General features: G+C 36.4%; 3 protein-coding genes across 9 annotated transcripts; 1 reads left to right on the top strand and 2 right to left on the bottom strand.

Annotated features, from left to right (window-relative positions):
• Nucleotides 1–80,595: 80,595 nt before the first annotated feature.
• Nucleotides 80,596–176,981, top strand: LOC134529191 (rab11 family-interacting protein 2). 4 transcript variants are annotated; one of them, XR_010074493.1, is made up of 14 exons: nt 80,628–80,972; nt 104,727–104,765; nt 106,453–106,558; nt 106,947–107,084; nt 110,215–110,375; nt 114,700–114,768; nt 126,568–126,707; nt 140,018–140,234; nt 140,425–140,673; nt 142,026–142,150; nt 143,289–143,476; nt 152,319–152,514; nt 174,386–174,459; nt 176,333–176,981. XR_010074493.1 is itself a non-coding variant. In XM_063363032.1 (12 exons), the coding sequence occupies exons 1-12, from the start codon at nt 80,942–80,944 to the stop codon at nt 152,323–152,325; spliced, it is 1,470 nt and encodes a 489-aa protein (XP_063219102.1). In that variant the 5' UTR covers nt 80,596–80,941; the 3' UTR covers nt 152,326–155,928. The 4 variants fall into 4 exon arrangements, 2 of the variants coding, with proteins under 2 accessions (XP_063219102.1, XP_063219103.1); XR_010074494.1 differs by lacking the exon at nt 176,333–176,981 and having other exon boundaries at nt 174,386–175,770; XM_063363032.1 differs by lacking the exons at nt 174,386–174,459; nt 176,333–176,981 and having other exon boundaries at nt 80,596–80,972; nt 152,319–155,928.
• On the bottom strand, nt 116,192–123,780 carry LOC134529193 (uncharacterized). Of its 4 annotated transcripts, XM_063363039.1 has the most exons (6): nt 123,155–123,773; nt 122,483–122,625; nt 120,056–120,310; nt 119,912–119,977; nt 119,706–119,836; nt 116,192–116,867 (listed from the first exon to the last, which is right to left on the bottom strand). In XM_063363039.1, exons 1-6 carry the CDS (start codon nt 123,376–123,378, stop codon nt 116,754–116,756), a joined length of 933 nt encoding a protein of 310 aa, XP_063219109.1. In that variant the 5' UTR covers nt 123,379–123,773; the 3' UTR covers nt 116,192–116,753. The 4 variants fall into 4 exon arrangements, with proteins under 4 accessions (XP_063219109.1, XP_063219108.1, XP_063219107.1 ...); XM_063363038.1 differs by having other exon boundaries at nt 119,706–119,977; nt 123,155–123,778; XM_063363037.1 differs by having other exon boundaries at nt 119,912–120,310; nt 123,155–123,776.
• Nucleotides 176,982–193,881: 16,900 nt separating the features above from the next.
• Nucleotides 193,882–238,432, bottom strand: LOC134529192 (phosphorylase b kinase gamma catalytic chain, skeletal muscle/heart isoform). Its single transcript, XM_063363035.1, has 11 exons — nt 238,201–238,432; nt 230,307–230,479; nt 223,063–223,183; nt 215,253–215,416; nt 213,848–213,938; nt 210,667–210,696; nt 209,173–209,279; nt 207,872–207,969; nt 203,736–203,894; nt 199,028–199,165; nt 193,882–194,154 (listed from the first exon to the last, which is right to left on the bottom strand). The coding sequence occupies exons 1-10, from the start codon at nt 238,290–238,292 to the stop codon at nt 199,031–199,033; spliced, it is 1,170 nt and encodes a 389-aa protein (XP_063219105.1). The 5' UTR covers nt 238,293–238,432; the 3' UTR covers nt 193,882–194,154; nt 199,028–199,030.
• Nucleotides 238,433–247,304: the final 8,872 nt, after the last annotated feature.

The raw sequence follows: 247,304 nt of genomic DNA, 5'->3' as shown, positions 1-247,304 counted from the left end.
AACACGTGCTTGCGAGGGCACTCCACCCATAATTAAGTCCAGAGACTTATCTCTTATGAAGCATCGTCACTGTTCCGATGTGTAGCAGAACTGTACTAGACTCAACTTCTCGCGAGACCTGACAAACGATAATCCATGTCTCGTAGCACCATGCACAGACTCCCTACCAGCTGTGTGTATGATAATAACATAAGTAACTTAATTGTGTAATATTCAGTTTGCAGTCGCCCGGGTTCTCGTGTTCGAGATCCGGCGTAGTTCCTAGCGGGAAGGCTGGTTTATTACGTGAAACGTGTCCGGGAGGGCGCCAAGCTAACTTGGTGGTTAACCACGAGATGGGTCGGTGGGTACGAAAGCCCCTGTGTGGCCCACTAGGAACGGCGGCGGTGGTCGTGGTGTTAGGGATCCCTAATTACTGATGCACGACTGGCCCTACACAGCATAGCATGCTAATTCCTAACTGGATTGGGGAGGTTCACAAATAACGTACACGGGTTTGCACTGTCATCCACACGTCGCGCACGGAGTGTGCGGAGTGGACGTTTATTTAACGTTGGCAATTACACTTGCAGTTACAGTTTATACTATTTCCCTACACAAAGTACACTATGATTACACTGGGTGCTCTGATGCGCCGTCACTAAAGTTAAGTCCTTACGCCAGTCGAGGTTGAGGGGCAGAGATCGATTGGAGTCGGCCAATCCCGTAAATTGCGAACGGCGCCACACAGGCCCACCTGTGTGGACCGCGGCCCGCTATGAAATTAGTTAAAGCCTTCAATTAGATGTGGCCAGTGCCTGTGCACTTCGGCAGTTTACTGAATGTCTGTTATTGTGATAGTCGGCCCGTGCCATATATTGCACTGCTCTGCATAATGCGTTGTGCGGGGAGTGCAACGTTTACGCGGCTGGGATAGGCCCTACACTGTAAAAGGACCGGGCGCACACGAGGAGTAATTAAAAAAGGTTTTGAAGCGTGACTATATTTACCAGAATGAAATCGGTGTAGACGATGGTTGAAGTCTCCCCATGGGACGCACGTCCGTCCCGGTCCGCGAGTCGCTCTGTACTGGCGTCTGGCCCTGGCACGAGGAGAGGGGTGAGCATCCTCTCGCGCCAAGGTTTCTAAACTTCCGTTATTCGTAAAATATTATATTAATAACAGAATGTTAGTGGCTCTAAGTTCACACATTAAAATTTAACAATTAACCTAATACTGACGCCACTCCCGCTGCCTGTCTAAGTTTTTAAATTGATTATTAATGTTGAAAGTGATCTCAGGGGTTTTAATGGGGGTTCGGCCTCGTGGCTCCAGGCAGAAGCGCGTCTCTGTTCGAAACCTACCCGGGCTGTTCAGGCCACCCAGGACGCCTTATAAATAATTGGTAAACGATTTGACACGACACTGCATTTATTCAGAACCGATAGACTTGTTGGTCCAGGTACTGGCCTCTTCTGTTGTCTGACCGCTGCGACACGCGTATTTCTCCACGTAAACGGTACGCGCGACCAGGATAGGTTGCCAAGTGGTGTACATGGACTTCTACAGTGGTCGATTATACATGTGAATGGCGCGGCGGATAGCCACAGATCTCCTGTGCTGCAAGAACTTCTACAGGCAGTTACGTTAACATGGAAAATAGCATATACAAACGGACGTTCCAAAGATATTTGCAATCTAACCCTTGGCGAAATATTAAGGTCCCGAAAAGTACGTAACCCGGTACACTGGAATCATACACGTTACAGTCACTTATTAATCAGAAATTACTCAGTTAGATTGCACGTTACAAGTTACACATTTACAGACGATGAAAGTTAAAAGACGTAGATTCACGAGTAAGAACTCGACACACGTTGCTAAGAGTCTTCAACGATAACAATTAATTGGCTTTGAAACCGTAAAGCTGCGTACCTCAATCACGCTGTCCTTAAACTGGACATGGAATTACGTAAAATATGTAAAATTCCCTGTTGGGATAAAAATAATTAGTTATGAGTCGCACGAAATATCGTGCGACTGGTTGGGGTCGGCGCCGAGCTGGAAGAAGGATTTTAAAATTTACACTATTGCTGATATGTGGATGTAGCGGGAAAGTTGATGGCTCGACGTTCGCGGAGCTTCCGACCCCTGCGAGCTCCCGACGGTAACTGGGTTCGAGACCGCCCTGCGGCCTCGCGCCTAAACACGTGGAGCGCGGGAAAACAATTCCGGCAAGTTTTGGGCTTAAAAGACATGTTCAACAATATATGATTAAAAAACAATTAGACATGATTTTCCTTGAATTAATTATGTTTTAAATTGTTATTAAATTGGTTGTTTTTGATTTGAACAGAATAATTACTTATTTAATTAGGCGCATTGCCACACCCGGCCGGGCGATGTCGTCACTTTGGTGTTCGTTGCGGCGCACCTTTATACACTCGGCGGACATCACGCTCGGGCGTGTTTGATGCACTTAAGAGTAAGTGTTGTTGTGACATAATGGCCTGTGCGAACCAGAGGGAGCACCGGCGGTCGGCGTCAATACATATATATGTTTTGGAAATTGGATTTAACAAGTTTACATTAAATAAGTTTGAATAATCTGAGTCACACTGGAGACTGTTCGTTGCTTGATGACTGCTCCAGTGGCGAATGATACATGACAATTTGGGGCAGTTTTAATTAAGTCTTACACTACGTTATTGAAATTAGGCTGAAGGCCGCAAGGGGAGCACTCACAAAGGTATTAATACAAATCCACATGTGAGTGACCCGGGCACTCCTACGTCGCACTTCCTTTGCACGGGGCTGTTAATTAAAAGTGATGTGATCATTAATGTAAATTGAATTTATAATGTACTGTAATAGTGTTGTCCTGTTGATTAGGGCATGGGCTTTGATTCTACCTTTGCTCCGTGGCGGTCGCCTGACTCGCGTGGGCCATGGCTAGGGGCGCATACCATTAGCGGGGTCGGATACTGGCGGTTGCAGGTCGGGCTTTAGGGTGGCCTTTGGTCGGACGATGTCAAGTTATCTGTGTTCTGTAGCTGATATAGTGTTTGCCGTGTTAACTGACATGCATATGACATGTCCATAAGACTGTAACCTTGTATCATAACCTGCAGAACTCCACACAACATTACACCACATTGCACATTGCACCACAACTTTAGTCATAACCATAATGCTTGCATATCATAAATACGTAGAGATGTGCTCCGAAACCAACACAATACAGGCTCAGTGCTGTTGTAGTAACATGTAAAGCATTACCTCTTTTGTAATAAATCAAAATCATTTTGAGTTACTCTCTTTCATTAACAATCCATTATTGCTGTCTACAGCCACATGGCCAGAAACAACCACCCTCGCCCCCCTGAGAGATCGCAGGGCACAAACTATTGACGCTTGCCCGCCCTCTCTATATTAAATATCACGTTACTTTATGTTATAATTAAACCCAAAACGAGTTTTAATAAGCTCAGTAGCAATTCAGGGAAAAAGGTATTTCGGCAATAGGCCTACTCACGTAATATGCGGCGAGGAATCTGTGCGACATCGTAGGGTATAAACAAAGCGATGAACAATAGAATAATTCATTAAAGCAACCAACCATCTTCGCCCTTTATTTTTTACGTTGCTATAACCACACATATTTACTTACTTCGGGATATAATAGTAAATATGGACGAGTTATGTACACAAATGGATATTTTTCTTTCGCCACAGCTGAACATGTACATTGGGACGCCATATTGTGACCGGCGATTTACCAACTACATTTATATTTTATAAAAGTATAAAATTAAGTTGTGAAAGCAAGTTTAAATACTTTTTAATACATAGGATTGAATATATATGTATGTAGGTATAATTATTTATGCCACATTTATCTTTTCTTTTTAATTATTAATATCTAGTTTATACTTCCACCACCAGGGCAGGGAAATTTTGGCGAGATTTATGCGCGCGCATCTCATCCCTTCCAAAGGGGAGTTAGTTTGCCCCTCCCTTCCTGTCTTCGTTCCCGTGCTTTTCTCCCTGTATAAAGGGAAGGTCATCCACCTTAAGGCAGTTGATCGGCCCGACAGCCAGTGAGGCTGGAATCCGCCCACTGACCACAGGACGATCTTAGGGGGAGCAGCAGAACAACTGGCTATCCGTTTTATGCAGCTCGCATGGACCTATCTCGGCATAGGGAATTTGTCCCCTTCCCCTTCCTTGATGCTAGGGTGTATTCAGTGAAATTTCTGTGCATGTGGAAGTCATCGCAGACGACCAACTGAACTGTGTAATTATCCAGGACAATTAAAGTACTCTTGTGTTAATACCGCATTCTTAATGAATAGTTTAGCCCCATCCCTCACCCCACTAGTTATTCACCTGCATACCAGCCGGATGTGAATCCTACCGCAAGACCAGCTCGACCTTCTCTACAGGATACCTGGCTCTCACCCAAGACGGCTCAGTGCGAGACTATCAGTTACTGCAACTACGATGCAGCTCATATTGCAGCAACTTATTCACCTTGTTATAATATGTGATGTATATTTAGATAAATATACACTACATGGTACTATAAGTTGGTATATCACAGAGTCGTAGTTTATATTGGATTAGAATTTAATGTAAGTAATCCTAAAGAAATAATTTTTTTTAACAAATTCATATGGACTGGGTATAAGAATATGTCCAATTAACTGCATTTAAAAATTGCAAAATGAATGTCATTTCAACCTAAAAATTTTTTTTTTTTTGTGAGAAATGCTTGTAAATGAAGCACAAATTACAAAAATTATACTAGTAATTTTTTTGTTACACAATTAACATTTTACCTATATTGAAATTATAAAAATTTGCGATGTGTAAAAAATATAATATGTAATTGTTATTTTATTGTAATAAGTGCAATTAGAAATTTTTCTTTTAATGTAAAACAGTTTTACACTAATTATTGCAAAAAAATCCTGATAAATGTTGAAATTGGACAGAACTAAAGAGGTAGCCTTATATTGGCAATGTACATTTATTCGTAAAAAAGTATACATAATACAGACTCAAAATTCATTCCAAATAAGTCCAGTTTTTGACGTGATAACATCTTACAAATCGATGAATGCAGGCTGCACGCACGATAAAACCATGACTCATTGTCACGTTCCACCTGAGCCGAGCCTGAAAAGAAACGGCCAACCACCATGCGAGAAAATCTTCTATCATATCAAACAGGTTAAGGCGGGCTTTTTAAAAGCAGCAATTTAAAAAAATTGATTTATTTGTCCAATTTCGTCTTTTCAAATTAACAATTTATTGACATTGATTTGATTTCAGTTTATTTCTATAACTATTTGTTCGTAATTATATTAAAACAAATTATTTAAATTAAATTTGCAATAAATGTAAATAATATTTGAAAATTAAAAATTATGCAATTTTTCATCAATGTTTTCTTATGACGTTATCACGTAAAATTATCGTCCGTAAACCGACTTTACAGACAAACACCCCCCCCCCCCCTTTTTTTTGTACGAATTTTGCTTGATTACAGTTTTTTGTGAAAATGAAGTGACGACAGTCGTCTCGCCCTCCTAGGCTTAGAGGCCGTTTCTGCCCATCGCCGGGTACCTGAGAGGGGCACGCCCTTTCCCCCCCCCCCCCCCCCCCCCAGTCCAGTGTTGTGCAGTGCTATGTACTAGGGACGCACCCGTGTGCGCCGTAACGTCTCTTTTAAGGACCGCTCAAAGACGGACATTTTCTGTATATATTGAAAATATTTCTTAAATAATAATTATATGTTCAATACGGTTTGTGTGTAGTTATGTAGGGGCCGCACCTGGGACCATATTCTTGACGCTGCCGGAATAATTCCGGTAGCGGAATGATCCGCAAGTTTCAACCCGCTAGACAGCTAAATGTCTATTCTTGAAACTGCTACTGCTGCTACCGGAATCAACATTGTCGGGTTTATGAAATGTATTTATGGAAGTGTGGCAACGTTCAATATTGTGTTGACGTCACTGGTAGAAGGCCAATCACAACGAGGGAAGGACCATTTATTATTAAAAGTTAAATGTTTTCATTATACTCGTATCTTTTCTCTAGTTGATGGTCGTGGAGGTTATGTAATATGTATAATAAATACAAAACTAATAATTAAAAATGAATGGTATGGCTTATATGAAAAAAAATCGGGGAAATATATTGTGTTATGAAATGAACAACTTTATTTAATGTTAGAAAAAGTACTACAAACATACAAATATTTGCGAAAATATTTACAAATTCATGTGGTTTTTTTTTTAAGTTAAAATTTACAATTCTTATCCCTTAAAAGTACTCGTTTTTTTAGTTTATTGTTTCTGCTTGCTTGATAGAATTTAAAATTCTTATCACTTAAAAGTAATTGTTTCTTAGTTTGTTTCTGCTTACTTTGTCGCAACTTTTTATGTTAGTGTAAAATTTGAGGTGAAAATAAATTTTATGCGGTGTTTCTTGATTCAGCAAATAATTGTGAATGTGCACATTAAGATTTTTATAACTGCAAGTCAATACAAAATTATAAAATTTTATGAACATCATCTGTCAATTATCTCATGGTGCGGGGGGAAATGGGTAAAAGTTCCATATTGCGTATCCAAGTTAACCTGTGATCCTGTTGGCATGATCCTGTACACCTGATCCTGTGGTACATGATGCTTATTTTTTAAGCAGTGGGCAGGCGCGTAGCGCCGACACATTTCGCGCGACAGGGCGAAATGTGAAGTTATTTATCATATATGTAATTTATTTTTTACATCAGGTTTCGCGCTGTCGCGCGAAACACGTCGGGGCTACACGCCTTCCCACTGATAAAAAAGATAAGCATCATATAACACAGGATCAGGTGTACAGGATTATGCCATTAGAATCAAAGGTATATCTGGATACACCTGGATAAGCAATACAGAACTTTTACCAAAGTTTGTTATTTTTTGGTGTAGGGGCTTCTTGAAAACAATCTTATGGATTTATCAAAAAAATCTTTCAACTATATCTTCTTTCATCATTTATTTAATAATACTTGTGTGGGTTTTCATCGGTGTGTGTTGTTTTCAATCATATTATTTGCGGGGTAGGAATGTTGGCTCTGTTTGCAAGATAGGGAAGGGTAAATAGAATAACCTTTATTTTCACAATCACTTATCATTGTGGGAAATTCATAATTATATAAATGGACTCATTTCGAGTACTTTTCAATTCCGGGATGGATGTACTTTTAACGAATACATGTGCATAATCTAACTACCACTATAGTTTTGTTCCATCAAAACATGACACACGATTGCAATATTTGGTGTCAAAAACAAATTACGTAATATGGAAACTATGTTACCGGTATTGTATTTATCACAATATACGTCAAATAAGCCACAAATTTATACACAGCAAAAATTTCAATGTTTTTAATACTAAGTAGGTACCATATTAAGTACTTAATGGAAGATGGTAAATATAACTTTCGTAACGTAATATTTAAATACCTGCCATTGCAAATCACACAAACAAATGTAATAATACTTAAAACATTAAATATTAGTTAAATTGTTACAAAAGTTTTCTCGCCACGCACACAGGAATTTTAAGGTTGAAAGCATCACATGGCGTATTTTTATCTGAATAATCACATAACATAATGAGGCGAATAAGTTATTTCTGGTTTTAAATGAAGTAATCTAATATAAGTATATAAACACACGCATTATTAAACGAGATATGTAGCTAACCTAAACTAACCAAACGATTTAAATATTTTTCAGAACCATAACAGAGACTCCATTTTGGACAAATCATGGTTTCAAAGAACAAAAAACGCTCAAATCTCTACCGGAATTGTAATTCCGCCAGCTCACGAGGTGGCGGAATTAATCCGGTAGATTGTGACGTAATTCCGATACAAAATTCCGCTAGCGAGTGTTCAAGAATAGGGTTTAACAAATTTCTGGTGGAATCAAGTAATTCCGCTAGTGGAATTCTTCCAGCAGCGTCAAGAATAGGGCCCCTGGCTCGCAGCGAACACGCGGTCTCTCCGCACCGACTTCCCCCTCCACCACTCTCCCCAAGCGCGGCACAGGGCTCGCGCGGGGCGGGAGGGGCGAATCAGTCGCCCATAGAGTAAATAAAGTACTAGTACAGAGTGGACACTCAATGCTATTGCAGTTCTACGTTTTTTTTATTCAGAAATGCCCTAGTTGCTATACAAAAACGCAAACTTGACAAACATTAAAACGAAGTTGCAATGGCTTAAAACCGAGATAAAGTACCTTCTGGAGTAAGACTTACGTTTCAAATTATAGGTAAATTTTAATTTAAATACAACATTGATCGTAGAAAGTACAATTTGCAGTTAATATGCTTAAAACACTAATTTGAATAGTAGGGAAATTTGCAGCTTCAACTGAATGTTGGCGAGCTTGTGACTTTTTTCGTGCATGCATTAATATTTATAAAAATATTGATTTTATTTTTTTTCCCTTATAAGCAAATCATTTAACTAAATATCGGTAAACGTAACATAAAATGATTTAGGAAAGCAATAAATTTAAAACAATAAGTAAATTTCTTACCTTCGGGACAGTGTTTGCCTTAACCTCATTTCGGTTTAAAATGTTTTGTTTACGTATCATAACATTTGTTAAAATGCATATAAGATGTTACATATTTTCGGATTATATTAAATTGCTGCATTTTTTTATGTCCAAGAAACAATTTCTGTTCTAGTAGAATCACGTTGATTGAAGTTAAGGTTAGGATTTTCGTAGGTACCTGCCGAATTGCATTACAAATCGCAAACAAAACTAATGCATAAAAAAACGTGCAGAAGTATTTAATCATTAACACAGGCAATGTGTATTTCTGGCAAATTTAACTGCCTAAGTTGTACAATTTTTCCACAAAAACTGAAATGAAGCTGTTACCAATGGCATCTAATTCTTTATGGATTAGGTGAAAGTACAAATCATTCTCGTATCTTCACTTCTTGAAGACAGGTGTATAGCAATTGTTAAGGGAAAAAAACCTTAATTTCAACATAAAAATTTAAAAGACACTTCATTTTATCGCAACCCTCACCTCGGTAATTGTTCCGTATCACGTATCCAAGTTTATCACTTGATCCTGCTGGCATGATCATGTATGATTTATCCGGTGGCACATGATGCTTGCTGTTTTAATTAATGTTAAAACAGCAAGAATCATTACCACAGGATCATGCCATTAGTATCAAGGGATAGACTTGGATACGCAATACAAAATTTTTACCCACACCTCCCTCTCGACCTAAAAATAAAATTCATACAAAACATTTAGACTAATTAAAGTACATAAGTAGCGAGTTTGAGCAGAATTTGAGACTCATTGACATTTAGAACAGTACCTAGGTATTAATGTATTGTGTGCTTGTCCTCAATGTGCTACTACACACTACCTAAAAAGAGGAAATTCTGTAGGGCATGAAAACAAAATGCTCATCACTATTTTAATTACACAAAACTTTTATTTTGTTTCGTTTTAATAATTTACACATACCTAGTTTCGTCAAGCGGAAACTTAAAGTAAAGTTAATTATTATTATCTCTTCTCTTGTTGTAGCAGTAGTTAACACAACACGTAGCTGAATCAGGCATGTTTCATAACAGTGATTTATAAAGCAGTTCATGAAATCATTGATATATTTTTACGAGATTACTATTTCAACATGATTGAAACAAAATTTCCTTAGAAATTTTACATTAAACCTAATATCGCTTAATTCAATGCCGACGCCATTAATTATGGTGTTGATGGATAAACAAGTGGTTCAACGTGCCAACGAAAACTCGTTTATTTTCTTTTAAGTAAATATATTATTTTCATTTCAACAATATCAATTTATGCCATAAATTTGATAAAATGTTAAAACAAATGTATTAATTATTTAATCAACGTGGTATTTTGATTATAATTTTTGTGCTCAGATGTTGGATAAAGCTGTATAGCAACTAGAAAAATGCGTTTGCTATACCCTATGAAGTGTCCCCCCCCTGCAGTCGCCGCTTGGCTGTCGAGCAGTGTGGACCTGCGACTCCGCGCTCCGCGAATTCCGAAGTCCGCAACCACGCACGCGCTTATGTGTCCGTCTCATAGTTTTCGTCAATCTTTAGTACTCGTCCATCTTCGTCGACGAACGGGAATATCGGAGGAAGATTCATTTCGCGGTGCGGCGGGAAACGTGTGATTCCGTTACTACGGGACAGGTGCGGTCAGGGCTAAGGCGGACTAGCCACAAAATAAATCAGTGTGCGATCAATTAGTGGACGTTTCCTAATTTTCGACCCTACATCCAACTCCTCCAGTCTGTCTGAATCCCATTTCCCTAGCTTCCGGTTCCGGCCACAGTAGGCCTGAACCCCAACGCTCTCGCTGGATTTGTCGGGCAATTCATTAACAATCCAAATTTCAGATTTAAATCGGGGACCCGGAAGGGACTAAGGGCCCTGGGGACGTCAAAAGGATATTATTTTTACCTCTTCATATCTCACAAACTTAGTCTAATGCCTGCTAGGCAGGTAGACAGAATATGGAAAATATCCTTAAAAACAAAACACATCTAAAAAAAGCCACACTAGTATTTTTAAATAAACACTGTGAAAGAAAATGGTAGTTACTGAAAGAAAATCTTTTGAGAATTTGAAAGATTGTTACCCAAAGCTGCTACTCTAGAATATTATCAATTTTCTTTTGTATTAATTGCCAAGGAATTTGCCAGAAATGTTATAATTATGTAATGACTTGTCATGTCCACCAGTTTGGCCTCGGCTGGTATGATAGCACAAGCCCCAAGTGCGCCACCCATAATACATAATCTATGGGGATGAAAGTTAGTTCGCAACCCGCCCCTAGATGGGAATGTAAATTAAGGAAACTTTGTCTACCTGCCCAGCCTAATTCAGGACAATTATTTAATACCCAGTGTTGTGACAAGAAACCTGTTTATTATACACGTGAATGTAAAGAGTATTGTAATTCGAATATGTATGCACAGGAAGGGTACAGATGTGCCCTCCCTAATGAATATGTACATACATTGTATATTTACCCTGGCTGAGCTAAGCCAGGCGGAAAGCTCTCCCCAGTAATTCTGAGTAAATAAAAGTGGCAAAAAAACTTGAGCAGTATTATATAGGCAGCGACCTCTCTGGAGGACCGCTCCTCCTTCCTACCTCTCCCTGCTCTTGGGCAGCGACCCCTACTCGGGGACTGCTCCTGCTCTCTCCCCCTCCTGCTCCTGGGCAGCGACCCCATCTCGGGGACCGCTCCCGCTCTCTCCCTGCATTTGGGCAGTGACCCCTGCTTGGGGACTGCTCCCGCTCCTCTCCTCTCTGCCTGGGACAAGTCAGACTTGTAAAGATTATAATAATCGGTGATGTTTCGTTATTGCATGTCCAGTTGAATTTTCAAATAAAATATTAGAATAAGGAAATAAATAGATTCTGTTTAAGATGCCTAACTGTAAGATTACCAAAATATATTTTATCTAGAAAATATGTACAAATGTTTGAGGAATATTGTTCAGGGTGTTGTCACCCGGCCTCTGTAGACGGCCCAGGAAGTACCTGACGGGAGCTACAGGTGTCGCGGTGCTGCTGTTGTACGGGGGGGGGGGGGGGGGCAGGCTAGTGAGACACTAGGCTGTTGATGGTGGGTCGTGGGTACTCTGCCTCGCGTGCCCCGCCAGGTAAACGGCTTGAAGTCTAACCTGAAATCCCCTGAGGCCGCTCGGCAGTGTGGAGGACGGGGTGGCGCGAAATAATTGTAAGCGACACTGGTTCTGTTGATTTACTTTTAATTAACGGACTTCTCCGGTGGTACGCATGGGTACGCGGTACTCCCTATGCGTACTCTAGGCGGTGGCAGAAACGCTACAAAACTACGTGAAGGCGTTATGTGGCGGCTGAGTCATTGTACAGCTACATGAACACTTACAGAACAAAACACGACACTAATATCACACAATGAATTCGCCGCCGCAGTCTCGCGGGATGCGGTTGCGAGTGTTCTGGAGACGGCCAGTACGAAAGTCTTAGGGTGGCTCAGTGAGTGTGACCTTAAATTACACTTACTTGTGGTTGCAGCCGGCAGGCGTATGCGCAGCGGTTTATCGAAAGCGTGTTGGCTGGAGTCGGCCAGTGTCGTACGTGGCGTGGTCCGCGACGCGGTGCGAAACCACTAACGAAGGCAGTCGGGATAAGCCCGGACCCGCAAAATACACACCGAGTCGACGTGAGCAGCTGTGAAATAAAATAAAAGGTTTAAGTATTAAATAACTGCAGAATGACCGATCGGTGAAACGAAGTAAAAGGCCGCCCACGGACACACGTCTTGACTCGGTGCGGAGTGGTTGGAGACTGCCGAACATGGCCACCTCGTCAGGGAGGGAAAGGTTCGCCTCCTTTGTGAGACGGCGCCCAAAACTTATATGAACTTAATTTGCTCTATTATAAGCTAAAAATACATTCAAGGTGCCCAATTAAAAGGTAGCACCTGGTAATTGGGTGCTTAAGGCTTAACAATTGTTTCAGAGTATTTAATTATTCGAATTGTGGCATCAAGTCGGCGACTGTAAATTTAATAACATATTGTCTCACTGTGAATTGTTTTAGTGGGATTTCTCCTAATCCAACATGATAATTGTCACAGGCACTTTAATTAAGGCTAGTGGTCGCGGTGAATGTTAATGAGGATTGTTGTCTGCTCCGTGCGTGCGGTGCTGGCACGGAGTGGCTACGACACACTTGTTTAATGTCTGGTAATTAGTAATTTTGTCCTAATGGCTTTTCCCTTAATTGTTTTTTGGGTTCGAGGCCCCGGGGTTCCGTGCCCTTAAGTTTCTTTACGTCTATTGGGGTCACACCCGAGGTGCTTGCCTAACTCATTCCCGCTGGCCTGGGGGTGCGCTCCGAAAATGGGATCGGGTACTAGCGGTGCGGATCACTGGCTTAACGGCCATGGTCGGTACGATGTCAAGGTGATTAAATATTCTGTGCAACATATACAATTGTGTCTTAATGTAACATATAATAATATAGTAAGCATGTGAATGTGTTAGTGATGCGAAACTGTACCATAACCAAAATATATTTTATTTTGAAAGAATGAATGATAAAACTGTCGTGTCCTGCATTTGGCCTCGGCCCCCTTGTGCGAGTGCTGCATGCTCATCCCTGAAACAAACATGGCTGGCCCCACACCGCAGGGTAATTTTACCTAATATCTATGCCTAAGCTAGTTATCCTGTAAGATGGTGATGCACCCGGCGCCAATAGATGGCGCCTGCTGCAGAATGTAAATAATTGTGATTCATTGTGGCATTACTCAGGGAGGGAGCGGGCTTCCACTCGTGTTGGGAGCATCCCGAGATTCAGAAATCAGCATATTACCACGACAGTCAGTGACATATTATAGAACATGCTGCAAAGGCTGAATCTGTAAATATTGACTGTAATTATAATGTAACCGACTTGTATATAAGCTTGGCTTGTACTGTATCAGTCAGACTAACTCCCCTATCTTAATTCTAGACTAATTACTAGATAAGTTGGGCCCAGGTAAAACCTCCATAGACAGAGGGAAAACCCTGGGCACTTTCATGTGGGATGCAAAAATATCATGCATTATTAGCAGGCAGGTTGAGTACAGGAAAAGAAGGATGGTCCTGGAAGAAGAGTTGGGCAGGAAGAAAATTCTACTAAGCAATTTGAAAGCTTGGACCTTTTGTCCGTATTTGTTTTGGTGGGCACTGGTCTTTAGGGGCAACATGTTGTTGTTTCCACCAAGCTGCCAGTCAGCTCGCGTACCTAAAATAAGGAAGAAGTGTTCCTGGCCAATCCCCGAGCAAAGCACATGATGCATGCCTCCCTTTCTGCATGGCTTAAACCCAGCATGATTAGGCGTAAGGGCTTCGGCCTGGGACGCACCTAGAGTCCTCCCTAACCCAGATCCCTCCCAAACAAAATACACTTAGTTTTAGTTAGGTTAGGAAAAAAAAAATTATCAGTCAGAAATCCTTACCTCATAGAAATCTGGGGAAATAAAGAATGAACTTAGAATTTGAGTGTGGAGCTCTCTGCTCCCCCTTCCTCACTCCCGCTCCTTACTCCCTCTGGAGCAGCCTTCAGGATTATGCTCTGGTATCCTTCGCTGGAGTTTCCAACTTGGATTACACTCTAGCATCCTTCTTCCCCTGGAGCGGTCTCTTGAGGATTACGCTCTAGGACCCTCCCCCTGCAGCGGCATTTTGAAGATTACACTCTAGGACTTTCCTCCTGGAGCGGCCCTTCGAGGATTATGCTCTAGGGCCTCTCCCTCCCTCCTCCAACCTGTTGCCCTGCCCAGCAAGAGGGCAGGCCGCAGCCCCTCTCTGCCTGGCGGACTGCCTGCCTACAGGAGCTGATCAACAGTGACGACTGAGGGCATCACACCCCACGGGGATGTTCACCCCACCACAAGCCACTCCAGCACTGGATGCTGTTGTCGGGACATGTCAAAACTTTGATATAAACTGGATACAAAAAAGGAATAATTACCTAAAACCATTAAATGCATACATCAACAACATTTTAAAACATCAAAAACTGCACAACATTAATTTTTGCCTCTAGTATATTCAAAAATTGTAGTCTAAAAAGGTATTTTTAAGTGAAAAGAGAGTTTTTAATTATGTACTAAAACAAATAAATCTGTTAACATTTTCGTAAATATTTATGTTTTGTAGTACTTTCATTTCTCCCTACGATAAATCATAGTTGATTTCAGTAACATTAAATAAATTACCCTTGTCTCGGGCATATCTTATGAAAACAATTTAATTATTATTTCTGCTTTTAGAAAGATTACATTCATGTCCATTAACAATGAGACAAACATGAATATTCGATAAATTTGTTTATTGGTTGTGAACAGAAAAACAAATAATAAAGATGAATAGAATGGAAAATATAACACTCTTTCATGAGAAATGCTGCTTTCCTCATTGTAATTGGCCTTCTAACAGTGACGTCAAAACTAAAAGGTATGATGCCACACTTCCAAGGAGGATTTTTGTCAACACAAAAATGTTGATTCCGATAGCCTGTATAGTAGTTTAAAGACTAGTGAATTAGCTGAATAAAGTAATTAAACTATCAGAACATTCAGTGAGCAAAAATATTCTGACAATTGAAGTGCCTTCTGGGCACTTGATGCTGTTGGAATAATTCCTCTAGCAGAATGATCTGACAGTCCTATTATGGTTGAGCGCTAAAAGCGTATCCTTGAAACCGGTATAATGATCAACATTTTCGGATTATTTACATTTTTCTTTGTTAGTGTGGCAATGTGAATTTTAGCGATGACATCAATTAAATCAATTAAATCAATTTATCTATTAAATCTCTCTCTCTCTCTCTCTCTCTCTCTAGTTGATGGACATGAAAATAATCTCTATAAATGCAGAAGTAATAATTAAAAATGAGTTGTTAAATTATGCCCGAGACAAAAAAAAACCTTTAATATTTATTAAATAAATTATCTTTTATCGCAGCTAGCACAACACATGAATTATAAAGCTATTGAAAGGCTCAATGATGTCATCATACAACATTTCTGACACTTTTTACACATTGCTCTCTGAAGCCATAACCCCAAGAGGGTTCGTTAATCCATATGTCATGGGTGGTTGGATTTCTGTGTTCCATCACTGTGGTGCACTGGAGGGGGTCAGCCAGGGCCAACATATCCCGCCTCTCACTTAACAAATGGTTGACACCTGTCTGGTACAGTGGCAGAACATTGTGATGTAAATTCGCTAGAGCCATTATATTACCATGTGGTTTGGGTGCGAGACACTTGGCATGCACAGTAAAGTGCTAATTGGTTACAATCTGGATGCAGGTGGGTTTCAATTCTACTACTACATTATGTAATCCCAAATTTGGCTACCCCAAAAAAATTTCCCCATGGAAGTCTTCCATAGCAAGGGCTGACACATTAGTCTGCATGTCCCAAAGGCTTACCTTAATGTCCACTTAGCCCACCATCATTCCAGGCTGTGTGCTGGTTGTCAGGCACAGCTCTGTGCAGTGTGGTCCGAGTGTGTCAGGTGGCACGAGTCTCGGGATGACATAATATTTTGCTCGCAACAGTGTCAACAAGCCTAGCTGTGGGCTGGCCATTATATTCCACTGGGATGCGAAGCAGATGGTCGTGAGGCCGGTAAAGCTGACCCAGGATTGGTGTCAGGCCAACCATGGCTCCCTTGGTCTGATAAGCTATGGCTGGGGGAGAGGTCCCATAGCACAATGCCCCCTGTGGACTGTTTCGCAGCAGCAGCTCAGGGATTGTCGCTGTTGTGGTGATGGGAGAGGGCAGTCACTATGCCAATGTCACTATGTCCAAGTTGATAAACCTCGCTGAAACAGTGGTGGTCAATTGTATTTTTGCAGTGGCGGGTTGTCAAAGTAGTCCAACGGTGGCTGGCTCGTGCATGTGTCTGGCATTTTTTCAACAGTGCATTATTGTATGGATGGTAGTTTCGATTCGCTTGTTCTGTCATGCTGTGTTGTCACTGGGATGTTCTGGTTCGAGGGCAGTTTGATTGTTTTGTTCGAGATCTGTGAACTCCGATGCCACACTTTTCATAGGATTATCTTTGTGGCCACGACCTGACATATGTATTCTTCTACAGGGCATGTCGGTAGCACTTGATAAACGGTTAAAACTTATCATATAGCATTTCATCATGGTTGGTAGAGCTGTTGTAGATCCATGTTGGGTGATATGTGCCTGAATAACTGTAACTTGTATGCGATAAATTGCTCTACTGGTTCGCTAATTTGTTCCTGTGGAATTGTGATGTACACTATACCACCGAGTGGCCAGGTTCGAAACAATTAAAAAAGGTTTCGGTGAATTCTAAACATGGCAAGCCAAAAGTCCCCAAAGGGCCCACCAGTGATGGGCTGTGCCTCTCAGTTGTTCGCTTGCATGCTATTCCCACTCGTCAGTGGGTGTCCCTGCCCGTTGTGCCCCTTGTGTAGAAAAAGAAACTTTATCTATGGTTATGAAAATACTGGAAGCTGCATCAAGTGGGCGAAACAGTAACTACTGTATACTCAGAGGACACAAGGGAGCAACCAAAAATATTAGTTAGTTCTCACAATGGGTACTAGGAAGGAGGATTGTATTTGAAGTGAAAAACAAATCTGTTTGCTTAAAGTTTACCCTTTTTATTGATAATTAAAATCTGCATTATATTATTTTGATGTTCTTTGAAATTACAAAATTACCATTATTGGAATTAATAATTAATTATTTTAAAGGGGGCCCGGGCCATTTGAAGTCATTAGTTACAATTTTAAGATACATTTCATGAATGAGACTATGAAAATAACCAAAATAGTTTTAACATTAATAAATTTAATAGTTATAAAAAACATTAATTGCTCTGATTGGTGCTGGAGTACATATTAAAAATGTTGCATAGCGGACTGTTCACTGGCGGATAATTAGGAGGGTTTGGGCTTCAATCTCCGAAGGATCGGCGTAAATTTGGTAGACTAAGTCTTGAAAGGAAACTTCACTCGAGTCTTGAAACATTTCTTGAATCAAGTCTTGAACCCCACTGGAACCAAAAGGGAATCCAGTGGTCAAGAATAGTAAACTAATTAAGTTAGGGCAAAAGGATAACAGGGAGGCAACAATAGTCAAACAGGACGTTGACTTTTCCACTTACCGATCTGGGGTTGGAGTGAAGTGAAGTGAAGTGAAGTCATCCCCGAGGGGAGGCGGCACAGGTAGTCGTGGTGAACCGTCGCGAAACATTATACGAAATTTCTACTTGTCTAAACTAATGGCAAATAGCCAAACAGAAAAAAAATAAACATTAGGGAACACTCCCGAACTTGAGAGATCACAGCTCTTAACTAGGTTGTGGCGGCTGAATACAAAAAAGGTGCTGGCGATGCGGCTCTGGCGCGAGATGCTATCGTGGTGACCGCCGAAGGAAGAATCTCCCGCTCTTCCAGGTGACATGAAGTTAAGTTCGACCGAGAGGCCCAGAGTCTTAGGGAGTGTGAGAAATGGCTTCTGATTGGCTAGAATAAGCCTGGCGGAGTACTCGCTCCGCCATCCAAAAAAAAAAGATATGAAGAGGGCTCATTGCCTAACTTAAAGGGGCCTCAGAGGTGCAAAGCAGAGCGCTCTGTTGGGGATAACAGGAAAAGACTCTGTGTTGGTACGCAAGAGCCCCGCTGGGGGGAACTAAAGAAAGCTTGTACCATATGGAGCCCTCTTGGTGCGAGCTCTGTCGGGGAGGAAAGGAACTTAGATACTGCATGGTCGCGGCCACCAGAGCGCTCGCTCCGACGCCTATGAGAAGGTAATTTATTTCGCCATGTCACTCGGAGATGGTGCAAGTTGTCCGTTCGCCGGCCTGGGGTCTGTTATAGAGACTGCGAGGGAGTTTATCGAGATGGAAGGATCTGGAATGGATAGAGGGGAAAAGGAAAGCGGGGGGTAGTGCTGCGTAGTGGGAAAGGCCGCCTACAGGACTTCCGAGGCGTGTCAGAACCGACCGTAACCTGTGCCGGCGAACCTGACCAAAGTTGCTTCGGTCAACTGTAGCTTGAGCTACAGGTGTGCCTAAGAGGGCTGATGGAAGCTAAGGTAGCATGTGGCAGGACGTGCACAGATCACTGAAGGGGTGCGAAATTTCACTCGCGTACGTGCAGAGGAGCGGGGAGACATGAGACGATGCTTAATCAGCACTTGAGTGGTGTGGGAGCCCGTGGATGAAACGGCCGGAGACAAAATTAAGTAGGAGAGTACAATACTGGGATAAAATTTTGATAGGCTGTAACAGGCTACAGAAAAAATACTTAAAATATTCATCTAAATTATACTAAGCCTTAAGATGAGCCAGGAGAATATGACAATTTATGGCTCATACTCCCCCGCTCAGGGTAATCATCATACATACATACACACAGGATTCTTTGTTACCCTGTTAATAGATAACTAACATTTGACCTGACTTAGATGAGTTTAAACTCATTATACACAAATTATAACTAAAGTGGCGCCACTTAAAACTAATACATCTTGAGCTCAACTTAAAACTAGTACCATGGTTTTTGGTGTACTTACGAACTAGGACCTAGGGATTTTTGTACATCCTGTAGATGTGGAGAATGGCATGCCGATATTTAGTGGATACTCCTTTGGAAGGAGCAGGGAAAGCATAATAACACACCTATTTCGTTTTAGGGTGTGCCTTTTTCAAGTGGGAGATGTGAACCCTAGTCACATACTGCCCCGAACTTGGGTCTACTAGTGAACTGTTACAGGTGTCAGAAAGCGCTGGATCTGTAGAGGACCAGTCCAGCGATACATAAGCTTGACTGACTTCTTGTCAATGGCCTTGCTCTGAGGATGTGCCCGGCACATCACTACATCTCCTACCAAGTATGGATTAGGGGAACGTTTCTTATTGTAATTGTTTCGGTTTAACTCATGTGCTAGATTAAGGTTCTTGTAAGCTCTCTTCCAAATCTCCCGGATGTCCGCTGGACCATCGGGCAAAAGTTCCGTTAAGGACCACAGATTGGAAAGGGGAGTGTTTGGCTGGTAAGTGAACATGAGTTGGAATGGGTTTGTTTTATGACCCTCATGATGGGCATAATTGAATGCCATCTGTAACCACATTAGGTTACTGTCCCAATTGTCCTGTACATTCGCATGATTCGCTATAAGCGCAGAACGGAGATTGCTGTTGAATCTCTCCGCATGCGATGGTTTAGGATAATATGGGGATGTGGTGATATGTTGGATGCCGTGAGAAAAACACATGTTCTTAAAAAGCTTGGAAGTAAATTGACAGGTGTTGTCAGAGACGATTATGCTTGGGAGTCCGGCATGTTTAAATATCTGGGTTCGCAGAGCGGTTATGGTGGTTGTAGCCATGGTTTTCCTTAAGGGAATGAGCCAGACGAATTTGGAAAATGCATCGATGCACACCAGAAGCATGGTGTGACCACTTTTAGAGCGTGGGAATGGCCCTACGAAGTCAATGAACATTTTCTGCATAGGTCGGTCTGCTACTTCTGATGACAGGAATTCAAATAGGGTATTTTGTGCAGGTTTACTTAGTGCGCACAGCTTGCACAGCTTTACACTCTCGGCAATGTCACGATGCATGCCATCCCAAATGAAATGTCGATGTATGCTCTGAATTGTTTTATATGTACCCAAATGCGCACCTAGAGGTGAAGAATGGTAATACTGGAAAATCATATCCCTTAAATTTTGTGGAAGAACAATTTTGAAATATTTCAACTGTTGTGTTCGTCGATACGTCCTTTTGAAAACTTGTAAAATTTTGGGGATGTACCGGCCTTAACTTGATCAATGATATTGGCAATATATTGGTCCGATTGATGATGAGACTGTATGTCTTGAAAAGCCAAGGGAAAGTCTGTAAGAAGCACATTTAATGGGACTGCATGCTCGGCAAATTTTGGGATATACTTCGAGTAGAAATTGGCCATGCCAATGAAACGAGCAATGCCCTTGGGGTCTTTAGGAAGCTGAAAATCCATGATGGCCTGTGTACGGTTGGGATCTATAGTAACTCCTTTGTTTGAGATTAAATGTCCTAAGAAGGAAATTTCCTGAACTGCAAATCTTACTTTTTTGGTATTAACTGTCAAACCTGCTCCATGTAACCTGTGGAGTAATTCTGTCAGGTGGTTAAGATGTTCCTCAAATGATTCAGAATATATCACTACATCATCCAAATAGTTGAAGAAAAACTTAAATTTTAAATCTCCTAGTATGTGGTCAAGCAGTCGTGTCAGCACTTGCGCTCCGGTAGCCAGGCCAAAGGGAACTACTGTATATTGGTAGAGATTCCAGGGGACACAAAAATTAGTGATAGGTTTGGAATTTTGCATCAGTGGAATTTGTGATAGGCTGAATTAAGGTCGAAAATACTGAAATATTTTGCCTTGCTGAACCAATTGCAGGCTGTGTTGAGGTCTGGTAGAGGAACGGCCTCTAAATTTATTTGCTGATTCAGCTTTCGGTAGTCGACCACCAAACGGTGATCTTACCCTTTAGATACCAGAAATGTGGGCGAAGAGAAACTGGAGGTCGAGGGCTCGAACACCCCCTTATCCAAGAGGTCCTGAATGTGGTCACACATGATTTGCATTTTGGGACCAACTAACTGATATGGGTGGCATCTTACAGGAGTTGGGTCCAAAAGTTTTATATCGTATTCCATTAAGTGGGTGCGTCCTAAATTGTTTGTTAGAACATCTGAAAATTTGTCGCACAGATTTTTAATCGCTGATTGCTTTTCATGGCTGAGATGTTCCAGAACTAAATTATCTGCATGCTTAACGCTTGTTGTTATATTGTTGGTGTGGCCTTAGAGTACAGATTCTGGCCTAACCAAAGGGATGACAACATTTTTATTAAATTTAAATTTAATATTTGTGCATGTAGGTCAATCACCAATCCTGTTTCAGCAATAAAATCTGAGCCAAAAATAAGTTCTGTTGCTAAATAATTACACACTAAGAATGTAAATGTCCATGAAAACAACTCAATTTTGACTTTGATTACCACAGTGGTATCAATGTGTAATGGTTGCTCAGAGGCTGTAAAAAATCTCACATTTGTTGATCCAACTTTCTTTATTAAATGGTTTTCCTGCAATTTTCGAAAGGGATTCCTGAAATAATGCTGCGAACAGAACCTGTGTCAATTAATCCAGGTATTTTATGTGTGCCATTCAAGGTGCTGGCATAAGGAGGCGCAGTAGGGATTTTACCAAAAATGTTATGACAAGTACGTTTTCCTGGAACCTTCGGACAAATGCAAGTTTTGCACTGAGTAAGGTTAGGGAAAGAGTTATTTGTGCTTCTTGGTTAAGTAATGTTTTGATAATTTTGTTGCTGATTTAAAACCCTTTTTTCCTTTTTGGAAAACTTTTCCTGTTCTACCTCTTGTCTGATTGAATGTTCCTGAATAATTACCTTTATTCTTGTTAAAATCTTTGTTTCCCTTTAGGGGCTTCTCTGTCACTGAAGTGTAGGTAATGTTGGAAAGGCGATTCACCTGGGCATATAGCTTAGGTGGCGCAGAGTACTTGTTCTCTGGCCACCGAGTTACAGGTTTTTTGATGTTTTTGAATTCTGGTAATTTTGGGTTCTGTTTTTCGTGCAACTTTCCTCAACTACATGCCCCTGTCATTTGCAGAATTTGCAGAATAGGGTTTGCATTTGGGTGTAGTTGTATCTAGCCTGTTGGTTGTTGTGAGAGGACTGTTTGGATTTGAAATTAGTATTCATGTTTTCGTTCCTGGGCCCTTGCGGCTCTGTGTGAATTACTTGCCGATTCCTTTGGTAGTCGGCATACTCAACATTTATTGACTGAATACACCATCGGTTTAGCTCGGCAAAATTCTGTGGTCGATTCTGGAATACCGATCGTGAACGCTCCGCTGGATTAATTCCATAAATAATTTTAGTGACAATCTCGCATTCTGAAACTCCTAAACGAAGGACTTGTGCGGCCAGCCTAATGTCTAATATGTAGTGGGGTAATGCTTCGTTTTTGTGTTGCAATCTATTATACCACTCTAGTCTCAGGTTCGTGATCATACGAGCTGGAATAAAAAAACTCAGTACATCAGCACGATACTGGTCAATGTTCCAACTATTCTCTATAGCCATGGAAGTTCGCTCACTCAGTGGTGGTTGAGTCAATGGGAATATTACCTCAAACAGTTGTTTATCTGGTATGTAACCCTTTTGGTGCAATTTGAGCAGGTGACATAGAAATTCGATTAGTTTTGTCGGCTCTAACTCGTTGGTTTCCGGGAAGCCTGTTAACAATATTTCCACTGGGTGGGCAATTTTACCATAGACCTGATATTCGTGTCCTGGGGTTGCGTGTGTTTGGACCTGTGTTTGTACAGGGGTGGGATTGATATTCTGTGTCTGTGAGGGATGGGGGTTGTTTTGGGGGAAGGAGGCTCCTGGGGCTAAGGGAAGGTAGGTTGTGGAAGGACTGATCTGTGGTAGCTGCTGGTCTGCCCTAGGAACTGTTGGTACAATTACTGGTTGTGAGACAGTGGCTTCCAAGGTGCATGGGAATGGCTGGGGTAGGGGTGAGACTTGGGTGCCGAGAGCCAAGGGGGAAGGACGATGTTCAGGGGTAGTTTGGATCGAAGAGAAGGCAGAAGGAAACTGATGTTAGGAGTTGTAAGTGGTGTGGGGGTGGGGGGAAGGTGCATCTGTTGGGAGGGATGCAAGGCAATGCCTGGAATGGGGTGAGTGTAGGTTACCTTGGTAACTGGGTGGGATACAGGCGCCATTACAGTTGCGGAAGGGAACAGCATACGACCGGGAGGGTAGGTGATAGTGGTGAAAGAGGAATGGCTCATGGATGGAAGGGAGGGAAAGGAAACTGGTAGTGGGGGTGGAGAGTGCACAGGTGGTGATGCTGGTAAGGGTGAAGCCAGAGAGGGGATAGGCTGCAACACCTGTGGCCCTGTTCTTGGGTCGTGGAGGGGCGTTGTCCTTGGATTGGGTTCTGTGATTGTATTACTTCCAGGCGTTTGCAACTGGGGACATGAAATTGGATTTTCAGGCTCGGGAAATTTCTGTTCTAATAAGAGAAGCTTGGTTTTTAACCTATAGGTGAGCTTTGGAATTTGTTGCCGACACTTCTCTACTTCCTTGTGGTAAACTTCATTCAATTTACCAGGGGACAAAATCACTAAATTTGTGAGTCTGGTGGAGACATGTGAAAGTCGTGTAATAACACGCAGTATGTTATTTTTGTTTGTTTCCGCATCCAAGGTATTGGTATAACTAGCAATGTCTTGGAACTTGCTAACCGATATATTAAATTCGTCTAGGGCGTCCAGTGTCAAATTCGTCACCGATGGCTGTATTTGATCATGAAAAGCGGCCCTAAGTCGTTTTCTTAGCATTTGGGCTTCACCTAATGAAGATAGCCCCGGAGGGCTAGCTCATACGCTGCCTCGTCCTTCAAGAGATACTCTGGTGTAATCATCTTACATTAGTTTCGGTACAACTTGATATAAAAAAATTAAGGTGTAGAAACACCACTCATAAGATATACTTAACCTAAACTTAAACCTAAGGACACTCTTAGACTAATAAAGTACTTATTTTAAGTCTTACACTAATTTATAACTGAAGGCTCTTGTTGATTACCCTGAACTCTGCCAGGAGTAAGGGGATTAGCGGATATATTTGGGTGGTATACCAAGGTTAAAAAGGTTTTGATTTTATTCGTAGCTTATATAGCAAAAGGGGAAATTTTCTTAACAAAATTTGCTGCTAAAGGCGGGAACCATTGGGTACCTGTAAAAATGGGTGATCGTAATTATATGCGCAGATGTATCTATTGTAGTGAGACCCTTAGCAGGCTTCGAGTCGCGTGCCCGAGATAGCAGGTCTGCGATGTGTGTTATCACGGCAGGCAGACGTACTCGGTTAGGAGAGGGGAGAAGGGGGGCTTGTTCTGCCGGGACAAGGTCGGTTGACGTCACAAGGGCGTCGGCCTTGTGAGGTCGGTGATCGAAAAGCGGTGTGGGGGGAGGGTGGGTAGGCTACTGTATGATAAGGCAGTCACGGGCGGTCCGACTGAACGTGCTAATTAAAGAGGGGGGGGGGGGGGGTCAAGCAGATGGGTGCCTGGACAGCGCCGAAGTCAGAGAGGTGGCCAGCGGGAAATGAAAATATTGTTCATTTACTGAATTAAAAATATCAACTCTCTCTCATTAGTTGGGAGTTAATAGAGTAAATATTTATAAGGCCTACTAATTAAAAAGAAAATCCGCCAAAATTTTAAGCCAAGTGACGATTTTTTTATAAGTAGAAACTTATCTTTTTATGTTTTATTTTTATGTATGGGAGTTAAATCTAGTATCACCAAGGGAAATGATATCCGCCAGTCACAGTTTACAATTAAAAAATTAGAACAATAAAAAAAATCTGGATTCAAAATCTTTTGTATAATTTTTTGTAGTACTTCAACACTAGGGTAGACTTATAAGCAAACCATTTTAATTGCATTTAAAACCACGCTCTGCTTCCAATCTGTGCCCCTTGTGTAGATAAAGAAACTTTATCTATGGTTATGAAAATACTGGAAGCTGCATCAAGTGGGCGAAACAGTAACTACTGTATACTCAGAGGACACAAGGGAGCAACCAAAAATATTAGTTAGTTCTCACAATGGGAACTAGGAAGGAGAATCGTATTTGAAGTGAAAAACAAATATGTTTGCTTAAAGTTTACCCTTTTTATTGATAATTAAAATCTGCATTATATTATTTTGATGTTCTTTGAAATTACAAAATTACCATTATTGGAATTAATAAATAATTGTTTTAAAGGGGGCCCAGGACATTTGAAGTCATTAGTTACAATTTTATGATAGATTTCATAAATGAGACTATGAAAATAACCAAAATAGTCTTAACATTAATAAATATAATAGTTATAAAAACCATTAATTGTTCTGATTGGTGCTGGAGTACATATTAAAAATGTTGCATAGCGGACTGTTCACTGGCGGAGTATAATTAGGAGGGTCTGGGCTTCAATCTCCGAAGGATCGGCGTAAATTTGGTAGACTAAGTCTTGAAAGGAAACTTCACTCGAGACTTGAAACATTTCTTGAACCAAGTCTTGAACCCCACTGGAACCAAAAGGGAATCCAGTGGTCAAGAATAGTAAACTAATTAAGTTAGGGCAAAAGGATAACAGGGAGGCAACAATAGTCAAACAGGACGTTGACTTTTCCACTTACCGATCTGGGGTTGGAGTGAAGTGAAGTGAAGTGAAGTCATCCCCGAGGGGAGGCGGCACAGGTAGTCGTGGTGAACCGTCGCGAAACATTATACGAAATTTCTACTTGTCTAAACTAATGGCAAATAGCCAAACAGAAAAAAAATAAACATTAGGGAACACTCCCGAACTTGAGAGATCACAGCTCTTAACTAGGTTGTGGCGGCTGAATACAAAAAAGGTGCTGGCGATGCGGCTCTGGCGCGAGATGCTATCGTGGTGACCGCCGAAGGAAGAATCTCCCGCTCTTCCAGGTGACATGAAGTTAAGTTCGACCGAGAGGCCCAGAGTCTTAGGGAGTGTGAGAAATGGCTTCTGATTGGCTAGAATAAGCCTGGCGGAGTACTCGCTCCGCCATCCAAAAAAAAAAGATATGAAGAGGGCTCATTGCCTAACTTAAAGGGGCCTCAGAGGTGCAAAGCAGAGCGCTCTGTTGGGGATAACAGGAAAAGACTCTGTGTTGGTACGCAAGAGCCCCGCTGGGGGGAACTAAAGAAAGCTTGTACCATATGGAGCCCTCTTGGTGCGAGCTCTGTCGGGGAGGAAAGGAACTTAGATACTGCATGGTCGCGGCCACCAGAGCGCTCGCTCCGACGCCTATGAGAAGGTAATTTATTTCGCCATGCCACTCGGAGATGGTGCAAGTTGTCCGTTCGCCGGCCTGGGGTCTGTTATAGAGACTGCGAGGGAGTTTATCGAGATGGAAGGATCTGGAATGGATAGAGGGGAAAAGGAAAGCGGGGGGTAGTGCTGCGTAGTGGGAAAGGCCGCCTACAGGACTTCCGAGGCGTGTCAGAACCGACCGTAACCTGTGCCGGCGAACCTGACCAAAGTTGCTTCGGTCAACTGTAGCTTGAGCTACAGGTGTGCCTAAGAGGGCTGATGGAAGCTAAGGTAGCATGTGGCAGGACGTGCACAGATCACTGAAGGGGTGCGAAATTTCACTCGCGTACGTGCAGAGGAGCGGGGAGACATGAGACGATGCTTAATCAGCACTTGAGTGGTGTGGGAGCCCGTGGATGAAACGGCCGGAGACAAAATTAAGTAGGAGAGTACAATACTGGGATAAAATTTTGATAGGCTGTAACAGGCTACAGAAAAAATACTTAAAATATTCATCTAAATTATACTAAGCCTTAAGATGAGCCAGGAGAATATGACAATTTATGGCTCATACTCCCCCGCTCAGGGTAATCATCATACATACATACACACAGGATTCTTTGTTACCCTGTTAATAGATAACTAACATTTGACCTGACTTAGATGAGTTTAAACTCATTATACACAAATTATAACTAAAGTGGCGCCACTTAAAACTAATACATCTTGAGCTCAACTTAAAACTAGTACCATGGTTTTTGGTGTACTTACGAACTAGGACCTAGGGATTTTTGTACATCCTGTAGATGTGGAGAATGGCATGCCGATATTTAGTGGATACTCCTTTGGAAGGAGCAGGGAAAGCATAATAACACACCTATTTCGTTTTAGGGTGTGCCTTTTTCAAGTGGGAGATGTGAACCCTAGTCACATACTGCCCCGAACTTGGGTCTACTAGTGAACTGTTACAGGTGTCAGAAAGCGCTGGATCTGTAGAGGACCAGTCCAGCGATACATAAGCTTGACTGACTTCTTGTCAATGGCCTTGCTCTGAGGATGTGCCCGGCACATCACTACATCTCCTACCAAGTATGGATTAGGGGAACGTTTCTTATTGTAATTGTTTCGGTTTAACTCATGTGCTAGATTAAGGTTCTTGTAAGCTCTCTTCCAAATCTCCCGGATGTCCGCTGGACCATCGGGCAAAAGTTCCGTTAAGGACCACAGATTGGAAAGGGGAGTGTTTGGCTGGTAAGTGAACATGAGTTGGAATGGGTTTGTTTTATGACCCTCATGATGGGCATAATTGAATGCCATCTGTAACCACATTAGGTTACTGTCCCAATTGTCCTGTACATTCGCATGATTCGCTATAAGCGCAGAACGGAGATTGCTGTTGAATCTCTCCGCATGCGATGGTTTAGGATAATATGGGGATGTGGTGATATGTTGGATGCCGTGAGAAAAACACATGTTCTTAAAAAGCTTGGAAGTAAATTGACAGGTGTTGTCAGAGACGATTATGCTTGGGAGTCCGGCATGTTTAAATATCTGGGTTCGCAGAGCGGTTATGGTGGTTGTAGCCATGGTTTTCCTTAAGGGAATGAGCCAGACGAATTTGGAAAATGCATCGATGCACACCAGAAGCATGGTGTGACCACTTTTAGAGCGTGGGAATGGCCCTACGAAGTCAATGAACATTTTCTGCATAGGTCGGTCTGCTACTTCTGATGACAGGAATTCAAATAGGGTATTTTGTGCAGGTTTACTTAGTGCGCACAGCTTGCACAGCTTTACACTCTCGGCAATGTCACGATGCATGCCATCCCAAATGAAATGTCGATGTATGCTCTGAATTGTTTTATATGTACCCAAATGCGCACCTAGAGGTGAAGAATGGTAATACTGGAAAATCATATCCCTTAAATTTTGTGGAAGAACAATTTTGAAATATTTCAACTGTTGTGTTCGTCGATACGTCCTTTTGAAAACTTGTAAAATTTTGGGGATGTACCGGCCTTAACTTGATCAATGATATTGGCAATATATTGGTCCGATTGATGATGAGACTGTATGTCTTGAAAAGCCAAGGGAAAGTCTGTAAGAAGCACATTTAATGGGACTGCATGCTCGGCAAATTTTGGGATATACTTCGAGTAGAAATTGGCCATGCCAATGAAACGAGCAATGCCCTTGGGGTCTTTAGGAAGCTGAAAATCCATGATGGCCTGTGTACGGTTGGGATCTATAGTAACTCCTTTGTTTGAGATTAAATGTCCTAAGAAGGAAATTTCCTGAACTGCAAATCTTACTTTTTTGGTATTAACTGTCAAACCTGCTCCATGTAACCTGTGGAGTAATTCTGTCAGGTGGTTAAGATGTTCCTCAAATGATTCAGAATATATCACTACATCATCCAAATAGTTGAAGAAAAACTTAAATTTTAAATCTCCTAGTATGTGGTCAAGCAGTCGTGTCAGCACTTGCGCTCCGGTAGCCAGGCCAAAGGGAACTACTGTATATTGGTAGAGATTCCAGGGGACACAAAAATTAGTGATAGGTTTGGAATTTTGCATCAGTGGAATTTGTGATAGGCTGAATTAAGGTCGAAAATACTGAAATATTTTGCCTTGCTGAACCAATTGCAGGCTGTGTTGAGGTCTGGTAGAGGAACGGCCTCTAAATTTATTTGCTGATTCAGCTTTCGGTAGTCGACCACCAAACGGTGATCTTACCCTTTAGATACCAGAAATGTGGGCGAAGAGAAACTGGAGGTCGAGGGCTCGAACACCCCCTTATCCAAGAGGTCCTGAATGTGGTCACACATGATTTGCATTTTGGGACCAACTAACTGATATGGGTGGCATCTTACAGGAGTTGGGTCCAAAAGTTTTATATCGTATTCCATTAAGTGGGTGCGTCCTAAATTGTTTGTTAGAACATCTGAAAATTTGTCGCACAGATTTTTAATCGCTGATTGCTTTTCATGGCTGAGATGTTCCAGAACTAAATTATCTGCATGCTTAACGCTTGTTGTTATATTGTTGGTGTGGCCTTAGAGTACAGATTCTGGCCTAACCAAAGGGATGACAACATTTTTATTAAATTTAAATTTAATATTTGTGCATGTAGGTCAATCACCAATCCTGTTTCAGCAATAAAATCTGAGCCAAAAATAAGTTCTGTTGCTAAATAATTACACACTAAGAATGTAAATGTCCATGAAAACAACTCAATTTTGACTTTGATTACCACAGTGGTATCAATGTGTAATGGTTGCTCAGAGGCTGTAAAAAATCTCACATTTGTTGATCCAACTTTCTTTATTAAATGGTTTTCCTGCAATTTTCGAAAGGGATTCCTGAAATAATGCTGCGAACAGAACCTGTGTCAATTAATCCAGGTATTTTATGTGTGCCATTCAAGGTGCTGGCATAAGGAGGCGCAGTAGGGATTTTACCAAAAATGTTATGACAAGTACGTTTTCCTGGAACCTTCGGACAAATGCAAGTTTTGCACTGAGTAAGGTTAGGGAAAGAGTTATTTGTGCTTCTTGGTTAAGTAATGTTTTGATAATTTTGTTGCTGATTTAAAACCCTTTTTTCCTTTTTGGAAAACTTTTCCTGTTCTACCTCTTGTCTGATTGAATGTTCCTGAATAATTACCTTTATTCTTGTTAAAATCTTTGTTTCCCTTTAGGGGCTTCTCTGTCACTGAAGTGTAGGTAATGTTGGAAAGGCGATTCACCTGGGCATATAGCTTAGGTGGCGCAGAGTACTTGTTCTCTGGCCACCGAGTTACAGGTTTTTTGATGTTTTTGAATTCTGGTAATTTTGGGTTCTGTTTTTCGTGCAACTTTCCTCAACTACATGCCCCTGTCATTTGCAGAATTTGCAGAATAGGGTTTGCATTTGGGTGTAGTTGTATCTAGCCTGTTGGTTGTTGTGAGAGGACTGTTTGGATTTGAAATTAGTATTCATGTTTTCGTTCCTGGGCCCTTGCGGCTCTGTGTGAATTACTTGCCGATTCCTTTGGTAGTCGGCATACTCAACATTTATTGACTGAATACACCATCGGTTTAGCTCGGCAAAATTCTGTGGTCGATTCTGGAATACCGATCGTGAACGCTCCGCTGGATTAATTCCATAAATAATTTTAGTGACAATCTCGCATTCTGAAACTCCTAAACGAAGGACTTGTGCGGCCAGCCTAATGTCTAATATGTAGTGGGGTAATGCTTCGTTTTTGTGTTGCAATCTATTATACCACTCTAGTCTCAGGTTCGTGATCATACGAGCTGGAATAAAAAAACTCAGTACATCAGCACGATACTGGTCAATGTTCCAACTATTCTCTATAGCCATGGAAGTTCGCTCACTCAGTGGTGGTTGAGTCAATGGGAATATTACCTCAAACAGTTGTTTATCTGGTATGTAACCCTTTTGGTGCAATTTGAGCAGGTGACATAGAAATTCGATTAGTTTTGTCGGCTCTAACTCGTTGGTTTCCGGGAAGCCTGTTAACAATATTTCCACTGGGTGGGCAATTTTACCATAGACCTGATATTCGTGTCCTGGGGTTGCGTGTGTTTGGACCTGTGTTTGTACAGGGGTGGGATTGATATTCTGTGTCTGTGAGGGATGGGGGTTGTTTTGGGGGAAGGAGGCTCCTGGGGCTAAGGGAAGGTAGGTTGTGGAAGGACTGATCTGTGGTAGCTGCTGGTCTGCCCTAGGAACTGTTGGTACAATTACTGGTTGTGAGACAGTGGCTTCCAAGGTGCATGGGAATGGCTGGGGTAGGGGTGAGACTTGGGTGCCGAGAGCCAAGGGGGAAGGACGATGTTCAGGGGTAGTTTGGATCGAAGAGAAGGCAGAAGGAAACTGATGTTAGGAGTTGTAAGTGGTGTGGGGGTGGGGGGAAGGTGCATCTGTTGGGAGGGATGCAAGGCAATGCCTGGAATGGGGTGAGTGTAGGTTACCTTGGTAACTGGGTGGGATACAGGCGCCATTACAGTTGCGGAAGGGAACAGCATACGACCGGGAGGGTAGGTGATAGTGGTGAAAGAGGAATGGCTCATGGATGGAAGGGAGGGAAAGGAAACTGGTAGTGGGGGTGGAGAGTGCACAGGTGGTGATGCTGGTAAGGGTGAAGCCAGAGAGGGGATAGGCTGCAACACCTGTGGCCCTGTTCTTGGGTCGTGGAGGGGCGTTGTCCTTGGATTGGGTTCTGTGATTGTATTACTTCCAGGCGTTTGCAACTGGGGACATGAAATTGGATTTTCAGGCTCGGGAAATTTCTGTTCTAATAAGAGAAGCTTGGTTTTTAACCTATAGGTGAGCTTTGGAATTTGTTGCCGACACTTCTCTACTTCCTTGTGGTAAACTTCATTCAATTTACCAGGGGACAAAATCACTAAATTTGTGAGTCTGGTGGAGACATGTGAAAGTCGTGTAATAACACGCAGTATGTTATTTTTGTTTGTTTCCGCATCCAAGGTATTGGTATAACTAGCAATGTCTTGGAACTTGCTAACCGATATATTAAATTCGTCTAGGGCGTCCAGTGTCAAATTCGTCACCGATGGCTGTATTTGATCATGAAAAGCGGCCCTAAGTCGTTTTCTTAGCATTTGGGCTTCACCTAATGAAGATAGCCCCGGAGGGCTAGCTCATACGCTGCCTCGTCCTTCAAGAGATACTCTGGTGTAATCATCTTACATTAGTTTCGGTACAACTTGATATAAAAAAATTAAGGTGTAGAAACACCACTCATAAGATATACTTAACCTAAACTTAAACCTAAGGACACTCTTAGACTAATAAAGTACTTATTTTAAGTCTTACACTAATTTATAACTGAAGGCTCTTGTTGATTACCCTGAACTCTGCCAGGAGTAAGGGGATTAGCGGATATATTTGGGTGGTATACCAAGGTTAAAAAGGTTTTGATTTTATTCGTAGCTTATATAGCAAAAGGGGAAATTTTCTTAACAAAATTTGCTGCTAAAGGCGGGAACCATTGGGTACCTGTAAAAATGGGTGATCGTAATTATATGCGCAGATGTATCTATTGTAGTGAGACCCTTAGCAGGCTTCGAGTCGCGTGCCCGAGATAGCAGGTCTGCGATGTGTGTTATCACGGCAGGCAGACGTACTCGGTTAGGAGAGGGGAGAAGGGGGGCTTGTTCTGCCGGGACAAGGTCGGTTGACGTCACAAGGGCGTCGGCCTTGTGAGGTCGGTGATCGAAAAGCGGTGTGGGGGGAGGGTGGGTAGGCTACTGTATGATAAGGCAGTCACGGGCGGTCCGACTGAACGTGCTAATTAAAGAGGGGGGGGGGGGGGGTCAAGCAGATGGGTGCCTGGACAGCGCCGAAGTCAGAGAGGTGGCCAGCGGGAAATGAAAATATTGTTCATTTACTGAATTAAAAATATCAACTCTCTCTCATTAGTTGGGAGTTAATAGAGTAAATATTTATAAGGCCTACTAATTAAAAAGAAAATCCGCCAAAATTTTAAGCCAAGTGACGATTTTTTTATAAGTAGAAACTTATCTTTTTATGTTTTATTTTTATGTATGGGAGTTAAATCTAGTATCACCAAGGGAAATGATATCCGCCAGTCACAGTTTACAATTAAAAAATTAGAACAATAAAAAAAATCTGGATTCAAAATCTTTTGTATAATTTTTTGTAGTACTTCAACACTAGGGTAGACTTATAAGCAAACCATTTTAATTGCATTTAAAACCACGCTCTGCTTCCAATCTGTGCCCCTTGTGTAGATAAAGAAACTTTATCTATGGTTATGAAAATACTGGAAGCTGCATCAAGTGGGCGAAACAGTAACTACTGTATACTCAGAGGACACAAGGGAGCAACCAAAAATATTAGTTAGTTCTCACAATGGGAACTAGGAAGGAGAATCGTATTTGAAGTGAAAAACAAATATGTTTGCTTAAAGTTTACCCTTTTTATTGATAATTAAAATCTGCATTATATTATTTTGATGTTCTTTGAAATTACAAAATTACCATTATTGGAATTAATAAATAATTGTTTTAAAGGGGGCCCAGGACATTTGAAGTCATTAGTTACAATTTTATGATAGATTTCATAAATGAGACTATGAAAATAACCAAAATAGTCTTAACATTAATAAATATAATAGTTATAAAAACCATTAATTGTTCTGATTGGTGCTGGAGTACATATTAAAAATGTTGCATAGCGGACTGTTCACTGGCGGAGTATAATTAGGAGGGTCTGGGCTTCAATCTCCGAAGGATCGGCGTAAATTTGGTAGACTAAGTCTTGAAAGGAAACTTCACTCGAGACTTGAAACATTTCTTGAACCAAGTCTTGAACCCCACTGGAACCAAAAGGGAATCCAGTGGTCAAGAATAGTAAACTAATTAAGTTAGGGCAAAAGGATAACAGGGAGGCAACAATAGTCAAACAGGACATTGACTTTTCCACTTACCGATCTGGGGTTGGAGTGAAGTGAAGTGAAGTGAAGTCATCCCCGAGGGGAGGCGGCGCGGGTAGTCGCGGTGAACCGTCGCGAAACATTATACGAAATTACTACTTGGCTAAACTAATGGCAAATAGCCAACCAGAAAAAAAATAAACATTAGGGAACACTCCCGAACTTGAGAGATCACATCTCTTAACTAGGTTGCGGCGGCTGAATACGTAAAAGGCGCTGGCGATGCGGCTCTCGCGCGAGATGCTATCGTGGTGACCGCCGAAGGAAGAATCTCCCGCTCTTCCAGGTGACATGAAGTTAAGTTCGAGCGAGAGGCCCAGAGTCTTAGGGAGTGTGAGAAATGGCTTCTGATTGGCTAGAATAAGCCTGGCGGAGTACTCGCTCCGCCATCCAAAAAAAAGATATGAAGAGGGCTCATTGCCTAACTTAAAGGGGCCTCAGAGGTGCAAAGCAGAGCGCTCTGTTGGGGACAACAGGAACTGACTCTGTGTTGGTTGACGTCGTCCGACCGACAACCACCCCTAAGCCCGACCTGCACCCGCCAGTATACTCTCCCGCTAACGGAACGCACCCCTGGCCGTGGCCCACCCGAGTCGAGCGAGCCACCGAGCCGAACGGCCAAACCAGACATTATTATTATAAAGCACACTAAATCCGAGTGGACTAGAGACGAACCACACCCATTCCCCCTCAAACAATTAATTACGAATTTTGCGACCTTAAAGTCTCTTCCAGACGCAGTCATTTAGTTTTTAACGTAATGAGGTCAAGCTTGGCGCGGCAGGGGCCGACGCGCCACCGGACGCCATGCCAGTTCGGTAGTTCAACTCGACTCGCGGACCGGGACGGACCTACGTCCCATGGAGAGACCACAACCATTGTCTTCATCGCAAGTAACGTCCGGTAAATATAGTCATTTAGCATAAACCAAACCTTTTTCTATTCACCTCTCCGTGCGTGCCCGGTCCGTTTTTTACGGTTCAGGACCTAATCCGACCGCGTAAACGTAAAGACGCCCCGCACCACACCTGGTGCGCAGGGTCGCTCTTTAGCATACGGCACGGGCCGCCTCCCGCAAACCACAGAACTTTTCTTAAGGCCACGCGCCTTCGCGCTGACCACAAACCCGCAAGGGAAACTTCGCCAAGTTTAGTGGCGGTGCGTGTACCACCCCAGTGGGCACGGCACCCACGTAGAAACAATCGCTTACGGGACTGGCCGACTCCAGTCACCCACAAACACTGTGTGCTACGTCAATTGTGCGCGCCTAGTTTTCATTAAGTGTACTTTGTTAACGTAACTTTGCGCCACATCATTTGTGCGCGCCTAATTTTCATTAAGTGTACTTTGTTAACGTAACTTTGCGCCACGTCATTTGTGCGCGCCTAATTTTCATTAAGTGTACTTTGTTAATGTAACTTTGCGTCACGTCATCTGTTCGCGCCTCTCATGCATCAAGTGTACTTTGCCTGCATACTGTTACCCGAGTAACCAGTGCCACGAAACATTGAACATGTACCGGCCTGCACCTCGCAACGGACAAGTAGCCCTCAGGGGCATGCCTGTGCTCAGTAATTGTATGGTGTGACGTCAACCCCTTGAATAAAGGCACGTCGCTACTACGGCAATCCCACGCATTCTTCTTTAACGTAATTTCCCAGGCAATACCGCCGACGGTTCTAGCGGACCACGCTGGGGAAACGAACCACGACCCCCCCCCCCCCCAATTGGTTAGACACCGAGCTAGCCTGGCGCCCTCCCGGAACATAAAACGTTAACCAGACCAGCCACCCCGCTAGAACTCGCGCCCGGACTCGAACACGAGACCGCAGCCCACGGCATGGTACACAAGAGTCCCGCGGGGGGGCACTAAAGAAAACCAGAGCGCTCGCTCCGACGCCTATGAGAAGATAATTTATTTCGCCATGCCACTCGGAGATGGTGCAAGCTGTCCGTTCGCCGGCCTGGGGTCTGTTATAGAGACCGGGAGGGAGTTTATCAAGATGTATGGATCTGGAATGGATAGAGGGGACTCCCGAGGCGTGTCGGGACCGACCGTAACCTGTGCCGGCGAACCTGACCAAAGTTGCTTCGGTCAACTGTAGCTTGAGCTACGGGTGTGCCTAAGAGGGCTGACGGAAGCTAAGGTAGTGTGTGGCAGAACGTGCATAGAGCACTGAAGGGGTGCGAAATTACACTCGTGTACTTGCAGAGGAGCGGGGAGACATGAGGCGATGCTTAATCAGGACTTGAGTGGTGTGGGAGCCTGTGGCTGAAACAAAACAAAATTAAGTAGGAGAGTACAATACTGGGATAAAATTTTGATAGGCTTTAACAGGCTACAGAAAAAATACTTAAAATATTTATCTAAATTATACTAAGCCTAAAGATGAACCAGGAGAATATGACAATTTATGGCTCACCTTGCAAGACCTACTTCACATTGCCTTAAGTAGGTGTTTGGGTATTCATGTGGTAGTCCCCTAATTGCCTTCGGGTCGACACAACTCGTGGTGCTACCCGTGTGTTCGGGTTGGTTAGCGAAGTGATTTTACCATGCTCATACTCCTCTTTAATTGTGATGTGCACAGTTTGGACACATGACTGGTTTCACATCGACCAATGTTGTATCTTCCATGGTAGTATACCTGGTTGGTTGTGTTGTTACCTGGGTTATCTGCAAAGGTTGTAATAGTTCTGTTTCGCATTTTCCTTTCCGCATTAGATCGTATTGTATTCCCATACATTTCTGGCCTTTTCCTACTTTGGTTTTGCGTTGCTAGTGTTAGATGCGCACATGCACATGTTGCGGCACTGTAGTGCATCTGTCAGAAGTCCAGGTAGGCATATGACCGTCAGCAGCTCTAGCAGCATCTCGCCGGTGGTTGCTGTGCGTGTGAGTTTAGATTGTAAACAAACAAAAAGAATTTTGCTCCCCACCTCAAAGTCTGTCGATGTGTAAGTCGATGGGAGGGGATGATGTAGTGGTGGTGGGTGTGCAGCTGCTCCTCGAAGGAGAGCACAAAATTTAGTGAGAGTGTCCGATGGTTGAAAGGGAGAGGTTGGATGGTGACGTAGCACATCCGTCGCTCATTTTGCTGAAACGTCAGCATGGGAAGGAGGGACTTTTTGTCTGCTACCATGGCCATGCAAAAGTGTCTGAACCTATTCACTTTCCTCACAGAAAATGCCCATTTTTGTATATTATCTTGTTCATTGTTAGAATTTTGCAGAAAAACACTTTCCTTTTTATAAATATTTGCCACATGCAGGTGTGCGAAATACCACCACCGTGGTCTCGTAGCTGAAACCCATGGTGAGCCTATTGGAGGCTAGCATGAATTAAAAGATATTAATTGTCTGGAAGGATGCCAAGTTATCTCATGTGCCTAAACAATGATGATGTGTGTGTCGTCGGCCACAGCATGATCCACTAAGCTCGTATGCTATGACTTAGAATGGAATATCTGGCTGCTACACTGATGCCCATTCCCTAGTCAGCATAGTGCTCTGATATCTAGCTAGAATACTTTATTGAAAAGTTGTATACAATTGTAAGACATTATATTAAAAGATGTGGTAAAATTACACATTACTCTGTTACACATAGGTAGCTTGGGCTGACAAAGTTACATATTAGACTTTAGAAACACTTGTCACATTATGTCATTGATGTAACACACTACATAGGTCCTATTGGCAGTCTTGTTAGAATATGATAGTTTTGGTTGGAGGTTTCCAATCCCATTAACTGTTTATTTAAATGTGGATCGGACTCTACACCACGAGATGTGATTCGACATTAATTTGTAAAAAATATACTTGAGGCCAGCTGTCATATGCGTGACTAATTAAATACATGTCAGTTATCTAGAGTCAGCCAGGACCGTAAGCACTTAACAATGCTAGGAAATGGTTACGAGGCGAGGTAAAATTAATGATGGCTGGTTTATGCCCTGCATCATAAAAATGACCTGGGGAAGTTTGGGGAGTAGTAATAAAAAGGTTTTAGGTCAATTAATTATAGTTACCAGAGTAACGAATCAGTGAGACAAAGATCAAGATTCCCCACTGAACAGTTCTTCTGCTCGGGGTTGTAACCGAATGCAGAATGCCGGAATGTGGTGTCACGAGAGCGGAAGACAGCGTCACGTCGAGACAAAACCCATAAAAAGCTGCAAATAGTTCTTGCATGAAACTTACATGATAAACATATTGCCAATCGCTTGAATAAATTCCTTAGATGGATAACAAATGGTTGAAGGCTAGAAGTGATGTTAATTTTTTATTAAATAATTTGTCTAAAAAGTCTCAAAATGGAGACTGTTGTTTGTTACAACTAATACTTTTAGTTACTATAAGGTTTTCTCAACATTAGGAATTACACTCAGTTGGTAATATGAATTAAACTAGACATAATGCTGCAAAAGGGATTAAGAACATTTATTAAGCATGGTGCCCTTAGATGGCCAACACATATATATGTCTTACTTCTAATTTTCGTTTAGGGCTCATTATTGTGATTAGACTGATTTAATAACATATGTTCGGGAATTGTTTGTGAACACATTATGGAGAGAAAATAAAATACGGAACTTATATATATTTGCATGTTTGCACAGCTAGTAGTATATAATAGGGGCTCCGGAAACAGGATGCAGGATGTGGAGCCGGAGCCGGTGTCCGCCATATTGGATTGTGATTGTCGGTCCGCCATCTTGGATTCTGATGTCACGGCGGCCATCTTGGATTTGTGACGTCACGGCGGCCATCTTGGATAAGCGTAACGGGACACAGCGTAACGGGACAAGTAGATCACGGCGGCCATTTTGGATCCGCCATCTTGGATCCGCCATTTTGAATGATGACGTCACCGTTGCAATTTTCGTTACGGCCGCTATATTTAACTTTTTTAATTTATTATCCGATTTTAACGAATTTTTTTTCTGTTCCACTGGAGGCCGCCATCTTGGATACCGTCGATTTTGTTTCTGTTGTTTGTTCCTAGATAGCGCCAGCATCGCTCTTGATTTTTTTTGTTCCGCCGCAGGCCGCCATCTTGGATACCGTCGACTTTGTTTCTGTCGTTTGTTCCTAGAGAGCGCCAGCGTCGCTCTGTCTCATCACATAAGGTCGATGTTCCATTACCTACCATAGCTATTATGAACCTTATCGACATTTTAAATTTTATTTTTTATGAAAAATATATTGGAAACGCTGTGATTCGAACCATCGCAGCTCTGATCTCTAGGTTGGAAAACATACGCCTTTAACCGCTCGGCCATCGAGACATTTACCAGACCGAAGATTAAATAAGGTATATATAAAAATAACATGCATATTTGGACTTGTATTTTTTTTTAATTTAAAGTAATAATAGCACCACCTGTTCGCGACAGACCTACCATCTTGTCATTTGGCCGCCATCTTGAAAATCCATAATATTTATGCTAGAGATGCGGGAAAAAGTTCAAAATTCATTAAATAAATTGACAATAAATATAATGATTGATTATATCGATTCCCGTTCTTGGTTCGAAACCGGTGAGGGTAAAAAATAAAAAATAACATCAGATCCTTCCTCCACAGAAGCCACCTACAGACCGATCTACCGTCACCAATACCAAGGTTCATATATCGTCAGCTGATATAATGTCATGTCCGCCATCTTGTCTTCATACGCTGGAGACCACCATCTTGTTCTCGTCGGCTAGAGTGTGCCGATATCATGTTAGTATAATTATCTGGTCACCACACCATTGACCTTGACCTTTTACCTTGACCTTTTACCTTGACCTTTTACCTTCACCTTGAAATTTGACCTTGACCTTGAAATTTGACCCTGACCTTGAAATTTGACCTTGACCTTAAAATTTGACCTTGACCTTGAAATTTGACCTTGACCTTGAAATTTGACCTTTACCTTGAAATTTGACCTTAACCTTGAAATTTGACCTTGACCTTGAAATTTGACCCTGACCTTGAAATTTGACCTTGACCTTGAAATTTGACCTTGACCTTAAAATTCGACCTTGACCTTGAAATTTGACGGACCTTAAAATTTGACCTTGCCCTTGAAATTTGACCTTGACCTTGAACTTTGACCTTGACCTTGAAATTTGACCTTGACTTTGAAGTTTGACTTTGTCCTTGTCGACCATCATGGACCCGACATTTAATGTTCAGTAGATGCTACCAGGAGCTACCACCTGCTGGAGTACGTCATCTTGTGTGTGTACTCATATTATAGAGTACATTTCCATCTGGATGATTTCATTCTAACCCGCTACAGTGCAGTAAACATTTATTACCGAGGTGCCCCCGCCATCTTGAAATTTGGACGCCATCTTGAAATCATGTAATAATGTAGCTAGAAAAGCGGGAAAAAATCCAAAATTCAGCAGAAAAATCACTCATTAATTTACATATCGATTCGATCCGCTCCAGTCCTTGGTTTGATCCTCGATCGTTGCAATAATGTTTAATTTTATGAAAAAATAATAACTTCAATAAGACACGTTCAACATTCTTAAAGAGACTTTAAAACCTCTACTACCATCATCCTATAAGCCATCAAGACCACCATATTGAAAATTCGTAATAATTAAACAAAAATTCAGGAAAAAGTTAAAGATTCATTAAATAAATTTGCAAACAATATACTGATTAATTAGGTCGTCTAAGGTCCTTGGCACGATCCTGGACGAAGCTAAAATAAATTTAATTTAAATACCAGAAAAGCGTAAGGTTCGAGAAATAAAACACCACAAAGTCGTTTACAAACATAATATTTATTACACAATTTCTATCCTACTACAGAATCACTTGCGAAAGCCAGCAAACTTATAAACATTTAGCTTTGCATAGACGTGCAACGACTACTTCTTAGCTCCAAAAGCTCCAGCAGCTCCAAATGCTCCAACAGCCTCCAAATGCTCCAACAGCCTCCAAATGGCTCCAACAGCTCCAAATGCCCCAACTACCTTTTCTTTCAACAGCTCCAATGATATTGAGCCACAATGCTACGAGTCTAAGAGACTACGAGGCTACAAGGCTACGAGTCTAAAAGGATCTAGCTGGTTCCGAGTTAAACATGGCTGAGAGACTGCATGACTAAAAGACCACATGGCTACGAAACTAAATGTCTATGAAGCTACATGGATACAAGTCTACTCGGCTCCACCACGCAATGTACACACAGTACACACAGGAAAACGTAATGTACACACAGGAAAACGTAATGTACACACAGGAAAACGAAAAGTACACACAGGAAAACGTAATGTACACACAGTAAAATGTAATGTACACACAGGAAAACGAAAAGTACACACAGGAAAACGAAAAGTACAAACAAGAAAACGAAATGTACAAACAGGAAAACGAAATGTACACACAGGAAAACGAAATGTACAAACAGGAAAACGAAATGTACACACAGGAAAACGAAATGTACAAACAGGAAAACGAAATGTACAAACAGGAAAACGAAATGTACAAACAGGAAAACGAAATGTACAAACAGGAAAACGAAATGTACAAACAGGAAAACGAAATGTACACACAGGAAAACGGAATGTACACACAGGAAATCGGAACGTACACACAGTACACACAGGAAACGGAATAATCACACATACAGTAGCGGAAACACAGGCTTATTTGGAAATCAGGATACAAGAAATAAATCATACTTTTTTTAAATATAAATAATTCATTTTATTTTTCATTAGTACACACATGACAGTTAATCAAATGATTATTGTATGTAGCCAGCGTTCCGAAGTTCTTTCAGTATGGGCGATACTTCCACGATATGCAAGTAGTTTCCTCTACGAACAGATGACACCATCAGTCTTAGCCGGTCAACCAATATTTTTGGATCTTTCCATGATGTGGAATCAATCTCTTCTGCCACCATCTTCATTGCTTGTTTATTATAAATATTATGATCTCTGGTGTCTTCCGTTTTAACACCATCCTCAGGGTTACTTTCATTATCTAGCCAGCGATCATCACAAGCTTGATCAGATTTATTTATTATAACACGACGTTTCCATCGCTTCGGTCTCAGGACACCACCACATTCTTCGATCTTGTCAGCTTTAGGTTCTGCATCACAGTCTATGCCTTTGTAAACAGCCTCAGAGTCACTGTAGCAATCACCGTAGAAGACAACGTCTTCACCCAGATTACTGCAAGAACTCAATATCGTTGATGTCGAAGTGTCTTCATCGCCTGTATGCTTCCTATTCAGGAGTCCACCATTTATACAAAGTATGGAGGATCTGCTAAATATAGGCTTGAATGTATTCTCACTTTTCACAGTGTTGATACCTTCATTAGTTTCAGTCTTCCCGATACCATCAACATCCTTCAATATTTGTTTCTCGTCACGATCGGCGTGCTAAGGCTTCCATCTTTTCTATATTCATAATATTATTTGTCTTTAAATCTCCGCGTCCGTGTCACTATCATAGATGTAAATCATCATCATAGCTGTCATCAATATTGTCATGAGCTGCATCAATATAACTCATTTTATGATTTATCGTTTCCACATTTCAGTTGTCAGTGATTTACCACAATCTATGATATTGTGAGCTCCATTCTCATTTTCTGTAAAAGCCTATGAGTCCAGTTTTATTATTTAATCCTTCAACCCATCATCACAAACTCAATTAAATAATTGTAGTATATAGAAAAAAATCATCAAAGTTCCTTTCATTTAATCTTGGAAACCGTATCATCCTTTCCACCTATAGTAGGTATAGTTTCTTGAGCCCAAGAGTCTTTCATTATATATACCATGCAGTGTTCTTCAAGAGATGTAGTATACCACCATTTCTACATACAAATTCATCCTATCATTAATTTGTTTACACATTAGAAAAACCTTCACGCTATTTTTACGTGTTTTATTAAATTACCACTTCGACTAAAATAATTACCACACATAGTAATTTCTACAAAGGACACTTTGTCCAAGACATTTTAACCATAATCTGTCTGAAAACAGCCATGTCCCATCTATATCACAAAGTAAACGAGGGTTAGTGGAGATAGGTCAAACAAGTGCTAGTCACTCATAGGGTAAGAACCATGTGTTCGATACCTATCTCAGTCAATGTAGCATCTATGTATTTTTATTACCTCATGTAGAAAAATATGTTCCAATGTATACGAATTTAAACTTATTCACGTACGACTAGTCAAAAGTACATAAATTCAAGCACGCCAACCGCAAAAAAAAAATTCTCAATGATAGAGGCAGAGACTTCTCGATCGAGACACGCCTACCATCACCTGCAAATGAACATTGACCCCTCACGCGGGAATTGCAAGCTTGCAGAATGCTGCGACACTCATATGTTTTGCTCAAGACATGCATACATCTCATCACTAGCCTTCCAACTCAGTACACGTAAAACTCCAGTGAAATCATAATCCAGCATACGTAAAGTACTTGCTGGAACCACTTCAAAGTATACATCACCGAATCAGAGCAGAAAATCAGCCTACGAATGTATATCTTGCTACCTACAAAAATAAATGTGTAGCACATATACGAGAGGAGTCGAACTTTACATACCATACTCAATACTCTGATAATTATAAGCGGCAAAATATTTTAAATCATGACCCAGGCTAGTATAAATTTTTTTCGTGAACCCTAAATTCATGTTAGTAATCAGTACGAATGTGTGAGTAATTCGGACGAATAATCGCTTACCAAGTATCCAGAATCTTACTGTTACAGCCCAGCCAGTGCACCAGATTACTTCAAAGTGTACGCAATTGATTAACATTATTCAATTTTTTAATATCACAGGTTACGATTTAAGACCATAGATTTCCCACAAGTATGTTATGTTTATTTCGGAAGAGTAATAAATTATTATTTTAGAAATAATAAATCAAGTTCCTATCAGATTTGCTCTAATGTTACGGCATTACCTGTACCTGCACTTTACCAAAACATCTCCCATAAAAATCTTAAGAATGCAGATGGCATACTCAGACTGAAATAATTTTAGCAAAAAAAACTGTCTTCAGCATTATTGGTAAACAAAATAATACTCACAAACAAGACAAAACGGACATTACAAATCCGACCTAAATTACGTGCCACATGTAGTTTATTACATTAAGATAAACGATGTAGGTTAAGAAAAATTAATAAAAAAATTCTTTAATTCAATAATTTATTTTAAATTGTGCATGCATACACAATAAAATCTGACACTGTATGTATATATATCGTATACATTTTCTCAGTCCTTGCAACATTCATTTCTATTAAAATAAATTATTATATTTCGTTTTAAGAGTGACAAAATACAACTATTTCATACAGATCACGATACATCAGATCAGGAGTGTAACACCTTAGAGGGCCAGAGATGATGCTAGAAACCCATCTTTACAAAATTTATAATGTTTTTTCAAGTAAAATTTTCGGGTAACCTGTACACCGCACTTCTCACACAGAAATTTTACACGGTCAAGATTTCTTCTGCATCCATGCTTTTCATGGATGCGTGTACTTCGTAGTCGCTCAAATCGTTTACCACAGTAGCGGCACTGATACAGATATTCATCGCAATTATCATCGCTTCCTCGATGTTCAACTTGCAAATGAACTTTGCTTTTACAATGCCTAATCAAATTACTTTTGTTTGTGAAATGTACACCACATGGGTCACACGGAAATGTCACACGATTAGCGTTTCTTCTACAGACATGATTTTCATGTCTTCTTGCATGTTGACGGTATTTAAAACTTTTGTCACAGTAACAGCACCGATGTTCGTTAGTCGTTCTTGAATCACCAGTCATTGAAGTTTCCATCGAGGACGAAACGAAGTTCGTAGAGTTTTCCTGTGTAGCCAGCACCACCGTCATTAAAGTCTCTCCTGCTGACGGTATCACGACTGTTGAAGTCTCCTCTTGTGATGACGTCGTCGTCGTTGCCGACGGGATCTGCACCTTCTCCGCCATAGCTGACGTCAGGGTTCCCGTAGTCGATGGTACAACATCCATCAAGTTCGTCGTTTTAGATGGTAAAGATGCCATCGAGTTCACAATAACAGGTAATTACGCGTCATATGCACCAGAAGAATCAAACTAGGTGATCCTTACACCATCGTCGTCGCCAGTAACAAACTGAGCGACCTGCTGTCTAGGACTCGCTTATATACATGCACCGGTTGGAATAATACGCTAGTCAAATCAAGAACCATTTACTATAATACTCGAGTCAATACATCATCCAATGTTATTACTAAAAAAAATTAGGAATTTCAAGAAATAAAAGTTTAAATTATATATTGAAACAACTAATCTCTCATCCTACATACACGGTTCATTTAGACTTACTAGAAGGATTAAGAGTCTCTGAACAATGGAACTTTCAGAAACCAAACATAGTTTCAACTACTCAAATTTAAATTTTATTATGTACAGCTACACATAACCTCCAACTGACTCCAAATGTCTACAACACATTTCTAAAATAATTTATACGATACCGGGCTAGGTCCAAAGTCAATTATTTTTGTACCTCTCATCTACAGTTCAGGAGTCCTTCAGTGTTGATATAGCTACAGACAAGACATGTCCAGTACCATACATCTTCAAAGCCTTCAGAGTCGATCCTTGTTAAGCCTTATGACAAAAGTCTCCGAAACAAGAGTCCTACTCTATAAGTTTACTATACACTTTTATGCTTTTCATAGCACACATCGATAAATATCTTCATAAATAACCCAACATATTATCAGACCACTAGCATTCGATTTATGCACATACAGTAGGACACCAACATATCCATCAACACAAGTCCATTCTACATTAAGCTCCTCACTTATTTTCATCAGTCTACACTCAGCACACAAAAACTAAATGAAGTCAATTAACAACCTAGTATTTATATACATCCAGTCATTTAACAGCATACCGATGGCTAGTTAAATAATATTGACAGTGATCATGTTAGCTAAGTTTAAATTGATATAGGACCAGGGACCCATTGAACCTCCAGAACCGAGCTACACATACTCAGTGCTGGATGCAAGTTAATACTACACTCATTCGCCATCACTCATTTTCCATAATCGACTCTCTATTCCACACCTATTTTACATAATCGAGTCACATTTTCCATCATCGACACACAATTCAACACTCATTTTCCATCACCGACAACCAATTCAACACTCATTTTCCATCATCGAAACTCAATTCGTCACTCATTTTCCGTCATCGACACTCAATTCAACACTCATTTTCCGTCTTCGACACTCAATTCAACACTCATTTTCCGTCACCGACACTCAATTCTACATACTCTTTCCTTCTTCAACACTCATTTTCCTTCATCTACATAAAATAAAATGTAAACTTTCCAACACCCACACACACACACACACATAGATATTAAAATAGTCATCCGCAACTCAATTCTTTAATGTAGAAAACACATGAACTTTATTAGGACATGAATAACGACACATTTTAATATCAATTTTTTAAATTATATTTATATCAAAAATACAAAAGTATAAAATTTCATCAGTCAATACACATTACTAACTTATTATATATACCCTGAAATTCTAAGTTCATCAAGAATAGTCCACGTTTCTTTGATAACTGATACAATTTCGTCATCTTGCGAAACAAGTAAAAGTTGCAACCTGTTCGTTAACACAATCGGGTCTTTCTACGATATATAATCAATTTCACTTGATGCCACCATCTTCTTCGAATGTTTGCTGAACATATTCTGAAAATCGTTGTAATAATGATTATGATAATTTGTATCATCATCATCGGTGCTGTTCACATCTTTATCAAACACACTGACATCTTCATCTTGCATATCCCAGTATTTCGAATTTTTTGACATTGGAGTACCATCCTTGGTATCAAGCTTACTTGCTAATTTTCCAAAAAAATATTCCAAAGTCCGTAGAAGTCTACTATAAGACGACTTGTCACTTTTTCTGGAGATGTTACTTTCATTATCTTCTACCTTACTTATATCTTCAACACCAGTTAAGCTATTTCCTTCCTCAAGACCTGGAGATATTTTAACACAATCGCTTTTAAGACTAGGTAGATCAATTTCATTGTAAGACATACTGTCCCCGAGCATAGCGTCTCCATCTACGTACTTTATCTCCTGCGCGAGCTTGGCTTTACAAGTTTTATCGTGTCTTTTTAAATTCTCTCTTCGTGTCAACCGTCTTCCACACTTGCCACAAATTAGTATTTGACGGTATGGGCTTTTAACACATTCGTTCTTTTCATGTCTACGAGCATTGTAGATGTTATCAAAGTATTTGCTACAGTATGTACAATGTCCTCCAGATCGAGATCGATATTTGTGTATCGTACCTTCACTAGTCTGTACGTACTCCATAATGGTTGAATAGCAACTAAAGGTATTTTTTAGATACTTTGTATTTTCATGTATGAACATTCATCAATTATTTACGAAAAAAGATTTTTTTTTCACATTTTGAAGAAAAAATCATGTTCCACGTAGTTTTACTACCCACCTTCATATTTCCTCATATGTTATGTTGTAAAAGCAACCAAAGTTGGTTGTAGGTTATGGAATGCTCACTCACGATCTCTTGAAAAAGGTGTACCTCCCTAGATCTCAAGAGGAAGAACATTGACCTTATTTAAAAATTAGTGAATAATATCATGGTCTAGCAAGAATCACAAGATAATCTATTCTCATATTAGCAACCATCATGTATCAGTTGTCTGTATAAGCAGTCAATGTTTTGTGTGGGATGCAGGATGCTCCCTTACGATCGCAACAAAAGGAGGGCTTCGCTAGAACACAAGGGGAAGGGAAATCTTCGTGTGTGATAGCGTTTCTCAGTTTTTTCATGACGTAGTAATCGTCTGATTAATGAACTTTTGTTTTTGCCTGATTTCCACCTGTTAAAATTCTTTTTTAAGTGTTGATTTGATAATATGACTTCGGAAATTTATACGAAACTCTGAATAAAATTACCTGTCTTAGATACCAAGAACAATACAGTTTGTCCTTCATGTTAATGCTTATCAGCTGTCTCAAAGCATATTATTTGTCTGAGTAAGGTTATTATTTTTTAAATCCACCTGATAAAAATATTGTATGTGGTGATTTATTGACAGAATTTCACTAATTAAATGTAACTCTGAATAGAAATGACATGACTCATTAAGTAAAAAATTCTTCATGCAGAGATAGATTTCTCACAAATAATCAGGAGCACTCGGAGTAAACCATCAGATGTCTAGCCAGGAATAATCAGAAACACTTGGAGAAAGCCATCAATATATTAACAAGAATAATCAGAAGCACTCGGAGAAAACCATAAGATGTCTAGTCAGGTATAATCTGGAGCACACGGAGAAAACCACCATAATATTGTCAAGAATAATCGGAAGCACACGGAGAAAAACACCATAATATTTACAAGAATAATCGGAAGCACACGGAGAAAACCGCCACAAGTTTTCTTTCATATCATAAAATTTCAGGAAAAAATAATAATAAATAAAAATTAATTAATAAAAAATTAAAAATAAAATACAAAAATACATAAAATTCTGGCTTGTACTAGAACTATATCTTTGCTCAACAATGAGAAGTTCACAAGCTAGCAGAATCTGTATTTTTTTGGAAAATTAGCAAGTAAGCTTGATACCAAGGATGGTACTCCAATGTCAAAAAATTCGAAATACTGGGATATGCAAGATGAAGATGTCAGTGTGTTTGATAAAGATGTGAACAGCACCGATGATGATGATACAAATTATCATAATCATTATTACAACGATTTTCAGAATATGTTCAGCAAACATTCGAAGAAGATGGTGGCATCAAGTGAAATTGATTATATATCGTGGAAAGACCCGAACGTGTTAACGAACAGGTTGCAACTTTTACTTGTTTGGCAAGATGACGAAATTGTATCAGTTATCAAAGAAACGTGGACTATTCTTGATGAACTTAGAATTTCAGGGTATATATAATAAGTTAGTAACGTGTATTGACTGATGAAATTTTATACTTTTGTATTTTTGATATAAATATAATTTTAAAAATTGATATTAAAATGTGTCGTTATTCATGTCCTAATAAAGTTCATGTGTTTTCTACATTAAAGAATTGAGTTGCGGATGACTATTTTAATATCTATGTGTGTGTGTGGGTGTTGGAAAGTTTACATTTTATTTTATGTAGATGAAGGAAAATGAGTGTTGAAGAAGGAAAGAGTATGTATAATTGAGTGTCGGTGACGGAAAATGAGTGTTGAATTGAGTGTCGATGACGGAAAATGAGTGTTGAATTGAGTGTCGATGACGGAAAATGAGTGACGAATTGAGTTTCGATGATGGAAAATGAGTGTTGAATTGTGTGTCGGTGATGGAAAATGAGTGTTGAATTGTGTGTCGATGATGGAAAATGTGACTCGATTATGTAAAATGGGTGTCGAATAGAGAGTCGATTATGGAAAATGAGTGATGGCGAATGAGTGTAGTATTAACTTGCATCCAGCACTGAGTATGTGTAGCTCGGTTTTGGAGGTTCAATGGGTCCCTGGTCCTATATCAATTTAAACTTAGCTAACATGATCACTGTCAATATTATTTAACTAGCCATCGGTATGCTGTTAAATGACTGGATGTATATAAATACTAGGTTGTTAATTGACTTCATTTAGTTTTTGTGTGCTGAGTGTAGACTGATGAAAATAAGTGAGGAGCTTAATGTAGAATGGACTTGTGTTGATGGATATGTTGGTGTCCTACTGTATGTGCATAAATCGAATGCTAGTGGTCTGATAATATGTTGGGTTATTTATGAAGATATTTATCGATGTGTGCTATGAAAAGCATAAAAGTGTATAGTAAACTTATAGAGTAGGACTCTTGTTTCGGAGACTTTTGTCATAAGGCTTAACAAGGATCGACTCTGAAGGCTTTGAAGATGTATGGTACTGGACATGTCTTGTCTGTAGCTATATCAACACTGAAGGACTCCTGAACTGTAGATGAGAGGTACAAAAATAATTGACTTTGGACCTAGCCCGGTATCGTATAAATTATTTTAGAAATGTGTTGTAGACATTTGGAGTCAGTTGGAGGTTATGTGTAGCTGTACATAATAAAATTTAAATTTGAGTAGTTGAAACTATGTTTGGTTTCTGAAAGTTCCATTGTTCAGAGACTCTTAATCCTTCTAGTAAGTCTAAATGAACCGTGTATGTAGGATGAGAGATTAGTTGTTTCAATATATAATTTAAACTTTTATTTCTTGAAATTCCTAATTTTTTTTAGTAATAACATTGGATGATGTATTGACTCGAGTATTATAGTAAATGGTTCTTGATTTGACTAGCGTATTATTCCAACCGGTGCATGTATATAAGCGAGTCCTAGACAGCAGGTCGCTCAGTTTGTTACTGGCGACGACGATGGTGTAAGGATCACCTAGTTTGATTCTTCTGGTGCATATGACGCGTAATTACCTGTTATTGTGAACTCGATGGCATCTTTACCATCTAAAACGACGAACTTGATGGATGTTGTACCATCGACTACGGGAACCCTGACGTCAGCTATGGCGGAGAAGGTGCAGATCCCGTCGGCAACGACGACGACGTCATCACAAGAGGAGACTTCAACAGTCGTGATACCGTCAGCAGGAGAGACTTTAATGACGGTGGTGCTGGCTACACAGGAAAACTCTACGAACTTCGTTTCGTCCTCGATGGAAACTTCAATGACTGGTGATTCAAGAACGACTAACGAACATCGGTGCTGTTACTGTGACAAAAGTTTTAAATACCGTCAACATGCAAGAAGACATGAAAATCATGTCTGTAGAAGAAACGCTAATCGTGTGACATTTCCGTGTGACCCATGTGGTGTACATTTCACAAACAAAAGTAATTTGATTAGGCATTGTAAAAGCAAAGTTCATTTGCAAGTTGAACATCGAGGAAGCGATGATAATTGCGATGAATATCTGTATCAGTGCCGCTACTGTGGTAAACGATTTGAGCGACTACGAAGTACACGCATCCATGAAAAGCATGGATGCAGAAGAAATCTTGACCGTGTAAAATTTCTGTGTGAGAAGTGCGGTGTACAGGTTACCCGAAAATTTTACTTGAAAAAACATTATAAATTTTGTAAAGATGGGTTTCTAGCATCATCTCTGGCCCTCTAAGGTGTTACACTCCTGATCTGATGTATCGTGATCTGTATGAAATAGTTGTATTTTGTCACTCTTAAAACGAAATATAATAATTTATTTTAATAGAAATGAATGTTGCAAGGACTGAGAAAATGTATACGATATATATATACATACAGTGTCAGATTTTATTGTGTATGTATGCACAATTTAAAATAAATTATTGAATTAAAGAATTTTTTTATTAATTTTTCTTAACCTACATCGTTTATCTTAATGTAATAAACTACATGTGGCATGTAATTTAGGTCGGATTTGTAATGTCCGTTTTGTCTTGTTTGTGAGTATTATTTTGTTTACCAATAATGCTGAAGACAGTTTTTTTTGCTAAAATTATTTCAGTCTGAGTATGCCATCTGCATTCTTAAGATTTTTATGGGAGATGTTTTGGTAAAGTGCAGGTACAGGTAATGCCGTAACATTAGAGCAAATCTGATAGGAACTTGATTTATTATTTCTAAAATAATAATTTATTACTCTTCCGAAATAAACATAACATACTTGTGGGAAATCTATGGTCTTAAATCGTAACCTGTCATATAGTGGTGTACACTACGGAGGTGATATTAAAAAATTGAATAATGTTAATCAATTGCGTACACTTTGAAGTAATCTGGTGCACTGGCTGGGCTGTAACAGTAAGATTCTGGATACTTGGTAAGCGATTATTCGTCCGAATTACTCACACATTCGTACTGATTACTAACATGAATTTAGGGTTCACGAAAAAAATTTATACTAGCCTGGGTCATGATTTAAAATATTTTGCCGCTTATAATTATCAGAGTATTGAGTATGGTATGTAAAGTTCGACTCCTCTCGTATATGTGCTACACATTTATTTTTGTAGGTAGCAAGATATACATTCGTATGCTGATTTTCTGCTCTGATTCGGTGATGTATACTTTGAAGTGGTTCCAGCAAGTACTTTACGTATGCTGGATTATGATTTCACTGGAGTTTTACGTGTACTGAGTTGGAAGGCTAGTGATGAGATGTATGCATGTCTTGAGCAAAACATATGAGTGTCGCAGCATTCTGCAAGCTTGCAATTCCCGCGTGAGGGGTCAATGTTCATTTGCAGGTGATGGTAGGCGTGTCTCGATCGAGAAGTCTCTGCCTCTATCATTGAGAATTTTTTTTTTGCGGTTGGCGTGCTTGAATTTATGTACTTTTGACTAGTCGTACGTGAATAAGTTTAAATTCGTATACATTGGAACATATTTTTCTACATGAGGTAATAAAAATACATAGATGCTACATTGACTGAGATAGGTATCGAACACATGGTTCTTACCCTATGAGTGACTAGCACTTGTTTGACCTATCTCCACTAACCCTCGTTTACTTTGTGATATAGATGGGACATGGCTGTTTTCAGACAGATTATGGTTAAAATGTCTTGGACAAAGTGTCCTTTGTAGAAATTACTATGTGTGGTAATTATTTTAGTCGAAGTGGTAATTTAATAAAACACGTAAAAATAGCGTGAAGGTTTTTCTAATGTGTAAACAAATTAATGATAGGATGAATTTGTATGTAGAAATGGTGGTATACTACATCTCTTGAAGAACACTGCATGGTATATATAATGAAAGACTCTTGGGCTCAAGAAACTATACCTACTATAGGTGGAAAGGATGATACGGTTTCCAAGATTAAATGAAAGGAACTTTGATGATTTTTTTCTATATACTACAATTATTTAATTGAGTTTGTGATGATGGGTTGAAGGATTAAATAATAAAACTGGACTCATAGGCTTTTACAGAAAATGAGAATGGAGCTCACAATATCATAGATTGTGGTAAATCACTGACAACTGAAATGTGGAAACGATAAATCATAAAATGAGTTATATTGATGCAGCTCATGACAATATTGATGACAGCTATGATGATGATTTACATCTGTGATAGTGACACGGACGCGGAGATTTAAAGACAAATAATATTATGAATATAGAAAAGATGGAAGCCTTAGCACGCCGATCGTGACGAGAAACAAATATTGAAGGATGTTGATGGTATCGGGAAGACTGAAACTAATGAAGGTATCAACACTGTGAAAAGTGAGAATACATTCAAGCCTATATTTAGCAGATCCTCCATACTTTGTATAAATGGTGGACTCCTGAATAGGAAGCATACAGGCGATGAAGACACTTCGACATCAACGATATTGAGTTCTTGCAGTAATCTGGGTGAAGACGTTGTCTTCTACGGTGATTGCTACAGTGACTCTGAGGCTGTTTACAAAGGCATAGACTGTGATGCAGAACCTAAAGCTGACAAGATCGAAGAATGTGGTGGTGTCCTGAGACCGAAGCGATGGAAACGTCGTGTTATAATAAATAAATCTGATCAAGCTTGTGATGATCGCTGGCTAGATAATGAAAGTAACCCTGAGGATGGTGTTAAAACGGAAGACACCAGAGATCATAATATTTATAATAAACAAGCAATGAAGATGGTGGCAGAAGAGATTGATTCCACATCATGGAAAGATCCAAAAATATTGGTTGACCGGCTAAGACTGATGGTGTCATCTGTTCGTAGAGGAAACTACTTGCATATCGTGGAAGTATCGCCCATACTGAAAGAACTTCGGAACGCTGGCTACATACAATAATCATTTGATTAACTGTCATGTGTGTACTAATGAAAAATAAAATGAATTATTTATATTTAAAAAAAGTATGATTTATTTCTTGTATCCTGATTTCCAAATAAGCCTGTGTTTCCGCTACTGTATGTGTGATTATTCCGTTTCCTGTGTGTACTGTGTGTACGTTCCGATTTCCTGTGTGTACATTCCGTTTTCCTGTGTGTACATTTCGTTTTCCTGTTTGTACATTTCGTTTTCCTGTTTGTACATTTCGTTTTCCTGTTTGTACATTTCGTTTTCCTGTTTGTACATTTCGTTTTCCTGTTTGTACATTTCGTTTTCCTGTTTGTACATTTCGTTTTCCTGTGTGTACATTTCGTTTTCCTGTTTGTACATTTCGTTTTCCTGTGTGTACATTTCGTTTTCCTGTTTGTACATTTCGTTTTCTTGTTTGTACTTTTCGTTTTCCTGTGTGTACTTTTCGTTTTCCTGTGTGTACTTTTCGTTTTCCTGTGTGTACATTACATTTTACTGTGTGTACATTACGTTTTCCTGTGTGTACTTTTCGTTTTCCTGTGTGTACATTACGTTTTCCTGTGTGTACATTACGTTTTCCTGTGTGTACTGTGTGTACATTGCGTGGTGGAGCCGAGTAGACTTGTATCCATGTAGCTTCATAGACATTTAGTTTCGTAGCCATGTGGTCTTTTAGTCATGCAGTCTCTCAGCCATGTTTAACTCGGAACCAGCTAGATCCTTTTAGACTCGTAGCCTTGTAGCCTCGTAGTCTCTTAGACTCGTAGCATTGTGGCTCAATATCATTGGAGCTGTTGAAAGAAAAGGTAGTTGGGGCATTTGGAGCTGTTGGAGCCATTTGGAGGCTGTTGGAGCATTTGGAGGCTGTTGGAGCATTTGGAGCTGCTGGAGCTTTTGGAGCTAAGAAGTAGTCGTTGCACGTCTATGCAAAGCTAAATGTTTATAAGTTTGCTGGCTTTCGCAAGTGATTCTGTAGTAGGATAGAAATTGTGTAATAAATATTATGTTTGTAAACGACTTTGTGGTGTTTTATTTCTCGAACCTTACGCTTTTCTGGTATTTAAATTAAATTTATTTTAGCTTCGTCCAGGATCGTGCCAAGGACCTTAGACGACCTAATTAATCAGTATATTGTTTGCAAATTTATTTAATGAATTTTTAACTTTTTCCTGAATTTTTGTTTAATTATTACGAATTTTCAATATGGTGGTCTTGATGGCTTATAGGATGATGGTAGTAGAGGTTTTAAAGTCTCTTTAAGAATGTTGAACGTGTCTTATTGAAGTTATTATTTTTTCATAAAATTAAACATTATTGCAACGATCGAGGATCAAACCAAGGACTGGAGCGGATCGAATCGATATGTAAATTAATGAGTGATTTTTCTGCTGAATTTTGGATTTTTTCCCGCTTTTCTAGCTACATTATTACATGATTTCAAGATGGCGTCCAAATTTCAAGATGGCGGGGGCACCTCGGTAATAAATGTTTACTGCACTGTAGCGGGTTAGAATGAAATTATCCAGATGGAAATGTACTCTATAATATGAGTACACACACAAGATGACGTACTCCAGCAGGTGGTAGCTCCTGGTAGCATCTACTGAACATTAAATGTCGGGTCCATGATGGTCGACAAGGACAAAGTCAAACTTCAAAGTCAAGGTCAAGGTCAAAGTTCAAGGTCAAGGTCAAATTTCAAGGGCAAGGTCAAATTTTAAGGTCACGGTCAAATTTCAAGGTCAAGGTCGAATTTCAAGGTCAAGGTCAAATTTCAAGGTCAAGGTCAAATTTCAAGGTCAGGGTCAAATTTCAAGGTCAAGGTCAAATTTCAAGGTCAAGGTAAAAGGTCAAGGTAAAAGGTCAAGGTCAATGGTGTGGTGACCAGATAATTATACTAACATGATATCGGCACACTCTAGCCGACGAGAACAAGATGGTGGTCTCCAGCGTATGAAGACAAGATGGCGGACATGACGTTATATCAGCTGACGATATATGAACCTTGGTATTGGTGACGGTAGATCGGTCTGTAGGTGGCTTCTGTGGAGGAAGGATCTGATGTTTTTTTTATTTTTTACCCTCACCGGTTTCGAACCAAGAACGGGAATCGATATAATCAATCATTATATTTATTGTCAATTTATTTAATGAATTTTGAACTTTTTCCCGCATCTCTAGCATAAAAATTATGGATTTTCAAGATGGCGGCCAAATGACAAGATGGTAGGTCTGTCGCGAACAGGTGGTGCTATTATTACTTTAAATTAAAAAAAATACAAGTCCAAATATGCATGTTATTTTTATATATACCTTATTTAATCTTCGGTCTGGTAAATGTCTCGATGGCCGAGCGGTTAAAGGCGTATGTTTTCCAACCTAGAGATCAGAGCTGCGATGGTTCGAATCACAGCGTTTCCAATATATTTTTCATAAAAAATAAAATTTAAAATGTCGATAAGGTTCATAATAGCTATGGTAGGTAATGGAACATCGACCTTATGTGATGAGACAGAGCGACGCTGGCGCTCTCTAGGAACAAACGACAGAAACAAAGTCGACGGTATCCAAGATGGCGGCCTGCGGCGGAACAAAAAAAATCAAGAGCGATGCTGGCGCTATCTAGGAACAAACAACAGAAACAAAATCGACGTTATCCAAGATGGCGGCCTCCAGTGGAACAGAAAAAAAATTCGTTAAAATCGGATAATAAATTAAAAAAGTTAAATATGGCGGCCGTAACGAAAATTGCAACGGTGACGTCATCATTCAAAATGGCGGATCCAAGAAGGCGGATCCAAAATGGCCGCCTTGATCTACTTGTCCCGTTACGTTATGTCCCGTTACGCTGTGTCCCGTTACACTTATCCAAGATGGCCACCGTGACGTCACAAATCCAAGATGGCCGCCGTGACGTCAGAATCCAAGATGGCGGACCGACAATCACAATCCAATATGGCGGACACCGGCTCCGGCTCCACATCCTGCATCCTGTTTCCGGAGCCCCTATTATATACTACTACAGCTGTATCCTTGACTCGTGCAGGTTTTATGGAAGGGTATGTTCCACCATCGGGAACTGGTATTGGAAAGTGGCGCAACAACTAAATTTCCAAAGGGGGGGCAATATACCTTTTTAAAAAGAATCATCGATCCTCCCTATTGAAGCGGGGTGTCCGGGAGTCCTCCCCTGGGAAAATTTGTATTTCAAGGTAGAAAATGGTGCTATTTAAGCAGTTTTATTATATAAAAATTGATTACACAGCACTTTCTTTGCCCCCGTTTGCCCCCACTTCAAGGTTTCAGAGGGAGGCAAAATACCCTTGCCCCCCCCCCCCCCCAGTGTTGTTGCGCCCCTGGTATTGGATAGGGTGGGGACTGGGTTTTACTGCCACAGGAGGTACAACATCAGTTAAAGTTTGTTCACTCTTTCTTCCAGCACATTGACCAACTTTCTTAAAAACCCATTTTCTTGTCTAGTTTGTCATTCTCTCCCTGGATAATTGTTTTGGTGCCATCGTCCGGGTTCTCGTGTTCGAGATCCGGCGTGGTTCCTAGCGGGAAGGCTGGTTTTTTAAAATGAAAGTGTATATACCACAAAAATAACATATCTTCTTGTGTATAGCAAATGAATGTTATAGTTTGTTGCAGGAACACCAATAAGCTTAATATTTACATAATTAGTAGACATATACATTTAATATTTTTTAGATGAACTAATTTTGTTTAAGATTTTAGGGTTCTTAAGCAGATATGAGTAAAAAAATTTCACAGGTTGTTTATTTGAAGTTGTAAACTACTGTGGTGATGGATTTGACAGTTTCTGGTAGAAGTCGGTTTCTCTCCTTTTTCCACTGACTGCTTATCATGGAAAAAATTCTTTCGACCGACGCATTGTGTCCTGGTACAGAGAAAAAAAAATTCACATATTTTCAAAAGTTCTGAGAATTGGTCTGAATTAGCGCATTCACTAAAAAATGTTTTCCATATCACATACAAACTCCCATCAAAGAAACTTTCATCTTGTTCCTCGAGGAATGCTGTCAATTGACAGCACTGATCAAAAAGACTGACATCATCGACAGCAATACCCCTGTTCTTCAAATATGTAATGCTTGGTAACAAATCGTCGAATTCAATATTTCGTCTGTATTTCAAGTACATCCACTTGAAACACAGAAATTCTTCTAAATTTGCTGTCCATTTTTCTAAATAGTTTTTTGCATGCTTCATACAGAATCTGACATTCACCTAAAAAATCAGAACAGTGTTCTTCTGTACACAATCCGGCTTGTTTGCAATTATTAATCAGTTCTCTCACTTTCAAAGGAACAAAGGTGTGACAGTGCCTTTCTTTGAGGCAATGAAATGTTGCCTCCAGATGGTTCACAACTTCTAAAATACAATTCCTTTCCTTTTCAATAGCCTGCATTTTTGAATCGAAAACAGACATAAGAGAGTGCAGAAACCACAAGTAAATTTCTGAAAATTCATCTTCAAAACATTTCTTGTTTATGTATGATGGCTGTGTTTGACTAAGAAAGTAGGATTTCAAAGCTGGAAATAATTTAAGTATTTGCTCAATAGCTGGGAAAAGACTTAACCAACGAGTTTTACTGTGCGATAACAGTTGTTGATAATCTAGATCAACTGAGTCGCAGAATTCCTTGAGACATTCTGTGCGAACTGTATACACGGAAAAATAATCGAAAATTTTCATGATTATTGATTCAATATCATATTTAAGCAAGTCAGTACCATGCTGTAACGTATTATGCAAATTATGTGCTGGGCAACCAAATCCTACGATGTCTCTACCGAGCCAGATTTTTAGAAATGAATACACATTTCGTCCCTTTTTTCTGTTCAGGCCACTAAAACTAACATTTGCAGTGTCTCCAGAATACGCAACACATTTCGAGGCAAGGCCATATTTTTCTAAAGTCATCAAAATAAAATTTGTTATAGTATCTGACTGTTAGTTTTCTAGGGCTTGTATTTCAATTATCTTGGTTTTTGTCCAGCCTTCTTTCCAGTCAAAATATCGAATAAGAATGGGAAATATCTTCATTGATCCATGGTTTCTGGCATCTGTAGCGACACCAAAACATGAAATACTTCTCAATGTCTCAACAACAATGTCGATTGCATGAGAAGCAATGAATTTTCGAATAATTGCTTCGGCTTTAGTTCTAGCACAATAAATATTTTTTGCAGTTTTCGAGTCTCCAAAAATTTTTTTGTTCAGGCTAGACGTACAATCCATTGACTTAAAAGAATGGTGGTGCTTAATGGTGTGAAACGCCAATGCTCCTTCTGCTCCTTACTGTTGTAGTTGATGAAGAGTTGCAAACAATTTTCCTGTGTTTCTCACTACTCACGTGGCGTTCCAAGTCTGTAGAACCTTTATTCGCTACCGAAATGTAACAGTCGCACAACACAACTTAGCTTCATGTTCAGTTCTTCCACAAACAAAATTTGGGGATTTATTTTTTAAAGTGTTACTAAATTCACACTTTTTTTAGACATTGTTTCACACTACTACAAGTTAGTGCCGCATTAATGCATAAACAATTAGAAAATGATGTGGCTTTTACAAACGCAGAAACGATTTGTGGACTTGTTACACCACAGAATTCATCGATTCATTACAAACTAAGCATGCGCTGTGTCCTGCATGTACGCGTTGAGCTGGCCGTTCACATTTCATCCTCCTGCCATCTATAATTATTTACAATAAACTTGCAACACACCACACGTGCTTCTGCATGTGCTGCTACCTGTCAAGCTGTCATAGAACTACTTACTAGTGGGGTGACTCTGCGGACAGCGCATTAGCGCGCACCGCGCGCTTTACTCAGAGTGTAACTGTAGGAATTATCTCACTTTATAAAAAAGCCGGACTTTTTGGAGCATTAAGGAAAATCCGGCCGGACGCAAAAAATACATAAAAAGGAGGACATGTCCTCCTTTTGCCGGACGTCTGGTAACCCTAGTTTCAACAAGGTTAATTGTGTTTCGAGAACTGTCCATGGCAATAATTAACTCACAAAGTTGTTTGATTGTATAAATTCTGCTGAAGCACTTTATTGGACGTTTGATTACGCTAAACTTCCTGTCACATGGAAGAAAAGAGTGTCCCCTCAGAGGGAAGAAGTGTTTTCACTGTTTTGAATCTCCCACTATCTGTTAAAGCAAGCGAAACCCTGGCAAAAGTGTGTGTTTTTTTTGACCAGGTCAATTATCGATGATGTTTTTTAATCTCTTCAACATGGATCATTTTTTGAAGATGAAGGTCTTGTTCATCTTTTGTTTCCATCCATTATACAGTTTGTCAAAAATAGTTGCTTTGTCAACTTTGACGCCGTCCCCGCTGCCTGATTTGAATTTACGTGAATTAGAAAGGTTTTGATTAGTTTTGATCTCAAGGGCGGGGTTCCTGGCCTCGTGGCTGCAGGCAGGGACGCATCGGCAAAGGGCTCCCCGGGCTGTTATGGCCTCCCAGGACGCCGTATTAGTAAAAACACACACGTACTTTTAACTGGTTTATTCCGTCGCACACGTTACACTTGACACGCTCACGCGACTGGCCGCTTCATCGTCGACCTATGCTCCACCTACACCACCCTCTCTTGGCGGTACTCGTTACGGCCGCTCAGTGGCCCGGCGGCTAGTACATTAAGAGGGGTAGTTACCCGGCGAGAGGCGAGATGAATGCGCAGGTGAGCGGCAAGCCTGGTTCTGCGCCCGAGAAAGTCTGGGCGGGGCGTGATATGAAGTACGCTTACGGCGGGTTACACAAAGTTACTAACACAGAAAAAATACACTAAAGTCACTAGGGCTAGTCCCGGGTTCGGACCAGGTCCGGGTGTCCCACTCAGGTGGTCACACAATGGTGGATACTCCGCGTGGTGGCGAGGGCCACGTTATGCTGGGTACGGGCACGGCGGAATCCGGCGGGATATCACGTCCGTGACCGTCGCACGCCCCAGTTGATGAATCGTCCGTAAACTTATTCTCGCGTTTGGCGCAGTGCCGCCCCGCGTGGGCGATGAACTAATTCCCCGTGGGGGTTTTGATAGAGTGAGGCGCAGGTGCCACGGCGGGTCGCCTATTTAACTTACGTATCACAAGAAAGGCTCGGTGGCGAGCCACACATTATATTTAAAGACCGTACGAAATCTCATACGACCGGTTAGGGCCGACCGGGAAGCTGTTGAAACAGTTTGACTATAATTACCTATTGTAGTTAATGATGAATTGGCGCGAAAGGTGAGTGTTTCCTGTGCGCGGGGCTGCCGGCCCTGGCGAGTCACCGATGACGACTGACTAACCTCCCTGGCCACCGGGGCCAGGGAGGGGGGAAATTCCGCGGGAAACTGCGGAGCGCGGGAAGATGATTTCGGCCAGTTTTGTGAATGATACCAGTTTACAAAATGATTATTGAATTACTCTTAATTATTAGTTATTTTACAAGTATTAGTTTTTGTTTGTTTTATCGAATGCATGAACAAATTATTTAGTTGCGCAGTGCCACACCTGGCCGGGCGCTTTGCACACGTAGGGGGCCGTGACTGATGTCACGCCGTTCGGGGCACTGCACTACGTTGCACGCACGGGCGCGTTCGAGGCGTGGCACTGATCAGGTGTTGAGGACACATAACGGCCTGTGCTCTCAGAGGGAGCACTGACGGCGGCGTCAACTTCATCAAATTTCTCGCAACATTTTCTTTTGCATCTGAAAATAAATGAATAGGATTTGTTTATTATTTTACATTCACAGCTTATATTTCACAGACAGTGATACAGTAAGACTCACAAATTACATTGCCGAAATTACAATATTTATGCGGCCATTTAATAACTACAACAATTTAAAAACAACGAATTTACCGACTGAAAATAATTATATTATTGACTGATGAAAAAACGAGATGTCATTGTTGCCTACATATATCCTTTTCCCTTATTTACGCAATTTGTCTTTTCCCTAGAAAGGAGTATAAAAGTTAATTACTACTCTTCCCACACTTACATTTTTCTTTAAATTACAACTTTTTAAAAATTAATAAAGGGATTTCTCTGTAGTAATTATGTAACCCTTCTTCCTCCTAACTTGGAAGAGGGGTTGCGTCCCCGACTCACTCTGGGCGCGAAGGGAAATTCCAAAAATTATAAAAAGGTATGAAAGGCTACACAATAAAAAATTCCCCATACCAATGCCCAGGGGTCAGGCCAAAAAACTTTAAAGCAGACAAAGCAGAGCAAACAATATTCCAAATAAAGGCAAGACTTTGGGTAATTACTAATTAAAAAAAGATAATTTTCAAAAATTAGCATTTACTATATATAACAATACACGTTTGGTTACAAAAAAAAGGCGATAATAATGGCAGTCTCGTAACCCATTCTCAAAAATAATCATTGCAGATTAAATATTATAAAAATATAAATAACGATGACAACATATATATGTATATAAATATTAACAACGGCCTTACTAATAATTAAATGATCACAACGAAGGTCGTGAGGTGTGGCCACAAAAAAAGTTAAATGCAAGATGGCCTACCTTAATACCAATTATATAAAATATATATATGTATATATATATATATATATATATATATAAAATTCTATATAAAATTGTACATAAAATGTTCTAATACAAAACATGAATTAAACGTATTTCTCAGTTCTCATTAATTGTTCTCTTCCTTGAAATAATTAGTCACTACAAGCTTGCCAATATGTTAACATTCTAGACGTCCGCCGGCTCGCTGACCTTCTTCAATAAACTAGAGAGTCTAATGCCTCGCCGACATACTGTTCCATAAAAATGAATAAATTATGCACTAACATCAGTCCGTGCGTGCGGCAAAACTCCCTCGCATACACTCTATAATACTGCAGAAAGTCATTAGAATTAGTAAAGTCCAATTGAAAATACACTGATTATGCCAATGTCTCAAAACGTTGCTACAATTTTTCAAAACACCGAATTATTTTAAAAATAAACTTTCGTGTCCCACAAAACGGGCAAACGGGCGACCGTTAACAAAAACACGTCATCACATCACCAATGTGTGACATTAAAAACATGGGCCTCTTCTCACAAAAAGGGGGCAAAAGTTCCGTCCAAACTAGAAAAGTTCAGCATGGGCATAAAATCAAATTACGATCTTCGCAACAGTTAGTTTATCACCACGAGGGAAAAATTCAATGCGGCCGCCTCTTTTTACCTTGTTCAAAGTGTGCATCGTTGGGCAATCCCTTGCCCTGTCGTCCTGCGTGGTGTCTCCATGCTGACCCTGCCCATAACCGCCCGCTGCCGCCCGGCTCTTCAGTCCGCGCCGTCACATGCTGCGTTCTCACCACGAGTCCCGCCAATCGTCCTCGCTTCCAGCTGATAACTCCCACTCCCGGCCAGCCGCATCGGTGACGTCATCGCCAAACCGCCGGGAGCGCACCAAGTGGAACTCATGCGAAACACAATCGATATCACGTAACTACCAATCCATAGTTACAAAATAAAGCGCTTAGCTTAAAATAAAATATTAACAGTCACAACCATTATTTAAAGAGATGAATTAACATCAAATAATAAATGAAAACGTAAAAATACGCAAAATAAAACTATATAAAACTAAAAGCCAGTAACCTCAATAAAGCAAAATTAAATTACAAGGTTAAATGTGGCCCTGACGGCCACAACCTCCGCCTTGAACAAAAAAAATTTTTAAACAGTAATCATCAAACAACTAGAACGACAAAAAAAAATTTAGGCCCTGGAGGAAAACTAGTCATCAAAAACTTCTAATCCAACAAACCAGCCCAAACTCGAACAAACAAACCAACAACAAAGAAAACCTTCCTCCAAAGCTCTAGAAATTTTCAACGTTCCAAAGAAAACCGACCGAGACAAAGGTTTTCCGACAAGAAACTGAAATGACACACTTAACTCGCAAACCTAACAAATGGGATCAAGTATACCAAAACAAACAAACAAACTTCAAAGTCAAATCCGAAAATTGTCAAAAAAAAACCCTCTCTCAAAATATCCAACACAAAAAAAAACTAAACTCTGACAACCATAAGGCCCAAAGAAATAACCCTGAGCTTTACATTCTAAAGCATATAAACTAAGGCATAGACCCAAAAAAAAAATATAACACATCTGGAATTACATCAGCACCAAACAATGGTATACTAAACCACCCCTATAATTCCTCGTGCCTTTCCAGCTCCCTTTTCTTTTTAAAACAAAATTCTTCTGAATGACCTTTTTTTGCCACAAAAACCACAAACAACTTTAGTCACCCTCGAAGTCGAACAATCCTTAGCAAAATGCCCTACCTTATTACACTTAAAACAAGTCTTATCCAATTTTCTATTATCCGGCGTTCTAGAGAAATCCGGTTTAAAGCTGGTTTTACCTTTACATTTATCAAATTCAAATTTAGTATAAAAAATATTATCAACCTGAATAGCCCAAATACTAAGTTCTTCTACACTCTTAGGTCTACCAATAAAGGCGCATTCATGTCTAATGGCAGGATTTAGATTTTCCAAAATAATATCTACAAAACGGTGATCATCTAACTGAACATCAAATACATTTACATGATTTTTAATATCCTGTATAAACTCTAAGGTACTTTCATTATCCTTCTGAAAACGGAAAATCAATTCCTTAATTAAATCATCCTTGACTCTCTTAGGACACAAATGTTCCCACAAATTCTTTTTGACAACCGACCATCCAACAGACTCATTAATGCCTGACGTAATTACGTCCCTAGCTATCCCGCTACATTTAGTTGAAATGCACATCAACAAATCCCGCTCATTTTGCATACAGTAATTCTTTTTCAAACTCTGTACCCCTAAACAAAAAACTATTAATTCCCTTGGATCGCCAGAGTATAAAGATGGTAGCCTATCAAGTTCTTTGAAAAGTAATTTACTTTGCACAGCAGTACTCAAAGAATTTACTTGGCTCATACCAGAATTTTCCACATTTTCCTCAATGGGTTTATTCCTCCCTTCTTTAATGTGGGTACTTAATTTCCTTCGTAAGGTATCTAGGTCATCCTCAAGGTTACCTTCTACTCCTGCTGCTTGCAAATTAGCATAAACCTGTTCTTTCGGGAGTTTATATATCCAAGAAACTGCCATTATTAAAAAGGCCAAAAAAGTCAGCGAAATCACAAAAGTCCAAAGTCTCTGCCAAGCAGAGTGGCGCAGGTTGTAACCCTTCTTCCTCCTAACTTGGAAGAGGGGTTGCGTCCCCGACTCACTCTGGGCGCGAAGGGAAATTCCAAAAATTATAAAATGGTATGAAGGGCTACACAATAAAAAATTCCCCATACCAATGCCCAGGGGTCAGGCCAAAAAACTTTAAAGCAGACAAAGCAGAGCAAACAATATTCCAAATAAATGCAAGACTTTGGGTAATTACTATTAAAAAAATATAATTTTCAAAAATTAGCATTTACTATATATAACAATACACGTTTGGTTCCAAAAAAAGGCGATAACAATAGCAGTCTCTTAACCCATTCTCAAAAATAATCATTACAGATTAAATATTATAAAAATATAAATAACGATGAAAACATATATATATGTATATAAATATTAACAATGGCCTTACTAATAATTAAATGATCACAACGAAGGTCGTGAGGTGTGGCCACAAAAAAAGTTAAATGCAAGATGGCCTACCTTAATACCAATTATATAAAAAAAATATATATATCTATATAAAATTGTACATAAAATGTTCTAATACAAAACATGAATTAAACATATTTCTCAGTTCTCATTAATTGTTCTCTTCCTTGAAATAATTAGTCACTACAAGCTTGCCATTATGTTAACATTCTAGACGTCCGCCGGCTCGCTGACCTTCTTCAATAAACTAGAGAGTCTAATGCCTCGCCGACATACTGTTCCATAAAAATGAATAAATTACGCACTAACATCAGTCCGTGCGTGCGGCAAAACTCCCTCGCATACACTCTATAATACTGCAGAAAGTCATTAGAATTAGTAAAGTCCAATTGAAAATACACTGATTATGCCAATGTCTCAAAACGTTGCTACAATTTTCCAAAACACCGAATTATTTTAAAAATAAACTTTCGTGTCCCACAAAACGGGCAAACGGGCGACCGTTAACAAAAACACGTCATCACATCACCAATGTGTGACATTAAAAACATGGGCCTCTTCTCACAAAAAGGGGGCAAAAGTTCCGTCCAAACTAGAAAAGTTCAGCATGGGCATAAAATCAAATTACGATCTTCGCAACAGTTAGTTTATCACCACGAGGGAAAAATTCAATGCGGCCGCCTCTTTTTACCTTGTTCAAAGTGTGCATCGTTGGGCAATCCCTTGCCCTGTCGTCCTGCGTGGTGTCTCCATGCTGACCCTGCCCATAACCGCCCGCTGCCGCCCGGCTCTTCAGTCCGCGCCGTCACATGCTGCGTTCTCACCACGAGTCCCGCCAATCGTCCTCGCTTCCAGCTGATAACTCCCACTCCCGGCCGGCCGCATCGGTGACATCATCGCCAAACCGCCGGGAGCGCACCAAGTGGAACTCATGCGAAACACAATCGATATCACGTAACTACCAATCCATAGTTACAAAATAAAGCGCTTAGCTTAAAATAAAATATTAACAGTCACAACCACGGTCTTAGAAACCAGGTCTGGACACAAGCGTATTTTCTTTACCCCCTTATTGACGGATTTAGTTCATAAAACTGCCGTTGGCGCCACAAGACAGTGGTCCGGTTTTAACATTGTGCTTTATGAACGTTTTTTAGTTAATTGCATTTAAATGATAATTACACATACTTGGCAGCTTTTTTTAAAAACTCGATGAGAGATGTAGGTATTATAAAACATTTTTCCAGTGTTATAAAGAATTTATGTGCACAGTTCAAGAAAATGGCTAATGTTGATGTTTGATAGGTTATGTTTGTTATTGTTTTGAAAGATTATTTTCATAACTTTATAACGTCGGTCAACTACGCGCTATTGAAAATCGTGATTCGTAATGCTAATATTTTAATGCTTTTTTTTCCGGGAGTTTTATATGTAGTGTTTAATTAGACACAGTAGTCTAATAACTCTCCTATATACAAAATTTCCGCTACGAAAATAAAGTAACAGTTTGTGTAAAAGTACCAATTTCTGTGAAACTAATTATAACAAGAGCTTAAACTATGTCGCAAAATAAAATTGCAGTGAAAAGTTTGCCTAGTAAAAAATTGTTTAACAGTGGCTACAGGCCATTTCATTCCTCCATTCCTCTTATTTGTAGTACTTTGGATGATCAACAAATGAATGCCGGGGAGTGTTCCAGGCTGTGGATGATTATTATTATTATTATCATAGCTGCAATTGGGTACAGAAGTGGCTGGTGGCAAGCATTCGCCCTACTTTTCCCGCACTCTTCTTCTGAACTTGTAATTTTTATACCAAATATTTATTACGTTTTTATCTAAGCTGCCACCCAAAGTACTTTTTGTCCAAATTAGGTCCCCAAAAATGTTTAGCTCCAGACCACCACCACCTAGAATGCCTGGTTGATCAGAAAAAGTAGAATTATAAAACTTACCAAGTAATGTGATAAAGAATGGAAAAATAATATTAATAATCAACATTGATGTTTGTTTTTAAAACACTTATAAGTAAGAATGCAGCTGTAAAAAAAGTATTAAGATTTCTTCAAAATTTGTAGGTGCAAGCATGTGGGTGCAAGGTTTAAAAATTTTGTTCATTGACTCAGTGTGACCCTTTGGAAATCAGAGTGACACAAATAAATTGTTCTTACAATCCACCAGCTATTTTCCTGGACTTAACAGTTTCCCTTACATACTGTTTTAGATTTGGCATTCACTGCAACCTTTTAACATCGTACTTCATTTCATTATATTTAGATTGTATTTTGCATATATTGAGATAACACATTTCCTCCCATTTCATAACCTTTTTACTTTTGAAAATCAAGACATAATAAAGGAACTTCAGTATAGTTTCAATAACACAGATGCAGTTTGCTTGTTTCAACGATGACTAGGTATGTTGTTACCTAGGATTTCTTTTTTCCAAGCAGTCACAATATCTTCATGAAAAACAAACATACTACTTTCATAATAAAAATAAGACAGACACACAAGTACTCACAGATTGGTACTTGTAGAAAGTAAAAACACACACTTTGTACAACACATTTAGGTACTCAACAGATGAAGCTCGCTTAAGCTAGCAAAACCATTGCGACCGCGCTTCCGCACAAAAATGTCAACCAAACTGTTTTATTTCTTTATTATTCACTATTGCTTACAAGACATAATAACACGTTTCAGTTATGATCTATGAAAGGTCCGCCATTACATGAATACTGCTCGCCTTCATGTCTGCCAACTTCTAATCACAACACCATCCCCTAACGAATAATGCACTGTCACAACGTTTGACAAACTAGTCTCTCAATCTTGCGGGCAATCTGATTTCCCGACCACTCTTTGTGCGCACCGGACACCCCACAACTGTACCCTTGTTCTCACGCTCACTCACAGCAGCCTCTCCCTGCTGGCTGACGTTTTCTTTTCCTCCGCTCGACGGCTCCACAGCAGCATCTCCCTGCTGGCTGACTTTTCCTTGTCCTCCGGTCGACTGGTCTTCTCCCTGGCCCCTTGCTACTTCTTCTGGTGTAAACCCTCTGAAGTTGAAGTCTAGGCTGGACCGTCTACCATGCTTCTCCACTGGCAAAGCCGACGGTCTCAGATGTACAGAGTTTCTTCTGATCTGCCGACCCTCTTGATCCCTGACCACATACGATCTTGGTGTCCCCGCTTCTCGCACTACTTCTGCAGGTTCCCATTGTCTGTCTCTATACAGCAACACTCGGTCCTGCTGGTTGAACCCTCTTTTCATTTTCGCCCTTTTATCGTGCCACTGCTTGCTTTTATCTTGCCTGTCTTGTAATGCCTGAGTTACTTTGGTGTGTACTTGAGGTTTTAACAGTTTCTTGCTGACTGGCAACTTGGTCCGCACACACCGGCTCATGAGTAGCTGTGCTGGTGACACTCCCACTCCCGACAGGGGAGTATTTCTATACTCAAGTAGCATGATTGACAAGTCAGTTTTCAGATCCAGGCATCTTCTGAGCATGTTCTTTGCAACTTGCACCGCCCGCTCTGCTTGCCCATTAGACCTCGGGTAACCTGGGCTTGTTGTCACAACTTCAAAATCCCAACATGCTGCAAATTGCTTGTACTTGTATGAATTAAACGGCATGTTGTCAGACACGATCACTTTAGGGACACCGTGTGTTGCAAACACGGTCAACAGTGCTGTCGTTACACCCCCAACTTGTTTGTTTTCAACTAGTACCACTTCCATCCACTTGGAAAAGTAGTCCACCAAGATCAAGTAACTCTTCCCTCCAAAGTCACACAAATCAACACCAACTTTTTCAAACGGTAGCGTTGGTACCTCATGACTAATTAGTGGCTCTGCTGTGTTCCTGTTTCTGAATTTCTGACACACAAAACACCTATTAACCGTTGCTTCGATGTCCACTGACATGTTCGGCCAGTACAACAGCTGTCTGGCACGAGCTTTGGCTCTCTCGATTCCTAGGTGTCCTTCATGCAGACGGAGTAGCATTTGCGGACGCAGCGTTCCTGGTACCACTACACGGTCATTTAGAAATAGGAGACCGTTGTCGGCATGCAAGTTATGTCTCTGAACAAAATATGCTTGTGCCTGTTGACTGACTCGATTTTTATGTTCTGGCCACTCTGTTTGACAGTATTGCATCACCTCACTTAGTACTTCATCACCTGACGTTGCCTGTCTGAACTCAGCCTTTCGCTCTTCTGACATCTGAACACTGTCACACACACCGACGGTGTGAACCATCTCGTTGGTCAGCTCAGCCTCTCCATCGTCACACTCTCGTATATAAGACCGTGACAACAGATCCGCTACATGCATCAGTTTGCCCGGAATGTACTCCACTGACAGTGTGTAACGCAGCAACTTAAGTTTCATACGTTGCAGTCGTACTGAGTAGACCTCTCCCACATTTTTCTTAAATATGGGCACAAGAGGTTTGTGATCTGTGTACACAGTGACGTTACTCCCATATATGAATTGATGAAATTTTCGTGCCGCAAACACTATACTTAGCATTTCCTTCTCTACCTGTGCGTAGTTTTTCTCTGCTGGAGACAAACTCCGAGACGCATAGGCGATGGGTTGATCCCCGCACATCAAACAACACCCCAGGCCATCCTTGGACGCATCACACTGCATCGACAACGGCTTGTTGGTGTCGAACAGACCTAACACAGGAGTCGTCCTGACCAACTCTTTGACGTGCCTCCATGCTTCGTCGTGTACCGGCAGCCATTGCCACTCAACACTAGTTTTCAGTAATTCATGCAGGGGTGCAATGATGGTGGCTAGGCTAGGCAAAAATTTTCGTAGATAGCTTATGAAACCCAGTACGCGTTGAAGTTCTACCTTGTTGGTGGGTGCCTGTAGCGCGAGCACTTGTTAGGCATGCACCCTGTTCCTTCGAACAGACACGCGAACTCTGTTGTAAACTCGGCGTATGAGATACCCGATGCGATACCAGCTGGCTTACTGCTCACACTGTGAACCACACTGCGAGAGACGAGTCCCAACAGGACGCACCCTGGGAGTCCCAGGATTGGCATCCTGCAATCATTGTCCTTGACCACAACAAATTCCAACAACACTCGCGCACTGTGTTTCCTCTGTCCACGTGTGCAACAAAGAAATGAAACCACCCCCACTGGCTTTATTTTGTGACCACCGAATCCTTCCAGGGTTACGTTAGGTTGCTTTAGCTCAGTTGTGCCGTCAACCTGCTTTACGAGAGACTGTGACAGTATATTTACTTCCGACCCCGTGTCCAACTTAAATTGTACACACTGGTCTCGCACACTCACATCCTGGACCCACTCCTTACGATACTGTTTGACACTCTCTATGATAGCACGGCATTCGCCTGATCCTACAACTTGCAGCGTACTTACAAAGAAGTCCTCTGGCCCACATGTCGACTCAGTTACCCTAACCTCTTGCACCTGACTAGTACATGCAACTGCAAAGTGATTGAATTTTTTACACTTGTAGCACTCTTTTCCAAATGCTGGGCACTCATTTTTCTTGTGCTCTCTTCTACACCGTCGACACCGAAAGCCTCCTTTGACCGCCTGCTGTAGCTGAGGTTGTCTCTGTTGTTTTGATGTCCTCCAAACTGCATCGACCCCCTGTTCACTCTGGGACTCCTCCTTCATTGTTTCGACATGGTGTTGCACTGGAGTAACCACCTTGCTCTGTACAACACCTGCACGCTGTTTGCCTAATTCTGCCACTCGGCATTGTTCAACTGCCTTGCCTAGGCTAAGATCAGGCTCTCTTAACAATCTTTCTTGTAGGCCTTTATCTCGAATTCCAAGCACTATGCGATCCCTAACCACACTATCTGCCTGATCTTTGAAGTCACAGCTTTTCACAAGTTTCTTTAGATCCCTCAAAAATGAGTCAAACAACTCACCCTCTTCTTGCGAACGACAGTTGAACTTAAAGCGTTCCACGACGATGTTCTTTTTCGGGTTACAGTAGGCCTCAAACGCTGCTGTTACCTTTGTAAAATCCGTCTTGTCTTCGTCCGAGAGGTCAAACGTGTTGTATAGCTCCACAGCTTCGTCTCCGATTATATTGAGCCACATGGCAACCTTGACTGCCGACGACTTCGATTCATAGCCTGTCGCCAGCATGAAAATGTCAAAACTCTGCCTGAACTTGCGATAATTTTCGCACAAATTGCCATCGAGAGCTAGACACGGTGGCGGTTTGAACGACTCCATTGTCTAACCTGCCCGACACACACGCACACAGAGACTGTTCAAACTAGTTTGTTCCACTAGCGCCACATGGCCCACCGCTGGCTAGGTAGATATTTTGAACACCTGTAGGTGATCCTACCGACTGCGCCATGTTTTATTTCTTTATTATTCACTATTGCTTACAAGACATAATAACACGTTTCAGTTATGATCTATGAAAGGTCCGCCATTACATGAATACTGCTCGCCTTCATGTCTGCCAACTTCTAATCACAACATGTGCATGTTTAGTTTCTACAAGTACCGATCTGTATATGTATGTCTGTCTTATTTTTAATACGTAATTAGTTTCCTAGTGGCCTTTGTCACACATTTATACATACTACTTGGTTAATATATAATTTATGATCTACAGAAAATCTTAGAAACATCTTAATGGTCTTTAACCGAAAATACAAAGGAAACTGTAAACATTTTACAAAATGGAAGGGGAAAGGTGGAAATACACCTAGGAAGTGCAGTTATTTTGCAGTACTAACTGGTAATAAATAACCATATCTGGAGCAAAAAAATATTCTGATGCACCTAACACTATTTTCCCCCTCTACAATTAATGCAGGGCAAAATTGTTACTAACTTATTTGTTCATGTCAGAGTGGTATTTAAAGCTGAAAGGAAAAGTTACTTAAAGTGTTTTAAAATAATTTCTGACCCATAATTACATCAACTCATCACTAGTACACAGTCACCACACATAGGTACAAAATATTGTCTGTAAAACAAATTTATAACAAATTAACAAACAATGCTAAATCATTTGCGACTTTTGTTTGAATAATGAGAAAGGTTGAAATTATGACCATGCCCATAATACTATACTAAGTTATGCACTTTAGCATTACCACAAAATCAGGAACACCACCACCGAATTTCAGAAAAATAGACCAGTTCTATAGCATGTAACGGTAACTGCTCTTTTGAACAATAAATTTTAACTGAACTGAAAAAGTTTTCCCCGCTGAACATTGGTACAAAAACACAGCGTATTGCATTACTCTCACAAGTCAATGTTCAGTATGTAATGTCCAGTAACCCTAATTTGCAATGTAGGGATTTTAATATAACTAATGGAATTACGTAACTTAATAGCAAGTAAGTACAAATAAATATTTTAAAATCCATATATGTAAACTTCTTGAAAAATTGTGTAGATATCATCCTTCATGGCATGCTATTACACAGTCTGTCAAATGTATCATTTGTGGAATGAATATGTGTTGTGTATTCTTCTAAATAATTTTTTTATGCATTCAATGAGAGTGAGCTGTAATCATTCACGAGACATAATGTGTGTGATTAAACACGTGCTTGAACAGTCTTAGGAGCAGGAAATGAGGGCTAATTCAGTTAGGTTTTGGTTTGCTATTTTGTTTATTTGCATCAAATCCAGATTATTCCTGTATAGTGAAATATACACAATGGTATTGGACAAGCCACGTTTTACAATTAAACATACATCAAATAATACATGTTATCAATTAAAATAATATTTTACATAATCTTAAGATACTTACATAAGTATATTATAATATAAATAAAATGATGACATGTTTACATGGTGTGAAACATTTTGAGCAGAGTACAAAGATCAGCAGAACATAACTTATCAAAATTTTATAAACTATTGCCATGTGCCCTAACTTGCTATTAGCATAAAAAAACTTATGAGTTTAGGTACTTATTTAAAAACATGTTATGAAATGAAAATTTTATTACAAATCATATTATATATTTACAGAAAATAAATTATGTTAAGACTATTTAGGGAGATGTACTACATAATTACAAAGATAAATGCACGAGTACTCGTGGGTTGGTACTCATAGATACTCGCACAAAAAAACATTTTTTAGTCCTACCACTGGGAGATGTACTCTTATATTTCTAGAACTCTCAATTATTTTCAATAACACAAATGCAGTACCTACCATCTTGCTTGGTTAAAATATAACTGAACAGCATTGTTACTAAGCTTTTTATTCTTCAAGCTGTTACAATATCTTTATGAAAAACATGCTCACTTACTTTGTTAATATATAATTAATGATCTATAGAAAATACTTAACAACTTAATAGTCTTCAAGCCAAAATACAAACGAAACTGTAATAAAACTTTGATAATGGAAGGGGAGGTGGAAATACATGTTAGGTCCCAGTACCAACTGTCTATAAAAAAAACTGTATCTGGTATAACAAAATAACTATTTTTATGTGTCCAACATTATTTTCCCCCTTCAATTATTATTGTTATTAATGCTGGGAAATTAGTCACTTTCTTATTTGTTCCTGATGGCACAATGGTATTTAAGAATGAAAGGAAAAGTTCCTTAAGTGATAGCAAATTATTTCCAACCCAAAATTGCATCAACCAATCACCAGTCTGCTGTCCCTGAACATTGGTACAAAAATTTTGTTTGTTTAATAAAATTTATGTAAAAAAATGTTTGATCATTTGTTGAGAACACCATCACCAATCTTCAGAACAATATTGACGAGTTCCATAGCATGTAAGTGATTTTAGAACAATAATTTGAAATGAACTAAACCAATTTTCCCTGCCGAACTTAAGTACAAAAACACAGTCTGTTTTAAAAATTATTATAAAAATATTATGCTCAATCGTTTGTGTGCAGTTTAAAATAAAGAGAAAGCAGATTAACTATTTACAGGAAGAATAAACCCTTCAATACCCATGAACCCTACTCAGGTTTATGAATTTTTAAAACATTTTATTATTCAACTACATCACTACCTACTTCCTAAAGGTTTAAAAATTCGGATCGTTTAATATCTATTATCATTGATAACAGATTTTTAATTTCATAAAAAAAACTTCTTTTGAACTGATATTTTAGTGCATCAGTTCATAATTTGCAAATATACAACTAAAACAGCCTTAAATGTATATTTGCACATGACATATTTTCTGTGCGAAAACATCAATTAATTCTAACAAACATCCACAACAAAAAAAAAACCTATACCAGTGCATTACTATTAAATTGGTGAGTATTCTCATTTAATAATGAACAAAGGGTCATCCCAACATCTTTCTACGTATCTAAGCACCACAAACCTGATCCAGGAGATTGCAGATGATAGACAATCCCTCTATTGAGTTCTTTATACATAGTAACTTTTCTACGAAAAAACATAATAAACCTATACGTATAGCTTACTTGCCACTATTTTGACAGCCCTGAAGGTATTATGCAACTGTGGAAACAGTCGACTTATCACTAAATAACTGTTAGTACTTTGGTTGCAAATAATAGGGTTATTTGAGCTACTATGTTATTTTGAATAAAAAGTAAAGTTTAGCTAGTGTACTGATTATCAATTTTTAAAGTGTTCATTTTTATGATAATCATGAGACAACATTTTCATGTACATTTTTCAAGTTGTTTAATAAATATACCAAACAAAATATTGCGAAGGAAAAACTGAACTAATAGATAAAATAACTCGTTTACAGAAACTATAGACAAATAAACTCACTAGAATTTAATTTTCATAACCCTACATGGTAAATATGTATAGATATATAAACATATTACATGTACACAAATCAGCAAGAAATAATTACAAAATACTTATGTAGCAATGCAGCTTCAATGAAATGTTTCTCGCCTACGAAATTACTACTTTTTAATATAAAGTCCTTCCTCGGAATTGCTGCCTGCCACAACAATCGGCGTTGTTCATGTTTGGGTGCACTGAACACGACACTTGTCAAATGAACGGTCGCAATTTGTTTTACAACCTAGAGCAAAAACGCGATTTGGCATTGTACAGCACGATGAATTATTTGAACTTGGTTAAAAAAATTAGAAGGTTCACATTACTTTAAAAACTGCCTCCAATAACCTCTCCACCATCCCGCCCCAAACAGAAAAATCAACATTACTCAAAACTTGCACACTTCAATGTTCAGTTTGGTGCGCATACATAACTTTTTTAATATAAATAATAAACATCAAAAATATAAAACAACTACCCTTCTTGACAAACGAGTATTTCTGATTTATATGAAACAATTCCTATTGTCAACACGCTAAAACCGGACCACTGTCTTGTGGCGCCAGCGGCCGTTTCATGAACTAAATCAGTCAATAAGGGGGTCAAGTTGAATGCATGGCAAGATAGACAAGTGTCCAGACCTGTAGTTCTAAGGCCGTGGTCACAACCATTATTTAAAGAGATGAATTAACATCAAATAAAAAATGAAAACGTAAAAATACGTAAAATTAAACTATATAAAATTAAAAGCCAGTAACCTCAATAAAGCAAAATTAAATTACAAGGTTAAATGTGGCCCTGACGGCCACAATTAGTCAAATAAATGCTTCTCACAGATACTTATAACCATTATTTAACGAATAAGTATTCATGGTCTTACCTGCTAGGTGATCGAACTCGCTTTGCTCGTTTTGTTTTCCCTCTATAATCTGTGTACTCTTGTCCATGAACCTTTTTAGATTTTATAATATTCCTCTTATAGATTTCAGGATGTTTAATCCCTTTCTTACGTTTTTGTGGTGACGATTCAATACTAGAATTCATTATAAAAGCTGTTAAGACCGCAACACACAGACCAACTTGCTTTCCATAACCTTTCGAGAGAACTAAACGTCAACTAAACCAAATGGGAACCACAATGGACAGCAGCAGTGTGACCAACATAAACGATGATTGTATTGTTGAAAGATTCAGTGTAAACTATCTGTATTGCAGAAAAGTACCCGAGTCAATGACTGAGGTACTTTTCTGTAATACATTCAGTTTCAGAAACCTCTTTTAAGCAGTGCATATACATGGCACAGGGTTCCTTAATGCACTAGAATGTGCATCTTTATTAGGAGAACAAACATCTGTTCCTAACGCAAAATCACCAAAAAAGTGACTCAGGTCCCTTTCTGAAATAAGCTGTTCACATGTAATGTCCATAGGTATTATTTCTAAAATCTTCTTTCTCCAGCTCCACGGTTGGCCCTAACCTGGCCGTACGATGTGTCGTACGGTCCTTAATTAAAATGTGCGACTCGACTACGAGTCTTTCATGCGTGCTACGTAAATGCTAGTGTTTTAGGCAGCCCGCCGAGGTGCCTGCGCTTCACGCTTTTATATCTCACTTCGGAGAGCTAGTACATTGCCCACGCAGGGCGGCATTGTGCCGAACGCGTAACTGAACTTGTGATTGCATCATTCCCTGGGACGTGCAACAGTCGCGGACGAGATAACACGCCGGGTTCCGCCGCGCCCGTTCCCAGTTTAACGTGGCCCACGCCACCACGAGGACGAGCCTCGATTTACATAATTTCCATGAGCAAAGGTACCGAAACCATCCCGAGCCCGGGACTCGCTCGTAGTAACTTTAGTGTTTGATTTCCGTGTTAATGTTAGTGTTTGCCTTCATCATCACGCCTATGTTTATTTCAGTGTTATTTGTAATCTCTCTCGCAGTCATTAGCATACCGTACGGACTACCACATGCTGGGCACTAGTCTTGCAGCGTCACGAATCATCGACACCGTAGCTCAGGGTAGCCTGCACCCCTCGATGGAGTAGTCTTCGGAACACCGTGAGACGTTATCCAGTACAGCCATGCGAGGGCTGTGTGGGCAGAGTGGAGGTCGATGATGATACGGCCAGTCACGTGAAAGTGCCTTATGCGAAGTGAAGTTTTGTAACGTGCGCTTCAATAATAAATCAGTTAAATTCATGTGTGTTATTTTAATAGTACGGCATCCTGGGAGGCCATAACCACCCGGGGGGCCCTTTGAAGATGCGTCCCTGCCTGCAGCCACGAGGCAAAGAACCCCACCCTTGAGACCTAATTTCCTTTCACGTATTTAATTAGCATAATTTCAGGACAGGCAGCGGGGACGGCGTCACTATTCCAAATTATAATTGCTGTCTCTGGGAAATGCTACAACATGTCATCCCCAACAGCTGAATATTAAAAATATTTAGTCTTGAATAATTAAAAAGTGGTCTTTGTAAATGATATCAGTGTATTTAAATTGTACTGAAACACACATGTTTGTAAATATTTTGTATATATTAATGTTTTTGAATTTTCCACAAGCAACAGAACTGAATTTGCATTACGTACAGGATAATATTTTCCCTGTATGTTACATTAGTTTTTCATATAAATTGAAATTTTGTATTGGGCATGTCTTACCAACCCATTTACAATTATTACTTAAGTATTTTTACACATAACTGCCATACCCATCAACAAGAGAACATGCATAGATAAAGGTTATAACAGAGATGAACGTAATGAAAAAATAAACACACTTTCATGAGAAATGATCCTCTCTTCATTGTGATTGGCCTTCTACTAGTGATGTAAATACTAAAATAAATGGTGCCACATTTTCAAAGAGACTTTTAGTTATCCCGACAATGTGAATTATGATAACTGCTATAACAGTTTAAAGAATAGGCTTTTAGCTCTCTACTGGAATTGAACTATCGGACAATTCCTTTAGATGAATTATTCGCCAGCATTAAGAATACGACTTTTGGTGACCTACAACCAGGTGTTCATTGCAGAAAGCACCAAGTCCTTGATAGTGGCCAAAACCAGTATTTATATCAGTTTTACGCAGGTCCATAACACACTACCCCTCTGTCTACATTGGAAGCCCCATTTTCTTCACCATTCATTTTCTGGTGCTCATCTGTGAGCTGGTGTATGGTTTTTCTTGCCCCTCTCACATCAGGTGCCTAGCTATATCATTTTCCTATTCTCCTCCATTCCACACTTTACACTTTGACATCGTACGGCCGAAGGCCACCCTAAAGCCCGACCTGCAACCGCCAGTATTCGATCCCGCTAACGGAACGCGTCCCTAGCCATGACCCACCCGAGTCAGGCGAGCCACCAGCAACCAAGGTAGAACCCCCCCCCCCCCCCCCAAATAAACAGACCGTCATCGCACCCAGTCACGATATAAAAACAAGCAAAGATTATTAAACAGTATTATGTATACATTAACAGTCAATTAACAAAAGTGCGACGTGGGAGTGCCCGGACACTCACGTGTGTTAATACGTCAAGACATGTGTGAGTGGCCCCCTGGCGGCCTTCTGCCCAAATTAATCAATTAGATCATGTGACATAATTATTCATCCCTTGTATTATGTTTTTTTACCCCCACCAGAGCAATCCGGCAAGAAACGAACAGTCGCTGGTGTGACGTAGCATTTAAATGAATTTAATTCCTAAAAACAATAACTGCAATTTGTAGAAGGGACAAATGACACTAGTTCAACTTTAATAATTAATGTAAGAATTTAACGTCATTAAATTCTAATAGTTAACATGTCACATAGAAAATAACGTAATGAGCCTCGGCCGGGCGCCATGACATGACGCCAGTACAGCGCGACTCGTGGACCGGGGCGGACGCACGTCCCACGGAGAGGCATCATCCTTTGTCCACACCGAGTTCACTTCTGGTAAATATAGTCACTTCTTAAAACCTCTTTTCTACTAACCTCTCCGTGCGTACCCGGTCCAGTTTTTGGTCCAGGACCTAATCCGGCCGCATAAATTTAAAACCCCCCCTGCACCACACTTGGTCCACGGGGTAGGTTCAGCATCCGGCACGGGCCGTCTCCCGAGGGACAGAACTTTAGTTAATCAGTCGCTCCGGCGCTGACACCACCTGCAAGGGGAACTTTTGAACGAATTTAGCTGCGGTCCGCGCTCCATAACCGTGGACGCGAGCACCGCCTTAATACGTAGACTTACGGGATTGGCCGCCTCCAATCACCCTCACCCATCGTGTGAGCAACCAGGCCCAGAAACGCCTAGTGCCACGCACCCTCGTGTAACATTTCTTTATAAACTTGTGCAACGCACCCTCGTGTAACATTTCCTTTGTAAACTTGTGCAACGCGCCCTTGTGTAACATTTCTTGCGTAGACTTGTGCAACGTTCTATCAAGTAACTTTCAGACTCGTTTCTTTGTAATTGTGTAATTTTCTATCTTGTGACGTCACCTGTTGTACGACGTGGCGTATAACCATCGGCGCTACACCCGAACCACAGTCGCCTGAATAAATGACGCACGTCATCTATTGCCTCATTTCAGCGTACGATTACTTGACCCTACGATTCCCAACCACCGCCGAGTAGGGAATTCCTTACACCCACGCAACATCGCCGATGGTCCTAGTGGGCCACGCAGGGCAACCGACCCCACGACCTACCTATTGGTTAGACACCGAGCTAGCCTGGCGCCCACCCGGACAAACTACCTTCGCCACAGCCATCCCCACTAGGATCCACACCGGGACTCGAACCCGAGACCCCCGGACGACGGCAACTTCACCATCGAAAGTGCAGTGAAATGACTTATCTTAGGCTTTAAGTATTAAATTGTTTTTTTTTTATTGTCTCTTGCTTTCTCACCACTTGAAATTTAATTGACAAATGCTGCAAAATTTTAAGTTATTGTTTTATAAACACGAACAAAGATTCTAAAAATGAAAAATTAATCTGTATTCGACATTTAAAAATTTTAACAGTAACACACATAATATTTAATATATACAAAATTGTCATTAAATAATATGTTTATAATGGTTCCACTAGCGCTGTTAGTTTTTGAGTCACCGCCAACTTCACAACCATAAGGAAATGTAGTTGTCAGAAGATATTACTATATGACTTTCGGATACTGATCTATTTTAACGTTTATCTATGACTTTTGTTTTTGGTTTGCTATGTAGGTATTATGATTTTGAATAAAATAAAAACACTGTGAAAATCCCAAGGGCACTATTTTTTTAAATTTAGGTAAACGCGAAAAGTACTGTAAATGATCTAGGAAGTGGTTTATACAAACGAAATAGAATATGTTGAATTTTTTTCCAAAATACGTCCGTAATAATGTGTTGACCAAGTTTGAAGAATGTCAGATGTGATGGTGAAATAATAACGGTACCTACACTTAATCAGTTTTTATCCTACGATATTCGGCGCAATTATTTACTTCCATTTAGATAGTTTTGAATAATTATACAACATGTGGAGCCCTACTCATGTTCAAGTTACAGGTGAGTTAATAATAGCAATGCGTGGACAAATATATTTTCAATACCCTACATATAAGTGGCGTACTGATAGAAGTAAACTTTACATTTTGGGGTAAATATGTATTGTACGGATTAGCGCCAAAAAAAAATCGTACAAATATAAAATAACTTTCATTATATGCTCTTTTACGTCCTCTTTTCAAAACCGCCTGCGGAGATTAAAAATTCCAATTACTTTTGGAGATATCGCCGTTCTTATTTTGCAATACAAGCCCTATGTAATCATTCAACAGACGCCATTTTATATTTTGCCGTGTGTGCGTGAATGCCTAAATAACAGAAATTTTCCATTAGGTAAGGTTAGTTACATGATAAATACTTCAAAATAAACGGAAATTAAAAATATCTATTAATTTTACTTGTATAGTTTTAAGTATTTATAATGTAACTGACCTGACCTAACAAAACGGGACAAAGGTAGATTATGTCAGGTCAGCTACAGTATAAATACTTTGAAACTGAACGGACATTAAAAATAATAAAAATTAATTTTAATGGTAGTTTAGTTTTAAAGTATAATGTAGCTGACCTGACCTAACAAACCGGGAAAAAGGATGAACAGTAGGAACTCACGTAATTTTCTTTTTACGTGATGTAGTCGTTCAACTACGTCGCGAAAAAATAAAATCATACTTGTAAACAAGCAACAATGGTAGTTTTTTTAATACCTAATATACCTAATATAACCAACCATCCACAGTGTTTTAAAGTATTTTTAATTACTTCTTGCTAATTTTAAGAAAAGAAGGCTTGCCAACGTGAATATTCGGGTATGTCCAGAAGGATGTGTGAATCGTAGGCTTCCCGCTGAGGGCCGCATCAGTGCACATCATGAAAATTAAAAAATTCCATATCTCCTAAAGTATTTGGAATTTCTGATCTCCGCCGGGTTTAATGAAAAGAGGAAGTTAAAGCGCACAGAATAAAGGTATTTTCGGATTTAAAAAAAAAATTTTAAAAAAAATCGCCAAAAAATGATTATTAAAAAATTCGATATCTCCAAAAGTAATTGGAATTTTTTATCTCCGCAGGCGGTTCTGAAAAGAGGACGTAAAAGAGCATATAATGGAAGTTATTTCATATTTGTACTATTTTTTTTGGCGCTAATCCGTACAATACATATTTACCTAATCATGTCTTTCAGTACTTGCCAGTTTTGTGTAAACATCAAAACAGTAACAAGCGAACTCATTTTTCTAATGCTCTTTATTTAGAAAATTAACGTATAATTTTTAAATACGGACACAAAATTTCCATTAGAATTCTTTGAAATAATGCAGTCCATCATAAATAAACTGATAAATAAAATAGTCTCTTTCCAAATAAAATTTCTGAATGGGAATCATACATGTACCTTCTGTGCCCGCTCTTAGAATTTACTGCCTGAATTGTAAAAGTTGCTGGCCATCATCAAACATACATCAATAAACAGTATGAAACATTAGGAAATAAACTATTAGAAATGGCTCTGATAAAACCCTGGCTTAGGTCCCCTGATATTCAACAAGGAATTTTATTAAAATATTGCCCATTTTTTTTAAACTCACTAAACAGTTAATACTATTAAGTTTCTGCACATATTAGAATTTAAACTTCTATGGAATCACTAAAATATTAACCTGAAATATTATATAACACACATAACATTAAGTAGGTCTATATGTTTGTATATTTGTTTTTGCTTAAATGGCTGAACTCAATCTCTGAATATTTCCATAATGTTATTGAGCTGATACAACATTATTATAGTATATTGTTATTAAAAAAAAGTAAAAAATTTCCAGTGACAATATTTGAACCATACCCCTCCTGGTTACCAAGCGTGCACTCTACCACTGTCCTACTAAGAGCCCTTCTACAATAGTCCGAACCTGTGCGTGGTCTGTGTCCTTATCCGAATGTGAGTGACGTCACATTGTCTCACCGAAAACTTCCCTGTCCACAATTGCAAAGTCCGATGTCCGATGTCCGAATGTATTGATTTCTAAAGTTGTCACCAGAGTGCATTAAATGTGCCAAACCAAATGTTTTTGTTTATTGTTTTGATGCTTTGTAGTTTGAGATTGAACTTACAAAAGTTACCTGTGTAAGTTATAAGTGACTAACAACACCTTCTATTTCCTTCAATAACAAAAACAAACACCACGTTTTCAAATGGGAACCGGAAATTCAAATATCGTGAGTGTTCTGTTCTTTTTCTGTGTCCGAAGTACACAGGTTGGGACAAAAAGTTCAAATTGACGAATGTCTTCGGACCAGGTAGGTTCGGACCTTCGCCCACTTGACGCATGACGTCAGAGGGTCACGTGGACCAATCCGCGACGAGTGTCCTTCGGACACAGTTTAGGAAATTGCTATTGTAGACGGGCCATAAGCCTCTCAGGAATTTAGAAGGAGAATATGTATTATAATCATTGTAATGCCAGTTTTCTTAAGTAGGTACCTATTTAAAAACTCTTGATTACATTTTACTATGACCATCTTAGTTTACCAAATATATTCCAGGGTAGTTTCACTATCATAAAGTTTCATTCGGCACACCAATATGTTTAGTATGTCCCCTAATGTTTACGAAAGTAACTATATACAGGTTTATTTTGCTACATATGGTTCCGCCATCTTTGTGACATATTTCCGTTCATCTATTTATGTTCCATTCACAAAATTACTTTTACCAAAATCCATATGCAGAGAGCTAAGATGTTCCTTGATTTTCCCCAAAAAGGGTTAGCGAAAATTTATCGTAGATGAAGTAATTCTGAAAAAAATTAGGTAGGTAACTATTGTAGGAGCGATATTCTATAATAATAATAATAATAATAATAATAATAATAATAATAATAATAAATAAACTATAATAAAAAAAGGGGCAAATTCGCTAAAGTGGATTTATTAAGTTTCTTATTTTATTTCTAATTATAATATTAAGGTGCATTCAGATATTTTTAAGAACTTCACATGAAATTTAACAATTTTACTTATGCTTGTGTTGTATTAAGGCTGCCGCCATGGCTGAGTCCTGATAAATGTTATTAGTTTGAGTTGCTTTTAAGGAGTACCTTTTTTATGAACAAAAATAGGTAGTTATTTCGTATCACATATTCAAGTTTACTTCTTGGTCTTGATGGCATAATCCTGTATACATTGATCCAGTGGTACATCATGTTTGCTGTTTTAATTTAGTATGTTGAAAGATCCTTGACATAAAAAGAGAATATCAAAATACAAACAAATTATATCATGCCTTGTGGAAATGTTTTCATTCATATACATTTTGCAATTATAATTAATTTTTTATAGGCCTATCACAAGTTTTTGCTCTTTTGATGTACCTACTAAATTAAAACAGTAAGCATTATGTACCATTTTATCAATGTATACATGGATATGTGGTATGGAACTTACCTATATACAAAAATAATTAATTTTTTTTTTTAATTTTCAGACATATTTTACAATCATTCTCTAAGAGGGCATTTTGATATGTCAAGTAATTTACCATTTTAACTAGTAATCAAGCTAGGTTAGCTATGTTAGAAAAACTTAATAATAGTGTGAATGGGTATAGGATAGGTTAGCAAAATTAAAATACCCTAAAATAGTATGGACAGTTGGTTAGGTTAGCTACATTAAAAATACTGTCATAATGTCTGAATAGTTGATTAGGAATTACCATTATAAAATGTAGCTAACTTAACCCAAACAACTGTCCGTACTATTTTATTGTATTCTCAATGTAGCTAATCAACCATTTACACAGTTTAAAAGATTATATCTAATGTAGGTAGTAATCAAACCTAACCAACCATTCTCTTAATTAAACACTATTTTTAAGAGTGAGTGATAGTAAATTTTTTTGCTGCAGATTGGAATGAAATTTGTGGTCTATACGTAGTTTCGAAAATTTTCATAACATTTTAATTGAGATATTAAACCTTAAGTTTTAATAATTTAAAGCAGTTTTATGCAGAATTTTAAAAAGTCTCGTGTCTGACGCTTTAACTATATATGCATGTAACCTTCTTGTTTTCTGAAATAAAATTTTGTTTTAATAGGTGCAATAATTCTATCATAAAATAATTAAATTATAAATCTCTGCGTAATGTAGAAGTGCAGTCTTTTATGAAATCGCCTCTTACACATTACTAACATATTGTAGATAGATGGGATGAAGCCCTTATAGAGACAAAGCACCATGGATATTTGTTAAGGCTAAAATATGTCAATGCTATATCTGGGAAAGCCAAACGAAGATCAGCTAATATTACCAATTTTTCACACGTAGCGAGTGCAGACGTCTGTGAAACTATTTCCACCTAAGTTCGTATTCGACAAATCAAAATGGAAGTTAAACTATTATACAGTAGAAAGAATACTGCATCGTTTGATACCTAACATATGTCTGTGCACTGCCTGGAAACTCTAATCGAAGGTTAGTTGAAAATCCAATTTCGCGTTGTTTTTGGAATTTTACACGCAGCCGTTTAAAAATAATACGCGCTGAAGAGCGCTGAACAGTGCTGCTAAGGATTGAGCAGCGGGAACTTCCATGAACCAGGTACTACCTGCTCGTAGTGGGGACTGGCGAGACCGTGCTAAGCCGCTTATCTCTCTTCAATATCAGGAAAGGGGGCAGTGCATTGTTACCTGCCTTTTTCTGACCACTGAACCATGGAAGTACAGAGTATATCAGTGCTGTCGTTCAAGTTCCTTGTGCCAGCCGAAAGAAACTTGCATCAACAGCTTCTATGTTCAAAGAGCTAATTAGTAATCATATTGAATTCTTTAACATTAATTTTTATTAAGGTTACTGTATTTTTCCCTGTTCACTTACAGTTTGGTTTATCTCACACATCTGCCTCCCTACTCTCAGTACGCCTTCATGGCCAGTGACAGTACACCTTATCATTAGGCCCATTATGTAATGACACGGAAACGTAATCAAACGGTAACGTATCTCGTAAACGCAAGACGACCATTTACGGTACTACGTCAGCTCGTTCTACAGTGTACGGATTTCACGGAAACATAATAAAACTTGCGCCAATAAGCGTAACAAATACTGATGTCACGCAACATCATTGTAAACAAGCTCAAATGTGAAATTTTAAACTTGCATAGGTTTTTATGTTTAGTTTACGTTGAATTGTGCATGATGACTTCTGTTTGATGCATTTAACTAGTCAAACGGCTTATAATTAGAGACGCCTGAATTTCGCGAATAGATTTCGTGACTGGTTGTATTGCATATCACTGCATCTCGTATTCATGAACTGATTGGTAGGGACCGGAAAAATTCGCGGGTTCAATGACCTGCAGGATGAACTCCATAGTTCTACATACACTCGGTCAAATGCCACCCACTCATTGGCTGCTGTCTTGAGAGACGTCCCAACGTAGCAGCCTGTGATTTGATAAAGCTTTGGTCGGGTGTTTCTCATTGGCCCAGAGTCATTCAGGTGAGTTGTAAGCCAATAGCAGAGGCAGCACTGAGGTATAACTATTTGTATTTTAGCCTATCGCGAAATGAATTCGCGAATTTTTCCGGTCTCTACTGATTGGGTGCTTGTTACTCTCGCGCGTCTGAGCACTTAAAAAATATATGTCAAATATTGTACCACACGTACGCTAATGTATGAATAATCACTTACTGTAATTTGTACATCCTGAAATGCATTTATACACAACACATTCAGCTTCGTTTTGATAAAACTTAAACAATTAGCTTGTCGGTATTTTATGGTAAATTTATCAATGTACTGAAATGTCACTTTTGGTTTTAAAGAAATAAGTTATATATTACACTGTGTCAAAACATAAAATTGTGTGAATTAGCAAATAACAAACCAGGTAAACAACCTAGATTTCATAAAATTATTGCTACATCCACCGGTTTTAAAGTCACGATGTATGTAGATTAACAGACATGCCGAAGGCATTACTTACTTGTTGGAATTTCGCGCTTAATCTAGCTCTAAAAATAAATATTTCCATTCGTTAAAAGTGTGCAGCAAATATACTTCTGTTTGTTTATTGACATTGGTTTTTTTTTTTTTTTTTACTTGAGCCATCGTCGTTACCCAGCCTTTTTTGGCCGTTCAAAACTAGTATTCCCGAAAGAGAGGTGTACACCAAACTAGACTTTTTTGATATTCCAGACACAAGAAATGACGTATTAAATAATAAAGCGGAAACAACTAGCAAATACATAAATATCGTATGGGGAAGGTACCAAAGGGTAGGGTATCATACTCCGAGTGCAGACTTGTTATTGGGCGCCTGTAGACATCTGCGTGCCCTAAGGAATGATAAGCAATGAAGCCCTGCAATGGCGAAGCGCTTGAATGAACGGGGCGTTGGAAATGGGAGATCCCGAGAAACCCCGCTAACCACGAAATCGGAACGATTCCTACATGCGAAATTCCGGGCTTCTGCCCCGCTGAGATCGAACCCAGATCGCTTTGGTGGCGGGCGAGGGGTCTGACCCCTTGACCACCGCGGACCCTAACATGATATTCAAAAACAAGAATAAAACTGACATTTACATGGTATGCGTAGTGATAAAATAGTGCATTGCTATTAGCTGCATGGAAGAACGCATGCACAAGAGTTCGGCATTGCCCATTTCTCCATCTCTCTTACGCTTGCGGATGCGAATATGTGTACACTTACGTGTGAATGTAGAACAAACTTATAGTGTCATACGTTTCCCTTTTCGTGATACGTATACGTTTGTGTGTCACGGTCAAACGGGCCTAATCATTACTTGCATAGCCGTTTCATAAATAAGTACTTAAAATTAAATGTACAACTCCTGTGCCCAGAAAACTGCTCGTAACTAAATAGGCACTTCGTTAGCGATGCTAAGACTTTGCTGCAACTATTTTAGTATACAACGTGTATTTTAGTTAAATTTATTAACATTTCTGAATGCGTACTGCTGTATTTTCGTAAAATTAATACCACACACGTGATGTCACGGAAGTTGTTATTATGGCATTGTTGTAATGCACGTCTTACTGAAGTCTCTATTGTTTTATTTAATCATCCTAACTACACTATTAATTTCAACGACAGTTTGTCATTTATTTGGAAAAAAATTTATCTTGGTTTTCATCTGAAATAAGTGCATGTGGCCTGAACATTGGTGAAGTACACTGCTTTCAAATAACACTACAACAATTTAAATTACAAAAAATTACAATTAAACTTCTATGTTTGTTAGTGCTGTCGTCGTTGTGTTGTCCATAGTATTTGTTTTTTTCATCGTTGTGTTTATGTGTTTGCTGTGTTGTCCAGTTTTTCTGTCTGCTTGCATCCAATCTGTCTCACTGTATGTCCACTGTGTTCGTCTGTGTTTAATACATTATTTTTCTTGACTAAGTTCCTTTAATGGAATTCTTGTGCTGTCTAGTTTTTTTTAGGTTAAATATTTGGTCTGTGATGTTTTCGTTGTATTTCATTATTTATTTTTATTTTACTTGCTGGTTCAGACTGTGTTCGAATACATCTGACTCGGTCTTGTTTTTCTTTGGAAATTATATTTCGGTTTTTAATTTTTTAAATTTATTTATTTGATTTTCGGAGTTTTTTTTACATGACTAACAGTTCAAAACTGCAATGGCGTATGTACAAATTACTTCACTAAATCAAAATTCCCCATTGCATCAAACATTCAAAGAACGTATAACAACCATGTGTATACAATCAATGCTATGACTGTGTTCGTACAAATTTTCGCTCTGAAAAATATTGTTCCAATCGGACCCAAGTTTTAGACAGTGTATATGGGTGAATATCGTACTGATGTCTAATAAACGTTGCTATCACGCTCGCGTCTGTAATTTTTGTAAAGTAGTTTTTACTTCCACGTAATGAAGCCAGTTTTTGATGGCATAATTACACCCGGGAACAACCGATTTGTTTAAAGCATTATAAATCTTAGTCTGAATGCTCGGTTCGCCCACGCTTTGTTATAATAAGTCCTATAGCATCAATCATACAACTCCGTATTTCTGTAGCTGTCTTGCCAGATGCGCAAGACTGGCATGAGTTTTCAAGAAATGATATAACCACAGAACATTTTTGAAAAGCAGCAAAATTATAAATCGGCCCCTTTGCATTACAGTTATTATATTGAGGAAAATACATTTTGTGGGAACATATTTTTTTTGCGGCTACCAATAAATAGTTTGTGACTAAACGAATGTAGCACTAATAAACAGTTCAGTGACTGAGTAAATATTATCAATGTTACATATGATAAACAGCGTACCAAGCTGCTAAGTTGGTCGATATTGTACTATTAGCCCCGCCTGGAAGCTTAGTCATGTCCCGATTAACCATGTCGTGATGATATGATTGTGTTTTATGCAGTGTTTACCATTTCCTTGCCTTGAACTTATACTTGCAACATTGCACTTATTTACTGTCACAATAAAATAATTCACCTCCCTTCAATAAGTTGATGAAATTAGATTTAAATACATATGCAGAACTTACAGTCTACTTGACAAATCACTTGCAGCACTGACTGAAAATGATGCTTTCATAGTTCTGTCTGGCCGTTCATTAATATGATAATAGTAGGGGAGCCCAAGCGGGGATTTCGGGATTTACTAAAGCGCGGAAGATTAATATACAGGGGGATACCTTGTACCCGGTTAAGTACCTCCACCAAACATGAGGCCCATATATAAGGTCGCCCGTGAAGGATACAGGATCAGATTAGTAAAAAAAATTGACCATCAGAAATCCTCGAGCGCGTCAGATTAAGGTAGGGTGAGTTAATTACATCCTAAAAAGTGTATATTCCACTAATCTGACAATTTGAGAGTGACGTAAAGAAAGGGGAGGGCAGCAAAGTTGTAAAAAAAAAACGTCATCTCGACATTCTCGAGCGTAGCTAATTTTTTTTTTATTTTGAAGGAAATAATTCAAGAATAATGAAAAATATATAATCTGACGATTTCCGCAAGCCGAAATAACAAAAAATCCGTCGATAAAGTTAAATGAGTGCAGCTGCGTGATGCCTACATTTCCTTCTCCGCGTTTCTATTCCTCTCTCACTCTTTCTCTATCTGTTACTCTCTCACTCCGTCCCCACTCTGGCTTTTTTTATAAATACATGTATTCTACTAAAAAAGCATACACTTATTTATTTGCATGCTATTTCCTCAGCTTTTCAATTAATTACGTTCAATGATTTAAAAAAATTTAAAATTTTTTTTTAACTTCCCGCTAAGAAAAATTAAAAATTTTAAACAATTCGGGAAGTTATTGGTTTTAGCCCTTTTTGCGAAAATCGAGTTTTCATCTTATCTCGACGTTTTAAGGTCATAGGAAGCTTCCCTGACTACCACCGCGATGTTGTCACTATGTCTGTATAGTCACTATGTGTGTGTGTGACTATGTGACTCGCTTATAACTTTTGAATGACTAAACCGATCGGAATCTACTAAACGGCGTTCTAAAGAGTTCCCTCAAAATTAGATTTCCTGTGAATTTGAACCGATTAGGACCGATAGATTTTGAGAAATTTTGAAAAATCTCAAAAAAAATAAGAAATGTTTTTTTTTGAAAGTGGTTTTTTTGGAATAACTTTTAAACGGCTTTATCGATCAACTTCAAAAACTATTCCGCCTTTGAGCTTGAAAAACCACTTCGATAACAACCAAGCTGGTCAAAATCGGTTGATTCGTCCGAGAGATATCGTGAACGAAAGAAACCCGAAAAAGTGTTTTTTGGGGATTACTCCGAAATTTTTGGTTCGATCAATTAAAACTAGAAAATTACTTATGAGGATGATAAAACTGCGTCGAATGCCGCCAACCGCGTGAAAATTGTTTGATCCATTCAAAAGTTATTGCGGTTTGAAAATTCCTAAAATAGTGTTCTATGAAACTTCTATCACTTTCGAGCTGGGAGAGCTCAAATGCATAGAAATATTTTTTCTTTGAACTCAGCGAGCTCAAAATATCACATAAATTATATTTTGAGCTCAAAAATGTCATAAGTACAATTTTAAGCGCCCAGGAATGGAATTAGCGGGAAGTTGCAGGGATGGCCTTTAGGGTGAACCGTTTATCTATTTTTTTTTTGTCAGATCAGGCGAATCCCTCTAGATAATCGTCAGATTATGAGACAGTACGTTTAGAACATAAAGATGAACCATATATATCTTAATCTGACGCGCTTGAGTATTTCAAAATGGCGAATTTTTTTTGCACATTATGAAAATGGCCGCGAGTTTGCGTTCCATCGAAATCGTCAGATTAGTGAATGAGAGCTTTTTTTTGGTGCACTTAACACTCCCTTAGAAGATCTGACTTGCTCGATTAATTTTTTTTTTTTTCATTTTCAACCCTTACATACAACGACCCGCATCATGCAAACGATCAGATTAACATACGTACATTATTAAAAATACGTAGGGCATTGATGCTATCAATATCTGACGCGCTCGAGGATGTCCATGCAACAGTTTTTTTTTACATATTTAAAATTCTATAGCCGCTTCCCCCACCTATGAAAAGGTATATATCATATAACATTTTTTTCTTCTTATCATCTAAGCTTTTCAACCCAATAGGTCTCTACGACGCTCGAGTAAATCCCCATTTAGCATCGTGGGCTCCCCTACTATAACGGTAGTGTGCAAATTAAAACAGTCCGAGATGTCTGACTAAATTAAGCCTGCAAAGTACTGTATTGTAAATGAAAACTTTTCAGAAACAAGCATTTAAAAGCATCATGGAGAATTACGTAACGGAAGTTAAAGACAAAAGTTCTTAAAATGCTTGCTTACCAATGTTATTTCAGTTCAAAAAAGCTAGCGTTCCACTAGTTCTTATATTTTTTAATCTTCGTGACATGAAAAATTTATATTATTATAATGCTGTTTACGTAAGGTACTCAACTAAAGATTAAAGCAGTGTTAATGTTGTTAATCTTGCTACTCTTTCGCCAGAAATTGTAATCTCCATCATCAGGGTAACAGCCATGGTACAAAGAGTGGGTAGGTATACTGTGTAGGTCAGTGGTGAGGGCATATAGTTGAATACGTAACAATCTAGAGCTACTACGCTACCAGGAACATGGCAGATTAGATTTTGTCAGTTATCACTCCTCGTTAATATGCCGCACTGTACGTTCTATAATGGACGTAAAGTTTTTATCATTTCTGAAAGACGTTGGGTTTGAGAAGACAATATATAAATGTGGGTATGAGGAGAAGAGACACTGTTCTCTAACGTGATCACAGGTTATCACATATTGTGATCGTTGAAACGTTATCAACAGCACTCATAAAAATTAGAGTTGAATTTATTTTTTAATTAACTTGCGTAAGCGGTAGTATTTCGTTGGTTTATTTATGTTAGTTCTACCTTTGCATTACAATATCAATGGAATGTTCGTAATTATATATATATATATATATATATATATATATATATATATATATATATATATATATATATACACACACACACACACACACACAAACTCATGCCGTTACAAGCTTTTGGCTTCAAATGGTATATAGTCTATCCCATGAACGAGTGTAGGCCTACTTCTTTACATCTCGTAAAAGTAATTTTAAAAACTAAACATAGTACCTATTTTATATATTTTATATTCGTGAATCTATGATATAACTTGCCACAGGGATGATTAAAGGTGAAATTATGTAAACAGCAAAAGTACACAGCGTAGTTCATACGGGCATCTTTCTTGTATAATACCTGCTTATTCACTTTGGCTTGTTGTGCGAGTGATCACAGAGCATATTAGTGTCTAGCATACAAGGACTTGTTTACCAGCTAGTGCAGGACAGTGACAGTTATATTTTTTTTAATATTTATTATTCAAGTTGAATGTAAACGAACAGTTTACGAATACACGCAAATGTTGTTATACGAAATAACTTTCGGAGAACAAAGTAATTTGAAAATAATGATGTCTAAGTGGATGAATAAATAAAAATTTTATAAGTAGGGTACACGAGTCTCATACCCCGAGGGCAGACTTGTAACTGGGCGCCCGTTGTCATCTGCATGCCCTGAAGGATGCAGAAGCGACGGAATGAGAAGGGCGGGGGAAACGGGAGATCCCCGGCAACGTCCAAAAGCAAAAAATCTCGGATCGCCTTTCGAAGAAATATTGCCTGTTTTGCATCATGTCGCTAAAATAATGACGCAGTCCTCTTAACAACTATATTTCCATTTTTGCCTTCATTATTTTCCCTTATGGCTAACCAATTAATATTGAGGGAATAAACTCCAACTGGTTAAAACACAACTTCCAAATATGCATTCGAAATATTTAAGGGTACACATTTTCGTACAAGAAAGTTTGAAGTGTGTACTGACCACTATTTGGTTGGATGCTAGGTTCACCATAGGCTCATTCACGCAATTTAACTACCACATCATTAATTCTACGTTTTGTTACAAATTATTTGTGTTAATACAATATAAGTTTACCACATATATTTACAATTGGGAGGTTTTTGCTAGCAGACTGACTATTGAAATAATGATGTTTTTTTTTCGATTTTCTCTACAACTAAAACACTAGAAAAAATGAAATGGAATTGACAACAAAAATTAATTTATTTACACACCGAATTTTGGTATGTTACATTACTACTTTAATTAAGGATGATAAGCTGAGGTCGCAACGAGACCTTTGCATTTTTTTATCTTTCTTTATCATGTGTTTATTATAACACAGAAATTGAATTACAGTTTATGAAATTTTATGCCCAGAAAATTTGTTTAACGTATTTCATTTACAACAAGACTGCAGACAATGTCAAACTATGTCAACATATTACAATTGTTAACTGGCACGATGGTGTACTCTGAAAAATTACGATTTTAAATTAAAACAATGGCTAAACCTAACATGGTGATTTTCAATTTAAAACAATACGACTAGAACACTAAAATATTGTCAGCATACTTGTTATGTAACTTAACAAATACATCATATTTAATTTATGTAATTTCGTGTTAAATCCATGCAAAACTAATGATAACAATACATTTGGTTCTACAATATGTGATCCAATGAGTTACATCTTTGCTTAACATGTTTCTTCACAAATTTCAGGCCAACCGCATATAAGGAAAATTCAGTTTGGTGTTTACAAACAGATTCAGTTAAAATGTTTTCCTTGAATATTTACTTTTACAATACAAACTTACAACTATGTACTGAAAATACTTTCCTCCCCTTCTTTTTCCAAATGCACATTTGTCGATGTTATTAAGATTTAATGGAAAACGAAACAAACGTAAAATTTTAATAATTTATTTTGTGTAATATTATTATTTAAAATAGGATGTAAACAATGCTCCCCCAAAACAGTTTACACATAATTTGCACAGCTAGACGAATAAACAATTTTACCTTTAGAATGGATTTTTATATTTTATATAGTACGCATTATTTTTAATCCTAATTCTTTACGCAACTTTTCACGAAATTTCTTTCACGGCATATTTATTACTACTGACACGATTTACACTGATTGTTATTAGGTAAATTTCAAGTAAATACTACCTATTGTAGCCGAACCCACGGTGCGAATTATGGGAAAATTTTATATAGTTTTTCGTTTCATGGTCCATAGACCTCAAATACAATTTGTGGACACGATAACTGCAGAAATGTTTTACCAATCACTTCTAAACTGATAAATAAATTCTGAAAGTGGAAAATCTCGATCAAGTTTGTTAATAGGCAATATCTGACCAAAGTGGTAGAATTGGGGAAGGTTTTTCGAAAACTTGAAAAATCGCTATAACTCCCATAGTATTAGAAATATCATATTCGTTTGAACTTATTAAAATTTGTACAAGTAATGTAATGAAGTTTGGTCTTAGCTATTTTTTATACGACCAACCATAACTGTACGGGGTTCATAAAACAAGGGTTTGAAGACAATAAAAAAATCATAGCTCCCAATGTAGGCACAACTTCGGATCTATGCAATTTTTGTGTATTGTTATGATTTTTATATAAAACTTTTGTCTAAAACATTTTTGGATTAGACAAACGTTTTCTGAAAGGGGTCAAAAAATAGGAGCGAATTATTAAAAATAATTCATAATGCCCTTAGTAGAAACACTACCAAATTCGTTCAAATTTTTTTTGTTAATCTTTTAATTTTTATCTAAAAATTTAGTCTAAAACATTTTTTTGACTAGACAAACAGTTTCTAAGGGGTTATATAAATAGAGGTTGGTTATAAAAAAAACCATTACTCCCTTAGAAGGAACACTATCAAATTATTTCAAATTTTTTGTAAAACTTATAATTTTTATCTAAAACTTTTGTATAAAATTACTTTTTACGAGACGAGCCAATATTGCAAGGGGTTAAAAAAACAAAAGTTGGAGAACGAAAAAAAAAATCACAGCAAGGGCACAACTTCGGATCCGTATGATTTTTATATTAATTTAATAATTCTAATCTTAAACTAATGTGTAGAAAAATTTTTGATTACACAAGAAATTGTTGCAAGGGACTGAAAAAAGAGTGACATAATAACACACACAGTTCCCTTCTTAGGCATACCATAAAATCCGTTCAAACTGTGTTTAAATCTTATAATATTCATCCAAAACATTTTGTCTAAGAACATTCTTGATAATGCAAACCATTGCTGCAAGGGATTTTGAAAACTTTGGTATGGAATATGAGAATAATTAAAATCTCATTATCATGTACTCTATGGAATTAGTTTTTGTTTTTGTTTACATTTTTAGTGTTGCAAATATTTTCTTAAGTAAATTTTATGTTACAAACCATTATTGCGTGGGGTGGTAATATAAACGATAGAAATCTAAAAATCTTATTACTTTTTTAACAAATATTTTTATAAAACTTTATAAACTTTTCCTAAAACGTTAAGCTGAAATAATTGTTGATAAAAAGAACAATAAAAACCGAAGTTGGGATTATAAAAAACAATAACCACAGAAATTTTTTACCAATCACTTCTAAACTGATAAATTAATTCTGAAATTGGAAAATCTCGATCAAGTTCGTTAATAGGCAATATCTGACCAAAGTGGTAGAATTGGGGAAGGTTTTTCGAAAACTTAAAAAATTGCTGTAACTCCAATAGTATTAGAAATATCATATTCGTTTGAACGTATTAAAATTTGTACAACTAATGTAATGAAGTTTGGTCTTAGCTATTTTTTTATACGACCAACCATAACTGCAGGGGGTTGATAAAACAAAGGTTTGAGGACAATAAAAAAAATCATAGCTCCCAATGTAGTCACAGCATCGGATCTATGCGACTTTTGTAGTATTGTTATGATTTTTATCTAAAACTTTTGTCTAAAACATTTTTGGATTAGACAAACGTTTTCTGAAAGGGGTCAAAAAATAGGAGCGAATTATTAAAAATAATTCATAACGGCCCTTAGTAGAAACACTACCAAACCCGTTCAAATTTTTTGTTAATCTTTTAATTTTTATCCAAAAATTTAGTCTAAAACAATTTTTTGATTAGACAAACAGTTTTTTATAAAAAACCATTACTCCCTTAGAAGAAACACTATCAAATCTGTTCAAATTTTTGTAAAACTTATAATTTTAATCTAAAACTTTTGTCTAAAACTACTTTTTACGAGACGAGCCAATATTGCAAGGGGTTAAAAAACAAAAGTTGGAGAACGAAAAAAAAATCACAGCAAGGGCACAACTTCGGATCCTTATGATTTTTATATTAATTTAATAATTCTAATCTTAAACTAATGAGTAGAAAAAATTTTGATTACAAAAAAATTGCTGCAAGGGACTGAAAAAAGAGTGGCATAATAACACACACAGTTCCCTTCTTAGGCATACCATAAAATCCATTCAAACTGTGTTTAAATCTTATAATATTCATTCAAAACATTTTGTCTAAGAACATTCTTGATAATACAAACCATTGCTGCAAGGGATTTTGAAAACTTTGGTATGGAATATGAGAATAATTAAAAGCTCATTATCATGTACGCTATGGAATTAATTTTTGTTTTTGTTTACATTTTTAGTGTTGCAAATATTTTCTTAAGTAAATTTTATGTTACAAACCATTACTGCGTGGGGTGGGAATAAAAATGATAGAAATCTAAAAATGTTATTACTTTTTTAACAAATATTTTTATAAAACTTTATAAACTTTTCCTAAAACATTAAGCTGAAATAATTTTTGTTAAAAAGAACAATAAAAACCGAAGTTAGGATTATAAAAAACAATAACCTTAATAAGTATCAATTTAATCGAATTTTATTTTTATTACCTTTTTTTAATATTACCTTAAACCTTTGTCCAAAGGATATTTTTGTACGACCACGTATTAGTGGCATGGATGAAAAGTAGTGGTTGAAGGTTGAAAACAATTATATAACTAGGCCTACTTAGTAGGTACAATATTAAATTTGTTTAGACATTAAATGCTGAATGCATTGAGTTGAGAAAAAACATTAAAAATAGTTTCGCTGTCTGGAATGCAAGAAAATGTTTAGTCGGACATTTTTTAATATTGGGTAACATATCTATAAAAGGATGTTATGTACATTAAGTTTTTAAAATGTTCCAGGAGTTTGTAAACATCTTCAAATCACTTCCACTTTGAAATCTACGTACGCCTGTAGGCTTTGCTGAAATGGATTTTTAATATCTATTTACAGATGCACACGAGATAGTTACATAAATGAATCATCCAGTGTCAACAAGTTACCAATTTCAAATTAATATGTTTCAAAAGGTAATATCAATACAAACTTTTAATATATTATCTTCGAAATATATCTTTTGACTTTTTTTTTAATAGATGTTTCCTAATGCATAATGATAAACACAATAAAAACAAATTTAATTGGAAAATTAGTAAATTCATTTTGAAAAAGTTAATGCATAAAGTGGCTTACTTACATTCTGCACTTAACGATTCAAATGTTGTTAGGTGTTTTACATTACCTGGAAGACATATGTTAATATTATACAAATTGAAACCAAATTACAAATTTTGCATTTTCGTTTTGTAGATGACGTGCCATATAACATGTATATTTTATTTTAAAATTCTATCCAAATCGGCTGCAACAAAAGACCTAACTATAAAAAAGTAATCAACTATATTTATTTTTAAATTACAGCATTTTGGAACAGATGATGAAACTTATACAATTTTTATTTCTATAAATTGTGCAATATTATGCATGCAGAAAAAATTCTCTTTTCTTTATTTAAAATACTTCGCAATGAAAAATCAGATACATCTGGTCACGGTTAGGTTTTTTAAGGCCTCCAAGGTTTATGATATATATTTAAATGAAATTATTTACATTAAGAAGATTAACGGATATTATTGTTGGCAAAACAGTTCATAATTATACTGACAAATTTGGACGTCATTTGACTAAATGGTTTTTGATTTATGGCGAGTTGAGTTTGACAGATTTTTTGATGTGTGTGAGCATGTACTGCACGCGCTAGCAACTAACAATCAAAAATAGCGGACGCGCATACACACTCCTTGCACATTACACATCCCAGGTACGTCACAGGACGAGATCGTTCCCCCTCTGCCCCCTTCTGTTTTGCTCTTCATAACGGCCCAACCCAACCCCAACCGCTCTAGCCAGACACAGTGGCGGCAGCTAATCCTGCTTGATTGACAGCAGATACCCAGCTACGACAACGCTCTCTGTAAGGATATTCTGGAACTTTTTGGAAGGCTTTTTCGTGACCTCGGTGGCTCCTCCTCGATTTTGTCATTTCCTCCTTCCGTCTCCGGCCTGTCGCTCACTCTTAAGATACCAAACCTAACATAACCACTTTTTAGATGTTCAATTACTGTTAAACTACTTGAATTATCACAACAACCTGTTAGTTTATGTATGGGGAAACATGCCAGGAAGTTAAAAATGGCATTTTGGAATTTTTATTGAAATTTATATGGATGTGGCGGCCCCCCCCCCCCCCCCCCCACACACACACACACACACCATCTGTAGAATTACTCCAAGTTTGTAAGTATCTTGGTTTAAACCAAGTGGTTTTTATATAAACTAAATGTTTTTTTTTTTTAAAAATAATGTATTTTTAAATAGAATATCTTTTTTTTTTTTTTTAATGAAATGTGTAATTACACTATTATAGCAACAAAGGTTAACTCATTAATCTTTCTTGTGATTTACAGAAACAAAAAATTATATACTAATCAAGATCTTATCATTTAAATTATACAGTAGAGCACCCCTCAACCGTAATTCCTACAAACGGAACTCCCGATATCCGGAACTAATTTTCCAAAAAAAATTAAAACATTTCCGCACTGGAACGAGGCGTTTTTGCTTTTACCTGACTGTACATGTCTTGTAGGCGCGCGCGCGCGCACGTCTGTCAGAGACCTAATTATAGCCAGTCTTTCCCGCGCATTGCGTAAATGCACCGCTGGTTTTCGCGTCGGACGTGAATTACTATAAAGATGTTTATGCTGTAAGTAGTTTTATTGTTTCACTATGTCAAGTAAACGGAAAATTCCGGCCGGCCCGAGAGTACACACGCTGACACACGTGATAGCCAGTAACATTTACTTCCAACGTGTGATGCTTTCAGTTTGTAGACAATAATTTAGTGTACAACTATGTATTATGTACATATTTATATGTTAATATATGGTTAAACAGTCTACATTTACCTGTATTTCTCTATCTCTGTGTTTTTAAACGAGATGCTTGAAGTGTTATTCTTGTGTATGTGAAATGTAAACTGTGCAACTGTGCGTGGCAGTGACTATACACTCTCCAGGAAGTGTGAATCACTAGCACGTCAACACAGAAGTAACACAACACTGCAGCTGTAGTCCTACTACCTCCCCCGAACACTCTTCTCAACCTCTTCGCTCACGCACGCACCCTCCCACAGAGATAAGAAACACCCGCTTGCCAGCTTGCTAGAATGAACAATGAAGGTCATTCATCCGGCTCGGAGGCCAGCCCTACGGCAACTCCCCTTACCCGGAATTTTCCCATAACCGGAATAGACCTCCGCCCAATGATTCCGGTTGAGGGGTGCTCTACTGTATGAATAAGTTGTAAATCATATCAATCTGAATACTCCTGTAAAATTAAATTAATGACTTGCACCTAGACAGAGTATAAAAAATGAGGAAATAAATAAATTTATTATTAAAAAAAATTCCTATTCTGTGGGAAATCCCAGACTGTACTGTTAATCCCAGTTATGTGGAGAATACTCGTTCTGTGGGGAAATGCCCTTTTTGTCGTTAATTTTAAGTCAAATGTGCAGATTTGCTGGACTTAGTTCTTTGATGTTATAACTTTTTTGGTTCAACATGAGTGGCTGAAAGCAGGATGTTGTATGGCTTTCATTTGAACATGCTGAGAACCAAAATAACGAATAGTAAAAAAGCAGTTTAAAACCAAAAAACCGGGTTCAAACAAAAAAAATGGTTGTTTGATTTTATTAAAAAAAAGTGTTTTTTTTCCAACTCTGTTCAGAACTCAGAAATACATTTTTTTAAATTTTTGTCCTTGTTTGAGCATCAATTGAAAACAACTAAATGGATTTCGATGAACTTTTTATTTTATTTTAAAGGTCTTTGAGTAACTTAAAAATTAGGCTACATATAATAGGGCCTATAGAATTCCTCCCCTTAAGGGAGTGAAAAAGGGGTAAATACGGTTTTAAGATAGTTACTTAATTATATTTCTGAAACTAATCAAGCTCAAGAAAAGATATGTGGTACCAGTAATCAACATGCTAATCCATCCTACCAAAAAAAAAAAAAAAATTGCGAAAAAGAACCGTAATAAAGAGATTGGGTACAAATAATAAACATACAAAAATTACCAACCATAATTTTACGAGATTCCAAATTCAAACCCAAAGGTTGGTATAAGGGGTCGGTGTGTTTAAAAAAAAAATAACTCATCAAGTTAAATTAGAATAAGAAGTTAGAAACTAAAAAGAACTTGCATTTAGAGTTACGTATTGTATTTTTTTTGTGTTTATTAAAATTCAGCTTTTAATGGGGCTGAAGATGGGTAAGTTTTCATTTATTTAAAAAAAAATCATATCTCAGAAACTATTTAAGTAAGTTATAAATTAATAATAAAAACAACTATTTAATGATTATTTATCTTATTTGCAAGAGTCTGCCCCTAAGGGGCGTAAAGTGGTTAAGTTTGGTTTAAAGAAAGAAAAATGCATATTTCCGAATCTACTATATCTCAGGGTTAGAAATTAAGAATGAGCATTAAGCATATAGAGTTGCAAATTGTATTTTTCAAGTTATCCAGATTTCATCTTTTAAAGGTGTGAAAAGAGAGTACCTAAGTTATGTTTTATCATAAAATATTCAAATCCCATAGAAAACTAAGCTTAATGTAAGAATCTTTGCATAAATAACATAAATAATTAATTACATAGAGTACTTTTACCATTTTTCGACATTCCCCAAAATCAGTGAAATGGTGCTACGTTAGTTTTTATATTAATAAATTATTTAACCAAGCAAATTAAGATGACGCACAGTGCGGCCGAAGGCCACATTATGCGGCCAAAAGTCGAAAAGTTAAGGGAACGATCTGAAATTTTGTATCAGGGGGGTTTTCGTGTCACTGATTACGAATCCGTTATCAGAATTTAAAAAATCTAAATTGCAGAATATAATATGGCGATACAAAAAAATATTAAAATTAAACATATTAATATAATTACATATTAAGAGTTTTCAACCATAGTATAATATGCATAAATAGACTACATAAGATACACTGCTATTCTACGTTTACAAAATATATCCTATGTAAAAAAATATGTTTTGAAAAAAAAAAATACAAGAAAAAGTTTTCATTGTCATCGTAATATAAACATTAAGAGTTTTCAACTGTAATATAATATGCATAAATAGACTATATAAGATACACTGAAATACTACGTTAACAAATATTTTCTATGTAAAAAAGAGGTATTGAAAAAAATTTAATTATAGAAAAAATTTTCATTGTCATCGTAATATACACATTAAGAGTTTTCAACTGTAATATAATATGCATAAATAGACTTCATAAGATACACTGAAATTCTACGTTTACAAAATATTTTCTATGTAAACAAATATGACCCTGGAAAAAAAATTACTTGCTGTATCAGTAATCCCCTGTTCACTGCATATATCCCTATCCCCTCCCCCTCTTTCTTTCTCTCACTCTACCTATTATTTTTTCTTTCTATATTATATTATCTATACTAATATATACAGCTGTAGACATGTTTACCTTTGTTAGGTTATAACTAATTAACAATACAACTATACTTGAATTACAAGCTAATTTTAATTTTAATTTGCCATCATAATATCGAGATATATATGTAAAATAATAATAATTAGTAAATAAAATAAAATTAATAAGAGTAGAAAAATCAACAACTCTCAATTGTTTGTTTGATTTGTTGTTTTACCTTAAAGATTGGTTCGTTTTTTTCGCTCTAAAATTTAACCCAAAAAAAACATTGTTTGTCAAAAGTGTAAATTGATTAGTATAAAAATTTTATTGAAAATATGCTGATAAAGTAAAAAAAAAAAATCCATAAGCAGTGGGATGTAAGTTAGTTTTTACATGTATATTTCTGTCTTTCTTTTTTCTCTAAATGTTTTTATTTGTATGCTTTATTTCTTTCATTTATTATTATAACACTTGAACCGAAAATCCTACTTCACTTATAAAAAAAAAAGCATACAAATTCAATAGGCAGGTAAAGGCAGCTGAATTTGGTTTTATTCAGTAGATAATATTTTTATGTATAACCTTCAAAAAAAAATTAAAACAGCATTTTATGGCAATCTATTACTTTTTTATCTAACAATTAAAATTTTCATAATAAATAAAGAAAATAAACCTGCACTTATATTTCTATTTCTAATAATTTTTTATTTAACAGTTGAATACTAGAAATTTTTCTCATATTTGACTAACCTTCAGATGTTGACTCCATTTTGTTCCACTTGATTTTCTTTATCTCAAAAACTTTCACACACACATAACGAAAGCATCCACTGTCCCCTCTGTATCCACCACAACGTAGCGCTTGGACGAAGACCACATTCCGACTGACATTGTGGAGAGGATTTTGGGAAAGGGTCGTTGCTGGGAACGGTTTTCGTTTCTTAAGGGATCCCTTTAGCCAACACAATGATGAAAACAACCCTAACTAAAAACTTATTTTTTGACTTTTGGCCGCACATTGGGCCTTCGGCCGCACTGTGTGACGGTAAGAAACTGAGCAAGAATAACATACAAAATTTTGATTTAATATCATGTTTTAACCTTTACAATTTTTCTATGTTGGACTGCAAAAGGGCTGAAAAGGCAGTCTGTTTTTGTTTTAATTATAAAAGTCGTATCTCTGAAGCTAATCAAGCAGGCTGTTAAGTTATGTGGTATGATTTATAAACAACATAATTTATAAATTGTTTCCCAGACCTATTTATAAAGTTTACGAGAGTTTCTGTGTACATAGAGTTTAAAGGACTCTATACTTTTCAGAAGGTCTATTGTGAATATAGGTGTCCGTTAAGGGGGTGTCACCATAAGGTTCACCGGAGAAACATTGATATGCTTATAATCAACAATATTTTATTCCCCCCACAAACCGGCATAAGGTGGCATTATCTACACTTTGTAGAAGGTCTGTTGTTGACATTAGTGTTATTCATATAGCATTGCCTTGAATTATGCTATGTAAGCATAGGTATAAATTCTTAAAATAAAGATAAGTTTGGAGTGCAACATAAAAATGCCCAAGGCATTGCAAAAAAGGCACAGAAAATAAAAGACTCATGTATTTCAGCTGACTGCAAAGCTAGTCATTAAACTCTCACCTGGGGTCTAGGTTGAAACCAATAGCCAATCATACTTCATTCGTGACTTGTACATTTTGTGTTGCATCAGTCTCTAGGTTGCTCTTCAAAGTACTGAAGCTAGAGCTGCTTGCTGTGATTCAGATTTTTTTCCTAAAATATCATCAGTATTTACATTTCCTAGAAATGAAAATCCCTCACCCCTCACCTTAAAACATTCCTGAATTCCATCTTTTCTTTATATTTGTTTTAGTGTTTTTACTTATTATACTTTTTAGTGTGTGTTTGTTATGTATGGTCATGTTTGTTTTGGAGTTGCTGTATCCAGTTAAGATTTTTGGATTTTTGAGCTAGCCAGGTTGAACGATGACCTGAAAGTGGACTGGAGACTTGTTCATAGACTGGGTTGACATTGTAATTACAAAGTTTGATGTTCATTGGTAACCATAGGATTTTTATCAAACTGAACTTTTATTTACAGCTGGCAACACAAGCATGCCAAAGCCTCTAGTGAATAGGTAAATAGATTCCACAGCTTTAAAAACCATCAAAATGACTCTTTTTGTAAACCATGTTTTTATAAGATAATTCAAATGTTTTTGTCATCATCAGAATTGACTGTTTTCTTAATGGACACCTTTTTTTTTAATTGTTTCAGAATGTATGTGCTTGGTCAGAATAATTTTTTATGTTGACTTTACAAAATTTATGCATTTTGTTTCCATTTTTTGAATCATAGCCATATAATACAGTTGTGTCCATGCAGTGTTTATTATATTTTGTGCTAAAATTATTTAATTTTTTTCAGTGCAACGTGCCAAAGGTTTACTCACTAAAGGAAAGCATGGTAAGTGAAATCTAATTATCATAAAATATTATGATATCCTAGAAGCAAATTTTAGTATCAGTTATATCTGCAAAATTTTTTTAATATTTATGAAAGTGTAGTTTTTAACCCCCATCTTTAAGAAATTTAAAAAAAAAATATATTTGTAAATTATAACTGATTTTGTGTAGTACAATTAGTCATGTTATATATTGTTATATACTATAGTTAATTTGAAATAATCTGAGTACTTAATGTAGTATCTAGACTGAATATAAAATTCACGTAAAAACTGTAGGTGTACGTAAACAATATTTAGAATAGGCAGGTATTTCAGTGAACGTATGTCCGGAATGTTTTTATCCCTAGAGTCGTCACCATTTTGAATGAGATAAACTGGACCCTTGTACCATGGAGTATCATATTGGCAAGGTACACAACTAACCATAACAGAACCTATAACATGCAAACAGTGGGAAATGCACAAACACACTAAGCATTGCAAAACACATATAAGCATAGCACTGGAGAAAGCAGACACTAACAGTATACAAATAGGTTGCGGCCGAGTGTTTTTCAGTCGCGGCACATTTCTTCTTCATTGTCCTCGTATCTTTATTTTTGTATGGTTTGTGACTAAATGCCTAACTTGTCAGTCTCAAACCACAGTTTTCAAAATTGTTTGTGGGGATAAGTTTGATAAATTTGGGCCAGGTGCTTCTTTTTAAAGTCAAAGTTAAGCTTTAGCTTAAGAAGCAAACCACATGAATGGTAAAAAACAAAAATTCACAGTAAATTTGTGAAAATTGATGTTTAATTCAAACATTTAGGAGGAACCTATCATATAGTTATTCCATTAAAAATTTTTGCATGTATCTTATTGAAAGATACATAATTAAATAAAAATAAATTTTTTCATTCTGTGAACAAATATACTTAATGTCGAAGTAGGGTCAGATATGCAGTCCTCTTTCCAATAGTCTTACTTAGGATAGGCCTTAATTTTAAATCTCTGCTAGTAAAAATGCTTTTAGAATGATGGTTGTTGTTTTTGTTTTTAATGACTATTTTAGAAGTAATTTCAGTTACTTTTTCTGACATTTAATTGAATCCTTCATAAAAGATTTGAAAAAGTCTTGAAATTTTTTCAGCTCAAATGGGTGGTCACCCTGCAGATGATCTCAGGCTTTTGTTGCCATTATCATGGGTTAACGTTACCTATGTCTTAGTGTTGAAGTCAGCATCTTCCTGTTGACAAAAAACTATGTAATGTTAGTTGACTTGCAACATTTGTGCTGTAAATCAGATACATGTTTTTGTTCTTCAAAGAATTGTTTGCTGTTGGAGTGTTTCACCGTCTTCCTTATAACCTTAGGCTGAGCATTGTTATTCCGAATTCCAGAGTCAGTTGGTTTTCCTGCAATGTACACAATCTTTATTGTTAATGGCAGAAGTAATTCAATGCTTTGTGATGTATTTTCAAATAAAATTTTGCCTGAAGTGGGTAACTTTGAAGGAATGTAAAATATAAAAGTTCTCGCAGTGTTTTGGTTGTAAAGGAGATTTTAGTAAATGTAGAAAGTAAGTAGCTATGCATATGTGACTTCAGATTGTGTACATGTTTTATGTATAATGCAATAATTTTGCCATACTTGATAGGGTTTTTGACTACAGAGTTCTGTGTGTATAATTCATATTATTTTTCTAGGAATGAATGATGCTTTTGTGACCATTGCACTAGGCAAGGAAAAGTATCAGACATCTGTCAAAGAGAAGTCGGGCCCAGATGTGGAGTGGCATGAAGAGTGTGATCTGTAAGTTATCTTAAATTATTTAGGTTTGATTCTACGTGCTGAGATGTATAAAAGAGTATCATGCACAGTTTATGCAGTGATAGTGAATATTGGCGTAATTTGCTTGAAGTGGTAGTAATTGCTTGTTAACACTTGTGTTCTACTTTCCTCTACATATCTCAGGAGGGATTTTGATTCTAAAGTTTTTTTTAGCCAGTTTCATTATTTTTCAACAGGTGAGTTTTTGCTATAACCTGCAAGTACCGTTAATTAACCATGTTTGACTCACAGCAGTTTTTATTGTTTTGTAAAATACGTTAAAGTGAATGTATCAATGTTAAGTGTTTTGTTGAAAATCTCTTCTTTCTTTTATGAACTTTTTACATCAGATGTGGCTTTTTGCTTGCAGGCTTATTCCGAAACAAGGAAATACAGCTGAATTAGTTCTCACGGTTTTGCATCGCAGTTTTCTTGGAGTGGATGAATTTTTAGGTGTAGTCAGCATACCATTAGCAGATTTCGATGTGTATGAAAGGCCAAAGAACAGGTAATTATAATTTTTACAATTAATTTTTTTTATATTTATCAATGCCATTTTGAAGATACAATAAAATATATTTTACTTATTAAAAAACAGTATTTATTTAAAACATAAAAATGTAGTTTTTTTATTATATACATAATATATTTATGTGTTGGAGACATCAGGTATGAAGTGTAGCCCAGTTATTCTTATGTATATCTATTTATTCACTAATATATACACAAGTAAATTTTTTACTATCATGCTATATTGCACTCTTAATCTTGAATTATAAAATTCATTCTAAAATATGTAAAAAATTGAATACTAACCTAATTATTGTGTTATTACTGTACCACTATAGCTGGACTCGACAGTACCTCACTTGTTTGATTGTCCTTGTCTGCATACTATTTTCCCTGAAAACCTTTTCTTTACTACCTTCTTGCATACCACATCACTAATGCTGCAAAGCCCCACTTGCCTGACAAAAAATTTTTTTCTTCATCTCAGATCATTATCAAAATTCATTTGCATTTTTAATTAAACCTTGCTAAATTGAATTTATCGGCCTATTAGATATATAGCATACAGAATTGTCTGTGGGAAAAAATCTCATGGCTTTTCAGCTGAGCTGTAACAGGGTGGCTGTGTATCCTTGAATTCTTGAAAAGCAGGAAGTGTCCTTTGATTTTATTTGTCCTTTGAAAATTATGATTGAGTTGGTAAATGTTTTTGTTTTTATTGTTTCATAAAGTTAATTTGGCCCATAGAGAGAATAAATATTTTATTCATTCTACGTCTCCTTAATAAACAATAATCGAAATATCAATATGTGTGCGATGTTCCTTTTTTTTTGGTGCAATATATATATATATATATATATATATATATATATCTGCCTATCACTATGTTCATAATGGTTTTGTGGTTAATAGTTTCTTAATTTAGGTGTTAATAATTTGATAAATTGTGCTAATATCAAAATTTGGGTACAAATTTACCAGATTAACTATTTTTGTGAATTCCAAGTTCCAACAAAACAGCACATAATCGCAGAATTCCTGATCAGTTGGTTTTCCAGCTGACGAACAATAATGTTTTATTATTGTAGTGCAGTTAGACTTTGGTGAAGACATTCTTTAATTCACAGAGGAAAAAAATGTGTCTTTATTATTTTCCTTGCTCATCTACTTTAATTTATTAAATTAGCATGACTTTTTTTTTGGCAGCATGCTGCAAATGTTTTAAGACAATTATATCATGTTTGCTACTGAAAATTAAATTATTTCTTTTGCATCTGAACATAGGTATAGTTTTATGCTGTCTGTTGAAAATTTTAGCTCTTAAGGAACTTATTTTTTATACTATCAAAGCAAACAATATAATCTCTTTGATAACCTGATAAATTAACCACATTTAATGTTTTGACTGTGTTCCATTAATCCTGCGATATGTACTTCAAGCAAGTTTAATGTTATTTAAATCATATGAATTTACATAGTTCTAAATGTAAATTATTTACCAGCCACTGTCTCAAAAATTTCAAATACCCATTAATTTTTCCACATGTTTGTAGCATATGTGTTTTTAATTGCATATTTTCACTTAGGAAACAACACCGCCTAAGTGACATTTTTGTTTGAAAATTAATATTTTTTTCTCCATGAAAATGTAAGCATTTTGCATCTTCTCACAAAGTGAATTCGCAGAAAATCCAACAGAATGCACTGCTGTGGTGTTTTTTTTAACACCGGCTATCATTCAGTTCCAGAATATCGCATAAAGTTACTAAATTCTTTAAAAAAATGTGCTTTTTGTCACATAGACGGTGTTGTTTCTTAAGCGACGATATGTTGATATTTTTATTGGAAATCTATCATAATTTAAATTGTTTATAATTATTTTTGTTGTAAGCTGGAATACATTTAATGTTTTACTTTAATTAATACTATGAAAACAATACCTTTTAAAAATATGTTGCAATAAAAATGTTTGTACTAGAAAAATAAAAAGTAAGATTTAAATATTTTGGCTTTCAGTTACAATCTTACCACTGCAGAAAACTTTATTTCAATATTCATGGCTACTTGATTTGGTGGATCACCGTCGGTTGGTATTGTGTGCATTGGCTTTAGGCCAGGTGTCACCAATACTGATATAAATTTCTAGTGATCACCTTCTGTAATGTGTGCATTGGTGCTAGCCCAGGTGTCACCAACGCTGATATCAAAGTCTGGTGGATCACCGTTGGTAATGTGTGTATTGGCTCTAGGCCAGGTGTCACGAATGCTGATATCAAAGTCTGGTGGATCACCATTGGTAATGTGTGCATTGGTGCTAGCCCAGGTGTCACCAACGCTGATATCAAAGTCTGGTGGATCACCATTGGTAATGTGTGCATTGGTGCTAGGCCAGGTGTCACCAATGCTGATATCAATTTCTGGTGGATCACTGTCGTTAATGTGAGCTCTGAAATTTGGCTGGGCAGAATCTGTGTTTAACATGTCTTCCTCTCTCTTAGAGTATGCTACGTTTGGCATTGATATGTGATACATTTTTTGAATTGCTATGAGCTTTCCTTTCTTGGAATCACAACTTTGTGAAATTTTTCATGTATACATTTTGGCATAGAATTACCTAGAAATTGTCAAAATATTGTAATTTTACAATTTCATTACAGAATTATTACAGAGTTCATATCATCAAAAATTAGTTGTGAAAGTTTAGTTGAAACAATTGATTCCTTTTGACTAAATTACATAAAATTGAAATGTGCTATTTCAAGCCCTATAGTTTTGGTTCAATTTTTTGAAATAAATCTAAATAATAAAAAAAAACTTTAAAATATCTGTATTTTGTATCAAAAGTTTGAACCCAAAATAGGTACAAAAGACTACAAATTCAAATGTTTTGAAAATAATAAAGGAGAATTAGATGAGTAAGCCTCCTTTTAGTATATTTATTTATAATATATTCATTATCAATATCAATAAAAAGTCTCTTTTTATAGTTTACTGATTGGGGGTTTTGTGGTGTCCGAGAAGCCTTCGGCTATGAAGGCAGATGTGTGCTGTGTTCTTAGTTGAAGAAATATTAATAATTGAATGATATATCTGGAACTTAATGTTACTGATAGTTATTTTGTGTACAGGTGGTATGCACTCAAGAGCAAAACCAAGAAAGAAAAAGAAAGAGGCGAACTGGAAGTTAAAATAAGTTTTTTAGTGAAAGCTGGCAGTTTAATGGACTTGACCAAGAAGGAGAAACACAAATCGTCTCTTGGCCAGCTTTCACACATAACCCACTCAATAGGTAAATTATATGTGTTGTATATAATTATCAGTGTTCTCCCCAGGAAAATACACAGCTGGATGGTCCTGGAAACCAGCAGTTAGTCGACAAGACCAACTGGTTACCGTTTTAACTTTTAAATTGGGTAGGATGGGGTAAATTGGTGGAAAATTTAGTTTTTATAAATCATGCTCATACTCTCAACACTTTTCCCATTGAAAAAATGGCTACAACAGGGGAATTAATTAATGTATCAGGCTGGTATGGTTTTATAAATTAAAAAAAATTTTTTACTTCAATTAAAAAAATTAAAATAAAAGTTACCTCCTATTTACCCCACGTGGGGTAATTTGAAGGTATGGCTATAAACCCTATTAAGATTCATGTTAAAAATGTGGGGTAAATTGGTGCTCAAATCACAATTAAAACCTTTACAGAAAACATACTTTCATTTTTAAAAAAATTTAAGACTTTAAAAAAAAGTTGGCAAAAATAAAAAATTATGAATTCTGACCATTTGTTTTCTGTAGGCCCCCTCATCAAAGCATAAAGTAAATAATTGATATTGCTATAAGTTACTAACTAGTAGAATTGGATTAAGAAAAAATAACATTTTTTTTAACTTTTACATAATTTTTATTATAAGCGTATAAAATTGGACAATAATTGACTATCTTGAACCTGAATAAACTAAATTTATTACTTTAAAATTAGGAAATATACTTATAAGAAAAGAATAACTTAAAAATACAATTATAGGCCATGTTTTTAACCTACCTATATAAGCTCTAAAATAAACATCCAAACTGTTGACATTTATTATACAATAATGTTTACTTTAACTGTAGTTCACTTCATTAACACTGATGTGCCTAGAACTGACTGGATTTGGTGGATTGACTACACACAAAATGTCATCTTCTAAAGTAAAATTATCATCATGCTTCTCTGGCCGAATGAATTTGTTCTGGCCTTTTATTTGCGCAAATTAAGGTGATAACTATGACCCGCATCGCTACATACCATGGGAGAGTCACCGAACAGTGAAGCTAAAAACCACTCTCCTTCATATATTGCTGGAACAAAATCACCTGTTTTAAGCTCTGGCAGTTTGTTGGATTCTGGTAGTTTTGTTGACGCTTGCTTAACTTTGCTCATGAATGGTTTGTCATCCTCATCAAGACTTAGGATGCTAAGGATGAAATCAGAACTATCTGATACAAAGGAACTATCGTCGTCTTCTGTAGTTGACTCTGACACACTCCTTGTAGGCCTGCTTCTGGTTTTATATTGATTTAGGCTTAGAGTTTTCTGTTTTCTCTTCAATGAGCATTGGAACACTTTCCCTTCCTGTTTTGCGCTTCATTTTTATCTGTAATTTTCAGCCTTAATTTGAGTCGTTTTAGGTTTGGTAGGAGTAAGGGCATCGAAAAGAACTTTTTGAAAAACATCTATTTTATGAAAACTATTATCAGGCATTGTGGTTGGTGTAACTTGTCCTGAAGATTAGGGACTAGTAGAACAACTGTCCAAATATAGATTTCTGTTATGGCCGCTAGTCGTTGGTCTTTTTGGCTATACACTTGATGTTCCCGGAAAACTTATGTCATCTTGTAAAGCTCTGTGCATTACAGGACTCTGAGATGGTAGGACTAATTGCTCTTCTTCTTCTTGGAAGTTGTCACTAGAAACTGGAAATTAAATGTTTTAAACTGGTTGAGCTTCTGTTACTGGCAAATCATTCACCTCAAGGCCTACTGCATGCGTCGAAGCTGTCACTGATGCATCAATTCTTCTTGCTTAAGTAGGCCTGTGTGTTTCCTCTGCTACGGTCGGTGTGTTGGACTGTGGTTGTGGAGGCAACTTTGCAATGGCTTTTTCTAGACTTACCGGCCAAATACCACTTGATCTGAAACCCTGTATATTTGCTGCTGGGAAGGCACCTTGTTCCCTCATTTCTTTTAAAAAAGAGGGAAAAAGTCTGAGTTTATTGATTTTTGAGATCATCTCCAGCTATACTCCCTTTTAATCTTCATCCACACTTTCTTAGCTGGTCCAAAAATGGCTACATATAGTAGTTGTATTTTATCGGTTGAATGAGCTGGCAGTGGAAAAATGTGGATGTAGTTTTCTTTGGCCATTCTGCTAATACTTAGTTGAATATGGCTATTATGACCATCATATACCATGAAAATGGGTTTCTTTCAGTCGTCCACTCAACGAACTTGACAAAGTAGAATTAGAAAGTGTTTTTGTCTTACCAACCATTTTTTTGATGAAACATATGCTGCCCCTTCACGGCCATTTAAGCACCAGGTATGATACAAATATTTACTTTTGTAAACAATGCAAGGGGGGGAATACATGACCATTACCTGCTATTGTTTCCTCAACAGAAAACTTCTCTTTACCTGAGGCTCCTTGAATTTGTGAGACACATCATTTGCTTTTCTTTGCTAAAATTTTAGTTCCGATGCTTGACGAGTAGCCAGTTTCATCTAAGTTTATTATCTGTGCTGCATTTGAAATGTTCAGTCTTCCTACATGCTGCTCTAACATGTTGAAAAATTTAGTAAATGACTTCAACAGTAGCACATTGAGCACAGGCTTTTTGAAGTGGATGGGCCTTGCGATCTTTTGAGGAAATTCATTAACCATTCTCTACCAGGTCCACCACTCACTTCTGAAAATGGATTTTTTTATCTTTCGTGTTGAAAAGTATATTTGAACTATGTTTAATATTTCTAACCTTGTCAGTGGTTGTTGGATGTCACTAAGAAATTTGATATGCTGAGGCTAATTCATCTTCAATGTGCTTGGGAATTAACTGATTCTGTCTAGGTACTTTCACTTAATTTGCATCTTTTATTAAACACGGTTCCGAATTATACTTTCAGGCACTTTATAGGCTTTTGCTGCTTGATAAATTGACATTTCATCTTTGACAGAGGCCACAACAGCTTAAGTTCTTATAAACTATATTGCACAACACGTTTCTTTTGGTAAGTACGAGGCATGCTGTTTTAAACAGTTCAAACACTAACTTAATGGAGCATAAAACGTGAGAAATTCGTTTAGCTATTTCATTGACCTAAAACCAAAACAAAAAAAAACAGTGTTACCACCATGCAGTTGTACAAAGAAGAAATATACCCAAATTACCTCCGATTTACTACAGTGGGGTGATTTGGTGGTACTTGATAAATGTCCAAAGGGATCAAAGAAAATGCCTTAAGCTGGTTTTTTTATAAATTTTTTAAATAACTCTAACAAAAAATAAATTGAAAATAAAGAAAAAAGTTCCACTAATTTCCCCACACTGGGGTAGTTTGGAGGTAAAATGTTGACCCCCCCCCATGTACCCTTTAACAAAAAAATGCATATAGATAATTATAGTATAGGATAACCTTTTTTGTGTAAATACATATTTTGCCAATTTTTAAAAAAAATCTGTTTTGTTTTATAAAACTAACATAATTTAAGGTTCGCAATAATGATAACAAATTTTAATTTTTCTATTTGTGTATGTAATAGGTATTTGAACATAAATATTTTTTTATTATTAAGAAATGTATAAGCAATATTTTGGCATTATTAAAAATAAATTATAAAAAGGATTAATTTTATTTTATTTTTGAAATTACCTCCGATTTACCTCACCACCGATATACCCCATCATTTCCTTGTTATTTTGCTTGCATTTAAGAGTTCCAGAAGATAAATAAGGCACAAACAATAAGTTTGTAGGGATTCAATAACTCTTCATATATTATTGTGCTTCAAAAAATGCATATTTATGTAAATTATCAATGAGTGATATTGGTCTTAGTTTTGGTAAATTCCTGAAGACAAGGCTACTTTTGACACTTGCAGCTGATTAACAAGCACTATGCTGGAAACATTTGTCACGCTCCACTTCACTTTCCTTTTTTTTATTTTTTTATTTTGCTAGGATTCATCTAAGAAAATTATTTAGATTTTTAACTGTGATTCTAATACAGAATTATTTTGTTCTCTACCTTAGCTGCAGCATACATAGTATTTAATCATATAGTGTAAATTTTACATATTTTTGAAAAAATAAAAATACCATACAAATTAATCTGTTTTTGACAACCAGACTATAAAAAGTTTCTCATTTGTGTTTTTTTTCAGTGATGTCTATGAATCTTTTCCTTAGTTTCATAGAATATAATCATCTTGTGAAATATACCTTTTTTATGTTCTAATACTTTTGTTACTGAGCTTTGATGGATAATTCAAACCAGATTTTAAGTTACCAATTAATATATATGTTAGGTTTTTACATTTCAAATGAAAACAATTTTTTCTTGTAATATTTCAGGGGGAAGTTTGCTGAGTATTGGCAGTTTGGAGAGAAAGAAAGGGCTGAAGAAGTTAACAAAGTCACTTGGTAAGTTGGTTATTAAATCATACAGTTTTTTTTCTCCTTTTTTTTTTTTAGTTTGAAACAGGAGATCATTGTAATGTTTGTTGCTTTGGCTTCGCCATAGTCCTATTGTTAAAGGAAAGCAAAAATTTACTTAAATTGGAGAATATGGTTCTGTTTCTAATTTTATGGTAGCTACTAGCTAGAGGTATATTTGTGTTAGTGAGGTTGAACTATTGATGTGATGCTTGATGGTGTATCTAATGCAGTTTCACCTCTTAATTGCAAGGCTCTGAAGTGGTAAAAACATTCTTTTTACATGCTTTATATTAGCTTCACCTGTATGTTTGTCTGTCCGTCTATAACTCTTTCGACTAAGTTTTCTTTTCTTGCAAAGCACATACTTTTACCAGTTTCAATTGTTCCTTCCTCTGTGCTAGCCTTTCAGCTTGCTTAACCACGCCGAAAAAAAAAATGTTTTTTTTTTTTCCGGTAAATTCTAAGATTATATCCATACATCTAACTGTAAATGATTGTCTGTCCGTCTGTAACTCTTTCGACTAAGAGTGAGTGTCTCATGATTGTAAAATGTCCCACCAATTTTATTACGCTCGTTAGCCGAGCGGTCTAAGGCGCGCGACTTCTGTGACGTTAGCTTTCGGATTCAGCGATCGTGGGTTCTACTCCAGGCCACGCCAAAAAAAAAAAATTTTTTTTCCGGTAAATTCTAAGATTATATCCATACATCTAACTGTAAATGATTCGGAGAGACTTTACCATTTCTTTGTGACGTTGCAACTCCAAATAGTTATCTCAGATGGTAATAGGTAGTGTCGGTAACTCATTTCCCTATGATAATTATACATAAATATAGTTTAAAAAACTAAAAAAACATGCTTTTAAAGAATATCAAACTAAAAAGTTAAAAATAAATATAAAGTCCATCCACGGTAACCTCCTACTTTTCTGAAGCCCTGCTTTTCACCGGATCTACTTTAATGTCACTATGTATCCTTCCGCCGTATGTAAACAAAAACATTGCCATGTGACAAATGTCAAATGGTTTGTTTACAATCACCAGCTGTCAAAACAATGTGTGTATGTATGTATATATATATATATATATATATAAAAGTAATTTGAATATGATCTAAGTATACATGCATATGTTCATAACATTATTTATGATACCCAATGGTAAAAATATTAAAAAATAAGTTTGTTAGCTAAAGAAATAACATATAATTTAAAGTAAATTTTTAGGAGAATATATAAATTTACAACATTTATGTAAGCAATAAATATCATCATTTAGTACAGTTCAACACAGTTTTCTGCATCTGAAAAAAAAAGTATTGTAAATTATACATATGGCTGTCCATCTAAGCAATCTGGAAAAGACTAAGGATTGAAGGTTTAATAAAATTAACAAATTCAGATGAAAACATTTAAAAATGAATTTTCTTCTTTTATTTAATAAACCCCTACCATTTTGCCGGTTAAGGCCACAAATAAAAATATGGTTATATACATTTTCCTGAGTATACTTATTAGACAAAATCATAATTTTATGAACAGTAAAATTGTGGTGAAGAATTGACAGTAATTTCTATACCACTTATATGCATTATTTATTTGTGGCCCTGGATGGGGACTGGCTTTTTGTTTTCCAAGTAAGTTCACTGAAAAATGAAGACACACAACAAAATAAAATGTTTCACATACACCTATACGAATCCAGAAATGAAATTTAATATTCATTTCATAATACGTGTAATATAAAGTTAATACATAAAGTTCCAGTAATCAACATACTTCATGGGAATGCATAAAAGAAAAAAAAAATGTTTCAAACCCCAATACTTACAGTTGCCCAGGTGTTTATTACATACAGACCTCAATAAGAACACCCGGGTAAATCATCAAGAGGAACTGCCAGTACTTCACTGTCTCCATCTACTTGCTGTGTCGTAACCTCAAATTCTTCGCTGTCACTGTCTTCACTTGAACTATCCTCGCCGAGGTGGATGATGAGTGGAGGAATGGTGCCGCTGTCTATGTGGACTTCTCTCTCCCAGTCTGCTTGAATTAGCTTCTCCACGTGATCCACACACCTCGCCCATCTAAAAAAATTAATGTATACAGTAAAACCTCTATATAAATGACCTGTTTATAGCAAAAACCACTCTATAACAAAATATGTTTGTTTCTGTCAAAACGGCATAGTAAACAATGCATGGCATGCTCTTTATTACATACAATTTTGAACTCACTCCACAAGAAAGTATTTTTAAACACAACAAAACTCGTTTAATGTGTTTTCCTCAACTATCAAAGCTATTATTTAATACTTGAAGTAACATGTTTTGTTTTATGTTATCTGAAAAAAAAAAAATTATAGTGGTTTATTCAAGATATAATAAAGCTGTAAATATTATATATGTTATCAATAAAGGCTTAGAATGCATATGATAAAATATTTATTTCATAAGTTTTGTGTTTGTTTTTGGTTAAAATTTGTCCCAGACAAAAACAGTGAGATATAGCGAAAATTTAATTTTTTGAATAGTTTTGATGATTTACTGTATATGTATTTCACTATAATAACATAACTTTTGAAAATACTAATGTGCAAGAACTACATGTGTAAATACCTATTCAAGTTCGCTAGATGAAAATATTCAAAATTCTCTACGTTGAAATTTTATCTGAATATTTAAATCTGCCTACAGCACTGAACCCACCATAACTTTAAAGTCATTGACACAAGATTAAGCATAACAGAAAGTAATATCACAATTACTAATAAATACAAAACTATTTATGGAAATGAAACAATTGCAAATGGACTGCAATTACAAAAAAAAAAAACCTTGCAAATAAGTCACCACTGTTAGATCTAGAAACTACACAGATATGTATGAATCACATGGGAATAAAATTACAAACACAAACACAAACACGAACACAAACACATACATGCAACACATTTTCAAAACGACAACTACACAAATTCAAACCACTTATTTTTACCAATTGTTTTAAAGCTGTATTACTGGTATATGAATATACACAAAATGATAATCACACTATACACACACTAGCACACAAAGTTATCAAAAGGAATGGTAGGACCAGGCTGCTAGGCAACAATACTTACGTATTATGTAAAAATGTATGGTAAGGGTTTTGCTGAAGCTTGAGGAATGTTCTACAGGAAAATAAAACAATTTCTACTTCAAAAGGAATACCCCATTGGTCATGCAACATGAAAATACCTCTCTGGTGTGGAAGCATCAAGAGCCTCTTTCCAGATGGCTGCAACTGCATCATTGTCAAATCTCTTGGCCCGCCCCACGTTACTATTGTAATGGTGTTTACATTGAGCCCAAACTAGTTCGATTGCATTATAGTGGCAGTGATAGGGTGGGAGTCGTAGAATTTCGTGGCCATAGTTACGAGCCAACTCGTCTACCTCATATCTGAAAAGTGTGTTAGAACAAGGTGTATACGTAATTTTTTGCAACTATCTCACTTTTAAAGAAATGCTGTAAAAAAAACGAAATAATATACCGTATTCGGGGCTTGTTTTGTTTAGCTATTCTCAGCAGCTCCACTTTCAACAAATTATTTTCATGTTTTATCCCATTCTTCTCCAGCCACGCGATCAGTGCAGCCTTGGTCCAGTTCGTTGTAGGTGTTTTCTCAACCTACGTTGTGCCAACATTTAACTAAATACTCAAGTAGCTGATAAGAATTCATGACAGTAGAACCCTGTTACAATTTTACTGCTTATAAAGTTTTCCTGCCTATAATGTATTATTTTTCAAGTCCAATATTTTCCCTATAAGGACAATGTATTTAATTCCTGGATATAATGTTTCACAAATTATGCGTTTCGTGCTTGTAATGTTCACTTCATAAAATTTTAGAAGACGAAAAAAATTAAAAGCCTTTGTCTATACTGTCTATGTATATGTGTATGTTAGCAGTTAACTGCCTGTTGACACCCTTGGAAAACAAATAAATTCATAAATTTTAAGCCATTCTGTGTGTTTTCAAATGTATTCACTTAAATCACATGTTCAAGTGGCAAAAGAACTGGACTTAAGCATTTCCACTGTAAACACTGTCGTGAATTATGACAATTATACAGAAATATGACAATTTTACAGCAATGAGACAATGTGTAAGTAAAGACAAAGCAGATAGAAGCTGGAAGCACCATGATGTTAAAGAAAAATTGTTTTTAGCTTGCTACAAGCAAATTGGAGCATCAAATATATCTTTATGCAGCTTGTTGAGTTCATTGGCAATAAATCCACACTAAAAAGTACTAAATTGAATTTCCTGCTTATGTTTTTTTTTCTTGTAGCCCCTTAAAAACAAATTATAACAGGGTTCTACTGTACTTATGCAAAGCAAACATGTGTTTTGGCATATTGTCGTAATGAATTTCTAAATTTAACAAAGCATGTTAGTTTAGTGACTAGAAATTTTTTTGAAAATATTATTTTAATTTATTAAGTAGGGCAACAGAGCATTCATAAAGTGGGTCCTTTTACCAAACAAGTAATTATGTCATTTTCAAATGCTGTTTGCAATAAAAAAATTTTATTTGGTATTTCAAACCCTCTACTAAATTAGTTTGCACTACAATGTAATTCAATTACATTATATATATATATATATATATATATATATATATATATATATATATATATATATATATATATATATATATATATATATATATCTGTGTGTGTGTGTGTGTAATCAATTTCAGCTCAAACATTATAGTTTATAAAAATGTAGTGTAGGCATACTATTAAGATAACAATTATTGCTGGCAAAATGTATTAGTCTCGAATATTCGTACTTATACACAATAATAAACACATGTAAATTTTTCACATTACAATTTGAGCAATAAAAAGACACTGCTTTACCATTGCACATACCTGGGTGCTGTGATATGAAGCATTGTCCATTATGATGACACTGGGTTCCTCAAGATGCACCAACATGTCTTCAAACCACATCAAGAAAGTTTCCCCATTCATCTCGCCATGGTAGTCTGCAGTCTTCTGACCTGAAACAAAAAGTAATCCTGCTCCTGGCACAAAGCCAGTGCGCCCTCCAGCATTAACAACAATAAACCTTTTACCATCTCCAACAGTACGTCTCTTCGCAGATTGTAGACTCTTGTCCTGCCATGACTTTGATACAGTTCCTGAAAAATATATGAAATGGAAATGAAATACTTTGTATTGGACCACAGAACAAATTTTCAAATAAATTAATGCCTTGCCTCTCTGGAAAATCCATGTTTCATCAACAAATATGAAATTGGCACCTCTTTCTTTTTCTTCTTTATACTTTCTCAAGAAATCTATTCGCTGCAATACTATGTTTTCATTCTCTATCAAAGCTTTTCGTCCATCAACAGTTTTCCATGAAAATCCCATCTTCTTTAACAATTTATGAAGACTTGATCTTCCACCATAATAATCTATTTGTCTTTCCCTGATTTCTTTCAAAATGGTGTCGACTGTAACATTCAAACCTGTAAATTTATTGCATACATTAACAATACATGAAATAACAGAGGTACACAAAACTAAGCGAAACCACAACCCCGTAGAAGATAATTTAAGTGCACAATTTACATTTATTAAATAGTTTTAATAAACTTACATTTCAAAAATACTTTTAAATTAATGGTAAATATTTACTTGGGCGGTATTTCCGAAAACAAAAGTTAAAAATCCGAAAATACCTTTATTTTATGCTCTTCAACTTCCTCTTTTCATTAAAATCGGCGGAGATTAGAAATTCCAAATACTTTAGGAGATATCGAATTTTTAAATTTCAGCACAAAACCAGCGCATTCCTGTGGCGTGCGTGCACCATTGTTTCTTGTTTACGTACGAGTATCTATTTTTTTTATTGGATAATGATGTCACGTTTTTGTTCGTGATAGGCCAGAATTCAAATGAACTAATATGTGATTATTTAGTTCAATTATTGTTTAAAACGGTGTTTAATTACCGCCTCCAACTTAGGTGAGTTTTTAACGTTTCTAATTTTAAAGTCTTATTTGTTATTTTGATATTGTTGCCCAAGTAATAAGTAACAAAAAAATTTACGTGAGTTGTTACTGTACATCCTTTGTTACGGGTTTGTTAGGTAAGGTCAGTTACATTATAAATAATTTAAAACTAAAGAATAATTAAAATTAATTCACATTATTTTTAATATCACCTTAGTTTGAAAGTATTTATAATGTAACTGACCTGACTTAATCAACCATTTTAGTTTTAAAATATTAAATTAAAAAATTTGATATCTCCTAAAGTATTTGGAATTTCTTATCTCCGCCGCTTTTAATGAAAAGAGGAAGTTGAAGAGCATATGATAAAGGTATTTTCGGATTTTTAACATTTATTTTCGCAAATACCGCTCAACTACATATGATGAAATTTAAAAATTCGATATCTTCTAAAGTATTTGGAATTTCTTATCTCCGCCACTTTTAATGAAAAGAGGAAGTTGAAGAGCATAAAATAAAGGTATTTTCGGATTTTTAACATTTTTTTTCGGAAATACCGCCCAAGTAAATATTTACCCATTAGTATTTCAGCATTCAATTTAGCAATCAATAAGTTACAAGCTCTACACTGTGTTGTAGGTAAATGTTTTGTATCGTGTATCCCATGTGATCCCTAGATCTTTATGCATGAACCTGTACATCCTATTGATCGTGTGGTGAATGTTTTTTTTCATTTATTCAGATCAAAGATCCTGAACATAATCAAATATTGTGGTATAGCAAAAATAATTATCATAAGTTTAATAAGACATATATATTTTCATTATTATTCAACTTTAAATCATAACTCATTACTACATCACAGGTTTTTATTTTTGGTTTTGTACAGGATTTTTAAACGTAATAAATTAGAAAAGCAAGCATCATCAATCACAGGATCAATATTTGCAGGATCATGCGATCAGGATCAATGTATCGAATCGGATACGCGATACTAAACTTTTACTGTTTTATAACCTTCTGTTACTTCATACACTAACACACAGTTTGTCTGGCTAAGTTGTGTTTTCATATGATACTTCATTACAATGAAGTAGGACTATTGTTTATAAAATAACAATACCCCTATATTTTCTAAAGGGTTAGGCGGGGCATGACACTATTTTGCAATAGAATATATATTGTACTGGACCCTGCCACACAGTACAATTTAGCCAATTAAGTATCCCAATTTTTTTTTAATAACCATGCTTGCTTAGACCACAACTCACTAATTTGTAACCAATTACTGCTAAAGCGCACAACTGGATATTATTGATACTGGAAATAGTCATTATTTAACCTTCTGATACATCATAAAAGTTGAGGTTATTTAATATGTATACTGTGTATAACGATATAAACATTACTTGTAGTTTTAGAATGTAACAATTTTCTTTCTATCTTTAACCTAACCTTAAAAGGACGTGTACGTATTTAATATGTTGCACAATATTCTATATATCAATACCATATCAATAAAGAAACCTAACAAACCACCCAAAAATGTTAAGTATTTTTAAAGGACAGATGATATCGGGAAAAAAACTGAACCGGTCAATCTGCATATGGATATATGAAATGAATACAATTAAGTAGGGCCTACCCCAGTGATATCGAAACTACTCTTCAGTATCAAATTTTTACCTTCAGCGTACATCCTGTAAATTGCATTCCTGATTGCATTTACTGTGAAATCGTCGACTGTGTCAAGTGACTTTCCTTCCTGTGGCCTTTTTTTCCTCTTTTTTCCTGGTGTTGAAACTTCTTCAATGTCTTTCTTGTAGTACCTAACCAAAAAAAAAAACATTTGTCATATAACACTTTTCCGGGGACCCGTTCACAATACGCAGTTAGGCAGTGTTCCAAATATGGCATTTTGTCACAAATATTTGCTTTGTGGTCACTAAATGGAAACATTACAGACTTTGTCCACGAAATTAATGAAGTGTTTTTTATTTATTTTGTGATCTCCCAAACAGATGAAAAACTAATTAAATGCAAATTATAAAATCACTCCCTTATGTTATAGTTAAACCTATCATAAAGTTTATAAACATCGTTATAAACAAACGTGTATCACACCCATAAAAATACTTGAAAGTGCCTATATTGTTATTGTTAGGACCTGAGTAGGCCTAATATGATTTTAGGTTAAGTTTTCAACAGAGACGCCACATGGCGGTGTTGTCGCACACCAAAAAATATAAATTGGAAATAAAACACAAAAAACCTCGTGAGTTAAAACACAGGCCGACAATACTTAGGACACAGTCAATATTTTTTTTACGTGCATGAAAACGAAAAAAGCCTACTTACTTGAGAACAGTTGACTTTGCGATGTTGAGAAGAAACGCGGTCGTCTGCGTAACGTCACATTTCTTCAAGTCGCCTTTCCTAATTAAAAGATATAAGTTCTGAGCGACGTTAATGATGTCCATCTGACGCTGCGACGAAGTAGCTTTCCCCATCCCGGAACCAATTACCATTACAGCAATCACAAGAACCACACAAAATATCAAAACGATAACAAATTCCATCATTACAATAGTAGATAATAAATAATATAACAAAGTTAAAATACACAATATTAACACAAAATCCTGAAACACAAACTGTACGTTATTTCACGGTCAGTAATATATTAAAACACACTGCAAAATGGCGTACAGACTGCAGACTGCTTAAAGAGCTGCTGAAAGCGGCTGAAAGAGAAAACAAACAAGTGACTATTAACATTATTAATGCGCGACCACGGTTTCGGCACGTAATATTTTTTTACCGTTAACATAACGTTTTTATTTCACCAGAGATTTAAAAAAATGTTCAAACTTAACAAATACCCAAACAAATTCTTAAATACACGCGGAAAGTCAAAAAATATATATTTTGGCTATGGAACTATTTCGTTCTAATCATTGCCAACACACCACTTCTCTCACTGTTTCATTTACACACATGCGAGATCATTAATATTAATAATATTGTACATAGATAGTTACTTTTTTTGTAAAATTTTATTTAACATCATTATACGGTAATTTAGTGTTAATGCATGTTTAATATGCATATGATGGAAAGTATTTTTGCAAACGAACCAAACATGCTGCATCCTGGTGTGTTTTTTCAAAGGTTCGTTTAAAAAAGTAGGAGGTTACCGTGGATGGACTATAGTTTAAAAAACTAAAGAAACATGCTTTTAAAGATTATCAAACTAAAAAGTAAAAAATAATTTTAAAATTTAATTTATGACAATAGTATATAAGCAATACTAGTATAAATGAGAAAAAAGCATGGGGCGCTTAATATACAAAAAATATGGCACAAAGCGCCTCAAGCTTTTTTCTCATTTATACTAGTATTGCTTATATACTATTGTCATAAATTAAATTTTAAAATTATTTTTTACTTTTTAGTTTGATAATCTTTAAAAGCATGTTTCTTTAGTTTTTTTAACTATATTTATTGTTCAGTAGTGTGAAGTTAACAGGTGTTAAAGTAGGTAGTGAATGGATGGAATGTCAGTAGCAACATTGAGTGCAGATTACAGTCACAATTTTATTTTTATTCAGTATGTAATTCTGCTTGCCTAATAGGAAAAGTAGTGGTGTTATTTGTATTGTGTATAGTATTTGGGACTTGCCAGTAGATGAATTGTTCTGAGTGACAATGGGTGGATGCTCTTGACATCACACACTTAAGGAGGAGATAGTGATTTATGCGGCACTCTTTCCAACCTAGCCTCTTCTTTTTACGTCTCCACTCTCCAACTTAGTTGATACAGTGCTTCACGCTTGTGTGTATCTGTGTAGTCTGTTGGATAGGAGTTAAAAATATGACTATCTATATATCATGGTAACCATTGGTACGAGGAACAGAAAGACAGAAAGAAGCATGAGGTGCAATATTTGTCCAAAATTTTTAAGATTGACACAATGGGCAAGGGAGCTGTTGAAGCCATGTGAGAGTGAAATAAGGTGCTTATCAAGGAGAACCATGCTGTAGATAATCCAAACGAGCAGGTAATCCGTTTAGTTAATGCAATGCAATACAAATGCCTAATAAAGCATTTAAATGCACTCTGCTGTGTAACTGTAGTATTAATTATTGCTTTTTAGTGTATTCATTTGTTGATGAAACATTAATTTATTTTTAAATACAGGATGTCTTCTAAAATAATTGATACTTCAAGGGCATATACAACCCCTCTCGTCGCGAAAGGAAGCACACACAAAGTCATGGCGAACTTTCAAGAGCTACCAGCACAAAGACATTTTAGGACTCTTGTTTGCAAAAAAAGTTATGTTATGGTTAATATTATAATTTATTTTATTAGTTGTATGTATTCCAAACAAAATGATACCACAGAAATGAAAACATCTTTTCACAAAAAATTGAGCATGAGTATCAAGTTATGATTAAACTTTAGTGAAGTGTGCCCGCAAATTCCTTTTGCATTTGTTTCTAACAGTAATTCTTATTGAATTTTTATTGATATATAAATATTCTCTAAGTAGGTAGGAGTCTCCTAAAAAGAAATTACCATTAAGGGCAAATACAACCTCTAATTGTGCCCAACAGAGAACATAAATGAAGAGTGCCTCATTGAAAGAATAAAAAATGTTTCATCAAAACTTAAATTAGTTTCATTATTGATGTCTTCCAAATAAAATTTCACAACAGATGGGAATATTTAACCTTTAACTACTCTCACACCTTGTTATCAAGTCATGTCGTACAAAGTTAATTACCTAAGTGGTCAGAATTATCATTGCCAGTTGCAATTACTTCCCTAAGAAGGAATAAAAGGGGAGGGGGTTCCACATCTGGATGGTTGCTGTGTATTACTTAACCGAAAAATACGTGGTAGCATGTGAGAATAACTGATTCTTTATTCCTTACGTTTGTAGCCGGATGTTGTCTACCAGATCTATATAATTGTCCTTTGTCACGTTTTGAAAGGAACTAACCACAGGGCAGCGGCTTGTGCGCTGTTTTACAAGCACATATAAAGCCTTTTCAGTTTTAAACTCTTTTCCCAGTAAATTTAAGTTAACTGATAACATGGTTTTATGTTATGTCTCTGACATACCATGTTAAATCAGTCTTTTTCGGAATTACATAGTTTTCTCTCAACATCACTTGACTGTAGTGAACATAACAAACCCTGAAAATTTTGAGAATTAATTTTCTTGCTAGATTGGAAAAAAATTTTGATGATCGCAAAACTTTTTAGAATGGCAGGAAAGCCCTACTTATTAGTTGAGTGACTACATTGTAAATAAAATGACTCTTTCATAATAAACTTGTAGAATAAGATTTTCATAGTCCTAATAAGCATTTTCAAGCCTTGCAAAAAAAGTATGATTAAAAATACTAAAAATGGTGTTTTCTACAAGTCGGGATAACAGAATTGTGACCCTTTAGTATCAAACTGTAATATGCTGTTAAACTAGTAACATTTTTCAACTAACTGCTCAGATATACTAGTGAGAAGTTCATTATAACAGTTTGGCCATTACTAATGTTGTAATATTAATAGAGGTAGATTAGCATGTATTAATTTTTATTTATGTATACTAATGTATTCTTAAACAGTGAAAATAAATTTACAATCACATCATAGTAGCCTACTTGTATTTTGTATCATCTTATGTTCTAGCAAATATATTCAAAGCTAAGCTTATTAAATAAAAAAATAAATAAATAAATACACTTATTCTTTGTTTCAGGTAACAAAATTTCATTGAAACACAAGAAGGATAAATTAAAAAGTTCTGGTAGTGTTGATGGCTCAGAGCAGACTTCTCAGGTTGTGGGTGATGCTGACCCAGGGGTCATTAGCGAAGGAGAGAGTGAAGATGGATTCACGGTATGTAACTTATGTATTCATAGTACTTGCAAGTTTACAAGTGTGCATGTTATGGCATCAGATGGAGTTTTTATTGCTTAAATTGAAGAATTTTTTTTGTGTTGGTTTTGGCGAACTGTGAACCACATAGAACATAGTCTTTTCAGTAATTTTTTTTTATCTTCCCAAAATTAAAATTATAGTTTCTAAAGTAAAAAAGATGATATTTTGATTTGGAAAAAAAATGTCAAATACAAACATACAGTAGTACAGTCAAACCTCAATAATACGAATCCGCTTAGTACGAAATTCCCGTTTATGCGAAGTAATTTCACAGTCCCGGAAAATAGAGTATGATTTCCTATGTTATTCAGTGCTTTTAATACGAAATACGGTTAATATGAATTACGAAGTTGTTTTGATCCCTCAAGTAGCTGTTAACGTGTATAAGTAAACGGTTAATACGAATTTCACCGCCGAAGTCTAAAGTAAATCGTTTTCATAACCGTCATGTAAACAAACGTTTCTCCAAAGATAAATGTATGTATCCTACAGCGCAAAATGGTCGAAAAACAAGATGAAAAGTTCAACTCTAGTGGCGATGTTAGTAACTAAACTAGAAAAGATGCCATTTTGTAAACTGAAAACGAAAAGGAAAGAACTCTATACCTTATTAATATTAGTTGTCGGAAGTGTACATACGTAGAAGTTTAAACAATCTATGGAAAAAAGTTCTGATATTTTCCATTGTTCACGCACGTGTATCTTAACTTCAATTTTGAGTGTTAGTTGTTTTGTAATATGACTGCGAAACGTAAACGCAGCGAACTTACATTGCAAGTTAAAATTAAAATTATCGAAGAAGTAGACAATGGAGAGAGAACGAAAACTGAAATTGCGAGAGAATTTAACATCCCGCAATCGTCGTCGTCGACAATACTAAAAAAAAAAGTGAAAAGATTAATCCGGCTTTTGCGAGTTCGTGCAGATTATCAACAAGAAAAAGAATGCGAGGCCCAAAACATCAAGAAATGGAAGCTACCTTGTTGCAGTGGCTTTAAGAAATGCGTGTAGCAAACTTGTCAATTTCTGGACCTATGATTCAGAAGAAGGCAGACTACCTAGCATTGAGGTTAGGAATTTCAGACTTCAAGTTCAGCAATGGTTGGCTACAACGGTTTAAGGATCGCAACAATCTTGTTGGCAAAACTATGTGTAGGGAGTCGCAGCAGTAGATACGACCAAAGTTAAATGTGGTAAACAATGCCTATAAGATAAAGATATTGCAAACCAGAATTGATGCTTTTTTTAAACCAAATGTTTGAATAGAAAATGTGTCATGAATGCAAGTTTATTGAAGTTTGTATTATGATTTATTCTGTAAGTGTTGCATTGTGTTTGTTTTCTTCAGTGTTTACATATTGTCATGCATGTAGTGAAGCCAGCTTATACTACCAACGGTGTGTATAATTTTCTTTATAATTGTAAATATAGACATTTAAAGTTAAATCAATTTTTTTTTCATGATATCCCAATAGTTTGGTTAATACAAACCCTCGTTATTACAAAGTGCTAAAATTATGGTCCCTTCAGGTTTGTAATAATGAGGTTTGACTGTACTGTGCAGTTTGTGAGAAAGTGCAGTGCTTATTCAGTGTAGCATATATGAATCTTCTTATATTTTTGAGAGGGGAGTCAAAATTCATACCAGCCATTTTTTGGTAGCATATATCGTTTTGGGTAATGAAATGTTGAAAAGCCTAACTTTATGGAATTAATAATAATGCATTCAATGGTCATAGTATATACAGGGTGTATCAAAATTCATGTTACAACGCTTGCGGGTAGAAAGCTCTTATTATTTGCAACCATTTTTGACCAATAAACATGTTGCCGGAAACGCGTAGTTAAGCCCCTGTAGCCCCAGAAAGAGTCAGAGTAGGCAACCCGTTGGGCTTTGTGTGAGACAGACGATGCTGTGGTGAATTACGTGTTTACGACGCCGGGCAGCGCTCGAGAGGACTGTACGATGTCGAATGCTGACCCCCGCCCCTTTTTACTTCCGTTGGTGGCTCCCTCACCTCTTTTCTTCCGTTCGTGCCGTGCCATAGCACTGCGCATCGTGACATCGCAGTGTCGCAGTGTGTTTTGATATCACTGGTGGTCTGTCGTTGACTGTTCTGTCGTACAAGCAAACTCGTGGTGTCATTTCTTTCGCTGTGGTTCTGAAAAGGGTGACGTTTTAGTGGAGCTCAATGCAGTACACATTTAGTGAGTACACGGACATGCTGCTTGTTTACGGGGAAGCTAGACAAAATGGACGAGCCGCCCGTCGTCTGTACGAAGAACGATATCCGTGTCGTAGGTTTCCAGCTCACACCATGTTTGCAAGACTTACTCAGCGAATGCGTGATACTGGTACATGTGCCGTCACAAGACCAAATGCTGGTGCTCCACGCAGGGTTCGTACTCCCAGTTTTGAAGAAGATGTACTTCAGAGATTTGAGGAGAGTCCGGATACAAGCACAAGGGCAGAAGGTTCCGATATGGACGCTGACAAAATGGCTGTTTGGCGAGTTCTTCATGAGCAACTCTTGTACCCGTACCACCTTCAAAAAGTGCAACACATGGGTCCAGCGGACTATCCTCTTCGCATAACTATTTCTCGTTGGTACATTTGAAGAGTATTGAGGAACCCCGAGTTAGCGGTTTTATTCAGCGATGAAGCCAAGTTCACTCAAGACACTATTCTCAATTCGCACAACAGTCATGTTTGGAATGATGTCAATCCGCATGCAACGTGTGTTACAGCTCGCCAGGAACGTTTTTCAGTTAATGTGTGGGCCACCGGTGCCGGATACCTCCACTTCCTTCAGAATGAACTACCAGGTCTTCTTGAAGAGGTTCCATTGCATGTCCGACGTGTGATGTGGTACCAACATGATGGGGCACCACCTTATTTTTCCCTGCAAGTGCGAGAGTATTTAAACCAAACATTTCCAAACCGATGGATTGGACGAGCGGGCCCTGTCGCATGGCCGCCAAGGTCACCGGACCTAACCCTGTTAGATTTCTTTCTGTGGGGTTACGTAAATGGCTTATCTACGCTACGCCAGTAGAAACGGTAGAAGAGCTTACACAGCGAATCATTGAAGCGTTCAAAATCATAAGGTCGACTCCACACATGCTCCAGCGTATCCGCGAAAACATGATTCGCCGTTGCCACCTCTGTGTCGCTCAAGGTGGGCGTGTTTTTGAGCCGTTGCTTTAGGCTGTCACGTTGTTAAAACGTATGCAACAATTACAATGTTGTGAAACAAAGCCGAAGCTGTGATTGATTTCAGAGTGAAATTAAAATCTGTGCCATGATTAAAAAGGTTATTTCTCTACTCGAACGCCCGCACATCCACAACATAACACTCTACAACGGGTTGCCTACGCTGACTCTTTCTGGGGCTACAGGGGCTTAACTACGTGTTTCCGGCAACATGTTTATTGGCAAAAATGGTTGCAAATAATAAGAGCTTTCTACCTTCAAGCATTGTAACATGAATTTTGATACACTCTGCATATACTAATTTTATACAAGTTGACAATGCCGATAATTATAATTCATCTCTATTCTGGCACAATATACTATTGCGATGCTACTGGAGACAAGACTGGCTCTGAGAACCACTCTGCGGGATCCCTGGGGACTCCCTCCTTGCTCTACTGGTATAGATGCAGCGGAGGTACAACTACTATCCATTAGAGTGGTTGCTACCTCCCCCTTCCCCTTTCCCAGTGCTTTCCCACTGAGTTTGGTAAACTCTCTGTGGCACATTCCCAGGGCCCTGTACGCATGAACTGTCGTAACTAGGCTGCCATTGTTCTCGCAGCTTCGAAGGGCTACAAGACCTTTCTAGGGCAGGACCGAGAGGTGTATAAACTGGGAGGCCAGTCTGCAGGAACAGTGAAGTGAAGCTTGGTGAGTGATAGCGTGTAATGAATGACAGGCTTCATGTGTGAAGATCGGAGCATCAGGTACTGAAGCATCCTGGAAGGTGTTGTTTGTGCGGTGGATGAGTGAGTACTGCAAAGCAGTGTGATGAGTCCTAGGTGTGCGGTAAAAGACATACAGTAGAGAGAGCCGCTGTCAAGCCGAGCTCCAGTGGGAAAAGTAAATAGTGAAATTTCAAAAGTGTTATTAATATGTGGACAGACCTTATATAATTTAATTAACTATGTAAATATTAGCTAGTAAATAAAACCTATTAATTAATTGGGCTATTCTTTCGGATCTGTTTTCCCCACTTGTAACAATGTATAGTAAATGTGAGCAGAGATTCAAAAAATATGAGTAGAGACGATTGAATAACTTGAGCTTGGCTTGGCTCGAAATTCGAGTTTATTCTACGAGACCAGACAAGACTCAACAGTTGTTTTATTAAAACTTGTTACATATTTAGCATGTGCAATAAGCATATAATCAGGCACCACTTTTTTTAAAACAGTTTACAGAAAAATTTTGTATTTACATTCGTACTATTTAGATATTCCTGAAATTTATGTAGTTTTCTTAAAGTACCTATTCTTTATTTTTACTATTCACGTCACACAACACCAGTAATGATGGCATTTTGGAATGACAGGCCAACAATATGCCATGGATTTGTACACAATAAACAAACTTTAAAAAGAAAATATTTTTTTTTCCTATCATGTACTTTTTTTACTGCATAAGTGTATTTATGCCTAGCAAGAACGTAACAAACCAGAAAGACTTATATTTGTACCTTATTTATTTGAAATTGGGAATGGCTTTATTTTTGTTTACAAAAGAGGTAATAATTCATTTGTATCAGGTTTATTTATTTTTTTCAATGTGCTGTGACATTTTAAAATGCCTAAGTATTGTCTTTTTCGAAGTAGGGAAAGTAGCTGTTAACGAGAGGATGGTAAAAGAAAATTTTAAAATAAAACTGGAGTTAACCTTTTTCTTTAATATGTTATACACGTTTTGTTTCAGTAATTTCATGTTTTATGCACACCTTTATTGAATGGTGCTAAAAAATAAGTTTATGTTGTTTAAATAGTGAAAATATTACAATACCGTAGAACCTCGATGATACGTTCCCGTTTCCTACATTTTCCCGTGTCATACGCTGATTAATTTTGGTCCCGCCGAAAGTACTTTATTTACAATGGTTTACTTTCCCGGAAAATACACTAATAAAATCATTAATTTCCCCTTTCATACGTTTTTACGAAGCGGAAAAGTCCCAAAATTCACAAATGTTTGTTATATTCCTCCTTACAAACTACGTTTTAATGCTTTTATTTTGAAAAACATCTATTGTTTACCTTTGTAAACGTAAAAAAAATAACTTTATCGCCCCATAGATATGGATAGTATCAGGAAGACTGTGCACTTCGCTAGTAGCATCTATGGCCAGCACCGAAGCGAGACTAGTGGCGCAAACTAGCAATGGTTATGAAAACACTGCACGCTCTTTACCAAGGCACGGATCTCATATTTTGTGCATTCATCAATCTTTGAACTGAATACATATTACCCGTTTATTATTGTTTTCTTACGATCTGATTGTTTGGTATTCTACGTGTTTAAGGTTAAAATTTTATTGAAAATTGTTCTGTTGCATAAAGTTGTTTGTAAAAACGCTTTAACGGCAATGGAGTCTAGTAGCAGGAAACGTAAACCGCTTACAATCGAGCAAAAGATGGACATCTTAAAAGAGTTAGATGCCCATGTCGGTACTCGTGTGTTGTTGGCAAATAAACTTGGGATGCTGGTATCGACTATTAACACGATCGCGAAAATGCGAGCGTCTATTGAAAATGTTGCGCAAAGAACTGGGCCAATGGCAAAAAAAAAATAGTATGGCCATCAAAACATCGCCATTTGAAGAACTCCACGATTTGGTGAAAGAATGGTTTATCAACATATGCGCGGCAGGTCTTCCCGCGGATGGTAAACTACTATGAGAAAGAGCATTGCATGTAGCTTCCCGCCTAGGTAGCCAGAATTTCACTGCTTCAAACGGCTGGATCGATCGTTTTAGAAAACGACACAACATTGTTTACAACACTGTATGCGGGGAGGATAGAAGTGTTGATCCTGACACTGTGGAACACTGGAAAGAGAAGCTACCATCTCTTGTGAGTGAGTAAGAACCCTGCTATATCTTCAATGTTAATGAAACTGGGTGTTTTTTTTAATGTTTTGCCAAATAAAACCTTGAGTTTCCTTGGTGAAAGTTGTCATGGTGGGAAGCTTAGTAAGCAGCGGCTGACTGTTTTGCTGTTCACCAACTGTGATGGTAGTGAGAAGTTACCACCTGTTGTTGTTGGTAAAAGTTTGAAACCAAGGTGTTTGAAAGGTGTGAAAACTTTGCCAACAAAATATCATGCTAACAAGAAAACATGTATGACTAGGGAGTTGTTTTCATTGCAGTTGCATGCTTTATATGCGAAAATGGGGGTACAAAATCGCAAGATTATTCTTTTCATCGACGACTGTGTAGCTCACTTGAGACTACTTTGAGAAACGTTACAGTTTGTTTGTTCCCAGAAAATTGTACAAGCGAACTGCACCCGCTAGACCTGGGAATTATTCAAAGTTTCAAACCCAAGTACAGGAGAAGGCTTGTTCAAAAGTCCATCACCATGATTGAGTGTTCTAAAGATCCAAGTTCACTGTCAATCAGTGTGTTAACTGCACTACATTTTATTGCATTGGCTTGGTCTCAAGTTGACCCCAGTACCATCAGAAATTGTTTTAAGAAAGCAGGGTTTCTGGTTCAGGAGGACATCACAGTTGAGGATCCTGATGTCAGTGATGTTAGTTCAGGTTAGTGGGAAATGTTGGGCAGTAATGTCACATTTGACGAGTTTTTTTGTATTGATGATGGAGTTGTTACATCTGAATTACAAACACTCGACATAATTGAGGACAACATTCATCAGAAGACAGATGATGCTGATCAACAGCATGAAGATGGCGAAGAAGATGGGGATGATGATGATGGTGAAGAACCCAGACCTGCAGCTTCGTACACACAAGCAGTAGAAGCACTGGACACTTGTCTTGATACTTTAACAGTGTCAGTGGGAGTGAGCCTGTGTTCCCTCACTTGTATAAATTGGAACAACATGTTGAAGAACTTGCATGTTGCAACAGGAAACAAACAAAAATTTCTGATTTTTTTTCCCAAGAAATGGCCTAATTTTGTTTTTTTATTTCTAATTTAGGCTTGGTGACTTTTTCCCCCCCTCCAAGAAAGGACTTCATAAGATTTTGTAGGCCACTGTTTCTCATGTCAGCTTTACTTAATTATGCACTGTATTTTACATTTCTGGTGGTTTTATTGTATGTATATATAATGATGAATTCATATCTTTCATTAATATAATGCAATTATTTACACATATGTAATTATGTTTAATCTGACATTGTGCTGGAATGCTAGATTGGAAAAAAAATTTATTATTGCTATTTCCCTTTTCATACACTTTCCCGCATCATACACCATTTTTGTGCCCTCCGTTGAAAAGTGTATGACAGGGGTTCTACTGTAGTTAAAATATCATATGGTCTGTGAACTTAAAATTTTTAATATCATGTTCCTAAATAAGACAGAAAAAATATTGCTAATAAAATTAAGTTAATTTATCCCACTTAGTACTAATCAAGAGCTACTTCAAATGTTTACCAAATTATAGTCTGTTCCTGCATGCATTTTTATACCCCTTTTATTAATCATGATATATTATAGCACTCTTAATTTTACTACATCTCCAAAAAAAATTCTGCAACCACTCAAGCTCAACTCTGTTTTCAAAGACTCAATTTGACTCAAAGGTTTATTCCATTTATAAATTGAGGTAGAAAATATATTATTTTATGATGCCCAATGTGGTTGCCCAACTGGGAAATCCCAGAAACCTTGAATAAATCACAAATTTTTGTGGTGCAGGAAATCTGGGAGAAAGCCATGGGAAATATCTGTTTGTCTAGCGATTTGGAAAAAAAATCTTTGTGGAAAAACAAACAAGCCCTGCCTATAAACTGCATCATTTAAACCATTTTTGAGCACTATCATTTACTACCCTGTCCTTTACATCAGATGTGACAGATAACACAGCCTCTTTATTTCTGTGTCTTTTTTCTTTCCTTTCTGTGCAATTGCAACACAATATTAAAAATACAGCATGCAAGGACATGTGATTTAACAGTTAAAAACATTAGAAAAGCCTATTAATGGAAAACCCTTAAATAGCCATACATGGAAGATACTACACAGTTAATTAATGCCAGGATTATTTTTCTCCACTTTTTTTTTGTTATTGTTCAATTCAGTCGTGACTAGCTAGACTGAGTAACAAACACAATTGTCATATCAGCAGTAGGCATGCAGTCTAGAGCCACACACCACTATTAGCAGATGCCTACCCAAAAATGTTGCTCAAAGCAGAAGCATGATTTTTGATTTTTTTCAATATTAGAGATCAGTGAACAGGATGCTTAGTGGAAGATGATTTATGAACTAATTTAAAAAAAGCTGTATTCAAGATGGTATATACCACTGACCACATGGCTAGAAGGGCACTGACCTCTGTATCACTGGCACCAGCTTTAGTGAGGAAGAGTGTCACCTGTGGACCTGAATCTGTGAAATGTATAATTCAAATTATATGCTTTGCTGTAAACCTGGAATTATGTTTGTCTTTCATTAGAATAATTATTTTAATAGATTTTTTCATGTAAATGTTTTAAATTATTTTCAGGAGAAATTTTTTAATATAGTTTGATTACCAATTACAATATTGCAAAATTATTGTAAACATAAACATAGCTACACTGCCACCAAGTTTCCCAGTCCTATCATTGTTATAGATGTTATCTAACCTTCAAGTAAAGCAGTGCTTTTTGGTATAGTAGGAATCGTCCAAATTTCTGAAACTAAAATGGAGTGCAGCATGAGAGGAGACACAAATGCCTCCAGTTCATATTTCTGAGTAGAGGATTAGATCCTGGTTCGTTTTTCTAATGCCGGGATTTTAGGATTGTCAACAGATAATTCCGGGATAGACCCGGGATTATATACAGGTAATGAAAAGTCAGAGCATTATACAAAAATCAGCTTTTTATTTATCTTTTTATTGACAAAATAATTAAATGTTTATAAAATAATCAAAGTACAAATTTAAACTTCAACAAAATTCAACTTAATCACTTAAAATAAACAACTTCTATCTATAAAATAACAATTTAAACTTCCTAAACAAAAATCAACTCAATTACACTTAAATTCCTGAAATAAACTTTATTCTACTACAGAGATAAAATTAATTTTAATCATTGAACTAAAATGATCAGATTATATAAGTCTTGTAAGAAACATTAAGTTAAACAAAATTCCACTTCAAAAATTTCTCTTAAAGTAAATCAACTACTTCTATTTATAATACTTAAAATTAACACGTTAAACTTTCAGAAAATTCACTTTAATTAGACTTAAGTAAGAGTTCCTGTTACAAACATGTTATTCTACAGAAATTAATGTTCACCTTATTAAATTAAAATCACCAGATATGGTTTAATATGACCATATACTTTGCATCTTATTTGTATTGCGAAAATAAAATCTAACAAATAATAACGCATACAATGTTTCGTCTCCAAGCTTGCTTCTTAGTTTGTTGCATATATATGCAGAGGCTGTTATAAAGCCCGTTCAGGCTTGATGGAAGTTGGAGGAATCATATGTAAATATTTATAAATTTATCACGTGGAACTTGCTTCAAAAAGATTTATTTCTTGTTTAATAATTTCACTAAAATCAGTTGTTTTTTTTGCTATCTTAAATCATTTTTTGTAGATGTAGGTAATGTAAGTTCAATTTGCATATCTTCCTCTTCATTATAATTTTTTATGTTCATCTTATCCATTAACAAAATGATCTGTTTTTTATTAGCATCTTGTTTGGACTTGAAACAAATCATTATCCCAATTATTACTCTCATTGTGAGGATTTTGTAAATAACTTAATACGCCACTTAACTCATTCGTCGACGATTTTTTATGCTGTCTAATAAGTGTGTCTTCTATCTAGAAGCCAAAATTGAATTATTGTCATTCAATTATTGAAAAAGAAACTTGAAAGTCGCATCAGCCGTGCACAAATTAGCGTCAGAATGACAAAGTGCTTCTACAGATAATTTAACTGGAGCCAAGACATTAATTATCTCATTGATGAGTTCAGAATCTGATTCCTCGAATTGTCACGATTATTCAAGTCTATAAGTGCATTTTGAATGCTATTTTTTATAAGGGCAAATGCTCAAGCATTGCAAAGAGGCTATTCCACCTCATTTTGCAATCAATCAGTAAAATAAGCTCACTTCCATGTTCCTTTTTTACATATTTTTTAAGTATATCATTCAAGGATGACCTTTTAAATATAAGAGCTACTTTACAAACTTTTTTATTACATCTTTAATATTCCAGTCATTCGTCAAATCCTGAAAATTACCTGTTCCAATAACTAATCCTAATTACAGATCTGAATCAGCATTGGTAGGTACATTTGCAGCAGTCAGGTATTTTTTATTCAACAAATTGCAAACGACTAAATGAATGATGTGCGCAAAACAAATTTGGTGCTCAACATTGACAAGTTTTCCAACCTTCAGCATTACATTTGGATCATCAATTAATATTGCCACAATACCGATATCTAGTGAGATGTCGAATTCAGAAAGGCGCTCTTTTAAGATTGGAACACAAGTCTTGGCAGTCAATGATTCGTCAATGTGAATGATTCATAAATTTCAATATTTTTTATCTGAATGAATATTAATATTCATATATCTTTTATTAGAATCGGATGTCCAATCATCAAAACTGAAACTGGGTCATTTTCCTTTATTTTTTAATACAGAATATTCAGTTTTTATTTGTTTCCATATTTTGTGACCGCAATTGACAACAGAATTGTGGATTGTTGAAGCAGATTTAGGTAAATCTGAGTAACCTTTTTAAATAACAATGCTCTTAAATCTTTCAAAGTTACAAATGGAATCCATCTAGAACTGTCATTCGGGCTAAAACATCGAGAGTATCAGTTTTTACAAAATAGTCCGCAAATAATTTTTACAAAATAGTCCGCGAATAAACTACTTTTTCGTTTTGAAGGGCGGTTCTTTGCCACTTTGGCCATTTGACGAAGACACTTGTAGAATATACTTTCATGGAATGTTTTGAAAATATATCCTTTGGTGGATCCTCCTAAGGTTTTCAGTATAGCTGGACAATGCTTACTTACATTGTGCTGTATTACCTCATTGTCAACTAAGAAGTGACTCTACACTGATGAAACATCTCCATATTTTTTATGTTTGACATAAAAACTCTCTCTGGATAGTGACTTTTTTACTTCGTCATGGACCTAAAATTAAAAAAAATATATTAAAGTCTACGACATTAACATAACATCTCTGAACTGCAGAAATTAATATCTGTTTATAACCTACATTCACAAGTTGTGAATCACAGCATAACCATCTGATCATCGGTGAAAACGCAAATTAACTATTCAAATCAGCTGGCAAAACAAGATGTCTGACAAAATGATACGTGAAATGAGTGCATTTCATTTTATACAATATTTTTATAACAAGGTTTAAAATTTTTGTTATCCCGAAAATCTTTGGATTTGTCAGATTTAATCCCAAAGTTTTCGGGACTGGAATATGACCAGGATCCCGGTATCGAATCTTATATTTTTTGTGAGCTATTAAGCTCAGAGCGTTCACATGAAACACTTTCAAGTCATATGCATGAGGGAAGGGGGGGGGGGGGGTGGTTTAGTCTCTGTTCCTGCGGATGGCTGGTTGGAGGGGCTATTGTCCTCCAGCGTTTGGGAGAAGGAATGTGGGGAGGAGTGGGTTGTCACTAACAGTAACATAGAACAGTTTTTGGAACACAGTGATCTTTGGATTCAGGGTTATCAACTCAGTCTCTGACCATAGCATGCTAACAATAGAGAAAGAGAATCACATTACAGTGTAAACTCTATATAACGACACTTAATGGACTGATCATTTTTCGGCGTTATAGAGAGTGGTCGTTAAATGGAGAGAAATAAAAGATATCATTTTACTATTCTATAATATTATGTATTTACTATTATAGTACAAATTTTACACATGAACATTAATATTCATACAAATAACAATACTTATTGCATAAAGTCTGTTATCTTTGTCTGATGTTTTTTGCTGCTACAATATTTTAATAGTGTTTTCGTATGTATTTTACTGATATCTTGAGATACTGTTGGATCACCTTGATTATATAAAAAGTATTTTTCTAATATTTTCGCTCCATCAAGTGCTTAATAAAACTTTTTCGTCAATACACAAAGATTTTTGTTTACTCGCCATGTTAACAGTTCGAAAGTCTGTAAGCAACTGCGAAAATGATAACGTGTAAAACTTGACAAAAGTCTAGTGACCGAGGTAAACATGTGCAAGTTCATCATACAAAAACAAAAGACAAATTTTTTTAGAATCTCCGGTACTTCAGTCGAAGTAAATACGTGCTAGATAATACAACAACAAAACAGCAAACAAAATAATGTACACAGCTGCAGTTCTTATGAACTTCGGCAACTTAGAAGTACTGCTTAATGGTTTAAAATGCTGTATTTTTCGTTAAATAGAGTGAGCGTGACACTATATAGTGTATTATTGTATAGAAAATAAGGTAAACCAACCATCAGGCAATGTCGACGTTTTAAGGAGTTTGTCGTTAAATCGAGTGACGTTATAAAGAGTTTAACACTGTATTTGTAATCACCATGTGGTGTAGTTGAAGAATGGTGCCAAGTTTCCCTAAAACTAAACACCCTATGGGTGTAACTCATTATCATATAAAAATATGTAGACAAAATACGTAAAAATTTACTAACCATATTAAGAACTATTCTTATAAAGTTATTGTCTAATTCCATAATAAATTAATGAACTATAGTACTTACTTATACTAAAACAACAACCAGCTTTGGCTTTCATTCTGTTACAGTTATTTTAGTTTTTATAGCTTGACATCTGTATCTTAATTTTCCGTGTTGTCACTTTTAGTTAACTGAGCTATATTGAACATAGAATTATTTATAAGTAAAATTCTTTACCTCCAAAAAATTACCAAACATTCGCCCATTTGTCTCAGTAATTTAAAATATCGTGATAATGTTTTAAGTGTGAGTGATAAACTACGACCTAGTTTGCAGTAGTTTTGATGTTTCTCGTTGGTATATTTCCAGTTTGATGAATTGTCTCACAAGAGTTCTGGGAGCTCATTGAACATGAATTCTTCATCAACTGTGCGTGTTGGAGACTCTCTGGAAAATTTAGCTGGTGGTGAATTTTTGAGAAGAACTTCCAGCATTAATTCAACAGATGGTGGGCCACCTCGCCCTGCTGCAACAGGCAAGAAGGCTGATGAGTGGGAACAGAAGCTGTATGGTAGATATGGAAAAGGTTTGTGTTTTTTCTATGAATGTATTACATTCAGTATTATTACTTGTTTTTAGCTTCAAATTTGGATGTCAGTTACATCATACTTTTATCAAGTTCACCCTTATTTCAATTTGAAAATTTTATATCCACTTATTTGAATTATAAGCTTTTGGTAACTGTGTATCATTAAAGTCCTTTTTGTTGAATTTAGATACACTTTTTAAAGCTCGAACTTGGGATGGTTCCAAGATAGCCTCAAACAGTCCCACAAAGGAAAATGACCACAAAGAAAGCACTGGGAGTCAAAAGTCTGTGACTTCGAGCCCAGTTTTAAATCATTCTCAAGAATGTGTGAAGTCATCACATGAAGGATGGGATCTCCATGGTATTAAAGAGGAAGAAGAAAAGGAAAATTTGATTTTGAAATCACAAAAAGTAAAGCATTTGGAAAAAAACAGAGGTGAGGAATCCCAGTTGATTGTTTTTTGAAACTATTTTAAAGTCACTTTGTAAACTCTTCCCTTAGGAACTCTCAAAGTGAATACTGCTGTATCACTTTAACAGTTATGTGGCAATTATGTAAGTTTCTATATGCAGCGAAACCCTTCATTTACACTTTTCAGGGGGGACAAAGAAAAAATGGTTGGTTGCGGGAAATTGTAAATTGTGGTAAAATTCATATAATACATGTGTACCTCATTTCCTGTATGTATTCCTTTTTCAACAAATACTTTAACTTTTAATTAAAGAAAAATTTAATATACCATCAATACTCACGCCATGCCCAAAATACATCAGATAAAAAACAACAAAAAGTTTAGATTTATTATAAAATAAATTTATTCTTACTTGTAATACAAGGTTGAACAAAAACATACAAAAAAATAGAGTTATTTAAAGACTTACTGAAAAAGAATTTACTTATCAAACAAATATTGAAATTTTGCTTTTCATCTCGGTTTTAATTAACCTCATATAACTAATAAATATTATTAAACAAAAACATTTTGTATCAACTTAAAATGACAAAAAAATCAGTGACCCAAAGGCGAGACGGAACTAATGTAGTGAACAGGTAACTTCGTAGTACACACTAACCATGAATGAGTGCGGGCTATCAAATGTAGTTTACTCTGCACGTGACAGAGCGTCCGCATATTGCAATCGTCGAGCTATCAATATCAGTACTCAACAACGTGCGCTACTTTCTATATAGGCATCAACCTTACTAAACCAGTGCTTGCTACATTTTCATACATGCTTCACAGCGGCGACAGAATAGTTAATTGAAAACATGTCTGAAAGAGAATTTACACATTGGACAACTTTTTGTTCTAGTGAATCAAATAAGTAAACAGTAATTTTGTATTGTTAAAAAAATAAGTTTTATTTAGGAAAGAAAGTTTTTGGGCAATTTCAACATGAGAAATAATATCGTACATTGACCGAAACATTTGATAGTATTTGATGGGAAATCGTTATTGTGCGAGAACATCTTAAACATGTTTTGCGTTAAAAAAACCTGTGTTTTTACGTTTGTAAACTATACGTGAAAATAGCGAAAAGGAAGTAATTTCTGCAATGTAATTTGAGGGAAAGTATTTTATTACATTCAATGAAACATGTTGATTGCGGGAAAGCGTAAATACCAAGAACGCAAATATGGGGTTTCACTGTTGTTAAATGGTGATTAACTTGAGCTTCCAGCCATCACAGCCAGACCTGCCATGAAGTAAAACTGTTTAATGAATTTTTAATTGTTGGAAACATTTTTTAATTGTTAGTTTTAGAAAACAGTTGTTTTGGTTGCAGATATCAAGGCCTCAGAAGTTTTTTCCAATGAAGTCAGAACTAATGGGACACACAATTTGGATTCAACATCCAGTTGTCGGGTTTCTCCTGAAAACCTTCAGAAGTTCAATGGGCATTCCAAAGAGGTAGGGTGCATATTTGTGTACAAACATATTATATTTGAAGTGTCTACATGAATTATTATATTAAACCATATACAGGTCCAAATTTTTTTAAATTTCATTGTATGTTAACATGTTTTTGCAGAGTACAAACATATATTTGCAGTGTATAGTGCTGTGGAAAAACATTTTCATCAAATCACAAAATAACTAGATTCAATAAACATCTTGGTTTGATTTCCAGCGAGGTCAAACCTACATTTTTTGCAAGTGGTAAATGTGGGAATGCTGCAGTGAGCTGGTAGATGTTCTCTGGTTCATTCCTCTCAGCAATGCATTTTGTCACTGCTCCCTCTCGTAGTTTCACCTCTCATCCTTCTACAATGGATTCAGTGTTTACACAAACTCTTAAACTTTGAAACTCTGCACTTGGCACATTTTTGCCCTATGCCTGATAAAAAAAACTTAGTCAATGACAGAAGCAAGATCAGAATTGTGAAGACGAGAAGATGGCCTTGGGTGAAAACCCATCCTGGCATTTATCGGGAGTGATTTGGGAACCCATGAGAAACAAAATCAGAATTGCCAGACTATATTCAAGTCCAGGTACTTACTAATGTCAATTGATTCATAGAATTTTTAAGAAAAAACATATTTTGAAGTTAGTTAAGCTGACTTATATAAAAAATTATGTTAAACATAGTCTTAAATTAAAAAAAAAAGAGCTTGTCCCTGGGATTTTAGAATTAACAGTTGTGCACATCTGTAGAAAACAATCTAACGGTAAATTTATTAAAACTTTTGTTGTGTATGACAAATTCTTGTAGGCAATGATGTTAACTCACTACAGACTTGCTAGGCCAAAACTTTAACTTTGTCAAATCTTATGGGACACCACTTTTTATGCTTTTGCAGGGCTTTTACACCTTTTGTTTGAGATCTAGGAACCCTCAAAACCCCACTGTGGGTTATACTTGCAAGCTGCTTTGTACTTAAGACTTTCTAGAGAGGCTTTTGTCATAGGCAGACATGACATTGGCCTAACTGTCCCTGATTTTTACTACAAAATTTAATATGGTGGTTACTGTGAGTGATAGCATATGAAAAACATTATTTCAACTTCTATATGCTGATATATTTATATGTCTTTGTGTTTTTCTAGGACTTGATTGAGTTGGTGTGTGGTCTGCAGAGCACTGTGGAGCACCAGAACAGAAAACTTGCCCACATCGAGAACTATATGAAAGACCTCGAGGATTACTTGGATAATTTGCTGCTCAGAGTCATGGAAACAACACCTCGCATCCTGCAGAATCCTTATGTCACGTATAAAATGGAAAAAAAGTATGGGTAAGTGTGTACCATAAATGTTAAGTCTTCTATAAGTATATGTATATAAGTATGTTGAGTTGAGTCTCCATTGTTTAGCCTGCTTTCAGCTTTTTGACTTTTGATAAGCCAAAAGTAGAATAGCAGCAAAGAAGAGAAGAACAACCAATGAGTAAATAACAGCCAGGAAATGAAGATCCAAGAAAAGCTGAAGAAGAGCACAGAAGTGATGCAGATGAGTCAAAAAGTGATGAATATTGAACAAGAAGAAATGAAGATAAACCAAAGAGAGAGGGGAAAATACCACGAAGAGCTGAAGAAAAGCAGAGAAATGATGAACATGAGTCAAGAAGAGACGAAGAAAGACCAAGAAGAGACAACGAGAACACAAGGAGTCATGAAGATGGTACAAGAAGAAACTAAGTGCAGTCCAGATGAGATTCAGAAGAACCAAGAGGGAATGAGGAACCAAGAAGAGACGAAAATGAGCCGGGAAGAAATACTGTGTGAACAAGTAGCTGTGGGAAAAGGAATAGAAAGGAAAAGGTTAGAAACAAGCAAACTGTTGGAGGGTATTGAGCAATACACTCAAGAGTATCAGGCCCGTCCAAGGCAACGGTCGGCCCGGCTCGGGCAGCTGGCTGAACGACATGGGGCATCTGCGACGCAAAAGTGTCGAAGTGTTACCAGGTAATGAGAGAGGCTACATCTACTGCGAGAGAGGGATATCTGATGAGGCAGTACAGCCCGGGATGGAGGAAATTCAGGGGACCTAAACTTCAAGTAGCATGGGGACACCCAGAAGGAGATGCGGTACCTGTTCGGGACGAACAGGTTTAAGGAGGGGCAATGTTACAAACGCGAGAAATCAGACCACAATGCCAGGTTCGGCAATAAAAAAATAATTGTCTATCCCTATACAAAAACAGTTCTTCCCTCGATGATTATTTTTTAAAAATCGTAACATTATGGATGTAAAAAAATTTAAATTTGACCTGGCTCAGACCTGCAAGCATGAAATTATCTCTTTATAAAATCTCAATTTATTTTTGTGAGTTGCCGACGACACAGCTACACACGGCAACAATTGAGCGACAACTAGTTTGCACCACGCAGATGCCTTTCCTTACAAAGGTGAAAACAAAGGGGAGACAACCCTGTGTTTCAACTGACCAATCACATAATAGAGCCATACATATGACCATATAGGAAATAATACTGGAAAAACATTGTTCTCTGAAAAACTGAAAAGACACATCACACCACTGCATGGTTCGTCCTGATTGGTTGGCGAAACAGCGTCCAGCGAAAGTTCCAGCCCATTGTTGCGCAGTCGTGCGCCTGCGTTCTGGGTTTTCCCAACAACGCACTAACTTAAGGCGTGAAAAATAACTTGATGGCCACAGTGTGTCACACCCGTTTCTTGCCTGTGTCTTCCTTTCTTTTTTAAACCTTCTAGAATGTTACAGCCTCACTAACTAGAATATGCTTCAAAATTTTAAAGATGTAATTAATACACATGTTAATTTTAATTTATGAAGCAAAATTAATAATATTATAATAAAAGTAAATTAATCTTTATGTAAAACTTAACCAAAAATAATAATAAATATTTAAGCACAAACTAAATACTTCAAATGCCTATGCATAATAGGAGAAACATGAGTATAAATAATTATGAAACCTTACGAAATCATCAGCAACATTAACATCTTCTCAGTTACATTGTTATTAGTGCAGGGGGCAGGAATTATGCTATGTTACAACCTAAGTTTCTCATATACCAACATTCACTGATGAGGTTAAGTCAATTGTGCAATGTAAATATCCTTATTTTATGGTTTAATGGGCCTTCATAATCAACAACATGAACATGCAACAAGTATTCAAAGTTTTTTTATATATATATTTTTTACTTTTGTCGTGCCAAACAGTAACAAAAAACTTCTGTGGATGATTCAAAAAAAAATTTTGTAATGTTAAACTTGAAAGCAAAATATTATTTGTATTCATTTCGTTAAACCTAATATTGTGTTCACACACACCGGAAATGGAAAAATTAATAAATAAAATAAACATCAACAACCATGGACTACTACACCACAAAACACGGACACACTATTGGGATGGCCATTAAAAGAAGTAAACATCATAGTTTCAACATAGTCACAATCAATCTAACATCATGTAAAACATGTTTTACTTGCTGTATGTATCTATAATGAAATGGATGTTGCAACTGAAAAATATGTATATAAAAAAAAAGTAAATAATGGTATAAGATCCCAGGTGAACTAACAGAAATTGTGTTTATAATATTACTGAACTAAAATACAATTTACCTAGCTGAGTTAATAACAAAAACTTGTGATGCCTAGGGTTTGAACATATAAATAAATATAAGCTCATTTAATCAAGGAATACATTATTCTAAAAAAAGATTCACTTTTTTGTGAAATGGATTTTATTGGATTTCACGTTATTTTGCGGTTAGCGAAAATTTTCTGGATCAACTTGTAGAGTAGCAGGTACTGGAAAATAAGGCGAAAAGGAACTGTAATGAAAGGTTGGTTGGTTAGATTAAATTAGGTTAGCTGCATAATTAAAAACACATTTGATTTATTTCATAATTTAAATATTTTAAGAAGCATTTTTCATTCAATTATTGTAGCTGACTTAACCTAACCAGCCTTTCACTGTAGTATTATTTGTCTCATTTTTCAGATGTTAACAAGATTTGAAAAAAAAAAAAATTTTTAGTGGGATTTTGATTATCATTCTTACTATTCTAATTTGATATTTGTATTCACAAGTAATTTGGTATTTGTATTCAGTATTCAATTAGAATTAAAAATATTTGCACAGGCCTACTTTTAGGATTAAAAATTTTTATATAACTGAAACATGAAGAGTTTTTGTCTTGAGATTCATTTGGCTATATCCTAAAACATGAATTTATTAACAGAAATAATCTGAATTGAATACACCTGTAGGTTAATTTTTTGATGTGATACAGTTTGGAATACTTTAAAACAGTGTCCAGTGAAGAATTTATATTTTTTAATTTTTTGAGCCTCTTATAATGTTATTAAGTTTGCAAAATATATATGACGTGCTGCATATTTCTATGCTATACAATACGCAAAAACACTTCATCCAAAAAATACAATTTTAAATTTGTATGACATATGTCATACAGAAACAAGGACAGTGCTAATGGCAGTCAGCGTGTGTTAGAGAGAGAGAGAGAGAGAGAGAGAAAGAGATATAAAGAGAGAGAAAGAGAGAGAAAGAGAGAGAAAGAGAGAAAGAGAGAGAAAGAGAGAAAGTGAGAGAAAGAGAGAGAAAGAGAGATAGAGAGAGAAAGAGAGAGAAAGAGAGAGATAGAGAGAGATAGAGAGAGAAAGAGAGAGATAGAAAGAGATAGAAAGAGATAGAAAGAGAGAGAAAGAGAGAGATAGAGAGAGAGAGAGAGTGCATGGGGGTGGGGGTGGGGGTGGGGGTGGGTGTGCGCGCGCGTGCGTGCGTGTGTGTGTTTGTTTACTTCCACACTGCAGTCTAAGAGTGGGATGTTCTATAGTCACTGTTAGGTTAGAAATGCCAGCTTTTAGTTTATCACCTTTCTTTTATTTAAAGCTCTCATTTAATTTTGGTTATTTTTGTATAGAAAGCATTTTTCAAAAATTACTATGAGACAAGATTATTATAAACTCTTAATACAGTTCACTTTTGCTATTGTTAAAATTTTTAATTAATTATTTAAAGTTATTCTGCACAAATAATTACTAATATTATGTAGTTCATATATTTACCACATGCATCGTATGTTTAGTTAATTTAATCAGTTAAAGTTATATTCTAGTAAATATTTAAGGTTTGATAATATTAACAGCCACACAGCCAGGAATGCAGATCACAGTGGTTTTCAGATTTTCATCATTTCAGCTTATTCTGAGTATTAAACTTTAAAGTGATTATTAAACCTTAAGTAATTATATGTCTCATTTATAATAATCACAGAGACATTCACTAAAGGCCCTGTCACACTGTCAAACATTTGTCTCCAATATATTTCACAATAGAGTTGGAGGATGGAAAATGGCTCCCAATTTTCTGCATCAAATATTTTTGGACAGATAACCTTAAATATTTTTTAAATCATGTCACTCTATCAAAGTTTATTTTTTGTGTGAACTATCTCAAACTTTTTATGCTATTTGTGCATTTTAATTTTTTTGAAAATGCATAAATGTTTTCAACAATAATATTCGTTACATAATGAAACAGATGTTCAGTGATTTTTTTTTAAATTATAGAAACATAATTTCCTGTTTCCACATAAAATGTTTTCGTGCACAACATTCATATTGGCATTATTTTTGTTATTCTCTTTTATAACCTCTTTAATGGTCCATGTGTTTTTTCACCATTTTAAAGATTGGTTGGTATGGAAACGGATGTCATTTCCATTTTCGCTACACATGATTTTGATTGCCCGATTGCATCAAACATCCAAAATAATTTAGAACCCGTTCTGTAGGAAAAATATTTAATGGAAACTCAAGTCATCCAACTTGTCAAACAAATATGGTTGCGCTAGTGATGTTTTCAATGATGTCATAACCCTATATTTGACACAATATATTGGAAAGTGTTGGAAGCAAAAATTTGACAGTGTGACAGGACCTTAAGTAATGTGCAATTTTTTCTAGTATTAAGAATTTCTTTGGTAAGTACCGTATTGGTCCGAAAATAGACCGACCTCGAAAATAGGCCGACCCCTTCTACAGCACACTCAAAATCAGGGAAAAATAAATTTTAACTAACTAAAATGATTATCAGCAGCATATTACCACAGTAACACTTCAACTAAGTTAGTATTTATTGAACGGACAAAATGTGTTATACATACAGTAGAACCCCGATTATCCGCGACTCGATCATCCGATTCACGGATTAACCGCGATTTATGTCCATCAAGTCCAATTTTTTAGTTACATATAACCAATGACTCAATATGTATGTAAATGTTAAAATACTTTGCAAAATGTATGTTGGGCAAAGTACTTTTGACTAAGTCATGTTTATATACAAAGAAAGTTAAAAAAAATACTAGTCGATACATACGTATGTACATACTATTTTTGTGTTCCGTGTTACGTGAATAGATTATACACTGGTGCGTGATTCCATGTCCGCATGACCGGACTGTACACTTCCGCGCGCAGCACGGCGCCGTGCCACAGAGATTACCCGGCGCATGGAGACAGTCCATTAGTGTACGTTGTTGAAGCATGAAGGTGGTGATAATTTTATGTATTGTAACAGTGATCTGCATTCCGACGGATTATACCGTAGTGTTGTGCGGAAGTGTTGAGCGTAACATTTCATCATGTCATCAAATGGACAGAAAAGAAAGCGAGTGGTACTGTCAATCGACAGCAAAACAAAAATTATAGAAAGATTTCAGAGTGGAGAAACGATTGCAAAACTTCCGACTGAGTTTGATGTCGGTAACACAACAGTGCGCGACATCATAAAAAATCGCGAAAAAATCCTTCAGTTTGCTTCACAGGCTGACACTTCAAGTGGATTAAATAAACGAAAGATGATGAAAGAATCCACATTTAGCAGCTTGGACGCTTGTTTGTTTGAATGGTTTCAACAGAAAAGGTCGGAGGGTGTACCACTAAGTGGCGTAATTTTATCACAGCAGGCTCAAATTTAAAAAAAAAAAAACTAGGCCTGACAGAAGAATTCAGTGCATCGCGAGGTTGGTTGGCAAGATTTAAAGATCGTCATGGAATAAGAGAATTGTCCTTGGAAGGTGAAAAACTTAGCGGCGATACCGAAGGGGCAAGCACATTTAAAAAGGAGTTCCAGCGGATTATTGACAGACACAACTTAGTTCCAGACCAAGTGTATACTGGAGACGAGACTGGTTTGTACTGGAAGTGCTTACCAAGTAAAACACTTGCAGCATCAGCAGAAAAGTCTGCGCCTGGCCACAAATCGAGTAAAGAGAGAATCACAATCATGTGTTGTGCTAATGCTAGTGGAGAAGATAAACTAAAATTAGTGTGTGTCGGGAAAGGAAAACAGCCACGATCATTTAAGGGCACGGAAATGAAATATTTTCCAGCTGATTACTATCACAATAAATCTGCTTGGATGACTCGAGAAATTTTTAAACTGTGGTTCCATTCCAAATTCGTACCACATGTTTCTGAATTTTTGAAGTCAAGAGGTTTGCCGGTCAAAGCAGTGCTTTTCTTAGATAATGCACCATCTCATCCAAATGAAAACGAGTTGAAATCAGCAGATGGGAATATTTTTGTATCCTATTTGCCTCCAAATGTGACTGCGCTCATTCAGCCAATGGATCAAGGTGTTATTGTAACATTAAAGAGGCATTACCGACGAGAACTCTTAAACTTACTGCTGGAGGAAGATAGGGCAATGGTTCAGTTTTGGAAAAGCATGAACTTAAAGGAAGCAATTTATCTTGTTGTTAAGGCGTGGGGAATGGTCTCGAAAGTAAACATAGTCAGATCTTGGAGGAAGTTGTATTGTGACATTGAAGGTTCAGCTGATAACTTCCACGGCTTTGAAAAAGAAGACATTGAGATGGAAAACTTTGCTGAGTCGCTTCAATCGACTATAAAAAACAATGAGCAATTTGCTCATGTTGATGAGGAAAACATAGAGGAATGGCTACAAACTGACGTCTTGCTTCCTGGGTATGAAATTAAAAGTGATGACGACATTGTCAGTTCGAACACATGCGCGGCCGCCGATGTCAGTTCAAATGATGAGGGCGACGGGGAAGATTTGACTCCAGCAAAACGTGTGAATCTGCAAACTGCGTTACAGTCAACAGAAACACTTTTACAGTTTATGGAACAGGAAGAAGATAGTGAGTTCTCAGATATTCTTACATTAAGAAAAGTAAGATTAAACTTCAAACGAAAAATAAACAAGTCACGACAGAAAAAAGTAACAGACTTCTTTAAAAAACTGTAGAAGACTTAACATATTTTCCTTAAAATGCTTAAAATGTGTTCAAAGTTCTAAACATCTAGTTTTATAATGTTCTTAAGATAACTTTTGTAAAAGTTTGTACCGAATTCCTTTGTTTTCAATTGCAAACCGCTCCACTTCAACTCCTCACTGTGAATGTGTCACGTTGTTTGGGCCAGTAAATCATTCCTTTCGGTGACAGTGACGACAGTAGTGACGAAGATAGTGGTGGTAGGTCTGATTCAAGTCTGGAAGGGATAGCACCACTTCCAGATAGTGATTAGGTGAGTACCAAATCGTAACACTATCATATTGTTGTCTTACGTTACGGTGCTATTTTATCGATTATTCAAAAAATAAACATTGTTTCCTTTTGTGTCGTAAAAGGTAACGGCACCATTTTCCTGTTATATTACTTCTCCGTTATTTTATTAGCACCGACTGTACTGAAGTTTGTGTGTGTTGCAACTAGTGCTTGGCACGCAAGATAAATTCAGCCTATCACTAGCTGACGCGGCGCAGTGATACGACGGTGTTTTTTATTTCAAAACTCAGCTAAGAGTGAACGGAGAATAGATACGACCCCTCACGGTTCCCGAGATTAGGGTCGTTATTCATATGTAATCTCCGAATGTCCACAGATGGTTGTCTGTGGGCTAATGACCTTTGAGGCAAGCATGACTTGGCTAACCGCAATTTTCGATTATCCGACTCACTCGTCCCCTTCATTAACACGGATAATCGGGGTTCTACTGTACTTACCAATATAGAATGTGAAGATAAACGGAAAAACAGCTTATATATATATATATATATATCACACACACACACACACATATATATATATATATGTGTGTGTGTGTGTGTGTGTATAATACACAACATATATATATATATATATATAAAAGCTGTGTTTCCGTTTTTCTTCACATTCTTTTGTAGTGGTGCCAACATTTTATACGGCAATGGCTACATTTTCTAAGTTTATAGAAATTGTGACGTAAAAACATTTACCGGTACGTTTAATTTTGACATAAAAAACCCAAAATGGTTTCATGTAAAACGTGTATGAATCAACCATAAAACAGCCAATATTGCAAATAGGTTTTATTGTTCTTGTTACTGTTGGTATGTACCGGTATTTGTTTATTCGTGTCGCAACTACAAGTTGCCAACACTGGTGCCATTAACCTATTTTGATTTTCCTGTGGTGGAAGAGTAAATAAAGCATACTAAGGTAAATAACCTTACGGAAAAATTGCTGTTTTTACTAATTGTTTACTGTAAATACCACATTTTACAAGCAAATAAAATTACCGCAGCCTGTTAAATACAGTTCAAAAATAACCAGACCGAGATTTTAAAAGCTATGTGCTACAAGTGACCACATCTGTGTACGTAACTTAAAATATGATACGTTATTGGGTTTAAGTGTGTTTACTAAATTTCTAAGTTGGAAAAATTACTAATTCCACGTAAGTACGGCGTAATTTTAGGTCAATGAATTGCATATCTGATAAAATTTTTATGCCATAAGTGATTCCCTTGAAATGTATGTGTTTAATTATACTATTTTGGCTAGTGCCTCATTATAGGCCGACTCTAGATTTCAAGGTTGACAAAACTGGCAAAAAAGGTCGGCCTATTTTCGGGCCAATACGGTAATTTTTTGATATTAGTGTAAATATAAATCATATAAATTTCATGTCATCGTTTTGTGAACTGTTTTTTTATTTTTTATTTTGTTTTGGTTAGCATTGATAAGAAACAACTTAGGTTTAGCCAAAAAAACAATTATTTTTCTTTTAAGACTATGTTATTAAATATGATTTTTTTTTTGCAGATACTGATTTCAGATTGTGAAGTACTGAGGTTGGTGTTTACCATATCAAAACTACTTGTTAATAATGATGGTTCCGGCAAATAAGTAATCAAGACTATTTAATTCACATGGTAAACATTATTTGTAACAGATTAATACCCCTTAGGTGGGTGAATATTTTTTATATGCCATTATACCAAAGTTTTATGTAAGTAATGTAAGTATATTTTTATTTATAAACTGAGAATATATTATTCTTTTGTTACTTCTTAAATAGCATAGTACCATGTGAGTGAAGTATGTACAGTACAATCTCAGTGAAGGTGGCAGTTGGAAAAAAATTTATTTGCTAAAAATCACGTAAATTTAAAAAAAATATAAAATAGTGTAGCTCTTTTTATTTTCCCTTGTGTTCTATGGGAGAAATTCCTCTTTTTCACTTGAAATTATCATCCCTGTGACATGCATTAAAACAGAAACAAAATGTTGTCAGTGTAGTTGGCCAGTCGTATTTGTGTTCTTTTATATATCCAACTGGGTGCTTGATGGAGGGAGGGAGGAAGCAAATTTCTTGGATGATTTTCATTTTCACAACTTTTTTCATGTTAAGTGTCTGTTGCTTGTAATATCTGTTCAGTGACCACTTAAATCAAAGCTAGCACGTGTTGTGAAGTGTGAGTTGTTGTGTTGCATGTATCTCTCAAAATATTTTATTCAAATAACTAGAGGAATGAAAGTATTTGTGCAATTAAAGCTGTAACTGAGATAAAAATTACAAACATTTTCTCCAGTTCTGGGTAAGCCTAAAAACCATTAATCTAAATATTTATGCAATGAGTTTTAATTACATACATGGTTTGGTTACTGTTAACTTCTTACCCTCAACTGTTCACGAATGAAAAGATAACACCAATTTCTGAGGCTTGCGCAATGTTCACGAGATTGGTCCTAAGAGTCAACACACTGATTTTACTATTGGGAAAACCATTCTGTGCTCAGGAATGAACACTACACTCGAAACTGCCGTGAATTTACTAGCTGCTAGAGCTATGACATTCACATCCATGTGACACATTATTAACACTGATCTGCTAATTGTTATGTAAAATGCCTTTTAAATCCGAATATGACCCCCATTTTCCCGCCATCACCCACCATTTTTGGGGATTTTCCCCCCCCCCCCCCCCACTTAATTTTTATTACTTTTTAATAATTTGGATGGATGAAAAGGATTATTTTATTGACCTTGACATTTCTTCTGAGGGGCTACAGAGGTTAAACATTCTAAAACATGAGCATTTGTAGCAAGGAGGTAGAATCAGAGGGTGGGGTTAATTTGCCTCCTTAAATTAAAAAAACAAAATAATTTAAAAGTTTATTTTTCCAGTTTTTTTTGCAAATTTTTCACTTGTAAAGGATAATAAATAAAAAGTAAAGCAATAAATGTAAAATAATTATTTTTTTACTATAATATTTATTTATTGTAATAAATGTAACAAGTAAAGTAAAACATTTAAAGAATAATAAATAAAGAAAAGTAGATTCATTTGGTGCTTGCCTTCCTTTTGTACCATGAGGTAGAAGTTTCTCATACCTAAAACCACAGTACTCTGCCAACATGCTCACATTCCACTTCCTTGAAAATCACCTCTCAAACTCAGTGATGTCTTGATGAAACCATTCCCTGTGTTCATCCAAAACTGCTCCTAAATTTTCAGGAAATAAATCCAGGTGTGAGTGAAGAAAATGCACTTTGAGAGAGACATGTTGCACCCCATCATGGCCTTGTATGTTGACAGCAATTCCTCAACATGAGCGACATAATCATCACTTTTGTTGCTACCCAAAAATTTCTCAACAGGTTTCAGAGTGCTAACCAAACTAGCTTTTCTTTTTGATTCAGGTGTTCAATAAATGTTGAATCTTGGAAAAGTTGTCTAATTTGGGGGCCCATGAAATTACCTTCCTTGATTTTAGCCTCATTGAAATGAGGAAATTTTAGTTTTCAAAAATCTTGTCCATTGCTTTCACAAACTGTTTGATCAATACGAGTTTGATGTGCAAAGAGGCAAGTAAATATTTTCCTTCGGGACCAGAGGATCATGAGTGACATTTTTCCGACCGTAGTATAACTTTGTCGCAGAGGCTAGTTCCGTACGCTGTAATGTTTGTCTTGGGCTCGGCTGTCCCATTCACATAGGGAGCAGCTGTATTTTGTGAAACCTAATTGCAGGCCAGTGAGTAGAGCAACAACTTTTAAGTCAACGCAAAGTTCCTAATTATAATCATGATAACTGATTTGATCAAAGATTTAGATGATATTTTTGTACATCACCTTCGTATCCACAGACTCTGCAACTGGGACTGATGCTAACTCATTCCCATTGGCCAACAGGACATCTTTCAAGCTCACCTTTGATGAGTCTATAAACAGTCTCCCTTTGTCTGGGCCACATGGCATCTTCAGTTCTATCATCAATATCATCAATGCATTTGAATTAGGGCAGAACATTAAGCCTTAATCTTAAAAAAAAAATTAATTTCATGGTTGACTGCCTGGTCCTGTGGGAAGAGATTTTACTGCCTTTTCCAAGAGATTCCACGCTCGAAGAAGTTGATATTTCTTAGGTAACCTTGATGAGATAATTCAGTTCCGACTCTTTAACGAGGTGAGGTTGTCGATGAACTGAATATTCTTCATCGTTGGTGGACGTATCATTTGATGGTCCAGGCTGTGGCTCTATGGTTTTTCAAATCTGTTTTTGGCTCTACAGCATAGGTTTTTGGGGGCACTGAGATTGGCAAAGATTCATTGTGAGGAACTGGTCTTAGAGCTGAAGGGATATTAGGATACTGAATTTTATGCTTACTTTTGCTGGAGAACCTGATGGTGGAAGTCATACAAAAAAACAATATGTGAAATGACAGCGAGGTTTGCACCAAACAATGGGCACTGCAAATGGCATTAATTTACGGGTACCTTTAAACCATTTGGTCAAGCTACTGTAACAAGTAGTGCAGAAAACTGTTGGAGCCCAATCCTTGTCCTGATCACCAACTTGGCAATCAAAGTAAAATTTAAAAGCAGTTTTTAAGAAGTGGAGAAAGGGGTTTTCGTTCCGCTTTGTAAGTCAATTTCCCGCAAACATAGCAGAAGCAGTCTGTATGATTTTTACACTTACGTGGCATAATTAAATAGTAAATCAATGCTAGATATTAAACACAACTCGCACTCACGTACTGTAATCACTTGGAAAAAGCCGGATTAAAAACATGTCTACCATTTTACACAATGGAAACAACTTGGGAAAAAATGCCTGCCTAGAAAACAAGACAAGTTGACTATATAATCGCTATAGATGCACTGAGGAAAGATAAGGATTACAGTGCAGGACTATAGTGACAAGAGCAATGCAAGTTTAAACTTTTCAAAACATTAAAATTCCTTTGCAAACGTGTGCACGCGAGGTATTGAGAGAGCCAGCGAGGTACAGTGAATCTTCCAAATTGTTGCCATATATTTGTATTATTGTTGCTACATATTTTATTATTGGGTGTTTGGGATATATATATATATATATATATATATATTGCAATTTAAGGGGGGAAATCCTCCCCCCCCCCCCCCCCACCAATCTACCTCATTACTACAATTGTTCATGTTTTAGAACATTTTTACCTCTAGCCCCTCAGAAGAAATGTGTAAGGTTATTAAAATAATAAATACTTTTCATCCCTCCAAATTATCGAAAAGTGATACAAATAGGTTGGTGGGTGAAACGTTGTAAGTTAACAATTTCAAAATCAGAACCTTTAAAAATATGATACTGCAGACAATGTGACAAACTTTTGTGTCAGAAGTTTACATATTTTTGATCTTTTTGCACACTATTTAACATAGATAATATTTCATTGCCGGTAGGCACTTGTGCCTTTTCTTTTGTATTTATAGTGCACTACCCGACATAACATTTTATCTAATGTTATGTAAATTAGACTAGTAGAACTTTCACTTTTTAATTATTATTGGTATATCATGTTTTAATTGTTCCCCGTTAACACAATCTGGAGTACACTAAAAATATCATTATTATTGCTTGAAAATAAGACTATAGACATGGCTTGACTGAGGTATGTATATTCGTGAACACAGATGGGGTTTGAATACAAAAACTTATTAAAAGGTTTTTGGATTTATATAATTTTACACTAAGAAAATTTAAAGGGTTGCAACTGCTATGTTACTCAGTAAAGCCCAATTTACCCACATCTGTGGCGAGTACAGAAAGACTGGCTCACATTTTTTTTTACTTATTTTATATTTATAATATTTCTTCCTTTTATTTATGATATACCTTAAACTGTGAAAGTCTGGAGGAAATGTATTAAGTCCACTCTTTTGGCATGCAGATATTTCAGTGTTAGCTCAATATTTATGATTTACTCGTGGATGGTAATGCTGCACTCTAATTGACTGTTTGCATTTCAGCTTTGTCTGCTCAGCATAATCTCCTAGCATGTAAATAGAATATAAGGGATTAATTTTTCCATGACTTTCTCCCTCTTGGGTACTTTCATTTATTTGTTTAGTGTACAGAGAATTTTATCTCAATGTAAATCATTTTTCATTATTGCTTCCTTCATTATTGTAACCCTTTGTACTAAGTTACATTAGTTGAAAGCTGTTATTAATATTTGTTGGCCATTGATTTGAGGGCGTACGGTGTTGTGGTGAAATTATCGGTGGAAATTAGTGGGCGCCACCACGTGAGTGGGCACGTGGACCCGGCTGGAGACTCTAACCCAGGGCGTTACGTGGCCCGTATGTGGCGAGATATTAGCCCTCTAGATGTTACACGCAGCTCCCGACCCTACCTAAGCCCGCTCTCAGCGTCGGGCACGCTTCTAATCCGCAGTGGGCTCTCAGGGCGTCCCACATGCCGCCGGCCAGGTTAGGATCCCACGTGGCCCCCCCGAACACAAAAAACACGTAACACAGTTAACCCTACAACTCTGTCTGCTCAATTTTCCTTAATACTCTGTCTGGGGTCATATTTGACCCCATCCTATAATCCATTAAGAAAATTTTACTGAACTGCCAATATGTATCGGAAATATTTATCAGAATTTGATCCAGTTATTTCCATAGGTATTGCATGGTTTAATGTTTCTTAGTGTTCACTATACAGTATTACACGACATTTGCAGCATTTTGAAAAGTTTCTTTCACTTAACTGCAAACATCATTCAATCACCTCCATCAGAATTTATTCTAGACTCGTCTTCACAGTTTTTGCATGTAGTTAATGTTTCAGAATGTTCCTTGCACACAAATATATTACATCGTTTGCAGATTGAACTGTATTTGGTGTCCTTTGACCGGGGGCAAATGAAGCATCTTCCTCGCTTTCTCATTTGATTGTTTGGGGTTGGTTCTGGATGTTTTTTTTCTAGAATATCACCAAATCCACACATTTTGATGCTACTAACAATAGCCGTGTTTCTTGCTTGTGGTAAACCGACACGGTGCTCCACTTGAGGCTTTGCCATTTCTTTAGCCAACTTCATTAGAAACAGACGTCTCTCTGTTTTCTCTAAGCCTACGCAGAAAAGTCTGTAGGCGTTGAGTGCAGCAAGATCAACGAGATCATAAAATATAGCTAACGGCCAACGTTTCGTTCCCTTTTTTACAGAATAATGACGGCTCACTTGGTCGAGTGTGTCAACGCCTGATTTTGTGGAGTTGTAAAACAATACAACTTCCGGTTTTCTTTTCAAGTTGTTTTCTACTGGTACTGAGAATAACTGATGTTGTGTAGACAAGAGAATCACAGCCTTATTTTTTTTTGGAACATAAGAAACTAATAGTGTTTTGCCACTGCATGCAAATTTGGTGGTGTTTTCTTCTCTAGTTTTTGAAGGTAGCATCTCATTTGGGATTTCTTTTCGTGAAGAGCGTAGAGTGCCTACAAGAGTTAAGTTCATTTTCAACAATTCTTGACCTAAGTCAAAGCTCGTGAAAAAATTGTCAGTGGTAATGTTTCTGCCACTCTGAGCTAGATGTTTCACTAAATCTGTGACCACTCTCTTGCCTTGATTCACTTCCCTTCCATCACATGATTTTCCAGTGTAAATCTGAAGATTCACCAAATAACCATTTTCACAGTCTACAGCACACCAAATCTTAATGCCATACTTTCCTGGCTTGGAAGGAATGTAGACCTTGAAACTACATCGACCTCTGTATACACAAAGATGTTCATCTACAGTAATGTTACTAGAAGGTATAAAAGATGTTTTGCACTGCACAACAAACAAATCAAATAGTTCTTGTATAGGTTCAGCCTTATTTCCAGTCCTTTCTTTTCTTTCAAGTCTTGTGTTGCAATCATCGAAACGAAGGGAACGCAAGATTGCCTGAAATCGTACCCGTGACATAGTAGCACGGAAAAGAGGAATGCCGTATTCACAATCCCAAAATTCTTCAATAGGTTTCCCACGACCCTTTTGTACACCATACATAATCAGCAAACCTAAAAATGAAATTAGCTCGCGCCTGTCTATATTACGCCAGTCTAATAGTTTTCCCGACATTTTCAGTTCATTTCCCCGTTGATTGGTGTACCGAATTATAATATCTATCATTTCATCTGTAAAAAACTGTTTGAAGCAATCAGTAGCCGAGTTAACAACAACTGTAGTAGGAATACTTGATACAAATCGTTGTATGTTGCGAGATGGTAACCTACGAACTGTTGGTTCTTTAGTACTCCAGTCAATATTTCTACTTCTACTTACAATTATTGTATCTTGGTTTTCTCTTTCTTCATCCGAAGTATAATTTTCTTCTACTTCAATTTCATTCAGACAAATGTCATCATTTTCTTCTATTTGTGTCTCTGTCCCATCATCATCAGCATCACTACCATCTGAATCACTGCTGCTATGAAACAAGTCTTCCATAGCTTGTTCTACACTGTAGCCACGTGCAAAATTTACACCTTCCATAACTGAACTAGAATGAATCCCAAAACACCCACACAAAATTGTTATTTAGCTAACAATCTCAATCTACAACTTTGAGGTTAGCTCACAATAACAACAAAGGGTAGCATCACCAACTCAGAGTAGCCAACTAACGTGTACTAAAATCAATGTTGCCAAATTACGCTTTCTGAAATCAGTGTTGTCCACCTGACTGGTGGAATGAAAAGTGTTAGACGGGAAAACCAATTGACAATTACAAACTAAACAATTAGTTGGCAATACAACCAGTTAACTCCCAGTGTCTACCAGTCTTTGTACTCCCACCCGACTCATGTACATTAAAATCTCTGGGATATACATAGGTTTTTGAAATCTTAGCAAAAGTTACATTTAATCTATCTGGGGTCATAAATGACCCCATCTTAACTGTTTTTATGAATTGTATGTAAACAAGTGCGTAGAACTTGTCGTAAATTTCAATGAGCAAACTAATTAATGCTGCAAGAAAAGTCATTAAACTTCAGACTTGTAGATTAAATTTTAGACATCCTTCCGCCACATGAAAGATGCTTGGGGTCCCCAATGACCCCAGACAGAGTTCTAGGGTTAATTGGTTTTATTCTACTCATGATATACGTCCTTACACGCTCCGTCACTGATACAACTGAGAAAACGCCCGAGGCACGAATCAGATTAGGTGAGGAGGCGAACCACGCACGTGGCCGCCCCAAGCTGTTACTTATTACACCGGTGATATAAAAACCCCGAGGGGTGAATAATTATTACTTATATAGTCTCTCCGACCGAGAGAGGCCCCGAGGATGAAAAGAAAGCGATTTGAATAATATTAAGCTACAGAATTACTACTCAGTGAATCAACGGTGATGTCCTCGGGGTGTCGGCAGAGACGTCCGCTCTCGGCCGGCTGTAGAAGGAGACTGGCATAGCTCATCGCTTGCAGGTGGCAACATGGCGCCCTTCGCGCCGAACACAATTACCGTTACAATTTAGCTGTGGCGTGCCCCGGGTTACTATTAGAAAATACATAACTAATTTTACAATAATTATTAAATAACTTCCATGTCCAGACCGTCTGTAATAATTGCTTATAAACATAAAACAAGGTTCAATTTAGTTTCATGCTAGTTCCTTCGTCGCCCGCTAGGGAGCGTCCGTGTTCGCGCTTGGACTTATAAAATACTAAAAAATCATGAAGTTATTAATTAAAAACACATACATGCATAATCATCGTTACACTGTTTGGGGCGGAAAGAAAAAGGTTACAATGTTAATTAATATATTTAGGGGTGCGGCGCACTGCAGCTAAGCCCTCTTGTGGTAGTTCGTGGCGCGCAGTTTGAATCGCACACGGCTACGTACGTTACTACACAAATGCCGGGTAGGAAAGGTGGTGGAAAAGGGAACGGAGGATGGTCAGGCTCGTGGGGCGAAGCCCCGGCTGACGTCAGATTCTTAGACATAGTCTTATTAATTTTGTGCAAGAAAGAACCTTACAATTTTATCTGTATGTCAAAAAATAATGTTAAAAGTTCAGTGGTGTATGATTGCAGAAGTTACACTTCAAAATAATGATAGTACAATTATTACCATATATTGTTTATATGTGTTAAAATATGTGATTTTTGGTTTTGAGTGGTAGTCTAAATGTTTCTTGTGTGGGCCATGTAAAAGCCTGGTGAATATTGTTACAGTCTTGTTTGGTGTTTTCTTGGCACTATTTTACAATTCTGAAAGTTATTTCATTTAGCATGTATCTTTTCCTGCTGTGGCTGGTGCAAGTAACACATCTTTATGATTTTCTATACTTTTTGTTGTTTCACAAGAGCAGTATCCTTGAACTTTTTCATGATTTTTTTATTTAAAGAATGTTCGTATTATATGTTCATTTCAGGCAAGTATGGATGATCATAAATGGTAGATGACTTAATAATTGCAGTATATGGTGAAATTGCATTTTTTGTTGTTATTTTGTTATTCTTACTGTTAAGTTGTATGTGGATATAATTTAAATACAGATTGCATTGCTGTTATGCAGCTATTTCATAGCCGGCGAACACTTCTACAATCGATATAAATAATATTACTTGTAATCTGAAATTTAAGGATGTATATAGTTAGAGCATTAACCTTTTGAAGTGAAAAAGTATTTTTTGCCACTTTTTTCTGTTCTGTTATTTACCAACATGACAGTTTTTTTGTTAAAATATGTATTAGCTTTTCTTGCCTTTTAACTATCATGATTATGCTCATGGTAAGTGAATCTGGTTTCCATTACTACACTCAAACAATTCCTATTATTGAGCTTGAAGTACATCAGTATTACTGCAGTCAAGAATAGCTTACACTCCTGTGCCATGTATTCAGGCTTCAGTTATTCGGAGAACTATGCTCGATCCGCCGAAAGCTCATTGTCGGCACATGTTGCCATTTCAAACTCAGCGCAACTGCTTCCCTCTCTCTAAACATTGCGCATCTGCATGAGACATAAGTCAATTACGTTTGTTTGACAACCCTCAGTACCTAGCTGTGGTGTAATTAACACTGTTTAGTTATTTGTGTTGTGATGTCAGGGAAAAAGGTTGAACTAAGGCCCTGGAACAAAACATTAAAAAATTATCCTGTCAATCAAAGATAAGTTGGAGATACTATATAAACAAACTGGATTCTGGCGATTATTTCAGTTGTGTTTATGTTGCTAAATTAGAGGCGCATTTGAAGCAAAAACATGTGTGCGAAAGATATGTATATCCAAAAATCTTTTCCTAAAACTGTTGATGAGTTCACTTAGGACTTTTGTGACTGATAATTACGTGTGGGCACTTGGTGCTCCACACGTAGAAGTACTAGGCCATAGCAACACTTATTTATGTTTTCACACCTTGTGTTTAGGTGTATGTGTTGTGTTTAACAAACTGAAAGAAAGAAAAGACAACAGCAGCATGGGCTGATGACCGGTGTTAGCCGGTTATTGATCCACTTTGGAAGGATTGCTGTTTTTCAAATTTCAAATCACTATTGGAGGTGTTATCATAACATTAAATACATCTTTATTTTTTCCTCTTTTTTTATTACTACTTTTAACAGCATTTTTCAATGACTGATATAACAAGGTTACTGGTGTATATGTTGTGCATAGTAAATGTACCCAATTTTCCATTAATAGTATATCTTATTTTCCAGCTGGATATTATCATTCAGTTATTTGGCATATTTAGCTATCGCAACAAAGCCTTTCTCCAAAAATTCTGAATACCTTATGCAGATGTCTTAAAATTTAAACAAACAATTGCCACATTGGTACATGGGTCATTTCACAAGACATATACGGTACAAATGTGTGTTGCTCCATGAATTTTTATTCCCCCGAAACTTAGTGTTCACAACTACCTTTCCTAAGAAAAAAACCAAATTTTTACATTTTTATTATTAATACTTTCTGAAATATAGCTAATTTTCTTTTAGAAGTATGGTGTAAAACAACCATTTTTAGGTATTTTTTGATAGGCCATAACTTTTTTGTGTTAAGAGCTATACACCTCGTACACATATCATTGGAAAGCTCATTGAATGTAAATTTTTTTGGCTTATTGACATAGGATATATTTTGCATTCTTCACTACTTTGTAAATTTGTCAAACTAACCAAAAAAATCTTTGATTTTCAGTAATTTAAAATATTAAAAATTTAATGTAGGACTTTGAGGAACAACTTGAATTTTTTTCCTGTGATTCATCCCTATGGCCACTTTGTGTGCCAGCAAAAACATCATGATACTCACAGTCCTACACTGTAAAAAAATCCTGAAAATAGAAAATTTGGAAAAAATGGGATTTTCAGGGCAAAAAAACCTAATGTGGGACCAAATTAAAAAATCTAAACTAATATAATTTATAAAGCTCCTGAGATACTATTTTAAGGAACAAATAGTTTGTTTTGGTACTTTGAGTGCCAAAAAAGTTACAGAGCTTAGAATATGATGAAATTTGAACGACTACTGAAACGTTTATTTTTCAGTACAAATAAGTAGGATGCGAAATTAATAATTGAGTACCTGTTTAAAATAATGGTTCAAATGTTCATTGCTCAGTAAAAAGAAATAATATTAAATGAAATGTTGAATACCTGTTTGAAAATATTTAAGGAGACTTATTGGCGAAAAGTTGAGATAAGCAGAGACTCATTTCTGCGCTGATGTTGTGTGTTCTTCCTGTAGCAGTTGTAAGCTCCAGTGGGGAGAGTATTCTGAGAATGTGCTCCTTCTTCCTCCACACAGTGTCACTTGATGAAAGTTTGTAAGAAGTTCCTGGGCCATGGGGGTGGAAGAATTGTATTTGTAGCTCTTGATCCATGTTAAACACAGCAATTTCTGTTACAAGTCCTAGCCACCAATTGTTATTGTAAACACAACAAACATAATCATTTACCTTAGGTACAATGTGAGGAATTTCTTTGTTTATGGGCACTATTTTAAATTCGGTGGATATGGATGTCTTTTGAACTTTAAGACTGAATTATCCACTGGTACAAAACTGTGCAAGGTTCTTGTTTGTACAACTGCAATAGCATTGTCAAAACGAGGCTGAAGAAATTTTTTGGCTTCTTTTAAATTGTCTTCAGTGCAGTAAAAGAAAGTGATTCCTATGATTTGTGATTTACAAAAATTATACATTTCTATAGGAGTTGCAATGTGATTAGTTAGTGTACGCTGAAGACTTGCTTTAGTCACCAACCGCTTCACCGTACCCCCAACTCCATCACATGGACCTTTGCCGTGAGAAGTAGCAAAGAAATGCCATTCTGCTTTCAAACCGAAGTCTATTTCATGGTGACAAAGATTGATAAAGTTTTTCTTATTCTTATATTGTGCTGCAGAGCCATCTGAAAAGTAAAAGATTTTAACAATGCCAATTTGTGATGACTTTATGTGCTGCAGGATAATCCTCTGAAAACAATAAAAGGCAACAGTGCTATGTTCTAACGAATCACTAATTACACAATAACTTTCACTTTCCAGTTTACCTCCAGACTTGAAATACAGGACAAAAGGTGAAAAGTGACTTGAGAGCTAACCCAATGGTAACTTTGGATCTCGTCTTGCATTACAAATGTAAAGTTTTCTGAGAAGTCACCCATGATAATACACTCATTTTCTTGAAGGTTTTCTTTTAGGGATTTTAGATACTGAGATTGTTGTTCTGATATGTAATGATGTAGTTTTAAGTCACTAAGACCTTCCAATAAATTATCACAAAATTCTTCAGGTGTAGTTACAAGTTCTAGAAGTTGACATCTATCGGTTGATAACCATTGTTTATATTTGACTTCTTCACAGATTTCAAATGCTCCAATATCTTCCATGACGACTTCCTTAACTTTTTCATTGCTAGGACACATTTCACACTGTGAGGTAATACACTTTTCATTATTCAAATCACAAACCATCATACTCGGAAGTTCTTTGTAATCAAGTTTAGTTTTTATAGCTGCAAGCATAAGTTTAACATTTTGGTGCATTTTACATACACACACAGAATGAGTACCAGCAGAAGCTGTAAGCACACAATATTTTGGTCGTAACTCTGTAAATTTAGAGAATCCTATTTTAATGTTGGGGCTATTATCTTTAAATGCAGAGTACAATTCTTTGAGATTACTTAGCACAAGTCTTTTTTGAATGTTAGTTTTTACTCCATCTTTTCTTACAGATACACAATCTTTCTTCCCGGGCATCAAATGACTATACTCGTAATTTTCACTTTTACGATGGTTAACTCGTCCAACTTTTCCCCCACTTTTTTACTCAAAATATCAGGCAAAACTCCATCCTCTTTTTTCAGGTTATGGGTCAATGGAACTAAGTACTTATTAGCATTAAATTCAGTCTGAATTTTTTTCATACTCCAACTTTTAGGCAATAAGCTGAGAATTCCTACTTTCTCTTTTGTAGTTTCTGCAGTTCTGAACTTTTTTGTAAGTTCCTCGATAAGTGATCCATATTCACCACCTAAATTTTATAAATAATTGCAGTTCGTGTCCTCTTCATCTTGTAATGATGTTTCTAAATTGAAAGATTTTTGTAGCTTATCAGATACAACTGCAGCAATCTTAGACACCTTTTTTAAAACAGGTGGTCTAGCATATGTTGAGAGTTTCTGTACTTTAACTGGAGATACACCAAGTGCTGAACATGCTGTATTAACTGACTCTACCAAAACATATTCTGGTTCAAACAAATCATGTGGTTGTTCAGTGTCATCACCTGAAACATGTGAAGAAGTTTGTACTTTTTGTAAGCACTTGGAGCACAAAGCTTCACCAGGAATCAAACTAACTTGAGTGCAGTTTGTAGCAGTTGTGAGGGTTATTTCTCGAAGAGATTGTTTAACAGTGTTCTTGTGAAGTTGGTAGGGATCACAACAACGTTTTCCATGAATATGAAAATATTTGTCCAGATACTTTTTTTCATGATACGTACAAATGTTTTTTATGTTTTCACAAACTGATCTCAAAACTAGAAGTTTTTTTTCTCATCACTAACATCACTTAATGTTTTGAGTTCGGATGATCTACTATAGGCTAGATTATGACATACCTCTATAACAAATATCCCAACAGAACACTCCATTCTTCTAATATGACATCACTCCATAAATTAATAACAGTTAATAACATAGAAACATCTCTGAGGAAAAATGTCAATATCACTGTCTAACTTGGTCATAAAAAAATTTTTGTATTGAACAAAAAGCATTGAGAAAAAAATGTTATTTCCACTCTCAGCACAACTGCTAGCTTGCTACTAAGGCTGTCTACTGGCAAGACTTCTAGGTATTCACTATCTAATGTTGTGACTCAGACTTGCTGCACATCAGCAGATAAGCATGCCTCAGCATGCAAGGCAAGCATAACTGATAAGCCTACAGACAGACAGATACTGCTTGGAGTGTACTAGGTGCCAGGCAAACTTTAAAGTAATACATTCCAGGTTGTATAAATAACTTTCCCCTTTATTTTAAACAAGTACTCAGTTATTAATTTCACATCCTACTTATTTGTTCTGCAAAATAAACGTTTCAGTAGTCTTTCATATTTCATCATATTCTAAGCTCTGTAACTTTTTTGGCACTCAAAGTACCAAAACAAACTATTTTTTCCTTAAAATAGTATCTCAGGAGCTTTATAAATTATATTAGTTTATATTTTTTAATTTGGTCCCACATTAGGTTTTTTTGCCCTGAAAATCCCATTTTTCCAAATTTTCGATTTTCAGGAATTTGTTTTACAGTGTAGGACTGTGAGTATCATGATGTTTTTGCTGGCACACAAAGTGACCATAGGGATGAATCACAGGAAAAAAATTCAAGTTGTTCCTTAATTTCCTACATTAATTTTTTAATATTTTAAATTACTGAAAATCTGAGATTTTTTGGTTAATTTCATAAATTTACAAAGTAGTTAAGAGTGCAAAAAATATCCTATGCCAATAAGCCAAAAAAAGGTACATTCAATGAGCTTTCCGATGATATGTGTACGAGGTGTATAGCTCTTAACATACAAAAGTTATGGCCTATCAAAAAATACCCCAAAATGATGGTTTTACGCCATACTTTTAAAAGAAAATTAGCTATACAGTGAAACACCTTATTTACACTTTTCAGGGGGAACAGAGACAAAAAGTGTAAATACCAGGAAAGTGTAAATTGAGGGAAACATATTTTTAAAATGTAACATACCTGGTTTAATGCACTCCTTTTACTTCAGTAGTCAGAGACATCAAAAAAAGACACAGTGAATGAAATATCTTTAAAAAAAAATCCTTAATTAGGCCTATGTAAACAAAAATAAATTTACAACATATAACTTATAAAATTGTGTGAATACAACATTGAAGCAATGTGTGCCATGATAAAATGTTACCATAAAAAAAGTTTTGTAGGCTTATGTGCAAAAACTTTCAAGTCTAACTTAGGTCTATTTCTTTGTAAAATAATCAGAAATCTTGGTTTGCTTGCATCTTTGAGTGTTCATGCACATGATCTGCTTCTCTAAAGTATAAAAATTATCAAAAACACCATCACAGTTTTCACCAGCAGATACTCCAATGTAGTTTCGCAGAGTTTGAAGAGCAGCAAGAGTATCTTTACTCGTGGGTGTTGTCACTTCTTCTTCATCATCATCATCTTCGTCAGTACCCTGTTTAAAAGTACTGACATGGCTTTCTACAATATCTTCTATACATTGCACTTCCGAAGTGATCACCTGACTGTCCACATCCACGTAATCTTGAAATAATTTCTCCTGCAACACCCTCTCATGTCCTTCAACATCTTCAATGTCACTGTAATCATCTTCACTGAGAGTGTAAGCCTTTTCTGGGAACACAAATCCAGCTTTTGCAAAGCAGTTTTGAATTGTTGATGTTTTCACTTCTTTCCAGGCTCTTGCACTAAAATGCAATGCAGTCAGCAGATTTATCTTCATCAAAGAAGGGTCTTTTCCAACATCAAGCATTGTTACTGCCCTTGAAACTAGGTATCTGCGGTACAAAACTTGAATGCCTGAATGATACCCAAGTCAAGGGGCTGTAGCTCACTCGTGCAGTTTGCTGGGAAGAAGACAATATCAGTGTTGTGAAGCTGGATGGTTGCTTTGTGAGCAGAGCACTGATCTATGAAAAGAAGAACTTTCCTATTTTGAAAGCCATTTTTGAATCAAATGCCTGCAACTGGCTCTGAAACAAAGCATTGGTCATCCAGGCTTTGGTGTTTGCTTCGTACTTTGTTGGGAGTGACTTGATGTTTTTAAAACACTGAGGTTTCCTCACTTTGCCAATGACATAAAGGGGGAATTTTTCACTTCCATCCGTTGCTTGCTGAGCTTACCTCCGTGACACGTTTCCCCTTTAAAACTAAACGTTTTGTCTGGTAGAACATTGAAAAACAACCCTGTTTCGTCAGCATTGAAAACATTTTTCGGGTCGAACCCAGCAATTTTTTCCTGTAGCTTTTCCTTCCAATGTTCCACAGTCTCCACATCCACACGTTTGCTTTCGCCACAAACCACCTTGTAAACAATATTGTGACGCTGCTTAAACCGATCAATCCATCCATTGGAAGCTGAGAAATCTTGAATTCCCAGCCTAGAGGCAATAACACGTGCTTTTTCTCTCAGTATTGTACCATTTATTGGTAAATTTGCAGCACGTGCACCAGAAAACCACTCAAGAAGAATATCTTCCAGTTGTTTGAATTTTGAGTCCTTCACATATTTCCTTTTTTTAGCACTTGGTCCACATTGTGCGGCATTTGCAGTGATGGTTTCTCGGCTTTTGATGATGTTGTTAAGTCTACTCACAGTGATTGAAAGTTCTTTCGCAAGGTCCATACGTGATCCAACATATTCGTCGAACTTGGCAATTATTTTAATTTTATCAGCAACGGTAATAGTTTTTCGTTGTTTCACTTTCTCCATTTTCTCACAGATATTAATAACGAGAAAGAGTTAAAGATGTGTCAAATACATTTACCGCTAAAGCCAATGATACTTACTACCAGCGCTCGTAGCGGAAAGCTGTGGAAATAAAAATCATTGTGAATTGTGCAAGGTTACTTGCACTGTTCAAGACGCGAACGCATTCACATACGCAGCTTTTGAGGTATCTTTCTTCTATGGCGGCCATGTTACGATGTTTGTAAACACCGAACGAGACGTTAATAACGGGAATGAAGAAACTTTTCCTACGTAACAAGCGTGAAAACGACATATACCGCCTTATGGAAAATAAATTGGGCCAAAAAAAAAGGAGGTAAATAACGGGAAAACGTAAATACCGTTAACGTAAATACGGGGTTTCACTGTATTTCAGAAAGTATTAATAATGAAAATGTAAAAATTTGGGGTTTTTCTTTCTTCATGCAGCAAAAAAAATAAATTTAATTTGTATATTTGTCATGGAATGACCCACATGGATTTCACTGCATTCACTCCTCTTTTCCAGAAACAGACCTGATGCTCCATTGGAAAATTTACCTAGTATCTGATAACAATTTAGGATTGGGTGGCCATAATAGTGTGGTCAAAATAGTGCCACTATATAATTTAATAGTTTGTGTACGTATGTGTTTGTGAATGATCTACTTTAACAATTTTGCAGTACTTTTAACCAATTGAATTTTTTTTTAATGATGTTAGATTCGGCACAAATCATTTGAGAAGTCACATTTACTTGATATGATTTACAATGTAAGAATTATATTTTGGATATGGTCTGTACTGTAAAGTTTTAAAAATGTTACTTAATTAATTTTTCTTGTATTGTGGATATTTTTTTGAAATGCAAGTGAAAGCACATAAATTATATGTTGTGAGACTATTGTTTCTTTTGGATCTCTTAAAATTTTATTGCATATGTAAGCTTTAATTCTTGTTGAGGTCTAAATTAGCCTTTGTTGTCCCTATATTGTAGAATGGCACTACACAGTTACAATTTGAAAACTGGCTTAGTTGAGTAGATCGGATTATATTTAAACTCTACTTAAAATTGAACAGGTGAAATGGCAAATTTCCATGTATTTCATCTGTTGCAATTGAAGATTTTCAGCGTAAAAAATATGTAATCGCTCAACCTTTTTTTGATCATATTCTTTGTGCTAAGTTTCTAACACATTCAGAATGGAGATATAGTAATTGTTAGGGCATAAGATTCAGAACACCTATTGTATGAACATTTTATTTGATCACACCTCTAGGTTTTAATAGTATTTACAAATATTAAGCTCTTTTGTATTTTGTCTAAGCAGCAAGTTTGACTGTATAATGAGTCAGCAATCAAGAAACCTTTTTGTTTCTGCTATTTAAATTTTTACTTATTTTAAAAGTTGCACTTTTTTACCGAAAGATTTTAGTCTTCCTGAGATGCATTCTGCAACATATTTTTGAATAATGTAACCGATGTATTATACAGTAATATAAAAAATAATGAATATATTGCACAATTACAGAAATGAAAGGAACTAAAAAATTTATAAAATACATTTGTCACATAGTTTACCATCTAGGCCCGAAACCCATAGCTAAATGGGGTGCACCATGGGTCATTTATGACTATGTAAGGGTACAACTTGATAACATGCCATATGGGAATTAAGACAGTGATAAATTATTTATATATCTTTCTTGGTCAATCACACTGCCATTAGTAAGTTTAATATGTGACTTTTCTAACAAAAATATTTTTTTTTACTAATATTATCAGGTAGTTATAAATTGTATCAAGTTTTTTTTTCTCACTGAACTTGATTGTTCATTGTATTGTAATTAATTCTAGTATATACTGTAACACTCCAGACCTCCCAGCTCAACTTTTGGTCTAGAGGGCACATTCATGAACACTTAAAAAATTAGTTGGGTGTTAAAAAAAACTATGTAAGTTTCCAAAATAATGGTTCCTGTCGATTATTGATTGCTTAAATAAGATATCTTGAATACAGACTGATTTTAAATGTTTTCTGTTGATCCTTACGAAAATTCACATCAAAATGGCCATTATCTTCCTACCGTAAAACAAGTACATGTTAAATATTCAAACAGGCTGCATTAAATATCTTCACTGACTCCAAAACACAATTTAATGTTCATTGGTACCAAAAAATGAATATTAAAGACTGTTCACAAGTAAATCCCATGGTTGCTTCAACTCACGGTTCAAGCCAAAGGACTCAGTCCTCGGAACAATGGCGATGTGACACTCTCATTGCATTGGGCTCTTAACAACGACTGTGGTCTAGCAAATTCTCATCAAAAAATTCCAAAAAGATCTTAAGTTCAGCATAGGCCAGACCACTGCCGCAAAATTCTCTCTTCACAACATTACTGCCTGATTTACGACCTACCAGTACCACATACAGGCACTGCCCGATGCCATAATCACCCTTTGTTCGCCAAGAGAAAGAAAGGCACTCACATGAGGTAATTTACACCCCATCACAAAATTATACAGTAAAATATCACCCAATCATGGCATATGGCTACAGAACTTAGAATAAAATCCAGTCTTTCTCATGCTAACATAACTCTGTTTCTCTCTAATTATTATGTAGCTGGAAAACTATTGCATCAGCCCATTTTCATAAAAAAATACAAAAGAAAATTATATAAAACACATATATGAAACTACACAAATAAACAAACTAGTAAAAATAACTTCAAGTGGCTTATTCACCATAAATCAAGCAAATCATCAGAACTCAAGACATATGAAATAATGTAAATAATGATTATGAAACATGGCAAACATATGAATACTTCTTAAAAGGAATAAATAGCTGGTATTTAAATCATAGCAGAAAACCTTTTGTTCCGTGTAATATTTGATAACATAATAAACCATTAATTAAACTGTTTAGCTAGTGGGGAAGGCAGTAGGCTGGGGTGCAACAATATCTATGAATCCATCTCAATGACTTCTTCCTAGTTTGCTTCTGTTTTGAGGACATATTTGAAATGAAGCGAGATATTTTTCACAAAAGTGGTTGTGTTATAGTTAATAGCCAGTGGCAGCCCTATAGTTTGCGGGACCCCTTATAATTTCCGAGAATTGGGGGGGGGGTTTGCCTTCCTGGTAAATTTGAATAGTATATTCTTTTAAACAACTTTTTGAAGCCAAGCTGGAACTTAAACACTGTTTTTGCTCTTTTGTATTAAGAATTATTGATTTTTGTTTCTAACTATACTCAGGTTAGTTTCATAAATGCCAACGATCAAATTCTGATGAAATTGGGTCATTATATGAAGCAATACAATCGTTGAGGGTTCTTTTAAAACCCAAAAATGAAATATTTATATAGACCAGCACATTAAAATACATGATAATAGCAATTTAGTTATTTTTTTTTCATTGATGTCCATATTTTTTCTCAGAAAACTAAACCATCAAGGAAACTAAAACATGGGGGGCAGGTGAGGGGGGGCTGGTGCGGGGTTCTGCTAGTCGTGGGACCTTGGGCAGTTACCTGGCCCTGCAGCCACCCCTGTTAATAGTGTTTCTTTTACATCACACAAGGACATCTAATTGGTAGCAATTAATTTGTTTTATTTATCCTTACTTCTTGTAAAAATGGTCATGAAAAAGACAACTCAGTTCCACGAAATTGTTTAGAAATTTTTCATTGCTCATGAAATAGAACAATGTTTACGAAACCAAAGTCTGCCTGATTGGACAGGGATACATTTTGGGTTCATTCCCACAATGTCACTTCACTTAGTAATTTTTAACAAGTTTTACTTGAGAAAGTGAAGTCCTTGTGTTGGCATGTGTGAACTGCATCAAAGTAACTAAAAGGGTTGATAAAAACAAAAATGTCCTTGGGAGATTGTAACCTGCAGTTAAATTCCATTGAAAGAAGTGGAGTGGAAATCAAATAGATCAGGAGTGTGATTCAGTAGTTTCTCACAGTTTTTTTAAAAATTGTTTTGGGGGAGTGAAAATCAAAAGAAACCAGGCCAATAGCATTTTAATATTTAAATTATATAGATAATATTTGTAATTTTCTGTATACTATTTGGAGAACAGTCACTGTGCATGAATCATTACAGGATAATACATTTTAATATTACTTTTTAAAATTCAGTGGACAATGTAATGAGAATACTGCTTGTTATCCCAAAATAAAACTTGTTTTGTGAATGTATGTAGTGTCAACTGGCATTCAAACTTACAGCTTCTGTATGAACAAACTAAGAGAAGTGAGTGCAGATGTTGACTATGCTGTTCCCCCCCCCCCAAAAAAAAAAAAAAAAAAAAAAAAGACTTAATGCTATGTATCGTTTTCTTTTCTTTAAATACTTGATTACGAAACTTTCCAGGTTCTCCACAATAATAACCATATATATATATATATATATATATATATATATATATATATATATATATATATATATATATATATATATATATATACACATACATACATACATATACATACAAAACATCAAAAGGGAAAAACTACATTTAAGCTTAGATAAATGCAGTGTTAAATATGATGGATTAGGTAACTCTGCAAGGAAGGTTCTATCTCCTGACTTAATTTTTTTTTTAAAGTAATCAATTATCAGTGAAAGCATATTTTCTGTATATGGACCTGCTATCATGAGGTGCATTCACCAAGTGTACTTACTGTATACTCCATCACAGAGTTATGTAGCCTGCTTCTTTATATAATTGTGCACTTAATAAAATAAGGGAGATGTACAAGTTAGAGGTATTCTAACTAGCTTGGGAATCTGTTGAAAAATTCTTAATTGATTTGGTTATGTGTAAAAAAATATTTATTTTAAAAAGTATGTCATGTTTTTATTGTTTCTCATGCTGGAGCAGGTGAAAAATGTAAATGTTTGGATATTGCTTTGATATGGCTATAGAATTGCATGATCATTTTATGCATATACAATATTGTGATTTGTTTGATTTGGACTCTCCTTTTGATCTGGCATCTGTGCTTTCAGATCAATTAGATTATTCATAACCACATTGATTTTTCTCTTGAGTAAGAGTCATGACAGTCTATTGTGTAAGTTGCAGTAAAATTGTAACATTTGTCAACTAAGTGTGTGCCTAAATCCAAAGTTCATGCATTAATTTTGCAGAATATGTATTTTCAATCTTCATTGTCTAAGAGATAAACTAATGATAAATAGATATTTTAAATCTAACACATCTGTTTAGTAAAATATAACAATGTATGTACTGCACCTTCATATTATACACACACACACAAGCATCATCGTGAAGCAGTTCGATTTGCTATAAAGTTTTAACCAACACTGTTTTTGCTTGTGTTCATAACCTCAACTCTCACAACTTTTGAAAAGCAAAGAGAGAGACCAAGGGCGTGGTTACACGGGAGTCTGAACTACTTCAGGTGAACATGTTCAGCTGTTGAGTGCGGTTACACACAGTCTGAACATGTTTCATTCGAGGCCATTTCCCATTTAACTTAAACAGGTTGGCAAAGTAGTTCAGATCGACATATCTTCTACATTAGCCTCTGATTGGCTGTTTAGAATATAAATTTTTTTTGCAGAAATTCAAGATGGAAAGTGTTTCTGGCACAAGTTCGAGTAATATTTTACCGAATGCAACAAAAAAAATCAACAGGTAATTATATATATTTTTTAAATTGATCCTGACCTTAATTTTCTTAAAACTTAAATAGGTACTCTCGCTCAAAAAATAATAAAAAATACGTTTATAAAATTTTACTGTGCATGATGTATGAATTCCCGATTTGTAAAAAAATATTGAGCAATATGAAAACACATTCAATTTTTGCTGATAATGCTGTATAAACAAGTGAGGAAATCCCGCGTTTTCTGGATACAAAATAGAGACGATCAACAACACAGTCATTCGTTGACAGTAGAGCTGAACACACTTTTCAGCAACTACCGTGTAACCGTACACTTTCGCGTTTGTAAACGTGTTTACTTAAACATGTTCACCTGAAGTAGTTCAGGGTCCCGTGTAACTGCGCCCAAAATTGAAGAAATTTATTAAGAGGAAGTTTAATTACTTTTGTTGTATTGAAATAAATTTTCCTTTTTTTAGCACCTTACATTGGTGGCAGTTCAGTAATAATTATTATAATACTTACAATTAACACTAACAAATATGTAGTGTGATAAAAATAGGAGAATGATTTAATGACACTACGTTTTGATTCTTCCAAATGTTAAATATGCCTGTGATTTGTAGGCTTGCTGATATGAAATTGTACTTTTTCAATGAAATGCAAAATGAAAATCTTGAAATATGTATTTTTTTAGTTGCAGTTTTAAAATTATGCATAAACTTGTTATGGTAAGTAAATTATGTGGTGTTAAGTTTGCTTGTAATTTAAAATTTGCAAACATGTCTTGAAAATTTCTGGCGATATTTTAACAGTATTTTGTACCTACATTTATATGTGATGTAAAAAAACTGTTAATAAAATTTTATAGTTTATTTTTAGTACTTAGTAGTTTTGTAAAGTTTTGTGGATTTTTAATAAAAAAAAATCAATAAGCAATACAGATTTTTTTTATTCAACACTGTTGCATGGCTGTTATCAGCACATTGGTGTGGTATGTGGTGCAGTGCTCTCTGAGAGGTTAGAAATAAGAGTCCATACTTCAAGCCCAAGGCATAAGTACGTAACTTTCATGTAGCTTGTACAAGACTGCACTAGCACATACAGCATATTAAAATGGAGAGCCAAATGCTTGAAAAAAAAAAAAAAAAAAAAATGTGTAGACAATCAGGTTGGCCACTCAATTCAGCTGAAAAAATTCCCTGACTTTTCCAGGTTTTTTTGACCAGACAAAATCATCGGCAAAATTAATTTAAAAATAAGGCCCGTTGTAAACAACACATACATGCAGACAAATCATGCTAAATATTTATTTCTAACAAAGAAAATTAAAAAGAGAAACAAATGCACAGTGTAGGCCTACTTAAAATTCCAATATTAATTAAAATTTAAAGCAAAAATTGAGATATATTCAGGCCTAGGTACATAACTATTCAAGCTGCTGGTACTTGCATTTTTTGTAGCATATCACACAACACAAACAAATTCTTCAACTTGACTCTTTATTATTTAACACATACACTAACTTGTTTTATTCACAATGTTAAAAAAAACACGCCATAAGAAAGTTTTACAACAAAAACTATCCATTTAACTGTAACAAGCCATGCGCAGATGGTTATATGCAAGGCCTAATAATCATGCAAACAACAGAACGGAATAACGGATTTACAAACCATAAAATAATAGTGAGACAGGTGCACCAACTTAATGTATGAAAGCCGCACAATGTTACGAGACAACACGAGGTCTCGAAAACACAAATTCAACATAAATCCTACCTTTCATTTTCTATTTTACTAGTAATATTTTTAAAAAATCCTGTTTCAACGAAAAATTTCCAGATTTTTGATGTAATTCCCTGACTTTCCCTGTAGCTACAAAATTCCCTGACTTTTCCAGGTTTTCCAGGTCGAGTGGCCACCCTGACAATGTAAACGATGGAATGACCCAATGAAGGATTATTTATATGGTGGAGATTGATTGTAATTGTAGGACTGAAAGGAACGGCAGATGAAGTGTACACATGACCTGTCAGAGCAGAAACTTCTAATAATGATTAATGGTAACAAATTGCCTATGAAATTGAAGCTTCTGGGAATGAGGAGCTGCAGAGGCAAGTATGTACTGTAAAAAAATTATTTTTACCAGGAGAAAGCTTGACAGCTTTAGGAAGAGAGACTGGTAGCATGAGGGCAGGAAGATAAGAAAGCTACTGTGCAAGTGCCATCTGAGGCTAGCTGACTAAACAGTACATTTCTTTCTGGACTGCAGTGATTGCGTTCAGTAAGGAGCTAACGACCAAGAATTTAGTTTCGTTTGTATGTTGATTTTCATCTACAATAAGGTCAATAATTTTGTATACATATTTAGTACTTAATTTTATCTTTATTTCAAGGCACCAGGACTATGGTGTTATACGTACATATTATAGTTTTTGAACTCCACTGATTCTGATGACAGTAATTAGCTTCACCATACAAGGTCTTGATCATATAGGACCTACCACATTTGGATCTGTCTGAGATCTCATTAAATTTGTGCTTGTGTTATAGTTCTTAAGGAAATCAATTGTAAACTAGCTAGCATCCTATAATTCGTATACAATTCATAATCACAAATATTTAATTTTAATAATTAAAACTATTACAGGTAATGCTATCATCTCTATTCTGGGCCATTAAGTGTAACAAAAAACTTGTACAGTTAAAGACAAACTATTCACAATTTTTTTCTTCTTTTTTCGATTTGTTCAATAGAAAAAACAAACACATTAGATTAATCAATTCCCAGAAAAAGAACACAAAAATATATTTTCTGAAAAGAAAAAAAACTTTTATACTTGGTGCAAATTTCTTATAAGTATCATATTTCTTGACATGCCATTAATAAATCCTTGTGGCCTAGTCATTTCTTATTACATAATAAACTGCTTTTGCCAAGTAAACAGCATTTTAAGCCAAAAACACTTTCTAATACAGTAGAGCACCCCTCAACCGGAATCATTGGAGGGAGGTCTATTCCGGTTATGGGAAAATTCCGGGTAAGGGGAGTTGCGGTAGGGCCGGCCTCCGGGCCGGTTGAATGACCTTCATTTAAGGAAGCTGGCAGGCACGTGTTTCTTATCTCTGTGGGTGGGTGCGTGCGTGAGCGAAGAGGATGATGTAGAGGGTTCGGGGGAGGTAGTAGGACTAAAGCTGCAGTGTTGTGTTACTTCTGTGTTGATGTGCTAGTGATTCACACTTCCTGGAGAGTGTATAGTCACTGCCACGCACAGTTTACATTTCACATACACAAGAATAACACTTCAAGCATCTCGTTTAAAAACACAGAGATAGATAAATACAGGTAAATGTAGACTGTTTAAGCATATATTAACGTATAAATATGTACATAGGCCCTAATACATATTTGTACACTAAATTATTGTCTACAAACTGAAAGCATCACACGTTGGAAGTAAATGTTACTGGCTATCACGTGTGTCAGCGTGTGTAGTGGGAGTCTGTGTACATTCTCGGGCCGGCCGGAATTTTCCGTTTACTTGACATAGTGAAACAAAAAAACTACTTATAGCATAAACATCTTTATAGTAATTCACGTCCGAGGCGAAAACCAGCGGTGTATTTACGCAATCCGCGGGAAAGACTGGCTATAATTAGCTCTCTGACAGACGTGCGCGCGTGCGCCTACAATACATGTACAGTCAGGCAAAAGCAAAAAAACCTCGTTCCAGTGCGGAAATGTTTTGGAGATGTTTTGTAATGTTTTAATTTTTTTTGGAAAATTAGCTCCGGATATCGGGAGTTCCGTTTGTGGGAATTACGGTTGAGGGGTGCTCTACTGTACATACTTTCTGGAGCATAATTCTTAAGGAAAATTTAGAGTACAACAATTTCTGTTCTTAAATCAACAGCTGATTTGCACGCAACCATTATCATAAGCCATTACACTCGTATACATACCCAAGATGTCACTCTACTGTTCATGACCACTGCAAGCAAATTATTTAAACAACCACATCAAAGCAGCCCACATGATAGGTGTCTTGCGGAATTTAAAAGACTTAAAACACACTAACACAAAAAAGCAGTACCTACGTGTTTATAAAGTATGCAGACAGCTGATGGAAAGAACATTTCCATTGCAAATTTTGCAGTATAAAAAAATGTACAGTAAATTACTATCTAAAAAAATATAAATTTACTTCATTAAATTATCAACTATAGAACATTGTAATATCTCAACCATTCATTTTGTTGTAAAAGTGGGATTGGCCAAAATTTAAGTTTCATCTCTCAGCCCATCACTCCCAAGTTCATGTTATAATCCTGCATGGAAACATTAATAACATAATACGTAAATGGGAAATAAATTCCTTAAAAGCAATATTCCAAATTATTCATGAAATAGGGCAAAGAACTCTAAAAGATATTTCACAAAAATAGAAGACCATCTGTTAGAAAGGTTTACAGGGATTGAACAAATAGTCTACAAAGTAAAATCCAAGGCTTGCTGAAACCTACAACTAACTAAATAACTAATGTATGAAGAAATGTTTAGTACTCACCATTACGGTGCACTACAATGTTAGAAAATTGCTAGTGATTATCTGAGACAGTTGTGACTTTTAAGTCTAAAATCTGATAGCTACATAAAAGTTCTTCCTTAAAATAAATGATAAGACCACATTTTGCCATTAATACCTAAAATGTTTTAGAAAACCTATTTGCAGAAGGAAAGAAAAAAATTTTCTTTTGCATTTTAAATGTGAAATTAATATAGTGAGCTAAATCAGTGGCTAATTCAGAAGCTGGTAAATGGGTAAGGGACTAAAGGACAGATATTAAGGGTTTTTCCAAAAACCATGTCATCCAAAAAGAAAAAATTCAGCCCCTCTGAGCCAAATTTTAAACATAGACTATTCCACTGCACATCACATATGTCCACCTTCATTGCAAAATATACAAGTTATTGAACATAGAGAACCCTGGCTAAAGGGTGTCTAGGCACACAGATACACTCTGTTTGTATGCTGATTTCAAGTGGAAACTCAGTGTGATCATGGTACAAACCAAGGAATTTTCAGTCACTGGCATGCCCAGTACACAACAGTAGAGAATTGGTAATGAACGTAAACCAATTGATGCAATAACATTTAAATAGATTTTTATATCAGCCATTCAATTCACAATTTTTTTAAACATTTTACTAAAATCTGAGTCTGCCAGACATAAATACTCTCTCAGCAAAGACATGCTACTATTTTTTTTGCACACATTCATAAATACACACACAACACAAACGTATGTCTTTTAATACATTTGAGATCACAATGGTTAATAAATTTGGAGAAGCCAACCACAGGATGTATTATTGATCCACGGTTTGATGGATAGTAAGAAAGCTGGATTCTCAATACAAGTCCAACAGTTCCAAGACTCACTTGGCTCACGTTGTCTTTTCAAGCCTTGACACTTCTCAATGCATAAGTATTACAAATATTCTATAAATATTTGCAAAAAAAAAAAATTGTCTGACTAGCATTCTTAAACTAATGCACCCCTACAGCTAATGGAGTATTCAACTAATTTAAAGTCACATGTAAAAATTAGAGCAAATTAGCTTGAGGTAGGAAAGGGTGTGAGCCCTTGCTACTCTAATGAACATTTGTACGGGTGTGAGCTCCTCCCACCTTAATGGGAAATCGTAGAGTACTAAGAAAATGTTTCAACAAAAACTTACAGATGTTACATTTCCCCTTTCTTTCAGCAGGTTTATATTTATTAGTAACATAAGTATTTGATATGCTTCTCAAATAGTTATTAACAGTAAATTGTTATACTCACACTCTTGCACAAATATTTCTGTAATAACAATAAATTACATATAATTAAGCTTACAAACATTTCAGTATAATTTTACTGTACAAAACTATACTTTTAAATAAAAGTAAACATAATATTATGGAATTTATAGTTAAAAACATTTTACAATTCTATAAACACTTGCAAATACTTATTAACAAATATTATATTTCAGCTAAAAGTTAAATAATTTAGTCAGATGCTTGTAGAAACAAAAACATTAATTCCAATATTAGCGTGAGTATTTAAGAACAGCCATATTTATATAATAACATAAAATAGCAGTGCGCTTGATTATGTTACTAGACAGGTGAACAGTTGATTTAAAATAGAATTAATCATTACACTATTTTCTTAAAATAAATTAATCTCAAGACTTTTAGTACAATATACTGTCTTGACAGGTGATTTAATCAGTGCATATATAAAGATTATTTATTAGAACAATTTTCAATAATACACTAAATTATTCAAGTTATGAGTGGACTTCATTAAAATAATAATTTTTTTTTGTGTTAAACTTTGCAAACATAGAAACTTTGTACAATCCTCGAGCTAAGAATGGTAATGTTTGCAATGAATTACAGTAGAAAGGCTCTGGATGAGAAGCCCAGTGACAGTAGGTTTATTGAAATATTTTCTAGTTATTAAAATGTATCCAGAATCACACAAAAAGAGCCAAAACAATCACAGTTGTAAATAATTTAACAAAAAAAAAAGTTTTTCACATTTTGTTTTACTTTTCATAACAGACCATGTATGATGGTTTTTACTTGTTTGCCCTACTATTCTGCAAAACTATAGCTGGCATGTTAGTATTTATTAAATGCTGTGTTTTATTATAATGTGAGTATGCTCATAATGCAACACAATAATAAAATAATTAAATTTTTTAAATTATTAACTTGCATGTTTACCTTGGCAATTATATTCAGAATGGGGAAACTTGGATAACTGTAGGGAGATAAATGACAATCACAATGATTATGACACACATTACAGTTTTTGGGATTTTCATCCTGAAAAATATAAAAAAATATTCATGTGAAAAATAATTACCTCAGTATTCAAAGTTATCCCCAAAATTTCAAGCCCTACAAGCAGAAAAAACCACTTCCAAGATATTTTTACCAGAATTTTTTTTAATGTTAAATAGATAGTTGTGGTTTTGCGAGACTTGTCAAGAATACCAAGAGCACTCATATCTTTCCAATACATTAGGAACTTATGAATTATGCTTTATACCATCCAAAAAATTGAAGGGCCTATAAGGACTAGTAGACGCATTTCCACAAAATAATTATACATGCTAGATTGGTCACATGTACTGGTAAGTATTTTTTAATAGCACCAATGGTGTACAGATGATAAAACAGACAATAATGTTTTCCCTTGAGATACAGTAGTCACGTGTACATGATAAATAATTAACTACTGCAAAAGCTAGGATTAAAATAATGATTCTTTGAATAATCACAAAGATGTTGAGTTCAACAAAAATTTCAAACTGTCGAGAATGAGTGAGTGATTTTCAAGGATAGGTAAGATGATTAACGTGGGAAGGCAAACAGGGGATTTCATCTTCACCACAATAAAAGAGATGACTTGCAAACAAATTTTCAAGTAGAAAAAGCAGTTTTTCTTCTGTATCTTTATACAAAAAAAAATATTCAATTATATGAATGAAGTACAACTCAAAGAAAAATTATAAGAGTAACAAACACTAATAAAAGAGCTTTTCCTGAAAGAAGAGGAAAAAAAAAGAAGAAATTTTGTTAAAAATGTGAGGAATAAGAGGGGGGGGGAGTTAGCATGACAAATGTTTCTTTGATGACAAAAATCTTGAAGTACAGGTACTTAAAATTAATCAAAAGTAAAATACTTTGATGTAGCATTTTTAGTAACTATTATATTATATAGCTGAATTATAAATTATTCAGAAAACACAGCCAAGTTGTTAAAGAGAGGATAGAAGAAAGGGGGGGGGGGGGGGAAAGAAAAAGAAATGGACAGAATAAGAGATAGATATATGAAACAGGTGCACACAATGATACAGGCTGGAGCAAACACAGGTACTGAGACTAACATACACACGGAGTTAAAAACTATACATTCCGATAATCACACAAACAATTACAGAGATAATACAGCAACTGCAAAACCAAGTGTCTCTCACACACATCATGTTGGTTATTTCATTTTCTTATCAGTACTACTAACTAAACAATTTCCCTGCAAATTTATTCAGACAGCTCTCTTGCAAATTTGTTGTTGCATCACAAATTTTCTCACCAGATGTTTACTAAACATAATTTTCAAGCTGTGAAAGTTAATTTAATGTTTGTCATGAAACATCTTCGAAAATTCAAAATAAAAATGGAAACATAAAACCACAGAAAACAAACCTAAATCAGCTGATGTCTTCAAATTAAATATCAGACATAACAGAAAACATTTGATATCAGTTGCTTTGACTTGTTCTCTGTGGTTTAATGTTTTCAAACAGTGCAACACTGCAATGGATATATGTCCAAAGAATTGTATTAAATAAAAATTCTCCATTACAAGAATTATTTAAAGAATGTAAAAGTTCACACAAGTGATTGCAATTATGAACACTTTCATGACTTTCTACCACTATTAGATCATATTTATTCAATATCTGCTGAGAAATTTGAAATGAAACACAAATTAACAGGAAAAGCACTCTAACAATGGCAACGACAAAACAAAATAACCAACATGACTTGTAAGATCGAGCCTTAAAGCTTAGATCTAACAGCTACGTGGTTGGAAACACAATGACCCCTTGTGATTTCCATGCCTGACCACAGCACAATTTAGAATGGTGGGCCACACAAAACCCAGCGATTAACACCAAAGATGAGGAGGTAATATCATTTGGAATTCAACTAGTACTGCCTAAATAAGCACTAAGCTAACAAGTCAAATTTATGTAAAATTTATTCCATTATAGCTGGCTTATCAGTATCCACCATCCACGATTTAGTCCCTGGTAAGCAGACAAAAGTAAACCTTGGGGAGTCTCCTCCACATCCCAACATCTAACTGTATTCACTTTTAGAGTCTACCCTACATTAACTTTTCCCTCCCTACATTCAGGAGGACAAACCAATACCACCATATACATACAGTGATACCCTGCCATTAGTCAGCCCACTCTTTTATAGCACCGTAATACAAAATAAAATTACCCAAAGACCTGATTTCAAAAACTGGAAATACACTCCTCTCAGATGCCTATGGCCACTGCCAATTCCAACAGCTACCATAGACACTGGCTTCCGGGCAGGTAATGTTGTGCTAATATCTGGGTGTCCTAATGTTTCTTGCCAAACACTTCTATGTATAACACATTATACCAGCATAATTGTGAAGGTTATGGAACTCAATGAAACCCATATTTGGTGAAACCAGCATTCCTGAAGACCAGTCATCAATCACTAGCTCATGCATCACTTTGCAACTAACCACGGTCTCAACTTCTCTGCCCCATATTGGAGTAATCACATATGTATGCCTGATTCATGTAGAGAGATACTTTGTCATCAGTATATAAATAGCTGATTCCCAAATTCTGAAACAAAAAAAAAACCTATGGAAAATGTGAATGTCTGCCCAAATGGATTGAAAAACAGCATTCTACCATATCAAAACTTTGGCTGTACCTACAGTACTTGATTCTGGCATCTACTGCTCTCTAATTCTCTAATCAGATACCCAGATGAACCTAAGAACACTTCACCTTAACCACACTAGGGAGTGGACAAAAAGAATCTAGTTTGTGATGAGGATTACATATCTTTGTGTGTGGTATGATTTGCATGAGCATGCTGGTACATTAGTGGTACAAATACAAATGCAAGACTAACAGATGCACCCCCTAGACTACCAAAAAAAAAAAAAAAAAACTCAAATATGTCATAATTACACTTAGTATTCTACTGATCCATCATGTCTCATGAAGGTTGATTCAGAAAAGTTAAAGGAAAAATTGTACACACTACAAGGAAAAAAAAGTGTAAATTAAAAAAAATTGCAAGATACCCGCATGATAATGTGTTACAATCTATGTTACCAAATAATGTTTCTAAACATTCACAATGGAAACTCCTTGCTCACACAAGATGCTATCCATTAAAAAAATCTGACATGTCAAAATGGGAGCAAAACACAAAGGTCAATTGGCATTTATGGAACTAGTATACTACACAACTGATGTGTAATATAGGTGACCTCAGTTTCTTTAGAGTCCATAATAGCTTGTTACCACTCGACCCGCAAGTGCTTCAAATGCCAGGAGTACAATTTACTGTAATGCAGTGAACATTTGCCTGCACTAACTTTTCTTATTTCATATTTAGTATCTGTAAGCATTAGTTATGAAAGTCCTAGTGAACAATGTTACTGTTTTATGTTTAAAATAATTAGCAATGCCTTTGTGATGTTTAATTAACACATGATGCCTGTTTTTAGAAGTTTTTGATTTATCACAACCGTGGGCCTTGGAGGGTGGTGAGAAGGATGGGGCCAACGGCCTACCTCGTGAGGACACCTTGGGAAAGTATGATTAAGATTCACAAGGCTACATTAGGCATGCAGAGATGGATGGAATTGAAGACCAAGGAGAAACTACCCCAGCACAGTATAGGACCATAGATGTAAGAGAATTCAGCTGGGACCTGAACCCAATCTATCATCAATAGCAGCCTCAACACAGATTTTGTAAAGTATAAAATGCCAAGGTAGGTGGACCACAAGAGATGCTATTTGGCAGAGCCTTCACCACATTGCCAGTTCCTACATAACCACACAGGCTCATCTCCTCCAGTGACCAGGTGACATGCTCCAGTTCTGACCCAGAGATAATTTTTCCCAGGACATGTCCGGGAACTCCCCAGGAGGCCCCTCACCATGTTATTAACAGATGCAACATTGAACATGAGGGTTGAGGATAGGGGTCTGCGAATATTCGAAATCGAAAAAATATTCGCGAATAATTTATTATTCGATTCGAAATCTCGAATCGAATCGTTTCTGAAAAAAATCGAAATACTTGATACTTTTATTTTGCACATTTTTGATTGGCCGATATTCGTAAGAACGTAAATATTAAAATCCCGCTAATCTAATAATAAGAATTTGGTTACATCTATTATGAGCCGCGCTTTTAACTTTCGACGCACGCAGCCAAAACGAAAATAAGCAGAAAATTACGTACTCTTTGTTTACTTCATTCATAAGTCGATTCTGCCAAGGTCGAAAATGATTATCGAACGCTCGATTGTCACACACGAATCGACGTCACGCATGCTTCACATAATCTTTAAAAACAGTGTGTAAATATTGTGTTTTATTTGGGAATTCCCCAAATTTGGCATATTTTTAGTGAGCTAAAATGGCAGACAAAGCAAAATGTAAAAGAAGTGGTTTGTGGTTATATTTTGAGCAAAGTGACGGCAAAGCAATTTGCTCGAACTGCAACAAACGGTTAAAGACGCCGACAGGTTCGTTAGGCCAGCGTACATTGGTGTTTAATATTGCGTCAATATACTCAGGTCGTGTCCTCAATATCAGATTTTACAAACAAAATTATTATCTGACGCGATATTGTGTACAGATTTATGTTGTGCTGTGCTGTATTTATCAATTCGTGCGTCCAGTTTTGTATGTAGTGAATTTTTTTTGGAATAAACAACGCCATGTTGTTAACCTTCAAAACACATGTACGGCGGTAAAATAAACGTCTTCAGGAGTAAACCGTTGTTTAACTTGTTCTTAAGACTTGATAATAATTAAGTGTTGTAATAACTTGTATACCATGTTATTATTTTCTTAAAAATTATTGCGGTAAGTATATCATTTTCAAATGTAGACATTTTTGGATTTAGGGGTCAAATTATTACTATTATAATTAGTGCTACGACGAGTGCTAAAAAGTGACTGTCAAAATACGTCCACATTAAAAAAAATTCATAAATACTGTGTTTTACGCATAATCGTCGCTCATTTTATACTAAAATCAAGTTTTAAAAGTACAGGTGTGACTTTTGTGCGAAAAAAAAAATTTTGTTTGGTAAGTTATTCATAAAACCTATTCACGTAAATTACGTTCATTTAAATCTATGACATAACTACATTAATTTATTAGAAGTAATGTATAAGCTATTATCAGGCAAACAAACCAGTGAAAATTCACTCTATTTAGGAATGCACTAATATTGTGGTGTGTAATACAATGCGTTTTTGCACCTTTTACTCCTTTATTTATTACATGACGGTTTATTACAAAAAAAGCATTAAGTTTTTTCGCATCGATTAAATATTTTTTTTTTTTTTTTTGGCTGGCAGTCTGGCGGGAAACGACGATAGTCACCCCCTAACAACCAGTTGTGCCCAAAACCCCCAATGCGGACAAAAACGTCCAAGTGCCCGCCCTCGCTTAGTAGATATTTTCTACTCTTCCAACTCTTCTTCCTGAGCCATCCTTCTATTCCCGTAGCCAACCCGCATGTAATTAATGCATGAAATTTTGCATCCCGCATGTAAGTGCCCAGGGTTTTCCCTGTGTCTATTAAGGTTTCACCTGGGCCCAACTTATCTAGTTTATAGTCTAGAATAGTCAGTGAGGGGAGTTAGTCATGGCGCCAATCGCTGCCATGGCTGGCCATTCCCTCTCCTAGCACATGAAGCATGCTCCCTCTCCCGCATGGCTTAAACCCTTCATGATTAGAGCGTATAGGCTTGGGCCTGAGACACATTTAGAGTCTATACCTAACCCAGACCCTTCCCAAATACACTTAGTTTTAATTTAGGTTAGGAAAAGAAAAATTTGTTTTGCACCGCCAAGGAGATAACTTAATATAACCAAAAAAAAACGTAATAACTAAAAAAACTTTGTATGAGAACCTGTGATCCGATTTTTTATTTGCTGGTAGTTATGGGCCCGCCCAACAGATAGCGACACATGTCGCGTGAAACATGGTTTCAGTTTCCACTGTAAGAGTCGCACTTCTTTGACTGTTTCAAAGATCTGATGAAACACTTGAAACCCAACTACAAAATACCTGTTAGTACTACATTTTCACGGAACATTATTCCAGAACTTTACAAAACTGAACACAAAAAGCTGGAAGACATGCTACACAAAGATTTGTGTTTAGATGACGATACGCAAGCCACATGCTGCCAAAGTCTTGCATTGACTACTGACAACTTTTCAGCAAATAACATTTGTATGGATTTGAAAATCAGTGTGCTTAATGTCGTCATGGTTTCACAATTCATTGCTTGTGTACATAAATGTGTGTTAAGTGTTAAGCTTCAAATAAAGATTCCTTGCACTAGTTATGTTCTATGTATATAAGGTCATACATGTTAAATATATTAGGTACTACTTACTATTTACCTAAATAATTAATATCACATGTATAAAAATAATTGAATTTTGCTAACAGTGTGAAATTAGTAATCCTTGGTCAAACAAATTTTTTATCTACAATAAGTAATACAATATTTGATTCGAAAAAAAATTCGAAATTCGGGAATAATTTTGCATTCGATTCGAAATTCGATTCGATTTTTAAAATGCTGATTCGCAGACCTCTAGTTGAGGAGCCCTCAGAACTGTCGGATGATGAGGAAAAAGAGGCATATGGTGATGACGATAGCACACCACTCTGCCATTCCAGAATGCTACTGCTGCAAGGATACCCACCCCATCACAGAGCTTACACTGGATGAAGCAACTATATCCCACCACCAGATCCCAGAGGATCCTCCCCTCATTCACAGAGGACTCACATGGGAGGGCCCAGGTAGTCGAAGGGGACACAAAACCCCAGGCCAATTAGACCAGGCCGAAGAGGCTGAAAATTATTTTGTGGGACTTATTTCTCTCCCATACAGGAAGAGAGCAGTAACTCTTTGCAAGATGTTTGACAAGACCTCACCATTATCATCCCTCACTATTCCTTGCTGTAGACCGACCCCGAGATGGGACACCTAGTCGATCTTAGCGAAAATGAGGTGGTGACTAGGGAAACATCGACCCTTCAGACACAGATAGCAGACCTATTCACAATTTGGTCCAACCTCTCAATACATATCCAATCACATCCAGTGCTGCGAAGGGGTCCAAAAATTGGGGCCTTTAATCTCCTGTGAATATGGGGTAGTGCTGTAGGGAGAAGAAGGTCAGTGAGTAATGTGGGGTAATGAGTGTGTAACATTCTACACAGTGTGTTCTTGTTGAGTGGTCAACATCCATAATGTTCTTCTTGAATGTTTACTTAACAAGTGCTTTACAAAGACTTCAAATGGAAACTGTGTAGATTGCCAACCAAGCAATGTAGAGTATACTTTACAATGTTTACAGAATGCCATAATGGCTGGTCACTTCAGGGTAATGCAGCATTCATTTGACTGCACTAATGTTTTCATTTTTATAAATTGTAAGCATTAGTTATGAGAGTCCTTATGCACACTGCTATAGTTTTATATTTAAAATAAATGTGATGCCTATTTTTTGAAGTGGTAGGTTTTGACGCACAAGGGCCGTGCTAGCTAGTAGCTTGCTCTTGGCAGTTACTTCCTGAGGGTCGACAGAGTCGGACGTGCATGGTAGGTGCTCTCTCTGCACAAACTTCAGACAGTTTGTAAGTGTCCTGAAAATGTGTGTCAGCCATCATCATCTGCAGGGTGGCCACTCAACCGGGAAATCGGGAAATCCGTGAAATAACCGTGAATTTTCGTGAGCACCGGGAATACCTTGAAAAAGCCAGGAATTTTCGTAGAGAGTCGGGAACGTGTATGTGCGGGATTTTTCATCATGAAATGTATACGCATCAGCAGTAAATAACCTTAGCTTTCCAATACATTTGTTGTATAAACTCTTTAAATAATAATTATCTTATTAAATGTAAGTTAAAATAACGCATTATGATGGCGAGTAACCACAGTTTTCGATGTCTATTCAAAAAAATGTGACGAGTCTGCTTGCGCAGGTACGCACGCGCACAGCGATCGATCAATATTTCTCCCAGCATGCATTCTAGCAGTCAAGTCACATGACTTGTTTGCTTCCTCGTTCGCACGCGCGCTTCGCCATCTTTGTTGTACAGTTTTAGTGCTCGGACAAGGTTATACGATTTTCTACGCAAGTGAAGTGTGTTAGATGTTGGAATATTACGTTTAGAAGTCTATACGCGCAGCATTTGAGGATTTATCAATTGAAGTATTTTTGTGCGTGGCTCAAGTCCGTCTTATGTTTACAGTAATCGTTTAATATAAATCGCCGCATTTGAGTTTGATTTTGCATATATTTGTTTTATGATGAATATATCCTATTTACGTGAACAGAAAGAGTTTGATGTAACAACTATTTGTTTTATGATGTAAATATAACTATTTTCTGTACAGTAAGGTTATGTGATCTGCAACAGTGTGTAATTAATATGCCGAAGTGTTCCGTTACCACGTACAGTGATAAGTACAAAGATGAATTTGAGTGGGTGGAAAGGGACCCCAAGTGTAGTACAAATGCATTGTGCAAATTGTGTAATGGAAAAATCAATATTAGTAGTATGGGTACAACCGCCCTTGTTAGTCATGCTAAAGGTGCAAAGCACACATTTGCTGCAGCAAATAAGGCAAGATCTTTACCTATGGATGTGTTTGTTAAGAAAAAACAAGATTTAAAGCCTACATCTTCGGTTGTAACACTTACACCATCTTTAGATTTGCCTTGCTCAAGCAGTGTAGTTCCGGCATTAAAAACTTTTCTTGTTAACGAAGAAACGTCCAAGGCAGAGATTTTATGGTGTTTAGCAAGTGTTATGTTTCATTTGTCATTTAGGAGTGCTGCTGGTTTGGCATCTTTGCTACCCATCATGTTTGCTGACAGTACCATAGCTAGTAAATTGCAGATACAGAGAACAAAGTTAGCTTACACAGTAGTACATGGAATAGCTCCTTATTTCACTGAAAAACTAAAAAATAAGTTAAATAGTTGTCCTCATGTTGTTTTGGCATTTGATGAAAGCTTGAATAAAATCTCCCAACGTCAGCAAATGGACATTCATGTCAAATTTTGGGACGATGATAACAATGAGGTAACTAGTAGATACTTCACTTCTGCTTTCCTTAATAAGGCCTGTGCTAGTGACCTTCTGGGAGCTATTCAAGAATTAGTCCCTCCTCAGCTTCTTGAGAAAACCATTCAAATTTCTATGGATGGGCCAAATGTAAATCTTAAAGTAGTTAAAGACCTTGAATATGTTATACATGAAGGGAATGTTGATGCTCCTTACTTTCTTCAATTAGGAACATGTGGTCTGCACACTGTGCATAATGCTTTTAAGACAGGTGTTACATCTACAGGCTGGAAGTTGGTTCAGTTTTTAAGGGCATTGTACAATTTGTTCAAAAATTCACCTTCTAGGAGAGGAGATTTTATAAGTTACACAAACTCATCCAGATTCCCCCACAAGTTCTGTTCAGTTAGATGGGTGGAAAATGCTAAAGTGGCATCCAGGGCTCAGGCTATGCTACCTGACTTACTTTTGTACACTAGCAATGTTACCAAACAAAAGAAAGTTCCAGATTGTGAAAGCTACAGAATTGTTTCTGAATTTTTAAATGACAAACTTCTTGGGCCTAAATTAGCTTTTTTTAGTGCCATGGCAGCAGAAGTGGAGCCTTTCCTTAAGGAATTTCAGAATGAAGCTCCAATGGCTCCTTTTCTGTATAGTGCTCTTCATTTGATGGTCAAATCTGTAATGGAAAGGTTTGTGAAAGGAGATATAATTGAGAACAAAGATATCACGAAGATAGATCTAACACTCAGTGACAATCTTATATTTGCAAAGAATGTTGACTTGGGATTTTCCACAAAAGATGCATTAAAGAACTCTAAATTACATGTGAAAGAAGTAGATATTCTTCATTTCAAACATGATTGTGTCAAATTCTACAAATCATTTGTACAAAAGATTCTTTCTAAGTCGCCTCTCTCATTTAGGTTATCAAAGAATGTATCCTGCTTGGATCCAGCAGTAATTTGTGCTAGTCCCACATTAGCTCAACACAGGATGCAAAAACTTTTAGAAGCACTTGTTGAGAAGAGGTGGATGGCTGGTTTGTTAGCAGACAAAATAAAAAGTGAATTTAGGGAGCTATGCAAGTTACCATATCTGCTGGAATCTGTAAAATCGCACAGAAGAAATGAAGTAAGGTTGGATAAATTTTGGATGCAAGTGGTTGATGTTGATAAGCTTTCACCAAATCTTACATTGTTGGTTAAAATGATGCTGATTATGTCCCATGGAAATGCATCGGTGGAAAGGGGCTTTTCAGTAAATGCAGAATGCCTTGTTGAAAATCAACATGAAGAGAGCCTGATAGCATTAAGACAGGTGTATGATTCTGTATCAATTTTAGGGGGCATAGGAAAAGTTCTAATTGATAAAAGTCTTATCCATTCGTGCCGGAATGCTCATGCGAAATATGTGGAACTCTCAGAAATCAAGCGAAAACAAAAGCATGAAGAGTCAGTTGCTATCCAAGAAAAGAAAAGGAAAGCCTTAGAAATTAAGGAATTGGAAGCCAAGAAGGCTAAACTGCTAGCAGATGCAGCAAAAGCAGCTGCATTAATTGAAGATGAGATTTCAATGAAAAGAAAGTAACAAGTAAGTTGTCCATTTCCTGTTATCTTCTAAGTGTATATACCTAATTGTAATAATTCCTATGTAGTTCAATAATTTTACGGCGTTAAAAATATTTTACAGCCATTGTTTGTTGTGATTTATAATTTTCAAGTTTGTTGCCATGCAATTTCAGTGAGTTGAGAAAACCTGGAAAAAACCAGGAATTTCAAAATGTCAAATGGGTGGCCACCCTGATCTGCCATCAGACTCTTTATTTACTAGCATTTGTAACTTTGGTTTAAGAAGTTCATTCCGACAATTCACACAGCTTATATTTACCATGAAATCTCACTATAGCGCACCTGAAAAAACACCAGTTTTGGTTCTTAATAATGAAAGTACGTACATTATACTGAACTGTTTGTAATAAATGTAAAACATCTTGTAGGAACCTGAATATCTAAAGTGAGAAATCATTTAAAGCAGGGTAAATAATATATGAGGTTCTACTGTATACAATGCCAAACTTCCATGATGGTGTTCATTTATCAGAGGCATGCCTGATGGCCTACACTATGCTTACACATATCTGGGAGTCTAAAAGGGTGTCCCAAAGACAGACAGCCAGGGTTTGAGCTCGTTTTCATGTGTGTCAGCTACCCAAGAGGTCTTTCACCCCCACATACGTGGTCCCCACACCCTTCCCCAAACCCTGAATTATCCCTATTATCCTTTTCCTGTACTCCAACGTGAATCTGCACAGTCCATTCTCTTTCAATTTCAACCAGATGACGCCTAAACTACAGCAATCACCATGCCCAGCATTTCTTCACTCCCTCTCACCCAAAGAATTCCCTCCTTACGGACCAATGACAGATGAACACTGGCCTGAGGTGGCATAGCAAACATGTTACCTGTGACAGCAGTTTCAGTGCTGCTGCAGTTGTCAAACAGTTTATATCTTACAAAACCTTCCAAAAACAAAGAGCATACAGCCATGGTAGCAATGATAATGCTGACAGCAATGCTGAGAATCTTGTAAATAGTGCATTTTTAAACCTCTGTCCACAGACACATATTATTACCTTTTATATTTTACAAGAACATTGTGGTATCTGCCAAGTGAATTTTAGCACACAACAATTCCAGAACAAAGAATGTGGTTGAATACCTTGAGTTTTGCAGCCCAGAAACTAAATAATTTTTCAAAACAGAGGTCAAAGGCTTCTCACAAATATAACATGCTTAGATTTAGCCAAAACTGAGCTAACATTGTTTTTTGTGTTATGTGCATGTGAAAAGTACAAGTAGATCATCCTTGATGCACAAACATCATGATGGTTGGTTGATTAGAGGACAAAATAACACTCTTAAATATAAATAATTATTAACCCTGCATTTCTCACTAATCAGGCACTGATTAATGGAATGGCTAGTTAGAGGGTGTTAAAGCAGTGGTTTGGAGCCATGTTTCTAAGAAAGATAGTAGTCTATAAATTATTATTACATTAAAGAAGGAAATACTGATTTGGCATCCAATATTAGTATGATAATATTAAGACAAAGATTAAAATATTAAAAACATTAAAAAACACACACATATAATAAAAACAATAACAAAATTTTGACCACTTGATGGCCTTTATTATGAATATAAGAGAGACTTATTCAGTGTTTTCTTTTAAAATTGTCTTAATATTACTATACCTATACATTATTATTATGTTGAAATACAATATTCCCTTTTCAGTCAAATAAGTATTCAAATTTCTCTCATACTAATGGAAAACAAATGCTACTCAGCACATGCAATATCTACAATAAAGTAAAACCATAATTGTACATTCCTTAATTAAACACTTTCCTGCATTTAAAACCACTTTTCTGAGGAACCAAATAATGCTTAAACAGCATACAATTTCCTTTGAACTGTGATTTAATAGAACACCTTGAGAACTTCAATGCACTTTGCCCACATGGCTAACCTGATTCTTAATAGTACTGCATTTTATCCACTGCACTACACTGCCACTCCACTGAATCTTCCAGCCGGTGGATACGGGGGACATTCAACATTGTGCTATTTTTGCAGTCCAGGTGCACTGTGTTGTAAACCAACTCAGTAAGTTGAAACCACAACTTGAAAAACTCATTGGCACCAAAGGATTGTCGACAAGTGAAAAAAAGGTACCTGTAATTCATCATAACAAAGTCACTGACAAATCTTTCCCTTTAAATTATTATGCAGCAATTGAATTAACATTCTCCAGGAAGTGAATAGTTTCTAGAGATTAAAACACTAAGGAAATGGTTACACGGTACAGTCAAACCTCTATCTATCGTTTTTCAGGGGACCAACAAAAAAATTCAGTAGATGCGGACATTCAATAGATGTGGACTTCACTCTTAGATTTTGAAAAAAATATTTCAAACTCAAAATTAGTGTCAGAAATATATCAATTACTTGTCATTAAAGTTTAATCGGTTGAAAAAATATATAAATTGAAGCATTTTACTTAATTCAATTTACACTTGCGAAAAAAAAAAAAAACATACGCACAATAAACCTACATGGAAATTAAAGTCTTTTTCAATATCCTGAAGTCTGAAATATGTTTACTCATGTCATCAAATGTAGAGCTGTACTGAAGAAGCCGATTTTGCCAATATTTAGTTGAATCGGCATTTCTGCCGACTTCCGATACGCTTGTTAATTTTCGGCCGATATTACAGAAAAACGAAACAGACTGCCATAACCTAAAAATCCACAAGTACCATTTTCACCTTTCATAGTAGTACTGCATTCTTTCAGATCACATTATTTCTTAGCAACATGTGCCAATCGTACATATCAAAATTTAACATCCTTTTTTTTTAAATTTCAATAATGTTCTTTAATTTTAATGTCATAAATAAATACATTACCATCACGGTAAATTTACATCTCGGTTGTTACGGTAACTATAGTGCAAATGTGGTAGCTATCGTGCTTCTGTAGTATTATGGTATCTACAAAGAATCTTTAGTTCTTTTTACGGTAATTATCGTAAGATAACAATTGGGTTTGTACTGTAGTTATGGTACATCATCCATATTTGTTCGTAAGTTGTTGTTCATTTGTCTTTTCTTCATGTTTACGTGCTCCATTACTTGGCTGCAGATTTAAGGTGATTTTTACTACTTCTGTATACAATCGTTACTGTTTTTATGACGGTTTCTGTCTAAGAAATGGTTATTTCTGCAAAATCTTTGTGGTAAAATGATCATCTATTATAATTTATAGTGACGGGACCACATATTTTGTACGATCAATGCAGACAAAACGATAATTCGAACATCGGTAAAAGCTGACTTTTTTAACCTTAGTTGTATGGCAATTTTGCCAGGACCGTAGAAAGTATACGATAAACACGGACAATCGATACATGCGAGTTCGATAGATAGAGGTTTGACTGTACTTGTAACAACTTCATTGGAATATGATTAATTCAACCACTGTTTACATTTATTCTGAACATGCTCTGATAAGAGTTATTGCTAATCCCTAAGCAGCTAAAGAGATATTTCAAGTACTTCAAAATGACATATATTCTATGCTTTCTATAGCTATAAAGGCCGAAGTGAGCTGTATAGCTGCAGAAAAATCAACAGGTAAATAAAATATATTATTTGTTTTATGTAAGTCAATTACACAATAATTGTGTGGTATAATTTTTATTAATGTCACTAGCTAGTCAACGTAACCCCTGCAGCATCTACATGTAGACACCCACAGTGTGCCTATCTTCCCTATCTTGCTTGTGACAGGTTTAACCCTCCTCTGTCTTGGTCAACCCATGCTAGCTCACCTCGTATTGGCGCTTGCTTTGGCCCTCAAAGCCGTATTTGCTTGCCGATGGGTCGCTGAGGACAGCTAAGAGTTAAGGTGATGGCTATGAGCTAGAGTTTTCTTTGGTGAAACGAATTAGTGTGCCTGGTCTCTCGTGCCCTTACTCAATTGGGGCAGCAAGTCTGTGATCGAGTCAAGCAACAAGTGCCTTTAACAGTTGAAAACTGCATTTTTTTGCTGGCCCCATCAAAATTGTGTTTGGCAGTAATGGGGTTAGTTTTTTTTGTTACGGTTTAGCTGTTTGTATGCGACTGGCAACATTACAATTTCGAGCTGCTTCTAGCCATAACTTTTTTAACTATTTGGGCTTCTTGTAAGCCATTTAATTTCTTTCCAGGCTGCAATGTTTTCAAATGTTATAATGTTCCCCTGATTGACTTGCCGGGCATCTCCATTTAACTGTGCAAGTTGTTTGTGGCATTGTTCATGGTTTAAGTTATTGTATTAGGACCTTTAGTATGATTCTATTTAATTGTTGAACAATTATAATAACAGTACACTGTCTCACTACGAAGGACACCAAATTTTCACAAGTACAAGCTTTCCATTATTTGACCTTTTGTAATCTTGTTATTTACTATTGTAATCTTCAGCTGTTTTGGCAACTGTGTGCCTGAAAATAAATATAAGTATGATGGGGTACTTAAGCTTTCTTTTTTTTCAACTACATAATAGTTTTTTGCCACGTCCCTAGTGTGTAAAGGTGTCTAAGGGAGGAGATAGCGGTACAATAGCTTTGAGCAAAGAAAGATCCATCCTAGTGACTACCGAAACACAAACATAAGCACTGCAATTGATTCAAGCTTCTCATGTAGCCTGACAAACACTTTCTTCTCAATCAAGTAAATATTTTCAAATATGGCTACCTAAATATATTTACTTAAACTAGTGTAGTTAGCTGTGCCATGTAACCATGCTCTTAAGTGTAAATAAATGGCTATTTGCTAGTTTGCATTTATAAAAAAGCAATCAAAAGCCATGTTATTTTAATCATATCATTACACATGTAACTGACTGCTCTATTACGAAAATCCCTAGTGTGGCAAAATGTAGGTATTGCCACATCATTAAAATCAGACCACAGGAAATAAAATAAAAGGATCTAGGTAACCTGGGTAAAATGTGTGTTCTCTATGTATGAGACATTGTCGGGAATTTACTTGTTTCTGCCTATCACACTGAGGTGTAAAAACCCATGCACCACACAGTGTATGACAATGAACAACTGAGAGAGGTAAGGCAAATGCACAAGCCACAAACCCTTTGTATCCCTTCATCATTTATCAAAGCTCTACTATCGGAAGCATTTCTTTCATTAATAAATTTTTGTGTTGATTTCTGTATCTACTTTCCACCATCAACTAATTGACCTAATGTCTAGCCGCAAAAAAATATAAAAATCAAACAATTGTTTTTGTTGTAAATTAAACAATAGAATAAAAAAATACAAAATAAGTATTGAATTATGTAACTAGATGAGAAGAGAAAAAACAATGAATCTCACGTGTTATGAGTTGTTGAAACATAAATATGTAAATAGTGAACAAAGTACTCAGTTTCCAAGATAAACAATTAGCTGGAAATGGCTGAGTGGACTAATCATGACTGTATCAAAGGAAGTAAACAATCATACATTATGGTGGTTTAGAAAGTAAAAGTGAGCATTTATTGCCCTATGATGTCAAGATTGTCATTATTACATGCATTTAACATTTAGTTGAAAGCATATTTCTTTCATATTTCTAATCTATTAAGTTCAAATTCAGAACTTAAAAAAACCTAACACACGCAGTTGGCAAGGGATTACGGTTTTTAGGATACTGAAAAATTTTACAAAAAAGGAAAATAAATAAATTGGTAAATTATCTGATTAACTGTTGGTTTTTAGGTTTTTTATAAGTTTAAATTTTAGTGAAAATCAGCAAGTTCCAATCTCTTGCAGATGTAGTGAGAATATCCTTAGTATATATGTATGTATCTACATAGAGAAATTTGTACACATGTATGATTATGTGTATATTTTTAATCCCCACTTATTTAAAAAAAATTCTCTTTTACAAACATATGAGAAATATCAATTGGTCTAGATTGCACATAAATAAAAGCACTCAAAGAAATTTTGATGGAATGTTAAAAATAAAATATTATTTAAATTTCAAAAATAAATGTTACTGTTGATGATTGATTACATTACTGAAATCAAGTCTCTCTGAAAACAGTTACTAGTTCTTACAGCCTTTTATTACCATCTATGAAAAAACCTCACAAGTCACAAGTCACAAGTCACAAGTCCAACCACGAAAACAAGCACATGACAAAAAAAACACACACTTTCCACTTGTGCAAAAAAACTCTCGGTTCATTACTTAGACACTCTACTAAAAAACTGTTCATCAATTAAATCCCGTGGTTGCTTTAGACACAACAGTACCAATAACCAAGAGATCATTGTCTGTTCAGCATGGCCACCAATCAACTAAAACGGTCTCACTTTACGCTTTTGCTGTTACTGGTTACTGTCCGAAATAAGGTTAAAAACATTGCAGCCCGGACCACAGGCATCAAACTCTTCTCTCCACTAAAGTAATATATTAAATTGGTGAGCCACCAATTAATACAACCACTCTCGCAGATGTCTAAGTACTGACTAACCATGGCAACCTATGACTCCAGCTTCTTGCCCATGGGGGAAAGATTGCATTTGTGACACCTTCAACAACCAATTAACAGAGCAGCTTACAATTACGACTAATGACACATTACATAGAAAAATCAGCAAATTATATGCACATGGCAACAGCTTCTCACCAACTTATGAGTTTTTTCCATGCTTATAAAATTCACAAGATCACTGTCTCTTTTCTACCCTGACTTCCTTGTTATGAGATATTGCATCATCCCGCTTTCAGACACAGCAACATCGCAAATAACACAAAATAGAATACATGACAGCACATAAAAACTTAAAGAGTAAGAAAAAAAATCATAAAATTTGTAAAAATAACTTCAAGCAACAAGCATAAATGATTTAAGAGAATTCCAACCTACATGCATATTATTACCATATGCATGCAAATGTATAGATAAAAATTATAAATATGTTGAAGATGTCAAAACAATAATGATTATTATAGAAAAACTAATAATGTAAAAAGAAAGTTACTATATTACTTGCCTTTTAGCGACTCAATTTATTTACATAAATATGCTTTAATTCTGTTTTAGGCATATTTTCAAAAAGGGCAGCACGATTTTGGCCTTCCCCTTTCTTCACCCAATGTCCATAAACACGGAATGCACATGCATCTATCACCTAAAACATTACAAAAACACAACTTTGAAATTGAGTATTAAACAAAAAAAAATTATATTGTTATAACTTATCTTTCAATGGTCAATAATTCTTTGGGTGGCTTAGCGGGACTATTTAAATAACGTACCATAACAATACTGATGAGTGATGATGTTACCAAGACAGCATCGCTTACATCATTACTACCCCTACATTTTTATGGGACAACACATTATTTTTCACGAATTTCAGTTTCTGAATGTTTTATTTTTCTGCTATCGTAAACTAGAAGTTATTAGGAAAATTAACTTTGTGTTCTATTTATTACAAACGTTTATTACACTGAAAAATCACAAAATAGAGTTGACCGGATGGGACTGCATTCCAGTTCACGATACCGAGAAAATATCATCTCAAAAGTTTCACTTTCAAAAAATTACATAAATACTTATATCAAAAACCAAACTAGACTAGGTAGAATTTTAGTCTTCATTGCAATACCCTAAACATATAAAATACAAAAAAAAGAATATGTGAAAAATACTGCATCTAAAGTACTCTGGCCAAAACCCACTTTTTCCTGCTTATCCCATAAGACTATTGTTATAGTAATATCGTAACCGACCTCTACCGCACGATACACTGTTCCATTCAGACTACATTAAAGTATTTATAATGTAGTTGACCTAACCATATCAACCTTTCACTTTGTTTTCATTAACTCAACGAGTGCTAACCCCGTATTAATTTTCAAATGTGACCTAACACATCAACACCTTCATTCACATACATGCTAATTCATCCATGCACACTATTGTACATCTTGTTGGAAGTAATTTTGCCTCTACATTTTTCTGTTCAAGCAATCCCAACATAGTTCATTAACACTTTACATGTATTCGTTGCCTACATTTCCCATATTTTTCGTAGCATTTCATTACTAAATCAAGGAACATTACACATCACGTGCTGTCATGACTTCAAACCTTTCTCACTGTCCTCTTATTAACCTACACTAAAACTACATTTGAATTAATCTTGTACAAAATAAACATGACAAAACAATATTTTATGTCTCCTATTTAAGGGTAATAAATAGGCCTGTGGGAATATTCGAATTTTCGAATATCAAAACGAATAGTTTATTATTTGTATTCGATTCGATTTCGAATACTAAAACTTCGAAAAAACGAATATTCAGTCATTTACGAAAAAGGCTGAGCGGGATCACTGAAACCGGGAAACATTTCGGGATCACAGAGGTTTCTCTCGTTGGGCGGGGGCAAAAGTTCCGCGGGATTTTTGTAATGTTTTAGAGTTATGTATGTGGAGTTATTCCACTACATCTACCCAGGTAAAGCCCATTTGAACACAGTAATTCGGAGCGATAACTAACGTATTTTATATAGAAGAATGTCGTCAGGTCGTTTAAAATAGATTTGAACTGTCAGCATACTGATAAAGATAAAAACGTGTCTGTAAAATCCACACAACTGGGACATTAAAGGTGACAGTTTTCAGATTAGAGGGTGAAACATGGTTTGTCGGCACTGTAATTTCGTTCCGAACGTGACGGCGAAGAGAAAGAAAATTGTACAGACCATGTGTAAAACATCTGGCCACATACTCACAGCAAAGACTCCAAAAGCCTAACATGCTACGTCAATGTTTTTCAATAGGATAATACATAGTAAACGACCGGATGCAGGCGGCAACCCCCCATCCCACCTCTTCATACACTTCCCGCCCTTCCCAAATTCCTCGCGTAGTGACAGCTCAGGCAATTATTCTGTCCCGCACGTCAAAAAAAAACTCTTGCCAAGAACTTACTTAGCTTGCGATCACGTTACATGGTGTACCAAGATTATGAAGTAAATGTGTTTTCTATGATGGTAGATCCACGGTTCAAAGATTCACTAATTGAGGATGAAAATTTATAAAAAATATGGGTTGAAAATTTGTGCAGGGAGGTATTTAAGCTGTGTAAGTTGAACACAGTAGCTGAAACTATAACTGAGACAAGCAGGGGCGCAACAACTAAATTTCCAAAGGGGGGGGCAATATACCTTTTTATAAAGAATCATCGATCCCCCCTATTGAAGCGGGGTCCGGGGGTCCTCCCCCGGGAAAATTTGTATTTCAAGGTGGAAAATGGTGCTATTTAAGTAGTTGTATTTAGTAGTTAAGTAATTGATTACACAGCACTTTCTTTGCCCCCGTTTGCCCCCACTTCAAGGTTTCAGAGGGGGGGCAAAATACCCTTGCCCCCCCCCCCCCCCCCTATTGTGGCGCCCCTGTGAGACAAGTGAGGCTACAAGTGAAATGCCTATTAAGAAGTCATCTCTGTGGGCCTACGTGAAACCTTCAACAGCAGCTCAGTCTACGCTTGCAAGCTACGAAGAAACTATCCAAGGAGAAGTAAACGAATATCTGGCAGCACCCTTAATCCCAAAGAATGAAAATCCTTTCAGTTTCTGGTCAGAGAAGGGGCGCACTTGTTTCCGAAACATAGCTGTGGTAGCAAGAAAGTACTTGTCTATACCTGCCACACAAGTGTGCAGTGAGAGACTTTTCTCAACAGCTGGCAACATTGTGACGTGTAGAAGAGAGAGTCTACTCCCCGAAAATGTGAGCAGCTTGTGTTTCTCCACAAAAATTTAAATTAGCTAATATGTAGTGATGTGACAAGACTCTATTTTAATACGAACTAATTATACAATTGTAGAACCTTAAAATTTAAATACTGTCAGTTTTTTGATTCTACATACATTGTATCAGTAAATATGTACCTGTTATCATATTGTAATGTGATGTGATATAACATGTTTTATGGAATTTCAATTCTCATTCTAATTATTCGAACTCATTATTCGTATTCAAGAATAATTATGTATTCGTATTCGAATTTGATTCGAACTAAAAAACTGATATTCGCACAGGCCTAGTAATAAATAATAGATATTTCTAGAAACAAATATATGTGTAAGAGTTACATGGCATCAACTTTCACACTTTTCGTTTTTTAACACATTTTGTATGAGACATTATTTGTAAAAGTAAAGAACAGCCTGCAATTTTTTAAAAAATTTTTTCATTAAGCAAAGAAAAAAGAAGCATTAAATTTTAGACACATTTTTGACAACAAGAGCATACTAATAATAAAACTGAAAATAATATGCAACTAGTGTGAAAGGTGAGAACACTTTAAGCAGACTGAAGGCATGTTCTGCAAATAAACGAAAAAATGGTAACTGAATAAGTTGTGCCATGATCACAGGCAGTGCTATGGATCCATGACATATGTACCCATTGTTATTGCTCTGCACACCTTTAGCTTCTTTTAAAAAATTTATTCCTCAAAAATAAAAAGCTGGAATTTGAAATCACTAACACTGATACAGCAAATGTGAAGGGTAATACAATGCTAGTGAAGTTTCAGTTACATATGTACAGGGTTTGTATAAAAAGTATCGAGAACAATTTTTTTCCTGATGTGAATGTATGTTGCAGGGCACTCGCACTGCACAGGCTCGGTGGTGGGTGGTATGACCTTCAACCTGCACCAAGCGCCAGTTTCCTGCGAGCATTCTTTCAGGCTAGATCGTGTTTTTAATGGAACCCTGTTGAGTGACTCGGTGCAAGTGCAAAATGCAGCAAACGATTGAACTGTCATACGCCATCAAATTTTGTGTTGGACTGGGGAAATCATGTACGGAGATGTTGGGCATGATTCGCCAAGTGTTCAAGTGTGAAGGCATATCACAAACTGCAGTTTTTAAGTGGCACAAGCTCTTCAGAGATGGCCTAGTGTGGAGGATGAACCCCGCGCTGGACGGCAGTCGACGTCAATAACAGACGACCACGTGCAACAGGCGCGTGTGAATTCAGACCGTCAGTTAAGTGTGAACATGGTCGCAGATGAAATTGGCAATAATATGACAGTGCATATCTGAAAATTTGGCAATGCGAAAGATCTACGCGAAACTCATTTCAAAGGTCTTGACGGACAACCAAAAGAAGAGGAGAATGTCTGCTTGCGTAGACCTTCTGAAATGTGTTGAAGACCACCATGGCCTTTTGGACAACCCCCTTACAGTCCCGACTTGGCACTAGTAGACGTTTTCCTATTCCCAAACGTTAAATCCTCCCTCAAATGACACCACCATGGAACCCTAAGAGCTGTCAAAAAGGCTTGCATGCGTACCCTTAAGGACCTTTTGGAATCCGCCTACCAGGGTGCCTTCGAGTCGTGGAAAAGCTGCTGGCAAAAGTGTGTCGACGCTCAAGGGATGTACTCTGACGACTTTTGAGGCAATGTAGCAATATCTCAAATAAATCTATTATTCCAAAACTTTTCCCAATACTTTTTATACAAACCCTGTACGATTATTTTATAATTTCTATAAAAGGAATATAAAAAAAACATATAAATCTGTACAGTGGCCTTAGGTCACATTTTTACAGCACACCATCAAACTTCAACTGAAATAATATTTTTAAATGTTCATTTATTTAATTTAAATGGTAAAAATACTTTTGGTTTTTGGAATTTAATGAATACATGGAGTAAAAAATTAGTATGCAGCTTTACCTTGCGCAACACTTTGATGCGATATGGGTCTATTCGTGCCACATGAACAGACAAAGGCTCAGGAGTGAAGCGTAGTCTACGAATGCGTACCATCGCGCGCACACAAACAATAGCAAACTGGAACATTTTCTTTGCATTGAAAGTCCGTTCTTTTGATTCCTAGGAAAAAAATCCAAATTAAAAATAATAATTAAATGTTAAGACAGACTTTAATGTTATATGAACTATGGTTATCCATAAAGGCTTATGGTGACAAAACCTCCAATGTTTAAAGAGACTCCAAACTACTTGGGTAATGATTTTATACTCATAAATTGAATCATGCTGGGGTGTTAGGATCAAAGCTCCTCTCTACATGAGTGCAATGTGTTAGCAATAACAGGCTCCTAAAAGAATTACAACAATCTCTGTAGTCATTTGATTTTATACATTCCTTATTTGAACCAAAATTAATCCTTATTACATACAGTTAAAATAACAGACTACATTAATTTCAGAATCCTTGGTGGCCAAAATGACTGAAGCATCATAGGGTTAGTTCATGACTCAAATTCTGAGCACTACAGGGTTCCCACACTTTTACTTCAGCCAATCTCCCTGAATTTTCCCTGTATCATCTAACACTTTTCCCTGTTTCATCAGTCTTTTTGGCAATATAATATATACTACAACAGGCCTGCCACCAATATCGGTTTCAAAATCCTGCTCGTAGCATTTAAAAATCCTGTAAAATCCTGTTACTTAACCAACCTTTTATTTAGTTACAATTTGACTTATTTTCTGGGAGCTGCAACTCTACAAGGTTCACAGGTAAAAATAACTTGTGATATTTCAAGTGTGCAGCAAACAACTTGGTAATGTTCCTACAAGCCAATACATTTCCTTGATTTCTTACTTAGTTCCAAAAAGTTGCAACTTCCAAATTTACCACAAGAAGGTACATAGACCTTTATAAAAGAATTATTTCATTAAAAGAATCTCACATTGCACTTAACAAACTACCCTGTTTTATCGCATAAACGTCGCACACGCATGATTGTCGCACCAATATTTTAGGGCGTCAAAATTTGGATTAAAAAAAACCTCTTGCGTAAACGCAGCATGATGATTTTGGTCTCGCTATTAGATTCCAAGCCCTTTGTGTGGGTATTTTTTCCCTATAAAATGGTTTATTTTAAAGTAGAAATCTAATATTTATTCGGACATTACCACTTACTTATTTAATAAAGGGAAATACGAAGTTTTCTTTAAAGACTTTTTGAACGTTATAACCTGTATCTAGTCATCTGCATTGCCGCGGTATACAGCTTATAAATATGCAGCCAGCGCTAGTTGGCAACATTCATGTTTGGTTATGTTGCTTCCCGTATAGAGTACACACACGTAGTCGAATATCGATATCTCGCCGACTGCACGCAACGCGCGCTCTCTGTCGAGTACCGAGTTAACTGCAATTCATAGCCCGCACTCTTACGTGTTAAGTGTGCACTACATGGACAGTTATGCGTTAGTTCACGTCACAGATTCAAGTGGCTTGTGTTCGGGTCACCGATTTTGTTTTTATATTTAAAGTTGAAGGTTTTTGTTGCATGACTTATTAATTTAAATTGTTTGGCGTGCTCTTGTATAGTCAACTTTTTTAAATAAATGTGCTTTCCATGAATGGGTTCTGTCATTATGAATAACTTTACCTAACAAAAATTTTTTTTTTTGCATAAACATCGCACCCCTACTTTTTAAACTTGATTTTAGTATAAAATGTGCGACAATTATGCGATAAAACACGGTATTAGATTTCGTTAAATGCATTTGCTTTAAGTGTAAACATAAAATACAAGATAACATTTTTATTTTAAATCCAGGCCACCTCAGTAATTTCCTTGTTTAGTAAATATAAATACATACAAATAAAATTATTTACAAGTACAAAAGGAAAGTATTAATTTGATTTTAGCATTTTACAATGCACAGGGAATTCAGCATTGGCGATTCCATCAAAAATATCAAAGATCAACTTTGCCACGCAACTCGTCAATTGCAGTATGAACATTTACATACTTTCGTACCGCTGAAGATCTTTCAACACATGCTGTCACATTTTGTTATAATTTCAGGAAAACAGAAGGTTGAACATTTTGTTTTTACACGCCTCAACCATTTTAACAGTTGCTAAGAATTTTTACGATTACTTTATTTACACAAAGATTCTCCACCATAACACATTTAAATGTCATATAAACTTATTTAAACACATGGTGTCGAAAACTCAAACTGTAAATAATTAAAAACAGAATACTGCCATGACACTTCTAATTTTTCAACATACCAAAAACATTTACCTCACGGCCATAGAGTATGAACGGTACCTTACGGTAAATGTTTTTGGTCTGTTGATATAAAGCTTGGAAGTGTCATGGCACCACACGTGATGGAAATTGTTCACCGTTGGCTGTCTCTGTGTTCATAGTGGAGTAAAATGTAAATATTTACAGAAACATAATTTTAATGGGAAAATATTGGCCCACCCATTGTAAATGTCGGTTTTTCAGCCAATGCATTTTATTCTTCAAATATCAGTGAAAACGGACAAAATCTGTAAAAATTGCAGGCCTGCACTACAATACAAATTATTATCAAACCACATTTCAACAAAAATGCATATTAAATTTGACAACAAAATGTTTTTCTGCACACTATATAGTTTGCTCCATTATCATTTCCATCAACATTACGTTACCAACACTGTCTGAAAAAGAAACCAAATAAATTAGTTTTATCAAACTTTGGAACAATACATTATTGACTGTTATCATGTCAAATATTATAGATATTTGTTTGTGCTTCAAATTAATACAAGTTTGTATTCTTTACCTACAACTAATGTTAATAAAAATCAGATATGGATTATTAACAGCACACAAACTTATGATTAAAATACATTTGGTTTTAAGACATTAAAATACTACATATTCTATAACGGCCAAAAGTATTTAATGAATGTGCTACAAACGTAAAAATAAGATGTAAAAATTTAAAAAAAATTGCAGCAGAGCCACGCTTGTAATAACTTCCCTGACATCTCATAAAATTCCCTGAATTTTACAGATTTACCTCATCCGTAGTCACCCAGAACTCTTTTTTTTTTTCAGACAGAGAATAATCAATATATTATTTTGAAAATGCAGTTAAGAATTGATTAGACTTCCTTCAAACATGTAAAAAAAAATTATTTTTATCAAGTCCCAGATTTCATAATAAACTATGTGTTTTTCTTTTCTTTGCATATCATTTCTAAGCATATCATTAACACAACACAGAACGGTAAGGTTGTTATTGAGTGGTTTTACGTATACTGAACCAAGTTCTCAACTTGAGGGAAGAACTAAAAAAAAAAAAACTTTTTGAAGGAAAAAAGTGGTGTCTTTTTATCAGTTGCTGAAAAATTATGTCTCTTTTTTGACCATTTCTACATGGCATACATTTTCTACGAATTCAGTAAATTAACTCTTTCAATGCAAGGGCAACTTGAGAAAATAGTTTCCTCAACCAACACAGTCTATACCTTCCAGAGGAAATTAGGTTCTTAGGAAGTTTACTCTTCAAAAATAAAGTATTTCAAACTTTTCCATTATTGTTTATTTGAAAGAGGACCTGGGAAAGTATCAATCAATTAATCAAGCAATCAACAGAACTACAAAAAGCAGTTACGTAATTTATATCTGCATATAAGATTGACTAAATACATAAAAATTAGAATTTACAGTGTGTGCACGTGAGCCATATTAAAGTATAGTGATGGTGTCACTGAAGGTGCACCTATATTGAAAGTGCCATCGAAGGGGAAGGTAATAGACAGAAAAAGGCTTGGCATACAACCAAAGAAACAGTTAAATGGGCTAGAGGAAAAAATTTTAGTGGGAAAGAAGCTCAGCAGACAGTAGGCTATAATAACAAAGGAACCAAAAGAAAGCTGTAGTACTATGCAATAAGAAAATGAATGCATTGCAGGAAACAGCTGCAAAGCAACAAAACATCTCTTAACTATCACCAAAAGTATCTTGCAATCTACGCCATTCTTAGAAATGGTTTTGGACAGTTAAAAGCAAACAAAAGATGCATACATTGAATACACTTACCATAAGTTTAAAGAATGGATGAGAGAGCGCTTCTCTGATTGTTAGTCTTTTTTTTGGGTCAACAACCAGCAGCTTACGAATCAAGTCTTTTGGTGCATCTGTCATAAGTAAGGAAAAATCTGTTTTAAAAATTTGACAATGCTATTAATATTCTAAGACATTATGGCATTAAAGAATTCAAGTACACAGCAAAACTGATTAAGAAGTATATGTCCACAAATGCCAACATCTTAAGCTTACTGAAATGAAACAGCATATGTACACATTCAATTGAGCACAATCACTTACAATGGAGGCATGAAACAAGAAAACCGCAATGCACTAGGGGGAGAAGAGAAAGAGAGAGAGAAAAGCAATAATACAAGAACAAATGAAGGCAACAGAAACAGCTGCGAAGCAACCATTATATACATACTGACAATGTGCACATTAGTACCAAACACATGCAAATGGCTAGGAAGAAAAGTGGCATGTTAAAGGTGGAAGGTAACAACCAATGTCTCACAATGGTAAGAGACATAGAACACAACCAAAGAAACAGCTTCAAAAAACCGTCCCTCCCCCCCCCCCCCTCCATATCTATGTGCTGAAAGGAACAGAAAAGCAAAAAAAAAAAACAAAAAAAAAAAAACGGAAAAGTCATATTGTATTGCTAAACTCAACTTGAAGGAAGGCGTAACATTGCTAGGAGTACACAACTTCAGGTTCACACATGAATGAGTTGAATGTTTCTAGATGACCACAGCACAATTATCTCACCTACCACACCTTGAAATTGAGCATAGAATCTTGGAACAAGCTGTACATTCCAAGAAGAAACTGCAAGTGAAATCACATTTATTTTATTAGGACTCTAAGTGTTGTCAACTGGAAGGTCAACAGACACATACAACACATGCCAGGAATGCTATGACAGGACTCGGCAATGGTTTGTAGTAAGGAGACATCCCAGCATTTGCACGGAGTCATCTCAGAAAACCATGGTATACCTTAAATCAGGATGCCCAGACTACACAAAAAAAATCCTTGTGTATCTATTTGACAAACTACATCCCAACAACAGTTCTAGGCTGCTTGTTGGCTGTCGACCACATTTTCTGCCATCATGGGAGTGAAAATCTGCTAAAGTTTAAGTAAAACATATGCAGCTTTTCACAAAACTTTCTTGATACCACAAGAAGGGGTGTCACAACACAGAAATACATGAGCTATCACAATCATGTTCGACTTTCGTCTTGTTTACAAACATGCATTATAGTAACTACAAATAACTTTAACATAATTTTTAAAACTAACTTTACCCGTTATATCTGTCCACTCTGGCGATGCAAATGAATAATTTCCTTCCATGATATTACGTAACATAACCATTTGCTTACGGTGCCAAAACGGTGGACAACCTACTAGTCTGAAAAGAAAGGGCAAATAGAGAACCATGAATAATCTTCAGTATCAGCACTATTACAGGAAATAATTAAAATAATACATTGTAACTAACAGTATCTTCAAAAGACTGGAATCATTCTACAGTAACTGAGTTCACATTTAGAAGAACAAAATAAACCTACATAAATTAAGATTACAGGAGGTGGATTTATAAGGGCTCAGGGGAATTAAAGTCAGAATGATGAAAGAGCTAAAAAAAAAAAAAATATATTTCACATTGTCAACCTCCAATTACTTGAGATACAAAATTTTTAACTGAACTTTTTAAGTGATTAAATGTGAAAATAGCTCTATTTAGTTTTTGATAACTGTATTTGGTTAATAACAAAAGATAATGGTTTGTCCTGACTATCTATGGTTCCTTCATTGTTATTTGACGTTAGGCAATTATACCTAACCTTTAATTTATCTGAATATTATATGTCAAAAAACTTGGGTAAAGCTTCAAATATTATAAATTTATGTTAGATTCCACTCTAAGACAAACCCTACAAATGTAAATCAAATGATAATGATTACCATTGTTCTGTTTATGTTGACATTCATAGCTCGTACCAAACCTTTTGTTGGCCATTCTTCACATTTGTGCACATTTTATTAACAGTTTACCCTAGACTCAGAGCCCCTTGTGGTTTACTGGATATTGTGGTTAAATAATCTTCTGCCTGCCCTACAAGTTTATGATGGAGGTTTTGGGCAGGAATAGCTCAATCTTCATGCAAAAACATATTTCTACTAAACATTTATGATATTGCAAACACATTTAACAAGACTCATTCACGTTAATATACAAGTGCAACTCCTGATGTTCAAATGATAGTGTTTATTTTTGCAACATCAGTACCTAACTGAAAGTGCCTTGCTCTTGAAAAAAATTTATATTTTTGTCAAATTAAAATTTTTACGTGATACTACCTGAGCTATAATTGAAAATTATTTCTTTCATCTTCAGAGAATTTTTTATATAAAATTTCCATTTTTTTTTCCAGTGAGTATTGTTGATTATAGAAACCAAAACTACTTTCAGTGTCATCAATATTGTTTATGGAGAGCTTCAGGATAATTGATACTTTCTCAACGCTCACTTTTTCCATCTCCTTTTACAAAACTCCTCCAGTTGTACAAACAGAAAAAATAGTTTTATTTGGCTCTGTTAACAGGACAAAGTAACAATTCCAAATCTATGTTAAATAAATAGTTCCAACAGTTACTCTTAAAAAACCAATTCCATTTTAAAATATTTAACTTATAAATAAATTAGTAAACTCTTCAAGTGAAATTATATACTGAAAATGATTAAACTTATACATATTAATGTGTTTTTATTAAGTAGTAAAGATAATACTTACAATGTGAACATTATTACACCACATGCCCACCTGAAAATGAGAACTTTTTATAATATACTTTCAGTAAATTACTAAACTATATTAACATCTATATACACACTTATAGGAAAATTAATGAGATCATTAATAATGTATCCATCAAATTCACATGCTAAATTTAGTATACCACAACTTATTTTACAGTTGAATTACAAAAATGCATTAAATGGTGGTATCATGCTAGATAATCAAGCCCAATACTCTGAATTTTAAATGGATTCACACAAATTTTATGGTGTTTCTATAGCAAAGTTTTTAATTAGTCAAGAGTTATTCTCAATGTAATTGGCAACAAACTTTATTAGCAGTAGGTGGACATAACTTGTCATTAAAATAACAAACAAAAAATAAATTACTTCTGTGTGATGAAAAAATTGCCAAAAACTATTTTTAAAGAAAACATATCAAGAGTAATCAAATTTTCATCCAATATCAAAAATTTGAGGAACTTAGAGGCTGACATGAATAATTCTTTGTTAAAAGACTTGCAGCTTCAGTTTAACTCTTAAGCAAAAATTCAATGGCAAATAAGTTTCATAAACCCAATTTCTCTGGTACTCAATTCCAATTCATTAATATAAGCATACAGATGTGAGGACTAGCACAATATATTTCAAATGTCATGTGGAGTATCACTACCTAAGTTTATTATGCTCTGCCTATCTTGGGAGCAATATGCAGCCATCAATAAAGCTTTTTTTTTGTATTTATCAATACTGAAAAAAAGAATAAACATAAAATATGTTAGGGACTACCAAAATGATTGATATATATAATCAATTATTTTTGTAAATAAAGCTGTAAAGTTTTTATGGCAGAAGAAAAGAGGCATACAATGATAACCATCAATGGTCTCTTGATATCCCTTCCTTACACCAAGCATGTGCAGAAAAGACAGGCTTTAAAACCCATCAGCAGAACTATAACTGAGAATTATGCAGGGTTTCCCTGGTTGTGACAAAAATACCAATTTGATCTGATGATAGATACTGTATAAAACTGGTATTATGAATATAAATAAAGCAACATCTGGCGGTGCTAAGGACACAGTCCACCCTCTCCCTTTAAAAGATTACACCCTGTCCCTTTTTATGTTAAAAAATGTAGCTGCAGCTTGCTGTACTGCTTCATGGTGGGAGTGGGCCTGACCTATCTGGAGGTGGGGTCTGCAGGCGGGTAACCGGGCCTAAAAACGGGCTGTAAACTGCTCGGCGAGGTTTCCCCTTTAGCCTAGAAGTCTGTGGAGGTATTGAGGCAACCCCCAGGTGCCTCCTGCCCGGGCACTGTAGTTGCCATTTTCCAGCTGGGGCTGACGGCGGTCGTCGCCCTACGAGTGCAGTCACATCCGGGCCTTAACCGGCTGTAAACCCGTCGGGCCGAGGTACGGCGGGTCGGAGGGTTTTCCGAGGCGACGAGGACACCCCGCGGCTGCACTCTGAAGCGTGATGGTCTGGTCAAGCTACCGGCGAACAGTCTGCCGAGTAGACCAAAAGTTGGTCGTAGTACGGGGAGAATTCACCATGTTTGAATGGTGCCCCGCTGAGGTTTCCTCAAAGGCCCAGGATTCTTGCTGGGTAGGACTCGTACTTGGGAGTGGTGCCCCGAGTGCTTTAGGGGCAAGCATCAGGGTTCCCTAGCCCTTTGACGTGCTGACGTAGTGAGCGACGAAGACAGCTCCGGTTCACCAGCCTGGCTAGCTGGGAGAGGTTGGGTAGGCCTCCACCAGACCGCGGGTTCGCTGGGTGATTGAGGAGTCCCAGTGTGAGGCGGGAGACTGGGGTAGGCGCCAGAAGTGATGACAACTCCAGAGGGCTAAGGGAGCATCCAACTTTCTGGTGAGCTGAGTGGAGTAGGGGGCCGGAGGTGGTACATAAGCTGGGATGGGTAGCCTCAGCCTCTGTGTATAGCTAAAAGCTCTAACGCTCTTCCTGGTTGCGTATGCGGCGTATCCGCATCCATGCCCATGGGGGCCCCAGGGCGGTAGGGCCTATCGGCTAAGAGCGCTGGGTCAAAAAAGAAAAGGGGGGGGGGGGGCAACCCCTTGCCCGGCATAATCATGTACTGCTTCATTATACGAAGAACAGGGTGCTTCATGAAGTCAACATTCGCAGGCCAGTGTAAATATTAGGTCATGTGCAGTTGCTTGCAATTAGAGGTTCTGTTAATTTATACCAGATTGTAAAGTAAACACAATTAGAAATAAACTATTTATGCTTTGTCATGTGAATAATTTGTTTAAATAATTTAATTTAATTTAGAATTATATCAAAACACCCTCAAATCCAAGCTGGAGGTGTACAATATCCCTGAAGATCGGTTTCACCAGCCATGTTGATTTTTAATTTTTTTTTTCTAAATAAAAATTTTAAAGTATTATTTTTTTCATTATAATGTGACAAAAAAAGCTAGTTTGCATGTGTTATTGAGCTATGGAAACACACAAAATGAAAACCTAATATGTTACTATGATGCAATTAGTCAAGGAAAAAGTTAAGTTACAAATATAAATAGTTGGAAATACAGGATAATTTGTAGCATATAACTGTCACAAAATTTACAACAAAACACAATTTTCACTGCTTAGAAACTGATACATCTGCAGGAATCAGCCTAAACAAGAATCATATGAAGAAAATGTCAAAACCTATCTTAGTGAACCTCAAGCCAATTACCAAAGCACTTTTGTGGAAAAACAACACTGTATAAAGAATGCAAAATAAAATAAAACTAATTATCCACATATTTCTATGAATATGTCTACTGCATTTGTTTTGCCAGATTGGGCAAAGGCTGAACACATTCCATGACTAGTACTCGTCCACAATTGGAGAGACTGGCTGATCTTTTTGATATTTTCTGGCAAGGGACAGTGAATAAATGGCAACAGATATAATGCTTAGTTGAAATTGTTCGTCTAGTGAAATTCCAAACCCTTTTTGCCAAACTATCCATTATTTAGAAGTTGGTGATATAAAATTTTAAACATTTGCCACATTCAGCAGACTAAATACAGCACAGTGCTTAGCTAATCATGCAGCGGTTACAAAGGAAAAATACTTGTTTCATTTTTGCTTTGAGCAGACCAATACAAATAAAGGCTGTAGGAATAATCATAAAGATATAAGTATTATATTACCCTTACAAATCAATCTCATGACCATAGCCTTCAACCCCCTCATACATGTTGCAACGAAGTACTTCTGGTGCAAGGTAGCCAGGAGTACCACACAAATCTGAAACAATGAAAAACTATTTATAGAAAAAAAAAATCACACTTCTTGAAAAATAACATTAAGCAGGAATGTGTACAGTGGGTGAGTGGCCAGAAGACTCCCCTCACACCAAGGCCGTTATAGTTTGATTCCTAGCGGATTTTTCACAAGTGGGAAACATAAAACATGTTTCTGTGAACCAGTGTGTTTACTTAGGGTACTTCTATTACCCCTCACAGAATGCATTCCAATGCTGCTGCACCCAATTCAAATTCTTCAGGCTCGACAACAGATTTATCCCTCAAATAGACTAGCCGGCTCCAATGAGAATTAGCACCACTTCATCAGTGCTGAACCTGTCTCGGGCCGGAAACAACAAGAGTATTCAGTAGTGTTTAAAAACAAATTATTTCCCTCATTCATCCCTGGTAGACAAACCAATTATTTCTATCAGAATTATCATGATTAGTGTAGTAAAATACAGTGTGTTTTTTCTCCTTTCAGCCTTTTCATTTCTGTTGCTTCACCATGACCTAATCACCTCAGCTTAGTGTGATATCCTTCATGTAGGACAGACGATTGCACCAAATGCCATTCTTTCATCTCATTCGAGTTGCCACTGTACCTAATAAATTATACACATGTAGCCTTAATATTTTCAATTCATTGTTTTTATTCACATAATAAATTTGATATTATTTACAATTACATTCATTGATAATTGTCAATTAGGCCTTTAATTACTATATATCATGTAGCAGTCATTCTTGCACAGTCTAAAATGTGACTGTTCCTCAAACAATTTAAATTTACTTGAAAATAAAATCTATCACAATTTTCAAGAAATATTTTCACTTATTTCAATGTTACAAACTCTGAGAATTACAAATCTCATTATCAGACGAAGGCCTTATTTATTTTCAAAACTTATTTACATCATAACCAAAAACGATTACAAATGATACATCAACCTCATCAAGTTACATCTCTTTATCTGCTATCTGTTGAATACAAGGTAAAATAAACTTACAAGAAAATGCATATGACTTCATATCTATCTAATGTAAAGTTATTACAGAAGAATTAACCAACATCGAAACCTTCTCACTGACATAAAAATAAATGTTTGGCCGCAGTTCAATCTGTTTTGAAAAATAAAATTTTGATTGCTTAATCAAAATTTAATAAGAAATTTTTTAGTTTCAAGAATGATTTAAAATAATTGATTTCCACTATAAAATTTTATAACCATTTTAAAAACCTATATTGTAACTTCTATTTCACATTATGCATTACCTAACACTTCAAAAAATTTTTTTTGCACCTAATACATACCAAACAATTGTTCTCCAGGTTGCAGCAATTTGGCAAATCCAAAATCTGTTAATTTTATATTGAAGTTATCATCCAAGAGTATATTTTCTGGCTTCAAGTCCCTGTGAACTATGTTGTGTGAATGAACATGATCCAAAGCTTCAAATAACTGCCTCATTATATACCTACAAATAAAAACAGATAACATCCTTTCAGTCAATATCTTTTTACAGCACAATGTACTACAGTAGTATATTTATATTTGCAAATATTTATAATTATTCACATAAGGATAAATTCAAATTTTAGACAGGAATGTAAAAAAATCAAATATTTTATGAGCCAAATTTTAATAACTTGTATTTGTACAAATCATTGAACAAAATATATTTAAATATTTATTAAAAGCCTTTGAACTATATACAGGAATTTTATTTACCACTTATGATTTTTTTCCAAAACTAAATACGAAACACAGCTTGACATACAAATATGAGAATAATTATTAAACCCTGATTTAACAAAAATACATTCTGATGCCTTTTCCTCTCAGAAGATTGGAATACTGAGACATCATAGTAACTGGCACAAAAGGTTTGACAGAAAATAGTGCCCTCTTTAAAAACATAAAAACAAAAAAAATCCAAAATGAGATGAAAAAGCAAAGGCAAACCCATGCGATAACAATTTTACAGATTGAAACAAACTGACAGGTGTCTGCTAGGTGGGCTTAACATCTCAAATACATTTACATCATCAGAGACAAACTAGAAATCAGTTTTTCAGCAGCTGTTTCCGATGTCATAATATTCATACATGATTTCAGAAAATGAAATATTTTTACATGCAGAACATAATAAATAAAAAACCATTTACATCTGCCACTTGTAAACTTAACTTTTCAAACAAAGAGCCTTTTAACTCAGCAAGCAAGCTATAAAACCAGAAGGCCTCGACATAGCTTTTCAAACAGACAGCTTATTAAAGAAAAAATTAAAGATTTCTTAGTTGGCCATTATTTCTAATGTCAATGAATGTTTGCATTATAATCAATAAAAATATACACCTATAATTGTAAATTGTTATCAGTCTTTTTTTTTTAGATTGCTCTCTCTATATAACTGATAACAGATGCAGAAAAAGAAATATTAGAATAAATATTTGTTAGTTTACTGTCATTTGTTGTCACTGTATTATTGTGTACATCTATCCCTCCTTAGCACGTCTTCAGATTGCGCAGATTCATTTAGCGCAATGTGAATTTTACTGCCCCAGTCTTGAATAGCACGTCTGTAAATTACAGTTAGCACGAAATCGCGGCAGGCAAAAAAAAAAAGTCAAGCATGACGCCACAAAGTCTGTTTCAACTTCTGTAAACAACAGATGTGCCATGGTATACAGTTAGCCAAACAAGGGGGGAAGCAGGTCTGTCTATGCTATCGGCTGTTGTACAAACATCAGCTATGGCAAGTTAAATTGCGGCAATGGAGTGTAAAGGACCAAATGTTTTTACGTCCGCATGTATGCCGCCATGCTGTACCATTTTCGCCTAGCCAGAAAACCGGGCCGTAAATTCAGTCTAGCCAGTGGTATGGAATTCACTCAAACAAAAGCAACGTCTGCCTATTCATCTGCCGATAACTGTACGTGCTTGATAACTCATAATGCATTGTGTTCAAGTATTTGAGACAAAACTAGAAGTATTACAGCGCGCAGATTGTCATGAAGGCCACACTTATGTAGGTCGCACTTTAGTTTTAAGCAAGTCAACTGTGCGCATAATTGTACGAAATAAGGACTCTTACCAAAAGTTTATATAAGTCTGATGCTGTTGGTTGTACTAGTGGGAATATATTTGACATTAGATACCGGAACAGAAATGAACAGATGATTCACATGGAAAAGGTTGTTAAATGAATGTTGCAATGAAAAAATAATCACTGGCCTGCCAGGATTGGTGTGAACCAGGTAGTGATACATGAATAAGCACTTTAATTTTTGAAAAATTAAAATGTAATTACCCGGACAGTAATATCGGTTTCACTGTCAGTAAAGGACGGTTTGGAAAGGTACGCGACATGAGTTGAAGGTCACGCCCGGGCCGGCAAGTCAGCCAGCCGACTGACGATAAAGTACATAACCACGATGCGATGGGAGGCATATAAAGATAAATGGTGTGACATATTTATAGTTGAGTGTTATTCAACGCATTTATATTACGTAAAGTATATTTTCCTACACAATTTTGGAACACATTAAATAAATTAGCCTTGCTATTTATGGAAACTAATGCTTCAGAATAAGCGATTTCGAATAACACTAGCATTTTTAGGAACAAATTAGTTGTACTAAGTGAGGGATAGGTGTACTGTATAACAAGACCTAAGCCAATATTTTTGAGCAAACTTTACAAACTAAAAAAGATCTAAGAGATTCAATAAACTAAAATAAACTCAACTGGAAATTTTATGAGCACAAGTGCATCCTGGTTTGAACAATGCTGCCTTTAAAATTAAACATCACCTATGCAACAGATGTATAATCATTAATGAGAACTTTCAACAGCCTTAGGTTGTACAACAATCATTTTTTTAAACTTGGAAATCAAAAAAACAGATTTCCTACAGAGGAATGGTATTTGTTATATTAATTTACACTTTTAGGCTGATAAGCTGTTAACTGTCATATCATAATTTTCAAACAGCTAATTAATACAATGGCTTGATAAGTATATAACACCAAGGCATAACTGTCCACACACTAGTTTAACTGTAAATAGTTACAACATAACATTCACCAAACATATTTTTCCTTTTAAAATTCTATTCTTCCAGGTTCCCTATTAGAAAAAAAGAATTTCTAACACAACTATAAATTGCTAATAATTTACAGCAAACTATGTTAGGTTTAATAAATGCAAAAAATTAATAAAATAATATACCTTGAAATCTGTTGAAGAGTAAATTTGTAATCATCAAGTTGGTAGCAGAAGGACACTGTAAGAGTATTGACTTCCTTGTTTTATTGTTGTAGTCTATGCATTCTTCCGGTAGCCATGCTGTAGAGAGGATTGTGTTGTAATGTAGTCGTGAAATAAATATCCTCTAAGGAAAATGTTTGTATGCTTTCTCAATAAAACAAGGCTCAACAGGTTATGGGCCCAGATTCGCAAATATGTTTCTGTACAGTGCCCGATCGTGGAGTCCGTATGAAAGTGAAAGGGGACAAGAGAGTGATAACCTAAAAACGCCATGCGGTCGCAAAAATTGCGGTATAATTTTTGTTGTTATAGTTTTGAAAAACATGTCTAGCTTGAAAATTGGCACCGTGGGTGTATTGGGAACGCCGGTCATGGAAAAACTTCTCGGGTACGAAAATTATTCTTCGTGGAAGTTCACCATGAAAGCCTACCTAATTCATGATGAACTCTGGGACGTGATTGAGACGCAGCCACAAGGTTCGGAGGAAAACAGCGCCTGGAAGAAAAGGGACCAGAAGGCACATTCACATATAGTCCTGTCTGTGGATAAAATAAATTATTCACACATCAGGGACACCAAGACAGCAGCTGAGGCATGGCTGGCATTGGAAGGTGCAATCAAAGATTCCGGGTTGGGTTAACGAGGCGCATCGGTCCGTTGAATGTACTAGTCACGACGAATCACGAGAAATGTTGATCAATAGACGACTACTGTGATCGTATAATAACGACCGCATACAAACTGAATGAGATGAAGTTTCATGTCAGTGACAAGTGGATTGGTACCCTACTGCTTGCCGGATTACCCGAGAGATATCGACCAATAATCATGGCGATGGAAAATTCTGGACTTACAATCACAAGCGATAGTGTGGAGGTGAAGTTGCTGCAGGAAATTAAGATGGAGGGAACAAGCAACAGTGACGAGACAGCTCTATATTCAAGAGCTCAAGGGCAAAGGAAGACAGTGAGATGCTACAATTGCAACCAGCCAAACCACATTGCGAAATTCTGCAATAGCGAACACAAAAGTTCCACTCAACGACAAGACCACAAAAAGAACAAGTTGAACGTCAAACAAAGTGAGAAGAAGGCGTTCCTGGCTGCAGATCCTCAGGACGTGCGATCCAGAAACTCGTGGTACCTGGACTCCTGTGCATCAACACACATCACGCACAATGAAAAAGGCTTGCACAACAAGACGGTATGTGACAACACAGTTACTTGTGGCTAAGGCCTCTGGATGTGTGGACTTAAATTTTTGCATGTAAAACGAAGTCATTGAAGTAGAGGCAAGTGATGTGCTACATATACCAACCTCAACTGTAAATCTCCTCTCAGTAAACAAGGTAGTTAGCAAAGGAAACAAGGTATGTTTCAACAGCAAAGGTAGTTTTATATATGGTCCAGATGGGAACTTGATAGCTTAGGCCGATCTTACAAATGGTATTTATAGTCTCTCCACAACTGACACCAATGAAATGTGTCATTATGTTGCCAAACAACACGCTTGTCTGTGGCATCGTAGGTTAGGGCATTTAAATCGCAAAGGCATGTTACAGCTAGCCAAGGTATCAACAGGAATGGGGGAAGATGTTGTGACCAAAGACCCATTAAAACTTTTGTGTAATGAGGAAACTTCACGTCTTCTATTCAAAATAAGTGGAAGGCATTCACAGGGCATTCTGAACCTAGTGCACACTGGTCTTTGTGGGCCTATGGAAGTTCCATCCATAGGAGGCAGCAGGTACTTCCTGATTTTTATAGATGACCATTCAAGGTACATACATGTTTATTTCTAGAAGGAAAAATCGGAGGTCACAGGTGTGTTCAAAGAATTCAAGTGCTTAGTAGAGAAGCAGACAGGTCACTCCATAAAGGTTCTACATTCCGAAAACGGAACCGAGTACGTAAATGGAGATATGAAAAAATATCTCTCCTCACAAGGAATTGTGCACCAAACAACAGTACGACACAGCCCACAACAGAACGGCGTTGCGAAGAGAGCCAAAAGGACATTAGTAGAGAAGTCATGCACGATGCTTCTAGATGCCAACCAAGCAGTATTGGGCTGAGGCAACTCTCACTGCTGCCTACTTGACAAATCTGTCTCCTTCAAGTGCTCTCCAGAACAAGGTTTGGGACAAAACTGAACCCAACTTGTCACACCTGAGAGTCTTGGTTGCAAGGCTATGGCGCACATTCCAAAGCCATGCAGAAAGAAGTGGGAGCCAAAGAAGGAAAGATTGATTTTTGTGGGTTATTGCGAGAATCAGAAAGGGTATAGACTCACAAATGATGAAACGGTAAAGTTAATCATAAGTCGCGATGTTGTGTTCATGGAGCAAGAAGAGAAGCACACTCAAGGTAAGGAGGGTATGCAATTACTCGGTAAAGTATCCACACAGGAACTTGAGACTGAATAAATTTCCAAAACAGCAACATAGTGAGGACGAGAGTGAAGAAGAACCATTTCGAGGTTTTGGACAAGAGGAACAAGAGAAACAGGAAGAAAAATCAACATAATCATTTCAAAATTTTAGCAAGGAAGAACAAAGGGTACAGGTCGGAAGGGAACAGCAAGAGATGCGAAGATCTTCCAGGCTCCGAAAACTAATGGAATGGCAGGATCATGTAATATGTTATGCTGAGAGTTCAAGACTGTCAGATGGACATATAAATGTGGAAGATGTGCTCAAAGGTGAACATTCTGTAGAGTGGATGAAAGCCATGAAAAAGGAATTATTGTCACTGGTTAAAAACGATACTTTCGAAGAGGTCAATGAACCAAAGGACGCAAAAGTCCTGAAGACAAAGTGGGTGTTACAAGTGAAACCCGGCATAAACGATGAATCAGAAGTTTTCAAAGCCAGACTTGTCGTGAAAGGTTCCAGTCAGGTTGAAGGGGTGTATTATGGGGAAACATATTCATCTTTTGTGAAGTATTCATCTGTACGATACCTTTTATCTCTTGCAGCAAGGAAAGACCTGGATGTAGACCACATGGATATGACGACGGCATACTTATATGGACACCTAGATGAAGAAATTTACGTCACACCCCCAAAAGGGTTTACAAAAACCAGAAAAGCGTGGAAGTTGAAAAAGGCAGTGTACAGACTGAAACAAGCTGGTCGAAACTGGAATAGGAAACTTAATGAGGTGCTACGTCAGAATTGTTTCATAATCTCAGACGCAGATCCATGTGTCTTATCACTTTCGTGATGGCGACAAATTACTGCGATAGCTGTGTATGTTGACGATTTATTGATTTTCTCAAATGACAAGAATGCCAAGCAAAACACAAAGAAATTCCTGAAAGAGAATTTTGACATGAAGGACTTGGGACCAGCAACACAATGTTTAGGGATGAACATCACGAGGGACCGTGAAGCAGGAAAACTATGGATCTCTTAAGAGGCCTACGCAGAGAAGATACTCCAGCGTTTTGGCATGGCTGATGAAAAGCCTGTCGCAAAGCCCCTGGACCCTGGAATCGACCTGGAGGCAGATTGCTCTGAAGAGGTCAACGTTCCATACCGAAAGGTGATAGGCAGTTTGCTGTACCTATCGCAAGTAACCAGACCCGATATTTGCCATGCAGTGAATCTACTGAAAAGGTACGACAACTCATATAAGAAGATACACTGGGTAAGTGTGAAAAGTATTTTCAGATACATAAGGGGAACGCTGGGTTACAAGATAGAATTTTCCAGGGATGGTAACAGGAGGTTGGAGACATACAGTGATGCAGACTGGGGGAACAAGGTCAACCAAAGACACTCCGTCACCGGGTCATGCTTCAGACTACGTGGCGGCCCGATCTCGTGGCACCGCAAAATACAAAAAACTGTCACACTATCAACCTGTGAGGTTGAATACATGGCTGTGTCATTTACTGTGCAGGAGCTGTTATGGCTAAGACAACTGATGTCAAAAATAGAACCCAAGAGTGTAGAAGGGACACATAACGTGTTCTGTGACAAAAGGGGTTCGATTCAGTTGGCTAAAAATCCAATGGCTGGTTAAAGCACATAGACATCATTTCATCAGACAGTATATTGATTCAAAATTAATAAACATCAAATACCTGTCTTCTGAGGAAATGCTGGCTGATGTGTTAACGAAGTCGTTGGCAAAGGCAAAACATTAATTTTGTACAGATAAGTTTGGACTTGTAGACAGCAAAGAATGATATGGTAATTGTATACTAACTTAAGCAGAAATTGCTCTTTGCCATATTGGAAGAGCTACAAATTTAAAGGGTGGTGTTGAAGAGTAAATTTGTAATCATCAAGTTGGTAGAAGAAGAAACTGTAAGAGAATTGACTTCCTTGTTTTATTGTTATAGTCTATGCAGTATTCCGGTAGCCATGTTGTAGAGGGGATTGTGTTGTAATGTAGTCGTAAAATACTCTAAGGAAAATGTTTGTATGCTTTCTCAATAAAATAACGTTCAACAAAATCACACACAAAAAATCACTATATTAGTGTGCAATTTGAATTTATCTAAGAAAATTTATTTTCTATAGTTTTATTGTAAAACTTCCATATGATTCACAAGCATAAAAGCTGAAAATATTATTTCATAAATGCAGTAAAAAAAATGAATACTTTAAATTATTTTGCAAACTAAAATGTGACTGTTCCTCAAACCATTTAAATTTACTTGAAAACAAAATCCACCACAATTTTTAAAAGAAATACTTTCACTTATTTCTATGTTACAATCTCTGATCAGATTTAATTTAAAGTTTTTGACATGAAGATAAATAATTTTTTGCTAGTAGTTCAAAATTGCATAAGTTAAATTCCTGTTAACACAATTAAAAGAACACACTAAGTTATTACCTGGTCTTTTTTTCAGAGAGTGCAACAACCGATGTTAGATAATCAAACAATTCTCCATTCTTGCATAACTCAAACACCAAAAAGATGAAAGTGTTTGATTCGAAAACATCATGAAGCTCAACTGTGAAAAAAAATCTAGTTAATTAGTCTTTACAAAAGATAAAAACTTAACACCAACAACTCAAAGGTACAGTAAAATGTATAGAATCTTACAAACTATTTCCAGTAAACAGGGGGAAAAAAAATATTCATTCTCTAAACCTCAAAGGAAAGCACCACATGTTAACTTAATTTAGAATAAAAAGATTAATAGATAAATGTTAGTACAGGTACACATTATTTCCCTAGGTGCCTTTTAAATCTCGAATAGAAAAAAATAAAATAATGAATACTTTGCTTATCTAAATTACTGATTATTTTATTTAAGAAACTCAAAACCTCCACAATCATAAGCTGATGTTAAGCCCACTACATTAGAGAGGGCCCAGACTGGTGTTTTGAAATTATCAGAAGGAAAGAGATTCGGATGATAATTGATAAGTCAAACAGGAGGTTGGGGGTCACATATTCACCTGAATGGCATCCAGCAAGGATGCAGAAGAGGAATTGGACAAGTCTACTTGCCAAAGGTGCAAGTAGAAGGCAGTGGATACATTACTAGTGCATGTCACACTGCTAGATTGGTAGTGTGTAATGTTTTTGCTCAACACACATACTGTATTTTAGATAACCCTAATGACATTCTTTCAGTTAGGTACACCTAATAAAAATACGTCACACATTACGTAAGTTGCTGAATAACTGGAGCCCGGTCCAGCTTCACCACAATAAGTCAAAGTAATGCCAAATTGGGCCAGGATAATCCTAGCTGCCTGGCTGGTCTTTATTCCCCAGGTAGGTATAACCACAGATGGCAGGGCCAAGTTGCGACATCATTTTGCAGGAAAATTCCACCCATGCATGGATCTATTAAAATACCTACTTTTTTTGGACATAATAGTTTACAAAACTCAAAAAACTGCACTTGAATGATTGAATAAGGGCTTAATATCACTTTGGAGTAGAAGAGTGTGGAGCAATAACAGAATAAATGGCAGACATTCCAGCATCTTTCCTAACTAGAAAAAGTTGACTTTTTGGGGGAAAACATTGAAAAACTAGGATTGGCTCATTTACATTTACTTGCATAATATTTTACATTGTAAATTAAAACCATGGGACATCCCTTGGGACTAAACAGTTATAATATAATTTGTACGTGGATGAAGATCCAAGTCAACTATTTTATAAAAGTACTATCAATTTTTGAAGTTATACTTCTTTAGGCATGTAATGAAAAAATGATGAGTGAAATTTTGAAGATGCGCATGCATTACTGTAACACAAAATTAACAGGTTGAAGCTGCGCGCACACCAAGTGACGACATTTTCACAGGAAGATGGCGGACCCACGTGTATGAACATAAACCCACATTAGGGGACATACCAAACGTATTGGTGTGCCAAATGAAACTTTATGATAGTGAAATTACCATGGAATTTATTTTGGTAAACTAAAATAGTCATAGTAAAGAGTAAATTCCAAGGTTTAAAAAAAACCACAATATTTTGGTATTACATCAAATATAATACACATTTTCCTTGTAACCTTCTGTCAGAGCAGTAGTTATACTGCGTGGTCAATATGCTGAAGTGCCATGGTTCAAAACTCGGCTCGAAAAAAAGCTACCAACAAAATAGAAATAGGACTTCTATTAGTCGCGCATGTTGGCACGCTCGTCGCCTCTGATCACTGTTTTCATATTTATAATATTTATCCACATGTTTCTAGTTTCTACATTCACAACACGTGTTTTAGTTTCATACAAGTGTGAATTATATATGTGCTAATAAATTATATTCAGTAGTGATTTAAATTGAATATTTTGATTAATATTATTTACTATTTGTAAATATTAGTAAAAAAAATTGTGCCTTTATACTTTTTCAAGTGCTCCAATATAATTGAGGTTAACTATCTGTACCTATGTATCATTTATTGAAATAAATTTAAATTTCATTATTTAATATAAGTAATACTAAATATTAATAAATTATTAATGTTAAATATTTATTATTGGTTATTTAATATTTACAAAATAAAGACATAATTTTAATAAAACATTTAATAACAAATTTGTGATAAAAATTAAAATCGAACATCAAATTAAAATATTAATTGTTAATTTTTTTATTATTAAATTGAATAAATAATAAATATTTATAAACATAAATGAACAAATTTAATGAAAACTTTTTGATAAAAATGAAAAGTGAATATTAAATTAAGAAAATAATAAATATTTAAAAAATGATTAAACTTAATTAAAATTTTTGAATTTATTATTAAATTTATTAATTTTCTTTTAAAATATTAAATAATCAATAATAAGTATTTAAAATTAAGAATCTTATACTATTTAGTACAAATTATCTCATATGAATTTATTATTCTCTAAATTTTATTTATTTAATTTTTCAAATTTTAACTGAACTTTATTGACTGTTGACAATCTTCTCTCAGCCCTTTTATTATTTTATTGTAATTAATTATTTGCATGAAATTAAAAACTATTTTTTAATGATGCCAAAGAAGTATAACTTCTCACGTGCGTACATAAGTACACGCACCCATTTTTATTTTTTATATCCTCATCAAATGGCAGATTGAGCTGAACTAACTTTAAGACCCATTTTAATAACTACTGATAAACAAGTTGAAACAGGGCCTGTCAAAAAAAGTGTCAGGCCCACTTTGGGCAGCCAATTATAGCAAGTCACAATCGTGCCCGGTTAAGACGACTGTTACTTGCATAAACCAAAAAACTTAACAAATTTCAACAATTATTGCAGGTAGTAGGATGTAGAATTTTTAATCAGTGTTATTGACTTTAAATAGTTCAAAATAGTAACCAAATAAAAACATCCTAAATGAATTTCTACATTTATTCTTATCGATGACCAAATTATACATGTTGCCAAGCCGTCGAGATGGCACGAACTCTCGGCCCCTGGCAAAACGACTGAAGAATTACAGCACATCACAAAATACTGCCTTACTATTCTCTACAACCTTTAGTCTTACGATTAAAATGAAGTAACCCTCCATCTTTGAGGGCTTCCCCTCGCTCGGTCACAAGTCTGTCCTTTTCCCACACCTTCCATCTCTTTTTATTTTAACACACTTTAAAACCAACATTTGGGTTATATATTGTTCTTAAAATTTTAAGAGCAGTGCCCAAAATATTTATTTTAGCCACAAACTTACAAGGAAATTATAAAATTCCTAACTCAACACTAAGTGATGATGTTTCAATAAAATAAAAACTTAATAAAACAGCATAGCAAGGGTTGTGTGTAACTTTTGTGAATTTCAGTTCTGTCCGAAACAGCAAGAACTGCTGGATACTAATGATTTTCATCTGATTGCAATTTTGTGGAAGACTAACTTTGTTGTGTATGTTGACGTACAAAGAAATCCTTGGATTCACACACAAAAAAAATTGATCCCTTTGTGTTGAAGTCAACCCTCAGGGCTCTGGTTCCATCTACACCTCTTTTGGCCCTGCCCACCTCTCCACAAACCCAGTGCAGTCTGAGAATCATCAGTGTAACCAGTACATCAAGTTTTAACTATGTCAAGTATAGTGTAAGGTAATTCTCTGTAAAAGTAATTGTATTCTATTTCTGGTCTGCTCGAACCATACATGCTACCAGCCTAGCAGTACTGCAAGCATTAGGAATGCATCCCCCCCCCCCATCTTCTACTTGAACCTTAGGCAAGTATGATTGTCCAGTGATTCTTCTACAGCCTCGCTGGATGCCATTCAGGTAACCACGGGACTCCCCCCTCTTGTTTGACTTATCAATTATTTTCAGCAATAGTACAGAATATCCAAATTTCTTTCACTTTGTCTTGTGGCCGGCCAGCCCCTGGCTAATTTTTAACAGTGATCATTTTGTTTCCAGTCTATTCATTTTGAAGAAACACCAGTCTGAGTCCTCCCTGTGTGAGGCCACAAGGTCATTTATTGTACTCACGTTTGTGTTTAGTGTACATCTGCCAAGCCTGCACCATGCCTACATTGCCAAGGGTCCACAGCGCTCATCACTTATTTTACTGTGAGGTTGTTTGTAATATCTAGCTCGCGCAACCCACACAACATGCCAACGTGTCTGTGGGCAGCCTGTCCATAACTTGTGAAATAACCCACATGCATCTTGTGCTTGTTATCATGTCTGATTTACCATGCCTCATGGTATTCCCTTCTGCTGACATTTGTGGACTTTTGTGTTCACTCCCCACCCCATCCTGCTAAGTATGCCACTGGCCCTCCAAATGAGTGTCTGTGCCCAGTCATAAGCCCATGGACTTGTGCTCAACCTCTCCCCTCTCTCGTATTTCCCTTCATTTCCCGGGCGGCAGCATCTTAATTTTGGTTTCCATAACAGAGAGCCTCACAGAACACTGTTGTTGTCCATCTGTTACAGTATTTATCATATTTTTCAACAACAGATTTGATTAAAAGACACAGAAAAAATATTACGTTCCTGATGGAGATGAAACACACTATAAAAATAATAACTTTATCAACCAGCTATATATCAAACACATTAGTTTCATTAAAACATTTATTGCTATAATGAATATAAGTACTGGGAGAAAGAGACTGAAAAACACTAGCACTACACAATATATACTATAAAAGTAGAAAACAGTGATGTTTCTGCTCAACAAACATTTGCAAGTGTGACATTTCATTAAGTTAAGTAAACCAAATAAAATGAAGCCTCACACCACATAAGCTGCTGAATAACTAAAGCCCGGTCCGGCATGACCACAGTAGTCAAAGTGATTCTTGAGGCCTGGTGTTAACCCACATTGGGGCAGGCTAGTCCAATCAAGAGAAGGATCCCATCATAGTCAGTTTCTTACATTTGCATGGACCAATCATATTCCTTGAAGTTTCCACTTCATGCAGACATTCTTAACGCAAGCAACACGGAGTGAATGTCATCTGCTATCTATAGATTATCCCATTCAGAAATGATAAGCAAAAAAATTATTAATAGACAGAGTTTTGACAATTTGGACAGCTGTGTATTTCAAAAGTATTACGTATAACTAGCAATATTAATTTTAATGAAATTAATCTTATCCATGTTTTTATATATTTTGAATGTTTTTTGTTAGATACAAAAACCAACTTTTTCCCATCTTACATACCATCTTGCTTTTACCATAAGTTATTTATTATTTTTTGAAATAAAATAATGCTGTTAATTACTAATTTTGGCAAAAGTTGTTAAGTTTTATGGTTTGAGGTATTTTAATATGTAATGAATTATGTAAATTTATACACTATACACATACATGGAGCTCACAAATTTTGAGTCAAAGCAATTTTTGTCAGTGAACATATATCCGTAAACAAAACCCTGCAAAGTAAGTAAAATGGAGAGAGTTAAAATAAGCCAGAGGAGCCAATAACTCTAAAATTACAATAATTGTTACATCCTTTTCATGAAAAAGGGAGTATTTATACTTTATACGAAACTCACAGATTGTAAAACAAATTTGGGACCACTTTGCAAAAGAAAAATGAAGTTTCCTGCTAAAAAGTAAGAAAAGTAAAACTAGAAGGTCTGGAATGGATGGAAAAAAATTAAGTACACGAGAAAACTCACATTTCATGGAATATTCATCACATTAACACATGCCAAAAATTTATGTTTTGATCCCACTAGAAAATTAACAAGATTACCATGGTGGGAGGTGAGTGACCTGCCAACAAAACCCCAGAGGCCTCAACTGCACTTAAATAAGATAACTGTAAGGGAAATATATTTATTACAAGGAAGTCTTATGCAGTTACGAGCATGTGCATTCGCATCGTCATCTCTGAGTTCGTCTCTCCCCGGACAGTTGCCGCGCTCTGTGTGTTTTTCATTCAGCAGTTTGTTGCTATTGTGGGAGGAATCGCTGACTTGTGGTACGTGCGAGACTTGAGTGGATGGGGGTAAGGCCGAGAAGTCATTGTGGAGGGGTAAACCGAGAGAGAACGTGATGAACCGCAGACGAAAGAGAGTTATGTTTTAGCAAGAGTAGAGTAATAACATTGGCAGTTACGGATGGCTGTGAAGAAACATGTTTAAGACAGATAGAGATTAGTGTGTAGAGTGGGGTGCATTCCTGATAATGAGGATGTACTACATTCAGTTCGCGAACACTGGGGTATCCAGTTCAAAGCTAGAGGCTAGAGAAAGAGTAGGAGCACCCAGTGACCAAATCTATATAGAGCAGATCCATATAAACAGGAATAAATAGTGATTAAAGAATCGAACAAGCATGGAGTAAGTAGTATTTGGGTACACCTTACGGATTCCCGGACTAACACAATAGTTAATCTATAAGTGTGAAGTTACTGAATCCCACCCAATACGATCCTGCCCTTCCCCTAACCTACTCCCTTCTCCTTCACCATCCCCTTCTTTCCAGAGTTTACCCTGGTGGTGTCAGAAACAACTGTTACACCCACTCAGCCAAAAGGAAACACTTGCAACAAATCTAATGCAAATAAAAAGTATGGTAAGCATTTTAAGTCATGCAAATAGTAAAGAAAAAAGATAAAAATACCATGAGTTTAAAAATAGTTTAAGCTAAAAACCCATGGCGAAAAAAATAAAAATCCCTACTAAATTAAACATGTTAACAGTAGAACCTCGCTAGTCCGAATTAATTGGGAATGATGATTGGAACTGAAAGCAGTTTGGACTGGCAAAAATTTGGATAAACGAGGTTAATCCACAGTTGAAACTTTATAAGCCTAAATAGAGCAGAAAATCATAAATTAATTCCAGTACAGTATTACATTAAATTATACTGTATACCCATACGTATTGTGCAAATAACAGTATAGTACAGTGTTATGTTCTGTACTGTAAATTGATATAAAAAAATTTGTGTAACTGCTTTATTGTTCAAATATATGTAAAATACACTTCATATTCAAAAAACTGTATCTGAGTTTGTCATTTCTATTTACTTATCTGAGGACATTTGTAATTTTTTTCAGATTTCGGTTTGAATTATCTGTGCTTATGGACTAGCTGAGTTCAAATTAACGAGGTACCACTCAACCTATAGAAAATATGCAATACAACACAGTTGGATGAGGATTTACCAAAAACAAAATAATACTCACTAATGTACTGATGCCCTGCAACCATGCGTAAAATATTAATTTCCTCTAAAGTAGCTTCTAGCATTGTCTTTTTATCAGCATCATGTGTATCATTACTCAAATCAATTATTTTGGCTGCAAACTCAATTCCAGTCTCTTTTTCAATGCAACGACGTACAGTTGAGCTAATGCCTCTATAAAACAAAACATAAATTAAAATATAACTTTATACTTCTTATTTGCAAAGCAAAAAAAAACTAGGAACATTTGTTTAGGATCAAAAATAAATGAAATGTTTTGCATTATTCTAACAAAGAGCTTTAGGACAAGAACAAAGAGAATAAGTGGTTTAGTTTAGTCAATTGCAACAATTACAGATCTTTTTTTACGTATATACACACATACATAATTATTGTTAACATAAATTTAAAATACTAGTTTAGATAAAAACACCTTGTCTAACTTATTAAAATGCAGTAAAATAAAAAAAGTAAATTTTAGTATATAACAAAACAGTTATAATAATTACCTTGGTTAGTATGAAACAACTCAATCTAATTAAAGTTCAATTTTTACGTGTTCTTTAGTGTCTATGTAGTCTATTAATGGTAAATAACCAATTTTATTAATTACACTTTTTATTTATATCAAAAAAAGAAAAAATTCAAATAAATTAAGCTGGACAATTATCCAAGCTGTGAAAACAAGTTCATGCCATAAAATGATATGCAGTCTTTTAATGGTGGATAACAATTTTTTTTAATTAATCACACTTTTATTTATATCAAAAAAAGTAATTTTTTTTTAAATAAAATAAGCTGAAGAACTATCCAAGCTGTGAAGACAAGTCCATGCTATAAAATGATATACAAAATGACTATAAACAAAACCAAAATATGGTCTGTGATGCTTTATTTTTCTGCTCAGGTAAGTAACGTAGGAATTATAGAAATGTACTACATTTGACCACAACAACACATGTCAGGAGGAGAATACAATACAAGGTTTGGTTAGAATAACAGTATGCCTTTCTGCCAAGCATACCCAAGGTTAGCACACTAGGTAGCTTGAGAGTGCTATAATGCATTTGTGATGAACTAAAACCCTTTGAGTTCAACCTTTAAAATAATTCAGAGCTGCAAAAACAATTTTTCTCATATAATGACATTATACCTACTTCATTTTTACACATATCCGGAAATGTAGGCTAGATTCACATTAACATTTAAAATGAAATATGTACTGTTTACATTCATAGCCATAGAAAATGGCTATTTTTTTATCTACTAATCAACAGAAATGGTATGATGTAACCAAAAATATGTAAATTTTAAAAGAAACTGCTTCCTGGAAATAAAAGGGATGAAAAAATTTTTTTTTTTATCAACATCTAGAAAAATAAGTTATTTGCAGAAGAGGCACTGAAATATTACAAGTGACTATGTATAGGTTTGTTTACATTCATATACTATTTTCATCATAAATGACTTTTCAGTGAATGTCTTTGGTCTATATTCATGATGAAAAAATTTTTTTAGTTCCAAATTAATTTAATATTGGAAACAAAATTATGTATTGTTCATGATGGTTAAGTATTGTTAATTTTTGTGGTTTTGTTTTTTCCATATGAAATAGTGAAGTATGTATTTCTATTTCCATTAATTGAAGGTTTAGTAAACAATTTGATGAAGCAGAATTACAATGTTTTTAGGTTGTAGGAATTTCCATTTCCAGTGTTACGGCAATTGGAGTTGAATAAATACAAGACATACACATATGCTCTTTTGATTGTGAATGTGTAATATGTTTTACATGTGCAAGTTATAATGATTTTACAAATTAGGGGAGAGAGGGGTACATGTGGACAGATATGACTCAATAATATTGTAATAATATAATTATTTCTATTATTCATTAAATATAGCATTAGTTGCAGTGGGCAGTACTATAAGTGTGTTAGCTTGGCCTCACCTACTCAGATTACACTAATAATTACATACTTTGTCACTGAGAAATTATTTTGTAAAACTGAGTTTTTTGTCCACATGTACACAATACTGGGGCACTTGTGGATAAATGTGGGGCAGCTGTGGACGCTGCTTTATGAGACTGACAACTTGAAATAAAATGACACATTGCCATAGAAATTATTAACTATTATTGAATTTTTAATTTAGCAAACGTAGAAATTAAAAATTGTATGACTATAAAAATATGCACATATTAAGTTTAAATTCATTCCATTTATGCCTACATTCTTAACTACAACTGCACTAATAAACAAAACCATGAAGATAAATGGTTTTTTTAATTTCTGTTCTTAACCCATGTTGTAGCTATCAATGTCCATTGAAAACGTTTGAAAGCCACTTGTTCGATTGTGCCACCAATTAAAACCCATTCTTGGTTTTGGCAATTCCATTACAACATCCTTTATGAGCACTTCACTTTTGTCAACTTCATTAGGGAAAACAAATTTACCATAACTTTTCCATTTTAAAAAGTTAATTTAAAAACTATTTTCATCTTTTTTTTCGTCAACTTGACCAACATAATGTTTAACCATTTTTTTAGACTGAAATTTTACTAGAACATAGTCATTCACTTTAATTTCACCAGAACATCCAGCTGAATCTATAACATCATTGTCACTTTCATTTTCGCTGGGGCTGTCAAATGCTATGTTATCAGAGTCAGTCAAGTCATCTTCATTTGATTTAAGTTTTGATCTAAGCACACTGCTAGGAAAATTAGTTTCGATTGTTTGATTATTTTCACTGCATCTTTTCTTAGCAGTTCTTGACTTGCCCTTGTCTTTTTCCTGTAGGCGTAGGAAATCTTCAGGTCTTATTTTCTCTGGCGTGTCAGTCAATACTGTAGATTTTCTTTTTCTCTTAGAATTTTTTGGTTTTTGTCTGTCTGCCTTTGGGAATGGTCCAACCATTTCTGGTGACAATGTTTGTACAGACCTTCTAGTTCCGCTGTTCAGTTGAGAAAAAGTAGGCCTACAGTTCTGGTTTGATGCTGTTGAAGCAGAATCAGAAACTTTATAGCACTGATTTGAAGTGGATGGATGAATAGCTTTCACAAAGCCAGGATTATTGTCCGGATGAGAAGAAGAAGTCGCTGTGCTTGACTCAATGGAAGTATGATCTGGAGAAATTCTCATACTTGAAGTGGAAGACTGAATATTCGACTCAACTGAAGCAAGATCAAGACAAATTTGAGTACTTGAAGGCCCAGGAATGGTTGATTTTTCTAAATTACGATCAACAGACATACTTTTCATGTGTATCTCAGTAACATTAGAAGGCATGAAGTCTTCATCAGTAAAAACATCCCTATTCAAAGAGAAAATTCCTGACTTATCAAAACCAGCACAAAAGTTATTTTGTGAGAATGATTCAATGTAGGGTTTTGCACTCAAATAACCAATGTTGTTAATTGTAATCGGCTTTCCGGGATTAGAAGCCATCCAGGAATTGAATGCAGTCTTGCACCTAGACTTAAAAGGACCAAAAACTGCTATTTCAAGGGGCTGGATTCGGTGGGTGCAATGTGGAGGAAATGTTAATAGAACTATTCCATTCTCTGTAGAGAATAAAACTAAATCAAGACTTGTGTGAGAGTCATGATTGTCAAGAAGAACCAGAATTGGATTTTCTTTGGAATCTGCAGTGACCTTTTGAATGTGTTTCATAATCTGCAGAAAACCATCTCTTGTCATCCATCCATTTTTGATTGCCAAGCCAATGCTACCTGGAGGAGATCCTGTGAGGAACACTTCCTTGAAACGAACTCTAGGAAATATGTACACTAGAGGGAAAGCTTCGCCTGCCGCTGAAACTATTCCCACAAAAGTGACTTGCTCACCCCTCTCACCAGACACTGTTTGGCCCACTAGCTTGCAGCCAGTTGGAGCAACCACTTTAGGAGCTGGTAAGACAGTGTTGATTCCACTTTCTCAACATTGATGATCCTGTTTCTACTAAATTTGTGTTTGGTTAACACCTTATCTAAATCCTCAAAAAATGAACTACTATTATATTAATTGAAACTGATATTTCTGCCAATACTGGTCGACTCTGGTTTACGAAGAGATAAAGCAGGATGACGTATCATAAATGACTTCATCCAATCAGTCCCAGCCATTTTCAGTGTTGTCTAGTTGTTCGGTAGAGGACGACATAGCTTAACAGCATGAGAATATGCAAATTCTCAGATTTGAAAATATGTGAGTCCAAACTGCATTTTAGATGACTGAATAAGGTACTCTTCTAACACAGCTTCCTCTTCTTTTGTAAATATTTGCCTACTCGTGTATTTTGAATCATAGGCTTGTCTTCTTTCTTCATTTTTATGTGAAGTAGTTCCTGGTACATTTACACAAGTTTCACTGCCTTCACTATTTGCTTTCATTTTTGACATTCTTTCGTGTAGTATTGATTTTGTTAGATCATACTTTGCAGCTGCTGATCAGATAGAAGCAACACCTAATATTTCTTCAATTGCTTTTGATATATTGTCTTCAGGGATTTCTGCCCGGCTGGTTTTTCGTTTATATGTTTGTACCATTTTTATTCCTTGAAAAATAAGATAAAAATTAAAAATCATGCACATAAAAATAATATGATAAGTATATAATCAACAATTCTAAATGGTTTTGATAAGGCTGCATAACCTAAAAATGGAAAATTTATAGGATGGGGCACATGTGGACAGTGTCCACATGTGTCCCCTATGCACTGTACATATGTGCCCCAAAACCACTTTAAACAAACATGAAAATAAAAAGTTCATTTAGAATACAATCTGAATTTCATTGTTTATTTTCACAGTTAAATAAAATTACACTTTTTCATCAGGCAAATAATTGTAAAGATATAAATGCATACAATATTTATGTTTTCCCAAGATATAAAGTTCTGAAAACTTACTTTTCATGAGAAAATCTAATTATTCAGCAATAGAAAACAAACAACAGATCTCAACAGGTTGAAATTTCATGTAAACATAGTGTGCAGTAGTGTCAACTGTGAATACAAACCACAGCAACATTTAACAAAAATAACGGCGGGAAATTTCAACTGTCCACAACTACCCCATGTCCACATGTGCCCCCCCCCCCCCCCCCCTTATCACCTACTGTGATTTTGCATATTAATTTTAATATTTATCTGAATTCAAGGTGCATAGTATCTATTTTGTTTTTCCAATATATGCTAGCATTTTGGTGAACCACTGAAGTATTGATAGCGAGTCCAAAAAATGTGATATTTTTTAGTTTTTTTTTTTTTTACATTGTCATAGGTTGTAAGGTATTTCTTACAGCCTAGGTGTTTATATGTCTAGATGATCATCAGTGATTGGTTCGATCAACAAGACTCAAAATTCTGTAAAATTGTTAAGACGTATTAATTTTAGCAATACAGTGATTTTTATTATGGCTGGATTCTGGAAAATTCTAGTTGTTAATGGCTATAAAGTCAAGGAAAAGTGTATCGTTTACCTAATTAAAAACTTGTAACTTGTGAATGTTGCTGGAAAATTATGACAAGGAGCTCCTATATTAGCATTAAGCTCGCTGTCCAACTGCTTGGATGACGTTAGCTTGGTAATGTGTTGCGGTATAAAATTTCAATGTGTAAGCAGGCATGCTCTGGCCTGTGTGGGCAGGAGGGGGAGGATAGGAATTGGAACTGTGTGGTTTAGAACTTAGGTTAGGTAAATTGAAGATGGCATAAAATTTTAAGAATGGATGGTTAGGTTAGCTACACTAAAAATAATGTAAAGTTGAATGTGAATAGATTGGTAAGGTTAGCAACATTAATAATGATGTGAAACCATTTGAATGGTTGAATATGAATTAACCTATTATAATGTAGCTAACCTAATGTAGACAACTATTCACACAATGTCACAGAATTTTTAATTCAACTGAACAAACCTAACCAAATGTTCTCACAATTTTATGCTCTCAGTAATGTAGGTAACTTAACTAAGAAATTATTACAGTAAACTACTTGAAGTATTGCAAAGCCAGAGTTTTATAATTGTGTTAAAGCATGAAGTCCTACTTGTACGATATAACCATATTTTAAAGATTGAAAAAAAAAAAGTGTTTTTAGTTACCCTAAAAACTTTCACTTCAATTAATATTAATTTTATTTCCTAAAAGACTACTGTTAATCATTAACTCCATCTTACTATTGTCAACACCACTGTTATATAATGTATAGTACACTTCTCTAGTCAATTATTCTAGAAAGCGATAGCAGTTATTGAGGAAGATTAATGTAGGGGGGAAAAGATAGGGTGTCATAGGATTAAGTGAATGAGAGAAAATAATTTAGGGGTTTTTCATAAGTTGGTATCAATGTAGTTGTTTATGTATTGGACTTATGTAGGAGAGGAAAGTAATGATTGTTTTACAAGTTTGTGAGAGAAATGGAAAATCAGGGAATGAACTTGTAGTGGAAATTGTTTAAAAACAGTGGTAAATTTAAAATGAAGAAAAAAGTTAAGGTAAGTCAAATATAAGTAAAGATATATGTAGTCACGTGTAAGTAATGGTGTGAATGAAATGTAAATTATTTAATGTGTATGACATTATGTAAATGGTGTCTCATTGCAGATCACAAGCAAGCCACTTGAGCAGCAAGGCGAAAAGAGGGGGGGGAGAGAGAGAGATGAATATGGTAACACTGTTTGGCATTACCCATATTTAAAAGTGTGAAAAATGTTTTTTTTTTGGTATCATGAAGTAGAGGTAGTCTCACTCAGTTTTTCTATTTGGCGATACCAGTTTTAAATTGTGTTAACAATTGACATGTATGATTAAAATGGCGATACTGGTATTTAGTTCGTAAAAAATCCTCGATTTCAAGGAAATGTGTTGTTGGTATCGTAATATAAAATAGAGCGGAAAGGGGATAATATTCTAGTTAAAAATATGGAAAACAATAATTATAACAAAATGACACAAGCAAAAAAAATAGGAAATACAATGTTCTCCACCTAAAACTCCCATATTCCAGTGCTTGACTCAAAAGAAAGTAGGAGTGGTAATGACATAAGCAACATCATCTTGTTAATACCATTAAAAATTGTATGGTATTGCATTCTATAATAGTCCCTACTAATCCCCACAACATCGCACATTTGCTATAAGGAAAGCAGTGTCAAAGCAAAAAATTAAATTTAAATTTAGTTTTATAACATTCACATTTTGATTGGTATTACCCTATTGTTAAGTTAGCTAGTTAAAAACCAATTTTTAATACCTTAAATTAAACTTAAATTACCAATAAATCAGTCAATAAACACTAGTAGTAACACACATTTAAATAAAACAATTTTAAAAAACTTTTTCACATTTTTTGGTTGTAAACTTGATACGGAAATACAACAAATATGTTTTGTTTTTTTTTTACAAAAAAATAGCTACCTTGTTAAAAATTAATTTAATTCTCTGAACAATCGCATATAGGTAATTTGTCTTTAAAAGTTACTTTACTGTCTTTCACACAACGAAACAGCTAATATAATTGCTAATGTTTACAATATCTGTCTAATGCCACAAATTTATTTCTTACCCAGCAAATACCTCACACAGGTTACGGTTAACGATTCAAAATTCATTCAATGGAAATGCTAAATGATTTTGTTTTTTTTTACAAAAAAATAGCTACCTTGTTAAAAATTAATTTAATTCTCTGAACAATCGCATATAGGTAATTTGTCTTTAAAAGTTACTTTACTGTCTTTCACACAACGAAACAGCTAATATAATTGCTAATGTTTACAATATCTGTCTAATGCCACAAATTTATTTCTTACCCAGCAAATACCTCACACAGGTTACGGTTAACGATTCAAAATTCATTCAATGGAAATGCTAAATGAGAGAGCTAACCTGCCAAGTATTTCTTTCGGCTCGTATTTAGCATAAAATCCCTTCGCTGCATCCTTGTCAGGAAGAACATCTTCAACTTCATCTTTAGCCATTTCAGGTGTAAAATACCTATTTTTAGTGCCCGCTCAATTGATATGTCCCAGTCCCACCTCGTGTCCTAAGGACACAAGCGCTGATTGGTGCAAATGAATCTACACTAGTGACGTCACATGCCCTAAGTATAGAGGTCAGTACGCAGTCCAATCCGCGCACTTCATTTAACTAAAAACACAACATATTGGCCTACGTTGTATTTACAGCCATAAGCAAGTCTGGTACTCAGTATTCTGTAATAATAGCAAACGAAGAATTCTTCTTGGAAATTACACAGAGTCGAAGATCTAAGCAGACAAGAGATTCTGCAAGAATGTTACAGATGGTGTAATATTAATGACAGCACAAGCCAGATGCGTAGTTAATAATCAATAAGCCTGACAGCTTTGGATGAGCAGATTTAACGCGAAAAATACTTAAAATAGAGCCATTTGGGAAAATAAAATACACAATACGATATTATTTACACTTAGAAAATCAAAATAGCTTCGTAAACAAGGATGTTCAAAGATGACAGTACACATTTCCTGTTATAGGGAGGAAGTAGATCACATGCTATAAGCTTCCTGTTAATGATATCTCTTGCCTGCAATAGATGGCACTAAAACATTATATGATTTATATCCTGTCACATCTACAGTCACATGCTGGAGCATCAGAGAGGTTTATTTTATGCAGATGTTACTTGAAACTGCCATGTTTGAGGTGGGGCGAACCATATATGTTATGAATCATCTCTTTTTGGTCACCTTGCGATACCATACTTCAGTCTGTAGTTGTGATTTAACCAATATGTATGCCTGGCCTGTCTATAAATCATTTCAATGTCACGTTAACTGCTATCGAATTTCCATCACAAGCAGCACCTCTGCCACTTCTCTCTCTCTCTCTCTCTCTCTCTCTCTCTCTCTCCCCCCCCCCCCCCCCCTCTCGCCAAAATCCAATAAAAATCCCACACGAACTACTAATATTTTCCCAAGGCTCACAACCTCACGATCCTGTTCGACACTCCTGCTCTTTTCGAAGCCCAAAGCCCCTGAGGGGGGGGGGGTGAAATGCCCAGGGGGCCGGCTAGGAAGTGGAAAATAAATGGCTAGAAAAACATCTTGTAATATATATATACACAGTGTAACAAAATTCATGTTACAATGCTTGAGGGTAGAAAGCTCTTATTATTTTCAACCATTTTTGCCAATAAACATGTTGCCGGAAACGCATAGTTAAGCCCCTGTAAGACCAGAAAGAGTCAGCGTAGGCAACCCATTGTAGTGTGTTATGTTGTGGATGTGCGGGCGTTCGAGTAGAGAAATAACCTTCTTAATCGTGGCACAGATTTTAATTTCACTCTGAAATCAATCACAGCTTCGGCTTTGTTTCACAACATTGAAATTGTTGCATACGTTTTAACAACGTGACAGCCTAAAGCAATGGCTCAAAAACACGCCCAGTTTGAGCGACACAGAGGTGGCAACGGCGAATCATGTTTTCACGGATACGCTGGACCATGTGTGGAGTCGACCATGTGATTTCGAACGCTTCAATGATTCGCTGTGAAAGCCCTTCTACCGTTTCTACTGGCGTAGCATAGATAAGCCCTTATACGTAACCCCACAGAAAGAAATCTAACAGGGTTAGGTCCGGTGACCTTGGTGGCCATGCAACAGGGCCCGCTCGTCCAATCCATCGGTTTGGAAATGTTTGGTTTAAATACTCTCGCACTTGCAGGGAAAAATTAGGTGGTGCCCCGTCATGTTGGTACCACATCACACGTCGGACATGCAATGGAACCTCTTCAAGAAGACCTGGTAGTTCATTCTGAAGGAAGTGGAGGTATCCGGCACCGGTAAGTCGTGGCGGAAGAAAAAAAGGCCCGATGAGTACGCCGTCAGCAATACCGGCCCACATATTAACTGAAAAATGTTCCTGGCGAGCTGTAACACACGTTGCATGTGGATTGACATCATTCCAAACATGACTGTTGTGCGAATTGAGAATAGCGTGTTGAGTGAACTTGGCTTCATCGCTGAATAAAACCGCTAACTCGGGGTTCCTCAATACTCTTCGAATGTACCAACGAGAAAAGGTCATGTGAAAAGGATAGTCCGCCGGACCCATGTGTTGCACTTTTTGAAGGTGGTACGGGTACAAGAGTTGCTCATGAAGAACTCGCCAAACAGCCATTTTGTCAGCGTCCATATCGGAACCTTCTGCCCTTGTGCTTGTATCCGGACTCTCCTCAAATCTCTGACGTACATCTTCTTCAAAACTGGGAGTACGAACCCTCCGTGGAGCACCAGCATTTGGTCTTGTGACGGCACATGTACCAGTATCACGCATTCGCTGAGTAAGTCTTGCAAACATGGTGTGAGCTGGAATCCTACGACCCAGATATCGTTCTTCGTACAGACGATGGGCGGCTCGTCCATTTTGTCTAGCTTCCCTGTAAACAAGCAGCATGTCCGTGTACTCACTAAACGTGTACTCCATTGAGCTCCACTAAAATGTCGCGCTTTTCAGAACCACAGCGAAAGAAATGACACCACGAGATTGCTTGTACGACAGAACAGTCAACAACAGACCACCAGTGATATCAAAACACACTGCGACACTGCGATGTCACGATGCGCAGTGCTATGGCACGGCACGAATGGAAGAAAAGAGGGAGGGCGCCACTAACGGAAGTAAATAGGGGCGGGGGTCAGCATTCGACATCGTACAGTCCTCTCGAGCGCTGCCCGGCGTCGTATACACGTAATTCACCACAGTATCGTCTGTCTCGCACAAAGCCCAACGTGTTGCCTACGCTGACTCTTTCTGGGGCTACAGGGGCTTAACTACGTGTTTCCGGCAACATGTTTATTGGCAAAAATGGTTGCAAATAATAAGAGCTTTTTACCCTCAAGCGTTGTAACATGAATTTTGATACATCCTGTATGTATATATATATATATACATACATCCTGTATGTATATATATATATATATATATATATATATATATATATATATATATATATATATATATATATATATATATGTGTGTGTGTGTGTGTGTGTGTGTGTGTTTTGTGTGTTCCTAAAACTACAGTCGATAACCAATCCAATAACCTAACCGAGCAGTACTTGTAACATTCAGTTCACACCAAAATACTTGCGTAGTAGCAGAAATGGGAACACCAGGTATGAGCACAATAGGTTTGCTTGGTCCCGTACACACCTCCACTTGGGGTCAATGCCATTTAGACTCGCTCTTCTGAAGTAAAGAATGCGATGATGGGCCCTGGCTGGAGTGGGTGTCATAGAGGGTGGTAGAATGTTGATGTTGAAGGGTTTTGGAGGGGGGATGTGGGGATGGATCAACATTTGCTAGCAGGACTATGCGACGTCGTTTCTCTTTCTCTCCCCTCCCCCTTTCCATTATCACACCGAATTCCGAATTTTGCAAAGTTCTTGTGTGAAAGTGCTACTTCTATTATTGATCTGGGTTCTGCTTCCATCAGTGGTACTGAAGAAACAATGCTCGATTCATTGCTAACCCTTAGGCCAGGAAGGGCTATTATAAGGCCTCACTATTTAGAGGATTATGTAAATTAGTTGTAGACATATGGAGATGTAAAAGTCACAGTTGCATGTGAGCTAAATGAAGTGTTTTTTATGTAAACTTGAAATGTAAACAGTATCAGTAGTATAGAATAGGGCATACTGGCACAGGCACAGGCGTATGGTGCTGGTGCCGGGTCAATGACTGATTGCTCTGACATCACGGAGGCCATCTTTGATGACCGTGACCTTGACCTTTGACCTTCAAAATTAGTCAAAATTAGCCAAAATTTACCCAAAAATCCTCAAACTTCGCCAAAGTTCCATTTTTTGGAAAAAAAATCCCGCCAAAAATCCTCAAAAAATTCCTCAATTCAAAAATTAGGATTTTGAAAATCCTCAAAATACTTTTTGCCTTAGAAAGAACACAAAACCCTAAAATAGGCTTAAGCATCCATTTATACAGCCTCCGATAAGCCTCTGGGTTATGACCGCCATCTAGGATTATGACATCACCGTTGCAATTTCCATTACGGCTGCCATCTTGAAAATATTTATTTTATATTCGATTTAAATGAAAAAAAAATAAAATTTATAAAAATATTCGATAAGTAAAAATTTAATAAAAAATATTTTAAAAATGTACACTTACGTCATGGAGCTCGGAGTCCTCGGTTTGAACCCGGTGAGGGCAAAAAAAAAAATGGAGACCGATCCTTCCCTCACAGTGGATTCTGGCAGACTGACCCCCACCACTTGTTTCATAGCATATATATCATCAGGTAGTACGATGTCATGTCCTCCATCTTGAAAATCCGTAGTTTTTATGTTAGAAATTCGGGAAAAATTTTAAATATCATAAAAAAAATTAATCGATCGAATTAAATAATAAAAATATTTAAAACCACTGCTGTACTTTTTGTTACGGCCACCATCTTGTAAATCTGTAATTTAAATGCTAGAAATTCAGGAAAAATTTCAAATTCATCAAAAAATTTACGTATTAGAATACAGTTTGATTAGATCGATTCCTTTTCTTGGTTCGATCCCTGGTTCGTGCAAAAAAAAATATTTTCTGAAAAAAAATTATTTTAATAAATCATGACCATAGTCCTAAAAGTGACTTAAAAGCATATACTACCAATATCCTTTAAACCATCACGACCGCCATCTTAGATATTTGTATTTATTGACTTATTAGTTGAGGAAAAATTCCAAAATTCACCGAAAAAATCACACAATACTTTACATATTGAATCGATACTTGGTTCGATCTCAGAACGAAGCTATAAATAAATTTCATTAAAAGACCAGAAAAGTGTCAGTTTCGAGGAATTAAACACCGAAGTTCATTTACAAACATAATATTTATTACATAATTTCTATTCTACTACAGGATCATTTGCGTAAGTTATCAATCTTATAAACATTTATCCCTGCAAAGGCGTGAAAATACTAGTTCTTAGCTCCAATTGGTTTGTACTAGACAGAGACCAACCAGAACCTTTGCTGAAATAGTCCTCCTCTTCTTGACAGAGTTTCTGGATACTGTGTTTAACAGTTTGCTTCACATCGTCAGAACTGTAAATTACTGCAGCCGATGTCTTGAATGCACATTTCTTCACTTTGTCATCGAACGGATATGTCTTTCCATACATACAGTCCAACCACAAGTTATATTTCAAAGGTCCATTTGTTGCTACGTCATCAGTAAGCTGATTGATTATGTTCTGTCTGATATCATCAAGAAAATTACAAATGTCTTTCGACTCACGAAGCGTATTTGGATAATAGTAGTCTTTCAATGTTCCACGAAATGCAGACTGCGCCAAGTAGAAGCCATTATCATTCACCTGTAGAGCACCGATCACAGTCTTAGTTTTAGTTCCATGTCCAAATGCCATAGCAATCGGTTGCTGCACGTCTGTTTTTTTTGCTTGTACGCTTTCGTGCCTCCAATCTAAAGCGAGGAGTCGAAATTTCTACAGGCAGTTCAGCAGTAGGCGCACAGACTTCACCTTTACAGTTTTTCGCATGTCGTCGCAAATTATCAATTCGAGTAAATCATTCATGACACTCATCACAGCGAAATTTCATGCGAGATGGATTCTTCGTACATTTACTCCTCTCATGTCTCCGTACATCATGAGAAAATGCGAACGTCATATCACAGTATCTGCAAGAATACCGGGGTGATGAAGATGAGACTTTCAGACCCGATCCAGATACTGACGTTGCCACAGTTGCACCATCTCCAGGCATACTCTTATGAACATCAATGCATCGTTGTTGTATAGAAACCTTTACTTTCTGCCGAACAGCAGGACCTTTTACATATCTTCATGTGCGTTTTTATATTATCTTGTCTTGCAAATTGCTTGTGACATTTCTCACAGCCAATCATTTTGCGATAAAGGTTCTTAGCACATTCTCTCTTCTCGTGTCGTCGAGAGTAGTGTAGGATAGCCGGTCCGGCGCCAGGCTTCAGGCTGTGGAGCCGGGAGCCGGTCCGCCATATTGGATTGTGTCGTCACGGCGGTCATCTTGGATGGTTGTAACCTTGACTTTGACCTTGACCTTGACCCCGACGGCCATCTTGGATGAGCGTAACGAGACTAGTACCGTGACCATTACCTTGATATCGGCGACCATATTGGATCCGCCATCTTTAAATCGAGCGCCCCACTCATAATGATGAAATTTTCGTCTCTGTCGCCATATTGATTTTTTTCTGTTCCCCTGGAGGCCGCCATCTTGGATACCATCGGCTTTGTTTCAGCTGTTTGTTCCTAGATAGCGCCAGCATCGCTCTTGACTTTTTTCTGTTCCACTGGAGGCCGCCATCTTGGATACCGTCGACTTTGTTTCTGTTGTTTGTTCATAGATAGCCCCAGCGGCGCTCATGTTTTTTTCTGTTCTGCTGCAGGCCGCCATCTTGGATACCGTATACTTTGTTTCTGTCGTTTGTTCCTAGAGAGCGCCAGCGTCGCTCTGACTCATCACATAGGGTCGATGTTCCATTACCTACCATAGCTATTATGAACCTTATCGACATTTTAAATTTAATTTTTTATGAAAAATATATTGAAAACGCTGTGATTCGAACCATCGCAGCTCTGATCGCTATGTTGGAAAACATACACCTTTAACCGCTCGGCCATCGAGATATTTACCAGACTGAAAATTAAATAAGGTATATATAAAAATAACATGCATATTGGGACTTGTAATTTGTTTTAATTTAAAGTAATAATAGCACTAACTGTTCGAGACAGAACCACCATCTTGTATTAAGATGTAACTGTTGCAATTATCGTTATGGTCGCCATCTTGAAAATCCGTAATTTTAATGCTAGAGATTCGAGAAAAATTTAAAAATCATCAAAAAATTAATCAATCGAATTAAATAATAAAAAAATACTTAAAACCACCATTGCACTTTTTGTGACGGCCGCCATCTTGAAATCACCCGCTGGAGATCATCATCTTGTTTTCGTCCACTTGAGTGTGCTGATACCATGTTAGTATAATTATCTGGTCACCACACCTTTGACCTTGACCTTGAAATTTGACCTTGACCTTGAACGATGACCTTGACATTGAAATTTGACCTTGACCTTGAACTTTGACCTTGACCTTGACATTTGACCTTGACCTTGAAATTTGACCTTGAAATTTGCCCTTGACCTTGAAATTTGACCTTGAACTTGAAATTTGACCTTGACATTGTCGACCATCTTGGATCAGACATTTTATGTTCAGTACATGCTACCAGGAACTACCACCTGCTGGAGTACACCATCTTGTGTGTGTACTCGTATTATAGAGTACATTTCCATCTGGATGATTTTATTCTAACCCGCTACAGTGCAGATATCATTTATAACTGAGGAGCCTCCCGCCATCTTGAAATTCGGCCGCCATCTTGAAATCATGTAATAATGTAGCTAGAAAAGCGGGAAAAAATCCAAAATTCTTCAAAAAAATCACTCATTGACTTACATATCGATTCGATCCGCTCCAGTCCTTGGTCCGATACTCGATCGATGCAATAATGTTTAATATTATGAAAAAATAATAATTTCAATAAACCACATTCAACATTCTTAAAGAGACTTTAAATCCTCTACTACCATCATCCTATCAGACATCAAGACCACAATATTAAAAAAATTCGTAATTGTAATGCTAGAGATTCGGGAAAAAATTAAAAATTCATTAAATAAATTTGTAATCTATGTACTGATTGATTAGATCGACTAAGGTCCTTGGTTCGATCCTTGGCCGATACAAAACAACTTTAATTTTAAAAAAGTACCAGAAAAGTATAAGGTTCGAGAAATAAAACACCACAAAGTCTTTTACACAATTTCTATCCTACTACAGAATCACTTGAAAACCAGCAATCTCATAAACATTTAGCCCTGCATAGACGTGCAACGACTACTTCTTAGCTCCAACAGCTCCAATTGCTCCAAATGGCTCCAACAGCTCCAAATGGCTCCAAATGCTCCAAATGGCTCCAAATGGCTCAAAATGCTCCAAATGGCTCCAAATGGCTCCAAATGCTCCAACAGCTCCATCTTCAATTGGTTCCAACTGATTCCAATTACTTTTCTTATCGAACTTGGCATGATTACTAACATGTCTTTATCAGTATACATTTTGACCGGCAGTGGTAACGTATTTTGCACCTTTAAGTTATAAGTTTTATTTAGAAATCAGATTTCGATAAATGGTAGATACCATTTGGAAAGAAAATATATTAATTTATCTTCAAGTTTATACACATACATTTAATTTAAGCCATTATTGTATGTAGCCAGCTTCCCTCAGTTCTTTGAGTATGAAGGATATTTCTTTAATGTTCGAATAGTTTCCTCTACGAACAGATGCCACCAATATGTTTGGATCTTTCCATGATGTGTAATCAATCTCTTCTGCCACCATCTTCCTTGCACGTTTATTATAAATATTATGATCTCTGCTGTCCTCCGTTTTAACACCAATCACAAGGTCACATTCGTCATCGAGCCAGTGATCATCACAAGCTTGATAAGATTTATTTAATATTCACGACGTTTCCATCGTTTTGATCTCAGGACACCACCACAGCCTTCGGTCTTGTCCGCTTTAGCTGCCTCGGCAGTCTTCGATCACGTCGCCAGCTTCAGAGTCACTGTAGCAATCACCGTAGAAGGCATCGTCTTCACATAGATTACCGTAAGAACTCGTTATCGTTGATGGCGAAGTGTCTGCATCGCCTTCATGCTTCCTTTTTTAGGAGTCCATTATTTTTACAAAGTATGGACGATCTACTGAATATAGGCTTGAGTGTATTCTCACTTTTCACGGTGTTGATACTTCCATTATTTTCAGTCTTCCCGAAACCATCAGCATCCTTCAATATTTGTTTCTCGTCACGATCGGCGTGCTACGGCTTCCATCTTTTCTATATTAATAATATTATTT

This window comes from Bacillus rossius, chromosome 2, assembly GCF_032445375.1.
Source record: "Bacillus rossius redtenbacheri isolate Brsri chromosome 2, Brsri_v3, whole genome shotgun sequence".
Taxonomy (NCBI): Eukaryota; Metazoa; Arthropoda; class Insecta; order Phasmatodea; family Bacillidae; genus Bacillus; species Bacillus rossius.
This window is presented reverse-complemented; position numbering and strand designations above follow the sequence as displayed.

Bases quoted from the DNA above. Each gene is read 5' to 3' on its own strand.
- LOC134529192 (XM_063363035.1), bottom strand. From the start codon at position 238,292: ATGGCTAAAGATGAAGTTGAAGATGTTCTTCCTGACAAGGATGCAGCG. The intron at 223,184-230,306 runs GTGAGTATTATT...TTTTTTTCACAG, and splicing joins TGCAGGGCATCAGTACATTA to TTGAGCTTCATGATGTTTTC. The intron at 203,895-207,871 runs GTAAGTGTATTC...TTTTTTTCCTAG, and splicing joins ATCCATTCTTTAAACTTATG to GAATCAAAAGAACGGACTTT.
- LOC134529191 (XM_063363032.1), top strand. From the start codon at position 80,942: ATGTGGAGCCCTACTCATGTTCAAGTTACAG. The intron at 106,559-106,946 runs GTAAGTTATCTT...TTTTGCTTGCAG, and splicing joins TGGCATGAAGAGTGTGATCT to GCTTATTCCGAAACAAGGAA. The intron at 140,674-142,025 runs GTGAGGAATCCC...TTTTGGTTGCAG, and splicing joins GCATTTGGAAAAAAACAGAG to ATATCAAGGCCTCAGAAGTT.
- LOC134529193 (XM_063363036.1), bottom strand. From the start codon at position 123,378: ATGATGGAATTTGTTATCGTTTTGATATTTTGTGTGGTTCTTGTGATT. The intron at 122,626-123,154 runs GTAAGTAGGCTT...TTTTTTGGTTAG, and splicing joins GCAAAGTCAACTGTTCTCAA to GTACTACAAGAAAGACATTG. The intron at 120,311-122,482 runs GTAAAAATTTGA...ATAAATTTACAG, and splicing joins TTACAGGATGTACGCTGAAG to GTTTGAATGTTACAGTCGAC.